Source organism: Patella vulgata, chromosome 4, assembly GCF_932274485.2.
Source record: "Patella vulgata chromosome 4, xgPatVulg1.2, whole genome shotgun sequence".
Taxonomy (NCBI): Eukaryota; Metazoa; Mollusca; class Gastropoda; family Patellidae; genus Patella; species Patella vulgata.
In genome coordinates, this window is record NC_065882.2 from 42,582,668 (window position 1) to 42,807,888 (window position 225,221).

The 225,221-nt window shown below is 36.8% G+C and overlaps 6 protein-coding genes and 3 long non-coding RNA genes across 12 annotated transcripts; 6 read left to right on the forward strand and 3 right to left on the reverse strand.

Moving 5' to 3' along the window:
* Positions 1–32,956: 32,956 nt before the first annotated feature.
* LOC126817892 (galactose-3-O-sulfotransferase 2-like) lies at positions 32,957–34,111 on the forward strand (the record flags this gene model as incomplete). The annotated part of the gene is made up of 1 exon (XM_050545063.2): positions 32,957–34,111. A coding segment is annotated over one exon (1,134 nt), but the record flags the coding sequence as incomplete, so codon positions are not given.
* Positions 34,112–56,748: 22,637 nt separating this feature from the next.
* LOC126819236 (calcium and integrin-binding family member 3) lies at positions 56,749–93,121 on the forward strand. The gene is made up of 7 exons (XM_050547174.2): positions 56,749–56,986; positions 72,320–72,354; positions 73,400–73,517; positions 74,885–75,032; positions 82,280–82,386; positions 82,939–83,027; positions 89,731–93,121. Exons 1-7 carry the CDS (start codon positions 56,936–56,938, stop codon positions 89,750–89,752), a joined length of 570 nt encoding a protein of 189 aa, XP_050403131.1. The 5' UTR covers positions 56,749–56,935; the 3' UTR covers positions 89,753–93,121.
* A 1,253-nt stretch (positions 93,122–94,374) lies between these two features.
* LOC126819239 (regulator of G-protein signaling 9-binding protein) lies at positions 94,375–130,898 on the reverse strand. The gene is made up of 8 exons (XM_050547176.2): positions 130,743–130,898; positions 119,209–119,352; positions 108,160–108,326; positions 102,788–102,918; positions 102,159–102,273; positions 101,599–101,696; positions 96,952–97,001; positions 94,375–96,270 (listed from the first exon to the last, which is right to left on the reverse strand). The coding sequence occupies exons 2-8, from the start codon at positions 119,347–119,349 to the stop codon at positions 96,160–96,162; spliced, it is 813 nt and encodes a 270-aa protein (XP_050403133.1). The 5' UTR covers positions 119,350–119,352; positions 130,743–130,898; the 3' UTR covers positions 94,375–96,159.
* LOC130012538 (uncharacterized) lies at positions 123,617–173,035 on the forward strand. 2 transcript variants are annotated; one of them, XR_008787983.1, is made up of 5 exons: positions 123,617–123,659; positions 124,159–124,261; positions 124,808–125,002; positions 147,846–148,207; positions 172,995–173,035. It is a non-coding gene; the product is annotated as an uncharacterized LOC130012538 (long non-coding RNA). The 2 variants fall into 2 exon arrangements; XR_008787982.1 differs by lacking the exons at positions 147,846–148,207; positions 172,995–173,035 and adding an exon at positions 131,132–132,646.
* LOC126819227 (uncharacterized) lies at positions 134,297–176,316 on the reverse strand. 3 transcript variants are annotated; one of them, XM_050547157.1, is made up of 3 exons: positions 176,266–176,307; positions 144,372–144,431; positions 134,297–142,758 (listed from the first exon to the last, which is right to left on the reverse strand). In XM_050547157.1, the coding sequence occupies exon 3, from the start codon at positions 142,740–142,742 to the stop codon at positions 141,690–141,692; it is 1,053 nt and encodes a 350-aa protein (XP_050403114.1). In that variant the 5' UTR covers positions 142,743–142,758; positions 144,372–144,431; positions 176,266–176,307; the 3' UTR covers positions 134,297–141,689. The 3 variants fall into 3 exon arrangements, with proteins under 3 accessions (XP_050403114.1, XP_050403113.1, XP_050403112.1); XM_050547156.2 differs by having other exon boundaries at positions 144,372–144,445; positions 176,266–176,302; XM_050547155.2 differs by lacking the exon at positions 144,372–144,431 and having other exon boundaries at positions 176,266–176,316.
* Positions 176,317–177,833: 1,517 nt separating this feature from the next.
* Positions 177,834–180,196, forward strand: LOC130012537 (uncharacterized). Its single transcript, XR_008787981.1, has 2 exons — positions 177,834–179,453; positions 179,587–180,196. It is a non-coding gene; the product is annotated as an uncharacterized LOC130012537 (long non-coding RNA).
* An 11,526-nt stretch (positions 180,197–191,722) lies between these two features.
* LOC130012387 (uncharacterized) lies at positions 191,723–192,743 on the forward strand. The gene is made up of 2 exons (XM_056100218.1): positions 191,723–191,904; positions 192,512–192,743. Exons 1-2 carry the CDS (start codon positions 191,723–191,725, stop codon positions 192,714–192,716), a joined length of 387 nt encoding a protein of 128 aa, XP_055956193.1. The 3' UTR covers positions 192,717–192,743.
* Positions 192,744–196,339: 3,596 nt separating this feature from the next.
* Positions 196,340–206,813, forward strand: LOC126817893 (uncharacterized). The gene is made up of 13 exons (XM_050545064.2): positions 196,340–196,495; positions 196,709–196,764; positions 198,790–198,927; positions 199,873–200,044; positions 200,170–200,280; positions 203,174–203,389; positions 203,796–204,009; positions 204,329–204,561; positions 204,821–204,911; positions 205,076–205,204; positions 205,336–205,425; positions 206,347–206,526; positions 206,681–206,813. Exons 1-13 carry the CDS (start codon positions 196,343–196,345, stop codon positions 206,779–206,781), a joined length of 1,884 nt encoding a protein of 627 aa, XP_050401021.2. The 5' UTR covers positions 196,340–196,342; the 3' UTR covers positions 206,782–206,813.
* A 3,480-nt stretch (positions 206,814–210,293) lies between these two features.
* LOC126819242 (uncharacterized) lies at positions 210,294–216,661 on the reverse strand. The gene is made up of 4 exons (XR_007679556.2): positions 216,159–216,661; positions 213,293–213,425; positions 212,518–212,593; positions 210,294–211,717 (listed from the first exon to the last, which is right to left on the reverse strand). It is a non-coding gene; the product is annotated as an uncharacterized LOC126819242 (long non-coding RNA).
* Between the last annotated feature and the right edge of the window lie 8,560 nt (positions 216,662–225,221).

Genomic DNA, 225,221 nt, shown 5'->3' on the forward strand with positions numbered 1-225,221 from the left:
CATGAGTCTTCTGTCTGACGTGGAGAGCGTCTATGGAAAACCGGTCGCCACATCCTACGTACGACCCATGCATCTTTTCTTACTACATATTTCTGTAGCCTTGTGATCGTCTAGGATTTGTCTCTAGCTGTCTTTACTTCTGCTTCACGTTGTGTATTTATTTCTTCCAGTTTCTTAAGACGTCTGTCTTACCAGGAATAACAATGCGACAGTTTGCTTCTACATATTTTATATATATATATATAGCTGAATACAGGTATACAAGCATAGCACAAATTACAATACTATATAGCTAAAACCACTTCTCCACCCTATCCAGCCTTTCGGCTGTCTAGGAACTCAGATGTACCCTCGATCTCTGGAATCTAATGCAAGTCTGACTTACAGGGTTCCCCGGTTTCTTTTAAAGGTAAGTGAATATCATGCACAATAACGCGTGATCATGGCCCTGAACTTGTGTAATTAACAAAATGATTGGTTACTTTAAATCAAATGATGCAATTAGAATAATTCCACTCACGTGTAATTCGGTGGTAAATGAGTGACATATGTTTTCGATAAATCGCTCTTTTTTATGTGTCAACTATCAATTACAGACTAAGTTGATTTAAGTATTTTAAGTACATATCACATATTATGCGAATATGTTATTTCTCGAGCAAAAATTCTACTAAAAGTATTACATTCGTCCCTTTCTTTAAGACTTTTTGCTCGTTATTGGGTAAAAGATCCCTTGAATCCTTTACAATAACCATACCAACATCTGTAGAATTATATAACTATTCATAAATGTAGCAGAAATCTAGAAAATCAACATATATAATTATCACCTCCCCGCCTTCTAAGATTTATGCTAAATGAACAGGTAGGAGACTCTTAAAACGTCTATGTGCTAAACCCTATAATTATTCATGCAACAGGCAAATATCAATGATACTATACTATATAACAAAACTGAAAACACAAACACACATAATCAAAAATCAAAAATCAAAAGTTGCATGCAAAAGTTCTCCAAAAAGTTCATCACTGTAAAATCCTATGAAAATTCACTAAGCCCAAACACAAATTGTCTTTTTTAAATCTTCAAGTGTCCTAATTTCAAAACACTATAACACATCACGTAATGTTTATAAAGTTCAGGTTTCACTTCAAATTCTGTCTCAGGAAATCTCAATTTAGTAAACTGATAAACCATTTCTTCTTCTTGGATTTGTATTGGTCTGTTTCAGCTACCATACATGTAGTATCAAGTTGAAACTTTCTTTTCTTCTAAGTATGATTGGTTTGTACAATTTTATCCGTCAATCAAACATGTCATTGCCATCAGACCAAGAACTAACTATTCCTAAATTATTAAAACTTTATTTTCATATTAATCTAACATTATTATTTCGAAAAATTATTTATAAATCTTACTCTTAATTAAAATTAACTTTATTTAAGTATTAATAAACTTTGATGTGTCCCTTTAACTATAAAACTTCAAACTAAGTTTGACCTCTTGACCTAACTCGATCAGTAATGAACAATTTTAGAATTACGTTTATGTTTTTTAATTTCCGTTTCTGTTTTAGAATTCCTACATTGTTATTTTATATTTCACCGTCAGTAATGTGACCTTTTTGACCTAATCATTATAATCCACCATTTTGTATGTTAGTCAAAAACCAATACATGAAACAAGCCCATGGTTACTTATTCCACATTAGTATCACACGTTATTTAGAATAGAACTGTCAATCAAATATGGCCAGTATATGAATGACATTCCATTTCATCCTACAGTTCCTATTCCATTATTAGTATTACATGTATATAAACATTATTTAGAATCATGTTCAAAGCAAGTGACGTGCACTTCACTCCCTCGGAACACCAGTCTATATTCTATAAACAAAACAATTAATACCTAACTATATCCTATATATTATATTAATGCAATCCGTGACTTTTACACACGTCAAATTTAACACAGTGTTAGAACCTATTGTTTATAATAATTCGACCTCATGTCAAATTACACATTCTAATCCTTGCGTACATGTCGACAGCTTAAAGCAATTAGCAGTATATATTAAACGTTAATATTACGTTTCTAAAGCAAAAATTTAATTACATAAAATTATATACGGACAAAATTTACCGTATACCGCCACTTTTCTAAAAAGTGTCATATTCTTAACTTAACCTCCTATTAAACTCGTATTAATGACTTTGCGATAATCTCACAATTTAACGAGCCTATAATTTTAGTTTTTTTTCCCAGGAAAACTATAACCAACATCCCTAGATTAACCATATGGGATTTTCAACATAACCTAACTTTTTAATCAAAAGTTAAATTACAACAACTCTAAGGCCTGGACTAAGGGCCCTAAAATTATATAGTGTATTAACCACACATACGAACGACACAAAAAAACACAAATTAACGAATCACAGTAGAAACCACGGCCAACTAGGAAACTAGAGTTAATCACTCACAAACGTCATCCTTAGATCTGCCGTCTTCCCACTGCGATCCGGAGACAACATTAGTTCCTTACTTTATTCCCTATTCCGTTTCCTTATTATTCCTTAGTTATATCAAAACATTTTTTTTTAAAACCTACTCCCTAAACTTTCACTTTAACTTTAATTTTACTCAAATTTACTACAGGTCATGTTAACCCGATAATATACATACCTAACTCATGAGATTATATTGTTTAATAAACCTATCAATCTCAACTTATGAATGACTGTAATTTATTCTCTATACAGTTAAATTTTAAATATTTAGTTTCTTATCAGATGTTAACTTTAAATTAATATTATTTGGTCTTTAGACAAATTTAACACATTTAATTTACCAAACAAAATGTATTTACCCAATTTTTCGAATATCCACACCAGATTTTTTTTTTTCCACCATAATCTTTCTGTTGCTGGAGTGTACAGATCTTTTTTTCTTCTTAACATCTTCAAATGTGTATTCTTCTTCTAAAGTGACTTCTTACCTCAAAGGTATCAAATTAGAATATGTAAGACTATGCAGTGCTATGCAGTCACTGGTTAGATGTGGAAAATATTACGGGAGAACTCCCCACATCCAACGTGTGCTGCACACTCTCCTTTCTTCTAACCTTCTTCCAAATTTTCTGCTTACCCTAAAGGTCGAAACTGTCACGGCAACCAAATAGAATATGTATTCTTCTTCCAGGTTACTCGATCTCTTAGTCACGTGCACCAAATAGAATATGTAGCACCATGAGTCTTCTGTCTGACGTGGAGAGCGTCTATGGGAAACCGGTCGCCACATCCTACATACAACCCATGCATCTTTTCTTACTACATATTTCTGTAGCCTTGTGATCGTCTAGAATTTGTCTCTAGCTGTCTTTACTTCTGCTTCACGTTGTGTATTTACTTCTCACAGTTTCTTAAGACGTCTGTCTTACCAGGAATAACAATGCGACAGTTTGCTTCTACATATTTTATATATATATATATAGCTGAATACAGGTATACAAGCATAGCACAAATTACAATACTATATAGCTAAAACCACTTCTCCACCCTATCCAGCCTTTCGGCTGTCTAGGAACTCAGATGTACCCTCGATCTCTGGAATCTAATGCAAGTCTGACTTACAGGGTTCCCCGGTTTCTTTTAAAGGTAAGTGAATATCATGCACAATAACGCGTGATCATGGCCCTGAACTTGTGTAATTAACAAAATGATTGGTTACTTTAAATCAAATGATGCAATTAGAATAATTCCACTCACGTGTAATTCGGTGGTAAATGAGTGACATATGTTTTCGATAAATCGCTCTTTTTTATGTGTCAACTATCAATTACAGACTAAGTTGATTTAAGTATTTTAAGTACATATCACATATTATGCGAATATGTTATTTCTCGAGCAAAAATTCTACTAAAAGTATTACAGAGGTTACAATTTTTATCCGATTAAAAAAACGTTCGCATATATCACCGTTACACGATAATGTAGATTGAGTTCGAATTTCGTGAAAATCGGACCGAAAGTCCTGGACAAAATGGCCGCTCCCTGTACGCAAATAGTGTTGAAATATGTAATATCAAGGTTGTGGACCCTCTAGAGGTCACAATTTTGATGGAACTTAAAACATGTGTTTATATCCCAATTTTGATTCGATTTTGATGAAACGTAAAACATGTGTTTATATCCCAACGATATTGGTTCCTTTTGTTATTGGCGCACATCGGACCGTAACTTCCTGGATAATGGCACCTGATTGTACGAAAAAATCGCGATTTTATCTTGTGGACTCGCTAGGGATCACAATTTTTTTCCGATTTTAAAAATCGTTTAAAAATTTCATCGTCACAGCTTGATGATGGTTGAGTTCGAATTTTGTAAGAAAATTGGACCGAAACTGTCCGACAAAATGGCCCTGTTTGAACGCAAATAGGTTAAAAGTATATAATACCAATATTGTGGACCCATATTGTGGATCCATTTGGATGAAACATAGAATGTATGTTTATATCCCAAAGATCTCAGATCCTTTCGATATTCGCGCATTTCAGACCATAGCTTCCTAGATTATGGCCCCTGGTTGAACTAAAAATCGCTGTTTTGTTTATTTGTTTTTTTTTTGCTTATTCTCTTGGCCCCTTGTTGAACGAAAAATCGCTGTTTTGGGGGTTTTTGTTTTTTGCTTGTTCTCTATCCACCTTTGCAAAATGTAGGCGTATCTTGACTGGCAGCCGCTGGTTTTCCTCAATATGCCTTCTTTCCTTCCTCACACCCCTACCCTTGCAGGTCGAAATTTTTGAAAGATACAGTGTCTTTAGCGTCATTTTGGCGTATTTCTGGGGTAACTTGAGGTCACTTGCGTAACATGTCTATTGTGTTTCATGTGTGGAAAATAATATCGGTTGTCATAGTCGAAGGATGAAGAAATTGTTTTTCAAAAAAATTGTAGGATTTTTTTTTATGTCATGTTCCTGTTCTTCCTCACTCTGTACCTTATTTTCGTCCATATTTATTGGCGCAAATGGAATAATATATACCCCTGTGGGACAAGCAACTCGGCGAAGGGGTCAAAAATGTTTCAAACATACGTAGTCATTTTGACGTATCTGGAGTACTTGAGATTTAACACAACCACATATGACATACCACATACATGTATATATGTGCTACGTTTTAGTTTTACTGATGTAATAAAAATCAGATGTACACGGAACAAGGACGGGCCGAGGCCCCATGACTGGAAGGCCCGGTAAGGCAGAGTCTATTTTAACGTGCCTTGCCCGTCCGTGCTCTGATGAGCGAAAACCGTGCTCTGAGAAATTAAAAGACGTGCTCTCAGAAAGTTTCAATTTGGGCAAAAAAACGTGCCATGTACCATTAAAGAGAAGCCCATCATTGTACTAAATCCATATTTTTATACGCCCACATTTTCATGTGGACGTATTATGCCGTCGCCCCTGTTTGTCCGTCCACAATTTGTTTGTGGACACTCTACAGGTCACAATTTTTATCCGATTTCAACGAAACTTGAAATATAGGTTTATCTCCCTAAGATCTCGGTTCCTTTCGATATTGGCATAGTATCGGATCGTAACTTCATTGATTTTATCCCCTGATTGTACGAAAAATCACATTTTTAGCTTGTGAACACTGTAGAGGTCACAATTTTGATCCGATTTTGATGAAAGTTTATAACCCAAGGATCTTGGTTCCTTTCGATATTCGAGCATATTGGATCGTAACTTCCTTAATTATGGCCCCTGATTGTACGAAAAATCGCGTTTTGGGATTGTGGTCCCCCCCATAGGTCACAATTTTTATCCGATTTCAAAAACCGGTTGATAATATCACCGTTACGCCCTAAGGATTTCGAATTTCGTACAAATCGGACCGAAACTGACGGACAAAATGGCCGCCCCTCGTTCGCAAATAGTGTCAAAATATTGTGTATCAGGGTTGTGGACCCTCTGGAAGTCACAATTTTCATCTGATTTTGATGGAACATGAAATGCTTGTTCATAACCCAAATATCTTGGTTCCGTTCCATTTTCCTACATATCGAATCGTAGCTTCCTGAATTATGGCCCCTGATTGTACGAAAAATCGCCTTTTTAGCTTGTGGTCCCTCTAGAGATCCCAATTATTATCCGAATTTAAAAAAAAACTTTCGAATATATCACCGTTACACCGTAATGTTTGTTGAGTTCGAATTTCGTGAAAATCGGGCCAAAACTGCCGGGCAAAATGGCCGCTCCTCATACGAAAATAGTGTAAACATCTGGTAAATCAAGATTGAGGACCCACTAGAGGTCACAATTTTGATCCGATTTCGATGAAACTTGTAATACATGTTTATAATCCAAACATATTGGTTCCGTTCGATATTTGCGCATATCGGATCGTTACTTCCTGGATTATGGTCCTTGATTGAACACAAAATTACGTTTTTAGCTTGTGGTCCTTATAAACAATTTTTATCCGATTTAAAAAAAAAACGTGTGAATTTATCACTATTACACACCAAGATCTTGGTTCCTTTTGATAATCGCGGATACCCGAACTTAACTTTCTGGATTATGGCCCCTGATTGTTCGAAAAATCGCATTTTTAGCTTGCAGATTCTCTAGAGGTCACAATTTTTTTCCGATTTTAAAAACCGTTTAAATACATCACCATTCTATCATAATGAAGGTTGAATTCGAATTTGAATCCCAAAGCCCCCCTGGGGTGTCGGGGGTGATAAGAATATACCCCTCGTACGTCCTGTGTGTCGTAAAAGGCGACTAAAAGGATCCCTGTAATGGGGCAACGTGTTTGCCGTGCGTTGCGACCTGTGTCGGTGGAGAGTGGAATCCTAGTAATTGAGCGGAGATTTGGTTTGCGAGCCCTTTTCCGATTTTAAAAACCGTTTAAATACATCACCATTCCATCATAATGAAGGTTGAATTCGAATTTGAATCCCAAAGCCCCCCTGGGGTGTCGGGGGTGATAAGAATATACCCCTCGTACGTCCTGTGTGTCGTAAAAGGCGACTAAAAGGATCCCTGTAATGGGGCAACGTGTTTGCCGTGCGTTGCGACCTGTGTCGGTGGAGAGTGGAATCCTAGTAATTGAGCGGAGATTTGGTTTGCGAGCCCTTTCTCTGCAACACATTGCTTCGGCACACAATTCACCTAGACGGGAGGTCAGAGTGGCCCACTCTGATCAATCGGCTTTGGTCGTGTTTAGCTGACGAGTAGGTGCATCTTTCCCATAAATCTGTAATGTATTTATTGCAGTTCTACCTTTGTGTCCTGAGTGCCTACTCTAAAGCAGCGGCTTGGGTCAACTAGGTAGAGTAAAATTTTAAATCTTTACTTTGTCTAGGTATATCCCTGTCTGTCCTCGTAGGGCGCATGCGCTGGATATCCGCGCAGTAGCCTGCATGGATATTGCAAGCCTTTGGTGGTTGGAGAGCAGACAGGGATGAATCTTTAAAAATACACTCATGGCTTCCCAAACAAAGAAGACACGTGCTACAAAACGTATGTCGACCTAGGATTTGGAACCAAGTAATATACCAATCAAAATTTCCCGAACCTGGCCTAGATTTCTGGTCATACAAAGTACCAATGATATAAATCTTAGTAAAACCTCTCCTTTTTTGATTGCCAAAGGTCTTGCTGGCTTAGCTGGTGAGCCCAAAAGCGTCAAGAAAATGAGAAATGGTACTTTGTTAGTGGAATGTGCTAAAGAATCACATGCTTCGTCATTATTAAAATCAAAAACTTTAGCCAACATTCCTATCAGAGTAGCACCGCATAACTCTCTTAATTCTTAAAGAGGTGTTATACGGTCTCAGCTGTGATGAAGAGATGCTTGAAAATCTCGCCTCACAATGTGTTACCTACATCAAACGTATTTCTATCAGACGTAATGGTATTATTATTCAAACAAACACCTACATCCTGACCTTTGATAAACCAGATCTTCCTAGGATGATCAAAGCTGGTTTTCTTGCCATACCAGTTACCCCTTACATCCCAAATCCATTGCGTTGTTTTCATTGTCAACGCTTTGGACACAGTAAAAACGTGTGTAAGGGGAAAGCGGTGTGTGCTCGATGTGGACAGGATGGTCACGAAAGTACCTCTTGTCAGCTCGACCACCACTGCATTAACTGCAAAGGGACCCATTTTGCTTATTCTAGAGAGTGCCCAATATGGAAGAAAGAAAAACAAGTTCAGCAGGTGAAAACAGAAAAAATATACCATACCCGGAAGCAAGGAAGCTGGTTGAGACTGCAACCCCAACATTTGCAATGTCTTTTGCAAATGCAGTCAAGCCGAAAACTGCTTCTATTGCTTGCCAAACGCCTGCTGAATTTCCAGCTGGGACAGAGGATTCCTGTTAGTAAGCCTGGGCAGGCTGTGATAGAGGAGATTGCGCCCCCCACTCCTCAGCCAATTGGTGGAAATCCACTAAAAATTAAATACCTTCCGTAGTAGGAAGGGTGACGAGGATCCTGTCGGAACCTATAACAGGTTCGGGATACAGGACAATCTTATGGACATGACCCCAAACAACATCATAGAAGTCCTGTTAAACCTCCCTGAAAATGGCAAATTCCATAATTCAATGGAATTGCCGTGGTCTTAAGCCAAATTTTAATGAAGTTCAAATCTTAATTCAAAAATTTAAATCCTTAGCTATTTGTTTACAATAAACTTTGTAAAAGAATTCAGATGTCTTAATACTCAGACATTTTGTTGCCTATCATTATTTTGCTAATAATGATGGTAGAGCACACGGTGGTGTTTCCATTTTCCTTAATGGAAATATTCCGCAGAGTAGAGTCGCCCTCAACTCACCTTTACAGGCAGTTGCAGTGAGGGTGACTCTACATATTCCTATTACACTCTGCTCTGTATATTTACCACCTAGTTTACATCTGAACCCCAGAGATCTTGATGACCTTGTCGCACAACTTCCCCTCCCGTTTATAATTACGGGAGATTTCAATGGTCATCATTCACACTGGGGTAGTCCAGATGATAATAACAGAGGTAAACAAATAGCGGACTTCATTAACATTAATATAAAAGATCCCTTGGCAGTTGGAATTCGATATGAGAGTAGGCGATAGTGCCGCTGCCCGGGCAAATTTTCCCTCATAGCACACTGTATGGCGTATGCCCGTCTTCATTAGCCCAGTATAGGAGCAGAACAGTAGGACGTTAAACCCCATTTCATTTCATTTCATTTCATAACATTATTAATTTGTGTTTATTAAATGATGACTCGCCTTCTTATCTACATCCTGCCACAGATTCTTTTTCTTCTCTTGATCTAACTATTTGCTCTCCGGTCCTGTTTCAGGATTTTACATGGAGAGTAAATGACGATCTCTGTGGTAGTGACCATTTTCCCATCTTGATAGATAATAATGGACCCTCTCCGGTTGAAGAGGTGGAAGTTACATAAGGCTGATTGGGTTCTTTTTTAATCTTTGTGTCTCTCCTCTTTTTATGCAAAAGAGTTAGAAGATGCAGATGAGCCCATGCCTTATTCACTTCAATATTTCAGGATGTAGCTGAGCAGGCGATTCCAAAGACCACGACCGAGCCCAAAAGTTTCAATAAACCATGGTTTAATAACGATTGCAAATCCGCTCTTAAAGAGCGTGATCGTATTCTAAGACGCCTTGAGAACCACCTTTCCATGGAGAATATTGCAGCATACCAAATGGTCCGGGCGAGGGCTCGTAGAACCATACGCCAAGCAAAGAAGTATTCATGGCAAGCTTATGTCTCAAGGATAAATTCCCGTACCACTTCCAAATCGGTATGGGATAGGATTCGTAGGATTAATAAAGGTAAAAGTAGTGCATTATGAGTTAACCATCTAAATTTTGATAATACTGCCCCAACAACATTTCCTGATATTGCTAATTCTCTGGCCAGTACTTTCTCTTTCAATTCATCATCCAATTTCTCCTCGGATACCTTTCGGGGTATTAAACATCAACAGGAGAAAAGGCGGCTTAACTTCAAGTCCCGTAATGATGAATGTTATAATGACAAGTTTTCTATTGCTGAACTCCGTGATTCTCTTAAACGAGCTCGGGATACTGCAACTGGTCCAGATGAAATTCACTACCAGATTTTAAAACATTTACCTTTATCAACACTCTTAATATTACTAGATCTTTATAACCGGATTTGGGTTGATGGGAATTTCCCTCCTTCGTGGCATGAAGCCACAATAATTCCCATCCCTAAACCGGGTAAAGATCCTACGAATCCTACCAATTGTCGTCCGATCGCTTTAACGAGCTGAATTTGCAAAACCATGGAGAAATTGATCAATCGAAGGCTTGTTTGGTACCTTGGGTCCAACAACCTCATTACAGACCTCCAATGTGGATTTCGGTCCCAAAGGAGCAGTCTTGATCATCTCGTTAGATTTGAAACGTTTGTCAGGGATGCTTTCATCCAGAAGCAACATTTAGTTGCTATATTTTTCGATCTGGAGAAAGCTATGATACCACATGGAAATATGGTATCATGCGCGACCTGCATAACCTGCGGGGTCGCTTACCTATCTTCATTAAAAACTTCTTAGAAGATAGGTCGTTGAAGGTACGTTTGGGATCAATATTCTCTGACCCATTTCCCCAGGAAATGGCAGTCCCTCAGGGAAGTATATTGTCTCCCACACTTTTTTCTATCAAAATAAATACGATACCGGTGTGCCTTAAACGCGGGGTCGACGGCTCTCAGATGTGTTACGGATCGACAAGCATGCAGACAATCGAACGTCAGTTGCGGCTTTGCTTGAATTCTATTCAACGATGGGCAACTGACAATGGATTTCGATTTTCGAAATCCAAGACTGTGTGCATGCACTTCTGTCAAAGAAGAGGTTTACATCCTGATCCGGAGCTTACACTGGATGGTAGTCCCATTCTGTTTGTAGAGGAAACAAAATTCTTGGGTTTGATTTTTGATAAGAAATTATCATTTATTCCTCATATTTAAACACTGAAGAAGAAATGTCTGAAAGCCCTCAACATATTGAGAGTCTTATCAAACACTGACTGGGGAGCAGATCGGAAGGTCTTGCTCAGATTATATCGAGCATTAATAAGATCAAAACTCGATTATGGGTGTGTTGTGTATGGGTCGGCTCGCGAGTCTTATCTCAAAGAGCTCGACACTATATACAACCAGGGACTTAGAATCAGTTTAGGAGCATTCCGTACATCTCCAGTGCAGAGTTTATACGTCGAGGCGCACGAGCCCTCGTTGCACGACAGACGTGATAAACTTGCACTGCAGTATGCTACAAAAATTGCATCTTTGCCTCATCATATTTCATTTAACACCATATTTAGACCCTATCATGAACATCTATATTTACTGAGAACTAATGTTATTCCATCATTCGGTATTCGCATCCAACCCCTCTTGTCAGAGGCTGGCATCAGTCATGACAGTATTGCGAGTACCGGTACCCCTTTGTTTAGTACTCCACCCTGGACTATATCGCCTCCAAAGATCGATTTAGATCTAACGAAAAACAAAAAGAAAGATACTAGTTCCACGGTGTTTCAGTCTCTCTTTCGAGAGCTGAGGTCTAAATATGGTGATTATGCTCCGATTTACACAGATGGTTCCAAAGATGGTGATTGGGTAGCTTCGGCTACCGTCACACCATCTGGAATCATTTCTGTCAGACTTCCACCTGCTGCTTCCATATTTACTGCTGAACTCCAGGCCATCTTTCAGGCTTTGGAGTTCATTCAATCATTTTCTACTTTAAAACACGTTATATTTAATGATTCTCTGTCCTCTTTACAAGCAATAAACAATAAACAGCTTGTACACCCATTAGTAGCAGATATTTATCATCTGCTACTATCACACGAGTTTATCGGCGAGGACACAGTACTTTGCTGGCTTCCCAGTCACGTTGATATTAAAGGGAATGGTCAGGCAGACTTAGCTGCCAAGTCTGCTTTAGATCTTCCCATTTCAAAATGGCCTAACTCCTATAGAACTAACAGGAGGGATGAAGTTGTTTTGTGTCGCTATCGCAATGGTCATAGCTTTTTAACTCATAGTTTCATTTTAAAGCGAGAGCCTTAACCAGAATGTGTTCGCTGTCATGTTCCTTTGACAGTAAAACACATCTTGATTGAATGCAAACATCTCAAGTATATATATATTAGATCTAAATACTACCGTTGCCAGTCAGTACGTCAGCTATTTGCTCAACCGGAGCTATATGATAAAGTGTTAACATTTTTAAAAGAGACAAACTTTTATTCTCAATTTTAATTGTATATATTTAATCATGTATATCGTTTTAAATATTTATATATGCAAAAGATTTGTTATATTTATTTTTAATTAATATATTTTCCGTGATATTTGTTTTTATTTACATATATAAATTCATTTATGTGATATCGTTTTAATTTGTCTCGTTAGATTCACCATATGTTTGGCACAATATAGCCCGGTGGGAGCTGACGTGCCATTAAACAACATTTCATTCCATTTCATTTATATCCTATAGATCTCATTCCCTTTTGATATTTGCACATTTCAGACCATAACTTTCTGGATTATTGCCCCTGATTGTACAAAAAATCGCGTTTGTTTTTAGCTTGTTCTCTATCCATCTCTTGCAAAATGTGGGCGTATCCTGCCTGGCAGCCGCTGGTTTAGATTCAAAGTTAACGTTCCTCAAAGTCATTCATGTAAGGAAACTATAATTACACGCAGTTTCATCACTCTTACTCTCAGAATCAAAGTTATCGTGTCCCAAATTGCTTATCTCGGCTTAGCCTAAGTAGAAAATACTCACCATCGAACTCAGACAAAACAATCTGCACCTATAATGAACGCCTACATTAGAAAGGCGGGGGGAGACCAAATATAATGAGGTATGAGTGAAAGGATATAATTAGTAAAACAGAACCTGGTAATGAACAGCTGTGTTGTAAATATAGTGGTAGTATTTTTCAATAGTTCTGTATAAATATATATCAATCAATAATATATAGTCAGACGTGGAATAAATAGGCCAAGTTCACTTCTTTAGTAGGCTGAATTCTATTTTTATTGCCGAGTTACCGATGTTACCCAGGAACTAGTTTCACGGAGCATAAGTGATGGTGACGTATACGTAAGTTCAATAGAGATCTATAGTATAATGTTCGATTAACGTGCACGCAAGTCTTATTTACGAGTGCTTAGTAAAATGGACCCCGGGGCATTTATGATGTAATCTCGGAAATGAATATTTCCGTTCATGTTAGGCAGGGCGATAAGCAATTTGTTTGCTCGGTACTTATGAAAAGATAAACGGGCAAGTAATTAATGAGTGTCATCTTTTTATTTGCGGGATAAGGTTGCGGGACATCTAGTGGCGGATTGACCAGGTTGTCAGCTTGTTAAATGCCATTATATATTTAAAATATAAATTATCAAAAAATATAAAGAAAACAAAATCGGGAAAATTCGAATTACATCTTTTTGTTTCCGCTTACATATTTTAAAAATTCATTTTGAAAATTAAATGATAGAATTGTATTGGTGGGTGGGCCCCCCTTTGTCTCCTGGCAACCAATATTTTCAGACCCAGTCCGCCACTGGGGACATCAGGTTTCTTTTGGATGATACCATCACAATGTTAGCGAGTGATAGCGATCAAATTTGTTGTATTGTTCCATTACACCAATACCTTGACTAAGTTCGATAATAATCATTTTAAAAGGCGATAAAAGTAGGCAGTGTGAAGTTAGCTCGATTAAAATCTGTATTTTTGAGATTCAAGTTTGATATATCAAAAACCAGGAGAAAGAGCAGTTTTTATGTGAATCCACAGCTCATGCAACCTCATCTATGATATCTTTAGTTCGTTTTACAAAACTAATTTAATCAAATGTGTTTTGGAGACATTCTGTAGATATACATGATTAAAATATGTATTTTTGAGATTCAAGTTTGAATATAGAAAAACAAGTAGCTCGTTTTTCGAGATTCGCCAATATCAAAAAACAAGGAGAAAGAGCTTTTTTTTATGGTAATCCACTGCTCAGATATCCTCATTTATGATATCTTTAGTTCGTTATACATCCATCAAATCTGCTTTTTTGAGATTCAATTCAGTATATCGAAAAACGAGTTCGCCAATATCAAAAAACAAGGAGAAAGTGCAGTTTTTATGTGAATCCACTGCTCAGGCATCCTCATTTATGATATCTTTAGTTCGGTTTAGAACACTGATTCAATCAAATGTGTTTTGGAGACATTCTGTAGATATACATGATTAAAATCTGTATTTTTGAGATTCAAGTTTGAATATTGAAAAACGAGCTAGTTGTTTTTCGTTATTCGCCAAGCGTGTCCAACCTCGTGGGTTTTCCCCGGGTCCTCCGGTTTCCTCCCACTGCTAAAGACCCCTACGCGCAAGCCAATTATTGAAATAAAATTAAAACCATATGTTAGTCCCGAAATGACCTAGTTTGTGTCGAGTGGACTTTAAACTCCATTTCTCTCTGTCTTCGCCAAGCGTTTATCAAAACCGGTATGGACATTCACATTCATAGGAAGCGTTTGTCATAACCGACAAAAGAAAAGTACATCATTGTGCCCCAATCACCCACTCACTATTTAAAGTGGAATATCGATTGTTTTGTTATTTCTATAATCCAGAACTGTGAAACCCAGTTTAGCTGCTGTATTTAAAAAGAAGAAATGGGTCGTTTTCGGCTGTCTAAATCTGATGGTCCTCACGTAAGTATATATGTGGATACATTTTCACCTAAAAAAAGAGCTGAATGATAGTAACTCGTGGCTTAACGTCTGCTTCCACAACAACAACAACACAACTACATCCATGCTGTGATGTCACTTAGGCGTGTGTGTGTGAGTTAGTTGTATTTTACGTCCCCTTTCACCGAGGTGATATCGCAGACATGGTGAAATATATGGTAAAATAATTTACAATGTGATTAGTGAAAAAACGGATTAAAGAATTAGTAGATATTTATATATATGTACAGAAGACAGTAAAAGACGGGACGAAACGGACGTTAAATAAACCTATCCCATACACGCACTACTCCTACATATACCTACACTGGATCTGTTTACTTCATTGGGTATATAAGTTTTATGTTTATTGCTTGAAATGTCTGTGTATATTATGTGTCCTGTCTTGCTTGATTGTTTATGCGTGGTACGATCCTTTGAGTATAGTACGAAAGCCCAGAAGGCTCATTCCAAATTCCAAATTCCAAATGCGAAATTCCAAATTCATGTATTACCAATCAAATGAATCAAATAGCAAATTGGCAGCCTTCCTCAATTAAACAAATTAGATTTCAAATAAATTGTAATTTTACACAACTAATTAGTGCTAGTTTACCTATCTGATGCCTGGGGCGGATAAACACCCGTTCCAAATTATTAGATTCGAAATTGCAAATTCCAATGCGAAATTGCAAATTCCAAATGCGAAATTGCAAATTCCAAATGCGAAATTGCAAATTCCAAATGCGAAATTCCAAATTCCAAATTCGATATAATCACGTGACATTACAATCATCATGGCTGCTGCAGAGAAGATAATACGTTCACAGCAGCTAAATCGTCCGGGCGGTAATGAAACATTTATAATACACTAAAGTCTCATTAAGAGTAACAACTCATTAAGTAATTATCAGAAAATCATTAGAATTTGTTTGTTTGTTTATAAAGTTCTGCCCTATGCTAACGTTTAGTATACGAAACATTTAATATTATGGATTTAGCTGTTCAAGTTATCAAAATTCAATGAAAAAATCAATATACTTGTTCGTCTGAAGACCTTAAACTCTGTGTATCAATCTGAAGTCAAGCGGATGATAACTTTAGCCTCTAGAGCGTCATTTTCAAAGTGATCAAGGGCCATAACTTTGTCAGTAATCATCTGAAATCGTTGAAAATCAATAGACTTCTTTCTTTCATGACCTTAAACACTGTGTATAAATCTAAAGTCAATCGGATATTAACTTTAGACGGGCGGACGGACGGATGGACGGACGGGGGCGACGACAATATACGACCACATTATACGATCGCATTTGGAATTTGGAATTTCGCATTTGGAATTTGGATTTTGGAATTTCGCATTTGGAATTTGGAATTTGGAATTTCACATTTGGAATTTGGAATTTCGCATTTGGAATTTGGAATTTGGAATGAGCCTTCTGGACTTTCGTGGGCCCAGACATTAGCACTAATTAGTTGTGTAAAATTTATTTAAATTCTAATTTGTTTAATTGAGGGTGGGGGGGGGCTGCCAATTTGCTATTTTATTGGTAAGACATGAATTTGGAATTTCGCATTTGGAATTTGGAATGAGCCTTCTGGGCTATCGTAGTGAAGCCTATATTATCACTATAATCCATAATATACTTTACACATCTAATACACATAGACTCGTAAATATACTTTATATCACAGATCTTATACACATAGACTCGTTAATATACTTTATATCACACACTGATAGCACGATAATACACAATAAGCATTACACATCTAATGCACATGGACTCGTTAATATACTTTATATCGCACATCTAATACACATGGACTCGTTAATATCTCGTTAATATACTTTATATCACACATCTAATACACATGGACTCGTTAATATACTTTATATCACACATCTAATACACATAGACTCGTTAATATACTAAATATAAAGGGGGGGGGATGGCCAAATGGTTAGCACGTGCGCGCTGTATCATACGGTATTTCATGGCCAAATGGTTAGCACGTGCGCGCTGTATCATACGGTATTTCATTGAGTTAATTGGGGTGGTTTCGATTCCCCCGATGTACGTGACAAGGAATAGAGTCGCATGTCCAACTTCGTGGGTTTTCTCCGGGTCCTCCGGTTTCTTCCCACTGCTAAAGACCCTTACGCGCAAGCGAATAATTGAAATACAATTGAACCATTTGTTAGTCCCGAAATTACCTAGTTTGTGTCGAGTGGACGTTAAACCCCATCTCTCTCTCTCTCTCTCTCTCTCTCTCTCTCTTTCTCTCTCTCTCTCTCCTTTATATCACATATCTATAACACTATAGTACACAAAAACTTTACATATCTAATACACATAGACTCGTTAATATAATCTATATCACACACCTATATACTATACTACACAATAAACTTTACATACGTCGTATCTAATACACACATTGACCATAATACATAGCTTCTCCTACGATTGTTAAATATGAACAACATCTACCACGTGTTTACCCCTTACAACTGTTATTATTCTCTCTTACAACATTTTATACTTATTACCGTCGGAGGCTATGGGGTCTCCCCCCAGAAAACTTTGAAAAAAAGACGGTCCCGAGTACAGCAACTTGAAAGTGGTCTAATATACCGGTATATTTATTTATGTAGTTTTGCATCCAAAATCCCGCACTATGATAACCTGAATTCCAGATTTTGGAGATGGAAATAAAACAAACGCCAAAAATGTTTTCAATTTAGTGTCCTTAACCTAGCAATACATTTCCGGAATCGAAGAAAGAACATCCGTTGACCTTGTTCAAACTACGGAGAAACACATTGAAATTATCATTGAAATCCTGACAGCTCATGGTCTTACTGGATGCGACACGGTTACATGCTGCTAGGTCGTGGCGAAAGGAACAGCTTTGAAAGTGGTGAGAGCTTGATTGTATTCTCTCTCACTCGTCAGAGTAGTAGACACTCCAATAGAATCAGTGCTTACACAGGCCACTGTATTTATGTCAGCTTGTTATGGACAGAGTTCTAGAAATCTATGTCTGAAACACGCTGGAGGGTATGGACATCTAAAACTGGAAATGTATCGTCATCATTCTCGGGGGTCACGGTGGCTAAGTGGGTAAGGCGCTGGCTCGCTAACCTGGAGGTCGGATGTTCGATCCCTGTTTGGCCGAGAAAGTTCATCCGGCGTGGTTCCCTCTTGTCAGTGATGCAGAACCGAGGTCCCGTGTACACATTGGCGAAAGATCCCTTGACAGTTGGAATTCGATATAAGAATAGGCCGTAGTACCGTTGTCCGGGCAAAATTTCCCCCATAGCACACTGTATGACGTATGCTCGTCTTCACTAGCCCAGTTCGGAGCAGAAAAGTAGGACGTTAAACCCCCTTTGCATTGTCATCAGTCTCACCCAAACGAGTGATACATTTGCAGAGAACGCAAAAAGAGCTCATCACCTAGCGATTGTGTGGCGTTCACTGGAAGATTGTAATGCGCCGGAACGTGATCCGGAAATGTATTGCTAGGTTGAAAACATTACAACCGGTCAACTTGCTCCTGAACTGTATTACTGGGTGAAGGATACTAAATTGAAAACATTACAACCGGTCAACTTGCTACGGAGTCTGTCATGTGGCTCATCAGATGTGGGTGCATGAGTGACAGCTCATGTAGTATGTGTGCTCGTACTGATAACACCTAATGCACCAGAGCTCCAAAGCTATCGACTAAATTTATCTCAGATAAAGTAGCCTAGCTAAGACTCCAAAAAGACTTCTCAAACCCAGAAAGACCACTAGATACTACAAAGATCATCTAGTCCAAAAATAGATTTAAGGTTGTCTTTGTTTTTATTTTTATACCTTCACAAGGTATAAGGTTTATTTTCTTTATATTTTGCATTCTTAATTTATCTTATTCTATTTTACTTTATTTTCTTTAATTTACTTTATTTTCTTTTCCTTACCTCCTTCCTCAGTGCTTTATTATTAGGATATTGTTAGAGAAGAACAGACCCACGTGGGGAAGGAATTGAAGAGTAAGTGGGTTATTATCAACATACCCGACATAAAGATCACAGTGCCGGGACATGTTAGACTTGCCCTAAAAAGTAGGTCTGACATGGACCTAGCGCTGGCCCAGAACCTACTTCTCGGTATGACCGTGACGGTGTCCGAACCGATCACCTTGTCTATTGATAAGGTGGTTGTTTATGGGATACCGGCCGAATATACCGGAGAGGAAATTCTGGAAGATCTTACAGAGAGGGGGTACCATACTACCGAGGTATATCGGTTTATGTGGCCCAGGGGAAGGATCAGGGAAGCGTCGCCCTATCCTTCAAGAAAGGTACCGCACCTGAGGCCCTTAAAATCGTGTACCTCAACCGCCGTACCCAACCCTATATTCAGAGGATGAGGCAGTGCGCCAACTGCCAGAAACTAGGACATACGGTAAAGTACTGTAAGGGAAAAACCGTATGCGCCCAATGCGGAGGAGAACACGCGGTGGCTGAGTGTAGGGTGGGTAGCAAAATTAACTGCTCAAACTGCAAGGGCAGCCACGCAGCCAACTCCCCGCAATGCCCAAGAATACGAGCGACCAAAGCAGCGCTACGTCTGCAAAGCAAAGATAAACTTACCTTTAGGGAGGCAACCCAGCAAGTAAAGAACAAGGAGAGAGAAGCAAAAGTAGTCAGAGAACCGGTGGTGGAACCAAAACAAGCTCCAGCACCGACTCTCTCGACGTCCGATGCAACCCCCACCCCTAAAGGTAAAGACAAGAAGAAGAAAGAGAAGAAAACATCTACCAAACCTGTAGAGGTCAAACAGAAGACAAATCCATCCAAGAAGAAAGAAGAGGAACCGAAAACGAAGATTCATGAAGAACACTTCATTCCTAAATTTAAAACGGAAAGTGGCTTCATGAACTTCATGATCGAGTTCCTCAGGGTGGCCGTGTCCAATGTGGACCAAACTACCAAGATGGCAAGTCTACTCGGCAAAATAAAGACACACATGGTCAACGCCGATGTCCTGTGTGTCATGATTAATTCAATCAACACGGTAAAAAAAAAAATCAAGAGAAGAAGACGACGACGAAGAAACCACAAAAGGCGATCAAACGGCAAACCTCGCACTCCGTAGAAGGATATCTCATGTTCGTCACTACAGCACTGGCGATATGCCCAGTTGCTTGCCGGTTTTAACACCAAAGACGAACACTAATAAGGTACCTCCTATGGAATGTGAAACGCCAATTGACCAATAAATAGACAAGACAGAGAGGCATCCATCCGGACAGTCATCATGGCGGGCCAGGTAAAATTTCTACAACTAAACGTTAATGGACTGGATCCCAGATGGGCTGAGCTGAGAAAATACATCACCCGCAACCCGAAAGATGTAATATGCCTCCAAGAAACCAAGCTACTACCAACCAAGAACGATATCTACTTGCCCGGATACACTTGTCAGAGAAGGGACACACCGGGCAGCACGACACGTGGCGGCGGTCTTGCCATCTACTTCACATTGAGCAATAATACAAAATTGACAATAGTGAATGTCTATGTACCCCCAGATGTCACGAGAAAACCAGTTGACTTCCAGTCACTTCTCGACCAGCTTCCTCCGGGCGAATTTGGGTTTTGCGGGGATTTCAACGCAAAATACGTCCTGTGGGGGTCACCGAGGAATGACTGTCGGGGGATTAGCCTATGCTCAATAATAGAAGAGAACGACCTATGCGTACTGAACGACGAGAGCCCTACTTTTGTTGGAGGAAATGCCCCACCTTCACACCTGGATCTCACGCTCTGTACGCTTGGTATGGCAAACCGCTGCGACTGGCAAGTACACGAAGATGAAACACTTGGCAGCGACCATCTACTGATAGAACTCTGCATCCAATGTGAAACAACCAGGGAAGTCTATAACGGGAAACCCAATTGGAAAATAAAAGAGGCTGATTGGGCTAACTTCCGTGTAGGCTGCCTTGGGTGGAAAGAAGAAGACATCATCGATGCCAACATCGACGTGTACGCAGCCAACATCACGAGTGCTATTATAGGTGCCGCAGACGACTCCATTCCCAAGACTTCTGGAGGGCAATCAAGGATTAGAAAACCTTGGTGGTCACCAGAATGTCAGAAGGCGGTTAACGAAAGAAAGAAAGCACTACGCCTACGGAAACGCCACTACAATGAAGTCAATCACCAAAACTACCTGAAGTTGAAATACGCCACAAGAGACACCATTCGGAAGGCACAAAGCGGACACTGGATGACATTCTGTAATGCGTTGAATCAAAACACGCAAACAGGTGCCGTCTGGAAGAAGCTGAACGCCATGAACGGGACGCGCAGATCATTCAACATACCAAACCTAAAGAATGGAGATGAGTACGTTACCAACGGCAATGAAAAGGCAGATCTACTTGCAAAAGCTTTCGCTGACGCAAGCAGGGACGAAAACCAATCACCAGAGTTCCTGAAGAGAAAGGAAATCTTTTACTCACAGCACCCTTCATTAGAAATTGAACCTAATGAAGGGGCTAAACCAATCAATCTACCCTTCTCTGAGGAGGAGTTAAATAAGGCTCTTTCCCTCAAGAAGGATAATGCGGCTGGTGAGGACAAAGTAAAGTACTCGATGCTCAAACATCTGCCTAGAAATGCCAAAAGGATACTACTAAACTTCTTCAACACATCCTGGCTGGCAGGAGAGGTACCTAAAGAATGGCGGAAAGCCAACGTCATCCCTCTTCCAAAACCAGGTAAAGAGAGAACAAAGGCAGAGTCCTATCGACCAGTAAGCTTGACATCCACACTGTGCAAAGCCTTGGAAACAATGGTTAACATACGACTACAGTTCTATCTGGAGAGCAACCGACTGATCGACGAAAATCAAAGCGGGTTCAGGAAAGGGCGTTCAACAACGGACCACTTGGTGAGACTACAGAAAGTCATGTCGCAGGCACTCCTCTCTGGGAACCTGCTATGTGTCGTGTTCGTAGATTTAACTAAGGCTTTCGATTTAGTCTGGCTAGACGGGCTGCTCTTCAAGTTAGGACGTATTGGTATAACGGGCATAATTTTTCGGTGGATCAAAAGCTTTCTGAGCGATAGAAGGATACAGGTGAATGTTGGCAGATTCCTGAGTGCCGAGCAAACATTAGAAAATGGCACGCCTCAGGGGTCGGTTATCAGTCCCACTCTCTTCAATATCATGATCAACGACATACAGAAATCTTCCTACCTCGACGCCACAACTGAGTTAGCTAAATTTGCTGATGACAGTACCATATGGAGGAAAGGAAGAAACTTCTGTGAACTACAAAAGAACATGCAGAAGGCCTTAGACAAATTCATGGCATGGGCAAACGATTGGGGATTCAAAGTCTCGGAGAAGAAAACAGTCGGCATGCTTGTAAGCCGGGATAGAGGGATAAGCAGAATGACTCTGTGTATGAACGGGAAAACCATCGAGTTTAAAGACCAAACCAAGTTCCTTGGCGTAATCTTTGACCGAAGGCTGACATGGAAACCGCACATCGACGAGACTGTAGATAGCTGCACCAAAATCCTAAACTTAATGAGGAAAATAACGGGCAGCACTTGGGGGGCCAACAGAGTCACACTAATGATGGTGTATCGTGCTCTAATACGATCTGTATTAGACTACGGCTCTCTGGCCTTCATGAACTGCGCGCCATTACTCTTAAGGAAGCTTGACACCATCCAATACAAAGCTCTGTGTATTGCGACTGGCGTAGGGCAAGGGACTGGGAGAGAGGCACTACTGCAAGAAGTCGGGGGGTTGCCCCTATCCCTAAGAAGAAAAGAACTAGCGACAAGGTACTGGGATAAGATCTCGCAACTGGGCGAAAGATCCCCAACCTTTGTCACTCTACAAAATACAAGATATGTGAGAGATCCTAGAAAGAAAAGCTTCGGCCAGGGTATCAGGGAAACAATCAAGGAACTGCGACTGGGGGAGCTCGTGATAAATGAACACGACCCCCCAGCGATCGCCCCTTGGACGCTCCCTATACCGCCGGTTAATCTAGATCTACTACAGAAAACCGACAAGAAAAACAACCCCACTGCTGCACGTGCTTTCTCTCTAGAACACCTGGAAGACAACTGGCTGTCTGATGACTGGGACCATGTGTACACGGATGGCTCACGCAATCCTGAAAGGGGCACCAGCTCGTTTGGAATATACCTGCCAAACGGGGAACAGGGAATAAGCAGGAAACTGCCCAATAACTGTTCGGTGTACACTGCAGAGCTTGTGGCCATTCGTGACGCTATATTATGGATTTCCCATCAAAAGACTAGTAAGTTCGTCATTCCATGCGACTCTCTGAGCAGTCTGATTTCAATCCAAAATGACAACTCGGACTCAAGACCAGAAGTCATTTTGGAAATCAGGCAGCTGTACCAGAGGGTTTTAGAGAAGGGAAGCAAAGTAGAACTCGTGTGGATTCCATCACATGTCAACATTGGAGGAAACGAGGAGGCAGATCGATTCGCCAATAAAGGTCTCAAGGACACAGCACCACTCTGCACCATACACTACAGCACCACGGAAATCTACAGTATGGTCAAAAGACAGGTCAATTCAATCTGGGAATTAAATCTCGTTGAACTTGACACATACATATTCCGGCTGAATGACAAGATCTACACAAAGACAACACTCAATCACCCTAGAAGAGATATTTGTAGACTTATATCGAAGCTAAGGGTGAAAGAGCGGCTGCGAGACTACAAACACCAAATCATCATCTGTGGTAGACTGCGAGGTATACGAGGAGGAGAGAAGGGAACTAGTGAGAACAATGGAGACCAACAACATACCATTCAACACTAAGAACCTACTCTTCCCGAGACCAGATCTGAAACTGCAAATCTTCGAACAAATCCACGCCCTAATGGACACAGTTGGACTAAGTAGAATAGTGAAGTAAGAGGGGGTCACGGTTAGACGGGCCCGGCATCTAAACACTAAACTACATAGGGGATTTATACCAAACTGGCAGGATAGTGGAGTAAGGGGGAGTCACGATCAGACGGACTCGGCATCTAAACACTATTCCATCAAAAACAGACACCAAACCTACAGAGTGGGATAGTGGAGTGAGGGGAGGTCAAGATAAGACGGGCCTGGCACCTAAACACAAACCCCACAAAGATGACATCTACCAAACTAGCAGGATAGTGGAGTAAGGGGGAGTTACGGTCAGACGAACTCGGCACCTAAACACTATTCCGCAAATAAAACTGATACCAAACCCAGAGAGTGGGATAGTGGAGTAAGGGGAGGCCACGATAAGACGGGCCTGGCACCTAAACACTAAAACGATGACATCTACCAATCCAGAAGCAGACGAGATCATCTACCAAACGATATGTTTTATATTAAATAAAGGGAAGAACTTCCCACTTAACCAAATCCATGGCCTAAGGCCAAATGGAAAGATTGCAAAATCATATTCTAAAAAACAGGAATCAGCTTCGGCTCTCCTATGTCTTGTCTGCGATATCACTTATGTGGAAGCAGACGTTAAACACCAAGAACGACGACAACGACTCATATGCTCCTACATCCAGAAATATATAGTTTGTTTCTAGATATAGTTTGTTTTGGTGAAATAATGGCCCTCATCTTACCACCCGACAACATAATGAACGATTTCAGTGTATTCCTTGGCCCCAGAAACATACGGTTAGACACCAAAATTATCACCCTAGAATAAATACTATGGGAGCTATAGGAGATTATTTGAAATGGCGGCCGTCTTGGACGCCATCTTGAATTTCTCAAAATGCTCAAGGGTGACGAACATGAGACAAACGTAAATGTAAACGAACATGAGGCAAATAAACGTAGAGTGTACATATATATTTATACAGGTCATTTCTGTCGGCCTGGTCGGTTTGTCCGTTTGAAGAAATAAATAAATAAATAAATATGACTATGGTCGATCATATATATGTATATGTACATATTATATATATGTTTTTCAACGTAATTTTATATATATACTATTCAAAAAAAGTAGGGGATATTTGATTTTGGGGGCATAATACTAAAATATGCAAATGACTACGAAAAAAGTCACTATAGAACCTAACAAGAAACATTTCCAGTTACATGTGACGCCCAAACGCACCAATAGCTACCGCATGGAATGCAGGTGATGCTTGGGATCATCATGGGGGTCCAACCCAAGATTTGCACGACTCTGACTTTGAATGTTACAGTCATTGTGGCATTGAATTCCAGGGTGGAAACATCAGTTTAATTGTTTTAGTGACCAGAAAACAAATTTTGATATGCGTCGGCTTACCCAAAATGAAAGGTTACGTGCCCTTGGCATGCTACAGATCGGCACAACACAGGCGGTTGTGGCGCGGACGATGAATGTTTCTCAGTCTGTCATAAGCAGGCTATGGTCCAGATACCGTGATACACAATCTGTACAGGACAGACCACGCTCAGGTCGACCAAGGGCGACAACTCAAGCCCAGGATCGATTTATCCGTACCTTGGCCTTGAGAAATCGTGTCATCACAGCAAATCAGATCAGCGCTCGTCTTCAAACAGACACTGGTGTGAGAGTGAGTGGCCAGACGATTCGGAATCGACTGCATAGGGGTCACCTTCGCGCCCGACGTCCTCGCGTGATCCCTTGTTTGAGAGATCATCACATTCAGGCAAGACGTCGTTGGTGTAGGGATCGTAAACACTGGGATAATCGACGCTGGAGCAATGTGATGTTTTCAGATGAGTCAAGGTTCACTATTGATTTTTTGGACAGACGTAGGAGGGTGTGGCGTCGTCGAAACGAGCGCTTCCAAGACGTTAACGTCATCAGACATGATCGCTTTGGGGGTGGTTCTGTTATGGTGTGGGGAGGCATCACTGTTGCTGGAAGAACGGCTTTCCATGTTGTTGCAGGGCGTGTTACAGGCCAGTACTACCGGGACAACATCTTGGCAGTCCATGTTGTGCCGTTCGCACGACGTCATGGCCGCCGTTTCATCTTCCAGGATGACAACGCAAGATGTCACAGGGCCAGGATCGTTACAGGTTACCTCCAACAACAGAACATCACCACATTACCTTGGCCAGCACTGAGTCCCGACCTTTCCCTCATCGAGCATGTCTGGGACATGCTTGGACAGAGGTTACGTCAACGTCAACAGCGTCCTGCCAATGTCGAAGAACTTGCTGCTGCGTTGCAACAGGAATGGGACAATCTGGACCAAAATGACCTTAGACGTCTCATTAGGAGTATGCCACGTCGGATCAATGCTTGTTTGGCAAACAGAGGAGGATTTACCCGTTACTGACTTGGTTGTGATGCTGTGGTAACTTTGCTGTTTGACCCCGGGTATCATTTTACCCTTATAATGGTCAGTCTGTGCCTTACTTAGTCTAACGATCATTTGGAATAAATCGATGAATGTGAACTTCATTTCATTTTGTCATTTGTTTCTTCGTCAGTTTCATTAGGTGACTTTAATAACACTTAAAAATCAAATATCCCCTACTTTTTTTGAATAGTATATTTCTCTGTGAGTAGTTAAAAAACCCAACTTTTTCTAGTATTATAAATATATATCTTAGTGAAATTAATCTTTATTATACGTTTAAAATACAAAAAGACATATAAAAGTAATCACATGGATGAACAATCAATCATCAATGCGGCAGAGTGGTTTACGTTACCCCATTAGGGGACATTTTTAGTTTGATATTAGTTCTGCAGTGTTTTTTACGTCTCCCTCTTTGGGAAAGTTTTTACGCTCCCCTCTGCTGTGTATTTTAATTGTTTAGTTCAGTTGCCAGATGGTTTACGTTTCTCTCTAGAGATTTTTACGTTCTACCCGGCTTCCTTTTTGCATATGATTATATGCGTTTTGTCATTCCTATTATTGTAATACCATGGTAACTAATTTTGGGATTCACATATTGTATAGAAGTCATATCTCACGCATCATATGGTATCTTTATTGGATTCACATATTGTATAGAAGTCATATCTCACGCATCATATGGTATCTTTAACTAATTATTGGATTCACATATTGTATAGAAGTCATATCTCACGCACTCAAATTAAATGATTTATAAAAACAGTGATAATTTGGTAAAAACACTGGTTATGTCCTTTCCATTGTCAAAATATCCACCAAATACTATCTTGTTTATGAAATGTGTTTGGTAGACCAAATAAGGTAATGTTCTCCTGCCGGTCTTCGGGGTATAGGTAGTGGGGGTGTTTATTCCATATTTGAGAAGGAAATTAACACCAAGGTCAGTCCATGTATATGAGCGCTATGCAGTGATATGCGTCGCTGGCTAGATGTGGAAAGCCAATAAGCCAAAGACTCCCCACATCCAACGTTTGACGCATACGCTCTTCAGCTACATATTTTAATAGCCTTGAGATCGTCTAGTATTGTCTCTTGTTATATTTGTTTCTTATTCTCTTCTTAGGACTCACGTTGTGTATATTTTTTTTTTATCTCAGTCGTTAGGACATTCAACTACCAGGAATAACAATGCATCAGTTCGTTTCTACATTTTATATCAAGCACTGGATACATAGGTTACAAGCTTAGGTTACATTACACTACTTAAAATGTACATATCTTTCTCGCTACCCCCTCATTTGCAGTTTGACGGAACACACTACATCATATGGCTCTCCTACAAATCGATGGGGTCTACTCAATCCAGCTGGTGTCTCTTGAACCACGGCGGTATCTCCCGAATTTAGCCCAGATCCCTGATGGTGTTCTTCCCTTGGGTTTCGACTTTAAAGTATCTAATTGATCAAATATGACGTAATTAATTATAATGATAGGTTACTAAGCCAAATGATGCAATAGTAATTTTCCTACCATTACCGGTAGTGATAACCATGATATTCTGGTTTCACCCAGAATCAGCTATGTTTTGGTTTTATAAATCTTTTTATGAGCCAACCCATAGCTCATTTTAATTTGAGTGCGTGAGATATGACTTCTCTATAATACATGTGTGTGAACCCAATAACTAGTTAGTGATATAATGCTATTATTGATTTAAAGAAGAAAAATTCTATCAATCTTACGACATATAAAGTAAAGAAATTAGGGAGTTAAAAAAGGGGGCGTTGGGCAAGATTCATTAGAGCTCACCCAGTCTGTCAGAGCAGCCACCAAAAGCTATCAAATATACACTTTATTAAGAATGAGGAACATTTGTGCCTAGCTGCTTAAATAAAAATATTGAGTAAACGACTTAACCTGTAGTTGTAATTTCGATTACAGAGAAAACACAACAAAAGAGTCCAGTAGTACTACATTTTGTCAGTGAAGTCCCAGATAAGCTGAGAGGTCCAGTGTTTGTCGTCTGGGGGTGGCGGGTATTGGGACATAGTGATTTGTTCTTCCCTTATAATTTGTCAATCATTGATTGACATTCGTTCCTTAACAGATTACAATCGACTAATATGTGTGAAGGGGTTACAATATGTCCACATGGGCATTTGGTCGGTGTGTAGGTGTAGTCTTTGAGCCTCGTGATGAGCTTGCGTACTTTAAGTGATGGGTGACTGACATAAAGGATGTCTACAAGATTGCTATCTATTTGATAGCGATGGGTGTTTTCTTGTCTCAGACGGGGTTTCCATGCAATTTTGCTCTCATCCTTTGCTACGCTTGGAAATTCTTGACTGCTATATTCTGTATGATTTAATGGATTTAATGGCAATCAGTTCTGCGGTGTACACAGAACAATGTTCTGGTAGTCTTTCCTGTTGCTCAGCTGTGCTTTGGATATGTAGAATCTTTTGATCCATCCGCATATATTTTGAGATGGTCGGTCCAATCAGAGCCTATTAATTTTATTGCTACTGCTCTAGCTTCTAGAAGGTTGTTACGTTTATTTGTGGTTTCGTTAAGTTATTGGATCACTTAATTTCCAAGGCGGTGTGACGGGAAAGGTTTTAGTCTCAATAACTGTTCCTTTCAGATTGTGCTTATTTACTATATCAATTGACATTTGCCCGAATGTCTAGGGCCTGGTGGTTTTTATATAAGCTATTCTCTTGAACTGCTTAAATGGCAGGTGTGTGTCGGCAATATTTCTTTGAGCATTTGCAGCTTGGCCAAATATTTGATTGAGAGTTCTTCCCGCCTGATATCAAGCGGAAGCTCCCCCACCTAGTGTAAAGGGGTAATTGTTTTTGTCCCTAATGATGCCCTAGTTGCTAATCTTATATTTTTACTCTGTATTTTATCGAGTCTACTCAGCTGATTGTTACCAGCGTTATAATACGCCAAGCATCCGTAATCGAGTATCGAACGGATGCGTGGTCTGTATATTAACATAAGAGTGCATCGGCCAGCTCCACATTGTGTCCCTTTGATTTGATGTTTTGGATGGTCGTACCGCCAGTTATTTGCCCATTTTGAAATTTGTTCGAGAGTATATTCTAACGAATGTCGTATTTTTCCAATATCTTTTGCTGACTTCCAAAAGGAGCTATCGTCTGCAAAGAGTGTCGATTCTGCATCCTGTCGACCATAGCTTGGAAGATCGTTTATCATGATATTGAAGAGAATTGGAGCCTTGCGGTGTTCAGTTTTCCATTTCGAATTTTTCACTCATGCAGTTTCCTACTCGTACCCTTATATGCCTCTTGTTTAGAGAGTGCTCTATCCACCTATACATTCGGCCTTTGATTATTGCGCCGTGGAGTTTTTATAAGAGACCGTCCACCCACACTAAGTCAAATGCTTTGCTTAAGTCAACGAAAATAGCACATAGATACTGCCCCCCAATGAAAAATTCGACGACCTTTTTTTTCTATTAACGTTTAGAGAAAAAAATATAACTAATTTATTTCTATGAGATCCACACTGCCCGAAAAATATTTTCTCGTCTTTTTCTTGTCCACTGCATGCCCGAAAATATGCCCGAAGCTCTCTTATGATATGTATGCCCGAAAAAACGGTATTGATTTCGGGCAAGTTTCTCTTATGCCCCCCTGAATTACTTTGAGCTCCTACGCCTATGGATACTGCCTGGTTGTAAATAGCTACAAATCACTTATGATTTCCCAATTGACTTTAATGTTAATTCTCGGTTCTTAGATCGGCTGTAATTTTCGTTGGGTAGAACGCTTTCTACCACGGAAGGCAACCGCATGCTTAAAAGCACGTATTCATCATGGAAAACTTAAGATACACAAACTAGTTGTAAAGACCACTAAACATGCAATTTTCGGCCCTACATTTCAACCTAACCAACCTCTCAACTCCCGTATCCTTTCGCCCCAAAATCTTAAATATTCACCCAAACCTAGCAGAAAATTATATTTCCAAACCCCTTTCTTCGATTCTACACCAAAAACAATGCAAAAGGGGCAAAAAGGAAAAGGGGGAGAAAGACTAAAAATAGCTTTGGCCCCTTGTTTCGTGAGCTGTGTCCAAATGCCTTTGATATATCATGTTGCAGTCTGATAATGTGGTCTGCAGTAGACCTATCGGCACGATAGCCACTTTGTAATGATATACTAAACAGGAAAAAAAAAAACGTCAGTACGATTTCAAAATCAGAGAGGCACTTTAATCAAATCATTCTAGAAAACAACTTACTAAATGGATCAAAGCAATTTTTTGTGAACATTATGTTGACACAATAGTGATTAAATTCATCACAATTTCAAGACATTACGAGAAGGTTTACAGTCTGCACACAGTCTATACATCAGTATCTGGTGTGTCCATCGCGAGTGTCATTAACTGCGTCTCAACGTCTGTACATGGAGTGGACCAAAAGATTGATGAACGCCATTGGCACCTGGAACCACACTCTCAGAAAATCCTGGCGCATTCCATCGACTGTGTTTGGTCTAGGTACGACGTTATTAAATCTCCTCTGAATTTCATCCCAAAGATGTTCAATCGGGTTTAAGTCCGGACTAAGGGCTGGCCAGTGCATAACGTTGACACCGTTCTGCTGTAGAAAGTCCCGAGTAACTCTGGCGGTGTGGGCATGCTGGAAAACGTTATTTCGATGATGTGCGAAATGTGGTATGACGTGGGGTCTGAGAGCTTGATCGATGTAGCGCACTGCTGTGATGCCGCCTCCTCTTCCTGGACCAAAATTTTGGAACACCACAGGACCCACTCTGTGGTTCAGGCCGATTCCACCCCAAACCATTATGTTTGGACCTCCCCATGAGTCTCGCTCCATGACAGATTGGTCAGAATAAGGCTGGCCACGTCGACGCCATATTCTGGTCAAGCCATCTGCAGTTGATACGCAATACCGACTCTCATCTGTGAACAGAACAGTTCTCCACTGCCTGTGTCGCCAGTTCTGGTGTTGTTGGGAAAACTGTAAACGTGCACGTCGATGGCGAGGATTGGCCCACGTTAAGATCTATGGCAATGGATGTCCTCTCTGATGAGAATTCGGCGCACTGTGTCCGTGTATCCGTACTGAAGGATCTTCTCTGTGTTGCCACTGTCTTACGTGCTGTCTCAGATGCCTGTGTGAAGGGATTCTGCACGTGTAATCGCACAACATGGCAGTCTTGTCGCCTTGTGGTAACCCTTGGCCTACCAGTTCGGGGGCGATCATCCGTGGTGTTGGTGGCCCGAAAGCTGAAGCCTGTAGATGGCCTGGACATTGACCTGGAAGTGATTGGCAACGGCTTGGAGTTGGACAGTGTGGCCAGCGTCGAGTCTTCCAAGCGCCTGGTTCCTCTGAGCTGTCGTGAGTCATGGCATGCTGCTGGCGTTGTAGTGTGAATGATTCAACCAGGTATGGGGTGCATTTTATAGGGCTGGTCACGATGAACAGCACGTGCAGCATGAGTTACATGAAAATCATGGAGAACACATTACCATCTCAGAAGTCAGGTTGAGTTTTTGAGAACATTTCCTGTGTTCAATTCTGTGTTTGGGAAGGAGCCTTAGTGCTCAGGTAAAGTTGGAGATGTGGTCACAAATATACAATGAAAACATTTTGCAAGTTTTATGCAATGCGTCTATTCAGAGTAACATACCAACCTAACGTTCCTTTTGCTGCTTAGTATATTAACTTTTTCGCAGAAGACTTCAGCCTATTTGTGATAACGGTTTCTAACGTTTTGCAGAGTGTTGACGTTAAACTGATAGGTCGATAGGACGATTTTTCGTTCTTGTCCTTGTTATGCTTATGCAGAGGAATAACTGAAGCAGTCTTCCATTCTTGCGGGGGTTTACCTTAAAGTCTTACGAACACGCTGAACGGGTTATATCCCTGATCTACTTTAAATTGATGTTCTTTGTTTAGTTATTGCGATGCATAACAATTGCGACAATTTCTGATAATTATTTATTGTATTGATGATATCATATAATGTTGTTTATGCACCAATGATAAAGACTTCGCTTTTTTGTTTACATAAAGATTCACAATGCGTCTACCTCCATGGTCAGGCCGAACGATTACGCTGCTGCAGGCGTGTGTTTCTTTGCCCTGCAACCTATCTTTGATAATAATGTACACTAAACATGTCTAAAATAGAATATACACTATTTTTTAAAACTTAATCAAATAAAACATATGCATTGCAATACTATACATGATGCATACATGTATCAAAAATTTCTGCACCCACAATACAATACACAATATATATTTTCACGCCCACATATTAAATTTGTATAATACTCATAACACAATTTATGTATACTTTTCACATATTTGTATAATACACACTACACATAATGTACATGTATATACCTTTCACACATTTAAACTATAATAACAATATTACTTTATCCAAAACATGTAAACTAACAAATGTACAGCAAAATAATTTGAACATCTGAAATTAGAAACGGCATTAGGTTTCTGAAAAGAGTAGGCATACCCGTCACTTATCTATAGAATAAAATCTTTCACAAATTGTGCAGCAAAGTTTTAAACCTATAGATGCTATTATTGATGTTGAAGACATATCTGCAGTGCTTAAACCTAACTTTTTCAAAAATCCATTTCAGGATCATTGTTTCAAAACAACAGACAACGTATGTAAGGGTCAACAGATTCTGGAAAAGGCCATTTGCCCAACTTAACAAAAATCTGTCGTTGGAACAACATTTAAAATATCGACAAGATTTGTCACTTTTAGATGTACCTGGCGATGTTCATATTTTTGGTAACAGAAAAGAGATTCATCATGTTGGTTATCTAAAAGTACATAAAACAGCAAGTACCACGATGTTCAACGTTTTTAGTCGTTTTGCTCTAAGTCGAAATCTAACAGTGGCTCTCCCTTTGAGGACGAACTATCTCTCATCATCCCGATCCCCCCGTTCATGGCAGATACAGCCACCACCATTTAATGAGACTTTTGATATGGTCTTCCACCATTGCTTTTTTAATGACATGGTCTTCAAATCACTGTTGCCGGACTCAAGTGTATTTATTGCGTCTGTTCGAGACCCTGTTTCAAGATTTATATCGGCTTTTAATTATTTTCGTAATGTGTATAAAAGGAGTTATTTAAAGCACATAAACAGCGAGAATAGACGTGTCCACCCAATCCACGAGTATCTTCGCAATCCTGGGCTGTATGACACGCGTATGACGTCACCCACACGAAACGGAATGGTGCGGGATTTCGGATTCCCACGAAAGTATCTTCAAAACCAGACTTTGTTTGAAAGATTTCTAGGTAAACTTGATACTTTTTTTGACTTGGTTCTAGTTGTTGAATATTTCAACGAATCGCTTGTTTTGATGAAAAGATTGCTAAATTGGCATATAAAAGACATTCTGTACACTCCTCTCGTTTCCGGTGATTCTAGACATGACGTAAAACTCACAGAAGACGAAATCCAGACATACAAACAATTTTCAAATCTTGATGTCACATTATATGAATTTTTCCTTAAAAAGTTCAAACTAACATTATTAAAACAAGACGAGACCTTTTTTCAGGAATTAAACTATTTCAAGAAATTGCTAGATAACGTGAAATCATACTGTAACTCTGGAACTGAAGAGATTTTTCATGTACAGAAATCAAAATGGGATCAAGAATTCGTACTGAATTTATCGGATTGCAAATATATGAAAACAGGAGAATTAGAACTTACCAAGATTATGAAAAGCAATCAACAAAAACTCATATCCGTAGCTGGTTCAAACAAACAGTTTTCTCTAAACAACCTGGGGAGTTCAGGTTCAGCATTTAACCCCTAAAAAATAGCAATAAAATAACATTGTGATGAGAGAATCCGCATCTGAAAGAATCAAGCAAAGATAAAAAAAAGTAATAAATTGTAGTTTTCTAAAATTAAAGTTGATAAGCTGTAGATTAATTTGAATTCTGTTGTTGGTCCATCATTCTAAAGCATGATGCCAAGTTTTCTTTTAGCAGTATAACTGAAATTTAGGGAAATGAAATAACAACAAATCTCGTAAAACTTAATACTATTGAAGAGAAAGTAATGAAATATACTTATATTTAATGTGTCATTGATTTTTTATGAATAAACTGTATATTACTTTCTTCAGTTTCTTGTTATTAAAGTAGCTAACTCAATATCATCCAAAGTCTTCGACATTGAAAACACGAATTATTTGTCAATTTAAATCAACATTGATGTTGTGATCTTACCGGGAAGATGGGCTTCTGATATCCAATATTTAAGATAAAATAAAAATTTTTACCATTGATACAAGAATCGTGTACCATAATACGTTTCAGCGCCATTTGTAACAAGGGACCCAAAGAACTGGGCTGTACATATTCCACAAGTCATGTCAAACGGTGACGCCAATGACGTCTTATTATAGACGTCATTGTGTGACCCATATTTTTATCTGGAGACAATGCGCAATAAATCAGTGTATCTCTAGACTGGAATAACCAGACGCCAGCGACTTCTGGCGTATCTAGAGTAAAAACGGAAACGATTGAATGTAAATCAATTATATATATATATATTCATATTACATTATTATATTGTGTCAATTTCTAGGTCATCAATTTCAGCGATTTAGCTCCTTTAAAATACTAGCTTCTATTTAGTTGCTATAGACAATGATCAAATAGGAAGACAACATGTATCACCTTTTCATTGCTATTATACTCTTCAAAAAGGAGGGAATATTGAGAAACAATACAAAACTGCGGAAATGCACTTCTGTTTTTATTAGAGGTAACCAGTGTATGTTAATAACAGGCCAATTGCCTACACATGAACATAAACAGTTCATATGGGCGGCTTATCTGACGGCCCCATTTCACTCGCAAAGTGAAAATGGACGTTTTTGATTTTTGTCTTAATAATGAGTAATTGCTCCACCAATCCTCAGACATTCAGCAATTCGGCGTGGCATGCTCCTAATCAACCGTTCAATCACGATTTGGGGCAATCTGACCCATTCCACTTGCAGTGCCACGGCCAATTCTTGCAGTGTTGTCGGTTGACGTTGACGTCGACGAACACGTCTCCCGAACAAATTAAACGTAACACACTAAAGCAAAGATGCGCTAAACAGTAAATCTTATGCAAGAACCGATAGGACAGCAAACATGGATAGATAAACAAGCACGCGGCAGTTTTCATCAACTCTTCCTTTAGTAGATTATTTAAGACTTTATTTTCTATTTATTAGAAGTTTAATACAATTTGTCATTCGTTACAGAACCAGATTATAGCAGGTGCGTATGCATCTTCAACAGTAAGCTTATAAAGGGCGCATGGATCTATTCTTTGGTACATTAAAATAGACGAAAAACCGTCTAAAAGCACATATTAATGTAATATGAATGTATATAAAACGATTAAACATACATTATGCAAGAGCTAAATCTGATTATTGCAAGTCTTTATTTAGGCTTCAGATGTCATAGAAATTATAAATTAGATCTTTATTTACACAAGCACAAAATCAACTCTGTAGACCCACGGATGGCTTGGATTCGGCTTGGATTTATACAGGATTTCATTGATTGATTAAATTTTTAAATGGCGTCGTAAGCGGAGATTAATCGTTACGTTGACGTCATACTCCCGGAAATTTTAGATCGAGGCCACAGAGTAATGGGATGTGGCAGAGCGCAAATGTAAAATGTAATGAAATGTAAAATGTAGACACGTCAAAAAAAGCATTTTTTCGCAAAACATTTGTCATTTAACACTTAACATTTGACGTTTTACATTTAACTGTTACCTTAGAGGTATTTTGACTTTATCATTACCGGTACTAGGACTTTGTACATTGTACTTTTTACATATATTCAATGGAAAAGACATTGCAGCAGAGCATTTAATATTGGCAGCGATACCCTTCCATAAGAAAACTCTAGCCTTTGTCGTATTCACAATCATTACGAGCAATGTGAGCCGGTTTTGGCATAAAAGGGGCATTACTCTAAAAATTATTAATCCGATTTTGCCGAAAAAAATGGGTTAGGGATCCTTGTCCTTTTATAATACAAGTTTCTGGGGAGTTTCCGAAAAATCCGATATTGCACTAATATACGTTGACATTGCAAAACAATCAGAACATCTGATGCTGATCGGCATTTTACACACCAATGTTTTGTACGGAAGTTAATTATCAAGTTGTCATTATAAGTGAATTATCTCGTAACTACAATCGTAAGTTAACTATCTCGTAATTACCAGTTAAATATCTCGTAATTACAAGATAGTTAACGCATGATTTTAAGGTAGTCACCTATCTATATAGGTGATAGCACGATATTAAAGAAGCTATTAAATCTACGGGTCCAGCTATGTGGTTTTTACTGCGAGCACTTCGCTTTTCCACATAAAGTCAGCGGATTCCTTTTCCCCGCGTTTTTTTTCTATCCGCTCTGATGACGCCAAACATCAGTTAGCCGGACCTCCTGTTTTAACTTTATTATGACAAAGGGAGAAGATTACCCGCCCTCACGACACCGGATTAGTAGTGTGTTTTAAGGAACTTTTGATATCCGAGAACTTTTTTTATTTTGTTTTTTTAATTAAATCAACCTGTCCATAATTTCATATGTATTGTATTGGACATTACATCTGTAATAAACAACAACATTAAAGAAGCATTACGCAAGAGCTAAACTTGCCTTTTGCAGGGCGTTAGTAGCACTGATCTATAGATCTGTGGTTAGTAATGGTAGCCTTAGACTTGACAACCTGCTCTAAATGACGCCAGGCTTGTTCCAACAAGTCAGAAAAGGAGTGACGTAGGAGCGAGTCTGACGTATTAGAGCAGGTTATCCAGTCTATGGCAGCCTGGGTACAGGGTAGATTGGACAACCTGCTCTAAATGACGCCAGAATTCCTCCCGGCAATGCGCATCTCTTTCTGCGCACAGTACCAATGTAAACAAAAACATGATCGGACGCTGAAGTAGGCTATGCAATAAAGATGTCAACACCAATTAAATGCAGCGGTAGTTTATGTTTAGCTTGTGGATTAGAGCCGAAACTATGCAATTTTTTCTCAATAATGGAATTTAACGGAACAACAATTAATATTTTGGAATTTGAGAAATACGCCTAAATCAAATGAAATATGATGAGTGATTTGCCATAGCCGGAGGCCTACGATTGTAACAAATGATAAGAGCTGATTTTAAACAATAAGATGTCGCACGATCAACGTTTAATTTGGCTAGAGAAATCTTAGACATTAAAGAAAAGCTTAACAAATCTTCTAGCTTACTCATTTTAACGCTGAACGCCATCATTAGAGATATACCCGTCTATTTTTAGTAACACTACGTCAAAACATCGCTGTCAACTACCTGTCTCTATGCAAGTCAGAAAAGGAGTGACGTAGGAGCGAGTCTAACGTATTAGAGCAGGTTATCCAGTCTTCCCTAGCAACGGTGTTGCGCATGCACATGTCGCTTCAGGTCATCCTTAGCAACGGTCACTCCTGTGATAATGTCATCCTTAGCTACGATCACTTCCGGTGATTATGTCATACGTGACGTCATAATGACGTGACGCCATATGGTTTCCCTTTTCTAGTGACGTCATACATGACGTGACGTCAAAGGGGCCTTCCTTGGGGATTCCCCCTTTTTTTTTCGTTTTCTCTCGTCCTTTATTGGGACACTCTGCAAACCTCGACAGATTCCGTTACTCTACATCTAGCCTCGGCTGTATGACGGTAAGTGATATGTACTTACGCCTATACAATTGCGATGCAGCACCGGTTTACTTATATATTTATTAGGAAAACTTGCCGCTTTTAAGAAAAAGTTATCAAAAGTTCGTCGTTCGAAGGGTGTGTAGAATTTTCAGTGCAAAGTTGTCCTTGTTTGAAGAAAATAGGATTAACATGAAAGAAAAACAGCTTCGGCTTTGAAATATTTGTATGATAAATGATAAAACATTCTTCAAAGGCGTCGTCGTGGGCAACGCCGTTGGTAATCCGGGAACTTGAAAGTAGTTCCAATGGCGGACTTCGTCATACAGCCGAGGCTAGATGAAGGGTACTGGAATCTTCTGAGGTTTGCTGAGTGTTTATTGGGAGTTAAATGTTCTCTTACTTTCTTGTCCTGTCTCGTTTTCTCTCGCCCTTTCTCGGGAGTTCCCTCCCCATTGCTCAGGGGTTCGGGGTTACTTTCTGGGGATTTCCCTTCCCCTTTCTTGGGACTTAAATTTGCTCTGGTGTTCCATCGCCCTTTCTCGGGAGTTCCCTACCCCTTTCTTGGGACTTAAATTTGCTCGGGGTTCCCTCACTCTTTCTCGGGAGTTCCTCAGGAAGCTGTCACGAAAAAGACTTTTTAATAACATTTTTAATAACATTGTTTAATTATAGAACAATAGAACAAATCAACAATTGAACAAGAACGTATTTACATTTTTGAAGAAGAACAACACGTTTGTCCACCCAAACGATTTAGGGATGGAAAATGATTTTGAGCCCATTGGTTCACCAGCACATCATTTTGCCGGGTATTGGTGCCAAACAATTGCAGGCACCGTTTCGAATGGTAGATAAAAAATAAACAGTAATGTCCACACACAAAACTCGTTAAACTCTGTAACCATTGGGGTTGATGGGTAGTGGGTCCGTGACGTTGACTGAAATCGACAAAGGCATGTCCATAGGTCTCGTGTGGACATCCGTTAGAATCGAAAAAATACAAGTGCCCAGGTCCTTCACACATAAACATGGTCCAGTGGATGCCGGGGTCTTGTTCGTCGTCGGTATTGACGACGTAGGCTAGAGGAAAGGGATGGGGTTGCAGCCGGTACAGGTGATTCCGGGACCAGACGCCACCAAAGACGTCCGAATGATGACGCAGGGCCTCTTCCAATTGTAACGTGGATAAAGGACTACCAATCCATGATGACTCGGTGGTTACGATCAATTTCCAAGACATTGTCGTATTCGGCAAACAGCATAAGATTGAGAGCGTTAGTGGGGGCTGCCGAGAAGCGTAGTTCTAGAGATAGGTTACCCGTGGTTCTGGGGGTGTGAATAGGTCACGTCGGCCCCTCGGTCGTTGGTCAAATCTAAACAAAACAGCGTGTAGCCCTTGATATAATCGTGGAAACTGAGTTCCAAATCTTCTCGGGTGTTGAGACCACCCACGCGATTCATTAAATTCATGTACGGTGTGATGGCCAATTTATCGCCAAAGTTGAGATCGGCATAATCATCCACGACTATTCCATCTATAGTCAATCGAATGTGCTAGTGGTTATTATGATGAAATCGGAACGCGTACCTGGTATATGTCCATCGTAAGCTCGGTTACTGACCAACCCCACAAATAGACGCGTGGGTAAGGTTTCGTTGATGAACAGTTTACTTGGCACGACCACATCTCTGACGACCATGCGTTTCAAGAGATATTTGGCATTGGTGGTTTGGAGTTGGTTGTTAAGCCGCGTGTACGTGGTGGGAGAAAGGGTGACGAACGGAATTTCCAAATAAGCTTTGATGAAATCAATTTTGTAGGGTCCTTTATTGTCGGCATGCATCAGGAAAAATTTAGAGGATTGTTTTTCCAAAGTCGATCAGACGTAGATCGACTTGGTCCACTAAGTAACTCTCTTGTAAAAACATATCTAAATGCAACCGCGATTGTAATTACACCACCTGGCTTTGAGAGATGCGTTTGTAGCGCTCCACCAACCCGTGGGCCTCTGCATTGACTTTGACGGGCGAGGCGTGATCAAATTCGCCGGCTGTATCCTTGTGCCACAGGACTTGTCGGTCTAAATGGTTGGTCTTGGCATGTTTTCCATAACTCAGTAAATTCTCTAGGTAAGCTCGATAGGCGTAATTGGGTAGAGGAGACGTGACCAACGTATCAGAAGCTTTTCCCAGCCGCAATTTCGCATCTTTAAACAAAGAGTGCATCGAATTATTCACGGGACCAAAGGCTTCGTCTGCCGGTAGATTGGTACCATCCTCTTTCACCACCTTGAGTTGCAGGTACAGGTTCGCATTGTTCACCAGAAATTCACTCGGTCTATCGTGATTCAGATCGGGTGTGATGACGTATTTACGTATTTTAGTCACTCGGGTAATGGCCGTGTGCGTGTCGGGCACTTGGAAAAATTGTTCCAGTTCATCGCGAGCACATGGACAGGAATCGTTACGCATTGCTGAAGCCATGATCAAAGATGTCTGGCCGAGGACGTTTGGCTCGTGAAATGACGCCAGTGGATTTTCCTTTCCTTTTTTCCGAATTTTTGGTTTTGGGTGGTCTGGTGTCTGTTTGTCGGCGTCGGGTTTTGGGTGTTTTGGAGGGCATGACATCGGCTAGTGTTTATCGGAGACGCGGTTTTATGGTGCGCTGGAATACATTCTTCAAACTCTGACCCACACATTGTTTTCCCGACACTACACCAAGGGCTGCTTTTCCCAATTCCCCAAAAGTCTCTTTGTTTAAAAAAAATGGCGTTCTTTCCAGCTTGCAGAAAGGGTTTCGCCATGTTCAGTAACCCCTGTAAACGTCCCGCGCCCTTTTGCCGCAAGACAGCTCCCCGGTAGAACTTGATGGGCGTGGGCGTCTTCATGTTGGCGCCCTTTTGGCGTAACACACCACGATAAAATTGCATTACGCTTTTCGTCGGAAATGTAGTTTGACGACGACTTTTCCTTTGGTGAAGGACACTTTATGGCCAAGACCGTGTCTTATATAGATGCCATTGGTGGTAATGCTGTCGTACTTGAAGGGTTTCATAATGGATGACCGTCGGGCGATGATAACCGTGAGAACTTGGAAAGATATCCAACAAAGGCGCCACCATATTCCCCACCCGTTAGGGTTCCAAGAGATCTGCATACAGATAAAACATGGTGTGCCCCACATTGATGTCAAAGGTGTCCGGGGCCACGATGACATCCCTCTGTTTGAAAGACGTTAAATTGTCTAATCGGGGCATAATCGTGGTCTCGTGAATCCACCCCAAAAAGGATACCACCGGGCCCGTCAACTTCAATCGGAGAAAGGGTATGGGTTTGAGATATTTAAAGCCGTCTTCCGTATTGATCTGCAACTTGACATTTTTCGTGACTTCGTCCAGCACGAAGGATAAGATCGGTTCTTCTTTGATCGCTTTGTTGTAGGCATTTTTTTGGCTTGATAATTCTTCTCGTGTTCTTTTTCGAGTTCCGTGAGTTCGGGATTGTCCGGATGTCTTCGTTTAGGTTTGGTATGCAACGTTTCGAGCGTCACGTGATGTTTAAACAAAGTGCTGGACACTGTTGTACGTTCCTCCAGGAATAGGATACTTTTTTTTTTTATCTCAACCTTGGCGGGCTCTTCGATCATCTCCCATTTGTCATTCTTCGGTATGCTGTCTGGCCTGTGTACGTCTGTATTATAGGGTGCGATCATCACCATCATAAGACTAATCTCTCTACTTCCTTCCGAGGGATTGTTCCACGTCGTGGGAAACGACACGGAAACCAATCCCACTTCCCAATCTCAGTGGTCCAAATCGATGGGAGAATCCAGCAGCGTACGGTAACTGGACATTGTGTTGTCGGAATACACTTTCATTTTTGGGGGTGGTATTGAGGGCTGGCGCCGGAAGCAGATAGCCAATACTACTGGACAGGAGGGCCGTCCACAGGGTGGTTTGGGGACCGTATAGGCGTATGGCTAACTGAGCTAAAGCGACACCTACCACCACGTACCCTAAAAACACTTGACAGAAAAAGACAATTTCTGCTTGCGGGATGCGACTGCCAGTGACGTCGATGTTCATGTGACATTCTCTGGAACACATCGGGACTATTTATAGACAACGGCGCTCTTGGGTATCCAGGAATTGAAGCTAGCAGGGTATCCCAACCATTTGACCAACATTTCGCCGCGGCGACGATCCAACACACGCTCAATGGGAAACTCTTCGTCGGGATCCGTTATCACAATTTGTAATTCTTGGGGATAAAATGTTCCGGCGATAGGCTCACCACGTTCATCCAATAATTTGTACGTCGAGCCATTCCGTCGATCCACTCGAAACGTTTCCAGAGTCCAATTGGGTCAACAGCCTTAGTCGAACGCCCCATTTTTGGGTAAGGCCAAACGGACGGGCGTACGTCGAGACAATCGGACTGGAACTACCTTGGTTTTCTTGGAAGTGATTTGCCATTCTTTGTCCAGGGTATCTCTTTGGGTGCCATGCTGATAGCACGATGTTGGGCCCCGTTGTATCCCCTCACCAAATCGGCCAGTACATCGGTCAGTTTGAGCGTGCGCTGAAATCGTTCTACCACACTGGCTTTAGTTTCGACATTGTGCGTGGCGAAAAAATAAATCTTTTTCTTCTTCAGGAAAGCTTGAACATGTCGATTGAGAAATTCGGTTCGTTTGTCTGTTTGCAGTCGTAGCGGAATACGCTTTCGTATTAAAACGCTCTGCAAAGCCTTCAACAACGTGGAACCCGTTTTAATATTGAGTGGCACCACCACGTATTGGAAAATACGTCAATGATACACAGTAAGATTTTGTACCCATCGTTAAAGGACGCCAAGGACGAGTGATCGGATAAATCGGCCTGGCGCTGATGATCTACACCGACCACGGCGGTGGATAAACGAGAGAAACGTTTTCGTATGGGTTTATGCAAGTTGTGCGTGTGTTGTCCCCGTAACGAGGCCCGGGCGCGTTTCAATGGAACCCCGGTAGCTTTCTGTAACCGGGTCGCTCCCAACAAAACCCGCGGGATGTTTGGGGTCGTAATACACGCGAGCCAACTTCTTGTCCATTTTAAAAGGTCAACTCCCACGGGTCTATAATACTGTTTACACACTGTGTACACACTGTTTACAGGTTTTTATTAAAACTATACAAGTTTTTTATTAAAACTTTACAAGTTTTTTATTAAAACTTTACAAGTTTTTTATTAAAACTTTACAAGTTTTTTATTAAAACGTTACAGTTTTTTTGCAAACGTTCTTTCCAACGGATCAAGATTCGAATCAAATCAAGATACCTCCGAAAAATCCCTGTCCATCGGGTTTAATGATCATGTTCAATTTATCGTTGACAGATAAACGATCTCGAGTCAGTTGTTGCAATCTCTCTCGATTTCGCTCTACCCATCATTCGTGTTGTTTGTGTAAGGGTCGTATATTTCCTTTCAACAAATGTTCGGCAGCCAACTTGAACCATTTCAACAATCCAAAATCCAATTTGGGCCATTTCGGGTGACAGGTTTTTCAAACGGTTAATATAGCTCCTCATTCCTTTCAATTCCTCACGTGGTGGTTGACGGGGCGCTGGACGACGTCTGACCACACCATCGTCATCGAGACGTACAGTTCGGCGCGGCGCAGGGCGACGTCAACGGTTGTCATCGTCCGTGACTGGAATCTGATGATGGCGTGGCACACGTACGACTACGGAGGATAAACGTAAATCTTGAGCTAAATTGGCACCCACATTGCGTCGTCGGTTGGGTCCTGTGGCTTCTGTTCGTGTGGCGCCAAATGAATTTTGTCCTTTACAGGCGGGCGGTGGAAATCCAGCACCGGGTAGTCCGGGAGGTGGATGACGACGAACGGTGTTCTTCATACGAGCCATGCTGACATCAACTGAAGGTGGACATGCCAGGGGCCTTTTTTTTATACTTTTTTCACATAGACATGGGACGGTTCTTCCTCCGACAAAATACGTGTGCGAAGACGTAATTCATCGGCCGTGTCGGGTTTCAGACAGATCAGTAAATAGCTGCGAGGGGTACTCGTGACATCGGCAGAGGCTTCTTGCATAAATTGACCTGCATAAAGATACCCATCTGCGAGGCATCGTGAGGATTTTTTTTTAAAGAGGACCACACCGTAAACAATACGTCATTGTCACGTGATAGTCCTGTAGTAAATGGGGGGCGAACCAGTGATTCATTGTTTCTTGGGTCATTTTTACTCCATACGTCTTGACTAAACGATCCAGTACATCAAAAATAATCCGATCTTCCTCGTACCAGGTGACGGCTTGACAACCTTGACTCTTTTTGTAATAAGCAAAATTAATCCGATCTTCCTCGTACCAGGTTATGCTTGATAGCCTTGGCTGTTTTAATAATATGCCTTCCAGAGTTGTGTAAGAGGGTACACCGTGTCCAACACATCACTTAATAACAACGTATCTTCTCTATTCATGTTTTCTGCTGATCAAAGCCGTTTTGAAGCCCGGTATCACTTCCCAGTGTTGCCGAAGGGCGCGTCCCACGTCTACTGCCTATTGGGTATCTGCTTCCAATTCTTGTACCTGTTGTCGCGGCTCGTCCATGAAACTACCCAATACTTTCTCGACGTCCTCGTGGTTGTGGTCATCTAATACTTGATCTAGATACATATCTACGGGGTGTGACGTCTGACCGATGGTGGGACAGACTCCCAAACCCAGACAGGAATGATAACGTTGACTCGGGTATATTGGTGGTGGTCTATAATCTCTGTCTCAATTTCTTCCTGGTGGTATCCATAAGGTAAAGTGTTGCTTGGCTGACCGCCTTTGTCTAATAACACAACACGTTTGTTGTATACGATTTTATAGACTTTTTCCTCCACACGGGACCATAGACGTCGATCACGTGACCGCTCTATCTTGTGCGGATTGGTGACTGTGATTTTGTCTTGGGCTAAACGAAGAAGCATCTGTTTCACGGTGTCAAAATTTAATAGTTGACTATTACGGTAGTTGAGCGTAAATCCCCTGATTTTACACTCCGTTTCGCCGTTACTCAGTTGGTAAGCGTAATTCTTCAGTCCACTGGATATAAACTGACGTATCCACAGTGTGTCGGGTAATTCATTCTTCCATTCGCCTAACGAGCTTCCTTCCGGGGCGTTCCACTGATTGCGATCATATTTGAATATGGCAGTGTGTATCAAAGTAGCACACACGTTCTCCCAGCGGTTTCAATACCGAATACAGTTTCAACCGGGCTTGGGCTGTCACAAAAGCAGCCACGACGACGTTGGTAATGGGACATGGTCTCAGGTGTTCTTCTTTTTTGATCTTTTCCACCATAACCATGTTTTTGTTCACGACTCGAACATCTTTGATGGTTTCGGTGACATCCATCATGAGAGGAAAGTAGTCGGCAGGGTCTGTCATGTACACTGGGTAAAATTGTCGCGTTGTCCAAATTTCCCCCATAAAATGTTCAATTGAAGCTTGCTAAAACTCCCCAGGCCTTTGTTGGGTATCATGGCTTCGTGATCTAGTTGAATACCTTGTCCTTGTCGTACATGTCTTGAATGAAACGTCGTTAACCGTCGCCCGTGGAGCAACCGTCCGGATATCCACTAGCTTCCATCTTCTTTTTCAAGTAATGATGGATGTATCCAGCAAATAATCCTACAGACTTGGATTGGCTGTCTTCCTGGCTCTATTCGCTCCAATCCACACTTCATACACGACGAGGACTTGATAACCCATCGCCACGGTCTTCTTTAATTCCAACGACACAAAAGTTCCTACCCAGGCTCGTTCCTTCTGCTTGTGTGTACAGTCGACGTAGTGCGTGATCTCCCTTTTCTGCATGTGTTGTTCCACGCAGCTCCGACAGAGCGGAAAAGTGATTTTGCCGTTGTATGGGACAACTAAATCTATGCTGGGTCCGCTTCCAGGAGGTGTTTCTTATCATGGTCCCGCACCAGCTGCAACAAAACCAAGCACCACAGCGCCCTCGCACGTCTCACGTGTTTTGAATTCTGTTTTGCTGTCCTTACTGTTAAAAGCTTACACGTATGGTTTGTAAGCGTATGGCAGGGGGGGGAGTTTCAACAACTCCTCTTGGAACAGTGCGCAGAGACGTCGGCATGGGAGGCCGAGAAAGCGGCTTGGCAGGCCGGGGCGGTAACGGTTTTTGGAGGAGAGAGGGTACCTCCAGAAACTGTTGCGGCAAACCCGCCGCGAGCTCAATCAATTAGAGGCCCTGGAGCTCAACCAGCATAGAGAGGAGTTGTTAGACCGCTATCGGCTACAGACTGATGGAGTACTACCCCTACCGCAACCCCCACCGCCTTACAGTCTATACCCTCGGCTGTAAGGCAAACCATAAAAGACCCTTTTCAGGGCCACCCAATGGCCCTTTTCAGGGCCATCCAACGGCCCTTTTCAGGGCCACCAACTCATTCAGAAAGAGTTTTCATATTCTAATTGCAAACCAAAATTCTCTCGCCTAATATAGTATACATTTTAAATTTATTTTAGATATTATTCTAAATACATTTTAAATACATTTTAGGTCTGTTTTTAAGAAGGGGGGGTTCTTTGCTCTCTATGAGGTCCGCGCTGAGGGAGCTTGGAAATTTCGATCCTATTATTTTGCATAAAAGGCCGGCCGATCGCGCTTTTCTGTCATTTCACCATGGGGTCTTACATTATGTTGGAAGGAGATGACTGGTTTGAGGTGATGGAAGATGTGTTGGTCATATCAGATGGTACAACACATACTGTACCAGAAACTGTACCAGAAACAGAGACCGCCCTTGAACCAACTGAACCTAATGTCATAGTCGTCAGTGATAGCGACGACGACGACGACCTGGCCAGTTGGATGAAAAGTGGCCCTTCGAGCCACTGGTCCACTCCGAAGATCCATTTACGTGGACGTTGAAGACTTGGTACCAACCCAGCACACAATCCCGTACCAGGTACCAAGACGACGCAGAGTTTATTAGACGTGTCCGCCTTGGTTAGGCAATCAACCAACCAACCAACTTATTCAGAAAGAGTTTCCATATTCTATTTTGACAATAAAAATTAAATAGTAAACAAAACATCTAAACGTGCCTATTTTTCAATTCTATTTCCCAATCCTTTTTTTTTCTTAGGTCTAATCATGTTTTTAAGAAGGGGAGCTCTTTGCTCTCTATGAGGTCCACGTTCAGTGGCGCTCGGAAATTTTGATCCTATTATTTTGCATAAAAGGCCGACCGATCGCGCTTTCTTGTCATTTCATCATGGATTCTTACAAGATGTTCGAAGACTGTGGTATTTAAAGAAGAGATGCTGGGTGTAGCAGAGATGATAGAAGTCGACATGACGGAAGCGATGGAAACCGACTATGATACAGATGATGAGGCAACCTGCAGCGACGATGAATGGCTTGTGCCAGACCCTTTCCTGCCAATATGGATGATGACATGTACAGCTGGTTGTATGAGGAGCCGAACACCTCCGCTACGCCAGCTAGACCAACCACTCCACCACCAGATTCCATATTCGCGCCATTCACAGATATGGACACGCTGAAGAGCTGGTACCAGCCCGATTCAGCCACACCACCACCGACACATCGAAAGCGAAAGCTGTACGATGATGACGACGACGACCTCGTCATCAAACATATCCCCCTTGGTTAAGCTGTAACGGCCAACCAACCAACGGCCCTTTTCAGGGCCACCAACCAAGAGTTTTCATATTCTAATTTGTTTATAACTTTTATAAGAACTTTTATAAGAACCTTTTATAAGAACTTTTATAAGAACCCCTATATCCCCCTTAGCAAGGAACACCCTTAGCCTCTAGGTGTCCCTAGTATAGAATAATAGATTTACTGGTACTCCACTGTTCCCAGTTTATTCTCCTATCCCCCTGAGTCTCTGTTATAGATTAATTACCACACTAGTTGGCGATTTCCCCTAAATCCAGCCTTATATAGATATACCGACGGGCAACCCCTACCGAAACACCAACACGAAAACTCAATAGGGGGGGCCAACAGGAGCGAGCAAGGGAATCCCCCGAGCAAAGAATCCCAAGAAAAGACGGGAGAAAACGTGAAAGGGGAGGGAACTCCCGAGAAAAGACGAGAAAGGACGAGAAAGTAAGAGAACATTAAATTTTAACTCCCAATAAAGGACGAGAGAAAACGAAAAAGAAAAGGGGAATCCCCGGGAAAATCCCCTATGACGTCACGTCCCTATGACCTCACTAGAAAAGGGAAACCCTATAACGTCACGTCATTATGGCGGAAGTGACCGTTGGTAAGGATGACGTCATCACCGGACGTGACCGTTGCTAAGGATGGCGCCATCACAGGAAGTGACCGTTGCTAAGGATGACTGGAAGTGTCCTGCACATGCGCAACATCTTTGCTAGGAAGGCTCTGCCTGTACCCAGACTACCACGTACTGCGTTTTATATTGTAGTTTCCGGGGGTTATTTGAAGGACTGTTAATTTTTTGCAATTAACAGTAGTGAAAGTTGAATCTCCAAAAGGAATACTGTATCAGTATAAAAATGATTCAATTAGGTTCAGTATTTATAAAGATAATATGATGAATCGCTAAACTCGGGAACTCCTGCAGGCAATAAACGAACGAAAACAAAAACGTCCAAAATTGAGATCAAATTTTACCTAAATAGTCGGGGCACAACCCCCCCCCCCCTCCAGATCCATAACTTGATAGTCGAGTAAAAGGGGCTCTATCGAATGCAACAGCCAGAAACTAAAATGGCGCCCCGGTCGGTTATAGACCGAATGAGGGACTATGGGAGCATGAACTTTATGCTTTCAAATCTGAATTAAAATATCTCGGTCATCCAATGAACTTTTGATCTTAAACTCAATCCAAGATGGGTGGTGTGGGTGTGTGTGTATGTGTGGTTTTTTTTTTGGGGGGGGGGGGCAAATTAGGACAAATGCGCCCCCCCCCCCCACACACACACACACACTTTTTGGTTTAGATCCAGTACTTCTACTCACCCCTTTTATAACTTTTCGATTGTGCTATAGGCCTAACACAATTGTATTATGATTCACCCAGGCGATAGGTAATCAAACTTTAATAATCTGGCAAACAATGTGTAAACAATTCTATAGGGACTAACTATCGCCGAATATTTTAGAATGCTAATGAACCTTAAAAGTGGGAACCAGGCCGAAAATTGAATCATGTAATAGACAAACTTTGCACGGAGTTACAGCACAGTCAACTCCCCGCTTCATCCAGGCCTGGTGGAAATGGATTAGATGTTGCATGGTTCCCGAAACAAAATTTTAAAAAATCTCTAAAAATATTATCCCGGTCGTTTTCTTCAGAAATTTGTGCCTAACTCCGACACTTTTTGGCCCATATAATTTTTTCAAAAAAAGCATCTTCTTATCCACTTATTAATTTAATGGCCTCAATCCCGAGTAGAAAGATAGGTTGCCAAGCAACGAAACATACGCCCAGAGTAGTTAAATCGTCCGAGGGTTGTCGCATATTTATTCTTTTGTAGATAATTGGGGGCATGTATTTACAAGACAATTCCATACAGATCAGATTATAATTTTCGTCCTTTGAGGGTTCACAAGGTTCTACAAATAATGCATATAAATTTCATACAGATCGGATTATACCTTTTGTCATTCGAACACTCCCAAGTTCAACAAAGTAAAACAAGGGACATACATTTAGAAGTAATTGACGGAAATTGCTGAAATTCAATAGGATTCTTCGTTTCACTAATTTAATTAATGCAAATAAATTTCATACAGGTCGGATGATAACTTTCATCATTTAAGCGTTCACAAGGTGCAACAAGGGCCGTCCTCTACAAGTAATTATTTGAAATGGCTGAAATTCAATAGGATTCTTTGTTTCACTAATTTAAATGATGCAGATAAATTTCGTACAGATCAGATGATAACTTTCGTTGTTCAAATGTTCACAAGGTTCAACAAAGTTAAACAAGGGCGATAACTCTAGACGTAATTATTGGAAATTGTTGGAATTCAATATCAGTCGTCGTGTCACTAATTTAAATGGTCTGTATAATTTTCATACAGATCGAATGATAACTTTTTTCGTTAGAGCATTCACAAGGTGCAACAAAGTGAAACAAGGGTCGCAACTCGAGAAGAAATTAACGGAAATTGCTGAAATTCAATATAATTCTTTGTTTTACTAATTCAAATGAGACATATAAATTTCATACAGATCAGAGGATAACGTTTATCATTCGAGCGTTCATGGGGTTCAACAACGTGAAAAAAAGGCCATAACTCTAGGAGAAATTAAAGGAAATTGTTGAAATTCAATAAGCTTCTTTGTTTCACTAATCTACATGATGCGTATAAATTTCATACAAATCGGATAATAACTTTTGTTGTTAGAGCGTTCTCAAGATTCAACAAAGTGAAACAAGGTCCATAACTCCAGACGTAATTAACGAAAATTGCTGAAATTCAATAGGGTTCTTCGTTTCACTAATTTAAATGATACACATAAATGGATTTATATTCAGAAGCACATCTGTGGAGATGTGAAAATGGAAATAGTCATTTCTCAGTTACCTTGACATGGAAAAAAACGGCTGCTCACAAGGACAACCCAAAATCTTCTAGTAGAAAGACAAGAGATATTCTTCCAAAAGTTTAAAGAAAGGTGTGTCTAACTCAATAAAGAGAATACTTCAACTCACATTAATTCTCTGACTGTAGGTCCTGTTGAAAAAGGGACGTTGTATTCAACAAAAGACAGTGAGTCCCAAACGGAGAGCAGGAATACATCTGATAAAAATATTCAAGCAAAAACAATAGTGGCTGCAGTCACAACCCAGACCGTTGATGACGGGCATGTTCAAACAAAATGGGAAACATGGACAGAAACAACACCACAACCTGATACGCCAATAGATCAAATTTTACAAAAAAGAAGAAGTAATTTGTATGGTGAATTTGAGTATTTAATTAAGTGGATAAATAAACCACATGCAGAAAATACATGGGTCTCGGAATATGATCTAGATGAGTATTGGATCATTGACTGAAGCAAACAAGCATAAGATTCCAGGACCGTTTCCAAAGCAAAAATGTGACACATATGAACTTTCAAAACCAGCAACCCAGACAGGCATCAGAATGTGTGAATGTGATGAAACTGTATATCCAAATGGTAAAAGATACAGAGCACTTGCTCAATTTCAAGATCCAGAAACTTTTATACAGTATTTCCAGATTGAATACGTATATATAGAACTAGAACATTGATTGAGAGCTTCACTGAGTGGGAATGGATAGAGAAAGTAATTAAAGAAGATCCAGAATTTTATCAGAGAATGACACATTACAGAGTTCCGGTTCCAAGGATAGGTCAACAAATTGCTAGATAATTGAATTGTAAATACATGCAAACATGAATAATAGGGAATATTCTTGCAGCAGTAGAGGGAAAATTAAAAATATACAGTTTATGATAGTCTCTAATATTTTGTACATAATGATTTATTTTTTTGAGTTTTGAGGTCGACACATCGTGAAGGGGAGGCATATATGACCAGGCACAATGACCAGTCAGTTTTACATAGTATTTAATGTGTCATGGTTTGATATCAATCAGGGTAGAAGCTAATTAGTTAAGTACTTAATCTATTATTGTTTATTTATGTTACTGTCTCTAGTGATAATCCTGAATAGTATGTTTTGGTGTCAACACTTGAGCTTATCCATTTATAGTTGGAATATAAAAAGGTTAATGTACATCAATAGGTAGTCATTAGGTCATCCGACTTAGTTGCAGCTACGTCGGTCATCCAATGTGCTGTAAGTGTACATTGTATGTATTGAATTATTGTCATTTGTAAGAGATAAGTTCCAGTAATTAAAAGATTGAAGAACAATTCCAGACTTATTAGTTATTGAAGAACCTAACGGTTATAATAGTACAGTTCTATGGTATATATATATAAATAAAATAAAACCAAATACGAACAATCCAGACCATAAGACAGAATTCGAAGTCCTAAAAAACGTTATAGGCAAAATAGTGTATTCGAGCTAAATAGTGTAATCAGCAAATGGACTGCTCCTCGTGTACAAAATACACGACAAACAGTGGTAACAGGTGTCCGGAAGAGTAAGCTTACCCTGCCTGGCGCCACACCCGCCATAGCTGCATCCAAACTATTAGGCGAAATCTCGGTAAAATAGCGTGATTGGCCAATGGACTATCAATGACAGCATACACAGGTTGTGTTCCGAAAACAAACGGTATAGGCAAAATAGTGTAATCAGGCAAAATAGTGTAATCAGCAAATGGACTGCTCACCGTGTTCAAAATACACGATAAACAGTGGTAACAGGTGTCCGGAAGAGTAAGCTTACCCTGCCTGGCGCCACACCCGCCATAGCTGCATCCAAACTATTAGGCGAAATGTCGGTAAAATAGCGTGATTGGCCAATGAACTATCGGTATGCAAAATGCACGCGATGAAATGTGTTAACGATGTAGTAGACATTATCAGGGAGATAGTAATAGTATACGTGTCAATTAAATATATCTAGAATAATAGCCGAGAGAGACACGTTATATTTACCAATCAAATCAATATGACGACCATAAAACTTTTTAAAGGTTTTAATAAGTTTAGTGCGCAAGTATCCTTGTAGTTGAAGCTTAGATGACAAATGCCTCGATCTACTTAAAAAATCAGAATAAAAGGAACAAGCTCTCGCGTAACGAATTAGCTGAGATACAAACACTCCATAAGCTGGTGATATTGGAATGTTACTACTAATAAATGGAAAGTTAACAATCGGAAAGTCAAAGTCATCACGTTTATCGTACAATTTAACACTCAGTTTATTGCAATTGTCAAAATCGAGACGCAGATCCAAGTAGGAAGCGTAATTGTCACTGTCAGTGGTGTTTTTAATTTCGAGATAACATAAACGACCAGTCGGACTTCCTTTCTAGTACAGTTCTATGATCGTCAACGCTTACCAGTATATCGTCATATATCTATGTAATAAAAAGAAAATAAAACCAAGTAAGAACAATCCAAACCATAAGACAGAATTCGAAGTCCTAAAAAACGTTATTGGCAAAATAGTGTATTCGAGCTAAATAGTGTAATCAGCAAATGGACTGCTCCTCGTGTACGAAATACACGACAAACAGTGGTAACAGGTGTCCGGAAGAGTAAGCTTACCCTGCCTGGCGCCACACCCGCCATAGCTGCATCCAAACTATTAGGCGAAATGTCGGTAAAATAGCGTGATTGGCCAATGAACTATCGGTATGCAAAATGCACGCGATGAAATGTGTTAACGATGTAGTAGACTGCATTTAACACGTGACGTCACATCACACGGCGTCAATCATTGACTCAATGACGCGTGCATTGTTTACATAAGACATTACTGGTTCGGGCAGAATGGTGCCTTTTACTCATTTTAATACCAATTTACACAAAATGGAAATGATTTTTACCTACAAACGTCTTTAGCCTATTTATTTTTCTAATTCACAAAAAAAAAAAAAAATGTTTTAGGTCGCAACGATGTCATCCTTATCAGTGATTGTAGTGGCCTAGCGAATATTCACTGCTGATCAGTGTGGGAATACCAATGTTTTACACTTTAAATTGATCATATGAATTGTAATTAATGTCCACAGGCTATAGCGTTTTAGTTACCATGGTAGAGGTCAATCTGTTTTACAGACCTAATGCGACATCCGTCTTTTATCTCTGTCCAAGATGACTGACCTTTAAAAGGTCAGACCGCTGTAGTTCTAAGGGTGACGTCACATCACAATGTTTACCAACAAAGCAAGATGGCATCGATAACGCCAAAAAAGATTACTTCTGTGGCTTGTTTTTGTTGTTTTAAAACAAACACGAGCAGGTCAATCAGATTAGACGGTAAAAAATGTACTTCTGAAAGAATTCAGAGTAAACAAACAGAACAAGCCAACAGTGAGGCTGATGTCCCCCGCCGAAATAGGAAAATAATTAGAGGACACATATAAATTTATCACAAATTATCTTTTACAAAGTATTGAACAATCAAACAGTATATCTTTACTTATAGTCTAACAATCAAAGTAGGAGAGTTATTGTTTTCCAAAGTCTCGACCAATCAAATTGCGTATCGCTCTGCTTACCCTGAGCAGAAAATGCTCATTATCAAACTTAGTCAAGGTATTACTGTAATGAAACTATACACCAAGTTTCATCAATCTCACTTAATTAGAACTAAAGTTATCGTGTCCCAAAGCATCAACCAATCAAATTGCTTATCTCTGCTTACCCTAAGCGGAAAATGCTCATCTTCGAACTCCATCAAGGCATTGACCTAATCAACACATACACCAAGTTTGAACATTCTAGCTCAATTAGGAAGAGAGTTATCGTGCCCCAAAGTATCAACCAATCAAATTGCTGCTTACCCTGAGCAGAAAATGCTCATTATCAAACTTAGTCAAGGTATTACTGTAATGAAACTATACACCAAGTTTCATCAATCTCACTTAATTAGAACTAAAGTTATCGTGTCCCAAAGCATCAACCAATCAAATTGCTTATCTCTGCTTACCCTAAGCGGAAAATGCTCATCTTCGAACTCCATCAAGGCATTGACCTAATCAACACATACACCAAGTTTGAACATTCTAGCTCAATTAGGAAGAGAGTTATCGTGCCCCAAAGTATCAACCAATCAAATTGCTTATCTCTGCTTAGCCTAAGCGGAAAATGCTCATCTTCGAACTCCATCAAGGCATTGACCTAATAAACACATACACCAAGTTTGAACATTCTAGCTCAATTAAAAGTTATCGTGTCCCAAAGCATCAACCAATCAAATTGCTTATCTCTGCTTACCCTAAGCGGAAAATGCTCATCTTCGAACTCCATCAAGGCATTGACCTAATCAACACATACACCAAGTTTGAACATTCTAGCCCAATTAGGAAGAGAGTTATCGTGTCCCAAAGCATCAACCAATCAAATTGCTTATCTCTGCTTACCCTAAGCGGAAAATGCTCATCTTCGAACTCCATCAAGGCATTGACCTAATAAACACATACACCAAGTTTGAACATTCTAGCTCAATTAGGAAGAGAGTTATTGTGTCCCAAAAAGTGTGACGGACAGACAGACGGACAGACAGACGGACGAACCCATTTTAATAGTCCCCTGCTTTCTTCGAAAGGCGGGGGACAAAAAAACGTCAAATTGATGGTCACGCGTGCGTTGTTTACATCGAACGTAGTAATATGAACTGGTACGGACAGAATTATATCGTTTTACCCATTTTACGCCTCCGCGTACTATTTTCTGTACCTATTTACGCTAATTATGGAATATTTTTTATCAAGATATACTTCAAACACCTTTATTTATTTTTCTAATACTAAAAAAAAATGTTTCAGAATTTAATTTGTCGAAAGAAAAAAGTTAATATTTTGTCGCATCGATGTCATCCTTATCAGTGATTGTAGCGGCTAAGCGAATATTCACTGCGGATCAGTGTGGGTAGAGGTATCACTGTAGATAACAAACCTTAATCTCTCAACCATATATATCCTATAAAGACATGATATCTATGCTCTCAACCCCCCATGTTTCGAGATAAGACATGAGCCCATTACCTATAAATAACGTTGCAGCTCCGGGAGCGATTCACACCCGGCATTTTTAAACAAAATTGACAATAGTTTTAATCAAAACAACGATTGATTATTGTTATTTATAATATTTCTACAACACCCAACTACAATTAAGCATATAATGCTACCTGAAACGGGTACAAATCGTCGTTTTTAAAATCGAGGCGTTAAGCCGTTACTAAGACCGCCATCTTTTTAAACGATACGCTGTCATCATGAAGGCGGGGCTAAATATAAGGCTTTTATAACAGCCAATCAAAAGGACAATCGAAAGCACAGTAACTATGAATGGATTTCGATGGCGGTGAAATGTCAGACAGAAACAACGCTTCATTAATTTAAACGCGAATATTTGGAGTTAGGCGACAGTTGTGCCACTACATTGGCCTCTGTAAGTTTAATTTAATCATAATATCATAAACTTATCTATTTTAAAGATGTTACATGCATTAATAAAGAAATTGAGTTTGCCACTTGGAACTAAAGGCATCCAATCGTTTGTCCAGTCTACTGATCAGTATGGACACAGATCACTAAAGATTTCCCCATTGACTCCAATGTTAATTCTCGTATCTTAGACCGGCTCTAACTTTTTCCCAAATTTTTGTTGGGTAGAACGCTTTCTACCACAGATGGAGCAACATGTGGCAACCACTTGCCCAAAAGCACGTATGAGGTTCTTCATGAAAAACTTGAGATACACAAGCTGGAAGTAGAGACAAGTAAACATGCAATTTCAGGCCCTACATTTCAACGTAACCAACCTCTCAACTCTTGTATCCTTCCGCATCAAAATTATGAATATTCACCAAAACCTGGCAGAAAATGTATTTTAAACCCTTTTCCTCAATTCTACACCAAAAAGTCAACAAAAATCGCCATGCAAAAGGGGGAAAAAGGAAAAGGGAGAGGAAGACTAAAAATAGCTTTGGCCCTTGTTTGGGGGACGGCGTAGGACGGCGTAGGAATATTTGGTGATCTGTGTCCTTATGGTGGCTGATTGGTATCTGGATACGGATAAGAGATGGTCTGGGTAACGGGGGCTATAATTTTACGACATACTATTAGACTTTGCGACTTTTGTTTTATGATGTAAACAAATAAGTCGTAAAATTACAAATGGCTTCTGAAAGGCTTTGTTCATTCATCTAGATTGATACAAAATAAATAATTTTAAACAAAAAATACAAAAGCTAGCTAACGTTTAGACATGGGAAATAAAGTCACAACATTTACTGATGATCAATTGGAGGCATATCAGGTAAACAAAGAAGTTATTTACTCGTATGTCGTTCGTACCGAAGCTATTGTTTTTTACTTTTAGTTTTAGTAGCAATGCAAAAGCTTTTTTAAATTATTGAATCTGACTAAAATTGAATATTTACTAACCCCTCTCCCATTTAAGAAACCCAAAATGAATTCTAAATCGATTAAGAAATAAGAATGTTATGGTACTTTTATGACCCAAAATTGATCGATATCAGTAGGCATTATTTATAGGCTATGCTATAGCCTACACTTTTTTTTTAAATTAAAATTTGCGGAAAAAGTGACCGAAGACAATTTCTCAGCAACCATTGAAGATATAGGCATCATTCTAATTTTCAGGAAACATCCATCCAACCATTAACTATTTATTGGAATTTTTAAATTTGGGCTATATAATTTGTTTCCTTACACTAGGGGTCTTTCTATCAGAAAATTTGTTTAAAGTGCACATAAGACGGGCCCGGAAACTTTGAGATACGTGTAGCCAATGGTTACTATATCCACTTTACGTCAAGTTCACGTCAATCTGGTTGAAATTAATTCAGTTATTTTCACTCAAAGTCGTAAAAATAGATCTTCCGTAAAAACGACTTTGCCAATTATCGAAAACACTCTTAATCCCCTCATACGCCAGTGACATCACAGTGACCGAATGCATATTCGGAATGTTTATTCCTTAATTACCTATATACAGCCGGCGTGTGTATTCTTTACCGCCTGAAGGATTCCTTAATCCCCCTAATTAAATAAAACAATTGACTACGGAATAATTTGTTTTGTAATTCATTTTAATTTAAGATCCAATTTAGAGTGCCTACAACTTTCAAACTTTGAAGTCTTGAACTCTTAACTAATTTTTTATAATATGGAACTTATTGGACGAAAACTTTTAATATGTAAATAATATACGGGTCCAGGTATGTGTTTTTTACTGCGAGCACTTCGCTTTTCCACATAAAGTGTAGTGTCGTTAATATCTGTCAATAATTAATCAATCCGACTATAAAAGTTATACAGGCATGGGTTATAAATTAATTTACACGTTGGTGTTAGCAGTGAGTGTTAGTGGGATTAAGAATGTTGATTAGGTGATTATCTCTTTTTACGCCGGCCAGATCAAAGACATCACTCTTAAGTGGAACGTGTGCGTAATACCTCACGCACGAACTAATGGTAGAATCACACACACACACATTAATTGTATAAAATAATTAAATTTTACTAATAAGTTGTTTAAAATTACTATATACCTAATAATTATTGCTCACCGTTGTTTTTGTAATCAAGTAGCCTCGTATTATTTGTTCATTGGCGTTTAAACAACATTTAATTAATGGATGGATTAACGTTTTTGATACAATTAGGTTATAATGTCTAACATCGGTTATCTTCTTTATAATAAAAGTATTTTACAATTGCATTGACAGTTTAACTCCACGAATGATCCCGTGCAGTTTTCGCGGCGAAGATTAACCTCATTTACTACACCCGTAGTACATGGAACGGTACATGATAATAAGATACCAAGCATTGATTGGCAGAGAAATGAGTGCGATCTATTGTACATGTTATGCAGAGTCATCGGAAAATTCCATATTCACTGTAGTTGTTCTTTATGTATAGAAATGGTTATTATTATTATATATAGCTAATAATGAATATATCGACACATGACTGGCACCATTTGTATTTCTGTACTTAAGTTTGGGATATCAAGTATTACGGGGTTATCCAAATTACCGGTAAATGCACTAATTTCTTGAGTCATCTTCATTTGACACGTGGCCTATTTAAACAAAGGCAGCTTAAATTGATCTACGGCATGATACAGCATTTTAAATTCACTCTAAAATATTCCAATCACAAATGTCTAAACTATACCAATGAAAGACGATAATTTGGTTATTATGATTAGGCCAGTCACATGGTAATTAGACCGTCAATAGACGCTTGTCCAGTTGCCGTGTGTATTGATAGTGCTATATTGTACAGACAGTGAGATATTGTATAGATAATGTATATCCTATGTGTAGTGCCTGTGACGTCACCAGCCAATCAACCGGATTAAGGTTGTAATTGAAAAATCGAAAAGCGTTTTGGCGTGTCGGATACTTAAACGTTAACAGCGGACTTACTTTTAATCAGATTGGTGTGAACTTGTCGTAAAGTTGATATAGTAACCATGGGCTATACATACATGCAATTTAGATTTTTGATCTTAAGTGGTCTTTAATTTCAGTAGCGAGCACCGTTTTTGCCTTTTCCTGATAGTTTTATTTTTTCAAAATATAAGAAATAAGTTGTAAATATGTTTCTGAATGTCCAAACCACTCTCTCGACACAAACTCTGTTTTCGTCTCAACACAAAAAGTGCAAAGTCGTCGATATTGGTGTTCATACAACTTCCCGAAGTCGCAGAACAAAAACGACACATTTTACGGTCAGTCTTTTTGACATTGATAAAAATGGTATCAGCTTTTGCATTGCTATTTTTAGGCTAGGCCATGATAGGGTGGACCTTTTATGGCTAAGCCTAGTTAGTATTTTCGTCGCGTATGAACAAACTTCTTAATTGTTCTCATGGCCATGATTGAAATAACCAATTTGGTGAATCAAGTGTGGTAAATTTGAAAAGCTAACAGATTGTTCTTTTCAAAAGCGGTATTCGTAACGGTATTGCACTTTTGCACCTCTACCACTACCAGTTCCCGTGGTCATAGCCATGACCAAAGTACGAGACAAAAAAAAAATTAAATGTGTTGGAAAGGTTTTTTATTGTTGTCACCCCTGCCCGTCCACAATTTGTTTGTGGACACTCTACAGGTCACAATTTTTATTTGACTTTGAAGAAACTTGAAGTATAGGTCTTTCCCCAAAGATCTCGTTTCCTTTCAATATTGGCATGTATCGGACCATAACTTCATGGCTTATGGCCCCTGATTGTACGAAAAATCACGTTTTTAGCTTATGGACACTCTAGAGGTCACAATTTTGATCCGATGTTAATGAAACTTGAAATGCATGTTTATAACCCATATCGGATCGTAACTTCCTGAATTATGGCCCCTGATTGTACGAAAAATCACATTTTTAGCTTGTGGACCCTCTAGAGGTCACAATTTTCATCCGATTTTTATGAAACTTGGAATGCATGTTTATGTCCCAAAGATCTTAGTTTCTTTCGATATTCGTGCATATCGGATCCTACCTTCCTGAATTATGGCCCTTGATTGTACGAAAAAATCACTTTTAGCTTGTGGCCCCTCTAGAGGTCACAATTTTTATCCGATTTAAAGAAACGTTTTAGTATATCACCGTTACATAGCGTAAACATCTGGTATATCACGCAAATAGCGTAAACATCTGGTATATCAAACGTATTAAAGAAACGTTTTAGTATATCACCATTACATAGCGTAAACATCTGGTATATCACGCAAATAGCGTAAACATCTGGTATATCAAGGTTGTGTACCCTATAGAGGTCACAATTTTTATCCGATTTTGTTGAAACTTGAAATGTAAGTTTATAACCCAAAGATTTCGGTTCCTTTCGATATTTGCGCATATTGAATTGTAATTTCCTGAATTATGGCCCTTGATTGTAGAAAAAATCTCTTTCTTTTTAGCTTGTTCTTTATTCATCTCTCGAAAATGTGGGCGTATCCTGCCTGGCAGCCGCTGGTTAGCTTGTGATTCTCTAGAGGTCACTATTTGTTTTCCGATTTTAAAAACCGTTTTAATATATCACCATTCCACCATAATGAAGGTTGAATTCGAATTTCGGGAAAATCGAAATGAAACTGCCCGACAAAATGGCCGCTCTTTGTACGCGAATTGTGTATAAGTATGTAATACAAAGGTTATGGACCCTTTAGAGGTCACAATTTTTATCCGATTTTGATGAAACTTAAAACATATCTTTATATTCCAAAAATCTCAGTTCCTTTTGATATTTGCAGATTTCACTGAATTTCAGACCATAACTTTCTGGATTGTGGCCCCTGATTGTACAAAAAATCGTTTTTGTTTTTAGCTTGTTCTCTATCCATCTCTTGCAAAATGGCAGCCACTGGTTATCAGGGCTGTCGGTAATTTTTCACAGATGATTAGCAGCACTGCTAATCAAAAAGCCCAATTTTGCCAAAGTTGATTAGCAAATTTAAAAATTGATTAGCAGTTTTTCTGTTTCAAATCAACATAAAACACCTAAATAACAAGATTATTTTAATTTTAATTGATAGCAAATGATTAGATTTCATTCTTAAGATTTTTTTAGAATTTTAGCACTTCTACAGCTAGCTGTGAACATTTCTGAATGAATGTAGACTTTTGTTAGGCCTTATGTCTGAAGCCAATTCTTGGCAGTGGCTTCTTATTTCTTCGTTTGAAAACAATTTCGTCTGCTTTTTATCGTGTGTTATTATTTTTGTTCAATCGGAAGCACGCGGTATTTTACGAATAATCTCGATTAACTAGACGCACGCGATATAAACAATAATAGTTTACGGGAATTCTTACTTTGATTTCTCACTTTACAATACGTTTACACGTATTTATTTTTTATATTTTATTTACAATACGTGGAGGATACACTGAATTTATTTTTTTTCAAATTGAATACTGATATAATTACTCGAAATTGACATGTCTCGCAACGTGAGTGGTACTACTTGATTCCCTATTTCCGGTTTAATAGTCTCGATTCATAGAGTTATGTCCCTGTATTATATAGTATCATGAATTGAGTCTGGGTAGTTTGAGAAGAAAATGTCACACGGAGAATTCCGTTTTGTTTATAAAATTTATTTGATATTTTATACACGTTGAAAGTCTTGAGAAATGTGGATAAATCTTTGTGGCAATATCCAAAATGACAGGCATATTAATGATTCGCAGTTACTGCGAATCAAAAACGTTAGATTTTAATTTTTGATTAGCAACGGACAAAATATGTATCGCAAATTGCGCTGCGATACTGGTTGTCGGCAGCCCTGCTGGTTATTCATTGGAATGGGTGTATTGTGGAAAATGAAACGAAATGACACCAAAATAGTCAAAATCGGTCATGGAATCAAAATGTTATAGCAATTTTAGTCTCTGAAAGTCAACATAATTTTTCCTGTATTAAGTTTATTGATAGAATAATTTGTGACCCATATTTGGTCACGTGACCTCGATTGCAATCGAATGGTGAACTGCACCTGTAATATACCTGTCCAAAACCTAGTACCATCGGTGGTATAGAATAACCTTAAAGGAGTTAAATCGCTAATATTTGGGACCTAGAATGGATATAATAATGTAATTTGTAGCCCAAAATGGAAATTTCTTAGATTCTGATTGGTCGAAAAGTGGCGTCGAATGAGTATAACAGTCCTCTAAATTTCCTGGGCGACTCACTGCGGATGAATATTTTCTGGGTGCTAGACTCTGGTTGCAGGGGCCAAAAATTCTACACCTCAAAACTTTATTCTAGGAAATCTTCATGAATTTTTTCTTGTATATCATCAAAAATGAAATTCAACTATTGGCTTATTGAAACACGTCTGAAACACACAAAAAAAACCAAAGTTAGTGAGTGTATTTGAAAGATAATGAGTAAATTTCATTTCAAGGCTGGTCTGACCATAATGGTTGCTATGGTCATTCTATAATAATCAGACTGGTCAAAAGTGAATAAAAATACTACAATTTATTGAACTTCGTATGAACCGTAAATAACGGATTGGGACATGTTTTAAAAAATATACAAGTCGGGCTGACACTGATATGAATTGGACAGAGACTAATTTTTATACACAAGCCAGGGTTTTTTGCGAAGAAAAAAAATCACGGCGTCGAAATGACAACGTAAACAAGCATAGCAACCACGTGCGTACGCTACACAGCATATACATGTATCTACACAGTCACACGAGTGTATGGACATTTATCAAACATGATATGGAATTTATTTCGAACCTAGTCACTGCTGGAGTTCAAAATCATTTAAAAAGTACATAAAATACACTTACGATTTCTGTTTCGATCTTTAAAATTATTGCAGAGTGACCTCCCTTTCTAAACAAAAACAATTAACCAGTCACTTAGTGAACCAAATAGAATGGAAATGAGTGTTATTTTATTACGTCACAGATATTTTCATTACGTCAAAATTGTTTTCCTTCGAGGCTTTGTATTTACGTCATTAAAACCAAAAAACGACCGTCAACTATCGCGAAAGAAAGAATTCCAAGAAAAATGTTAAATATTTTTGGCTACAATATCGATAAACACCTCCTGTTTAGAATTTATCAGACTGTTATTGTCCATTTGATACCGCTTGATATTTTATATAGAATTCCCTTCAGTTAATCCTACATACATTTTAGGTGATTTGAAAGCGAGCCAAATTTTCAAATCAGTTGTTCATCGTGAAAAAAAATTGCGATATGTTCTGGATAATGTGAGGGATTAGCCAATGAAATGGTCCGTTACGGTGAACTTCACGAAACTGTGGGTAATCCACTAGAAACATCAATGCTGATTGGTTAATCAAATGTCTTGATGTCATAGGGTCAAAAGCTGCTCGTATGACCTCTGACATGACTTCCTAAAACAACTGGTCAGATAATGTGAGGGATTAGCCAATGAAATGGTCCGTTACGGTGAACTTCACGAAACTGTGGGTAATCCACTAGAAACATCAATGCTGATTGGTTAATCAAATGTCTTGATGTCATAGGGTCAAAAGCTGCTCGTATGACCTCTGACATGACTTCCTAAAACAACTGGTCAGATCTTCATGTAGTGTATGCCATCAGAAGTTTAACCAGTGGCTGCCAGGCACAATATGTCCACATTTTGCAAGAGATGGATAGAGAACAAGCTAAAAACAAAAGCGATTTATTGTACAATCAGGGGCCATAATCCAGAAAGTTATATCAAATATCAAAAGGGACAGATCTTTGGTACATAAAGATGTTTACACTATATGCGTATGAGGTGGCGGCCATTTTGTCCGGCAGTGTTTGTCCGTCACGAAATTCAAACTCAACAGAATTTACGGTGTAACAGTGATATATTCAAATGTTTTTTTTAAATCGAATAATAATTATGACTTCTAGAGGAACCACAAGCTAAACACGCGATCTTGCTGACAATCAGGGGCCATAATTCGGGAAGTTAAGATCCAATATATGCGAATATCGAAAGGAACCAAGATCTTTGGGATATAAACATGCATTTCAAGTTTCATCAATATAAGTGTCCACAAGCTAAAAATGTGATTTTTCGTACAATCGGGAGCTATATTCAATGAAGTTATGGTCCGATACATGCCATTGCCAATATCGAAAGGAACCGAGACCTATATTTCAAGTTGCGTCAAAATCGGATAAAAATTTCGACCTGTAGAGTGTCCACAAACAAATTGTGGACGAACATCAGAATGGACAGGGGCGACGGCGTAATACAGCAAGAAATAGGGACATAGCACACATAAGCGCAAAGGTGCCGGCTCGATGTGAAATTTGAAATCCGGGTCAAAGTCAAGGTCATGGCGATATTCACACGAGGTCAACGCCAAATAGTCCTTTATAGAAAATGGTGGCTTAGTGCAAAAATTAAAATATACGAAAATTAATTAGAGTTGATTTTAACATTTGATACATTTTGACATAGCCAGAGACAAGGCTGATAACTACTGTTCTTTAGATTTTTGATTTTCGACAAGATATTAGTCGCCAAATTTTGAAATTTGAAATTTTTACAAAAAACTTTTTTATTAATGAATATTTTTTTTATGGCATTTTACCAGGGTTAAAGGGTCGTCTGATTTGAGCAAAAATGTGAAAAATGTTTGTCTCAATCATTTTTCTTGGCCACTATTGGCCACTAATTCAGTTTTTCCGTTCTAGGTTAATTATTTATTGCCCAATTTTTATAAAACAAAGTTCATATGCTCCACGGTGCAAATTCTCAATTTTTTTATCACCGGTAAAGTTTTCTATCGGCTCCGGATGTGACGCAATTTTGCTAATAACTCTGATTTTGACGAGTCGGAACATCTTTTCGCTAGCAAATGTTAATTTTTGCAAATCTGATAGATCAAGATAAATGCCCCTACAAAAGGAGCACAAAATCTCGGACTCAGTTTTTTAAATTTCGGTTTTGTATTTGTGCCTTTTCGATTTAAAGGTGAAAAAAGGTGTAAAAATGAGCTATTTACAACCTATTCAGGATTTTCATATTTTAAAATATTTCTTCTTAACTGTCATAAACTTAGTTTGTAATACGAGCAGTTGCCGAGAAATGGTCAATTTTGCATGAGTCACTTTTTAGGCTATTTTTTCTGTAAAAGAGTCAATTATTATTGGATTTTCATAACAGTGACATCATTTGATGCGTAATGTCAATTGTGACTAGTTCAAACCATCTTATTTAACATTTTCAATGTTAAATAATTTGGGCAAAAAAGGTATTTTTAGCCTTCAAAACAAATAATTTATTCAAATGAGTCCTGTTTGTTGTTTGTTTAAAATTTTGACATTTGATTCCAATCAACTAATAGAATAAACCCATATGATCATAAAGATATATCACAAAATGGTTTCTAACTTGTTCAGTTGCGGAGAAATAGGCGATTTTCAACAGGTCACTTTTCAAGGTTTTTGGTCCATAAAAGTGTCAATTATTATTCGATTTTTATAAAATTTTCATTGTATGATACCTAATGCCATTTATGATTTCATACAAGTAATTTAACATTTTCATTATCACCGGAAATACCGTCATTTTGGCAAAAACTGTTTTTTTAGCCTCTAAAACAAATACTTGTTTGAAGTAAGCGATATTCATTATTCGTATAAAATTATGATATTTGAGTCCTATGGACATATAGTATAAATCAATACCATCATATTGATATCACAAAATTGTTTCTAACATTTTCCCTTGCCGAGAAATAACGAATTTTGTAAGGATCACTTTTTAAGATTTTTCGCATTTTAATTTCAGTTTATGGGTTCTGGGTTAATTATTTATTGCCTGATTTGTGTATTGACAAAGCCCATATGCTCCGTGGTGCAAATTCTCAACTATTTTATACCAATAAAAGTTTCTGTCGGCACCAAAAGTGACGTAATTTTGCCCAAAACTTTAATTTTGATGTGTCGAAAGGTCTTTTATTAGAAAGCAAATATTTATGGTTACAAATCTAATAGATCAAGATGAATGCTCCTACTAAAGATGCAAATTATGTCTTGCTTAGTTATTTTTTTTATTTCGGTTTTGCATTTGCGCTATTTTGATTTAAAGGTGAAAAATAGTGTAAATGACAAATGAGCCATTTACAATGCATTCAGGTTTTTCATATTTTAAAATATTTATTGACAACTTTTACATTTTCACTGTCACCGGAAATGGTGTCATTTGGGCAAACACTGTATTTTTAGCATTCAAAACAAATATTTTATTTAACTGCGTCGTATTAGTAATTTGTTTATAATTAAGATATTTGCTTCCAATCAATAGATAGACTGAACCTATGCGATCATATAGATATCACAAAATGGTTTCTAACTTTTTCAACAAGTCGCTTTTCAAGGTTTTTGGTCCATAAAAGTGTCAATTATTATTCGATTTTCATAAAATTTTCACCATTTGATGCCTAATGCTATTTACGATTTCCTTAAAAGTTAAACTGATATAACATTTTCATTATCAATGGAAGTGATGCCTTTTTGGCAAAAACTGTATTTTTAGCCTCAAAAACAAATATTTGTTTCAAGTAAAGTGATATTCATTATTCGTATAAAATTATGATATTCGAGTCCTATGGACAGATAATGTGAATCAATATGATCATACAGATATCAAAAGAGTGATTCTAAACAATTTTGTCAGTATCACTTTTTAAGATTATATGCATTTCAATAAACGGATTAATTCTGTTCAAATTTTAATCAAATGTCTGTCATGCAAAGGACAATTGGAGTGTTTTTTTCTATAATCCAATTTAAATATTTTGTTGAAAATAGAAGTGATGTCATCTTCGTTGAATAAATGGAACTGATATTGCTGGATTTATTGGCTAATTCTGTGCCCATTTCATTTTAAAGCACATGTGCAATGCAAATGTGGAAATCTGTTTAACGTTTTCATTGTAATAGGCCGCATTCCATGGGCACAAATTGTCGTTGCAAAAATATTTTCGTTCCTACAAATCCGGTCTAGAAGAAATTTTGTAAGTGTATAGTTCATTAGAGATTTTCGGTTTTTGTAATTTTCTCCCAAAAATTTCATAGTTCTTCGGTGATATTCTTCTTTGAAATCTGGACTATTTATTGATAGTAAAATTCATAGTGCGCGAGGTCACGGGGCAGAATTCAGCGTTGTTCGCTGTGTCACGTGATCGTTTTTTCCACAATCGACCAATCACGGTATTGTCTACATTCGCGTGTGTTGTTAGTAAACACAAAATGGCGGGCTTCACGAGGAACACATTGCAGTTATACATGTAGAAGCTACACGAAATGGCAACAAAGGCACAATTAACTTGTATTGTTCACTTAGACAGTAAATAAGGGAGGTGCAGAACCCTTTACAAACACAAGGTGAGCCAAATGTCGTGAGGTAGCTATAGACTGGTTTCAATTGGATGGAAATGACCATTCCATTGCACTAATACTAATTGCAGCATTTTTCGATACAAATGGATTTATTACGAAGGATATTATATTGAAGATACAGTCGGCAGTGATTTTGGATTTCACCCAATGTTTTATAGATGTTTTAGGAACAAAACATTTAAAAGATGCGAGAAAGAAAAAAGAGTGAGAAGGCAGCGTCTACATTCAGTCCAACCGAAACTAAAACTGTCACCACATACAGACTATTACTGTGATCTGGTCATAATATATTTTACCAAACATTATTTAACAAATGAATATTAGTATATTAATCATTCGACAAAAATAACAATTCACTCATAACATAATATTTCAAAAACGGTTTCACCAAACCTTCAACAAGATATGGCCACTTCTATTCCAACTAGTAGAAGTAATAAATAAATGTTATAAAGGTGCATCATATATAGGCTACAGACCATAAGTCCAGAAAACATTGCATGCTGTGTTTCAATCGAAAGAGGGGATACTAATTAATCAAAGTTTTTGATAATCCCTAATTAAGTCCTTCACACCCCACTGATAAAGTAACATGAGCTGAACATTAATGTCCAGACTACAGAAAGTAGGTCATTTTGGGGTCCAACCTATGGTTCCTTTTTATTTAAATAATTCGCTAGCGTGTAAGGGTCTGAAACAGATGGAGGAAACTGGGGGACTCGGAGAAAACCCACAAGGTTGAACAAGTGACCCTAGTCCTTGTCACGTACAAGCGGAGAATTGAAACTATGTCACTTGACGCAATGACAGACCTTATGATTTCATGTGTACATGTTAAACCATTCGCCACCCACCCTCCATATTAAATAGATGTTTTTGTAAATTATGTATGTTATAGTTATACAGTGTATTAAGTATAAATGTCTACAGTGTATTTAAATTTATGTATTAAATAAATGTATATGAAAATATTATCTATTAAGAAATATTGGTATTTATATTATGCAATATTTATATTAATAGATATCATTTGATACATAATATATCAAAATTCAAGTGTTCTTTTTGGCCATTATGACCCTAATGTTTTGGCCGTTATGTAGTTATGACCAAAATGTTTGACCGTTATGACCAAATACTTGAGCCATTTTGGTTTAGGGCCTTTATGTCCATAACCCCTACTACTAGGCTTAGTACTTCAACAACTTTAAAAACTAAAAGTGTGTCTCATTCACCCCTACTCCTTCATTAATCTCACCAAAGGAATCACATCATGGTACAGTACTTGATACTACTAAATCAGAGTTAAAGAAGTCAATTTTATCAGAGATCTGTATAATTTGCAAGAAAAAATCCAAGTATGTTTGAGCTGAGGCCACACAAAAGAGGGACAATTTAGTCCAGTGCGAAATAAAAACAGCATTTTTATTATTTTATTTAAAGCACCAACAACACTTTTGCTGTTTTGATAATATTTATTAATCAGAAGCAAGATTCGAACATTGAAAGTGTGTTTGGCACTTTTATCGATGATTACATGTACACTATGTCGTAGGTGAGCCTCATATTGATGGGGGGAGAGTGCCATCTGGTTCATTCGCAATTGCAGACAAAACCCATTTTTATACGCCCACATTTTCATGTGGATGTATATTGTCGTCGCCCCTGTCCGTCCGTCCGTCCACAATTTGTTTGTGGACTCTCTACAGGTCACAATTCTTGTCCGATTTTGACGAAACTTGAAATATAGCTTTATCCCAAAAAAATCTCGGCTGCTTTCGATATTGGCATGTATCGGATCGAAACTTCATGGATTATGGCCCCTGTTTGTACCAAAAATCACGTTTTTAGCTTGTGTGCCCTATAGAGGTCACAATTTTTATCCGATTTTGTTGAAACTTGAAATGTAAGTTTATAACCCAAAGATCTTGGTTCCTTTCGATATTCCTGCATATCGGACCGTAACTTCCTGAATTATGGCCCCTGATTGTACGAAAAATCACGTTTTTAGCTTGTGGACCCTATAGAAGTCATAATTTTTACCCGATTTAAAAAAACGTATTATAATATCACCGTTACACCCTAGGGACGACTGAATTTCGAATTTCGTGAAAATTGGCCCAAAATTGACAGACAAAATAGCGTAAGAAAATGGTATATCAAGGTTGTGGACAATTTTTATCCGATTTTGTTGAAACTTGAAATATAAGTTTATAACCCAAAGATCTTGGTTCCTTTCGATATTCGCACATATCGGACCGTAACTTCCTGAATTATGGCCCCTGATTGTACGAAAAATTGCGTTTTTAGTTTGTGGATCCTATAGAGGTCATAATTTTTTATCCGATTTAAAAAAACGTATTATTATATCACCGTTACACACTGAGGATGAAAAATCGCGTTTTTAGCTTGTGTACCCTGTAGAAGTCATAATTTTTATCCGATTTAAAAACCTGTATTATTATATCACCGTTACACCCTAAGGATGACTGAGTTCGAACAATATGGTATATCAAGGTTGTGGACCCTAAAGAGGTCACAATTTTTATCCGATTTTGTTGAAACTTGAAATGTAAGTTTATAACCCAAAGATCTTGGATCCTTTCGATATTCGCGCATATCGGCCCGTAACTTCCTGAATTATGGCCCCTGATTGTACGAAAAATCGCGTTTTTAGCTTGTGGACCCTATAGAGGTCATAATTTTTATCCGATATAAAAAAACGTATTATTATATCACCGTTACACCCTAGGGTCGACTGACAAAAATTGACAGACAAAATGGCCGCCGTTCGTTCTCAAATAGCTTAAAAATATGGTTTATCAAGGTTGTGGACCCTATAGAGGTCACAATTTTGATCCGATTTTGATGAAACTTGAAATACATATTTATAACCCAAAGATCTTGGTTCCTTTCGATATATTCGCACATATTGGATCATAACTTCCTGAATTATGGCCCTTGATTGTACGAAAAAATCACTTCTTTTTTTGAGCTTGTTCTCTGTCCATCTCTTGCAAAATGTGGGCGTATCTTGCATGGCAACCGCTTGTTCTATATGAGACTGAAATTTGACAGCTTTTAATTACAGTCATGTGTTATTTGAATTCATATATCTATTGTAAGCTTATACATTGTAGATGCAAAATTTTATTTCGTCCATATGGGCTTTTCCCTGACAATTCTGAGCTAGTTCAAATAATTTAAGCATTTATTCTTAATATTTCTGCAACTTTTTAAGTTCCCAACCTCTATTTCAAAATATGTTTTTTCATTCTTAATCTTAGCTATACACTAGCCTATCCATGATCATTATTAAGACAGCAGGCTAGACAGATTTTAAGTATTTTGTTATGTAAAATGAATGATTTTATTAGAATTACACTTATAGAAGCAGTGACCTTCTTGTATTCTCTGTAATCTCCCTTGATATTAAGGCATTTTTCTACTGAAATCGACTGGTCCAATATCCTTAATCAGTGTCGAAAAAACCAGACTGACTGCCACATTTTATGTCAGTGTGATCAAAATACCTTTTGTGGCTCTCATATACCACTTCTCTACACGGATGGGACGTTTTTGGGGTTCATTTAATCTCTGTTCGTCCCGACCGCGAGCAATTTGCAAGGTAAATCGTGCACATGGCTTTGTTTACAAATGCTATGACCTGGCACTTGACCCCAGAATTTTTGACCGCAACCCCGCAAGCGCGATCGCTGATTGGCCAAATTTTAAATAGCTGCACAGGATCCAACTCACATCTACGCAAATATGGCTCTGCACTATAAAGAAATAAGTCATCGATTTCTAGCCTATTTCGAGCTTGAACTATTAAATTGGCAAATTTTATTGGAGAACTTTGTTGACATATTGATTGCACGATTATTCGTAGTCCGATTTGTAGACCGGTTTAGCAGGAGTGAAGGTGACAAGATTTTCACCCCGAGAATTCGGCCTATAAGGGAAGTGATGTCAGTTCAAGAGTAATGTGGCAGCGGTGAAACCTGTCATTACTGCGTCGCAGTTCTAGTTATTATTAATATTATTATTATTATGAACTGCAGCGTTAGGCAGGAAGTGCAGTGTGTCGAAATCCGTCTTAGTCATTTTAGTGTCTTGTTATTCAAGTCTAAATAGTCAACCAACAAAATGGAGTTTGTCACATGAACGTATCTCTCGTACCAAGGTTGGTAAAATGAAAAGTTATCGTTCGATTCGGATGAAATTTAGAGTGAGGTCATGGCTAGCCACCCTGGACACCCCCTGAAAATTACAAGTCTTTATGACCACAGGAACTGGTAGAGGTGCGAAAGTGCAATTGCCCCCTTTTCAGATTATCATTAATAAATATTGTGATTGTAATATTCATAATAATAATGATTATAATGTCTTTCCAGTTTCATCATTCCCAGTCCTACTCCCACCCGGAAATTTGAGCACTGTAACCGATGTTGGTACCCCGCAAAAATGCTACAGGGACTGTGGCATTAGACTGTAGTACTGGTACTGGTATCCAAATAAGCTTCGTCTTGAAAATTAGCTCCATTTTTTATGTAGGCCACCATTTGGAAATCAAGACTGCACTCTTTGATCTTAAAAATCAAGTTAATAAATGGTTGTATCGATCTATCTGAAGTTACGTCGTTTTGAGAAAAGCGACGATAAGAAAAATGTTGTGGATAGTTATTTATATAATATATTTTTTTTTCTAGGATTGTACCTTCTTCACACGTAAAGAAATCCTCAGGTAAAGTTACATTACAGTGTAGCCTACATGCTGGCAAAAGTGAAATTTTCAGGGGTTGTTAAGGGGGACTAGCAAATAATGGTCTCACACCAAATTTCAGCCGAATCGATCAATATCAACCTTTTAGTTTCTGGTGAGAGTATTTAGACTCGAATAGCAAGACACTAAGACGGATTCCTACACACTGAGCTTCCTGCCTAACGCTTCAGTTCATAATATTTGTGCTTTACTCTGCCCATCAGTTATTGAACTTATTCTAATCCATTTATGGCCTGATAGTCCTTTCGTTTCATGATCCTCAAGTTTGATAGAAGGTTGGACAGCGTGTAAATCTGTTATTCTGATAGCTCTGTCACGTAATACTACAGTCCGTTATTCCGTTTACTAAACTTTACATAGGAGACCTGCAATCCTACTCCTTGTCAGGTACAAGTGGAGAATCGAAACCACGCTGCTTGACTCAATAACACACTTTCTGATCGAACGTGCCCATGTTAACCATTCGCCCACCCAACCCCCCAGCTTATTGTGTAGGAATCCGCCTTAGTGTCTTGCTTGTTTTAAAGGAGCTAAATCGCTATTCTTTAGCCCCTAGAATGGACACCATTTGCCAATAAGGTTGCAACGCATATAATAATGTAATATAAATATAAACTGATTTACATAAAATCGTTTCTGTTTTTACTGTAATTTCTAATGAGTTACGCGAAATATGCCGGGAGTCCGAATTGAATGTCAGTCTTCGGCATTTTGTTATTCCAGTCTACACTGGTAGCATTCTCCTATATTGGATACGTTTAGCTTCGTTCACCGAGTCGCTTCATCATACAAATGGCGCTCGAAAGCATTCTGACGCGCGATTCATGTGCTAATTTTAAAATTTTCATTTTGTGTTTGCAATATCGAAGTCTGTGGGTGATATTGAGTTAAAGACTTGGCTCCTTTAAATAGTTACTTGCAGTATCATATTATAATACTGACATTTTGTAAGGACTAACTAGGTAATCATAATACTACATGGGCCTCTCTGTATTTTTACTTTCAGAGTGTTTAAAAGATATCAGGAGTTGGCACCAGATCTGATTCCTTTTAATATGACAGGTGATGAAAGTCGTAAAATCAAAATGCCAGTTGATGTGATAGAAGGCATGGCAGAATTATATGTAAGTATTTACATTATGTGTAGGTTAGATACCTTGCATTGAGTAAAATGACCAGAAGTGAAGGAATGCTCTCCTCAGAATACAGATGGGAAAGTGCCACTTCAACACTGTGGGAGTCCATTCAAAAATAGATTGAAGGCAAGGCAAATAAGCTGAGGCAAAGTCAAACGAGGATAGTTATTCAAAAATAGCTCGGTTACATCTACATGATTTTTCTTTGCAAAAACTATTACAGTTTCAAGCAAACCCAACCATGTAGTCTCGGTTTGCAGAAATACGCAATGCAGGCTTTTACTCTCAACAAATAAATGGTAGGACATCTTTATAAACATTTATATAGTCTTCCGTCAATTAATGGATTTTGATAATTGTGATTGTATAGGGCTGTTTTATTTAACACTTATTATTATGCCTCGATTTTGACTAGTGTCATGAACTATACAATGTATGTGAGTAATTGCTCACAAAAAAAGTTTCACAGAATGAAATTTGACACATTTTTATGTGGACATATATTGTCGTTGCCCCAGTCCGTCCACAATTTGTTTATGGACACTCTACAGATCATAATTCTTGTCCGATTTTGACGAAACTTGAAATATAGGTTTATCTCCAAAAGATCTTGTTTGCTTTCGATATTGGCATGTATCGGATCGAAACTTTATGGATTATTACCCCTGATTGTACGAAAAATCACGTTTTTAGCTTGTGGACACTCTAGAGTCACGATTTTGATGAAACTTGAAATGCATGTTTATAACCCGAAGATCATGGTCCATCTCTGTCCATCTCTTGCAAAATGTGGGCGTATCTTGCATAGCAACCGCTTGTTTTATAATTCGTAATCCCAAAGCAGTGATACCAAACCCTTACTACATTTAGATAGCAATTATGGACAATTGTTTTCACTGGTAGCTATCTGACTAATGGAATTCAAAATAGTTGATACATTGTCTGGTTTCTTCTATTAAAGCTAGTATTATTATACATCATTGAAAGGTGCATGTATTAAGCTTTTTAATAGGAATTGTATAAGCTGAGCAATAGTTACAGAGCAATCTTGTGGTGACTTGATTGATACAGTTGTATTAACACCATGGAGACAATGACCCAGTTTATATATTCTCACCCAATGTAGAAACCTGAACAAAGCAAAAGATAACTAGCACTTTATCATAGTAGATGTAGCAGTTGCCAAAGAGCTGATAATGCTTTTAACCATTTCTTAAGGAATATGTGTTTTAGTAATTCAAAGGATTATTTGGGATAATAAAATTAAGACATACTTATTCTCTAAAAACAGTGATTTGATTCTTACCTTATAATAAGTATTCTTTGACTGAAATCCCATATTCTCTCATGTCTAGGAGAATCCATTTAAGACTCGAGTCTGTGAAGTATTTTCTGAAGATGGAAGTGGTAACATGTCTTTTGATGATTTTCTGGACATGTTTTCTGTGTTTAGTGAAGCTGCTCCAAGAGATATTAAAACTGCCTATGGCTTCAGAATATACGGTTAGTATCAACAGTATTTAATAAATACCTTGAATTGAATGATATATATAGGGGAATAGTTGGAATAATTTTATATTGTTCAAAAAGATTTACTTGAATATTACCACTAAAATGAGATTGATCAATTATTATTGATCTCCATGAATTACTTATTAAATAAAACAGAATGTTTTTTTTTAAAAATTATGATCAACTGCAGATAAACAAAACTAAAAGCTTTCTGCTGGATGTACTTATTCATGAGTTACTGTCTTGAGCTCATGACACTAGTTGTCATGTGAGATCAGATCTTGCTATTTGATGGAATATATAAAAAGCCTCCAATTATTTTTATGACTTTCATAAGGTTAAGTCTGAGGTTATTATCAAACTTAGCCAGTTGTACGTGACAAGGAGTAGGGTCGCTAGTCCAACCTCGTGGGTTTTCTCCGGGTCCTCTGGTTTCCTCCCACTGCTAAAGCCTTAAGACCCCTATGTGCAAGCGAATTATTGAAATAAAAAATCAAACGATATGTTAGTCCTGAAATAACCTAGTTTGTGTCGAGTGCCCGTTAAACTCTCTCTCTCTCTCTCTCTCTCTCTTGCGACATGTCGACATGTCGGTTGCTAATCAAAAATTAAAATCTAACATTTTTGATTGGCAGTAACTGCGAATCATTAAACATGCCTGTCATTTTAGATTTTGACACGAAGATTTATCCACATTTCTCAACACTTTCAATGTATATAAAATATCAAATAAATTTTATAAACAAAACTGAATTCTCCGTGTGACATTTTCTTCTTGAACTACCCAGACTCAATTCATTATACTATATAATACAGGAACATAACTCTATGAATTGGGACTATTAAACCGAAAATAGGGAATCAAGTAGTAGTAGTACCGCTCACGTTGCGAGACATGTAAATTTCGAGTAATTATATCAGTATTCAATTTGAAAAAAAAAAAATTCTGTGTATCCCCCACGTATTGTAAATAAAATATAAAAAATAAATATGTGTAAACGTATTGTAAAATGAGAAATCAAAGTAAGAATTCCCGTAAAATATTATTGTTTATATCACATGCGTCTAGTTAATCGAGATTATTCGTAAAATACTGTGTGCATCCGATTGAACAAAAAAAGTAACACACGATAAAAAGCAGAGGAAATTGTTTTCTAACGAAGAAATAAGAATTAAAATGAGTGGGACTTCGGAAGCCACTGCCAAGAATTGGCTTCAGGCATATGGCCCAACCAAAAATTAAATTCAGAAATGTTCACAGCTACCCGTAGCAGTGCTAAAATTCTTAAGAATGAAATCTAATCATTTGCTATAAATTAAAATTAAAATAATCTTGTTATTTAGGTGTTTTATGTTGAAACTGAAAAACTGCTAATCAATTTTTAAATTTGCTAATGAAATTTGGCAAAATTGGACTTTTTGATTAGCAGTGCTGCTAATCATCTGTGAATAATTACCGACAGCCCTGGACAGAGGTCGCAGTCACGCAAAAATCCACGTATTTCACACATTTTTTTCAAAATAAACGCAGATATTGAGGGACTGTGTAAATTACATGCAGAAAATTTCCCCGACGTGAGAATAATTAGATTATTCTATGTCGTAGTTTGTACAATTTATGTGCTTCACCCGGCATTTACACACCTACTGCACGTAGTCTCTAGTTTTTTTATATTTCCTCTTATTTCATTCATAAGTTCATGGCAGTAAGCCTACGTAAGTATCCTATTGGAGGCAATAAAGCGCATTTCATACAAGACTTGGGATTGGCTAGAACACGATATACTGTTTACATTCAGCCAATCAAATGTTGGCTTTCATAGCGATAGTTTTCTCTTTACGTCCTGTCGAAGTGAAAGATTGAAATGACTGTGCCGTCAACCATAGACATGCTGTTAACCTCCAGTCGTCATTAGACTAAATACAGTAGGCATATCAATGAAATAAGGACGCTTAAAATAGGGTTGTTCACAAAACGACTTTACATGCTTCTATATTGACTATTTTGAGAGGCTCTAAGTCACGCAGATGTAGAGGGCAAAAACACAAAATTTTGGAATGTCTGCGTATTTTTACGCAACTCGAAATTGATCCACTGCAACCTCTGGCCCTGGATATAAACCTATATATTTCAAGTTGTGACCTGTAGAGTGTCCACAAAGAAAATGTGGGCGTATAAAAATGCATCATCGATCAAGTGCTGAACATACTATTAAATGTACTGTGACATACATGTATAACGGGTAGATTTAAGTGGAATTCTTCATGTGAAATCAGCATTTGGTCATGTGACATTTCGGTAACTAATAAAGATACATTATGTAAGATTTAGATAAAGTGCTAGCCATTCTTGCTATAATAGTTCGAAAATAGATAATGTAAAATGAATAATTTTAAGATTTCATTCCAACTACTTTGTGGCGAGCGAAGATATTAGCCTTTGAAGGTTTGACAAGATGTGTGCAATAATTGCAACCACCGTACTGGTTGGTCGAAGCTAAGTCTCGCTCCTCCATTTTTAAATTAAATTAAAATGTGACTGAATCATTCTAATCTATTTAATATTGGAGAAATCTGATGCCATCGAGAGTTGATTATGGCCTGGATGACCTGGCGCCTGGTACGTTCGGGCATTTTTATGCGCGAACTCTTAGTTTTTTTTTTACTGGCATGCGCACAGGTACTATTTCTTTTTCTTTTAACAAGTACCCAAATCGGGGATTTCGTGCGGAGGTAGTTCGGAGGTAAACAGTCTGTGAAGTACAACACTTGCCACTGTACCTGTGTATCGCTAATTATAAACCGAATGTGTGAAGACAGTTCATACATATCACTCAGAAATTTTTCAGTACAAACTCAGTTGATTCACGCTCGATTTGCTACTAAACAAACCCATCGGTTTATTTTCTCAACAGTGTGACCCGAAGTGACCGCGGATTTATTGACCTTGTATGAACTTATCCATAGCTATATCCTTACACCGAGAGAAATTATCTAGTCTCGGTGAAAAGAACCATGGTCATCTGGTAGAAAATTACTTTTGTATTTTTTGGAACGGAAAACAGTGTTTTTAGAAGCAAACTAACCTGCCGCACATGAGGAAGTCATTATACTAATAATAAAAGGCGAGACCTCTTTTTGCGGCGCAGGCTTATCACTGAGTAGTAAACCGTCCACAAACAATAATATAGGAAGCCTAGTGACGAGTGTAGTAAGTAGGCTATAGACTATAGGTTTGAGTCGAGATTACTCGCTTTCAGTTTACTCTGTTTTTGCGATAACCAATTATGTGAGAAATTTCATACTGACATTCGGTTTTTAAAAGTTGTACGCCAACTAAATGCGTTTGTTAGATACTGACAGAGCAGCCCCGAGTCGAACAATCGCCGCCCGAGCTGTCTTCGTCAGCTAGTTTCACAATATCGTGCAATAGGTGTATTAATGTGATTTTTAGGTTTAACCCCGCAAACAATACCAAAATAGTGTTTTCACTGCTTACAGAAAACTGAAATTTAAAAAAAAAAATTTTTATGAGGGTGACCCTCCCACACACCCCCTATCGAGCTCCCGCTCGGTCTGCGCAGCCTCATGCCTGGCACATACTGTCAACATTGTATATTTTTCCGTTTCCGCCCTTCCCCCCCCACAATATATATTTCACGGCTGCGTTGCGACGGTACCAGCATACCCAGTTGTTGACACCCATTACATCACTCCTGTCTAACAAATCATAAAGCTGTGGTGTTACGGTGGCGGCATAGTATTTCACCGTAACACCACAGCCACTCTAACCATTCATAATACATCTAACTATCCCTTTACAGCACTTCACTCCCTACACATTTTCCCTCGTCATACTTTCCCAAATGTCAACAACACATCTCATACATCCAGTTCGCTGATTAACCCTTGTACCACGTCTACTGGATCAGTTAATTAATGTCTAATTAATAATTTAGAAAACATTTCAGGCCTCAAGAAAGACCTGCAATAGGCAGATATGTTTAAAGACCACATAAGATGAAAGTTCTAAATTGCGTGTACGTATAGCCAATGGTTACTATATCCACTTTACAGCAAGTTCACACCAATCTGATTAAAATTAATTCGGCTATTAACGTTTAAGTATCTGACACGCCAAAATGCTTTTCAATTTTTCAATTACGACCTTAATCCGGTTGATTGGCTGGTAGGGATAATGATTTTCCGCTTCAGATATGGGCAAATTCCATTTCAGATTTTAGTCCATTTTTTTCCATTTCACAGTAGAAAGACCTGGGTATCATTGATTGACTGAATTCATCATGGCCGATCGATGTTTCTTTGATTCAATATGATCCTGATGAACCGTATTAATTTGCTTATAGTACACGCTGTGTGAACAAAATTTACAAAACATAATACTGCCATCTTCATAAAATAGTTTTGAAATTGTTTAGCTCGATTTTCAGCCGTTATTTGTGTGATGGAGATTGATCTTCTCACCTTTTTAGCAGACGACAACTCAATTCCTCATTCTGAGTTTAAGCCAATGAAAGGCTTTCAAAAGTGAGACATCGATGTCATGACCTCTAAGAATATTCATGATCTGCATGTACTCTCAACTCGAGAGACAGGAAACTTACCTACTGCTACTTTGATAGTTTTTGTAGGAATTGTAAAAGACAAGTTTGATTTAGATGAGATTAAAATATTTTCTTTGGATATTTCACTTTTACCACTTGACTGCTCCTTTATTCATGAAATGTTTTGGCATTCTTACTTGACCCAGTTGAGTTTGTTAAGAACTTGCTTCGTCTGTTCGGACTTGGACTATGTGAGTTTTCATTTTCAAATTCATTGTAAATGGCTTATTTTATAAAATTTCATGATTTTTACACAGAATAAATTTAATTTTAGGACGATTCCGTGATTTTCCGCGAATCCATTTGACAATGTGAATTCTGCATTTTCTGGTGACTGCACATAATATATACATTATCTATACAATATATTACAGTCTGTACAATATATCACTGTCTATACACACCACCAGTTGACAAGTGTGTAATCATAATCACTGAATTATCGTCTTGCATTGTTATAGATTAGACATTTGTGATTGGAATATTTTAGAGTGAATTTAAAATGCTGTATCATGCCATAGATCCAATTAAGGTGCCATTGTTTAATTAGGCCACATGACAAATGAAGACGACCCAAGCAATTAGCACATTTACCGGTAATTTGGATAACCCTGTAATACTTGATATCCCAAACTATTCCCTGTAAGTACAGACATACAAATGGTGCCAGTCATTTGTCGATATATTTATTATTAGCTATATATAATAATGATAACTATTTCTACACACAAAGAACAACTTTTATCGTAACTCCATTTGAAATTCACAGCGAATATGGAATTTTCCGATGACTATGCATAACAATAGATAGCTCTCATTTCTCAGCCAATCAAAAAGGGGAATCTTATTAACATGTATGGTCCCATGCATACTACGGGCGTAGTAACTGAGGTTAAATTTTGGCACGAAAATTGCATGGCATTCATGGACTTGAATATCAAATCCAGTGATCATACGCAGAGTTCCTGATGCCGTTTGTTGAGTGATTAAACTGTCAATGTAATTGCAAAATACCTTTATTATAAAGAAGTTAAACGATGTTAGACATTAAAATCTAATCTTATCACAACCGTTTATCCATCGAATAATATATATTCAGATTTCATATGAAGTCAATTCAATGTTGTTAAAATGCCGATCAAGAAATAATACAAGGCTACTTTATTACAAAAACATCGGTGAACAAAGCCAATTGATTATTGGGTAAATAATAATTATAAACAACTGATGAGTAAAACTTCATTATTTTATACAATTAACAAGTGTACGATTCTACGATAAGTTTTCGTGTGGAGAAATGTTTGTAGAAAAGTTCCCCCGTACCTTTTTTCGTTCGTTCGTGGGGTTTTACGTACAAGTTCCACCTAAATGTCTTTGATCTAGCCGGCGTAAAAAAGATAATTACCTAATCAGCATTCTTAATCCCACATCGAGGTGTAAATTAATTTATGACCCCATGTCTGTACAACTTTAGTCGGATTGATTAATGACAGATATTAACAACACTACACTTGCCATATTATTATTAATACACAAAGATAGTTAGATGACCCTTCTCAATCTGTTATTCGATTTAGATGGTTACCAACAAAATTTATTTGTACCGTTAATTCTAACGTATATTGAGTTGTTTTTTCGTATCTCATGTTAAAGGTCTATTTCGGAGTAATGACCAAATCCACATGCAAAAAGAAAGGCGCTGTACGATGGCTACAAGAAAACGAGAAACAGTTGGCTACTCTGAAAACGGATCGTCGATTACAAATCGCGTTTCAATAATGTTTGACTTCTATGATACATTTTGCATTAGCACATCTTTTTACTCCTGTACTCTTTTACTCGGGGGGGGGGGGGGGGGGATGGCCGAATGGTTAGCATGTGCGTGCGCTGTATCATACGGTCTGTTATTGAGTCAACTGGCGGGGTTTCGATTCCCCGGTTGTACGTGACAAGCGAATTATTGAAATAAAATTGAACCATGTGTTAGTCCCGAAATGACCTAGTTTGTGTCGAGTGGACGTTAAACCCCATTTCTCTCTCTCTCTCTCTCTCTGTATATAGGTAATTAAGGAATAAACATTCTGAAGATGCATTATGTCACTGTGACGTCACTGGCATCTGAGGGGATTAAGAGTGTTTTCAATAATTGGCTAAATCGTTTTTACCGGAGTTCTCTTTTTGCGACTTTGAGTGAAGATAGCCAAATTAATTTTAATCAGATTGGTGTAAACTTGTCGTAAGACGTAAAGTGGATATAGTAACCATTGGCTATACGTACCAAAAAGTAATGTCGTCCATCATATGTGCCCTTTAAGTTTTAAAGTAATAAGATGTACTGTAATTTAATTTTTTCAGAGAATAAATTATCCCAAAATACATGTTCATTTTTCAGATAAGTGTCTATTATTGGCAATAATATATGCTTTTCTTAAACAGTTGTGTTATTTATAAAACTGTCCATTATTCATTGAAAATAATAGACAGTTTTATAAATAATAGATGGCTGTTTAAGAAAAGCGTACATTCTCCTATAAACTGGTTAAAAACATCAAAAGGTGACGTAATATCTATTTTAAGTCTGGGGTTAAAAGATCAGAATATTTTTGTTTGTAGATTTTGATGGTGATAATTATTTAAGTAGACCTGATCTAGAGAAAACTTTAACAAGTTTAACTCAGGATGAATTAACTGCTGAAGAAGTCGCATTTGTTGTTGATAAGGTATGTAAGAAACATCATTAAAATTAAAGTCAAGTCAAAAGACTAAAACACATAGAATGTCATCATTATCTGCACTTAGTTTTTCATGTGATCCAAATCTGTCAAATTTCTCTATTGAGTAGCAAACAACACATATCCTTCTAAAGTAAACTGAGTTTGTTGTCTAACATCGATGTTGGGTTAAGGTATTCAGCAGTAATCAGATATTACTGTTTTATGGATAAATATCTAATTTGTGACATCTGAACTATTGTTTATGCATACATTATTTTGAACAAGTTTTGACAAAATACGAATTGAGTTAAATTGAAGTTACTATGATAATCCCGATGTTGGACCACTATATCAGCCTGTAGTATTCTCGGGTTTAAAATCACTGGTTAGTATGAGTGGATAGTACTTAAGTTGTGATTTTATTTTACAATACATTTTAAGAGATTTAACATTTTGAGAATCAATGCCTAGACTCTTGAATGATTTTTATGTGTTAATTATATTTACTAAATATTATTTAGTGATAAGTTATTGTACAGAATATTTGGATGTTTATAGGTTTTAGAAGAAGCAGATTTAGATGATGATGGTATGCTGTCTTACATTGAATTTGAACATGTCATATCTAGAGCTCCTGATTTTCTGAAGTATGTATTGTGATAGTTTTCTAAATAGTTATTTCCCTTTATGAACCCAGCGATATGGCAACAGATCACCATTGATTTCCCATTGACTTTAATGTTAATTCTCGTCTCTTTAACTGTCTATAATTTTTCCCCCAATGTGGCAACCTCTTGCTCAAAAGAGGGTATATGTTCAGAATCGAAAACACAATCTAAGAGTAGCATACAATTGCAAGTAAACATGCAACTGTCCGTCCTAATTTCAACCTAACCAACCTCTTAACTGTCTTATCCTTCTGCCTCAAAATCATGAATATTCACCAAAACTTTTCAGAAAATGTATATTCAAGCCCATTTCTTCGATTCTACACAAAAATCACCATGCAAAATTGGAGAGGGAAAGACTAAAAATAGCATGGGCCTTTGCTTCATGGGTGATCAATGTAAAAATAATATCTACTGTGAAAATTGGTCAGAGAGAGAGGTCATTTCAGGACTAACATATGGTTTAATGTTTATTTCAATAATTCGCTTGCGCGTCAGGGTCTTTAGCAGTGGTAGGAAACCAGAGAAATAAAAAATGTTTCTTAAGTTAAAGGGGAAACTAGGGCTCCTTAGACTGCTCCGTCATGTGCTTAGCTGTGGTGCACGCAAAATGTTCAGGGGCAGATCCAGGAATTTTTGCAGGAGGTTGTTTGCCAGGTTCCTGAGAAAATGTATCTCTCCCCCCCCACCCACCCCCATATGGCCTCTATCGTCATTTTGGCGTATATACATACACATTGAGCATTTTATACTCCCACATGGAAATGTGATCGTATATTGCCGCGCCCCCGTCCGTCTGTCTGTCGGTCCATCGTCCACAATTTCTTGTGAACACTCTACAGACTACATTTATCATCTGATTGTTTTGAAATTGATATATGTTGTTTGCATTAGTGAGATGAAGAAGCCTATTTAATTTCAATAACTTCCGTTAATTTCTTCTGGAGTTATGGCCCTTGTTTCACTTTGTTGCACCTTGTTAACACTCTAAGAACAAAAGTTATCAAACGATCTGTATGAAATTTATATGCATCATTTAAATTAGTAAAACAAAGAATCCTATTGAATTTCAGCAATTTCCGTTTATTACATCTAGAGTTATGGCCCTTGTTTCACTTTATTGAATCTTGTGAACGCTCTAATGACAACAGTTATCATGCGATTTGTTTGAAATTGATATGCATCATTTAAATTAGTGCAACGAAGAAGCCTATTGAAATTCAGCAATTTCTGTTAATTACACCGTGAGTTATAGCCCTTGTTTAACTTTGTTGTACCTTGTGAATGCTCTAATGACAAAAGTTATTATATGATCTGTATTGAATTTATATGTATCGTTAAAATTAGTAACACTAACAAGCCTATTGAGTTTCAGCAAATTCCCGTTAATTACAGCTAGAGTTATGGCCCTTGTTTCACTTTGTTGAATCTTGTGAACGCTTGAACGACAAAAGTTATCACCTAATCTGTATGAAATTCATATGCATCATTTAAATTAGTGAAATAAAGAAGCCTATTGGATGTCAGCAATTTCTGTCAATTACTTCTAGAGTTATGGCCCTTGTTTTACTTTGTTGAATCTTGTGAACGTTCAAGCGACAAAAGTTATATGTCCGATCTGTATGAAATTCATATGCATTATTTTAGTAAACCAACAATTTCTCTAGACTATTTCCAGAGTTATGGCCCTTGTTTTAGTTTTAAGAACCTTGTGAACCCTCAAACAACGAAAATTATAATGTCATCTGTATGAAATTGTCTATTAAATTCCCCTAATTACCTACAAAAGAATAAATTTGTGACAACTCTTGTCGACCGCTCAGACAATTTAGCTGCTGTGGGCATATGTTTTGTTGACTGGCAACCTATATTTAGAACCTTTTGAACGCCAAAAATTATAATGTCATCTGTATGAAATTGTCTATTAAATTCCCCTAATTACCTACAAAAGAATAAATATGCGACAATCCTTGTCGACTGCTCAGACGATTTAGCTGCTATGGGCGTATGTTTTGTTGCCTGGCAACCTATATTTAAACAGACGTCAATTTTTATTATGAATTAATACAATGACATTGTGATTCAATTTCAAGGATGCAAAGCATTAATTGTGATATCACATAATGTCTATATCATTATCTCGTGCTTTGACTGCCCATCCTGTCCCACATCTGACGATAAAGGATAAAGCACACGGCCAAGAAACTTTTCTCATAAAATGTGTTGATTTACAAAAAAATTTATATAGCTGAGCAGGGGGGGGGGGGTCGACCCCCCAAACGCCCCCTCTGGATCCGAACCTGATGTTCCTATAATATGGAAAGTTATTCATATATCTTGGGCGGTCTAAGGAAAAGCAGTTTCAGTCTGTTCAGGGATGTACAAGTTAATATAAATATAATTATCACTTTTTTCTCATTTTCTTCAAGGAACTGGGATAGTCAATATTTACATGTACCAAAAAGAATGTAGTGATATATATTTAGATAGATTTTGACCACATTTTTTGTCGTTTTGGTTTGCTTCTGTTCTGACCATTATATCCAGTTTTATCTTCTTCAGGGAACACTGAATGTTGCAAATTTTTAAATTCATCACATCTTTGTAAATGTAATATAAATAGTGGATGGAATTGAACCCTTTTTGGACGGATATTCCTATTGAGATTCAAATTCCACAATATTGCACATTGCAGGGATTAACAATCCCTCAAATGACAATCAGAGGCTTTAACCAGCTTATTATACGCCCACATTTTCATGTGGTCACAATTTTATTAGATTGTTATGGAGCTAAAAATGTATGTTTATAACCCAAAGATGCTGGTACTTTTTGATATTTGCACACATCAGAGTGTAAATTCCTGGATTAATGCCCCTGATTTTAGTTTGTGTACCCTCTGGACGTCATAATTTTTATCCACTTTTAAAAAGATTTCAAATCACTGTTATACCATAATGACAGTTGGGTTGGAATTTGGTGAAAATCGGACCGAAATTGCTGGACAAGTCAAAATGGCCGCTCCCTGTACGCTAATAGTGTAAAAGCATGTTAAACCAAGGTTGTGGAGTATGGACCCTCTAGGGGTCACAATTTTTATCCGATTTTGATGGAACTTAAAACATATGTTTATATCTCAAAAGATCTCAATTCCTTTCGATATAGGCGCATATCAGACTGTAAATTCCTGGATTATGGCCCCTGATTGTACGAAAAATCACATTTTTAGCTTGTGGACCCTTTAGAGGTCACAGTTTTTATCCAATTTAAAAAAGATTTCAAATATGTCCCTGTTACACCATAATAACAGTTGAGTTGAAAACTGCCCGACAAAATGGCAGCTCCCCATACGCAAATAGTGTAAAATTATGTAATACCAAGGTTGTGGACCCTCTAGAGGTCACAATTTTTATCCGATTTTGATGAAACTTAAAACATATGTTTATATCCCAAAGATCTTGGTTACTTTCTATATACCTGCGTATTAGACTGTTGCTTCCTGGATTATGGCTCCTGATTGTATGAAAAATCGCCTTTTTAGCTTGTGGACCCGCTATAGGTTTCAATTTTTATCCTATTTTAAAAAGCTTTAAATTTATCAGTGTTACACCCTAATGACAGTTAAGTTCGAATTTCATGAAAATCGGAGCGAAACTGCCTCACAAAATGGCTGCTCCTTTTATGCAAATACAGTAAACTTCGCGTAAGTCGGATCTAAGTGGACTGACCAATTTTATCTGAGTTAAGCAAAGATCTGAGTTAGCTGAAGACCGAAATTCAATCTTAGCTCGATTAGAAATAAACTGCAAGAGCCGGATAATAATTGAGTCAAAGGCACATTTCAAGCTTTTGTTCGTATGTGCGAGTAGATAACTTCCATTTTGGTGCGAGTAGATAACTTCCGTTTTGTCGCCATCTTTGAAAAATGTCCGAAATTTTCTGGGAAAATTCTATTATTATGTCACGTCAAATAGGCTGATTTAAGTCAAAATGATAGAGGAAAGTATTTTGGGGCTCTGTGCATGGAATACCTAGCCGCGTTTTAGACCATCGTGAAGAACCTGACAGTGACATTCTGAACATACTGCCGATCCGACTTAGGCAAAGGAAAAAAGCCGGAATTAGATCAAATGGACTGAACATTTTGATCCGAGTTGAGCAAAGATCCGACTTGGGAAATCCGACTTATGCACAGAAATTTAATAAGAAAAACTTTCAGGATCAAAGGGTCCATACGATTTTATCAGAGCTGAGCGAGGATCCGACTTCTATGATTCTGACTTATGCGAGGTTTACTGTAGTGTAAAAGTATGTAATACAAAGGTTGTGGACCCTCTAGAGGTCACAATCTTTATCTGATTTTGATGAAACTTAAAATATATGTTTATATCACAATCACGATTTTAGTTTGTTTACACTCTAGGGATCACAATTTTTATCCGATTTTCAAAACTGTTTAAATGTATCACCGCTACACCATAGTGATGGTTGAGTTTGAATTTCGTAAAAATTTAAACGAAGCTGCCCAACAAAATGGCTGCTCCTTTTATGCAAATAGTGTAAAAGTATATGTTGTGGGTCCTCTAGAGGTCAGAATTTTTATCTGATTTTGAAAAAACTTAAATTATATGTTTATATCCCAGAGATTTTGGATCCTTTCAATATTCCTGCATATTGGACCTTAACTTCCAGGATTATGGTCCCAGGTTGTACCAAAAATCACTTTTTTTGTCCCCCGTCTTTAGAAGAAAGCAGGGGCTATAAAAATGGGTTCGTCCGTCTGTCCATCCGTCTGTCTGTCTGTCCATCACACTTTTTGGGACACAATAACTCTCCTTCTAATTGAGCTAGAATGTTCAAACTTGGTGTAGGTGTTTATTAGGTCAATACTTTGATGGAGTTCAAAGATGAGCACTTTCTGCTTAGGGTAAGCAGAGATAAACAATAATTGATTGGTTGATGCTTTGGGACATGATAACTTTAATTGTAATTAAGTGAGAGTGATGAAACTTGGTGTATAGTTCTATTACATCAATACCTTGACTAAGTTCGATAATGAGCATTTTCTGCTCAGGGTAAGCAGAGTGATAAGAAATTTGATTGGCCGAGATTTTGGAACAGAATAACTCTCCTTCTAATTGAGGTAGAATGTTCAAACTTGGTGTAGGTGTTTATTAGGTCAATGTCTTGAAGGTGTTCGAAGATGAGAATTTTCTGCTTAGGGTAAGCAGAGATAAGCAATTTGATTGGTTGATGCTTTGGGAAACGATAACTTTAGTTCTAATTTAGTGAGAGTGAGGACACCTGGTGTATAGTTTTATCACATCAATATCTTGACTAAGTTCGATAATGAGCACTTTCTGCTCAGAGTAAGCAGAGTGATAAGCAATTTGATTGGCCAAGACTTTGGAACACAGTAACTCTTCTTCTAATTGAGGTAGAATGTTCAAACTTAGTGTAGGCGTTCATTAGGTGTATGCCTTGATCTAGTTCGATGATAAACACTGTCTGTTTACGGTAAGCGGAGATAAGCAATCTGATTGGTTGATTCTTTTGGGCATGATAACTTTGGTTATAATTAAATGAGAGTGATGAAACTAGTCTGAATATAGATTCATTATATCATTACCTTGACTAAGTTCGATGATGAGAATTTTCTGCTTAGGCTAAGGAGAGATAAGCAATTTGATTGGTCAAGACTTTGGAACATAACAACTCTGCTTTTAATTGAGGTAGAATGTTTAAACTTGATGTAGATGTTCATTAGGTGAATGTCTTGACTGAGTTCAATGATTAACATTTTGAGCTAAAGCTGAGCAGAGTTAAGCAATTTCATTGGTCAATGCTTTAGGGCAAGATAACTTTGATTCTATCTGATGGAGAGTGATGAAACAGTGTATAGTTGATAATCAGTTTGATTGCTTGATACTTTTTAAAAAAAAGATGTGCGATAAATTAAAATGTGTCATCTATTTATTTTGGGATTTCGGCGGGGGACATCAGCCTCACGGTTGACTTTTTTTTTTTAGCTTGTTCTCTGCATGGCAAGGCAACCGCTTGTTAGCTTATTTGATTTACACAACTTTCAACTATATCACCGTAAACCTATAATGATGGTTGTGTTCGAATTTTGTGAAAATCAGACTGAAACTGCTCAATAAAATAGCCACTCCTTGTGTGCAAAAGATCTTGGTTCCTTTCGATATTCGCATATATCGGACCATAACTTCCTAAATTATGGCCCCAGATTGTATGAAAAATCGTGTTACACCATAATGACAGTTGTGTTTGAATTTCGTAAAAATCAGACCGAATTTGCCCGTCAAATTTGCCACTCCCCCTTATGCAAAAGTGTTAAATGTATTACCAAGGTTGTAGACTCGCTAGATGTCACAATTTTTATTGGATTTTGATGAAACTTAAAATGTATGTTTAGATCCCAAAGGTCTCGGTTTCTTTTAATATTCGTGCTTTACGGACCATAACTTCCTGGATTATGGCCCCTTATCGCTTTTTATATGCCCACATTGAAATGAAGTTGTATATTGCTGTGGCCCAGCTGCTGTGGGCGTATGTTTCGTTGCCTGGCAACCTATCTCTTATCATATTCTCTGTCCATCTCTTGCAAAATGTGGGCGTATCTTGTTTGCCAACAACTTGTTTGTATTTTTTTTTATTGCAGTACATTCCATATTCGAATTTAGAAATCCTTTCAGCTGTGTTTATTACAGAACTGTCCATAGCTACCCTCACGTTAAACTGAAAATTATATTAAATTTTTTAAAATGAGTTTTGGAGGATTCTGCAAATATTTTTTTTTATGTATATAAGAATTCCAGATTAGTATTAAATGGATACTGTAACGAAATATCAATATATTAATACAAATATAATGACTTTTTTCGTCTCATTTTGAACCAATTTATTTGTAATTATTGTCATATCTGTAGTCAACTTTTATTTTTAAAATATTAAATTGGAAACCATATTAAGGTTCTACTTTTCTGCACCAACCAGGCTAATGAAGACAGGACCGGTACATAAGGATCAGATAATTGATATGTTCTTGTTTAAATCTAGTCTATTGTTTAATTTATAATTATGTAACATTATTAATCTACTGTGTTGTTTTATCATAAATAAATCTTATGTGAATGTCTTAATAAAAAGATAATCCTTTATAATATTATATCAGTCTTATTAAAATACAGATTTTGCTGTAGGATTTTAGTTCTCTTTCTTCTCAACTTTATTATACATCCACATTGTTGTCGGTCTGGCGTCCACAAGCAATTGTGGACGCTCTAGAGGCTATGTTAATATCCGATTGACTTCAAATTTATACACAGTGTTTAAAGGGGAAGACCAACTATTTTCAACAAGGTTTCCATAAATCTTAGATATATATTGATAAATAACCCTCTCTATAACACAAGCAAAAAAGTTTTTATAAGCATATAGTAAGAATACAGATTTGGCATAAGTTTGCTGCCGTATTTTGTTCACTCATTGTCGTTTGGATGAGAATCCGACCAATGGTACCCTTTATTTGAATATTATAAATATGGAATTATGTTTTTTTTTAACGTTTAATTTATAAATCCTTGTGGACCAATTCACGTCATAGGGCTAATTGTTTACATCACATGGTTTGTTTGACACCCAGAAAGTTAGAAATATTTCGTTTGCTTGAATGTTTTTTATTTCAACGGCACATATATATATTCAAATAAATATATAAATTTCCAAAGTATGTCAACGTCAGACACCAATTTATTGGAATATAAGATATCTCTTCTATGGGTCTACATTAATGCCGTATACACATTCGAGCACAGCCATTCTTAAGAGGAAATGAAAGAATAAAAAGGAAAAGTCGTTCACCTTGACATTATGTGCCGTAATACACTATATTATATGTCAGGGGGGTTGGGTGGCTGAATGGTTAGCACGTGCGCGCTGTACCATAAAGTCTGTCATTGAGTCAACTGGCGTGGTTTCGAATCCCCGGTTGTACGTGGCAAGGAGGAGGGTCGCCTGTCCAACCTCGTGGGTTTTCTCCGGGTCCTCCGGTTTCCTCCCACTGCTAAAGACCCCTACGCGCAAGCGAATTATTGAAGTAAAATTAAACCATGTGTTAGTCCCGAAATGACCTAGTTTGTGTCAAGTGGACGTTAAACCCCAGTTTAAATAAAAATTAATTTCTCGCTTACAAAAACATTTTTGCTTGTTTTACAGAGATGATATATGAATATATATTTAAGATTTATGGAAACCATGTTGAAAATTGTTGGTCTTCCCCTTTAAGGTCATGGGACGAAGAAGCCTATTGATTTTCGGTGATTTCTGATAATTACTTCCGGATGTTCTAGAGGTTTAAGTGAATATCTGATTGACTTTAAATTTATACACAGTGTTTAAGGTCATGAGACGAAGAATCCCATTGATTATCAATGATTTCCAATAATTACTGCCAGGGTTATGGCCCTTGGTCACTTAGAAAAATATTGTGACACTCTACTAAGAGGCTAAAGTTAATATCTGATTGACTTTAAATTTATACACAGTGTTTGAGGTTATGTAACGAAGAAGCCTATTGATTTTTGATAATTACTGCCAGAGTTGTGGCCCTTGATTACTTGAGAAGTCTTGAGGAAGCGCTAGGTGACTAAAGTTAATATAAATTTATACACAGTGTTTAAGATCATGAGACAAATTCTAATGATTTCTGATAATTATTTAATTGCTCGTTATCAGATTTAGTGCCCGGACGACTTGACTACTCTGGGCGTTTGTTTCATTGCCTGGCAACCTATCTTCTTTATCTGGCAACATTTTTTAGTGGTTTGTGTCTGTACTATTCCTTACCAATTAAATATACTATATGAGGATACATTTATCAGGTGTAAACTGGAATGATTATATCAAATCCCTTTGTAATGTCATGATATTACACAGAAGTTGTACAGTATAGGTAATAAAGTTCTGTTGATTTTTGGGTTGTCATAATAAGGGGAACACATTTTATGAATATGTCCATTGTGTTTCCTATTAAAGCTACACCTTAAGGCATTATATACTTCATTCGGGTTTTTTTTTATGCATCTAAGTTTTTTATTCTAGCTTAAATATTTTTTGCAATATGTGAAATTTATCTATAATTATTTTTATCAAAATCGATACAACCTTTCTTGAGAAATAATGAGGTCACAATGTAATAAGGTATATATAATACCTGTAACTTGCTTATTGTCTGTACTATTCTAATATAGCCAGATCGAGACTATTTGTGGCAAGTAAATATTGTTAGATCAGTATTTTAGTGATAATGTTAATTTAATGATTCTTTTATTCTTATGTTTATTTTGGTTTGTTTGTTATATAATCTATTTTCATAAATCCCTGTACATAATTTTTGTTATAAGTTATTGCTAATAATTTATTATTTTTCTTTGTTATTTGTTACTATGGCTTACCTCTTCTTATAATAACTATAAATCAGCTGAAAAAAATATAATTGTTTGCTTTGTTGAAAATAAAAAATCAACCCCAAAACAACAGAAAAGAAAAACAGGCATATCATAGTATAGCATTGTGATTTTGTCAGTCAGTATTCAGGTCTAAGCTTTGAGGGTAATGTGTTTCAGATGTTCACAGATTGTTTGTTACAAACGTAGCAGAGAGGTGCACCTATTTTGATAATTTTTTATAATGTTGTGGTATATTTTCTTCGACTCTGTAGGTCCATAATTGCTGTGCAAACTCTACAGACTATATTTATATCATTTTGAAATTTATATTATTATGTTGTTTACATTGGTGAGACAAAGAAGCCTATTTTATTGCAACAATTTCCGTTAATTACTGTTAGTGTTATGGCCCTTGTTCCACTTTGTTGAACCTTGTGAATGCTCTAATCACAAAAGTCATCAATCAATTTGTATTAAATTAGTACACAGAAGATGCCAATCGCATTTCAACAATTCCGTGTGGAGAGTCTAATGGCAAAAGTTATCATCCGATCGCATGAAATTTATATGCAATGTTTAGAATAATAAAAGAATCATATTGAGTTTCAACAATTTCCGTTAATTACTTCTAGGGTTATGGCCCTTGTTTCACTTTGTAGAAGCCAGTGAACACTCTAATGAGTCGTTACCATCCGATTTTTACTTATATAACTGGGAGTAATGGTAGCGGTAGTATAAAAGTTTATCGATCATTTTAACATACCAAAGATTAAAGGATGTTTGTACTACATTGTATCTAAAATATAAGCCTGTAGATTGGTTATTTTAGAACTTTAGACCAATTCCATTATTCGTGGAAATATTATACTAATAAAACTGAAAATGGAGAGGAGAGTTCAACAGGTGATTCAAGCTGGTGGAGGCTACAAAATATACGCATCTTTTTACTGTTTTGACAGCTTTATGGACAACCCGAACATGAAATTAGCTGAACTGTAAGATTTCTTGTTGACCTGTACCAGCCAGTTTTTGGGACTTGATTTCACCCATTTTCCATCTCTAATTTTGAACTCGGCAGAATCATGAAACCTGTCATTGAGTCAACTGGCGTGGTTTCGAATCCCTGGTTGTCTGTGACAAGGAGCAGGGTCGCCTGTCCAACCTCGTGGGTTTTCTCCGGGTCCTCTGGTTTCCCCCCACTGCTCAAAGACCCATACGCGCAAGCGAATTATTGAAATAAAATTAAACCATATGTTAGTCCCGAAATGACCTAGTTTGTGTCGAGTGGACGTTAAACCCATTTCTCTCTCTCTCTCTCTCTCTCTCAAAAAAAAAAGTAGGGTATATTCAGAAACAATACAAAACTGCAGAAATGCTCCTAATCAACTGTCCAATCACGATTTGGGGCAATCTGACCCACTCCTCTTGCAGTGTCACGGCCAATTCTTGCAGTGTTGTCGGTTGACGTTGACGAAGACGTCTCCCGATCAAATTAAACGTAACACACTAAAGCAAAGATACGCTAAACAGTGAATCTTCTGCAATAACCGATAGGAAAGCAAACATGGATAGATAAACCAGCACGCGGCAGTTTTCATCAACCCTTCCTTGAAGTGTCAAATTTGACAATGAACCCCTCCCACGTGTATGGCGCTATTGCGTGTCGCATGTGCAGCACAGTGGTTCTGTTGGGGCGATAAGTTCTTCATCTGTGAACATACTCTCAAAGCATGCCAAGTGTCCATGACTTTTTTTCATATCACAACCTGCATAGGTATTTGCATTTCAAGATCCCATACTTTTTTTTCAAGAGTATAATTTATAACCCTCGCATAAAAAAAAAAAAAAGATTGTAATTTATATTATTTATGATCTTGGACATACATTTTTGCATCTAAAATTATGAGTAATAAAATTTAAAAAAACCTAGACATATCAACAATAAATACTAACGTGGGGACTTAAAATATAATATTAATAAATACACTCACTGCACATTTAGTATTACAGAACAGCATGACTATAATGTGAAAACAAATATTACCGGTGTTTATTCTAGAAATGGAAGGAATTGTAGTCTTTCAAAATAGCATAGACAAGAATATCTGATTAAATTATGTTTCGGCATCATGGATATAAATAAATTAAGAAGGTCACATCGATTTGAATTCTGTTTGTTCAAGAACACCTATTAAATTTTTACTTCCTATTCATCAAGAGGCTGAAAAACTAAAATATCAAAGAAAGGTATTGAAAGAAATTGTGATTAGGCAAAAAGAAAAATACCAATCCCATTTTCCAGATGAAATAAATCGAAATAAACAATAAGCACTTTACCTTAAAATAACAAAGGCTAGGTTGTGTGTCCATGACATAGTATGTTCTGTGTATCCGACAAAGTCATATTCACGTCGCCTAATCTTGTGGCTCGTATAGAAATGCTGTTTATGTAACCATTTAGCCTTATTGGCCACGGACATGACCAAAACACAGGTACATTTTACTCGACCGGTATAATAACCCGACAATCATTGTTCCGCAGGTTGATTTCCTTCAGATCGATGTGAAATTTCTGTATTATATATAAGGCTCTATGGACATAAAGGACTGGGTATGAATGAAACCTGGATACCAGTATTGAAAGATAATGATATTTTCACAGTGACACGAAAGAAAACATGATGTCACGAACCGTTAGCACACTATTAGGCTCATGGATCATTTATTTTTACAATGTCTAACAGAGTTTCTAATCGCCGACAGTAAGCTTCTAATCTAAAGACTAAAATTGCCTACATGTAGGCTACCAATATTAATATTCGCATTAAAAGATATCATCTATAATGGACCAATTTTCATTTTAGATTTCGCAAAACATGTAATATAACAACATATATTAAACTCAAACTGTTAGGACTTTTCAGATGATAATTAAAGATACATTATGGGAGATTCGATAACGAGTTGGCAGTTCTCACTATAATAGTTAAAAACTAGCTAATGTTATGGCAATGTGCTGAAAATTTCATTCAAATTGATCCACTATGAACCGAGAACTAAACGATTGAATTTTCCGCCTAGCCTCGATCATCATTACTAACGTCTGTACGATAAACAGCATAGTCTCGATTATCCATTTAATCGTTAAATCGTGAAGGAAAGTTATGCAGTAAATCGGTTTATAATCCACTAAGGATCGCTAGCGATGCCATCTAGAGTTAATTATGGTCTGGATAGGTTAATTAATGTCTAATTAAAAATTTAGATATCATTTCAGGCCTAAAGAAAGACCTGCAATAGACAGATTTAGCTCTTGCATAATGTATGTTTAACTGAAATTACATTACATATTATAGCTTCATATAACACAATCTAAAGTTTGTAAAACATTAAGGTTTGAGACAAATAAATGGACGAATAACAGCTTAAAATCCTTAAGACATTCATATGTTTATTCCATTGTATCTTTTTCAGTATTAAACACTTTTGGCACTGGTGGCATAAGGGGCACTTTCTGGTAGAATTCCCCGTCAATGTCTGCCAAGAGAAATGGTCCTCTGGCTCTGCAGCATAACGGAATAGTCCAATTGCAGGTTTTCATGGGCGGTAACAGTTGTCTCCCCTATAGGGTGAATGTAGCTTCATGATAACCCAATAGACAATCCAATAACACTACCAGTCACCGTAGCCACACCCAATGTAACCATAACTATCCAAACACACTTTCCTCTATTCCTGTTCCTTGCATCATCCTAAAATAAAATAATAATTAGCAAATGATATCGTAAAAAATTACATCAGCTCTCTACCCTTTACATCACCTTTCTACCCGTCTTATAGTTTGAGTTGATTTATTGCCTCTTTCACCTAAAGCTTGTAGAGACAGACATTTTTTATATATTTAATGATGGGATAACCCAGAGATTCTATATAATCAAAACTGCGTGTTATTTACAGATTGTGTATTCCGTTATCACTCCAAGATGAATTGGAGGCAAATATAGAACAGTACAGTAAGTTGGTGTAGTTTTTTTTTAATTGGGCTGGCAAAGATTGTAAAGTGTGAACAAACGTGCTGTCACAAGTAGGAACTCTATTGTAATTTTGTGGCGAAGAGGCTCTTTCCGGAGTTACTGTCATCTAACCCTTTATTTTTAGATTAAAAAAAAAATGATGGCACAGAATCAATTGGGGGTAACCCGATTGAAATTGAGTGCCATGCATGTATTTTTCACTGATTTGTTCGTTTTCCATTAAAGCCTTGTAAACTGAGAGTATTTTTTTAAATGGCTACTTCACCGCTTATCAAACATCTGTTTGAGGCTGTATTTTTGTTGCCTGGAAACATCATGTTTCTGAGTTGCCTAGAATTCTTCTATTAATAAGATTAAAATTATTTGAACTAAACTACAAGATTATAAAGCATCACTTACTATTCTTATATCTAAAGATACTGTATCATCACTTGAGCTGTCATAACAAGCTGTGAAGTAAAAATATCAAAATATTTGAACTAACATATACCAATATGTAGCCTTAGCAGTCTGATTGGATGATTGGAATTCAGGTCGGCCTAAGAGTGGGGTTTCGGTTGCAAAACCATTTAACCCGGGAGTCCAGTGAGATTTAATCAAAATATTGAGTCCAAAAGGTTTGAGGTCTACAACACATATTTTACCGCTAGATCATTTTGGAAAGCCAAGTCTTGTAACCTGTGCATATACCTGGGAGCGCTCCCCCTAACCCTCCCATATGTAATGGAAGTTAAACTTCAATGTCCATCCACAATTTTCTTGCAAGCGTTTCATACTTACCACTAAGAAACAGAATGCATGACTTAAGAGCATACAATGTTGTGCTAATGCTACTTAAGAGATTGGGGATCACGGTGGCTAAGTGGGAAAGACGCTGGCTCGCTAGCCTGGAGGTCGGGTGTTCGATCCTTGCATTGGCCGAGAGAGTTCATCCAGATTTTCCGATTGTCTAGTCGTTCGGATGGGACGAAAAACCGAGGTCCAGTGTACACATTGGCGTGCACGTAAAAGATCCCTTGACAGTTGGAATTCGATATAAGAGTAAGACCGTAGTGCCGCAGTCCGGGCAAAATGTCCCTCATAGCACACTGTATGGCGTATGCCCGTCTTCATTAGCCCAATTCAGAGCAGAACAGTAGGACGTTAAACTTCATTTCATTTCATTAACTTAAGAGCTTAATTTATTAGCACCAATTAGTGACCATAATTAAAATTTAGAGTCCATAACTGAAACAAAGCCTAAAAGCTAACTAACCAAGTCATGAAACCAAAAATATCACTTAAGAAAGAGCGACGAAAGTTGAACAAACCTTGCTTAAGACTCTTTCAAAGATGACAAAGGTCAAATTTTGAGTTCACATAATGATAGCCGATCTTGTTATTACAAGATACAGAGAAATGAAATGAAATGAAATGGGGTTTAACGTCCTACTGTTCTGCTCCTATACCGGGCTGATGAAGACGGGCATACGCCATACAGTGTGCTATGAGGGAAATTTTTGCCCGGGCAGTGGCACTATCGCCTACTCTTATACCGAATTCCAACTGCCAAGGGATCTTTTACGTGCATTCCAATGCATATACGGGACCTCGGTTTTTCGTATCATCCGAAGGACTAGACAGCTGTACTTGTCAGGCCCTCTGTCCTGCATCACTGACAAGGGGGGACCACGCCAGAAAATCTGGATGAACTTTCTCGGCCAATGCAGGGATCGAACACCCGACCTCCATGCTAGCGAGCCAACCCATGAGTAACTTATTTTAAGGTTGCCATACACCGATTTATCTTACTGGAAAAATACTGGATTACCTGAAAAACACCAGTGGGGCAAGCAATGGGCAAAAATGTCAGCGGATCACTAACTGGCAACCTGACTGTTGTCTGCCAGATTATTGTGTGCTAGCTTGACTGGGGGAGCGGTTGTTATTTCTTGATCAAGAACACTGTAGCCTCAGTTGTCATTATTACTGTTGTAACGATAATAGAGAAGTCTCGCTTATCCATTTTTACGGTTAATCAATAGATTAATAATTAATAGATTATATAACATATAACTACTGAAATACCTGCAGCTGACAGATTTAGCTCCTGCATAATGCATGTTTATTATGTTTGGTGAAATACGCGAAAAATCCAAATTGAACGGCAGTCATTTTGCGCCTGTGATAGTATATTCTACACGGTTTGTTTTGTTCTGTTTTGACGGTGATAGGGTCATCCCAAACTTAGGCTGCCTATCTGCAGCTAGCTCCGGCTGAGAATAGGCCCTAAGCTAATTAACCGACATTTTAATTCCTACATCGACGATTTTAGTCGAAAACACTGAGTATGCTTTTAGAAATTTTTAGAAGTATTTATTTCTCTTCTATTGTCGTATTGAATGAAATTAAATATGTTTATTTAGCCGTTGTGTGTATGAAAGATGTCAAACTAATCAGAACCGAATCACAAAAAAGTTCCCTAATTATTCAATATATGGCGGCGCCTATGACAGATAATTTCACAGAGGCGGTTTTGTTTGCGAAAACAAATTTAGGAGTATCTAACCTTGTTTTGAAAGATAAACAGATTGAAACTCTAAAGACAGTTTACAATGTTAAAGAATTTATTGCAATATTACCCATAGCAAATATTATATATCGCTTTTACGCGAGTGTCAGCGACATGGCGTGTTTACATAAAACACACGTGCGTGGGTTATTTTTACTCTGTTGTCTAAACAAAGCGGTTTCTCGTTGATAAGTCCGGCCCCAAAATGATCACGTGTCCGTTTTAAATGGCGGCTAACTAGGGCAGTGTCACATTCTGGGAAGTATGACGTAGATGGGTCGCTGCGTGCAGTATGTGATAGGGTGTGTGAAACAGCCATTTTAAAGTAGCTAAATCTCTAACTCAATATCATCTAAATTCTTCGAAATTGAAAACACGAATAATTTGTCAATTTAAATCAACATTGATGCTGTGTGTTCTTACTGGGTAAAAATGGGCTTCTGATGTCTAATATTTAAGAAAAAATAAACATTTTACCATTGGTACACGAATCGTGTACCATAGTGCGTTTTAACGAAGAACGAGGTTATACATATTCCACCAGTCACGTTAAACGTTGACGACATGTTCTTATCTGGAGAGCATGCGCAATAAATACTATCGGCGTAGACTGGAATAACCAGACGCTAGAGATTGCCATTCGATTGAGACTTCTGGCGTATTTCGCCGCACATAACTGATATTACATTATTATATGCGTTGCGACCCATTTGTGTCAATTTCTAGGTCCCAAATATTAGCGATTTAGCTCCTTTAAATTACTTCCGCATTGTCGATAATGTCTCAGGTGTGTGCTTGTTAAAATTAAAGTATTTATTTATTGTGGACTTATCAATTAGTTTGCGAACAAGTTTTCTTATCAACAACCTTTTATTTAATTGAACACGGTTTTATAGCCTGCATCAAGCTTGTCAGTACCAGATCCATATTTACAATCGTTAACAATATAATATTGTTACGAACAGATAAATAGCATACAGTTAATGAGGCAATCTGTTTCACAGAGTATTACGAAAGTCTTCTAATATCTCTGTAAAAGATGACTGTCTTCAACACATGACGTTATATCGCGCGGCGTCAATCATTGGCTCAATGGCGTGTGCATTGTTTACATTAGACGTTACTGATTCGAGCAGAATGGCCCCTTTTACTCATTTTAATACCCATTTACACTAAAATAGGAAATAATTTTTACCTACAAATACCAAAACGTCTTTATTTATTTTTCTAATACATAAAAAAAAATGCTTTAGAATTTCATTTGTCGGAGGAAAAAAGTTAATATTTGAGGCTCATTAAGTCGTATTGATGTCATCCTTATCAGTGATTATCGCGGCCTAGCAAATATTCACTGCCGATCAGTGTGTTAATGAGGAGACAGAAATGTATGGAACAGAATGATGACAATGCAAATATTATATCAAAAATATCCACTTCGTATATATATAATTAGAAGTAGCATTGGTGGAATACATAAATGGGCCTTTGTAATTAATCACATAGACAGTTCTAAACTACTTTTGATATCTAGAAATTATCATGGGTCGGTCGCAGGGTTTGTATGCCTCCTTTAAGAAGCATCCCTGGCGTTGAAATCGCCCAAAGCAGCATCACATTCCGAAATACGTGCCTCACTCCACAGTAAATCTAATTTACAATTGGAAATATTTAGGACTTGGTTAGCTAGCTTTTAGGCTTTGTTTCAGTTATGGAATCTTAATTTTAATTACGGTCATTCATTAGTGACCTTTGACCGTTGTCACCTGTGAACGAGTCTTAAGCAAGGTTTGTTCAACTTTTGTCGCTAGTATTTAGGCTTTGTTTCAGTTATGGACTCTAAATTTTAATTATGGTCACTAATTAGTGCTAATTAATTAAACTCTTAAGTAGCATTAGTACAACATTGTATGCTCTTAAGTCATGCATTCTGTTTCTTTATAGTATTAAGTATGAAACGTTTGCAAGAAAATTGGGGATGGACATTGAATTTTAACTCCCATTAAATATGGGAGGGTTAGGGGGGAGCGCTTCCAGGTATATGCACAGGTTACAAAACTTAAGACTTGGCTTTCCAAAATGATTAAATTTTACTGGGCTCCCGGACTAAATGGATTCTAGAGGAGTTATTAAATTTAAAAAAAAAACAACCCAATTTCCGCTTATTATTCTTCAATGGCGTCAGTCATCGGTATGAATTAATATATAGGTTTCTGTGTTTTGGCAGTGACCTCGTCGAGATTATTTCCGCATATATACGTCAAATGGACGCTACAGACCATTTTTTTAAAAAAAATTCCAAAGCCGCCCCCCCATCCCGCCCCCTAGAATTAACGTTGCCAGGGGGGCGTATTTCCGAGAAAATTTCCTTAAAATATGCCCTGGGGCCGTACGCCTATTTTCATGCTTCTATAACATTTGGGCTAAAAGATAAATCCCCAAAACAGTAGCTTTAAATTTTCATTTTCTGTGGAAATAAAATGAAACCGTATATTTACCAAAATTATCAGTAGTGGTTTCTGGTTCAACTGTCCACGGTTGAACATTGATTAACTGATCTACATCTCTTTCTAGATTCTTGATACACGTCAGATCTCTACAATACATAATAAAAAATACAGAATATCCAATATCGGAGAGACTGACAAAACAATTGATTTTTGTTAAGTTTCCTATTGCTGGTTCGTTGGTTCCTAGAGTTTTATGTCCACTTCCACCAGGGGTGATATCGTAGACAATCCTATTGTTGGACAATGGTCCTTTTCAATTATGTCTGGAACAGCCTAAATACCACGGCCTCACCGGCGATGATATAAGAGTTTTTCTTACGTTGGGATAAATTAGCGTGGTTAATACACTCAAGGTATATGCAAAACCCATAGAATATGCAGTTCCAATGTCACGAGTGAGAATAACCGACCACAAAAACACGTTGCGCGTACCGTATGAAAATAATTAGAACTGAATGGGTAAAAAATATTTTTCAAATGTAAACAAATTTGACTCTGTTTTCCAATATTATTATAATGTTAAAATAGAGAAACAAATAATTACTCACTTCTCAATTCCGTGCAACAGATCCCTTTCTCTTTCTATTGAACTATTTATTGTTGAGCAAGACAAGGAACAATGCGTAGTCCCCGATAAACCAGTATTAATTAAACACACATTACCTATAAACATACAAAACTATAGTCACACTAACAACAAATGAGTGAAATTATGAATCTCACATCTCTACTTCAAATACATCTGGGGTTTTATTTTGATACCAAAAGTAATAATAAATCGTAAACTGGGGTAGCTGTGATCTAAGGAAAAATTCAACTATTACATTTTATATAATGTGTGGGGCATAACATAATTTTTCATAGCATTTCTCTTGGTCGGCAGACGGGATAAAGACCAGAACATTTTATCCCCATGCCTTGTTTGTAATAAGGAATTATTCGACGCATAATTAATATGAGGGGGCAATGCAGGGCTGGATTAACTATTAAGCAAAATAAGCACGGGGGTAACGCGTGCGCTTTATATCATTGAGTGGCCTTTCTCTCGTTTCTCTTCTGCTAAGGGCCCCATGCGCATATTGTCCCATGTTAGTCCCTAATTTGTGTCAGGGATCAGAAGGGATTCTTAAAACTGGTAGTTTAAAAATAACTTTATATTATAAAATAATATGTTTACCTGAAGAAAGAGGAAATAGTCGATGTAATGAAAGGGATTTATAGAGTTCTATTTTAAACAGTTCTAAACATCCAGAAAATATAAAACATAAGTTTTCTATATCTCTTCTATCTTCAGCTTGTGGCGTATCACTTTAATTACATAATAAAGAATAATGACAGCGTGTAACACAGAATGAAAAAATAACACATTCTTACATCAAATAAATACTGCAAATACATGTATACTCAAATACAGCAAATATGTACACATACATCAAATTGTTTAACTAAATGCACTTGAGTTATCAAGTCTTATCTTAGACCAGTGGTTCCCACCAACCCTTTTCTATTTGGGGACCCTTTGCGACATTTAACAAATCTCCGGGGTCCCCCATATTGGGACTTATAAACTCTAAATGGAACCATATATCTATCTCTGAAAAGTTGAATTATGAAACAATGACGCAAGTTGTTTGATGGTAGGTTCTATATTGCCGCAGACCATAAGTCATTATGTATGGAGGCGGAGTGGGGGGTGTTGCCGGGGTGCAACCAAAGTTTGGCGATATTATGAGAAAAGCAAGAAACGAAAGACAGGTGAGCGGAGCGAGCTAAATTATATTTTTCGAGCTCTTGATCAATATAAATATACTTTCACATTTTTATTTAATAAAGGATATGCTTTAAACATACATTATGCAAGGGCTAAATCTGCCAATTGCAGGTCTTTCTTTAGGCCTGAAATGTTATCTAAATTATTAATTAGACATTAATAAACTTATCCAGACCATAATCAACTCTTGATGGCATCGCTAGCCTGCGATATTTACTGGATTAGAACCCGGTCTGCTGCCTCTGATTAAATCCAAAAGTGGATAATCGAGACTATGGTTTTTTTTATCGTACCGACTTTAGTAATGATGATCGAGGCTAGGCCCAAAATTCAATCGCTAAATACTGGGTTCAGAGTGGATCAATTTAACTGAAATTTTCAGCAAATTGCTTTTACATTATAATCTAGTTTTTCACTATTATAGTGAGAACTACCAGCTCTCTATCTAATCTCCCATAATGTATCTTTAATTAATGTAGGCTATTGCCTTGGTTGTACAAAAATTGAACATTCTTGTGGCTCGACAGGCCGAGCAAAGGAGGGTATATGAAAGACAGTTCAAATTCCTGGAAACATAATATGGGTATAATTTTCTGTGTATATGTATATAATTGACCATAGTCAGTGGCGGATTAAGTTCCACCAAGGCCTGAGGCGGCAGTTGCTGGAGGGCCTATTTAGTTTTTAAAGTTAGAGCCAAGGTAGTTGCTAACATTAACCAGCGGCTGCCAGGCAGGATACGCCCACATTTTCGAGAGATGGATAGAGAACAAGCTAACAAGAAAGTGATTTTTCCTACAATCAAGGGCCATAATTCAGGAAATTACAATTGATATAACATATTCTTATGCTATTCCAGAACGAACGGCGGCCAATTTGTCTGTCAATTTTGGGCCAATTTTCACGAAATTCGAACTCAGTCGTCCTCAGTGTGTAACGGTGATATAATAATACGTTTTTTTAAATCGGATAAAAAATTATGACCTCTATAGGATCCACAAGCTAAAAACGCAATTTTTCGTACAATCAGGGGCCATAATTCAGGAAGTTACGGTCCGATATGCACGAATATCGAAAGGAACCGAGATCTTTGGGTTATAAACTTACATTTTAAGTTTCAACAAAATCGGATAAAAATTGTCCACAACCTTGATATACCATTTTCTTACGCTATTTTGTCTGTCAATTTTGGGCCGATTTTCACGAAATTCGAATTCAGTCGTCCCTAGGGTGTAACGGTGATATAATAATACGTTTTTTTAAATCGGGTAAAAATTATGACTTCTATAGGGTCCACAAGCTAAAAACGTGATTTTTCGTACAATCAGGGGCCATAATTCAGGAAGTTACGGTCCGATATGCACGAATATCGAAAGGAACCGAGATCTTTGGGTTATAAACTTACATTTCAAGTTTCAAAAAAATCGGATAAAAATTGTGACTTCTATAGGGTCCACAAGTTAAAAACGTGATTTTTCGTACAATCAGGGGCCATAATTCAGGAAGTTACGGTCCGATATGCACGAATATCGAAAGGAACCGAGATCTTTGGGTTATAAACTTACATTTCAAGTTTCAACAAAATCGGATAATATTGTGACCCCTATAGGGTCCACAACCTTGATATACCATATTCTTACGCTATTTGGGAACGAACGGCGGCCATTTTGTCTGTCAATTTTGGGCCGATTTTCACGAAATTCGAATTCAGTCGTGCCTAGGGTGTAACGGTGATATAATAATACGTTTTTTTAAATCGGGTAAAAATTATGACTTCTATAGGGTCCACAAGCTAAAAACGTGATTTTTCGTACAATCAGGGGCCATAATTCAGGAAGTTACGGTCCGATATGCACGAATATCGAAAGGAACCGAGATCTTTGGGTTATAAACTTACATTTCAAGTTTCAAAAAAATCGGATAAAAATTGTGACCTCTATAGGGTCCACAAGTTAAAAACGTGATTTTTCGTACAATCAGGGGCCATAATTCAGGAAGTTACGGTCCGATATGCACGAATATCGAAAGGAACCGAGATCTTTGGGTTATAAACTTACATTTTAAGTTTCAACAAAATCGGATAAAAATTGTCCACAACCTTGATATACCATTTTCTTACGCTATTTTGTCTGTCAATTTTGGGCCGATTTTCACGAAATTCGAATTCAGTCGTCCCTAGGGTGTAACGGTGATATAATAATACGTTTTTTTAAATCGGGTAAAAATTATGACTTCTATAGGGTCCACAAGCTAAAAACGTGATTTTTCGTACAATCAGGGGCCATAATTCAGGAAGTTACGGTCCGATATGCACGAATATCGAAAGGAACCGAGATCTTTGGGTTATAAACTTACATTTCAAGTTTCAAAAAAATCGGATAAAAATTGTGACTTCTATAGGGTCCACAAGTTAAAAACGTGATTTTTCGTACAATCAGGGGCCATAATTCAGGAAGTTACGGTCCGATATGCACGAATATCGAAAGGAACCGAGATCTTTGGGTTATAAACTTACATTTCAAGTTTCAACAAAATCGGATAATATTGTGACCCCTATAGGGTCCACAACCTTGATATACCATATTCTTACGCTATTTGGGAACGAACGGCGGCCATTTTGTCTGTCAATTTTGGGCCAATTTTCACGAAATTCGAATTCAGTCGTCCCTAGGGTGTAACGGTGATATAATAATACGTTTTTTTAAATCGGGTAAAAATTATGACTTCTATAGGGTCCACAAGCTAAAAACGTGATTTTTCGTACAATCAGGGGCCATAATTCAGGAAGTTACGGTCCGATATGCACGAATATCGAAAGGAACCGAGATCTTTGGGTTATAAACTTATATTTCAAGTTTCAAAAAAATCGGATAAAAATTGTGACCTCTATAGGGTCCACAAGTTAAAAACGTGATTTTTCGTACAATCAGGGGCCATAATTCAGGAAGTTACGGTCCGATATGCACGAATATCGAAAGGAAACGAGATCTTTGGGTTATAAACTTACATTTCAAGTTTCAACAAAATCGGATAAAAATTGTCCACAACCTTGATATACCATTTTCTTACGCTATTTTGTCTGTCAATTTTGGGCCGATTTTCACGAAATTCGAATTCAGTCGTCCCTAGGGTGTAACGGTGATATAATAATACGTTTTTTTAAATCGGGTAAAAATTATGACTTCTATAGGGTCCACAAGCTAAAAACGTGATTTTTCGTACAATCAGGGGCCATAATTCAGGAAGTTACGGTCCGATATGCACGAATATCGAAAGGAACCGAGATCTTTGGGTTATAAACTTACATTTCAAGTTTCAAAAAAATCGGATAAAAATTGTGACCTCTATAGGGTCCACAAGTTAAAAACGTGATTTTTCGTACAATCAGGGGCCATAATTCAGGAAGTTACGGTCCGATATGCACGAATATCGAAAGGAACCGAGATCTTTGGGTTATAAACTTACATTTCAAGTTTCAACAAAATCGGATAATATTGTGACCCCTATAGGGTCCACAACCTTGATATACCATATTCTTACGCTATTTGGGAATGAACGGCGGCCATTTTGTCTGTCAATTATGGGCCAATTTTCACGAAATTCGCACTCAGTCATCCTTAGGGTGTAACGGTGATATAATAGAACGGTTTTTTAAATCGGATAAAAATTATGACTTCTATAGGGTCCACAAGCTAAAAACGTGATTTTTCGTACAATCAGGGGCCATAATTCGGGAAGTTACTGTCCGATATGCGCGAATATCGAAAGGAACTGAGATCTTTGGGTTATAAACTTACATTTCAAGTTTCAACAAAATCGGATCAAAATTGTGACCTCTATAGGGCCCACAAGCTAAAAACGTGATTTTTCGTACAAACAGGGGCCATAATCCATGAAGTTTCGATCCGATACATGCCAATATCGAAAGCAGCCGAGATCTTTTTTGGATACACCTATATTTCAAGTTTCGTCGAAATCGGATAAGAATTGTGACCTGTAGAGAGTCCACAAACAATTGTGGACGGACGGACGGACGGACGGACGTCCGGACGGACAGGGGCGACGGCATAATACGTCCACATGAAAATGTGGGCGTATAAAAACGGGACTCGTTACTGAGGTTATCCAGGGGCCTACAATCGCGTCATAACTAGTATGACGTCTTAGACTATACTAAGCCAAAGTCGTTTGATATTGGTAATGTAACTTTATATGCCCATAAATGACGTCACGTGGATACAATATATAAAGCAAGACAACCGAAAACTTACAAGGATTTAACGTACATTGTAGACCTACGTTTAAAAAATAAGATCAGATCTCCAAACAATAGGGCCTATTTAAAATGGCGTGGGCCTAATTAATTTCGGGTCAGGGCCTATGTTGATTCCCGTTGGGCCTAAACCCCACCCGCCTAACATTCATTGTCTATGCGTTTTTAATCGTATCAGACAAGTCTAAAAAAATTTTTTTTACAAAATCTTTGGGCCTGAGGCTGCAGCCTCATCAGCCTCACTGATAATCCGCTACTGACCATCGTGTGTGAAATTATTATGCATTAAATCGGCCGGGGTCATAGCGTTTCCCCTCAATTAAAACCACACACAACAGATTATCAGTTGTTGCTGAGAAATGGTCCTTTGGCGTGACCTAGGTTACCTTTTCCTCACTGTTGTAGTGTAGCCTTAGAATCATTATCATAAATTACCGCCTAGAAACCTTACTCATCCCACTCACTGACAAATATTGATCAGATACACACATAAAACTGCACTTACTTTTTATACAATGGCAATAATTGATCTTTGGTTTTCAATGATATATCCAGGGCCTTCTCTCTGTGTTTTAAAAGCTGCAACCTGAGATCATTACTATCACAGTTACACCCCAGAGCTACACACAACTGACAGTATATAGCAATTTCGTGATTTAAATTGACAACTAGCTGAAAAAAAAAACAAATAACACAGAACGATCAAACTGGGTAACTTAGCGGCAGTTTAAATACGCGGTTTAAATGAAAAATGAGACAAATTATCAGGCTATCGTTAAGATTCTGGTTTACGAATCGGTTAAATTTTAGGGGTTTTATCCAACGCTATTAAAATATATTACTCTATAGTATTATAGTGCATTGGTATTATTCAAAATTAATTGTCTTTTTAGTGCTAGAAATGCTTAAAACGGAATCCATTTTGGTACTGCAGCCATGGAGCCATGTCCAGGGTAAAAAGCAAGTAAAAATTCTTTCGTATTGCAATAGGCCCTATCCTATGCACCGTTACCGACCGTCAGATAAACTTGTTAACCGCTATGAGTTTTGAAAGAATAACAAGATGACGCCCATGCTTCTAGTCGCAAGAAACTATCTGAATCTCTGTGATACCCTTTCAATACCAACTTTCTGCTTTTTGACTAGGCAAAATACCCCTTGGAAAATCTTACAAATTAGGCCACTCAATGAATATGGTCGAAAATGTTCCGTTGGTTGATTCTGTAATACTGACGGAAAGGTAGTCTCTATTGCAGGCTCTTGTTAGACACTGTTAGGAAAATAATCACCTTTTACTGGACTGAATCCAGGTTTCGTCAATAAGTAACGTGTTTGACGAAATAAGTCATTTCCAGAAGTCAGTCTAAGATTTGATTTCTGATCCGTCGGTCCAGCCTAGGAAAAATAACTACATAAAACGGATCAAGTTAGTAAAGACTAGATTTGTGTAGATCATAAACTCAACATTTCTTAAAAAGAGGCCTTAGCACTTCGGAGGACCTTCGCCGGTTGGTAAATAAAAATTAATTTTCGATTTATCGTGATTTTATATAATTTTCTCTTATAGGTTTCTTTTGAATCAGATTTATTTTTTAAATAAATAACCTCATATATTTTCTTGTTTAAGGTCCTAATGTCTTTCTGAAACAAATATTTGTCCATCCCACAAGCCCTGAATCCATCCCACAATTTGCCGGCAAGTAAAACACTCAAAAAAAAAATGGAAGAGAATCTATGATGCCGTTCGTTCCGACGAACGTCAAATCAGGAATGACCTAAGTCAGAAGTTAGCCGCTGTGACCACAGATGTATGGACATGAACAAAATGAGTCTTGCATTAATTTAACCGCTCATTTTTTATCACCAGAATGGGGGATGGTGGCAAAGATTCTGGAAGTGTAATCATGTCCAGGTTCACATACTTCGGATAAACTAAAAGAGCATCTGACGGAGATGGCAGATGACTGGAGTGTGGTTGAGGTCCGCGTCTATTTGTTGCAATGCCATAGACGACCGAGGTCTTGTGTACAGATTGGCAGTTTACGTAAAAGATCCACTGGCAATTGCTAAAATATAATCTTGTGCATTGTTCACATGTCACCAGAAATTTCACGTATTTCATAATTAATTAGAAATTATAATAAATTGAATATAAAACACTTTAAATATATTTATATTAAGAATTGAAAATATTCGAACAGTATTTTCGAATACTATTCGAATACAAATTTCAAAACCCGTCGAATATTCAAATAGTATTCTTGTTCGAATATCCGAACACTAGTTGTTACCGTGAAAATATAGTTGGGTATACTACGGATCTTTGTAATGAAGGAAAACATAGCCCAAAAGACAACGCCACTGTAATTAAAAATGGCTGGTTCACATACAACAAAATAATTTTTTTCTTTTTTTACCCCCCCCCACCCAAAAAAAACCCCCCAAAAACGTGTAGAATGGACTAAATTTGGACTGTTCGCTTATTTCACCGAAAAGTAAATTGATTAGAAATTACAACATACCATTTTTGGTTTTAAAAAAGGGGTGTAAAACACTTTGTAAACACTCATAGGTGTGTTACATTAATAGGTGTTTTAGACGGGTTTTCGTCTGTTTAATGGTTCTAAAAAATAAAGCAATACGCCCTTTAACTAAATACTCAAAATAAGCATGTTCATTCAATGAAACCCATAGAACTCCATCTGGAACTGAAACCATTATTAGACAAGGAATTAGTAACATTAAGTTTTGTCCTTTTCTGTCAATAATAAATGATTTATTTTATTTGATAGAAAGATTTTGTTATGGTGTTACCGTAGTGATAGTCAATATATAATTATCATATATTATTCATAAAAACAACTTCATAGAACATGTTATGATCCTGTGGGACTAACAAAGGAAATGGTTTACCTATTTCTATATTCTAACATTATATATACCGATAACGAAGCCAAATAGAATCAACTTTTAAAACTTTCAACGCACAATAAATAACAATTTGCGTTCGTGGCATCAGTGGTGGGTTCAGCACTTGCAATTGCCAATTGGAAAGAATAGAAAGAGGACTACGTGTAATAACATTTACTAAAACCATGCCAGATTTTTCGCTTGGGGATGCCATATATAAAGTACTGGGACCGATTGTTCAAAGCGGACGTAAAACCCTACGAACGAACGTTGTTCAAAGCTGCTTTAACGTGGTGTTAACGGCCCGTTACTTATAACTTAACATGGAGTTAAAAGCTCGTTCACTTATAACGACTCGTTAACATGGAATTAACGGATCGCTAACTTTAACGAAGAGAAAGTCTGTTGCTGAAAGCCCCGTTAAGTTTAATATGTCGTCAACTTGCCGTTATATTTTACAGTTGAACTCCGTTATCGGTTTAACGATGGCATTAGTCGGCTGTCAGTTGAAGTATACCCTTAAAAAAATGTCCTATAGAATACCAGTGTATTTGGGGTGGGGGGATTGGTTTGGTGCATTATTTTACAACTTTCTCGGATAGACTCACTGAGAGTTCTGCCACCATCCATTCCGGAAGTGGGTTGCTGTTATCCAGCCGCCCATGGTGCACAGATTAGTCCAATTAAATAAAATAAGGTTGACGGAAATGCGTGACCGAATGAAACACTTACTTAAATATGGTAATGGCCCGCCCTAATAGATGACGTTGGTTAGCACGTGCGCGCTGTATCATAAGACCTGTCATAGAGTCAACTGGCGTGGTTTCGAATCCCCGGTTGTACGTGACAAGGAGTAGGGTCGCCTGTCCAACCTCGTGGGTTTTCTCCGGGTCCTCCGGTTTCCTTCCACTGCTAAAGACCCCTACGCGCAAGCGAATTATTGAAAGAAAATTAAACCATATGTTAGTCCCGAAATGACCTAGTTTGTGCCGAGTGGACGTTAAACCTCATTTCTCTCTCTCTCTGTATAAAACGTCTAAGTTTTTGATAAAGAAAAACTTCAAAACATTATACTTTTTCTGGAGATCAGATAATACAGCAAACAATTGGTTTGCCAATGGGAACTGATCCCGTCCCATTTATGGCAAATGCAGATTTATATAAATACGAATTCTGCTTTCAGGATCATTAACGAAAAACTGATTACAAAGTAGCTAAAAGTCTAAACTATACCTTCCGATACATTGATGACATAACACCTTTCAGCAAATATAAAAGTGAAATATATCCCCCAGAACTTATATTAAATAAAGAAAATTTTGGCACTATAAATGTATCTGTTCTTGACCTGGATATAAAAATAATTAACAATAAATTTAATGTCGGTATTTTCGACGAAGTAGTAAAATATCCGTCAATCTATAGTAATATACCAGATACTACGCCATATAGTGTTTTCTTTTCACAAGCATTACGATTTTTGACCATATGTAACGATAAAGAACTATTTCTTTCCAGAATAAAATCTCTTTATTTTAAGTGCACTGCCAAAGGCGGTACACAATTACCGGTACGCATTTTATAAGAAATTTCGAAACTTTCATTTCTTCAACATACCAAGTTTGACATTTCTTATAAGTATATTACCGACTACATAATATTGGATAATGATCCAATTTAATATTTATTTTAAATGTTCTGCAGTTTCCTAATCCTATCTGGATTATCGCCCTTTTTATGCCTTTACATAAATACATGTTTATAGTAGGATTTCAACAGCATACCTGTTTCGCATTTCTTGTTAGTTTTTACGTATTATATTTAGTGCAATTAAATAGCTGAATAATTCCGATTAGTTGCTAAATGGATAGCTTATTAACCATTTGGCGTTAATTATCGCCCTTTTTATTGTGTTTTTTATTACATTATCTTAAACTTTGACGCCATTAGCAACCTACCGCCGTTACGTCACGTCATTCAGTCATCAGACGGCTGTCTTTCCAGACGGTTTACATTTTCTCATTTGCTTCTTTGTATTCAGTATTGTTTGTCTTTTACTATGTTTTTGTAGTAAATTGAACATAAGCCCTAAAATAATCAATATAGGCTACCTCGATTCTATTGAATACTAATTCCCAGCTAAACAAAAAGCGATTTTTCGAACAATCAAGGGAAATAATTCAGAAAGTTACGATCCGATATGCGCGAATATCAACAGGAACCAAGACCTTTGGGTTATAAAGATATATTACAAGTTTCATCAAAATCTGATCACAATTGTGACTTCTAGAGGGTCCACAATCTTGATATACCATATTTACACTATTTGCATACGAGGGGTGGCCATTTTGTCCGGCAGTTTTGTTCCGATTTTCACGAATTTCAAACTGAACCATCAGTAGGGTGAAACGGTGATATATTAAAACGATTTTTTAAATCGGATAAAAACTGTGACCTCTAGAGGGACCACAAGCTAAAAAACGTAATTTTTCGTACAATCAAGAGCCATTATTCAGGAAGTTACGATCTGATAATGATATGCGCAAATATCAAAAAGAACAAGATCTGTGGGTTATAAACATGCATTTCAAGTTTCATCAAAATCGGATCAAAATTGTGACCGCTAGAGGGTCCACAACCTTGATATACCAGATGTGTACACACATGTATTTGCGTACGAGGGACGGCCATTTTGTCTGACAGTTTTAGTCCGATTTTCACGAAATTCAAACTCAACCAACATTACGGTGTAACGGTGATATATTCGAATATTTTTGTAAATCAGATAATAAATGTGACCTCTTTAGAGGGGCGACCATTTTGTCCGTCAGTTTTGGTCCGATTTTCACGAAATTCCAACTCAACCATCATTACGGTGTAACGAATATTCACACGTTTTTTTTTTTTTTTTTTAAATCGGATAATAAATGTGACCTCTAGAGGGACCACAAGCTAAAAACGCGATTTTTCGTACAGTCAAGGGCCATAATATCGAAAGGAACCAAGATCTTTGAGTTATAAACGTGTATTTCAAGTTTCATCAAAATCGGATCAAAATTGTGAGCTCTATTTTTACACTTTTTGCGTACGAGGGCGGCCATTTTCTCCGGCTGTTTTGGCCCGATTTTCACGAAATTCCAGCTCAACCGTCATTAAGGTGTAACGGTGATATATTCAAACGGTTTTTTAAATCGGAATAAAATTGTGACCTCCATAGGGTCCACAAGCTAATAAACGTGATTTTTCGTACAATCAGGGGACATAATTCAGGAAGTTACGGTCCGATATGTGCGAATATCGAAAGTAACCAAGATCTTTGGGGTATTTCAACAAAATCAGATAAAAATTGTGACCTCTGTAGGGTCCACAATCTAAAAACGCGATTTTTCGTACAATCGGGCGTTATAATCCATGAAGTTACGGTCAGATACATGCCAATATCGAAAGGAACCGAGATCTTAGGAAGATAAATCTATATTTCAAGTTTAGTTGAAATCAGATAAAAATTGTGAACTGTAGAGTGTCCACAAACAATTGTGGACGGACGTCCGGACGGACAGGGGTGACGACAATATACGTCCACATGAAAATGTGGGCGTGTAAAAATGTTTCTCACTTAACTTAGAACTTTTAGTTTTTAGACTACCTGTTTTTTATACATTTCACCGATATGGTTATTTGTATAGATAATTCTTACTTCAATATGTCTACATGCATGTTTCTTGTAACATATAGCAGATCCTGACTCATTACACAATGGTTTCTCTGGGTTATATTCCTATTGTTTTCAAATTAGAGTGAAGTCTGTATCCCTACAGACCTGGGACTGTACAGCGCAGTGGACGCTTACGGCTAATCCCCGGATCCATTCACTTAATTTGATATGTTCGTTTGTTTGTGATTTCTGTGCATTGTGTCTTGTCGACAGATTTGTTTTTGTGTAAATTATGTGTGGTGCACATAATGTCATAGCTGTGTGAGTAGTTTCATGTATAACCTTTGTATTATGGATGCTATAAATATATATAAAGAGAGAGAGAGAGAGAGAGAGAGAGAGAGAGAAATGGGGTTTAACGTCCACTCGACACAAACTAGGTCATTCCGGGACTAACATATGGTTTAATTTTATTTCAATAATTCGCTTGCGCATAGGGGTCTTTAGCAGTGGGAGGAAACCGGAGGACCCGGAGAAAACCCAGGAGGTTGGACAGGCGACCCTACTCCTTGTCACGTACAACCGGGGATTCGAAACCACGCCAGTCGACTCAATGACAGACTTTATGATACAGCGCGCGCACGCTAACCATTCAGCCATCCAACCCCCCTATTTTAAAAAATAAATATATATAAACATAGTTATAATAACACAGTGTTCCAGAGTTAAGTGATCATTGAGTAAAAAAAAGGGTACACAACGTGGAAGTCCTGATTGGATAAGTGTCACCATTGTGCCACAGTCCATTTTCTGGAGATCCGGGACCAGGATAGTGTCACATGATAAGTAAAATGTTGCCCTGTCGTGCGGATGGGACGAAAATTTGAGGTCTACTCATTTTCACCCTGACGTGCATGTAATAAAATTCTCCCCTCTAGCGTATAAAAAAAGAATCAAGAAAATATTATCGAGTCATTAAATTCCATTCATACAATTGGAACCCACAGACTGTTCTCACTCTAGAACTCGGGTATCCTTTTTTAAATTATTAATGAAAATAAAAGTATAGCACCATTACAAGATCACTATTAAAACGGTCTTTGATTTAAACGTAAAACACATGAAATTGGCTTTATAATGTATCAGAAATCCTGTTGTCCACACCATTGATCTTGACGATATAATGTGTATACAGGCTACATTGCAGAATCTTTTACTAGTATTAATGTCAGACAAAATTATTTCTGAAACTAGGCAATTATTTGCTTTCATTTTATAGCGTTTATGCTTCTATATTGTATTTACTTTAGTAGTGTGTTACTGTTTATACAGATGACATGTTTAAAACCGCGTTAATCTTCCCACAAATCAATGTTTCCAATAATTCTCTGCCACTAATGGTTCTGTTATAGCACCTACTGAATAATGAATGTGCTTAACTGACGTGGGTCTAATTTCATCAGATTTACATGTCTTCTATGTTGTAGGACAGTCAGATACAAATTAAACTGGGAACCGAAGTGGCTTAGTGCGTAAGGCGCTGGTCCATTAATCAGGAGGTCCAGAGTTGGCTGTGAACGTTTCCCGTGAATTTCCAGTGTGGTTTCTCTTTGTCAGTGGTGCAGAATGGAGGGCTTGGCAAGGGCAGCGTCTAGTCTTTAGAATGGGATGAAAAACGTACGTCCCGTGTACTCATTAACATGTACGTAAAAGACCCCTTGACAGTTGCAATTTTATTCGAAATAACAGTAGGCCAAAGTGCCACTGCCCGGAAAATATTCCCCTCGTAGCAACCGGCGCAGAAAAGTAGTACGTTAAACCCCATTTCATTTCACAAATCGAACTAATAAGATAAAAGTAATAATAACTTTTTCGTACATGCCAGCCTATTCTTCGAGACGTTTTGTTTTTTAAATACTGGCCATATTGAGATATGGCCTGGATTATAGAACACGGTCTGAAATGTTCTTGCTTAGATATTAAATCGTTCTCAAACATATGATATGATTATGGTGATTAATGAGAGATTAATTCATATGTCATATGGAACACCTTCCCTCGTGCTCACTGATTAATATTTCTACCTTACTCTAACCTGAATAATAAATCTAACCTGAAGAGATTAATATGTAGTTTTAAAATGTGTCATGTTATATAAAATAATAAAAATATAGTTCTAAAAGAAGCAGACAATCACACTATTAACGATATAATTCAATAGTTTATTTGCTAGATAACTGTTTCTATCAGTATCTGATAACTGTTCTCTAGTTTGTACATTGGTAATAACATTGTAATAACTTTACATTATTTCAATCAATCAGTACTAACACAAGTCTTATATATAATATGTATGGTGGCTGATAGTGGCCATGTTAGAACTCGCCCTTTTCATAACGCGACAACACGACATCACGACAGTATTGAAGCAATCACACAACACTTTACTCATCATAGGTGTACTCATTACATCATATAAGTAGCAGATTAGCTAAATATAAAGAGATAATAGGAAAACGTTGATTAATTATGGGTTCAGTGCCGGGATAAGATGAAGAGAGGCACTCGACTATTCCACTTAAGAGGCCCCACCCTCACAACTAGAGAAACACGAAAGTCTTTTTCAAACACAATTCAGCTAAGTCGAAGATGATGACGAAATGTTTTAGACTACAGTGTGTGTAGAAAGACTTATGGCAATGTTAACAATAGTATACACCTTCACACACCTTGGCCGACGGCGATCTAGATCTTAAAGGCCCTAGCCTCCAGCCTGCCAAGCCTGTAGGTAAATCCGACATTGCTCATATTCTATAATCACTGCCCCTCATAAATCAAACCAATGCAATGGTTAGACTTATGCTACAATAAATAATACTATGTCAACTTGACCAATATCAAGTTTACTCAATAAAATGTCATAAAGTGAAATGGGATATAATGGCCTACTTTTTCGCACCAACTGGGCAAATAAGGATGTGCTACAGTATGCGGGGAAAATTTTCCCCGGACAGCGGCATTCCGAGTAGACAGGACCTCGGGTTTTCGTTCCATCTGAAGGATTATGCGATGTTCCTTGCAAGACCCTCTATTAATCACCACTTACAAGGGGAAACCACACTGAAAATTCCCAAGGAATTTTCTTGGGGAACCCGAGACCTTCCGGTTAGCTGGCCAACGCTTTACAAGACGCAGCGGCTCAAAGGAGACAACATTCCTCTGTATCAGGAACACTTCTTGGATTCAGTGCCGGATTAAGACAAAGAGAAGTCCTAGACTATTCCACATATTATGAGGCCACATCCAATCTTCCACGCTCATGTCTAAAGGAAAATGAAAGTGTGTTGTTAAACACAACTGAACAAAGCCGAGGATGATGACAGATGTTTAAGATTATGACAGTGTTTAAAAAAAAACCCACGCAAAGCAGCTTTGTCTCAACTGAGGTTATCCGAAAGGAAAACTTGGATGTTTAGCAAATTTGATAAGGATCTAGGATCCTTGAAGAAATCTAATCTCTATGGTTCATCCTCTTATGGCCCTATTGCTTTCAACCAAATTTGAAAATAAATCTGTTAAACCCTATAGCCTCTATCGCGGTCACAAAGTCTTATGAATTGTGAATATCGATGGGAATCGATGACCGAAATGCTTCAAGCCAAATATAGCCTTTATCGCGTTCACAAGTTTTTTCGGAAAAGGGGGCATAACTCCGGAACGGAAAGTGGCAGAACACTGAATATCGGTAGGGTTCATCATCTCATGACCCCAATGCTTCACACCATTTTAAAAATTATAGCCTCTATCGTGTTTACAGGGTTTAGACAAAAGTGAAGGGGGAGGGAGGTAACTCTGGAGCTAACAGTCTCAGAACGCTGAATATTTGAAAAGAATCTGTCATAAACTGTAGCTTATATCGCGTTCACGAGGTTTTCTGAAAATGGATAACTCCGGAACTGCAGTTGACGGACCGACGGACAGGGTGACGACGTAATACTCCGACACGTTCAGAAATTGTACACTTTCATACACCTTGATTTTAACCCTATAGCACTATAGGTAAATCAGGCACTGACTGGATTTGTTCCATAGGGAATAGGAGCAGAACAGTAGGACGTTAAACCCCATATCATTTCATAGTTCTATAGGGCTACAGATTCAACGGCATGGATTGTCCCCGAGTCAGTTTATTATAATTACTGTACTAGAATCATATGATCCCCGGTGACATGTGTTTGTGGTGATAGAAATAAAACTCAGTTAATGACTCCATTACAAGGAAAGGATTGTTATTATTGAATTTTTCTGCTAATTGGTAGTGCTGGGGTGGATATTATGAATTATTTTTAGTTCCAAGATATCATAAAACTGCTAATGACATACAATTACGTATATAGCTCTTCTGTTCACAACCATATTATTACACACAGATACCGTGAATCTCACTTATCAAGTTTAATAAATGTCAAGAAGTTGTTAATATTATGACAATACGCCCACGTGAAACGAAAACCATTTACTCCCGTCTTAGAAACACAAACTCATGTGTATAAGTGGGCGACACAGCAGAGGGTAATTTTTAAAGGGGTAATATGTGTCGCACAAATAAGCATATAAGTGGCGTGGCAATTAATACTCTTATTTTCTTACTCGATGTAAAAGAAGAGGCTCATCAAAAGATATTACCGAACACATATAAGTGACCCTGGCTTGTTTATATGCTCTAAAGGAGATTCATCATATCTTTGTGAATGCTGAACGGAATTGTACCATTTTTGACCTAATATTACTTTTAGAGATTTATCCTAAGAAGAAACCGAATTAGGCAATGTCCCTTTTAAATCAATTAAGAACAATACAGTAATTTCAAGTCTGTCATAATAATTCAACCTTCAAGCAAAGTGTTTTATTCTTAAGCTAGATTCTTTGATTGGCCTCCTTGTCTACAAAGATAAAATTGAATAAGGAGGTAATTCGGGTATATTTTACCTTAGAGCAGATATGTTTAGGTGATTGACCATCTTTGTTATTAATATCTGGACAAACTGACGTCATCAGCTGCTGGTTATTATCATTTTGTCGGCTGTTTTTTTTATCGGCTTGCATTAGCAGACGACATCTAAACGTCATCACCTGAAAGCATTGAAAGATAAAACCATTCAACGATATACATTAAACTATGACTGGTTTAAATGCTGCAAGTTGGGACACATGGTCTCAGCCACCATTCCATGTTTATATTCGGAATGGGAATCCTGTACCCATCGAACTCGACCGAACTCAATTCGCCTAAAATAAGTAGTTCTGGGGACTCATACATCTGACTATTTTGTGTGGGACATACAGGCACACTAACGTACACATACCCAGACAGTCCCAATTTACCTTCAACAACAGGGGAATGAGAACCACCAAATCTTTCAAAGCATATTTTAATTATGAATGATAATAACGTGTTATGTGATGATATGTAATATCAATTGGTAATAAAAATCCCACGCAATACCAGATATACTTTCTGACCCATGTTTATTCACACCGCTGTTCAATTAACATTTGGACTGAAACTCTGTTTTAAAGGGCCAATCCCGATAATTTTTTGGAGAAAAAAACTGCTTAATGTTGTGTTAAAATCCCTAAAATCTTCTACCTAAGAGCAGAGCAACTAACTCAATATTTATGATACGTTTTCAAACAACTTAAACCCGTCAGTCTTCATCTGGAAATGCAGAACGGTGTCCCAAGCTGTATTATCCTGTATCTGAATAAGACCAGACTTTTATTTTATAAAACTAATGCGTAGGTGAAATTTACCTTTCGTTATCAAGTACAGCACATGGGTCATTTAATGTATAGACCTCTAAAGGAACGGGACTCGATTATCAGGTAACCCAACGAAAAGATTGGCCCGAAATTTTAAAAGGGTTACGTGTCCGGTTAAGCATTTTTGACGTTCACGTAGAAACGACTCAATATTTTGAGCTGAAAATTTGAAACAAGGTAAATACAACATTCCTCTATATTTTTGCGCTTAAATTTCATACGAACTTGGACTTTTAATTTTGAGACTCTGTTCAAATCGGGATAGTCCCTTTAATCATTAGTTACGTATTCCCAGCTCACCCTAGCTCAATACCACTCTTGTTGTAACAGAATAATATGTCCCAATCTATATTCTGGTCAACAAATTGTACTATTTTACAATATTCCAATTAATTGATGATACAAATTTCATCTTAACACACCTAATTTAAAAAAATTAGAAAAATCCAACCAAATGATTTGAAAAGCCTGACGTAAAGCTTTTCAAAAGTCACTTGGATTTAAAAATATTTTTGAACCCTTTGGACAATTAAAATAGGATTTAATGGATAATTTACACAACAGGTAGGACACTAACACATCTAGTACTTAGAATAAGGCTTTTTTTTTTATTTTCTGGAGCTTTCAAGCCAGCAAGAGTGTTATTGTCCCTTTAAAAGTTAATATGGAATGAATTTAAATGGCATGCGCATTTAATCCACTGGGTTTATTTACAGAAATTTATGTCCTTTTCGCTACTTTCGTCCGTTCGATATTTAATTAGAAGTCGGATAAACCTTATATTAATTCATTCGTGTAAGAAAGATAAGATGATACACATACAACAGTTACTGTAGCGGTGACTTTAACGATCTGCAGAATCAAGATTATTGCCATGCAGTATTGTAATAAAATTTACTTATTTTTACCTACTTACAGGCCTCGGTCCTATCAAGTAGTTCTTATGTTTAGACTATCGACAAAGCGACTTCCTTGTTTGTGGCACATTCATAAAAAAATCTTAAAAAAGTTATTAAATCAGCGCAAAAGCTATATTACTTTGTCTCGTCGACTCCGTATAAAATGCATTATAATGTAGCCTACGTAATTGTTTTATTTTATTACGCACATAGATTAAGAATCAGACAGGTCTTGGCCCCACTACAGTGTAATTAATTTCGGCAAATTTGTAAATGGAATGTATTTGATTGGGTCCATGTGACCCCATTCACGTGTAACACAATTTACTATGACATTAGTGGAGAATGAAGTTTCCAGTCTAATATTAGAGTTAATTTAATTCTAATGTTTATACTCCTCTAAATAATAACAGTAAAGAACCATTCACACCATGTCAGTTTGTTCCTCCTGTTACATGTAGTTCAAATCTCCAAACAATAAACATTGATAATGTTATTTCAACCGGAATCAACCCATAAACAGGAGTATATGTTTTTCGATAGAAATACATTAAAACAAGACCCTGAAGTGTCACGCAGACTTCAATTGTTAATTCAAAAGTTATACAGGAAAATCTAAGGAGACCATTGAAATTTGTGTTAGTTTGCCCGTTGAATCAGATTATAAACTGGAAAAGAGATGTTATATGAAAACTTTGGTAGACCACATATGATTGCTAAATAACATTCAACCCAGCGAGTGATTTGAATCATTTAAATAATCTTATGAACTTAATAGAAAACTGCCCACATTTCCGTCGTAGCAAGTGGACTGAAAGCTCCCAGAGAATGCCAGAATCTTGACTTGAACTTAAATAGAAAACTGCCCACATTTTCGTCGTAGCAAGTGGACTGAGTGCTCCCAGAGAATGCCAGAATCTTGACTTAGGCGAAATTAGTAATTTAATTCTTGAATAGTAATTCGAAAGTGGTTTTATTATTTTAAGATCTGTTGCAGATAACGCATTAGTCCTCTTCACCTGATTGTCTTCTTCTTCCTGATATATAGCACCTATATTTACGACCACGGTAGGGTGACCCATGTACTCACAGAAATACAGTCCACCGCTGATAGTTCGAGACTACCACTGAAGCGTGCACATTCGCCGTGCCGAGACCAACTTTCTGACAGTATGATACTATAAATAGCCATGGCACGTGCAATTCTCTACAAATCTATCAACTATTACAGCCGTAAAAAATTTATTGTTGACGATTTTGAATAGCAGTAAAATTAAGCTTCTTGGTTATTACAGCAGATTTAGAAATTACGTTCGTTTCATTTTTTAAATCGCTTTATCATTAACTGTACCGTTAAGAGCGGCATCTTTTGGTTTAGTACAAATAATATCTCTGAATCACTCGGGTTAGACAGGAACATGATACTAGCAGTGGTTTCATTTTACTTTTACAAGCTTCTTAAAACGATTGTTGAGCTACCTAACGTGCTTATTTCTAAATTCAATTACTTGTTCTAGCTTTCTGTTATGTTTCGTAAAAAAGTAGTCTTGATTATCCCGACCTGTCAATCAGACGTAGAATGGTCGATAGACTGGTTAAGCGAGACTAATTTCAAAACAAGGGCACGTAACCTATCTTTTACTCAAAAGTGTCTGGATGTTATGGACGACTCTTGGAACCAGTTTTCAGTCTATTATTTACACATGATTAATGGTCATAGCTTATTAAGTACAACATGATCGTTTATTTAGTGACTATAATTGTGTGAAACTGATTTGAGGCTTGGCATATATATAAATATTGTGGCGTAATTGTTGAGATATATGGAGATATTTATTTATGGTGGGTCACCCTACGGCACTGGTCCCGCTTATTGCAGTTAACAGACTGCGGTGGTGAAATTGCCATTTTTATACTAAAATGTCTTGGATATCTGTCAGTCTAAATAGGTCGTCACCTACAAGTATGACACCTACATAATACTATCTTCGGTTTATATCATAGGTGTGTCATGATTAATTTCGAGCGCTTGGTATGTAATTAAATTAGAGGTTTACGCCTTTAAAGTCCGCTCTTTTAATCTCTTATCATTTGTCACCGCCAATTTTAGGATATATTTAGGAGATAAACACTTCCTGTTACGTATATAGAGGGGGTTTATTGTCTATTTAACCATGCTTGAATCATGGTGGAAGCGGACGTTAAATAAAACTAACTCACACATTAGAACACGAGACGCGATAGCGTCGAGTTGTTCTAATGGATAATTCAAGCATGGTTAAATGGACAATAAACACCCGATAAATACGTAACAGGAATGTGTTTATCGATATTGTAGCACAAATATTTTGAGATTTTCTTTTGAACTATTTAGAAAACATTTTTACACCCATTTTAAAAAGTCGTTATTTGGTCACGCGCTTGCGTTCATTTTTCAAAATATTTTCAATAGACGGTCTCTTGCTTACCTGCAAATCTAAAATTTTTGAGTCTCGAGTTGCTGGTAAATGAATTATGAAAGAAAATGTTATTCGGATATCGAAAACAACAAAATATTTTTAACGTTTGAAGATCTTTAAAAGAACGAGAAATTAGTATTTTTTATTGCGGTATTTCGAGACGAGTGTCAGCGTGATTGAAATAATTCCGCCCTGCTATCCGAGACTAAAAGAGAAGTAACTCTTGGCAACAAAAATGACTTCGTTTCGGGAGTTTCATGTAAGTTTCCAGCATTTATTATTTTATTTTGCAGACTGTTATCACAATTTTGTAGCTAGTTCCTCTTTACACAATTGCAGTTCATACTTACATCCTCTAAAATACCGTATAAACCACGACAATGATGTCTAGTCTAAGATGCCAGTGGTTGCTATGTAGCTGTTCTGACGTGTTGTCAACAAATGACAATTTTGGCATAAATGATAATGATTAGGCCTATATTTCAGCTGCTGTATTCGACTCCCTCATTGTATTTTCAAGCGATTCCTTGTGACTAATGACTTATTATTAGGTAGATCATGCTAGTCAGATTTTGAAAGCATGATTTTTTTCTTAAAAAATCCACCTGATTAATAAAAATTGGTGAGTGAAGCTAGCCTACCAAAAAAGAAAACATAGGCTACTGACACTGTCACTGCCTAGTTACGAATATATTTGGATACCTGAAAACGGTTTTAATTAATTTATGACTGATTTTCTACTGTTTTATGTATTTCAGAAATGTGATTTCATAAAAGATGATGTTTGAAACTGGTGTGATAGTCATGTGTGCAGAATTCCTTTCGTTCGTTTCTGGGGTTTTACGTCCACTTCCACCTAAGGTGATATCGTAGACAACAGAATTCCTAGAATAATCTTTAAAACAACAAGAGGGATTATCAATGATCTTCCTCAACTCAAATCTTTATTGGCAAATATCTTCTTTTTTGCAGAATTCCTTGAAGATATTTGCCAATAAAGATTTGAGTTGAGGAAGATCATTGATAATCCCTCTTGTTGTTTTAAAGATTATTCTAAACGCTACCTTAATTAGATGAATTCTGGTATAAGCTGTATTGGAGTATTAGCAATTATTGTGAGGGCAGCGTCTTTAGTTACAAACAATAAACTTTAATTAGTGTTTAAACTAAATTGGTTACTATAAACTAGTTGCTAGGAATGCATAATGTAGCTATAAAAGAAAGACATCTAGTGAACTCCTCGTAACTTGCTATACATCTAATACAGTGTTTGCTTCATTTAAGACTTATAACCAGAGAACTTTAGCTTTTACAATATAGTTCTTCATCGTCGGTACTACGTCACTTTGTCAAAATTTTAATTATCCATAATTTAGTCAATTTTTTATGAAATCATTTAAATTTCAGATATGATGTGCATAATATGCATCTATATTATCTTCCCTTGTCGGTGACTTTTTGTAATACTTTCGGCAATATTGATAAAAACTGAAGCTATTTCCGGTTCTTGTTAGTGATGAGTAGGACACAACTCTAAAAGTAACTCGTTCCCGGTAATGCGGTTATGGCTCGATCATGCGATCGGCTTCGTGATAAGTTTTGGTAAGTTATTTGTCTTTTTGCTTGAGACTAAAAAGTTGAGACACCGGGTTTTCAAAATATTTCATCAATGTGGATGATGTTAATTCATTGAGAATCAGCCCAATATTTTTTCATTACTTTTTATTACATTTTATCGTAATATTTCATTAAATGTAGCTTAATGGCTGAAACATATAGGATGACATCGCTTCTAAACAGAGGGTGGGGAAACACATAGGACCCATTATATGTATTTATAATGTTTTATTGTATAATATAACATGCCAGTTAGAGTAATATTCACAGCAGATGAATATGGATTCGTTATGACAACGTGTGCAGTAACGATACAACAACGGTCGTAACCACAGTTAAAACAAGTTAATCAATATTTAGATTCCAAACAGGATACGCGGTATAATCGAATAAAAGGTTTATTCACAAATCTCATATTATAAAAATACGGATTAAAAATCAATGGCGATATCAGTTATGTGTCTTTCCGTGGTACTCTTACACAATATTATACACAACTTTATATTTCAACGGAAGGTATGTCACGTATATTGTATAAAAATTACATTAATTAGTAGCAAACATACATGTTTTAAATCTTCTAAATTATTATCTTAAATACACAGCTGGCCCATAGTAAATTAATAACGACCCTAGATTAACAGTATCATATTCATTATCCCGGTTTGCGTAGAAATGTAGAAAGTTAAACCATATTATATTTCAGATTAAATGAAATGAAATGGGATGTTCTGCATTTCAAATTAAATGTTATAATAAGCCCTAGTAGTTACATAACAAATTAACGGAAATTGTCGATCAATACTACATATAAAGTTCCAGCCGTCACATAGTAAACTAATAAAGATTTTAGATTAATAAATAGGTAGCCACAGTAGCTCGGGATCTTCTATCTTGGTTTACTCCTGCCAGGTGCGCGGTCAATCTGTTTCACAGAGATCTTCTAATATCTCTGTAACAGATGACTGTTTCGACACGTGACGTCACATCACGCGGCGTCAATCATTGGCTCAATAGTGCGTGCATTGTTTACATAAGACGTTACTGATTCGGGCTAAATGCTGAATTTTACTTATTTTAATACCTATTTACACTAAATCGGAAATGATTTTTACCTACAAATAATTCAAACGTCTTTATTTATTTTTCTAATAAATGAAAAAAATGTTTTAGAATTTAATTTGACGGAAGAAAAAAGTTAATATTTGGGACTCATTAAGTCGCATCGATGTCATCCTTATCAGTGATTGTAGCGGCCTAGCGAAAATTCACTGCTGATCAGTGTGGTGTGCAGTAACAGGTTCCTTGTACATATTGACGCGCATGTGAAAGCACATTGACAGTTGGAATTCGAAGATAGATTAAACTTCCTGTAGCCATATAGTAAACTAATAAAGATTTTAGATTAACAATGAGATTAAAGTTGAAGTAGTTACATAGTAAACTAATGAAGATTTGTGATTAACGATGAGATTAATGTTCCAGTAGTTACATAGTAAACTAATGGAGGTTTTGTTGTAAGATTCAAGTTCTAGTAGTCACATAGTAAACTAATAAGATTTTAGAATAATTTTCTGGTGTTTTACTAAAACTTGAAACTTAACACTGAATGTATTCCTTGGTGAGCATGTATCGGTGTGATTTATGTTTTTGTAGCTAACGTGTTTATATCGTCTTAAAGGGCGCATGGCTCTATTCTTTGAAACATTAAAATAGAAGAAAATGGCTCTAAAAGCACATGTTAATGTAATATTAATGTATATATAAATTGATATATTTTTAATTCTTTTTTATTGTAATTTCTAATCAGTTATGTTAGGCGAAATACGTGAACGGTCCAAATTGAACGACAGTTGTTTACTCCTGCTTAGTCTATTCTTCACGTATTTCAATTATTATTAAAATTGTGAATCTGCCATTACTATATTTACTTCCGCAAGTTTTTCTTTGTTCATTACAAATGGCTCCCGAAGCCATAGATTACACGATTGTGTCTAAAATATTGGATATTAGGATCCCATATGTTTACGGAAAGACAACAGCAGCAATATTGATTGAAATGGACCAATACTGAATTCTACCTGTGTTTCTAATTGCGAATATTATGTAAAAACATTGATGTGATGTGATATACAGAAATACTTAGTCTAACAGTATACCATATCTGTTGGTCTGCAACAATCAATTGATACTCAGGGCCAAGTATAAAATGAAAACCACGTAATAAATAGAACTTCGACGTTTTTATTTATTGAAAGAAGAAGAATAATATTATATTCTGTAACTAAGGTTCGCTTCATTTCTGCTATCAACCATGTCATCTTTTATAGCTAATATCTGAATTGAGAATTTAAGGCAATTCAAACACTGACGAGTGGTAGCTTTCTGGTTTCGACGCTCAAGAACTATCTTTTACTTCATCACTGTCTGGTTTGCAAACATCAGCGTTCTTTCCGGTTAAAGCAGACAATTTATTCAGTAAACTCCTAATGGGGCGTTTCATTAATTTGAGGCGATTTGTTGGATGCCTATAGGCTAATCTACCTTCACCGGGATCCCGTGAAACTCTTCAAAATAAGATCATGGTCAGTGGTGATAAACGCCGCGAAAAGACCCATAACACCACTGAAGTTACCTTTCTGACATCTACAATACATCTTATTTCACTAACCAGCATTGTGTAGTATTTATGGAGAATGAATTAAGACAGGTAACTTTGACGACGTAAAGTGAGGTATAATAGACAAACTCTAATAGGGACTTTGGTGGGAGATTGTTTTTGCTTCATTCACATCCTAATGTGCAGTTTATAATTGTTTGTCTATCGAGTTTACATTCTACCTGTGTTATTGATTTATTGTGGTAGATTGTTATATTGGACTACCATCTTGTTATGGTGTGTGTATTTAGGATTTTCGATAAATAGACTGTCTAGTGTAATTGGATTATGGCTATTTTAAATATGATATTAACACTTGCCTATTACAGAGTTGCGAATTGGACCCTTAAAATTCTTATTACTTGTAATTTACGCCCAAATAGTCTGACAGTAAACCCCAGGGTGCTAGCTTCTTCACATTCTTCCCACTCCATATCCCAATTCTTTTCGTTTTTAGGCGAAAGCTGTAGATTATAGGATTGTGCGAACAGTGGGTTTACATTTGGTTAAAATTGAATGTTACATCCAATTCGTTTTAGAATTCCGATAGGTATGTGGACCTTTTCGAGACATTTTCATGGATAAAGCCCGAGCCTGGGGTTATAATGGGGAAAGAAAGACATGAAGAAAGAACCCGAGATGACAGAAAAACCGAGGACGATAGGCCGAGGTTCTTCCATCAAGGGTTTCTTTCTGAGGTCTTCTTTATCTCGTGAATTATTTCGGACAGAGAAAAACCTGGAAAGATCAAAGATTTCCCGTCACAGGTTTATATGTTTACTTTACATGCAGCAAACGTAAATATTATAAGGTTACCTTTTCCACGTTTTTCACCCGTATGTGTTTCACATTATTTTGCTTTTTACAGTTTTATGTTTTAATATATAAAACAAGTTTGTTTGGACCGAATCATTTTTTGGGATGCTCGATCTACAGGATTTGCACTCTCGATATTTTGAGGATCGAAATGTTCATAAATAGAATAAGGCGTATGTCAGGGTGCAAATTTATTTGGACCTAGTTCCTGTCTCTAATCGGACCTAGTTCCTGTAGTTCCTGTCTCTAATCGGACCTAGTTCCTGTCTCTAATCGGACGATGTCTGCTGGCAGTTCCTATCCGTCCCTTATAGCTGTAATATGAAAATACAGTACAGTAACATACCACTCTTCCCAACCCCTGTTTTCAAGCTATTTTGGAATCCTTTCCTTCTATTTTTCACCTTGATTCTTTATTTTTCGCCAAAAAGAAATTTTACCGCCCAATACACCAATGGATATTATTCAAAGTTAACTGCGTTTATAGTTTTCTTGGTGAGGGTGGCGATGTTTTTTAAACAAAATATTTAAATAACCGCATATGTTAAGGTAAAGATATCCAGATCTAACAAATTTTTATCTAATAAACAATCTCATTACAACTGATCTGATAGTTCTACTGACATTTCTAATATTATGACAATCAACTTATGTCTGCTGATTAAATAAATTGCGATAATTGGACAGATATTATAAGACGAAAGAGGTTTTATATTAATATAGGGATTATCACTATATTAACAGTTCAGTTAATAAATATGAACATAATAATACTGTTAGCTTTGTGATTGACTGAGGACCTTTTAAATGTAACAAAACATAGGATTAATGATCAAAATGTCCCTGATTTACGGCGTGTGTGTGGCCGTATGGGTTTTCAAGCCCATGTCTCGCTTGCCTCCTCGACGGTCCCATTAATTTGTTCAAATGAGACAAGCAGGGGTCCCGCGTCTTACACACTCGTGACGCACACCCTGTTAACAGGAATTTCAACCTTATTGTAAGCACAAAAAAATGACCTATATTTTAAATACTTTCTAAAACACTGTATCATTCTTTCTTCAAATTAAAAGCTTGAAAAATATAATAACATTATACAAGCTCAATATAAAACAATATGAGTATTTTGGATTCATCCAAATAGGCCTACCATGTGATGGGTCATCAGTATGATCTTCGTCACCGATTTTGATATCGTGGGTATTGTATCATAATCACACTCGAAGATACCTTTTGTTACAAAAAAATCGACCACCTTGGCAGATGTGCATAATATAATACAGTATACAACAGACCTAAGTAGACCTAATATTACAATGCAAAAAGAAAAAAAAATGTCTAAAGGACATATGCCAATATAACAATAATAAAACAGTTATATTGTTGAAAATCTCTCTAGCAAAGTGATAAATCAATTCTCGGTTATTATAAAATAGGTTAGTCTTGTGGATAGAGAGAACCTAGTAGATATGTAATAAAATTAATACAACAGATGTCGATGGCGATGGTGGTTATCATTGGTAATTCGCATTATCATTAGTTAGTATACACTCATTAATCCTGACACCGTTCAAGACATCTTTATGAAACAACATGCCACAATAAAAGCCAACATATAGCATTAAACCGTATACATATGCAAACAAAAAATGGTACAAAACCAATTCAAATGGATCAACTCTAAATTGTCCGTGAGTTTTTTTTTAATATTTATTTCACATTGACATTTTTTCTACAAACGAGATAAATACTGTTAAGATTCCATTATAACAAAAGACTTTGCAGTGAAAGAGTGCATTATATATTTGACATTGGAATATTTATTTACAGCCTAATCTATATTTACTCTTAAATAGAAAAAAAAAACAATACACGAAAAATGTATTGATTTCTTTCATTTTATTTGAACGTTGAAACTCTGAAGAATTTCCTAACGTATAACCAGTTTCAACAGAGCCTCAATCAACTGCGGATGCATTTCTATTTAACCGTGCACAGGTTATACAAATGATGGATTTGTTACTTCTTGGCGTATTTTGTTTTGTTTTGGATTCTTTAATATAAAATCATGGATTTCGTCAGACAACAGTTCTTGTGACCTAACGAATATTTATATAGAGTTTTAACGTCTATTATCTTTTGTTTAATATATCGACCCTACAGAATATTGATAGATTACAGTTCCAATCATTATTATACCATTTATTTTAGTATAGATGGGTTTATAGAAAACAGAAAAATACACCGTACCTTGAAATAAAGTATACATAACTGTCAATCTTGATACGCTAGTTCTCCCTGTCCACACCATGCCGATATGCCAACTTTACCGCCAATACAGGATACTCGGGAAGGGCACGCGGGGTGAGATGCAAAACAAACCAGATATAGAATTGCCAACTAGTTCCATATGATCGATAGCAATTGAACTAACAGGTATGTGTTCTATCCTAGCAACGGTAGCCATGACAACCGCTACACACACTGTAGAAATAAGATTCTTTACGATGATAACCTGATAGGAAAAGTAGATTTAAAAGAGCTTTATAGTTTTAAAATTAAGGATGTTACTTTTTGTGAAACTTTTATTATGATTGTAAGCTTTATTCCCCCTCTCATTATTTCATTTCTTTCAACAGTAATTACCAAAAGAAAAAAACAACCTTTAATCAACGTATTTCGGCTTGCTGAGTGGAACATTAGATCAGTGGTTCTCAACCTTTTTTTGCCAACGTCAAACCTTGGAACACATGAAGTAATAGGGGCACACCTGGATATATATATATATATATATATATATATATATATGGAAAATATTTGAATTTTGCAAAATAAAAACATGGCAAGTCATAGACGGCATACAACCGTAGACGCAGACTAGTCATACATACAAAGAATGACTCAAACTACATCAAGAAAAACACAGCTATGAACTTACTTTATTGCAGTGTTTCGAATTTCATCAGTCAAATAACTGGCTTATTGAGAAATTGTCTTAGCGTGCCGTTCGAAATTTCGCGGCACACTGGTTGAGAATCACTGCATTAGATAAAGAGTACTGTTTACTGAGTGTATTTTATATTTAAAAAAAAAAAGAAAAAAAAAAGAAATTGACTCATGAATACTAACACTTGTGTGACAAAGTACTCTTATAACTTTCATCAAATTGAACGATTATTTAGGTCCTTAGAACTTTATGACCTCAGCTGGTTTTTGATAATGTATGAACTTCTGTTAAGGCACGAACTGGCAATGGTCTTATTAAACATGTAATTAATCCCATATGTCGTTTACAAACTACATATGATCTGTGTACAAGCTCCACATGACTTCAAAGAGATATGCACTGGTCAGTAAGCATACCATGACGTGCGAATATGTATGATCATGAGTTTTATCTATTCTCCGGTGCTATATAATCAGGAGTTTACCGACAGACAGACAGAGCGGAGAGGAGAAGAGAGGCTTGGACGAGTGCATGGACTCACCCGAGTTCAGCCGCTGCCTTGGCAGAGGGGCAGAATGGTGGATTTAATATTGTAATATGTGTTCCTGTTGTAGTCTAGTTCCCGATGTAGTTTAGTTCATGTTGTATCTATGTAACTGTTTGATATTCTGATCCGATGTAAATAAATCCTATATTTACTAAACTGGTCTACTGTTATCACTAAGATAGTGTTATACTTGTTCCGAAATTTAAGATTTGTAAGGTATACATTAATCAGTACGGAAGTAATCATCCTCCATGTCCTTAGTAGTACGGAATGATACAACTCGGGATACTGAGGGTGGGTAGTAATCAAAGCGGTACAAGGATTGACAAATCTCAGAAATCAATACAACAAAATTAGTATTTATTTATCTGGGCGCATACGATGGATCGGTTGAATACATTTTTCACCAATATGTTTTAAGGGGCAAGGGATGGGTTTTTAGACTGTATCTTTCAATCTGAATGTGACTTATAATCTCTTGATTGAAGCGCACATATTGAAGGTTAAATTATTGATTATCTTTTCTTAACAACCAAATTTCTCGGAAAGCATTACAAGTGCGGGTTGCGGGTTTTATTTCTAAATGCTTTTTTTCATATTCAAATTGATAGATTCATTTTGGTTAAGGATGGAAATGTTGTTTAAAGGAGCCAATTCAATATCATCCACAGTCTTCGGCATTGCAAACACGACATATTGGTCAACTGATTTACAATCAATCGTTTCTGTTTTTACTCTAATTTCAAATCAGTTATGTTCGGCGAAATACGCCAGAAGTCTCAATCGAATGGCAATCTTTAGCCTCTGGTTACTCCAGTCAACACCGACAGTTTTTATTGCGCATGCTCTCTAAATAAGAATATGCCGTCACCGTTGTATGAAGTGACTCGATGCACGAGGCTAAACATATCACATGTAGGAGAATACTACCGGTGTAGACTGGAATAACCAGACGCCAAAGACTGTCATTCAATGCAGACTCTTCGTATATTTCGCCGAAATAAATGAAATGAAATTGAGTTTAACGTCCTACTGTTTTGCTCCTAAACTGGGCTAATGAAGACGGGCATACGCCACACAGTGTGCTATGAGGGGAAATTTTCCCGGTCGGACAGCGGCACTACGGCTTACTCTTACATCGAATTCCAGCTGTCAAGGGATCTTTTACGTGCACGCGAATCTGTATTCAAGCCTATATTTTAAGAAGAAACGAGTTACGTGTGGGATGAATATAAATGACCTGTATAATAATGCTGGAAAGAATAATATATCTTTAATGTTTCGTCCAGATCATGTCGGGAAAACTGCCATATTCTGTTAAGTGTGCAATGGATTGCCAATCTATCCGTAATGCACAAGGCAAAGAAACAGTATACGGTAAGTAATTGCGGCAAGTTCTCGCGTGATAAACTTCCATAACACTTTAAACTCCCACCACTGGTATTCCACAACTGCCAACAGCTACGGTACTGGTGATAATCAGATGTAATGGTAACTAGCCAGGTCCAAAGGGCGTAGATTTGTCATAACTTTGGAGGGTGGGGGGGCGAACCCTGGACTATTTCATTACTAAACCAAAATAATAATTACGAACAGTTTACTTTACCAGTGTTATTTCGATGAAAGCTGTAACTAAGGGTAATATGATGACGATATGGAAAAATTGACTATATACCTACATCAAAGCTGCACAAATATTAATTGTTCATGAAGTTAAGTGAATCGTCCAAAGACTTCCATTCTACGATCAGGACTGCATCTATGAATATCTTGGCGACATGCTTTGGGTCCTGATCATGAAGGTCATTATGCACCGCACACACCATCAGGTTGCGCAGCCAAGTTTTGATACGGTGCAGAGTGCTGAAGGGTCGCTCGGCTGAGTAGGAGTTAGCAGGGTTCAGCAGTGTGAGACGGAGAAGAGCTTCGACAGAAGGGACCATCTGCCTCATCTCAGGTGACATACCGAGGAACGCTTCGTGCACAAGTGGAATCGATTTGGCCGAAAATTGGCGCTTGAAGATTGTCAATTCTTGTTCCAAGTCTCATTCAGTTCCGGAAGATATCGTGAAGATCAGTAACTGTGGCGAGACCCAAGACAGTGGTTAGATAGCCTTCAGAACGGGACATCTGTCACATATTTTACCCCACTAAATAACCAGAAAATGCCCCATGGCGGTCAATTTCCCCAAGGGTGCCATCATCCTGATTCTGAATTTACACATACTGAAGATACAGTGTATATAATCCATCAAAAAAATTAGGTGGACTTTTTTTTCTAGTTTCAGCTTAAAATAATACTAACACAAGTGTTTTTCCAATATAATCTATAATAAATTATTTTTAATTTATTGATGTAACTGTAAAAGTATTCAATTTGTATTTATGACCATGCATTTTGATTTTAATATTTGTATTTTCCAGAGAAATTGACATTCTGTAAATTTTTAAAAGTAAGTATACAGAACATAAATACAACATACATAAAATTATAACAAAATAAACAAAGATAGGTTGTCAGGCAACAAAACATACGCCCACACCGGCTAAATCGTCCACCGATCGACAAGTTAGTGTTGTCGCATTTATTCTTTTGTAGGTAATTTGGAGCATCTACAAGACAGTTTCATACAGATTAGATTATAATTTTTGACGTTTGAGGGTTCACAAGGTCCTACAATTTAAATAATGCATATAAATTTCATACAGATTGGGCGATAACTTTCAAACGTTCAAAAGGTTAACAGAATAAAACAAGGGGCATAACTCTAGAAATAATTGACGGAAATAGACTTCTTCATCACACTAATGTAAACAACATATATCAATTTTAACACAATCGGGTGATAACTTTTGGCATTAGAGCGTTCACTAGAAATTGTGTGTGTTGTGTTTATATTTTTATATGCCCACATCAAAATGTGGACGTATATTGCCGTCGCCCCCCGTCCGCAATTATATATATATATATATATATATATATATATATATATATATATATATATACATAAAAAAACAAATGAGATTTACAAAATTATATACAAAATTCTCAGTCATATAGATATTTAATGAGGTATAAGGGCTTTAGAATTCTTTGCACTGGCCGGGTTGGTGATCAAAAATAATTTGACTGTTTACTTTCTCACCAGGCTTGCATATATACACTGTAAGCAAAGTTTGGGACAAATAAGCCAACTAATATATTTTTAGTGGTATTCACCAAGAAGACTAACAAACATGCTAAGGAAAAGCATTTTTATTTTAAATAGGTTATTGTTTGATTTTTCTATAATTAGGTGGATATTGCATTATTTTGACATTTTAAATTAACTACTAGTAAATTCCCTTTTTTGCCAAGGGTGATAATGTCTGTTTAAATACGATTACTAGTAATAAGACAGCCTGTTTACCCCCCCCCCCCCCAAAAAAAAATAAAAATAAAAAAAATAAAAACCAAAACAAAAACATATTTAAATCTTCTCTATGGTATATAGTATTTTAGTTATATTTTGATTGAAATTATCCATCACAATTAAAGGGGCATTAGGTAAGATTAGATAAAGAGCTGACATCTCTCACTAAAATAGTTAACCAGCTAAAAACAAAAACCGCCAAGTTTGTACAATCAGGGGCAATAATCCAGAAAGTTATAGTCTGAAATGCGCAAATATCAAAGGGGACTGAGATCTTTGGGATATAAAAATACAATATGTCTAAAGTTTCATCAAAATCGGATAAAAATTGTGACCTGTACAGGGTCCACAACCTTCGTATACACACGTGTACACAATTTGCGTACAAAGAGCGGCCATTTTGTCGGGCAGTTTCATTTCAATTTTCCCGAAATTAGAATTCATCCTTCATTATGGTGAAATGGTGGTATATTTAAACAGTTTTAAAATCGGGGGAAAAAATGTGACCTGAGAATCCGCAAGCTAAAAATGCGAATTTTCAAACAATCAGGGGCCATAATCCAAGAGGTTACATTCGGATATGCGCAATTATTAAAGAGAGAGAGAGAAATGGGGTTTAACGTCCTCGACACAAATTAGGTCATTACGGGACTAACATATGGTTTTAATTTTATTTCAATAATTCGCTTGCGCATAGGGGTCTTTAGCAGTGGGAGGAAACCGGAGGACCCGGAGAAAACCCACGAGATTGAACAGGCGACCCTACTCCTTGTCACGTAGACAACCGGGGATTCGAAACCCCCCATTATTAAAAAGAACCAAGACCTTAGTGTGTAACGGTAATACATTTACGCGTTTTTTTGAACTCAACCAAAATTACGGTGTAACGAACGGTGATATATTAAAACGTTTTTTTAAATCGAATAAAAATTGTGACCTCTACAGGGACCACAAGCTAAAAACGTGATTTTTTATACAATCAAGGGCCATGATTCGGGAAGTTACGATCCCATATGCACGAATATCGAAAGGAACCACGTAGGCCTATTTCCACAACCTTGATACACCAGATGTTTACACTATTTGCGTACGAGGGGCGGCCATTGTGTCCGGCAGTTTTGGTCCGATTTTCACGAAATTTGAACTCAACCAAAATTACGGTGTAACGGTGATATATTCAAACGTTTTTTTTTTTTAAACATACATTATGCAAAAGCTAAATCTGATTATTGCAAGTCTTTTTTTAGGCTTCAGATGTCATAGAAATTATAAATTAGACCTTTATTTTCACAACAAGCACAAAATCAACTCTATAGACCAACGGATGGCTTGGATTCGGCTTGGATTTAAACAGGATTTCATTGATTGATTACATTTTTAAATGGCGTCGTAAGCGGATATAAACCGTTACGTTGACGTCAACTCCCGGAAATTTTAGATCGAAGCTAAATGATAGAGTGTACGAAGCGAGGCCGCATGTCAGTCAATTTGATTGAAAGTTCGATATATACGGCCTTGATATTATGTTTAGTTGTGGTTAAAATCAGAGTTTGGATGTCGGTATATTATACGCTCTTTTGTCACTTGCGCTTACAGAAAAAATATGGAAATTGATAAACATCGCAGCTAACATCACCTCAGTTGAATTGCAGCCCCATTGGATCACTGTTTCCTATTTGTCTGCTTCTGGAGTTACGTAGGCCCATAGAGGTGTATATACACTTCAATGCGTAGGCCTACCAGTTACTTACAGTACAAGAGTACCAGCAGGCTAACAAGAAGTCAGCTATAATTATGCCTCATTGATTTGGTCCATTCCTTTCAAACTTTCGCTTCTTATCTATATATTAAAAGTATTATTTTTAATTTGCAGTAAAAACAAGCCAACAGTGAGGCTGATGTCCTCCGCCGAAATAGGAAAATAATTAGAGGACACATATAAATTTATCACAAATTATCTTTTACAAAGTATTGAACAATCGAACAGTATATCTTTACTTATAGTCTAAGCATACAATGTTTTTGATGGAATAATTATAGCATATTAAGGGGAAAACATGCTCTATGCCTACAGATCTAGAGTTTGGTTGTATCAACGGGTCTATTTTCCATCTTGCTGCAAGTTGTGCAAAGTTCACTGTTTTCTTTCTGTCATTAAATGTCAATTCATTATTGCATACTACATATTTAATTAATTTATAATAGTTTCTTTTTCAATTTGTTTTTTCCATTTATTTGTTTATTTACCTTGACTATATTCATTGTATTGGATTGTATTGGAATTGCTCAATTGATGCTTTTATCAATACCTGGTTATAATATTATGACATGTAATGTGGCAAGTTGAGTCGGGACATGTAGGCTATAATGTAACCTAAATGTATACATAAGTGGATTTCGTTTCATTTTTTTCGAAAATATTGTACAGATAAAAGAGGAGGAATTACAGGGGTAATACATTGGAAAGCTTCTTCAAGAACTAAAGCATAAACTATATAAACGAGCTTATAAAAAGGAAAAGTTTGTATAAAGACGTTTCGTTTGCACAACTGGGTGATGATAAATCACGTTTTGTCTTTCTAGCAGACGACACCGTTTTACGGCGAAAGCACGCGCTCTATTTGTGACGCTTAATTTATTTTATTATTCACTCGACGTCATCACTTAGTAGACTTACTATTTTTAATATGTTGTCTTCGGTATAAAGCTGTTTATCTTGCTTATCTCTGCTTACCCTAAGCGGAAAATGCTCATCTTCGAACTCCATCAAGGCATTGACCTAATCAACACATACACCAAGTTTGAACATTCTAGCTCAATTAGGAAGAGAGTTATCGTGCCCCAAAGTATCAACCAATCAAATTGCTTATCTCTGCTTACCCTAAGCGGAAAATGCTCATCTTCGAACTCCACCAAGGCATTGACCTAATAAACACATACACCAAGTTTGAACATTCTAGCTCAATTAAAAGTTATCGTGTCCCAAAGCATCAACCAATCAAATTGCTTATCTCTGCTTACCCTAAGCGGAAAATGCTCATCTTCGAACTCCATCAAGGCATTGACCTAATCAACACATACACCAAGTTTGAACATTCTACCCCAATTAGGAAGAGAGTTATCGTGTCCCAAAGCATCAACCAATCAAATTGCTTATCTCTGCTTACCCTAAGCGGAAAATGCTCATCTTCGAACTCCATCAAGGCATTGACCTAATAAACACATACACCAAGTTTGAACATTCTAGCTCAATTAGGAAGAGAGTTATTGTGTCCCAAAAAGTGTGACGGACAGACAGACGGACGAACCCATTTTAATAGTCCCCTGCTTTCTTCGAAAGGCGGGGGACAATAAATGTGATACGAATTGAATTGCAACCCCGTCTCAAACCGAATAGGCTAACGGTACCGCAGCCATTGAAAACGTTACTTGGTAATCGAGATTATGTAGGTGGAGTTAACGCCTGTCAATCAAACGATCGGCCATTCTCAGAGACGGTGAAGAGAGAGTTGACTCCTATTTCTATTCAAAAATTAGAATGGTGATAACTTTGTTCAGAATAAAGTAATTTGACAGAAATTTTCAATATACTCTTCTTTCATCATCTATTTTTGAACTGTTATAGCAAGAATGGCTAACTCTCTATTAAAATCTCCCATAATGTATCTTTAATCATAATTGTGAACTCTAGAGGGACCACAAGCTAAAACATGATTTTTTTCGTACAATCAGGGGCCATAATTCAGGAAGTTAATATCGAAAGAAACCAAGATCTTTGGGTTATAAACATGCATTTCAAGTTTCATCAAAATCAGGTGAAAATTGTGTCCACAAGCTAAACACGTGATTTTTTGTACAATCAGGGGCTATAATTCATGAAGTTATGGTCGGATACATGCCAATATTGAAAGGAACCGAGATCTTTGGGAGATAGACTCATATTTTAAGTTTCGTCAAAATCGGATAAAAATTGTGTCCTGTTGAGTGCCCACAAACAAATTGTGGACGGACGGCATAATACGTGCACATGAAAATGTGGGCATATGAAAAAAATAGATAATGAAAACAGAATATGCTGAAAATTTCAGACAAATTACTTCACTCTGAACCGAAATATTAGCGATTCAATTTTAGACTAGCCTCAATTGTCCTTGAACCGATAATAATCAAAGTCTCGATTATCCAGTTTTTACGTTATCCATCACAAACCACTAAATTTTGCAGGCTAACAATGACATAGAGAGTTGATTATGGTCTTAGTAAGTTAATTAATGTTTAATTAATAATTTAGATAACATTTCAGGCCTAAAGAAAGACCTGCAGAAGGCAGATTTAGCTCTTGCAAAATATATGTTTAAAGATACATTAGTTAAGAGTTTTATAAAGAGTTGGCCATTCTTGCTATAATAATTCAAAAATAGATGATAAAAAAGAAAATATTAAAAAATTTCAGTCAAATTACTTTGTTCTGAACGGAATTGTCACTGTTGGAAGTTTGAACTAGAAATAGGCATCAATTGGGTCTTCACCGTCTGTGGGAATTAGCGATCGTTTGATTGACAGGCGATACCTCCACCCACATATTCTCGATTATCAAGTAACATGCTAAATGGAAATGGTAGTCTCACTTGGCAGGCCTTTCATCACCAGTTTCCGGTAGTGACATCACCTACTAGCGGTAAACGTTAGCTTGGTCCGCCATTTATTAATTTAATTTTAAATGGACGACTGTTTAAATCCAAACTGTATCTAAGCCATCCGCGGGTCTACAAAGTTGATTTTGAGCTTGTCGTGTAAATAAAGGTTTAATTAATAATTTCTATAACACCTGAAGCCTAAATAAAGACTTGCAATGGGCAGATTTAGCACATGCATAATGATGAAGTCAAATTCTTAAATCAAAAATACATGTAGTTCAAATAAATCAACACTCACTAAAAACTAACAAAAATATATATAAATTCCAAGACTAGTTTGAATAGCTTTGGTTATTATGTTATATCTTATATCAAAGCTTTTTTTGGTTTTTTTTTGACATTTCAAATCAACCATATGGTGTTTATATATTTCAAATCAACCATGGTGCTTATATATTTCAAATCAACCATGGTACCTAATTCAAAGCAACCATGGTGTCTAAATATTTCAAATCAACCAAGTTGTTTGTATATTTTAAATCAACCATGGTGTTTATATATTTCAAGCCAACCATGATGTTTATATATTTCGAATTAACCCTGGTGCTTTTATATTTTAAAATCACAAATTTATATATTTCAAATCAACCACAGTGTTTATATATCCCAAAGATCTTGGTTCCTTTTGATATTGACGCATGTCCAACCGTAACATTATTCTGCATTATATTTATAGGACCCGATTGTACGATAAATCACTTTTCTTTTAGCTTGATCTCTGTCCATCTCTTGCAAAATGTGTGTTATATATATATGTGTGTTATATATAACCGCATGTTATATTTCAAATCAACCAATGTTTCTATATTTTAAATCAAACTATGCAGTTCATATTTAACTGTACCAGTTTTAAATCAACCATGGAGTATATATATTCTTGAATGTCCCAAAATATTTTTATAATTTAAACCAACCATGATTTTTGTATATTTTAAAGATACATTCCCGCGTACAAACTGGGGGATTTGATGATATATTTAGACTAAAAACATATTCAAACTAATTAATTTTTCATAATTTTGCTTCAAATCCTTCTCAGAACATTGTAATTGCCAAGAAATGCCCCTGCTATAAAAAATCGATCAAAAGAGGTCATGTTTGTGTCACGTGACTTACCTCTCTCGGTACCTAGCAACGGGTGCGAATTCTGAGGAGAATTCATTGCATACACAAGACAATGTTGTCTTTAATCACAGACTATTTTTTACAAATATTGAATCCTAATTAAATTCTCAGATTATCCACTGGCAGTGTCTTTCTCCGTGATTTTTATCTCAGAAAGTGCTGTACGTCTAACTCTTCATAAAGTTTATCAACAAATACATCAAGCGCTCAATCTCCACGTGCAACCTTTGATGTCACGCGTGCAGATATTCTTAATCGTTTGGCTGTCGATTAGGGGAATCCTTACAATTTTGTCTGTATACGCTCCATGAGTGTTTTTCAGAGAATCCAGTATTTTTCTAGTAAGACTGGATATTTCTACTTTCCATATATACCAAAATTACCATACTTTTATTGGAAATAACCACCCGATAAATACTTTTCTGGGAACCTATCTTTAAATCAATCATGGTTAGTATGTATTTTAAATCAATCCCGACTGTTATATATTTTAACTTTAGGAACTATATAGCGTATATCAACTGGGCCTTTTAATGGCAATCTGAACATAAATACATAAGTATGTATCCAGTGGTGATCTGCAAAGGACATGTCAAGATTAGGTGGTAATACTGATGTCTTTTTAAGATGCACACAGGCTCGCTTCTTCATCTGGTCTAATACTGGATAATTACCACACACAGAACGAAACCAAAAAAATTTTGTTGTATCAATTGTTGGGAAAAAATACTCTGGTGGCGAAAGATAAGTTCCATTTGCATGTGTGTCTGGATAATTAAACTGTTTCTGGTATTGTCTGAACCAATAAGTCACAAATTGTGGCCCTGTGCTGTCCAAAACATTCCACATAATAGAGAAGTCTGCCAAATTATTGATTAACATTTTCATAAAAGGGTGTCCTTTCCTACATCCGATCAATGCATTAATGACTAAATGTTCAAAACTAGAATCTAGTGTAGAATGGACATATGGTTCCTGTCCAAAGAAACAGGAATATTTTTTTATTATGGGGTTAAGTGACTTAATATTTTCCATGTCTAGGTCTGCATACACTCCACCAAATTCATAGAGAATAAAATATCTCATAGCATCAGCCCTGCGTATAGGCTCTGTATAACCATCGTAGATAGGAATAAAACTGGGGTAGCGTTCTGCAATTAGTTGTCTGGCACTGGCGTCTGTCCAAAACCAATACTCCCAGTCAGGATTTATTTTATACCAGGACTTAACCCATGGAATAAATATCTGAGGTACTTCAGTGGATTTCCAAGTCTGATGAATAATTTTAGGAACTTGGTCTTGTCCTGTTGTAGGAAAACTTTCTAGCCTGGTCAGACCTAATGGAGGAAAATTAGCATCATCTGGTATATTTAAAGAAGAAAAATCGCCATGTTCTCTGATCTGTTCAAACTTGATAATACCATGAAGGGAGATAATCACCACAATCCCCATACATAATGTCTGACATGTCGCATAACCTTCCTTTGTGCCACAGAAATAGTGCAGTAAACTTCTGGCCATCTCGATATAGACTTTTCTGAAGAAAAAAAGAAATTGGTTTAAAAATATGATGAATCAACAAATATCATATTGTTTAACTTGATATGTTGAAAAGTTGATACATACACAGACAGATATAATAAAGTTGTCCTCTTGTCTTATTTCTTAAGGTCCATAATGCCAACAAGATCAAAAAGAAAGATTGGTTGCCAGGCTACACATTGTGAATGTTTAGGAAAGGAAAAAGCAAAATTTTCATGCTGTATATCAATGGCACTTTGACAAGATTCTATGACACAATAAAGGGCACTAACACTATAAGTAACAAGCCAACAGTGAGTCTGATGTCCCCCACCGAAATTGCAAAATAAATAGATGACACATATTAATTAATCGCACATTTATTTTTTTCACTAAGTTTCATCACCCTCTATCAGATAGAATCAAGATTATCTTGTCCCAAACCATCGACAAATGAAATCGATTAGCTCTGCATAGCTTTAGCTCGAAATGTTCATCAATGAACTTAGTCAAGACATTCACCTAATGAACATCTACATCAAGTACATTCACCTAATAGACACCTACGCCAAGTTTGAACATTCTACCTCAATTAGAAAGAGAGTTATTGTGTTCCAAAGTCTCTACAAATCAAATTGCTTATTACTCTGCTTACCCTCAGCAAAAAATGTTCATTATAGAACTTAGTCAAGGTATTGATATAATAAAGCTATACACCAAGTGTCCTCACTTTCACTTAATTAGAACTAAAGTTATCGTGTCCCAAAGCATCAAACGGCTTATCTCTGCTTACCCTAAGCAGAAAATTCTCATCTTCAAACTCCATCAATGCATTCACCTAATTGACACCTACGCCAAGTGTGAACAATCTAACTCAATTAGAATGAGAGTTATTGTGTTCCAAAGTCTCGACCAATCAAATTGCCTATCACTCTGCTTACCCTGAGCAGAAAATGCTCATTATCGAACTCCATCAAGGCATTGACCTAATAAACACCTACACCAAGTTTGAACATTCTAGCTCAATTAGAAAGAGAGTTATTGTGTTCTAAAGTCTCGACCAATCAAATTGCTTATCGCTCTGCTTACCCTGAGTAGAAAATGCTCATTGTCGAACTTAGTCAAGGTATTGATGTAATAAAACTGTACATCAAGTTTCATCACTCTCACTTAAATAGAACTAAGTTATCGTGTCCCAAACCATCAACCAATCAAATTGCTTATCTCTGCTTACCCTACGCAGAAAATGCCTATCTTCGAACTCCATCAAGGCATTGACCTAATAAACACCTACACCAAGTTTGAACATTCTAGCTCAATTAGAGGGTGAGTTATTGTGTTCCAAATGCTCATCTTCGAACTCCATCAAGGCATTGACCTAATAAACACCTACACCAAGTGTGAACTTTTTAACTCAATTAGAATGAGAGTTATTGGCAAAAAGTGTGACGGACAGACAGACAGACAAACCCATTTTAATAGTCCCCTGCTTTCTTCGAAAGGCGGGGGACAATAATCAGATATAATTTTTCATTATAAAAAAAATGTTGGTAAAAGGGTTGTTATTTATATAGTCAAAGTAAGTAATAGAATGGTAATTAATTACATTGGCAATAATATGAATTATACCTTATTGTTTTTATTCCATAATTCTACAAAGTGAAATACCACTACCAGTAAGGGTGATCCCTAGAAGTAATAAACTGAAATTGTTGAAATTCAAATTCAATGTGCTTCCTCGTTACATGAATTTGAATTATGAATATACATTTCAAACAGATTAGATGATAATTTTTGCCGTTAAGACTTTTGAGCTTTCACAAGATTATACAATGTGAAAAAAGGGTGATAACTCTAGAACTGATTAACAGAAATTATTGATATTCAAAGATTCAATAGGATTCTCCATTTCAGGAATTTGAACAACGCATGTAAATCGGATAACTTTTGTCCATCACAACTGTATAAGCAATTAACAGAAATTCAACAGGTTTTTTTTGTCTTCAAATATAAATTTTAAAACTATTAGATGATAAATAAGCTTATAGTCTGCAAAGTGTAGGAAAAAGATAGACCAACCAATAGCCCAGATGACCAGCTACTATCATTAATTACCAAACTACCCAGTATTGACATTTGTACTGTAGCGTTGAAATTGTGCTAAAGTAATTTTGGCGAACTGAGTACACATAGGCATTACCCCAGTTATTATCATGGTAGCCTTGATATAACTGAAAAAATGATTTGCTCATGGTAGCCTTGATATAACTGAAAAAATGATTTGCCCTATGGACAGATCTGTGTTATATATTTTATCACTTATTTGTTCAGATAATTTTTATTTTCAGCAGGTTAGCTGATCCATGCTTGCTTAACCTCTAGTCTAGAAGTACTATAGACATCTGTAGGACATCGCATGTTTATCTTGTTCATGAAGCTGTTCACAAAGAATATACTAACCAATGAATGTCCTGGTTGCCAAAATCAGAACATAAACAATTTGGGCCCAATTTTTGTCAATTAATATGTAAACATTATCAGTAGATGTTTTCAAATGTCACAAATCAGGTATAATCTGAAGATGGCTGCTTAACCCCGACAGTGATTTTAGCTAACTTGGTCAATTTAATTTGAAATATATCATATGTATTGTCCGTTAATCAAGGTAACAATAACATTCATAATAACACAACTTTATGGATTTACTACTTCTTAGTTTATTACATGCAACGTTTCAATACTCTTACAGGTATCGTTATCAAGCAATGATCAATAATGAATAATAACCTACATTTATAGTACATCCATGAGTAAAAACAATATAACAATCAAAACATAACATTAATTAAGATTTATAACAACAACTATTTCCCTTTGAATATGACTTCACTATCTCTATGAAATATACAGATTAAATAGGGGACTGAAGCCCCCAACTAATAAAATATAATCCTACAATCAATACGCCCTTATCTATAGAATTAACTAGGTTGGTGTCTTTAAGCTTAGGTTGATTCTAATCCTCTCCTTCCTTATGATCACAATATAAACTAACCACTTATAACACGTATATGTCCCCATGCATAATCATACCACATTCTTAACCATTTCACTTTTTACAAAAATAAAGTTATAGTTCCCCTGTTAATTCATAATTTTTTAGATCCCCCGATAAATAATCAATTAAAATTAACTTATTAAATAATAAATTAGGTTCTACTGATACAGAGTTCCACTGATAATTATAATACAAGATCGCCTCATCATTTACATCCTTAGTGGTTTACCCACAGTTCTGTGCACCGCACGCCAAGAAGTCGCAGTAACAGACCGTTTCATTGGCTAATCATCCCTCACATTAACCAGAACACAGCTTATGTAACAACTCTTCCAGATCCTAGTGCAGTAGACTCTTCGAGATCCTAGTGTAGTAAAGATAAGTTAAACGAAATTTTGAACCATAAAAAACGAAACAAAATAGGATCTGTGTTTTAATCAGATTCGGTAACGAAACTGGAAAAATCAATCAAATTCCATCTGGGAACTAAGAGTATCGGGTAGATCAAGGATCAAAGAGCTCCAAATATCCTACCCTCAACTTGTCAAGGCCAGATAAATATCATCCTCCCTAATGAAAATGTCCTATAGAAAAAGTATAGGTTCCTATAGAAGTTTGTGGGATTCTATAGAATGCTACTGGAAAACTAATTCATTCTGTAGGGTTTTTTTTCACTTGACTATAGATTGAAAAACATTTACTATAGTTTTGGGTAGGATCGGTAGTTGAGTTTTTTCCAAGTGTAATGTCCTATAGTAAGAAACTATTGGAAAAAAAAAATATCTATAGTTTTGGGTAGGATCGGTAGTTGAGTTTTTTCCAAGCGTAATTTCCTATAGAATACTGTAAGAAACTATTGGAAAAAAAAAAAAAATCTATAGATTCATTGGCGCTGCTATAGATTTGGTGGTAAAAACTATATAGTTTTCTATAGACCTAACTTGTATCTTTGCACCATTTGAGTAATCCTATAGTTTTCTAATTCTATAGCCTTTGTGGTAAAAACTATAGTTTACCATATAGTATTCTCAAGTCAGTTGTGGTACCTATAGATTTTGTGATAAAAGCTATTGTTTGCTATAGAACTAACTTATAGTCTCAAGTCAGCTGTGTAATCCTATCCTATAGTTTTCTATGACATTTTGTAGAAAACTATGGAAATTTTTTTTTTTATTCTATAGTGTTTGTGGAGAAACATATAACTGATGAGCCTTCTATAGTTTTCTGTAGAATTTATATGATGTATGCGTTACTTAAACCATTTTAACAAATACTATAGTTTCCTACATAATAATGTAGTAACATTGTTCTATACTACAGATTTCATATTTCATTCTTTTATTTATACTATAGTTTACTATAGAATTTAGTGATACAATTCTGTGAATTATGTAACAGAATTTTCTGAATGCAGTTTTCCTTAATTTACTGTTATAACAAGTAAACTAAAATAAGCTTACCATAAAAATAAAAAAAAAAATAAAGTCTTAAAATAATATTTTTTTAATGTAGTGCCTATGAATGAAATAGTGATACATGTTGACACTCTGAGAAATTCCCACCTCTGACCCCACCCTCCCAAAAATGCCAGTAAATGTAGATCTTCACAGCAAAAATAATAGATAACAAATTATTCTTAAGATAAGTCAATGAAAGTTTATTTGAACACAGTCTGACTGTTGGGTGATCCTGCAAGTTAGATTAGATTCTCTACTCAAGTTATATAATTTGTTGAAGCCAGTAGGTCAATCGTGCATACCTGTCCAAAAACTATAATTAACAACCAATTTACTCTCTTGAAATCTGTTTGGTCATTGGCTGAATTTTAAATTCTAAAATTCAGTGTATAACAACTTAATATGTTAGTATTATTAACAAGAAACTGAAGAGAATGGTGCTGTTTTTTTTCACAGATTCGATTAAAGACAGAAAGATAAGTATACTTTATTACTTTCTGAACAGTAATATTAAATTAGACAAGATTGATGTGATTTTGTTATTTACTTTTAAAACTTTATTTAACTATTCTTTTCTCTATATTTCAGTTATACCAAGAAGAAAACTTGTCATGGTTTTGACTGGTTAAAGATACATTATGAGAGATTTTTATAAGGAGTTAGCCATTCTTGCTATAACAGTTCAAAAATAGATGATGAAAGAAGAATATATTGAAAATTTCAGTCAAATTACTTTATTCTGAACATAGTTATCACCAGTGTAATTTTTGACTAGAAATGGGATTGAATTCCACCTTCACCGATTCTTAGTATGGCCGATCGTTTGATTGACAGGCGTTAACTCCACCTACATAATCTCTGCTGTCTTTTGTCTGCTGTCATCATATATATTCGAATTTGTGTTTTACCTTTTTGGATTTTTATAACAATTGGACAAAATGAGTGAGAGGGTAAATTTTCATTCTTACTTGTATTTTGAGCATGCATTAAATTAATTGAATATAGGACATAATATTATAATACAATTATGATAAATCTATAGGTTGCCTATACACCAGTGCATGGCGTCGTGCCTATTGGGGAAAAAAATTTTTTTTTATTGATATTATGAAGACAGAAGACCTGTCCGTCTGTAATAGTCATCACACCCTCTCCAGGAATTGTATAATTTGTCATTAGTTTATTGCACTTTAAATAGTTTAGATGTCATTTGTTAAGGCATCGCTCAACAGCGGCCTCGCTTCGTACACACTATCTTTTAGCCTCGATCTGGGAGTATGACGTCAACGTAACGGTTAATCTCCGCTCACAACGGCATTTAAAATTAAATCAGTCAAAGAAATCTCGTTTAAATCCAAGCCATCCGTGGGTCTACAGAGTTGATTTTGTGCTTGTTGTGTAAATAAAGATCTAATTTATAATCTATGACATCTGAAGCCTAAATAAAGACATGAAATAATCAGATTTAGCTCATGCATAATGTATGTTTAATCAAAAGAATTCAAATTAATCCACAAGAAAAAAAAAAAATTTAGAAGAAATCATGGGCCAACTATATTCCCAGAATAAGAATTAATAAAAAATCTAGGGAATTTCTATAGTACCCATTCCTATGGAAAAATGTAGTGACCTAGTTTCCAAACTACAGAATACAACAGCATTCCTTCCTATACGTAACTGTAGAATTTCCTACAGAAAGTGCAATAAAAAAAAAACCTATAGAGTGCTATAGTATTTTCCTATAGAGATTTTCCCATAAATTTGTAGGAAAAACTATAGAATATGCGCTACAGAAACTGTAGAATATTTGGAGTTGTCATTTCCTACAGGCCCCCAATATTCTGTAGAATACTATAGGGTCATTCCACGTCAAGTGGACCAAATTTCGGAAAGTTGGGAACATGACCCCCTCCAAAAAAATTATAAAAAATATATGTTACAGTACATGGACTTAAACTAACAAATCCAAAATTATACCTCTCTAGGCTGAAAATTCGCTGAGATATGGCCATTTTAAGTTAGGGTACTGAAACGGATCATAAATTCAGCTTTTCGGTTGCTTTAAATTCACATTTCTAATAGGAGTAGAACTCTCTAATTTTGTAATCTAAGACAACTTTTGGTGTAGATTATGAATTTAGCATCACGCGCAATGTGCGATTCACACAGTTCGTGCCACCATGTGGCAAAATGTGGAACAAATAAACTATTCAATTTTTTTTCAGGATTTCCACAGCCACTTGCAAAGTCTCTACAGCATACACAACCTCCAAAATTGGCATAGTTAATGTCAGGTTGTCTTTCATCAATTTACAAAATATTCTGAGTGAATGGGATATATACATTCAAAAAAAACAAATATTCAGTCTCGAAGTTCAATGCACACTGAAAACGTACAAAATATACCGATTTTCACCTTCAATTTTGGCCATGTGGGACAGAGGTTAAAATTCTGAAAAAGTTTGAAAATGAAACTTCAATTACCCTACTATAACATACATTATAGTCCATCTTGTGTATTTGATGGCTTATATTTTTAATTGGCACTTGAAATCTGTGCGGTGATGAAGTTTTTATGGCTATCATCAAAATTGTTGACTTTTCACGTTGATTTTAAAGTTACATCTAAATGATCTATACCCCTCAAACGTGTCTATTTAGAGTAAGTGTTTGCGAAGATTACGAGTATGCAATCATTTTGGATCTGCATTGTATTGTTCTAATTTTTATTTGGCCTACCAAATGAGACAAAAATGGTTATTCCGCTTTACAAATTGGAATATTGGGCTTTCACAGTCAGATTAAAATTACTTCTGAAAGAAATGAAATGAAATGGGGTTTAACGTCCTACTGTTCTGCTCCTATGCTGGGCTAATGAAGACGGGCATACGCCATACAGTGTGCTATGAGGGAAATTTTGCTCGGGCAGCGGCACTATCGCCTACTCTTATATCGAATTCCAACTGCCAAGGGATCTTTTACTTGCATTCCAATGTATACACAGGACTCCGTTTTTTCGTCTCATCCAAAGGACTAGACAGCTGTCCTTGTCAGGCCCTCTGTCCTGCATCACTGACAAGGGGGAACCACGCCGGAAAATCTGGATGAACTTTCTCGGCCAACGCAGGGATCGAACACCCGACCTCCAGGCCAGCGAGCCAGTGTCTTACCCACTTAGCCACGTGATCCCCATACTTCTGAAAGACTTAGGCCCCTCATATTTGTCATTTTAGAGCAACTTATAATGTAGAAAAATTTGGTAAATTAGATTCAATTTGGTGCATTCTGACGTATTTCCGGAAGGTAAATTCCAAAATTACAGGTCTAAAAATCGCCAATAAAATCACCAATAAAATCGCATAAAATGTCCTTAAAATGTTGATGGGGAATGCTCCCTTCACAGGTGAGGAACAAAATATCTTCAGATACCATATTATGGTTGTTCTTAACAAGCTTTATTAGCAGTATCAATTTACTGTCCATTTAAGTATAGGAAAGTTGGTCGGGGTTTTCCAGAGCACAAACATTCACAGACGAAAAGTCTATAGACTTGATTTACTGTTTTTACTTTCAGCCCATAAAAATAAATAATATAGCTTGCAATAGTTGCTTGGTGTACGAGAAAAAGGAGAAACGAAAGGAAGGGAATTCGATGGTTAGGATCCTTGACAATTAGGCTAATTAAATAAATCGATTAATGATGAATTTAGTTTATTGTTAATCTCTAACTACCCGATTTTAAACACACGTGGGGTTATGTCTCACGCAGCAATTGTTTTAAAAAAGTCTTACGAATGGCAACCTGTCGGAAGTTTTTTACCTGCACTCTCGATCGCTGTAGTAGTAGGCCTACCTTCCACTGTTTTGCGGTAAGGGCATGTTCCAAGTTCACCTAATAAGATATTTTCTTCAGTATAATAATAATAATAATAATTAAATAATAATAATAATAATAATTAAATAATAATAATAATAATAATAAAATAATAACTAGAACTGCGAAGCAGTAATGACGGGTTTCACCGGTGCCACGTTACCCTTGAACTTATGTCACTTCCGGTACCAATGAAACCGTTAAACAGGTTTCCACATAAGCATTGCACACATGAAATAAAATGGACACAGAAACAACCAAATCCAGCAACCAATTCATTTGCTACATGTCAGTGATCCTGTCAAAATTACATTACTTCCGGTGATAATGAAAATGTTAAATTGGTTTATGAAATCAGAAATAGCATCATCACATGTTGAAAATTTTATGTAAATCCTATAATAATTGCCACCTTTATAGACCAAAAACCTTGAAAAATGACTTGTAGAAAATCGCCTATTTCTCTGCAACCGTACAAGTTAGAAACCATTTTGAGGTATCTGTATGATCGAATGAGTTCATTCTATTTGTTGATTGGAATCAAATATCATAATTTTAAAAACATTACAAATCTGATTCATTTGAATAAAATATCTGTTTTGAAGGCTAAAAATACAGTTTTTGCCAAAATGACGTTACTTCCGGTGATAATGAAAATCTTAAATTACTTGTATGAAATCGTAAATGGCATTATGTATCACACAGTGAAAATTTCATGAAAATCGAATAATAATTGACACTTTTATTGACAAAAAAACCTTAAAAAGTGACCTGTTGAAAATTGCCTATTTCTCCGCAACTGAACAAGTTAGAAACCATTTTGTGATATCTATATGATCGTAAGGGTTCATTGTATTAGTTGATTTGAATCAAATATCAAAATTTTAAACAAATAACAAATATGACTCATTTGAATAAATTACTGGTTTCGAAGGCTATAAATACAATTTTTGCCCAAATTACGTCATTTCCGGTGATATTGAAAATGTTAAATTGGTTTGACCTAGTTAAAATTGACATTACACATCAAATGGTGTCACTTTTATGAAAATCGAATAATAATTGACTCTTTTACAGGCAAACTAGCGTAAAAAGTGACTCATGCAAAATTGCCCATTTCTCGGCAACTGCGCATATTACAAATTAATTTTCACATACATTCTCTCCGTATAGATTATTGCTACGAGTTTATGAAAGTTACGAAGTAATATTTTAAAATATGAAAACGCTGGATGGGTTGTAAATAGCTTAATTTTACACCTTTTTTCACCTTTTAATCGAAATAGCCCGAAAACGGAATCGAAATTAAAAAAACTGGTCCCAACATTTTGTGCGCCTTTAAAGGGCGCACAATTTCAGTTATACCAGATTTGAAAAAAATAATATTTGCTTTCGAAAAATGGTACCTAACTGTCAAAATTGTAGTTTTTTGTCAATTTACGCCACTTCCGGTGCCGACAGATAACACTATTGGTAACCAAAAAAATGACAATTGAGACAACGGGGCATATGAACTTTGTTTTATACAAATCGAACAATAAATAATTAATCTAGGACTGAAAAACTGAATTAGCCAATGGGGGCCAAGGAAAATTACCGAGACAAAAAATTTTCACATTTTTGCCCAAGTCAGAGGACTCGTTATATTTGTGTAAAACACGACTAAAAAATATTCATAAATAAAAAAGTTTTTTGTAAAAATTTAAATTTTCTAAATTTAGCGCCTAATATCTGCGAAGATTTGCCGAAAATCAAAAATCAAAAGTAGCGTAGCTATGTGCCCCGTCTCCGGCTATGCCAAAATGCATCGAAAGTTAAAATCCAATGATTATTGTTAAAATTACTGCAATATTTCTAAAAACGATAGCTTCGGTGATTTCGGACATTTCGCATTGTCGCAGAACGTTCAAAATAGCTTTATCCTCTAAGTCACACCCACTTTTCCGATAAAACCGAAGAAATCGTAACGATCCGACAATCAGTTGCTGAGATCTACTCAAAACAAAAGAAGAATAATAATAATAATAAGAACTAGAACTGCGAAGCAGTAATGACGGGTTTCACCGGTGCCACGTTACCCTTGAACTTATGTCACTTCCGGTACCAATGAAACCGTTAAACAGGTTTCCACATAAGCATTGCACACATGAAATAAAATGGACGCAGAAACAACCAAATCCAGCAATCAATTCATTTGCTACATGTCAGTGATCCTGTCAAAATTACATTACTTCCGGTGATAATGAAAATGTTAAATTGGTTTATGAAATCAGAAATAGCATCATCACATGGTGAAAATTTTATGTAAATCCTATAATAATTGCCACCTTTATAGACCAAAAACCTTGAAAAATGACTTGTAGAAAATCGCCTATTTCTCTGCAACCGTACAAGTTAGAAACCATTTTGAGGTATCTGTATGATCGAATGAGTTCATTCTATTTGTTGATTGGAATCAAATATCATAATTTTAAAAACATTACAAATCTGATTCATTTGAATAAAATATCTGTTTTGAAGGCTAAAAATACAGTTTTTGCCAAAATGACGTTACTTCCGGTGATAATGAAAATCTTAAATTACTTGTATGAAATTGTAAATGGCATTAGGTATCACACAATGAAAATTTCATGAAAATCGAATAATAATTGACACTTTTATTGACAAAAAAACTTAAAAAGTGACCTGTTGAAAATTGCCTATTTCTCCGCAACTGAACAAGTTAGAAACCATTTTGTGATATCTATATGATCGTAAGGGTTCATTGTATTAGTTCATTTGAATCAAATATCAAAATTTTAAACAAATAACAAATATGACTCATTTGAATAAATTACTGGTTTCGAAGGCTATAAATACAATTTTTGCCCAAATTACGTCATTTCCGGTGATATTGAAAATGTTAAATTGGTTTGACCTAGTTAAAATTGACATTACACATCAAATGGTGTCACTTTTATGAAAATCGAATAATAATTGACTCTTTTACAGGCAAACTAGCGTAAAAAGTGACTCATGCAAAATTGCCCATTTCTCGGCAACTGCGCATATTACAAATTAATTTTCACATACATTCTCTCCGTATAGATTATTGCTACGAGTTTATGAAAGTTACGAAGTAATATTTTAAAATATGAAAACGCTGGATGAGTTGTAAATAGCTTAATTTTACACCTTTTTTCACCTTTTAATCGAAATAGCCCGAAAACGGAATCGAAATTAAAAAAACTGGTTCCAACATTTTGTGCGCCTTTAAAGGGCGCACAATTTCAGTTATACCAGATTTGAAAAAAATAATATTTGCTTTCGAAAAATGGTACCTAACTGTCAAAATTGTAGTTTTTTGTCAATTTACGCCACTTCCGGTGCCGACAGATAACACAATTGGTAACAAAAAAAATGACAATTGAGACAACGGAGCATATGAACTTTGTTTTATACAAATCGAACAATAAATAATTAATCTAGGACTGAAAAACTGAATTAGCCAATTGGGGCCAAGGAAAATTACCGAGACAAAAATTTTTCACATTTTTGCCCAAGTCAGAGGACTCGTTATATTTGTGTAAAACACGACTAAAAAATATTCATAAATAAAAAAGTTTTTTGTAAAAATTTAAATTTTCGAAATTTAGCGCCTAATATCTGCGAAGATTTGCCGAAAATCAAAAATCAAAAGTAGCGTAGCTATGTGCCCCGTCTCCGGCTATGCCAAAATGCATCGAAAGTTAAAATCCAATGATTATTGTTAAAATTACTGCAATATTTCTAAAAACGATAGCTTCGGTGATTTCGGACATTTCGCATTGTCGCAGAACGTTCAAAATAGCTTTATCCTCTAAGTCACACCCACTTTTTCAGTAAAACTGAAGAAATCGTAACGATCCGACAATCAGTTGCTGAGATCTACTCAAAACAAAAGAAGAATAATAATAACTAGAACTGCGAAGCAGTAATGACGGGTTTCACCGGTGCCACGTTACCCTTGAACTTATGTCACTTCCGGTACCAAAATTACATTACTTCCGGTGATAATGAAAATGTTAAATTGGTTTATGAAATCAGAAATAGCATCATCACATGGTGAAAATTTTATGTAAATCCTATAATAGTTGCCACCTTTATAGACCAAAAACCTTGAAAAATGACTTGTAGAAAATCGCCTATTTCTCTGCAACCGTACAAGTTAGAAACCATTTTGAGGTATCTGTATGATCGAATGAGTTCATTCTATTTGTTGATTGGAATCAAATATCATAATTTTAAAAACATTACAAATCTGATTCATTTGAATAAAATATCTGTTTTGAAGGCTAAAAATACAGTTTTTGCCAAAATGACGTTACTTCCGGTGATAATGAAAATCTTAAATTACTTGTATGAAATCGTAAATGGCATTAGGTATCACACAATGAAAATTTCATGAAAATCGAATAATAATTGACACTTTTATTGTCAAAAAACCTTAAAAAGTGACCTGTTGAAAATTGCCTATTTCTCCGCAACTGAACAAGTTAGAAACCATTTTGTGATATCTATATGATCGTAAGGGTTCATTGTATTAGTTCATTTGAATCAAATATCAAAATTTTAAACAAATAACAAATATGACTCATTTGAATAAATTACTGGTTTCGAAGGCTATAAATACAATTTTTGCCCAAATTACGTCATTTCCGATGATATTGAAAATGTTAAATTGGTTTGACCTAGTTAAAATTGACATTACACATCAAATGGTGTCACTTTTATGAAAATCGAATAATAATTGACTCTTTTACAGGCAAACTAGCGTAAAAAGTGACTCATGCAAAATTGCCCATTTCTCGGCAACTGCGCATATTACAAATTAATTTTCACATACATTCTCTCCGTATAGATTATTGCTACGAGTTTATGAAAGTTACGAAGTAATATTTTAAAATATGAAAACGCTGGATGGGTTGTAAATAGCTTAATTTTACACCTTTTTTCACCTTTTAATCGAAATAGCCCGAAAACGGAATCGAAATTAAAAAAACTGGTTCCAACATTTTGTGCGCCTTTAAAGGGCGCACAATTTCAGTTATACCAGATTTGAAAAAAATAATATTTGCTTTCGAAAAATGGTACCTAACTGTCAAAATTGTAGTTTTTTGTCAATTTACGCCACTTCCGGTGCCGACAGATAACACTATTGGTAACAAAAAAAATGACAATTGAGACAACGGAGCATATGAACTTTGTTTTATACAAATCGAACAATAAATAATTAATCTAGGACTGAAAAACTGAATTAGCCAATTGGGGCCAAGGAAAATTACCGAGACAAAAATTTTTCACATTTTTGCCCAAGTCAGAGGACTCGTTATATTTGTGTAAAACACGACTAAAAAATATTCATAAATAAAAAAGTTTTTTGTAAAAATTTTAATTTTCTAAATTTAGCGCCTAATATCTGCGAAGATTTGCCGAAAATCAAAAATCAAAAGTAGCGTAGCTATGTGCCCCGTCTCCGGCTATGCCAAAATGCATCGAAAGTTAAAATCCAATGATTATTGTTAAAATTACTGCAATATTTCTAAAAACGATAGCTTCGGTGATTTCGGACATTTCGCATTGTCGCAGAACGTTCAAAATAGCTTTATCCTCTAAGTCACACCCACTTTTTCAGTAAAACTGAAGAAATCGTAACGATCCGACAATCAGTTGCTGAGATCTACTCAAAACAAAAGAAGAATAATAATAATAATAAGAACTAGAACTGCGAAGCAGTAATGACGGGTTTCACCGGTGCCAGGTTACCCTTGAACTTATGTCACTTCCGGTACCAATGAAACCGTTAAACAGGTTTCCACATAAGCATTGCACACATGAAATAAAATGGACGCAGAAACAACCAAATCCAGCAATCAATTCATTTGCTACATGTCAGTGATCCTGTCAAAATTACATTACTTCCGGTGATAATGAAAATGTTAAATTGGTTTATGAAATCAGAAATAGCATCATCACATGTTGAAAATTTTATGTAAATCCTATAATAATTGCCACCTTTATAGACCAAAAACCTTGAAAAATGACTTGTAGAAAATCGCCTATTTCTCTGCAACCGTACAAGTTAGAAACCATTTTGAGGTATCTGTATGATCGAATGAGTTCATTCTATTTGTTGATTGGAATCAAATATCATAATTTTAAAAACATTACAAATCTGATTCATTTGAATAAAATATCTGTTTTGAAGGCTAAAAATACAGTTTTTGCCAAAATGACGTTACTTCCGGTGATAATGAAAATCTTAAATTACTTGTATGATATCGTAAATGGCATTATGTATCACACAGTGAAAATTTCATGAAAATCGAATAATAATTGACACTTTTATTGACAAAAAAACCTTAAAAAGTGACCTGTTGAAAATTGCCTATTTCTCCGCAACTGAACAAGTTAGAAACCATTTTGTGATATCTATATGATCGTAAGGGTTCATTGTATTAGTTGATTTGAATCAAATATCAAAATTTTAAACAAATAACAAATATGACTCATTTGAATAAATTACTGGTTTCGAAGGCTATAAATACAATTTTTGCCCAAATTACGTCATTTCCGGTGATATTGAAAATGTTAAATTGGTTTGACCTAGTTAAAATTGACATTACACATCAAATGGTGTCACTTTTATGAAAATCGAATAATAATTGACTCTTTTACAGGCAAACTAGCGTAAAAAGTGACTCATGCAAAATTGCCCATTTCTCGGCAACTGCGCATATTACAAATTAATTTTCACATACATTCTCTCCGTATAGATTATTGCTACGAGTTTATGAAAGTTACGAAGTAATATTTTAAAATATGAAAACGCTGGATGGGTTGTAAATAGCTTAATTTTACACCTTTTTTCACCTTTTAATCGAAATAGCCCGAAAACGGAATCGAAATTAAAAAAAATGGTCCCAACATTTTGTGCGCCTTTAAAGGGCGCACAATTTCAGTTATACCAGATTTGAAAAAAATAATATTTGCTTTCGAAAAATGGTACCTAACTGTCAAAATTGTAGTTTTTTGTCAATTTACGCCACTTCCGGTGCCGACAGATAACACTATTGGTAACAAAAAAAATGACAATTGAGACAACGGGGCATATGAACTTTGTTTTATACAAATCGAACAATAAATAATTAATCTAGGACTGAAAAACTGAATTAGCCAATGGGGGCCAAGGAAAATTACCGAGACAAAAATTTTTCACATTTTTGCCCAAGTCAGAGGACTCGTTATATTTGTGTAAAACACGATTAAAAAATATTCATAAATAAAAAAGTTTTTTGTAAAAATTTAAATTTTCTAAATTTAGCGCCTAATATCTGCGAAGATTTGCCGAAAATCAAAAATCAAAAGTAGCGTAGCTATGTGCCCCGTCTCCGGCTATGCCAAAATGCATCGAAAGTTAAAATCCAATGATTATTGTTAAAATTACTGCAATATTTCTAAAAACGATAGCTTCGGTGATTTCGGACATTTCGCATTGTCGCAGAACGTTCAAAATAGCTTTATCCTCTAAGTCACACCCACTTTTCCGATAAAACCGAAGAAATCGTAACGATCCGACAATCAGTTGCTGAGATCTACTCAAAACAAAAGAAGAATAATAATAATAAGAATAATAATTTTAACAAAAACAATAGTGTTTCACACAAGCTACGCAGTGTGAAACCCTAATAATAATTTTAACAAAAACAATAGTGTTTCACACAAGCTACGCAGTGTGAAACCCTAATAATAAGAACTAGAACTGCGAAGCAGTAATGACGGGTTTCACCGGTGCCACGTTACCCTTGAACTTATGTCACTTCCGGTACCAATGAAACCGTTAAACAGGTTTCCACATAAGCATTGCACACATGAAATAAAATGGACACAGAAACAACCAAATCCAGCAACCAATTCATTTGCTACATGTCAGTGATCCTGTCAAAATTACATTACTTCCGGTGATAATGAAAATGTTAAATTGGTTTATGAAATCAGAAATAGCATCATCACATGTTGAAAATTTTATGTAAATCCTATAATAATTGCCACCTTTATAGACCAAAAACCTTGAAAAATGACTTGTAGAAAATCGCCTATTTCTCTGCAACCGTACAAGTTAGAAACCATTTTGAGGTATCTGTATGATCGAATGAGTTCATTCTATTTGTTGATTGGAATCAAATATCATAATTTTAAAAACATTACAAATCTGATTCATTTGAATAAAATATCTGTTTTGAAGGCTAAAAATACAGTTTTTGCCAAAATGACGTTACTTCCGGTGATAATGAAAATCTTAAATTACTTGTATGAAATCGTAAATGGCATTATGTATCACACAGTGAAAATTTCATGAAAATCGAATAATAATTGACACTTTTATTGACAAAAAAACCTTAAAAAGTGACCTGTTGAAAATTGCCTATTTCTCCGCAACTGAACAAGTTAGAAACCATTTTGTGATATCTATATGATCGTAAGGGTTCATTGTATTAGTTGATTTGAATCAAATATCAAAATTTTAAACAAATAACAAATATGACTCATTTGAATAAATTACTGGTTTCGAAGGCTATAAATACAATTTTTGCCCAAATTACGTCATTTCCGGTGATATTGAAAATGTTAAATTGGTTTGACCTAGTTAAAATTGACATTACACATCAAATGGTGTCACTTTTATGAAAATCGAATAATAATTGACTCTTTTACAGGCAAACTAGCGTAAAAAGTGACTCATGCAAAATTGCCCATTTCTCGGCAACTGCGCATATTACAAATTAATTTTCACATACATTCTCTCCGTATAGATTATTGCTACGAGTTTATGAAAGTTACGAAGTAATATTTTAAAATATGAAAACGCTGGATGGGTTGTAAATAGCTTAATTTTACACCTTTTTTCACCTTTTAATCGAAATAGCCCGAAAACGGAATCGAAATTAAAAAACATGGTCCCAACATTTTGTGCGCCTTTAAAAGGCGCACAATTTCAGTTATACCAGATTTGAAAAAAATAATATTTGCTTTCGAAAAATGGTACCTAACTGTCAAAATTGTAGTTTTTTGTCAATTTACGCCACTTCCGGTGCCGACAGATAACACTATTGGTAACAAAAAAAATGACAATTGAGACAACGGGGCATATGAACTTTGTTTTATACAAATCGAACAATAAATAATTAATCTAGGACTGAAAAACTGAATTAGCCAATGGGGGCCAAGGAAAATTACCGAGACAAAAATTTTTCACATTTTTGCCCAAGTCAGAGGACTCGTTATATTTGTGTAAAACACGATTAAAAAATATTCATAAATAAAAAAGTTTTTTGTAAAAATTTAAATTTTCTAAATTTAGTGCCTAATATCTGCGAAGATTTGCCGAAAATCAAAAGTAGCGTAGCTATGTGCCCCGTCTCCGGCTATGCCAAAATGCATCGAAAGTTAAAATCCAATGATTATTGTTAAAATTACTGCAATATTTCTAAAAACGATAGCTTCGGTGATTTCGGACATTTCGCATTGTCGCAGAACGTTCAAAATAGCTTTATCCTCTAAGTCACACCCACTTTTCCGATAAAACCGAAGAAATCGTAACGATCCGACAATCAGTTGCTGAGATCTACTCAAAACAAAAGAAGAATAATAATAATAATAAGAACTAGAACTGCGATGCAGTAATGACGGGTTTCACCGGTGCCACTTTACCCTAAACATGTTACTTCCCGTACCAATGAAACCATTAAACAGGTTTCCACATAAGCATTGCACACATCAAATAAAATGGACGCCGAATCAACAAAATCCAGCAATATCAATTCATTTTATACATTTGTTACATGTAAGTGTACTGTACTTCCGGTGATAATGAAAATGTTCAATTACTTTTATGAAATCAGAAATGACATAGGGCATCACATGGTGAAAATTGTATGTAAATCGAATAACAATTGCCACTTTTATAGACCAAAAACCTTGAAAAGTGACTTGTAGAAAATCGCCTATTTCTCTGCAACCGTACAAGTTAGAAACCATTTTCTGGTATCTGTATGATCGTATGGGTTCAATCTATTTGCTGATTGGAATCAAATATCATAATTTTAAAAACAATACAAATAAGACTCATTTGAAAAAAATATCTGTTTTGAAGGCTAAAAATACAGTTTTTGCCAAAATGACGTTACTTCCGGTGATAATGAAAATCTGAAATTACTTGTATGAAATCGTAAATGGCATTATGTATCACACAGTGAAAATTTCATGAAAATCGAATAATAATTGAGACTTTTATTGACAAAAAACCTTAAAAAGTGACCTGTTGAAAATTGCTTATTTCTCCGCAACTGAACAAGTTAGAAACCATTTTGTGATATCTATATGATCGTAAGGGGTCATTGTATTAGTTGATTTGAATCAAATATCAAAATTTTAAACAAATAACAAATATGACTCATTTGAATAAATTACTGGTTTCGAAGGCTATAAATACAATTTTTGCCCAAATTACGTCATTTCCGGTGATATTGAAAGGGTTAATTTGGTTTGACCTAGTTAAAATTGACATTACACATCAAATGGTGTCACTTTTATGAAAATCGAATAATAATTGACTCTTTTACAGGCAAACTAGCGTAAAAAGTGACTCATGCAAAATTGCCCATTTCTCGGCAACTGCGCATATTACAAATTAATTTTCACATACATTCTCTCCGTATAGATTATTGCTACGAGTTTATGAAAGTTACGAAGTAATATTTTAAAATATGAAAACGCTGGATGGGTTGTAAATAGCTTAATTTTACACCTTTTTTCACCTTTTAATCGAAATAGCCCGAAAACGGAATCGAAATTAAAAAAACTGGTCCCAACATTTTGTGCGCCTTTAAAGGGCGCACAATTTCAGTTATACCAGATTTGAAAACAATAATATTTGCTTTCGAAAAATGGTACCTAACTGTCAAAATTGTAGTTTTTTGTCAATTTACGCCACTTCCGGTGCCGACAGATAACACTATTGGTAACAAAAAAAATGACAATTGAGACAACGGAGCATATGAACTTTGTTTTATACAAATCGAACAATAAATAATTAATCTAGGACTGAAAAACTGAATTAGCCAATGGGGGCCAAGGAAAATTACCGAGACAAAAAATTTTCACATTTTTGCCCAAGTCAGAGGGCTCGTTATATTTGTGTAAAACACGACTAAAAAATATTCATAAATAAAAAAGTTTTTTGTAAAAATTTAAATTTTCTAAATTTAGCGCCTAATATCTGCGAAGATTTGCCGAAAATCAAAAATCAAAAGTAGCGCAGCTATGTGCCCTGTCTCCAGCTATGCCAAAATGTATCGAAAGTTAAAATCCCATGATTATTGTTAAAATTACCGCAATATTTGTAAAAACGATAACTTCGGTGATTTCGGACATTTCGCATTGTCGCAGAACGTTCAAAATAGCTTTATCCTCTAAGTCACACCCACTTTCCCAGTAAAACCGAAGAAATCGTAACGATGCGACAAGTAGTTGCTGAGATCTACTCAAAACAAAAGAAGAATAATAATAATAATAAGAACTAGAACTGCGAAGCAGTAATGACGGGTTTCACCGGTGCCACGTTACCCTTGAACTTATGTCACTTCCGGTACCAATGAAACCGTTAAACAGGTTTCCACATAAGCATTGCACACATGAAATAAAATGGACGCAGAAACAACCAAATCCAGCAATCAATTCATTTGCTACATGTCAGTGATCCTGTCAAAATTACATTACTTCCGGTGATAATGAAAATGTTAAATTGGTTTATGAAATCAGAAATAGCATCATCACATGGTGAAAATTTTATGTAAATCCTATAATAATTGCCACCTTTATAGACCAAAAACCTTGAAAAATGACTTGTAGAAAATCGCCTATTTCTCTGCAACCGTACAAGTTAGAAACCATTTTGAGGTATCTGTATGATCGAATGAGTTCATTCTATTTGTTGATTGGAATCAAATATCATAATTTTAAAAACATTACAAATCTGATTCATTCGAATAAAATATCTGTTTTGAAGGCTAAAAATACAGTTTTTGCCAAAATGACGTTACTTCCGGTGATAATGAAAATCTTAAATTACTTGTATGAAATCGTAAATGGCATTATGTATCACACAGTGAAAATTTCATGAAAATCGAATAATAATTGACACTTTTATTGACAAAAAACCTTAAAAAGTGACCTGTTGAAAATTGCCTATTTCTCCGCAACTGAACAAGTTAGAAACCATTTTGTGATATCTATATGATCGTAAGGGTTCATTGTATTAGTTGATTTGAATCAAATATCAAAATTTTAAACAAATAACAAATATGACTCATTTGAATAAATTACTGGTTTCGAAGGCTATAAATACAATTTTTGCCCAAATTACGTCATTTCCGGTGATATTGAAAATGTTAAATTGGTTTGACCTAGTTAAAATTGACATTACACATCAAATGGTGTCACTTTTATGAAAATCGAATAATAATTGACTCTTTTACAGGCAAACTAGCGTAAAAAGTGACTCATGCATAATTGCCCATTTCTCGGCAACTGCGCATATTACAAATTAATTTTCAAATACATTCTCTTCGTATAGATTATTGCTACGAGTTTATGAAAGTTATGAAGTAATATTTTAAAATATGAAAACGCTGGATGGGTTGTAAATAGCTTAATTTTACACCTTTTTTCACCTTTTAATCGAAATAGCCCGAAAACGGAATCGAAATTAAAAAAACTGGTCCCAACATTTTGTGCGCCTTTAAAGGGCGCACAATTTCAGTTATACCAGATTTGAAAAAAATAATATTTGCTTTCGAAAAATGGTACCTAACTGTCAAAATTGTAGTTTTTTGTCAATTTACGCCACTTCCGGTGCCGACAGATAACACTATTGGTAACCAAAAAAATGACAATTGAGACAACGGAGCATATGAACTTTGTTTTATACAAATCGAACAATAAATAATTAATCTAGGACTGAAAAACTGAATTAGCCAATGGGGGCCAAGGAAAATTACCGAGACAAAAAATTTTCACATTTTTGCCCAAGTCAGAGGACTCGTTATATTTGTGTAAAACACGACTAAAAAATATTCATAAATAAAAAAGTTTTTTGTAAAAATTTAAATTTTCTAAATTTAGCGCCTAATATCTGCGAAGATTTGCCGAAAATCAAAAATCAAAAGTAGCGTAGCTATGTGCCCCGTCTCCGGCTATGCCAAAATGCATCGAAAGTTAAAATCCAATGATTATTGTTAAAATTACTGCAATATTTCTAAAAACGATAGCTTCGGTGATTTCGGACATTTCGCATTGTCGCAGAACGTTCAAAATAGCTTTATCCTCTAAGTCACACCCACTTTTCCGCTAAAACCGAAGAAATCGTAACGATCCGACAATCAGTTGCTGAGATCTACTCAAAACAAAAGAAGAATAATAATAATAAGAATAATAATTTTAACAAAAACAATAGTGTTTCACACAAGCTACGCAGTGTGAAACCCTAATAATAATTTTAACAAAAACAATAGTGTTTCACACAAGCTTCGCAGTGTGAAACCCTAACTAGAACTGCGAAGCAGTAATGACGGGTTTCACCGGTGCCACGTTACCCTTGAACTTATGTCACTTCCGGTACCAAAATTACATTACTTCCGGTGATAATGAAAATGTTAAATTGGTTTATGAAATCAGAAATAGCATCATCACATGGTGAAAATTTTATGTAAATCCTATAATAGTTGCCACCTTTATAGACCAAAAACCTTGAAAAATGACTTGTAGAAAATCGCCTATTTCTCTGCAACCGTACAAGTTAGAAACCATTTTGAGGTATCTGTATGATCGAATGAGTTCATTCTATTTGTTGATTGGAATCAAATATCATAATTTTAAAAACATTACAAATCTGATTCATTTGAATAAAATATCTGTTTTGAAGGCTAAAAATACAGTTTTTGCCAAAATGACGTTACTTCCGGTGATAATGAAAATCTTAAATTACTTGTATGAAATCGTAAATGGCATTAGGTATCACACAATGAAAATTTCATGAAAATCGAATAATAATTGACACTTTTATTGACAAAAAACCTTAAAAAGTGACCTGTTGAAAATTGCCTATTTCTCCGCAACTGAACAAGTTAGAAACCATTTTGTGATATCTATATGATCGTAAGGGTTCATTGTATTAGTTCATTTGAATCAAATATCAAAATTTTAAACAAATAACAAATATGACTCATTTGAATAAATTACTGGTTTCGAAGGCTATAAATACAATTTTTGCCCAAATTACGTCATTTCCGGTGATATTGAAAATGTTAAATTGGTTTGACCTAGTTAAAATTGACATTACACATCAAATGGTGTCACTTTTATGAAAATCGAATAATAATTGACTCTTTTACAGGCAAACTAGCGTAAAAAGTGACTCATGCAAAATTGCCCATTTCTCGGCAACTGCGCATATTACAAATTAATTTTCACATACATTCTCTCCGTATAGATTATTGCTACGAGTTTATGAAAGTTACGAAGTAATATTTTAAAATATGAAAACGCTGGATGGGTTGTAAATAGCTTAATTTTACACCTTTTTTCACCTTTTAATCGAAATAGCCCGAAAACGGAATCGAAATTAAAAAAACTGGTTCCAACATTTTGTGCGCCTTTAAAGGGCGCACAATTTCAGTTATACCAGATTTGAAAAAAATAATATTTGCTTTCGAAAAATGGTACCTAACTGTCAAAATTGTAGTTTTTTGTCAATTTACGCCACTTCCGGTGCCGACAGATAACACTATTGGTAACAAAAAAAATGACAATTGAGACAACGGAGCATATGAACTTTGTTTTATACAAATCGAACAATAAATAATTAATCTAGGACTGAAAAACTGAATTAGCCAATTGGGGCCAAGGAAAATTACCGAGACAAAAATTTTTCACATTTTTGCCCAAGTCAGAGGACTCGTTATATTTGTGTAAAACACGACTAAAAAATATTCATAAATAAAAAAGTTTTTTGTAAAAATTTAAATTTTCTAAATTTAGCGCCTAATATCTGCGAAGATTTGCCGAAAATCAAAAATCAAAAGTAGCGTAGCTATGTGCCCCGTCTCCGGCTATGCCAAAATGCATCGAAAGTTAAAATCCAATGATTATTGTTAAAATTACTGCAATATTTCTAAAAACGATAGCTTCGGTGATTTCGGACATTTCGCATTGTCGCAGAACGTTCAAAATAGCTTTATCCTCTAAGTCACACCCACTTTTTCAGTAAAACTGAAGAAATCGTAACGATCCGACAATCAGTTGCTGAGATCTACTCAAAACAAAAGAAGAATAATAATAATAATAAGAACTAGAACTGCGAAGCAGTAATGACGGGTTTCACCGGTGCCACGTTACCCTTGAACTTATGTCACTTCCGGTACCAATGAAACCGTTAAACAGGTTTCCACATAAGCATTGCACACATGAAATAAAATGGACGCAGAAACAACCAAATCCAGCAATCAATTCATTTGCTACATGTCAGTGATCCTGTCAAAATTACATTACTTCCGGTGATAATGAAAATGTTAAATTGGTTTATGAAATCAGAAATAGCATGATCACATGGTGAAAATTTTATGTAAATCCTATAATAATTGCCACCTTTATAGACCAAAAACCTTGAAAAATGACTTGTAGAAAATCGCCTATTTCTCTGCAACCGTACAAGTTAGAAACCATTTTGAGGTATCTGTATGATCGAAGGAGTTCATTCTATTTGTTGATTGGAATCAAATATCATAATTTTAAAAACATTACAAATCTGATTCATTTGAATAAAATATCTGTTTTGAAGGCTAAAAATACAGTTTTTGCCAAAATGACGTTACTTCCGGTGATAATGAAAATCTGAAATTACTTGTATGAAATCGTAAATGGCATTATGTATCACACAGTGAAAATTTCATGAAAATCGAATAATAATTGAGACTTTTATTGACAAAAAACCTTAAAAAGTGACCTGTTGAAAATTGCTTATTTCTCCGCAACTGAACAAGTTAGAAACCATTTTGTGATATCTATATGATCGTAAGGGGTCATTGTATTAGTTGATTTGAATCAAATATCAAAATTTTAAACAAATAACAAATATGACTCATTTGAATAAATTACTGGTTTCGAAGGCTATAAATACAATTTTTGCCCAAATTACGTCATTTCCGGTGATATTGAAAGGGTTAATTTGGTTTGACCTAGTTAAAATTGACATTACACATCAAATGGTGTCACTTTTATGAAAATCGAATAATAATTGACTCTTTTACAGGCAAACTAGCGTAAAAAGTGACTCATGCAAAATTGCCCATTTCTCGGCAACTGCGCATATTACAAATTAATTTTCACATACATTCTCTCCGTATAGATTATTGCTACGAGTTTATGAAAGTTACGAAGTAATATTTTAAAATATGAAAACGCTGGATGGGTTGTAAATAGCTTAATTTTACACCTTTTTTCACCTTTTAATCGAAATAGCCCGAAAACGGAATCGAAATTAAAAAAACTGGTCCCAACATTTTGTGCGCCTTTAAAGGGCGCACAATTTCAGTTATACCAGATTTGAAAACAATAATATTTGCTTTCGAAAAATGGTACCTAACTGTCAAAATTGTAGTTTTTTGTCAATTTACGCCACTTCCGGTGCCGACAGATAACACTATTGGTAACAAAAAAAATGACAATTGAGACAACGGAGCATATGAACTTTGTTTTATACAAATCGACCAATAAATAATTAATCTAGGACTGAAAAACTGAATTAGCCAATGGGGGCCAAGGAAAATTACCGAGACAAAAAATTTTCACATTTTTGCCCAAGTCAGAGGGCTCGTTATATTTGTGTAAAACACGACTAAAAAATATTCATAAATAAAAAAGTTTTTTGTAAAAATTTAAATTTTCTAAATTTAGCGCCTAATATCTGCGAAGATTTGCCGAAAATCAAAAATCAAAAGTAGCGCAGCTATGTGCCCTGTCTCCAGCTATGCCAAAATGTATCGAAAGTTAAAATCCCATGATTATTGTTAAAATTACCGCAATATTTGTAAAAACGATAACTTCGGTGATTTCGGACATTTCGCATTGTCGCAGAACGTTCAAAATAGCTTTATCCTCTAAGTCACACCCACTTTCCCAGTAAAACCGAAGAAATCGTAACGATGCGACAAGTAGTTGCTGAGATCTACTCAAAACAAAAGAAGAATAATAATAATAATAAGAATAATAATTTTAACAAAAACAATAGTGTTTCACACAAGCTTCGCAGTGTGAAACCCTAATAATAATTTTAACAAAAACAATAGTGTTTCACACAAGCTACGCAGTGTGAAACCCTAATAACTAGAACTGCGAAGCAGTAATGACGGGTTTCACCGGTGCCACGTTACCCTTGAACTTATGTCACTTCCGGTACCAATGAAACCGTTAAACAGGTTTCCACATAAGCATTGCACACATGAAATAAAATGGAAGCAGAAACAACCAAATCCAGCAATCAATTCATTTGCTACATGTCAGTGATCCTGTCAAAATTACATTACTTCCGGTGATAATGAAAATGTTAAATTGGTTTATGAAATCAGAAATAGCATCATCACATGTTGAAAATTTTATGTAAATCCTATAATAATTGCCACCTTTATAGACCAAAAACCTTGAAAAATGACTTGTAGAAAATCGCCTATTTCTCTGCAACCGTACAAGTTAGAAACCATTTTGAGGTATCTGTATGATCGAATGAGTTCATTCTATTTGTTGATTGGAATCAAATATCATAATTTTAAAAACATTACAAATCTGATTCATTTGAATAAAATATCTGTTTTGAAGGCTAAAAATACAGTTTTTGCCAAAATGACGTTACTTCCGGTGATAATGAAAATCTTAAATTACTTGTATGATATCGTAAATGGCATTATGTATCACACAGTGAAAATTTCATGAAAATCGAATAATAATTGACACTTTTTTTGACAAAAAAACCTTAAAAAGTGACCTGTTGAAAATTGCCTATTTCTCCGCAACTGAACAAGTTAGAAACCATTTTGTGATATCTATATGATCGTAAGGGTTCATTGTATTAGTTGATTTGAATCAAATATCAAAATTTTAAACAAATAACAAATATGACTCATTTGAATAAATTACTGGTTTCGAAGGCTATAAATACAATTTTTGCCCAAATTACGTCATTTCCGGTGATATTGAAAATGTTAAATTGGTTTGACCTAGTTAAAATTGACATTACACATCAAATGGTGTCACTTTTATGAAAATCAAATAATAATTGACTCTTTTACAGGCAAACTAGCGTAAAAAGTGACTCATGCAAAATTGCCCATTTCTCGGCAACTGCGCATATTACAAATTAATTTTCACATACATTCTCTCCGTATAGATTATTGCTACGAGTTTATGAAAGTTACGAAGTAATATTTTAAAATATGAAAACGCTGAATGGGTTGTAAATAGCTTAATTTTACACCTTTTTTCACCTTTTAATCGAAATAGCCCGAAAACGGAATCGAAATTAAAAAAAATGGTCCCAACATTTTGTGCGCCTTTAAAGGGCGCACAATTTCAGTTATACCAGATTTGAAAAAAATAATATTTGCTTTCGAAAAATGGTACCTAACTGTCAAAATTGTAGTTTTTTGTCAATTTACGCCACTTCCGGTGCCGACAGATAACACTATTGGTAACAAAAAAAATGACAATTGAGACAACGGGGCATATGAACTTTGTTTTATACAAATCGAACAATAAATAATTAATCTAGGACTGAAAAACTGAATTAGCCAATGGGGGCCAAGGAAAATTACCGAGACAAAAAATTTTCACATTTTTGCCCAAGTCAGAGGACTAGTTATATTTGTGTAAAACACGATTAAAAAATATTCATAAATAAAAAAGTTTTTTGTAAAAATTTAAATTTTCTAAATTTAGCGCCTAATATCTGCGAAGATTTGCCGAAAATCAAAAATCAAAAGTAGCGTAGCTATGTGCCCCGTCTCCGGCTATGCCAAAATGCATTGAAAGTTAAAATCCAATGATTATTGTTAAAATTACTGCAATATTTCTAAAAACGATAGCTTCGGTGATTTCGGACATTTCGCATTGTCGCAGAACGTTCAAAATAGCTTTATCCTCTAAGTCACACCCACTTTTCCGATAAAACCGAAGAAATCGTAACGATCCGACAATCAGTTGCTGAGATCTACTCAAAACAAAAGAAGAATAATAATAATAAGAATAACTAGAACTGCGAAGCAGTAATGACGGGTTTCACCGGTGCCACGTTACCCTTGAACTTATGTCACTTCCGGTACCAATGAAACCGTTAAACAGGTTTCCACATAAGCATTGCACACATGAAATAAAATGGACGCAGAAACAACCAAATCCAGCAATCAATTCATTTGCTACATGTCAGTGATCCTGTCAAAATTACATTACTTCCGGTGATAATGAAAATGTTAAATTGGTTTATGAAATCAGAAATAGCATCATCACATGTTGAAAATTTTATGTAAATCCTATAATAATTGCCACCTTTATAGACCAAAAACCTTGAAAAATGACTTGTAGAAAATCGCCTATTTCTCTGCAACCGTACAAGTTAGAAACCATTTTGAGGTATCTGTATGATCGAATGAGTTCATTCTATTTGTTGATTGGAATCAAATATCATAATTTTAAAAACATTACAAATCTGATTCATTTGAATAAAATATCTGTTTTGAAGGCTAAAAATACAGTTTTTGCCAAAATGACGTTACTTCCGGTGATAATGAAAATCTTAAATTACTTGTATGATATCGTAAATGGCATTATGTATCACACAGTGAAAATTTCATGAAAATCGAATAATAATTGACACTTTTTTTGACAAAAAAACCTTAAAAAGTGACCTGTTGAAAATTGCCTATTTCTCCGCAACTGAACAAGTTAGAAACCATTTTGTGATATCTATATGATCGTAAGGGTTCATTGTATTAGTTGATTTGAATCAAATATCAAAATTTTAAACAAATAACAAATATGACTCATTTGAATAAATTACTGGTTTCGAAGGCTATAAATACAATTTTTGCCCAAATTACGTCATTTCCGGTGATATTGAAAATGTTAAATTGGTTTGACCTAGTTAAAATTGACATTACACATCAAATGGTGTCACTTTTATGAAAATCGAATAATAATTGACTCTTTTACAGGCAAACTAGCGTAAAAAGTGACTCATGCAAAATTGCCCATTTCTCGGCAACTGCGCATATTACAAATTAATTTTCACATACATTCTCTCCGTATAGATTATTGCTACGAGTTTATGAAAGTTACGAAGTAATAGTTTAAAATATGAAAACGCTGAATGGGTTGTAAATAGCTTAATTTTACACCTTTTTTCACCTTTTAATCGAAATAGCCCGAAAACGGAATCGAAATTAAAAAAAATGGTCCCAACATTTTGTGCGCCTTTAAAGGGCGCACAATTTCAGTTATACCAGATTTGAAAAAAATAATATTTGCTTTCGAAAAATGGTACCTAACTGTCAAAATTGTAGTTTTTTGTCAATTTACGCCACTTCCGGTGCCGACAGATAACACTATTGGTAACAAAAAAAATGACAATTGAGACAACGGGGCATATGAACTTTGTTTTATACAAATCGAACAATAAATAATTAATCTAGGACTGAAAAACTGAATTAGCCAATGGGGGCCAAGGAAAATTACCGAGACAAAAAATTTTCACATTTTTGCCCAAGTCAGAGGACTCGTTATATTTGTGTAAAACACGATTAAAAAATATTCATAAATAAAAAAGTTTTTTGTAAAAATTTAAATTTTCTAAATTTAGCGCCTAATATCTGCGAAGATTTGCCGAAAATCAAAAATCAAAAGTAGCGTAGCTATGTGCCCCGTCTCCGGCTATGCCAAAATGCATCGAAAGTTAAAATCCAATGATTATTGTTAAAATTACTGCAATATTTCTAAAAACGATAGCTTCGGTGATTTCGGACATTTCGCATTGTCGCAGAACGTTCAAAATAGCTTTATCCTCTAAGTCACACCCACTTTTCCGATAAAACCGAAGAAATCGTAACGATCCGACAATCAGTTGCTGAGATCTACTCAAAACAAAAGAAGAATAATAATAATAAGAATAATAATTTTAACAAAAACAATAGTGTTTCACACAAGCTACGCAGTGTGAAACCCTAATAATTTTAACAAAAACAATAGTGTTTCACACAAGCTACGCAGTGTGAAACCCTAATAATAATTTTAACAAAAACAATAGTGTTTCACACAAGCTACGCAGTGTGAAACCCTAATAATTTTAACAAAAACAATAGTGTTTCACACAAGCTACGCAGTGTGAAACCCTAATAATAATAATAAAACATAAGCGGTGAATATGTTATGTATCAAATTTTTAAAAAAATCTTATAAATTCATACATGTTACATGCATTAATAAAGAAATTAAGTTTGCCACTTGGAACTAAAGGCACCCAATCGTAGCTAAAAACAAGTATATCTCAACGTGTCGTTTTTAGCTACGTTCTCGTAAACCTAGGCGTATCTTAGTATCTACCACCTCTGTCCTCCGCCCTGACAGAACTGTTATGATTCATCCGCGTTACTCGATTACAGTTCAGTCAATTTGGGACATATCCGAACAGACAATCGAACATCCCCATATAGTCACTACTGAGCTATATGTAACTTTTTTTTTTTTAGATACCGGTAGGCCTACACGATTTTGATACATGTATACGTAGGTAGGTATATGCTACGTGACAAATAGTAATACAAATTTTGATTAATTAAAGTCAAAGATTGTATGTAGGCTACACATGACACAATAATCTAATGTAATCCCATTTGGAAATTAATTCCTGAGAATTTTTTTTGTCGTGTTCTCAACTAAATGAGATTAAGTTTTATGCCTACAATTATTAATGTTTTATACTGTGAACTGCGGTGACAGTACGTCAGTCAGCACGGTCCGGTAGTTAATTAAGAGGAAGATCATTGATCAAGCAATACTTTTAGTTTTAGGAATTGATGTACATGTAAGCAAGATCATGTGGCCTGGCCAGGCCTCAGGGGTGGGCAAATTGGCGCCATAAATTTTTCACAAGTTGATTTCCTTTATTTTGTTAATGTAGAATGGTAATGAACTGCTCTTTTCATTTTCTTTGTTTTATTTGTTTCGTTTGAATTTGATTTATCAGTTTAGTTTTTGATTGTTTAATTTTTGTTAATGAAGTTGATTCTTTTAAACTTCGTTTTTATTTTTGAACTCTACTTGGTGTAGGTGGGCGCTATTGCACTTTCGTACCTCTACCAGTTCCCGTGGTCGTAGGAACTTGAAATTATTAGAGGATGTTAAGGGGGACTAGCAATGACCACACACCAAATTTCAGCCGAATCGATCAATAACTTTTTATTTTACCGACCTTTTAATTTCTAACGAGAGAGAACTTCATCTGTTTGACGCCATTTGCTTTGTTTACTATTTAGACTCGAATAACAAGACACTAAGACGGAAACCGACACACTGCACTAGCTGCCTATCTCTGCAGTTCATAAAAATTAATATAATTTTCGTATACTTTAATTTTTGCGCGAAGCCACCATGTTCTATAAAATACTATTTGGTGTTGATCAGTGGATTGGCCTTTAGGTGTGAATATTGCCGTGACCTTGATTTTCACCTTGAGTCTTAACTTCCCATCCATATCAGGGCCTTTGCGTTTATGATTGCCGTGGCCTTATTTCTTACTGTATTTTTAAAGTTAATGTTCGAGGTGAAAGCAGAGACGACGTCCTTCAGAAAAGATAATTGGGTCAAAGTCGTAGGTCAAGGTCATGTTACAGAAAACTAAACTCAAACTTTTCAAAGTCATTTTTTGAACATTTGACCTTGACTTACGACCTTGACCCCGTAACCGTTTTCGAAGGCTATCATCTTGGCTTGAATCATGGACGTTTACCTTGGTTCTGTCACACACTGCTCGGTCAGAAAAGGGTCAAACGCAGAGGGGCCGTGGAGGTCACCACGAACTTTCTCATTGACCACGCCCTTTGACTTCCTTTCGGACACGGGCCCCTCTGCGTTTGACCGTTTTCTGACCGAGCAGTGTGCGACAGGGCCAAGGTAACCGTCGATGGTTCAAGCCACGATTATGGGCTTTGAAAATGGTTATGGGATCAAGGTCGTAAGTCAAGGTCAAATGTCCCAAAACTGACTTTGAAAAGTTTGAGTTCAGTTTTCTGTAACATGACCTTGACCTACGACTTTGACCCATTTATCTTTTCTGAAGGACGTTGTCTCTGCTTTCACCTCAAGCATTAACTTTGATAATACAGTAAGAAATAGGGTCACGGCAAGCATAAACGAAAAGGGCCCGAGATTGATGGGAAGTTTGGACTCAAGGTCAAAGTCAAGGTCACGGATGATTAAAGGTGACTAGTGGAGGTCACCACGACCTTTCACATTGACCACGCCCATTGACTTCTTTTCGGACACGGGCCCTTTGCGTTTGACCCTTTTCTGACCGAACAGTGTGCGACAGGACCAAAGTAAACGTCGATGGTTCAAGCCAAGGTGATAGCCTTCGAAAATGGTTACGAGGTCAAGGTCGTAAGTCAAGGTCAAATGTCCCAAAACTGACTTTGAAAAGTCCGAGTTTAGTTTTCTGTAAGATGACCTTGACCTACGACTTTGACCCAAGTATCTTTTCTGAAGGACGTCGTCTCTGCTTTCACCTCGAACATTAACTTTGATAATACAGTTAGAAATAAGGCCACGGCAAGCATAAACGCAAAGGGCCGAGATGGATGGGACGTTTGGACTCAAGGTCAGAGTCAAGGTTACGAATGGTTAACGGTGACTAGTGGAGGTCACTACGTCCTTTCACATTGACCACGCCCATTGACTTCCTTTCGGACACGGACTCTCTGCGTTTGACCGTTTTCTGACCGAGCAGTGTGCGACAGGACCAAGTTAAACGTTCATGATTCAAGCCAATGTGATAACCTTCGAAAATGGTTACGGGGTCAAAGTCATAAGTCAAGGTCAAATGTCCCAAAAATGACTTTGAAAAATTTGAGTTTAGTTTTCTGTAACATGACCTTGACCTACGACTTTGACCCAATTATCTTTTCTGAAGGACGTCATCTCTGCTTTCACCTCGAACATTAACTTTGATAATACAGTAAGAAATAAGGCCACGGCAAGCATAAACGCAAAGGCCCCGATATGGATGGGAAGTTTGGCCTCAAGGTCAAAATCAAGGTCACGGCAATATTTACACCTAAAGGCCAATCCACTGATCAACACCAAATAGTATTTTATAGAAAATGGTGGCTTCGCGCAAAAATTAAAGTATACGAAAATTATATTAATTTTTATGAACTGCAGTGTTAGGCAGCTAGTGCAGTGTGTCGGTTTCCGTCTAAGTGTCTTGTTATTCGAGTCGGTTTCCGTCTTAGTGTCTTGTTATTCAAGTCTAATTAGTAAACAAAGCAAATGGCGTCAAACGGATGAAGTTCTCTCTCGTTAGAAATTAAAAGGTCGGTAAAATAAAAAGTTATTTATCGATTTGGCTAAAATTTGGTGTGTGGTCATTGCTAGCCCCCCTTAACATCCTCGGAAAATTTCAAGTGCCTATGACCACGGGAACTGGTAGAGGTACGAAAGTGCAATAGCGCCGTGTAGGTGTTCATCAGGTAATACCTCGACTGAGTTCAATATAGAGATTAGCCGGTTGATTTGTTGGATATAAACCTTTGAATAATAGCGCCTAACAGGCAGCTGTGTTTAATTATGTTCTCCTGATTTTGATTGTTTTTGTGTGTTTGAAGTATATGTTTGTGATATACGCTTAGAAACACTTCACGTGTAATGAAGCGCTATATAAATCGAACAATAATAATAATAATAATATTTTCTTCATCATTATATACGTCTAATAATTAATCGTCAAATATTATTAAATTATACCCATATAACAGATTTATCTGTACTCGCCTGACCTGCGTACAGTGACGGACGGGAGATCACTCTAATTGATATAAAAAGATATAGACCACTTTACTCTTGCTGACATCTTTCTTTAAATTATTTATGTTATATCATATTTAAAATAACCGTAGATCGACTCGCATAATTATCCAAATGCCAAGTCCTGTTCTACTTAGACCTAGGTATTTTTCAAGAGCGTTTCTCCTTGAAAAGCACAAACCAATTTGTATGGCGCAACTATTGAAAGTTAAAATAAATATGGTCATTTACAAATTTCGGCGATGTGTTGATGATAGATTTAGCTTAAATTTGCATCCAATCATGTAACATCTTAGCCAAATCACGTCAAGTCGAACATCATGATTTTACCAACTGGCGAATACGGTCGAATACCTCAAAAGCGGGAATTAATACCACGGTGCGCTAAGGACTGGACGCAGCCCGGCGGACCGGATTAACCCTTTGGGGGTCCGGGACAAGTCGGGGTTGGGGGTAGGTTAAGAAAATAAAGCGTAAGCTACGCTCCAATGCGCCCCCCCCCCCCCTAGAAAAATTTGAAAAATAGATTCGATTTATTGAACATTTTTTGGGGGTATTAGAACATAAGCTTCAAACTTTAATCAAGGCCTACCAATCTCAGCTAGACGAATTGGAGCGCACTACCAGCGATTGTGGACCGAATGAAAGCCAAGAGAGTGGCCTTCATATTTTCAAATCTAAATCAGAATCACTGTGTCATCCAATGGAACTTTGGATCTTGTACTTAACCCCAAATGTGGGGTACCCCAATTGTACCGCGCCCGAGACATTTGTCCCACATTGCCCCACGAAGACCCGGCACACATAACTACCATTGAAACCCACAAGATAACAGAGTTGGCCAGGCAGAAAACTCAGACATTTGCAAGTCATAAAATCATTGTTTTTTAAAAACGTTTTGAATTCAGTGTGCTTTATTTATTTGTTAAAAACGAGATTAGAATGTTAAAGTTTCCTTTAATGACTTGTCTAAATACTACCCTTTCTAAATTCTATCTTCTCAAGGCATCCATTTATATGCCGCGCCCTTACGGAGAACGATCGACTATACACCGGCCACGGGGTGACTGGAGGTGAGGTTTTGTGTGTGTGTGTGTGTGTGTGTGATGGGCGGGGGGCGAGGGGCAGAGCGGCCCCGTTTAAGTCCTTCTTTTCGCACTTGCGACTTTAAGGGAATTTAACTTCGTCAAACGAAAACTATCTACCATTTCCCGTTTAGACCTATAGATTAATATATTCCTGATTGAAACATGTAATATTTTTGGTATGTCAAAATCATGTTTAACTAACTTTTAAAAAAATAAAACAAACTTTATTATATAAGGAACATTTTATACAATATCAAATTGTTAACGGTGTGAGACATGAAACACTCGTTATTTATGTGACTTTCATAATACATAATTTTGGATGGGAAATATAGGCTAATTTAATTTTGACTTTTTTTACGCCCACATTTTCATGTTGACGTATATTTGTTTGTGGAAACCCTACAGGTCACAATTTTTATCCGATTTTGGCGAAACTTAAAATATAGGCCTATCTCCTAAAGATCTCGGTTCCTTTTGATATTGACATGTATCGGATCATAACTTCATGGATTATGGCTCCTGATTGTACGAAAAATCACGTTTTTAGCTTGTGTCGACACTCTAGAGGTCACAATTTTGATCCGATTTTGATAAAACTTGAAATGCATGTTTATAACCCAAAGATCTTGATTCCTTTCAATATTCGCGCATATCGAATCGTAACTTCCTGAATTATGGCCCTTGATTGTACGAAAAATCGCGTTTTGAGACTGTGGTCCCTATATAGGTCCCAAATCCCATATTCGCGTATATCGATTCGTAACTGCCTGGATTATGGCCCCTGACTGTACGAAAAATCTCGCGTTTTTAGCTTGTGGTCTCTCCAGAGGTCACAATTTTTATCCGATCTAAAAAACCGTTTTATTTTATCACCGTTACATCCTTATGATGGTCGAGTTCGAATTTCGTGAAAATCAGACCAAAACTGTCGGACAAAATGACCGCCCTTTTTACGCAAATAGTGCAAACATCTGGTATATCAAGGTTGTGAGACTCCTAGCGGTCCCAATTTTGATCCGATTTTGATAAAACTTGAAATGCATGTTCATAACCCAAAGATCTTGATTCCTTTCAATATTCGCGCATATCGAATCGTAACTTCCTGAATTATGGCCCTTGATTGTACGAAAAATCGCGTTTTGAGACTGTGGTCCCTATATAGGTCCCAAATCCCAATTTTTATCCGATTTAAAAAAAAACCCCAACAAAACCATGTGAATAATATTATATCACAGTTATACACTAATGATGGTTGACTTCGAATTTCGGGAAAATCGGACTAAAACTGACGGACATAATGGCCGCCCCTTGTACGCAAATAGTGTAAAAATGTAAAAATATGGTATAAGGTTGTTGACCCTCTAGAGGCCACACTTTTTATCCGATTTGGATGAAACTTTAAATACATGTTTTTTATCATAAAGATCTTGGTTGCTTTTGATAATCACACATATCCGAACGTAACCTCCTGGATTATGGTCGAAAAATCGCATTTTTAGCTGGTGGATTCTCTAGAGGTCACAATGTTTTTTCCGATTTTTAAAACCGTTTGGATTTTTTACCATTCCGTCATAATAAAGGTTGAATTCGAATTTCGGGAAAATCGAAATGAAACTGCCCGACAAAATGGCCGCTCTTTGTACGCAAATTGTGTATAAGTACATGTATGTAATACAGAGGTTATGGACCCTCTAGAGGTCACAATTTTTTATCGGATTTTGATGAAACTTAAAACATATCTTTATATTCCAAAAATCTCAGCCCCTTTTGATATTTGCGCATTTCAGAACATAACTTTCTGGATTATGGCCCCTGACCCCCTGTCACGGTCGTATTTCATTAGTGTCACTATGGGTCGCCCAAACTCTGCCGCGTGGCTCGCCCAAACTATTTACCTGTAATATTAAGGCTCGCCCAAACTGTCTACCTTCAATGCACGTGCATACAGGTAGTATATAAACCCGAGAATCGGGCAGGTTTAGGAGATGGATTATGAAAGTTGGGTTGGAGGACTCGATACTGCCATCGGGTACTTGGGTGAGTGAAATTGTTATGCTATTAATTTTGGTGTCTTGGTTCCGATGTGCAGGTTTCGTATATTTTACTCATCGTTGTATATTTTGTTAGTATGAGTAAATATTTCATGTATAAATGTTGACTAATTTTACAGGTCCCCTTTTGGGTACCTACTGACGGATGGTAACTGTTCACTTCTGGAGTCGCCGATAAATGGTATCGTCGATGTATGGCCTTGCCGATGGGTGGACTGTTCTGTAAATGGTATCGTCTATGATAGTCGCCGATAAATGGTATCGTCGATGTATGGTCTTGCCGATGGGTGGACTATTCTGTGAATGGTATCGTCTATGATTAGTCGCCGATAAATGGTATCGTCGATGTATGGTGTTGCCGATGGGTGGACTGTTTGTTCTGTGAATGGTATCGTCTATGATTAGTCGCCGATAAATGGTATCGTCGATGTATGGTCTTGCCGATGGGTGGACTGTTCTGTGAATGGTATCGTCTATGAGTCGCCGGTAAATGGTATCGTCGATATATGGTCTTGCCGATGGGTGGACACTGTGTTATGGGAATGGTATCGCCTGAGTGGTCGCTGAACAATGGCATCGTCGATGTATGGTATTTGTTAAATGGTGTCGATATATGGTGATGCTGACGGATGGACATTTTTCCCTAGCTTCATAATTTATATAGTGCGCGCACTTAAAGTGTTCATTGTTATATTGTATTTTGAGTTATATAAAATGAATTCTTTTGTATTTAGTTTCTTTATTCCCCAAAACGGTCACGCCTCGTCCATCTTGTGACACCCCCCAGCGAAAAAAAAATAGTCGGTCACTAAATATGCAGTCGGTCGCAAAATAAGTGCTCACTGAATTAATGAGGTAAACAAACAATGCCAAAATAGAAGGAAAAATCCCAAATTTTATGTATTTGCGTGAATCCGTGCACCTAAATTGCATACGTCACGCTACTCACCGAAAACTTTAGTATAAAATAACCTTGACAACTTATGTTTGATAAAATGTTTTTTTTTACCCTTATTCGCAATAAGTGCAGTCACTGCAGTTGGTCTCAAAATTATACATCGGCGACTGACGAAATGAATTAATGAGGTAAACAAACAACGCCAGAATAGAGGGGGGGGGGAAATCTCAAATACTTAATATACGTGCACCTTAATTTCTTACGTCACATAGTCGGTCTCAAAATAAGTGGTCACTGCAGTCGGTCTCAGACTCGAAGAATTAATGAGGTAAACAATGTCAAAATAGAAGGGAAAAATTGTGAATCCGTGCACCTAAATTGCAACGGTATAGTATAAAATAACCTAGTAAACTTGTCATGTTTGAAAATTCTTCTCCCTGTTATGAGTATGTTGTAAGAAATTGAGAGCTTGTTATGCAGATTTTGATAACTTAAATTATATACTATTCCAAAAAAGTAGGGGATATTTGATTTTTAAGTGTTATTAAAGTCACCTAATGAAACTGACGAAGAAACAAATGATGAAATGAAGTTCACATTCATCGATTTATTCCAAATGATCGTTAGACTAAGTAAGGCACAGACTGACCATTAAAAGGGTAAAATGATACCCGGGGTCAAACAGCAAAGTTACCACAGCATCACAACCAAGTCAGTAACGGGTAAATCCTCCTGTTTGCCAAACAAGCATTGATCCGACGTAGCATACTCCTAATGAGACATCTAAGGTCATTTTGGTCCAGATTGTCCCATTCCTGTTGCAACGCAGCAGCAAGTTCTTGGACATTGGCAGGACGTTGTTGACGTAACCTCTGTCCGTCCAAGCATGTCCCAGACATGCTCGATGGGGGAGAGGTCCGGACTCAGTGCTGGCCAAGGTGATGTTCTGTTGTTGGAGGTAACCTGTAACGATCCTGGCCCTGTGACATCTTGCGTTGTCATCCTGGAAGATGAAACGGCGGCCATGACGTCGTGCGAACGGCACAACATGGACACCCAAGATGTTGTCCCGGTAGTACTGGCCTGTAACACGCCCTGCAACATGTAAAGCCGTTCTTCCAGCAACAGTGATGCCTCCCCACACCATAACAGAACCACCCCCAAATCGATCATGTCTGATGACGTTAACGTCTTGGAAGCGCTCGTTTCGACGACGCCACACCCTCCTACGTCTGTCCAAAAAATCAACAGTGAACCTTGACTCATCTGAAAACATCACATTGCTCCAGCGTCGATTATCCCAGTGTTGACGATCCCTACACCAACGACGTCTTGCCTGAATGTGATGATCTCTCAAACAAGGGATCACGCGAGGACGTCGGGCGCGAAGGTGACCCCTATGCAGTCGATTCCGAATCGTCTGGCCACTCACTCTCACACCAGTGTCTGTTTGAAGACGAGCTCTGATTTGCTGTGATGACACGATTTCTCAAGGCCAAGGTACGGATAAATCGATCCTGGGCTTGAGTTGTCGCCCTTGGTCGACCTGAGCGTGGTCTGTCCTGTACAGATTGTGTATCACGGTATCTGGACCATAGCCTGCTTATGACAGACTGAGAAACATTCATCGTCCGCGCCACAACCGCCTGTGTTGTGCCGATCTGTAGCATGCCAAGGGCACGTAACCTTTCATTTTGGGTAAGCCGCCGCATATCAAAATTTGTTTTCTGGTCACTAAAACAATTAAACTGATGTTTCCACCCTGGAATTCAATGCCAAAATGACTGTAACATTCAAAGTCAGAGTCGTGCAAATCTTGGGTTGGACCCCCATGATGATCCCAAGCATCACCTGTATTCCATGCGGTAGCTATTGGTGCGTTTGGGCGTCACATGTAACTGGAAATGTTTCTTCTGTTAGATTCTATAGTGACTTTTTTCGTAGTCATTTGCATATTTTAGTATTATGCCCCCAAAATCAAATATCCCCTACTTTTTTTGAATAGTATTATTGGATTGATCGAAAATCGTAATAAAAATGAATCAGGTTTGAGATATATAATGATTCAAACAGAATGCTCTTCTCAGTACTTCCTAGAAAATACTTCTTTTTAGATTACTGGAGATTTCATTTATCTCGACGGGTGACTTTGCTTGTGTTCCGTGGGATTCCTCCCGTCATTCTAAATTTCTGGCATATTGGATCCTCAGACATGTCCAGTAATTGCAGATTCTAACTCGCCTACTCCAAAAACCCTATTAGGGACACCATATATCGACCACGGCATGTGATTACGCTCTGCGCGTTCGAAATATAGGAGTTTCGGGCACTATTGTGGCCGCCATCTTGGATTTCCGCCATATTGGATTTTTCCGAAGTAGTTTCATATCGAAACTTGAATTTGCTGACCCCGAAAATCGCAGAAAAGACGCCATACAGTGGATAACGGGGGTGTTTTCGCACCGCTAAGGTGAGAATTGTTGATTCTGGCGTCATTTTGGACGCCATATTGGATTTCCGCCATATTGGATTTTCTGAGATGAATTATTGATGCAGTTATGAATTCTCTGTTTCCAAAAACCATATAAAAGACACCCTACGGTGGATATTAGAAGTGATTATGTACAGTATATGCAAAAAATATCGATTTTGACGCCATTCTGGCCACCATTTTGAAAAATGGCCCTGCACCAATCGAAAGAGCACTTTTTCGGGCAAAATTCTTCCGGATTCGTGTTATTCGGTCAATTTCGCCATAGAAACACCCGGGCGATTTTTATTTTTCGAAAATGTCGCATATTGGCCCAACCCTACTTAAAGTTAAGAATTTACTCAAAATTGTTCGCCTTATTTTAACTAAAATATAGTCCTTTATAAAACTGTTGTTGTTTTAAAGGAGAGAGAGAGAGGGGGGGGGGGTAACGTCCACTCGACACAAACTAGGTCATTTCGGGACTAAAATATGTCTTTTTAATTTTTTTATTTCAATAATTCGCTTGCGTGTAGGGGTCTTTAGCAGTGGGAGGAGGCCGGGGGACCCGGAGAAAACCCACGAGGTTGGACAGGCGACCCTACTCCTTGTCACGTACAACCGGGGAATCGAAACCACGCCAGTTGACTTGTTTTAAAGGAAGTAAGTCGCTAACTCAATATCATCCAGTCTTCGACATTGAAAACAAGAATTATTGGTCAATTTAAATCAACATAGATGTTGTTATCTTATTTACAGTGAAAAGAAGGATTTCAGATATCCAATATTTAAGACAAAATGAACATTTTAAAATTTGCGCACGAATCGCGTGCCATTTGTAATGATGTGACTAGATGAACGAGGCTAAGCATATCCCACAGGAGAATACTACCAGTGTAGTCTAGAATAATCAGATACAAAGACTGGCCTTCATTTTGAACTATTCGCGTATTTCACCGAACATAACTGATAAGAAATTACAGTAAAAACAGAAACGATTGAATGTATATCATTTTATATACATTCATTTTACATTCGGTGGGGCCCATTTGTGTCCATTTCTAGTTGCCAAAGAATACAGATTAAGCTCCTTTAATGTATCAAATACATCAATTTGTTGTAACCAAAACCACCAAAAGGCAAATCATCTCATTCAATGTCCGTTTTGCACTCAAAATAGCGAATCGTGAGATGCCTTTGTAGTATCTTTTTCACCATTACGTCAAAACAGCAAAAAGAACATACTTCACATCAAAAAGTTCCTGGTGATGACGCAAGCTTAACAGAAAATCAATCACATCCGACTGATAAATATATAATTTATCGATAATTGACGTACTATATACACATTATGAAACATTGTAGTGGATTAGGGGCGTACATAAAGATTTTGTTTGGGGGGTGTTTAGCAAAAAACTGATGCACATGTACCTAATACGAATGACGCAGTCAGGGGCCGAGCACCACGGATGATAGTTTTCTAGGGGCGGTTCCAAATTTAGGGCGGCTTCCACAATCACAACCTGCAATGAATGTCAAAAAAATACTGGCTGTAGCACTGGGCGTCCCGGTAGAATATAGATCGTATTGCCTATAATAATATAGTCGTTCGCCGATCGTTATCTCGTCGGAAAGCAATTATATTCAAGTTGACATAACGTTTATGTCATATTATATGATGATTGTTATTGATTTTGTTATTAAATTTATGTTAACCTTAGGGGCAGTGGCTATAACACTGAGCAACCTGAGAAAATTTTGAAAAATTGAACCAATATCTTAGCATTTGAGGTCATTGCTGGGAGCAAATTCTTGTGAACAAAGAACCAGAAATAGGAGTCAAATGGGACAGAATCTCGAAATCTGCCCCTGTCAATTCCGCCTGTTTTGCAAGAGTTGTCAGAACATTTTTACAGTCTGACGTACCACGCACCAGCGGTACTACTAGCTGGGCAGTTCACTATAACCGTGAATATGATAGTGCTGTGCAGTATAAGACCACAGAGGAGTGGAAGAATGATGTCATAATGGAATTTACCGGCGCATGCGCGAAAAAATTTCAGATATGTAACTGACCTTTTAATTTTTGGGGACTGGGCCTGAAAATTTTTAGTCAATGTCATGACAAATGGGATCAAATTCTCCTTACCGAGAGAAGAAATGGGACAGATTCTTGAGATCCGTCCGTCAATTTCGCCTGTTTTGTGAGAGTAGAAATAACAATTCTACAGTCTGTCGCCCAACTCACTGGTGGTACTACTAACTGGGCGATTCACTGTAACTGTGAATATGATAGTGATGAGATTGTATAAGACAGAAGAGTTGAAGAATTAACACGATAAAATTGAGCGCCGTAGGCGCGAAAAAAAATTTAGATTATGTAACTGAGCTTTTCATTTTTGGGGACTGGGCATGAGGGAACTTTGTCTCACGGGGGCGCTTACTTGGTCTCTGAAATGCCATTTACTGGACTTGAGTTTGGGGTCTGGGGAAAGGTTTTGCAGAATTCTGATGATCAGAAAATACTTACAACATGAGTAAAATACGTTTTAATTTCTACTGGAATTAAAGGACAATATTGGTGTCAGTCATAATTACATATGTGATAGAACCTGGATAGAACTGGTTAAATACATTCCAAATATAATTTTAACACAGATCATTGCTATGGGAGATGTGTAACAAGCACGTGAAGAAACGGGAAGTGACGCCAAACATAAGTTATCCTTCTATGTATCTGACTGATGTAACGAACGATAACAGACAAACGATCGAATTTCATTTCACTGATAATTCCGTTCAAGTTAAAAAGTTATATGGGACGGTGAGAGGGTATCTCACAATTCAAAAATAGAATTCGCCGTCACTAGATAAGGGAAAACGAGAAAAATAGAAAAATCCCGTGCATTCCCGTTTTTATTCATTCTGTTCTTAATAAAAACATGGTAATGCACGGACTTTTTCCAATTTGTTCGTTATCTTTTACCTAATGACAGCCAATTCTTTTTGTGAATTACCAGATATCTTCACACCGTCTCATATAACAGCTTTTCATCTTCAACTGAATTATCTGTGAAATGAAATTCGATCGCGTGTCTGTTATCGCTCGTTACTTCAATTAGTTTTATAGTAGGATAACTCGTGTTTGTCATGTTTGTCGTCACTTCCCGTTTCTTCACGTGCTTTGTTACACATCTCCCGTAGCAATGATCTGTGTTGAAGTTATATTTGGGATGTATTTAACCAGTTCTATCACATAATGACTGACACCAATATTGTCTTTTAAATATGCAACAAGTAAAAATTCTTAAGTTCAATAGATCGCCTTAACATTTAAAGATTTTTTTTACGTATTTCTGAAACAAACTATGCTTCCGATAACTTACCAAATGTTCGATTAATTTTATTCGAATGACAATCCATTATACACTATTCAAAAAAAGTAGGGGATATTTGATTTTGGGGGCATAATACTAAAATATGCAAATGACTACGAAAAAAGTCACTATAGAACCTAACAGAAGAAACATTTCCAGTTACATGTGACGCCCAAACGCACCAATAGCTACCGCATGGAATGCAGGTGATGCTTGGGATCATCATGGGGGTCCAACCCAAGATTTGCACGACTCTGACTTTGAATGTTACAGTCATTGTGGCATTGAATTCCAGGGTGGAAACATCAGTTTAATTGTTTTAGTGACCAGAAAACAAATTTTGATATGCGTCGGCTTACCCAAAATGAAAGGTTACGTGCCCTTGGCATGCTACAGATCGGCACAACACAGGCGGTTGTGGCGCGGACGATGAATGTTTCTCAGTCTGTCATAAGCAGGCTATGGTCCAGATACCGTGATACACAATCTGTACAGGACAGACCACGCTCAGGTCGACCAAGGGCGACAACTCAAGCCCAGGATCGATTTATCCGTACCTTGGCCTTGAGAAATCGTGTCATCACAGCAAATCAGATCAGCACTCGTCTTCAAACAGACACTGGTGTGAGAGTGAGAGGCCAGACGATTCGGAATCGACTGCATAGGGTCACCTTCGCGCCCGACGTCCTCGCGTGATCCCTTGTTTGAGAGATCATCACATTCAGGCAAGACGTCGTTGGTGTAGGGATCGTCAACACTGGGATAATCGACGCTGGAGCAATGTGATGTTTTCAGATGAGTCAAGGTTCACTGTTGATTTTTTGGACAGACGTAGGAGGGTGTGGCGTCGTCGAAACGAGCGCTTCCAAGACGTTAACGTCATCAGACATGATCGATTTGGGGGTGGTTCTGTTATGGTGTGGGGAGGCATCACTGTTGCTGGAAGAACGGCTTTACATGTTGTTGCAGGGCGTGTTACAGGCCAGTACTACCGGGACAACATCTTGGCAGTCCATGTTGTGCCGTTCGCACGACGTCATGGCCGCCGTTTCATCTTCCAGGATGACAACGCAAGATGTCACAGGGCCAGGATCGTTACAGGTTACCTCCAACAACAGAACATCACCACATTACCTTGGCCAGCACTGAGTCCCGACCTCTCCCCCATCGAGCATGTCTGGGACATGCTTGGACAGAGGTTACGTCAACGTCAACAACGTCCTGCCAATGTCCAAGAACTTGCTGCTGCGTTGCAACAGGAATGGGACAATCTGGACCAAAATGACCTTAGACGTCTCATTAGGAGTATGCCACGTCGGATCAATGCTTGTTTGGCAAACAGAGGAGGATTTACCCGTTACTGACTTGGTTGTGATGCTGTGGTAACTTTGCTGTTTGACCCCGGGTATCATTTTACCCTTATAATGGTCAGAATGTGCCTTACTTAGTCTAACGATCATTTGGAATAAATCGATGAATGTGAACTTCATTTCATTTTGTCATTTGTTTCTTCGTCAGTTTCATTAGGTGACTTTAATAACACTTAAAAATCAAATATCCCCTACTTTTTTTGAATAGTATATCATTTATAAATAAGTACTTATTATTATATCATATTATTATGATTCATATCCAGTACAGTTCAGTCAGTTAACATCATATTTTTTCGTTACAACGCATATGTTCAGAGTAGGCCAGATCACATGTCTTTTTCTCTAACCTTACATTACTGATAATCTGGGGACCCTGAATCGTCACCCGAATTACTATGAGAATGTTCATATCTGTACGTGCAATGGTCCATTATTGCTTTCGCTATCACGTCTGCAAATGAATTAAAACTCCATTTAAACAAGCTTCCCACATAGTGCCATCTTAAGCAGTTCATCGACAGCATCGCTAACATCACTGTCTGGTTTTATAACACCGAGTGGCGTTCACGGTGGCCAGAAAGTCTCTTTCGAGTTTCTTCGCCTCTTGTACATCAGGTCCTTTCCTTGACTTCTTCCACATTGCCCTCCTCTCATCATCGCTCTTCTCCACGAAACTTGAGTCCACTAAGAACGATTGGTCGCTACCACTGACTTCATTAAATGTGTCCGAATCGTTGTCATACCGCCAGCTGTTCGAATCTGATTGCCCAATTGTGCAAACCTCGACTCGCATCCAAGGTTTGTCAACGGTATGTACGCAAGCGTAAGGAAGATGAGAAAAGGAAGAAAATACAGAAAACTCAAAATCTTGCTGAATGCAAAAAACACGGTCCAGTTACTCCGAATTCTGTAAGTGTTTTGGACGACCTAACAGAACGACAACTCTTGTCTGAAGTTTGTTATCTCAGGCACACTATTGCACCTGATATCAGACAGAAGAGAGGAGTAAGAGTCGATGGTAAGCTCAGATTCCAAAAGTTTACAATATCGGAACTAAAAAGAGCAATACTCGGTGTTATAAAACCAGACAGTGATGTTAGCGATGCTGTCGATGAACTGCTTAAGATGGCACTATGTGGGAAGCTTGTTTGAATGGAGTTTTAATTCATTTGCAGACGGCATAGCGAAAGCAATAATGGAGCATTGCACGTACAGATATGAACATTCTCATAGTAATTCGGGTGACGATTCAGGGTCCCCAGATTATCAGTAATGTAAGGTTAGAGAAAAAGACATGTGATCTGGCCTACTCTGAACATCTGCGTTGTAACGAAAAAATATGATGTTAACTGACTGAACTGTACTGGATATGAATCATAATAATATGATATAATAATAAGTACTTATTTATAAATGATATATTATTGGATTGATCGAAAATCGTAATAAAAATGAATCAGGTTTGAGATATATAATGATTCAAACAGAATGCTCTTCTCAGTACTTCCTAGAAAATACTTCTTTTTAGATTACTGGAGATTTCATTTATCTCGACGGGTGACTTTGCTTGTGTTCCGTGGGATTCCTCCCGTCATTCTGAATTTCTGGCATATTGGATCCTCAGACATGTCCAATAATTGCAGATTCTAACTCGCCTACACCAAAAACCCTATTAGGGACACCATACATCGACCACGGCATGTGATTACGCTCTACGCGTTCGAAATATAGGAGTTTCGGGCACTATTGTGGCCGCCATCTTGGATTTCCGCCATATTGGATTTTTCCGAAGTAGTTTCATATCGAAACTTGAATTTGCTGACCCCGAAAATCGCAGAAAAGACGCCATACAGTGGATAACGGGGGTGTTTTCGCACCGCTAAGGTGAGAATTGTTTATTTTGGCGCCATTTTGGACGCCATATTGGATTTCCGCCATATTGGATTTTCTGAGATGAATTATTATTGCAGATATGAATTCCCTGACCCCCAAAACCATATAAAAGACACCCTACAGTGGATATTAGAAGTGATTATGTACAGTATATGCAAAGAATATCGATTTTGACGCCATTCCGGCCGCCATTTTGAAAAATGTCCCTGCACCAATCTAAAGAGCACTTTTTCGGGCAAAATTCTTCCGGATTCGTGTTATTCGGTCAATTTCGCCATAGAAACACCCGGGCGTTTTTCATTTTTCGAAAATGTTGCATATTGGCCCAACCCTACTTTAAGCCTGAGAATTTTTTGTGAAACCGAGGCCTGGTAGCAATACTGATCTAGAGAAATGAAATGGGGTTTAACGTCTTACTTTTTCGCACCAAGTAGGCAATGTGTACCGTCTTCTGTCTTTCGTTTGCCGAATTACAACTGACAATGACTCTTTTACGTGCTCTTTTACGTGCACTCCAACGCGTACGTGAGACCCCAGCCTTTCATCTCATGGGCACCATTTTTTCTAATTATTCCAGAAAATATAATGTAATGAAAATCGACGAAGAACAGTGCTCTGTAAATTGAGTACGAGTACAGTAATGTATGTTATCAACCGCCAGGGACCATCCTAACTCCAATACTTACTATTTGGTGGTTGTGTTCATTGCGATGCCCCTCATTGTCCATGGATGACTGACTAGTTGTTGTTTGACGTCTGCTTTCGCAGTAGTGATAGAGGGCTGGCTGATAAGTTCTACGCCTATCTGTGAAAGACCAGTCCAAAGTCAATGGTTCACATTTATTTTTCTACATAGTTCTCTTCGAAGTGTACTAGAAAAATGACGACCGGCTAGTTCCTTTTTCATTTTTTAAAACTTGTGGAAGTCTGACGAGGCCAAATCGGGTGAGTGAGTGGATGGTCAATGAGTTCGAAGCCACAATCATAGATCGCTGACATGGCAATCATCGATTGATGAACAGGAGCATTGTCTTGGTGGAACAAGACGCATTTAGTGATCATTCCCCTTCGCTTAGCTTTGATAGCTTCACGCAACTGTCTCAGTAGGTCAGCAAAATATCTTACAATGATAGTCTGGCCTTTTTCAAGGTAGTCAATCAGCAGAATACCCTTGGAATCCCAAAAGACTAAAGCCATCACCTTTACAACAGAAGGAACCGACTTGGGTTGGGGGGGCGGGGGCTAGAGATTCTATTGTTTAGACTGAATTTGGGATTCTGGTTGATGAATCCGGATCTCATCCACGGTTAGCAATCTGGCCAAATAATTATCAGGATCTCCTTCAAAACGGAGCAGATTGTCACGGGACGTTAGGGATCAGATACGTTTCTGATCCGCAGTCAAGAGCTTTAGCACACATCTTGCAGAGACTTTTGTCATTCCTAACTCGTTGGCGATAATGTGCCCAACCCTTTCATGAGAGATGTCCACAACACTGGCAATATGTTGAGTGATCAATCGTCAATCAGCCATCACTATGTCATGCTTCCGGATAATGTTTTCATGAAAGGTCGCTGTTGATGACCTCCCAGGGCGCCTGTCATTGTCACGCTTAAATTCCACAACCCACTTCTTTACTTTGGTCAGCTAGAGGTCGAAGCGTGACACTCTAGACCACTACACAACAGTTGCAGTTCTTATGTCTATAATTCATTCAATGTTTGTACTTGTTGGTGGCGTCAGTGTGTTTCAACCCAATTGATATATATTTTTCAGGCTTAGAACGTTTCACCCAGTCCTAGTATCACAGGCAGAGCTTGACACCCAACATCGACGTTTTATTGATGTGTATCTGTCAAAAGTTAATTGAATTGAAGACATTAATTGTACAGTTTTATATCAATTGCTTGTTATCAACAGCCGGTTAATTATAAACACAATCTGTAACTGTTTTGGTTGATAAAGTTTAAGTGCATAGTTGGCACCTTTGCATTGTTTTAGCTTGTCAAAGTATACGGATATACGACATATTTGACTTTGTTTAGTTCTATATAATAGAAACCATGGTCCCAGGTTTATCGATGCCCTTTTCGCTTTTTATCTCGAAGATAGAGCACGTCCATGTGCCAAATGAATCAAAAGTACATAAGATAACATTGGTTTTAAAACTACTCAATTGGTTGTTCGAAGCCACTAAGAAAGCATTAAACCAGAGGTCGAAGGCCTTTCGGAACAACGAAAAATATGAAAACAACAATTATTCTTCTAGCCGCCCTGTTGGTTCAACTAAGTGTCTGTCAGGAAATTCTAATAAATCCTGGCTTTGAGGACCCAGATTTGTCTACATGGAAGACCTGGGGTTTTGTAATGGTGAGCGAAACCGATGACGTACAAGAAGGTAAAAGAGCTGTTCGAGTAACCAACAGGTAATTTGTTTCAGTTTACTCTAAACGTCAGTTGAGTTTTGTGAAAAACTAAATTTCACATTCATTATTTCCCTCAACAATTCATAATTATCTTATCAAAAATCACCCGATTCTGTAAAATCGGGTCTATGTAAACTTCTGGAAATCATAAGAAATGATTTTTGTTATCTGTAATTGAGGTTATGTGAACATCTGTATGAAACACAGCTTGATTGTAAAGGACCACTTCATTTGTTTGAAAGGCCACGCCAAGAAACTTTAATGGTTTCAAAAAATAAGGATGCTGCTGTTAATAGTGTCGGCCTCACCAGTCACCTTTAAAATTTGTCTTGATTAAGAACTGACTTAACATTTTACATGTAATACAACATCCATCTAACCATCGATTTACAGAAAAATAAATCTGGCGACATTGCAGATTGATTTTACCAAATGTTTCTTTTTGTTTTTGTTTTTGTTTTTTGTTTTGTTTAGCTGTTGTTGTGTTTTTCTTTTGCTGCATAGTATCAAGAAAAATGGATGACATTTAACGTGAATTTTGCCAGCTGATGTTAATATTATTGTCCCGATTTTAAAACATATCAAACTTTTTTACTTTCATTTATAGAACAGCCAATTGGCAAGGCCCTGGACAAGATCTGAACATCACAGCTAATGGTCGATACAAGTTTAAATCAGTTGTCAAACAATTAAATGATCTACCAGGAAAAATGTTTCAATCTTTGAAAATGACGATTTCCTACACTTGGGCAAGTGACGGTATCAATATTTTTGTAGTTTATTTTATTTATATATTTGGTCACAGATACTAGTATTTTATTTCACAAATTGAAATGTGGAAAAAGGAACAGGCTACGTGTATGTAGTCCCTCTCTAAAAGCGGATACAGCTTTACACATCGACACATTGCAATATGTACAAATATATATGTGAAATATAGAACAGTTATTTGTCCCGGTTTGTCTAAGTAACATTTTGCCCCGTTTCATTCGCATGGGATTCGATTAAAAAGCAGCACGTAGGTATATATTATATTTATATGGAACCTATTTTATAACACCCCAGTATTGATTTACCTCGGTTCCTCGTGCAATGAACTCGAGTAAAAAAATCAACAACACCGGTTACGTATCTCTTTTGTTACCTTGTTGTATACTCGTATGTATATGAATAAGGAACCTGTACGAGTTAAAATGTTTCTCGGCCCTACCTCAAAAATAGAGATTCGAGTAGGGCGGCTATAAAATAAAAGTCATATTCTGCACAGTAAGGTTCTTTACAAAAACAGTATCTTTTGCTTCAAACTTTGTACTCATATGTATGCAGTTTATATCTTTACTGGTTTTCTTCATTAAAAGTGGAACATTAAAATAGAATTATTGTAAAATTATTTTCGAAAGAGTTCGAACGACCGATAATACTGTACTGTTTGCATTTATTAAAATTCTAGTTAACATGTCATTGAATCACGCTCTCTTGATTTTGATTTATTATAAATTGAATTTTTGATTCAATGCTTTATATTTCAGCAAGCACTGGTTATTATGACATAGCTGGGCATTCTTTTATAACTTCTTCTCTCGGTTGGTTTTCCTTGGCCGGAGATTTCAATGCCCCCCAACGCCGTAAGTGTATTCTATATAATATTTAAAAAGAAGCTCTTTCCCCAACCGCGATAAGTGCCTTTCATACCCCCCTTTTCAACATCAATTCTTTTGTTCAATGCGCCTATTTCAAATAAATAAAACAGCATTTATTTGTCAAAGAAGAACTTTTAAGTAAATGACCAATGAGTAATATAAATTTAAAAATTTATATTACTCATTGGTCATTTTTTTAACTGTTATGTTCAAAGAAAACTGTTAATTCTATGTGGTGATCTACTAAAGAAATGAAATGAAATAAATAGGGTTCAATGTGCTACTGTTCTGCATCGAGTGGCCTAATAAAAACGGGGGTTTTGAAAAGAGCTGAGCGAGGCTTTATAACAAACTTTTAATTTTACACTGCCCCCCGCCCACCCCCCCCCCCCCCACCTCCACAACCAAAAGAAAATAGAAAAAAAAAATAGTACAAAACTAAATTAATGTACATGTTTTCTTTCAGCTTGGACGACAGCAAGGTTATACTACCAAGGTAACGATGCTGGTATAGATTATATTGTGGATGGAGCTTCCATGCAAGTGGTGCCAGAAGATAAGAATTGGAAAAGTGATGCCAATGCTAGAATTGAAAGATATAGAAAGGGGGATCTCACTATCAAGTTAGACAATTTCAAACTCTTTAGAAAAAACTTTAACTCAGGACAGATTTCAATTTTACAGTTTAAGAAAAAACAAAAACAAAAAAAGCAATCAGTCTGACAGTTTTCAATTTTACAGTTTAACCCCCCCCCCCCCAAAAAAAAAACTGATTTCTGTTTGAATCTTAACCATTGCTTAATCTCAATCTGATTTTGTTTACAATTTGTATGTTGTTATTTTTTTAAAATTATTATTAAACAGTGTTTCATACCCCAGTAAAATGAACCCCAGCGATGTCCAAGTTCAGGTAAGCAATACTAAATTGGCGCAATATCTTTCTTAATATAACTTCATATCATTTTTCTAACGAAAACATAAGAAGTGCACAAAAATTAGCGTGTTTTAAAGTAAGATTTATCATATTTTAAAAGTAATTATAAGGTACATTTTTTAAAGTAAAATTAACATTTTATGTTGCAAATTATACTCTTCAGTAGGGGATATTCATAAACAATACAAAACTGCGGAAATGCACTGCTCTTTTTATTAGAGGTAACCAGTGTATGTTAATAACAGGCCAATTGCCTACACATGGACATAAACAGTTCATATGGGCGGCTTATCTGACAGCCCCATTTCACTCGCAAAGATATACACTGTCAAAAGTGAAAATAGACGTTTTTGATGTTTGTCTTAATAATGAGTAATTGCTCCACCAATCCTCAGACATTCAGCAATTCGTCGTGGCATGCTCCTAATCAACGGCCAATTCGTGCAGTGTTGTCGGTTTTCGTTGACGTCGACGAACACGTCTCCCGATCATGTCCCAGACATGTTCGAATCCCCGGTTGTACGTGGCAAGGAGTAGGGTTGCCTGTCCAACCTCGTGGGTTTTCTCCGGGGCCTCCGGTTTCCTCCCACTGCTAAAGACCCCTACGCGCAAGCGAATTATGTAAATAAAATTAAACCATATGTTAGTCCCGAAATGACCTAGTTTGTGTCGAGTGGACGTTAAACCCCATTTCTCTCTCTCTCTCTCTCTCTCTCTCTCTCTCTCTCTCTCCCCAGACATGTTCTACGGGAAAGGTCAGGACTCGTGGCTGGCCAAGGAATATGGACAATATGGTGACGCTGAAGGTAGTAGTCATTCACGACACGATGAAACGTCGACCTGCACGTAGAGCAAAGGGCAGAACTGTCGGTGCCAGGATGTGGTGACGGTAGTACACCCCAGTGACCCTTCCTTGAACAATATGCAAGTCCGTTCTGCCAGTCATGGTGATTCCTCCCCACACCATAACAGACCCACGCCCGAATCTGTCATGCTGTCTGACGTTTACGTTAGCATGACGCTCATTTACACGCCTCAAAACGCGAGCACGCCTATCGGTGAAATCGAGAGTAAATCTGGACTCATCTGAGAACATTACATGCGCCCAATACCATTGACATCTGTTTGCCATGTGCTGGCGAGTTAATGGAGGCACAACACACGGTGGTCGCGCATGCAAATGGGCCGCATGTAGCCGATTTCTAATCATTTGGGGTGTAACTCGAACTCCTGTAACTTGGTACAAGTTTACAGAAAGCTGATTGGCCGTTTGTCCTCGATTTCGCAGGACCCGTGTACGAATGTATCGATCCTGGGCTTGTGTAGTGGCTCTAGGACGACCTGAACGAGGTCTATCATCAACATTGTGTGTTTGTTGGTACCGGTTCCACAGTCTGCTGATCACAGACTGTTACACATTAAGCATGCTGACTACTGCTCGCTGTGTAGAACCCATTTCAAGCATGCCAATAGCACGTAGATGTTCATCATATTGAAGACGTCTCATTGCAAATTAAACGTAACACACTAAAGTAAAGATACGCTAAACAGTAAATCTTATGCAAAAAGTGATAGGAAAGCAAACATGGATAGGATAAACCAGCACGCGGCAGTTTTCATCAACCCTTCCTTGAAGTGTTAAATTTGACAATGAACCCCTCCCACGTGTATGGCGCTATTGCGTGTCGTAGGTGCAGGTCAGTGGTTCTGTTGGGGTGATAAGTTCTTTATCTGTGAACATACTCTCAAAGCATGCCAAGTGTCCATGACTATTTATCATATCACAACCTGCATAGGTATTTGCATTTCAATATCCCCTTTTTGTTTTGAATAGTATATATTCACCATTTTCGTTGTTTAGGTTATGCATAAGAGACATACATTTGGATTTGGTTCTTTGGTCAATGATGATTATATTATTAATCCGGATTATAAACAGTATCAAAACTTGTTTTTTTATATGTTTAACTGGGCTACGGTTGGGACTTTTAAATGGAAGTACGCAAAGGGTACGCCTGTAAGTATTTCATTTCATTTCATTGCCTGATGTCATAGATAGTGACCTCACCCTATTTTGTAATAATTATTTGTACTCAAAATATTGGATTTCGTCACGCACGAGACTGAAAATATGAAAATGTAAGGAATAAATACAACTGTATAACGGATTAAAACTGTTCCCTCAGAAAGAAAGTGTGAATATACAAGCTTTGTTACTTCGGTTCTCTAGGAAAATCCAGACTACAGTTTTGCTGTTAATGCAATGAATAAAGTTCGAAAAAATGGGTGAGTATACTGTAATGATAGCCTTAGATTTGTATATGCCCACGACACCCTTTCCGCGTGGGCTGTTCACGTTTGGCTTGTGCTCACTCTACAGGATTTACGAATTTAGTGGCTTAGCGAATTCATTCATACATGACTTCCACGGTTATAGAGACATGGGTATGAATTTTATCATTCTAAGCGACCAATATTAGCTGGGCTTTTATTTTGACGCGCCACGGCCGACATGCACGCGCGATGACGCCAGGCTTCTGCTAAAGTATTTAAACGCGCCCAATACGAATTTCCGAGGCCTTTCTTTTGACGTTTTTAAGCTGGTTGAAACAACAGATGAAATAGGTATGTTATACGTCAGTGTGTTCGTTATGTTGAACCCATTATGTTTTATACAATTTAATGAGGTTTGCGTGACTAAAATGATTTCGTCAATGGATAACAGTTGTCTACATTTTCACTGATTGGTGTAATTCCGTCACGGTAAATATGATATTTATTTTTCTAAAAATGTTAATATTGAGCATGTCTCTATAAAAACTCATTTCCTATGTGGGAACACATGTCAGTATTGAAGTATGTTCTAACATTTCTCTCATCACAAATAGAACTCCCAAATTTATGCGTGACGGAATTACATTTTTCCATCGTGACGGAATTACATGTTTCTTTCGTGATGGAATTACATATCTTTTTTCGAACTTCAAGCATTTAGTAACCCTTCCATAATTTTATTTAGGCGTAATTCAAATTTCATTGCATTATGTACATGTAGATTCATATAATCTTTAAGATATAGCCAAAACGGCTGCAGAGAGACAGCAGATGAAAAGAAAAATTGAAGTCAGCTACAAATCTACAAGATCGAACCCAGTCAGTTCTAATCGGTGATGAGTTATCAGACAAAACTTCCTTGAACTGTGATGTCCCCCAGGGATCGATGCTCGGTCCTGTTCTCTTTGTGCTCTACACCAGCCAACTAGCCTCTATAATTGAAAATCACAATCTTTCGCACCACCCGTATGCTGATGATACGCAAATCATAGATATTTTTCCACCAGAGAGTAAAACAGATTCCTTTCTTAAAACAGAAAAATGCACACAGCAAATTAAAACCTGGATGACCTCAAGCATGCTTAAACTAAATGATGATAAAACGGAAGTAATGATCGTGGGTACAAGACTTAATCTACAGAAACTTGATTCCTCAACATTAATTATTGCTGACTCAGAAATAATAACTGAAGATAGGGTTAAAAATCTTGGTGTCTTTTTAGATTCAAGCCTAACAATGGAAGCTCATGTAACCAATCTGTGCAAAATCTGTTATTTTCATCTGAAATCCATCAGTAATATCAGACACCTACTAACAAAAGATGCTACTCACACACTTGTCCGATCTTTAGTGTTTTCACGATTGGATTACTGTAATAGTATTCTTATCGGTCTAAACCAAAATCTACTCTCTAAACTTCAAGTTATCCAAAACAATGCTGCCAGGATAGTTAGTCAATCATCAAGACGATCTCACATTAAACCCATATTGAAGGAACTACACTGGTTACCAATTCACTCCCGAATTGACTACAAACTTCTTTGTATTGTTTATAGATGTCTTCGCGGTTCCGGTTCTGCATATCTATCAGAGCTAATAAACCATTACGTACCATCCCGTAACTTAAGATCACAAGATATGTGCTTATTACGCATTCCAAAGTACAATCTACAAACTTTCGGTTCTAGAACATTCCAGTACAGTGCACCCTTTTTGTGGAATTCCATACCCCATCATCTTAAAACAGCTCCATCACTTGAATCTTTTAAAACAAAATTAAAAACTCATATATTTACCACTGCGTTTTAGTTGGAGTGGATCAGGATTTGTGTGTAAATAGTGACCATAGAGTACATAGTACGCGCCTAGAGCATGCATTTGTGGATGGATTGGCGCTTTACAAATATACATTATTATTATTATTATTGTTAATGATTCTACACCCAAATATTAATTAAATAAAAAATTATCTACAGGTTAAAAGTGAGAGGCCATAATATGTTTTGGGGAGTTCCACAAAATGTACCCGACTTTGCAAAACAAATGAACGGCACTGAATTGAATAGGACTATCCAAGATAGGATCAAATTTATAACAGGATTAACAAAAGGGAAGTAAGTAATCTATAAACTCAGATTTATAACAGGGTTAATTTAAGGCAAGTAAGTATGTAATCAAAGATTTATATTTAGCTTGCAGTTAACCAATAGCATACAGAATACAGTACAAAATACTGTTATACTTGTCTTAAAATGTTTTGAATATTTTGACCCCACCCTATACCATAAACGCACAATAAATCTGCGACCCCCTCTCTTACTTAATACAGAGCTCTTATAATTTATCATCATTGAGTTACGGCCATTCTATGGGGAGCAGAACAGTAGGACGTTAAACCCCATGTCATTTAATTTCATTTCCGCTGTTATGGAAAGCATTACCAATTCTAATTCGTAATGCCACTTATATTACTACTTTTAAAACTAAAGCTATTAATAGAATTACCTAGAGGTATTTAATGGTATGTAAGTTTAAATGAACAACATTTTTTTCATCAAGCATGTTTTCTCAAGGCCGTTAATCTGGCTATCATTATATTTTGATTTTGAGACTAGGCTATTTCGTCACATATTAACTCCATGCAAAGGCTGAACGTAGTTGATATTTATAACAATATTGGAGCTTTAAACCCACTTTTATTTACGATGTCTGTAAATGAAATGGGGTTTAATGTCCTACTGTTCTGCTCCTAACCTGGGCTACAGTGTGCTATGAGGGAAATTTTGCCCGGGCAGCGGGGCTACGGCCTACTCTTATATCGAATTCCAACTGCCAAGGGATCTTTTACGTGCACGCCAATGTGTACACGGGGCCTCGGTTTTTCGACCCATCCGTCCTGCATCACTGACAAGGGGAAACCACGCCGGAAAATCGGGATGAACTTTCTCAGTCAATGCAGGGATCGAACACCCGACCTCCAGGCTAGCGAGCCAGCTTCTTACCCACTTAGCCACGTGATCTCCACGATATCTGTAAGATCTAACTATGTTTTGCTTTAGGCTTGAACATTGGGACGTAAATAACGAACTTCTCCATGGTCAGTACTTCGAAGAGACAGTTGGCGATCCTCATTATTCACAGAAGATGTACAAAGCTGTTCACAAATCTGATCCTTATGCCAGACTCTTCTTAAACGATTATGATGTTTTGGCAATGGGATCTAACACGGATGTAAGTTGATGCTTATGAATATTTATAAATTTGGAATATGTGCTAATATGGAAACAAGCATCGATATATTTTTCTAAATTATAAAAATGAAAAAGTATACATGTATTCATATTTTCTTTTTTCAGTCTTACATTGACCAGGCTTTGGGATTTGAAGCAGATAAAACAGGATTAGGGGGCATTGGTCTTCAGAGTCATTTCAGAGCATTTACACAACCAGACCCAACTCTGTTAAAGGTAGATTATGATTGTCTGAAAAGGATATATGTAACATGTTTTCGGATATTTGTATATTTACCCCCCACCCCCACCAAAAAGCAACAAAACCGTCCAAATGTTTTTATGGAATTTCGAAGATCTCGGCATAAATTTATTTTATCTATACCGAGTGTGGTGATCCTAAACGTACGTTCATAGCCCGATCTACGTCCTCAGTTTAGGCGATCTAGTTATACGCCCACATTTTCATGTGGACGTATATTGTCGTCGCCCCTGTCCGTCCGTCCGTCCACAAGTGTTTGCGAACACTCTACAGGTCACAATTTTTATTCGATTTCAATGAAACTTGACATATAGGTTTATCACCCTAAGATCTCAGTTCCTTTCGATATTGACATGTATTGGACTTTAACTTCATGGATAATGGCCCCTGATTATAGGAAAACTCACGTTTTTAGCTTGTGGACCCCATAGAGGTCACAATTTTTATCCGATTTAAAAAAAAAAACGTGTAAATATATCACCGTTACATTCTCAGGTTGGTTGAGTTTGAATTTCGTAAAAATCGGATCGCAAATGACGGACAAAATGGCCGCCCCTCGTTTGCAAATATTGTGGACCCTCTGGAGGTCACAATTTTCATCTGATTTTGATGAAACTTGAAATGCATGTTTATAACCCACAGATCTCGGTTTCTTTCAATATACGCGCATATCGGACCGTAACTTCCTGAATTATAGCCCCTGATTGTACGAAAAATCGCGTTTTTATTCGATTTAAAAAAAAAATTGATATCACCGTTACACCCTAAGGTTGGTTGAGTTCGAATTTCTAAAAAATCGGACCAAAACTGACGGACAAAATGGCCGCCCCTCGTTCGCAAATAGTGTCAAAATATTGTGTATCAGGGTTGTGGACCCTCTGGAGGTCACAATTTTCATCTGATTTTGATGAAATTTGAAATGCATGTTTATAACCCAAATATCTTGGTTCATTTCTATTTCGGTGCATATTGAATCGTAACTTCCTGAACTATGGCCCCTGATTGTACGAAAAATCGCGTTTTTAGCTCGTGGTCCTACTAGAGGTCACAATTATTATCCGATTTTAAAAAAAACGTTCAAATATATCACCGTTACACCGTAATTTTGTCTGAGGTTGAGTTTTATGAAAATCGGACCAAAATTGCCAGACAAAATGGCCGCCCCTTGTACGCAAATAGTGTAAACATCTGGTAAATCAAGGTTGTGGACTCTCTAGAGGTCACAATTTGATCCGATTTCGTAGAAACTTGAAATACATGTTTATAACCCAAAGATATTGGTTCCTGTCGATATTCGCGCATATCAGATCGTAACTTCCTGAATTATGGCCCTTGATTGAACAAAAAATCACGTTTTTAGCTTGTGGACCCTGTACAGGTTACAATTTTTATCCGATTTAAAAAAAAACGTGTGAATATATCACCATTACACCATAATGAAGGTTAAGTCGTATTTCGGGAAAATTGAAATGAAACTGCCCGATACAATGGCCGCTCTTTGTATGCAAATTGTGTATAAGTGTGTAATACGAACGTTGTGGACCCTCTAGAGGTCACAATTTTTATCCGATTTTGATCAAACTTAAAACATATCTTTATATTCCGAATATCGTAGTCACTTTTGATATTTGCACATTTCAGGCCATAACTTTCTGGATTATTGCCCCTGATTGTACAAAAAAAACGCGTTTGTTTTTAGCTTGTTCTCTGCCTGGCAGCCGCTGGTTTTCTTATTGTTTTCCTCTAGTAATTAGTAATTATTTAATTTAATTGTCCATTTTTAATTATGTTACTATGTAGCCCATATTTTCATTCATATTTATATTGTAAATGTATTTTCGTATATCCATCCACACTGATCAGCAGTGAATATTCGCTAGTCCGCTACAATCACTGATAAGGATGACATCAATGCGACTTAATGAGTCTCAAATATTAACTTTTTTCCACCGACAAATTAAATTCTAAAACATTTTTGTTGATGTATTAGAAAAATAAATAAAGACGTTTGACGTATATGTAGGTAAAAATTATTTCCTATTTAGTGTAAATGGGTATTAAAATGACTAAAAGGCAGCATTCTGCCCGAAGCAGTAACGTCTTATGTAAACAATGCACGCGTCATTCGGCCAATGATTGACGCCGCGTGTTGTGGCGGCGCGTGTTAACGGCAGTCATCTTTTACAGAGATATTAAAAGACTCGTAATTCTCTGTGAAACAGATTGATATCCGTCTTTACACGCGCTGTCTTTGGCTCGTTGTCTTTTGGCTGCACGTGCTTATTATGATTGACAGGAACAGTAGGTGTGTCTTATACCCCTTGGTTACGTCACGTGATCTTGGGTATATAGTACCTTGTCTTGCCCAGTAGCAGTGGAATTGAGTCGTGTTAGCTCAGGTAAGGCCTAGACCATTTCTCCAGTCGATTACATTGACCAGTTTGACCCCGATTTATAGGGAGCGATACAGAAAGCCCTTTTAGGAGCGTTATAGAGAGCCCGTTAAGGAGCCTTACAGAGAGCCCTTTTGTAGGAGCGTTAAGATTATCGAGCTTGAGGAGAGAGCCGTTGTTGAGAGCGCGATTCGAGAGCTCGACATGCGTGAGATGGTGAGAGTCCTTCTATACTTAGAGTACAATAAAGAGAGCTGCTGATTAATCTGGTGTTAGTCTTTCTGAGCCAGCTGCTTGATTGGCTACTCCCACACCTCTACAGTATAGTGAACCCTCAACGGAACTAACGGATAGAGCCGGGCCCACTCTACCACAGTAATCCGCTCTATCCAGAGATCCAGTTCACTACACGAGTTTTCAATTTTGAAATTTACCGTAGCTAAGTTTCGAAATTTCCCAATCTTTATCATTTCAGCAACGTTTGGATAAATTAGCTTTGATTGGTCTTCCATTGTGGATCACAGAGTTAACTTTAGAGGCAGATAACGAAGATGCTAGAGCTGATTGGTATGAAGATGCTTTGAGAATGTACTTTAGTCATCCTTCAGTGCATGGTGTCATATTTTGGGGATTTTGGGACCAACCGGGTGGAAATGCACACTCATCTCTTGTTAACGGATATAATTATTATGTAAATATTGCTATAATTTATGTTAGATTACTTTTAAAGCCTGCTTTAAAGAACTTATGATTACTTAGTAAAATATATGTTTATATATATATCTTATAACATATTAAGCTACAAGAAAAATTGTTACCTATTTGGCATCAGGTATTCTAGAAAATGAAAATGAACGACACGCGCCACTACTTATGGAGAGATAAATTGGAAGGTGTGCGGGAGGGGGGGGGGCGTTCTATTGCGCGCATGAATCTTTAAAAGCGGGAGGAAACCGGACTCCGTAGAAAACCCCCGTACTATTTAAAAACCTATATTTGCAATATTGATTATGTGTTTGTTATGTCTGTAATAAACATTCATCCACTGAATATTTACATAATGTAGGCTAAGTATATTTTATTTTTATGTTTTACAGATAAATAAAGCAGGGTCAAGGTACCTAAACTTAATCAAAAATGAATGGAGTACTCGTGTCAATCGGAATCTGACATCTGGACCCAAAATCAGTCTACGAGCTTTTATGGGAGACTATGACTTAACAGTATTATACAAGGGCAAACATATACATTATGAAACCTTTAGTCTAGATCTATATAAGGATATCTCAATCAAAATCCATGACAATCCAAGTATGTATATTAAGGGGATTTGCATAATGTACGTCGTCTAGGAAAATAATTACATCTGGGTTAAGTTAGTATTGAACGATTTGTATAATTGTTGAATCAAAATGTTTATTTTATCTTTAAAATAAAAAATAACTTTAATTGTGTGAGGTCTATCATGCTTGCGCTTTAAAACTATATTTTTTGGTTAAACCAGATATATATCTTTATAGCAATCGGTGTCAGTCAGATTCAAATCAGTTCCCTTTACAACAACTAAACACCAACTTTGTTGACAAGAACTGGAACAATTAGCATTATCATATTTATTTATTTTTTCCAGCTGAAATTACCATACCACCAACAGTAGATCCCTACGCAGCGGTCACAGCTCATCCAGATATCAGCCATAAAGATGAACATGTTGTTGGCCAAGCGTCTGTGAAACCTAATGCTGGGAACAATTTAACATGTGAAACTAGATGGTCAGGATTTTCAGAAATTGGCGATGATAAAAATGTATGGGCCGAATGTCCCGATGACAAGATCTTAACTGGGTGTGCCAGTGTGTTGAAGGTACGTGTATAAATAGCAACAGTTTATACCAAAATTAAAGGTACAAAAATCTGAAAAGTGTACTGCAAAGTATTACATAAGGATTAGGCTGTTGCTCGGATGAATGTGTTCACTAGTTTCTTCGAAGGGATATAAAATCGAAGCATTCAAAGGAGGTGGAAACGCCGATGTCCTGACACGTGATCATAATAAATAAATATGCTAGTTTCAAAGTAACCAAAGTATTGCGTTGACGTGACGCTTCATTTTATTTCTTAAGGATAACGACTGGCATAAGGATGGCGAAGAAATACGGATGGAAGGGGGAAAAGCCAGATGTTATGCTACAAATGGATATCGGACGTTTGGTCGTAAGTAACTGTTAAAAAGAAACATGCCAAATACAGCTGTATCAGATGAAAAAATAAATGGATAATCAGTAAATAAATGATAGAGACGTTTAAAATTGACTGCTATCACACTGTTCACGTATTGTCCTATACATAAATTATGAGATATTTATTTCTAATTCTAGCTGTCCAAGCTGTTGCTAGATGTTGTAAAGTAGAAGGTTTACAATGTATCTATAAATCTGCTGGTATGTCTGATATTGGTATTGATGACGAAGCTGCCATAACCTGCCAGAATGACGAATTTCCTCTAGGTACGTATTATGTAAAACTTATTAACCGTAGGTATATATTTGTAGGGATATATTTTGTAAAACTCTAGGGGTACATAATATTACATTATTTTTCTCGAAATGATACTATTTGGGTTTTGTCTTGATTGTAGGATGCGGATCGAATACCTGGGTGTCTTCAACTGATGGGGCATTTCCTGTGAATAAATCCTGTATAGCACAAAATGATGGAACTGAATTAGGTAAGTCATAAAATTAAAATAAGGATTTAAGTCACCACTAGAAGACTTTTTAATAATTTATAATAATAATTTATTCATTGATATAACACAACAGAGATTAGATATCGAATGTATATTTCTTTAAAATAGATTTAAAAAATAAAGATAATTGCACGTATGTAGAGAAACACGATTATAGATATTAATAAAAAAAAATATAACCCAGGGGATTTAGTATCATCAGTTTCCGCTTGTATTTGGGGAATTCAGCATCATCAGTCACCGCTAGAAGATTATTTGAGGAAATTCAGCAGTATCAGACATTGCTAGCAAGCTATTTGAGAAATTCAGTTTCACCACTCATCACCAGAAAGTTATTTGAAGAATTTAGTATCACCAGTCACCACTGGTGGGCTAATTGTAGATTTCAGTATCATCAGTTATAGTAGGCTATTTGAGGAATTTAGTATCATCAGTAATAGTAGGCTATTAGAGGAATTTAGTATCATCAGTCGCCACTTGTAGGCTATTTGAGGATTCAGTATCACCAATTGCGACTAGTAGGCTGTTTGAGGGATTCAGCATCATCAGTTAATGCTAGTAGGATATTTGAGGTATTCAGCATCATCAGTTAATGCTAGTAGAATATTTGAGGAATTCAGCGTCATCAGTTACCGCTAGTAGGCTATTTGAGGAATTCAGCATCATCAGCCGCCGCTAGTATGCAAATCTGAGGATATTCACGATCACCAGTGCAGGATATTCATATTTTTTCTTCAACATATGATTTTAATATCAAGAAGTCGTTATATATATGTTTACTATACATACTCTACAAACACGTCGGTATTGAACGAATTCTTAATTATCATTTGTCGAAATGTATCCATTCAGAAGTATACAAAAAGTAATGCAAAAAGTAATGTCGTTTTTCTATTTTAGGCGTGTTTGTAACAGGAAGTTGTTGTAAAGCACCACACATGAATTGTGAAGTTCGTTGGTCACCAGCTAGTGGTTTATTACAAGGTGCCCTAACTAACGTTACATGTCAGTCAGGCTGGACACTCACAGGCTGTTCAGCTTTCTCTAAGTACGGAAGAACTGCAGGGTCATTTATAAACAGTAAGTTTTTGCCAGTGATTCAATTTCAATTTCAAAGCAGAGAGTGGCAAGAGCAAGAAAAAACATAATTAAAAAAAAAAGTTGTCAATATAATTTAGATTTATATTCTGTTCCTGTACTGTTTCATGTAATCCTCATGTTTCTAATTGTTTAGCATTAAATGGAGAAGTACATTGTTGTGCTGTCAATGGTGGAGATAAATATCCAGGAGAGGAAGGTGTTAAAGCTGTAGCTACATGTTGTCAAATCAAGTAAATTATAAATCCCCATATTTTACACAATAAAACTATCCTGTAAAATCTTTGTTCATTTTTCACTAACTACATTCATGATCATGGGCTTGTTGTGTAAAATGTATTAGGGACGGACTGGGGGTCACAAGGACGATTTGGCGAAATCTGGCATGGTATCTTTTCCAACAGAGGAATAATCCATGATATGCACAGTCTTTTAGATTCTTTTCTCCTATTCCAATGAGATATACTTTAAAATGAACGGATCGGATAAAAGTTACTAAAACTTACAAAGGAGCCCCCTCCATTACAATATAATTGTCGTAGTTGGTCAGTGAAACAGGGTCAATAGATATACATACATGTCAGATACTAGTAAACAATAAATTAACAAAACAAACATATTTACACAAAATCAGTGTATTTAAAATAGGGACCAGGGAGGATACCCCGGGATAACATACCTTAAAGCAGCGATATATAAGACAGTGTGTAAGGTTTGTTTGATGAGGTTCAAATATCAATCGATTTTATTTAAAAATGAAAACTCTTTGGCGGGTGGTAGTGCGTTTTTTCATTCTAGAAAATAGATCATGATTTAAACGGTTTGTGTTTTCCATGTATTTCAGTACTTGCATAACTAAATACATATTCTGAACTGTCGTTAATGCCGGTGTCGCCAGTAATGTTGTGTATTTTCCGATTCACGGCCACAGTCAAATTTTTGATCATTTACAAGGTTAGATTTAAAAAGATGTGATTTTAATGGGCCACGGCCGTGGCGAAGTCTTGTATGTAAGATATTAAGTTTCATGTTACATGTTAATAGATAACTAGGTGGAGGTTTCGGTTGATCAAATTTACTTATATTTGATCTGAATACTGCTCTATTAAGAGCAGCTTTAGTAGACGAATCTAACAAATTCCAGGCGCGAATTGTGCCTGCGAAAAACGCCTGTTCAAACCGTGAAGTTCGACAACGCGGCGTCAATAAATCGTTGGTATTTCGTAATGGATACGGTGTATTACTGTTTCTATATTGTTGTAAGATATTTGTAAGGAATACAGGGCAATTATTGTTGTATATATCGTAAACAAGTATCAGATTCTGTCTGATTAAGGACATCTTTACTCGCAAACTTGGGAAAACCCGTATCTATGCGAATAGCCCTAACTGAATTTTTTCTAGACGAATACTATCGTCTTCGATGCAGTTATCCCAGACCGGACTAGTATATTCCATGATCGATCTGATGTACCCTTTATAGATTCTGTCTAACGTCTTTTGTTGCAAATTCTATCAATATGGTAGGCCCATTTTAAATCTTGCGACAAAATAATGTGTTTGTGGTACCAGACAATATCGAGCTCAATTCCCTCTAAGTAGGACAGTTTCCCTAGCTTCTTCGTTGAAAATAGCAAGACTTTTGTTGCCCTATTCGGATTGAAATTTATCAGTCAGTTTTGTGAGCAAATGCGTTACTGGTAAAGATCATTTACTGGTAAAGATCTAGATCATACTAGATTTAGTACAACCAATAGCTGTATCGTCAGCAATTAATCTAGCAATGTTTTCAGTACTTCATAGGTGTCGTTTATGAAAACCAGGAACAAGAACGGTCCCAACATGGAACCTTGAGGGACTCCAGAATTCAAGTTAGTCTGTTTGGAGTAAACATCATTTACTAATACGTTTTGTTTCCTTCCGTCTATGTAGCTTTTTATCCAAGTCAGACATGCTTCATCAATTCCATATTTACTATGTTTATATAGTAGACCAGGATGACATACACGACCACAGGCTTTTGATATGTCGAAAAAACAAAACAAGAAATTTTATGACTTTCGATAGCTCTAACACAATCATGATAAATGTCTATTAGTTGCTGTACAGTAGAGTGATTAGGCCTAAATCCAGATTGAAAACTCTAGAGTAAATTATTATCATTAAAATAGTTGTACAGGTTTTGAAATACGATCCGTTCTAAGAGTTTGCTTACACAGCTGAGTGGTGATATTGGTCTGTAATTTGCAGTTATATTTTTGCATCCTTTCTTAAAACTTGGCATCACATGTGCAATTTTCAACAATGCTCGGAAGATCCCTTCTTCATTAGATTTGTTAAAAAGTAAACAAAGTGGTGTGCTTATTGAGCGCGACGTAGCTTTCAGAAATTTGTTAATATTTTATTAGGGCCACTCGCTTTCGTATCTTTTAAACATGTTATAACATCAATAATTTCAGACTCTAAGATTCTGATTTGTGCGAGTACTGAGTTCCGGCAATTGATGAGGTATTATTTGCCACAGATCCAAAACAATTTATATTAAGAATAAACTAATTCATCCTCCGTTTTGTTGTGTAAAGGAGGAATATGGTTTACGTTGTTTTTTCCGACCAGTTTATTCATATTTTCCAAAAATCGTTTTGATTTGAATTTGGACTAGATATATCAACTAAATGCTGCTCTTCGATACTGTGATTTTAGTACTTTTTTGTGCTTATTTACCTTGTTACGCTGTACTTTGTATCTTTGTAGGTCTGAGTTAAACCAAGGTTTATCATTTGGACATATTAATACCTGTCTTTTGGGAATGTATTTGTTGGTGAAATCATTTAAGATACGATAAAAAGATTCGCCGAATCATTTAGATTCAAGTTTGCAAATCGGACATTCCAATCATAACTTTTGATAATGTTATTTAATTCATCAAAATTGCAGTGATTGTAAAGTACAACTTCCCTAATATAGTTAACTTTAACAGTCTATTTCCCCGACTACACCCTTGTGATCAGAAATATGAGAACCGAATTCGATTACCTCACTAAAAAGTTCCTGTAAATCTGAATGGACAAGAATAACATCAAGTAGTGAGGGGCAAGAGGTCAAGTACACTGAAAAAAAACTTGTGTTGAAAGAACACAAACTTGTGTTAAATTCAACACAAGTTAGGTGTCTCTATTTAACAACACAAACTTGTGTTAAAACAACACAAAACTTGTGTTAAATGTTGAAACAACACAAAACTTGTGTTAAAATGTATCAAACAACACAAAACTTGTGTTAAAATGTATCAAACAACACAAAACTTGTGTTGAAACTTGTGTGAAATCTACACAATACTTGTGTTGAAACTTGTGTTGAAATTTCTGAAACTTGTGTTGAAATTTCTGAAACTTGTGTTAAAATTTCTGAAACTTGTGTTGAAATTTCTGAAACTTGTGTGGTTTCATACAAACTTGTGTATAACCATCATCAAAAACTTGTGTTGTATTTTTCCCCAATTTATATCCAGCATAGCAACCTTTCTATGCAGGACCCCTCTCTTGGCTCTGTTAGACCTGTAAAGTTTGATAAAAGAAGGAAACAAAAAAAAATTTTGTAAGATTATTATTTATTCATAAAATCATAGGAAAAAGTAAATTAATACATCAAAACTAAATAGATATTTGAATGTTAACAGAAAAACAGAGACTTCAATTCTAATACAAATTATGTTGTGTTATATATAATGACCCCTCCCCCCCCCCCCACTTTACCCATCACAAAATATAAAATAGCTATTTAAATTGTTCTTTACCCCAAAACAAGAACTGAGAATATAAAGATATGTACACAGTATCCCTACCCCATACCCCAAAATATATAATTCAAATATATCTAAATTTAATAACATCCAAACTAAGCACTAATAAGATTAATTATGCACTAAATTGAAACAATTTCAAAAACTGAAAAATGCTACAAAATCACACTACAAGTGATTTGTGAGGCATCTAGAAATAACTAGCATACACAGAAAACTAACAAAAGAAAATTGCTCTATTTTGCAGGAGTAATAAAATGATGTAGAGCCTTTTCCTCATTAAAAAAACCCCAAACAAAATGAATATTTTATAAATAAAAGAAGCAAAGCATCAAGATTACAGGATTGAAATAAAAAAATATCATATGTACAAAAGATTTATATACAATCACAAGTCATAAGCCACAGTGGTTCAGTGAGCATAAGGCGTTGGCCGCGAAATTTCAACTGGATTTTCCGGCATAGTTCCCACTTTTCAGTGTTGGATATGGCAAGGGATAATTGGGTACAAGCCCAGAATCAAAAGAGAGAGAGACAGAGAGAAATGGGGTTTAACATCTACTCGACACAAACTAGATCATTTTGGGATTAACATATGGTTTAATTTTATTTCAATAATTCGCTAGCGCGTAGGGGTCTTTAGCAGTGGGAGGAAACCGGAGGTCCCGGAGAAAAACCACTAGATTGGACAGGCGACCCTACTCCTTGTCTACAACCGGGGATTAGAAACCATGCCAGTTGACTCAATGACAGGAGGCCGTATGATACAGCATGCACGTGCTAACCATTCGGCCATCCACCCCCACCCCCCAGAATTGAAACCAACCCAACTGCGTACACTTTGAAGAACCCTTGAAAATTGAATTATTTGAATCAATGACAGACCTTCTGATCAAATGTGTGCGTGTTAACCATTCGGCCCCCCTGGGTACCCTTTAAAGAACCCTTGACAGTTGAAATATTTGATATAAGGGTAGGGTAGAATCACTCTAAGAACACAGAAAAGCAGGATATTAAAACGTATTTCATTTCATAAGCAAGGGAAAGTCACCTTAATGTAGGTCAAGGTTTTTTGTAATTCTGGGTGTATTTGATCTACATTTGGTTTCTAGTAATGCCTATTAAATACTTTATGATTTCCGACCAAATTCTAAGTGATTTATATGTCAGTTTACTTGCTATATTATACATACATATTTGAAGAGAATTAAAATCTAATTGTGTTTTGGAAGAAAATTTAACATTAATAACAAAAAATAAATATTTAAAAATTGGGTCAAATGCATTCTTTCCCAGAAGTATAAAATAAATTGATGCTTGGGTTCTCTTGTTGTTATCATACACCTTATACTCTTTCAAGGGTGTTCCAGCCTAAAAAATAAAAAGTAGGCAATAAGAATACAATGTTTAAATAAACAATTTATTTTGCCACATCGAGACTGAGTCTCTATTTGGTTTCAACTTTGCGTAACGCTTATTGTGTCTTGTCCACTTAAAGACCCAGGCAGATTATTATGCTCAAATCAAATGGGTTAAAAGTCAGAAAAATGAAATGAAATGGGGTTTAACGTCCTACTGTTCTGCTCCTATACTGGGCTAATAATGACGGGCATATGCCACACAGTGTGCTATGAGGGAATTTTTGCCCGGGCAGCGGCACTATCATCTATTCTTATATCGAATTCCAACTGCCAGGGGATCTTTTACGTGCATTCCAATATTCGTCTCATCGGAAGGACTAGACAGCTGTCATTGTCAGGCCAAGTCAGAAAAAAGTCTTGAGATTTGGGACTGAAGTCTCATAATAGGTCAACTATTCACCCGGTTCATACATGTATTGTCTGCAAATCCAGATTCCCTACTACATCATTGGCAGCACCTATTTACTTGGCAATGTCTAATTATTTTTGGACCCATTCTTATTTTATTTCCATTGACAACAAATTGGATATTACCCTTTAAAATCTATTGAAATCTATTTGAAAAGTAAAATATTGTCCATCATTATTTTACTGCTATTTACTGTAATGGATGTGATTGGCAAAAATCAAGCATGCCAAGTACTTGAAATAGCTGAGTCCTAGGCATTGCCCCAAGAAGAATAACTAGATTACCAAGCAAGTGTATAGAACTAGTTGATGATTAAAAATACAAATATGTATGTTACTTACATTTTACCTGATTATCAAGCTCTGTGAGAAAAAGTTTCCATAATATGAATAGCCATTTTCAACTGTCTTGATCTTTCTGATGTAGTTAACGGAGAAAAAAAACATACTATGTATTAGTTGACTTAAATCGACTCGACAGTTAAAAGATGAAAGTTTTAATTTAATTACATTGTATTGTAATGTGTTGGTTTGCTTTGTCACAGATGAGACAAAATGAAAAAAATGAAATGGAATGGGGTTCGGCGTCCTACTGTTCAGCTCCGACTGGGCTAATGAGGTTGGGCATATGCCATACAGTGTGCTATGAGAGAAATTTTGCCGGGTACCGTGACCCTAAGGCCTACTCTTGTATCAAATTCTAACTGCCAGGGGCTATTTTACATGCACGCCAATGTGTACACGGGACCACGTTTTTTTGTTCAATCTGAACGACTAGACAGCTGTCCTTGTAAGGCCCTCCGTTCTGCATTGTCTTACTGCAAACCCGCGACCTTAAAATATGCGAACCAGTGTCTAACCCACTTGGTCACCGTAGGTCCCCACAGATGAGATAGTCATATCTACATGTATCTGGACATAAGTAAGATTCTGTCTGTGCACATACATGTACTTCACAGTTTTACTATACTAAACTGAATTTTAAATTCCAAATAATAAAATGAAATTAAGGTTTATGTCACATCAGCTCCAACCGGGCTATATTGTGCCAAACACATTATGGTGAGATTCTAAAATTCCACAACAACAATCTTTTCTATTAGAATTGAACACTCACCCTCAAAAAACAACTATGAGAAATCATAGGTGCTCAAATCACCATTTCTTCAGCTCTTTTTTTTCCCATATTTGGGTTTTTTGACTTATTTTATAATATTATCTTTGATTTGCTATGGCATCTAATATGGAAACTGAAAAATATAAATATGTGACATGTAATTAACTGTTTAAGATACCTTACCATATACAAACTGTGTGATATCTAAAACCATTTGAATCCCGAAGATCTTACCGAAGCCGTGAAAATCTGTTTTAATAACCCTTGTTTGTCATGTGACTGGACTGTCACAGTAATTAGAAGAGAGCCATGTGGCTTAGTGTGTAAGGCACTGGCTTGCTACCCGGGAGTTTGTAGGTTTGCTCCCAGTGTTGACCGAGAAAGCTCATTTGGATTTTTTAGCATGGATTCCCTGTCTAGTCGTCATGGTGACTAAGTGGGTAAGACGCTGGCTCGCTAGCCTGGAGGTAGGGTGTTCGATCCCTGCATTGGCCGAGAAAGTTCACCCAGATTTTCCGGCGTGGTTCCCCCTTGTCAGTGATGCAGGATGGAGGGCCTGACAAGGACAGTTGTCTAGTCATTCGGATGATACGAAAAAACGAGGTCCCGTGTACACGTTGGCGTCCACGTAAAAGATCCCTTGACAGTTGGAATTCGATAGACCGCAGTGCCGCTGTCCGGGCAAAATTTCCCTCATAGCACACTGTGTGGTGTATGCCTGTCTTCATTAGCCCAGTTCGGAGCAAAATAGTAGGACGTTAAACCCCATTTCATTTCTAGTAGTTTCAATGGAACACAAAACCTGAGGTCCAATTGGCGTGCATTTAAGCCGATAGTATGGTAGTTGGAATTTGTTGGCTGTAGCACCCGTGTCACAGTTCGACTGCTAGTTTGTGATACCCACTCGATATAAATGAGTGGTGATTGGCTAATGAATTCTAAAATCAGACGAATGCTTCGGCGAAGCGGACAGCAGGACACACCACTCAAATACAATTCGACCAAATATATTAAACATGTTTGATTCGGGCGTATGTCAGTGGATAAACTAGGTGAAGTTTAGCGCCAATTGATTCAGCCGAATCCTTTGGCTAGTTTATCCAGTACTGACGATTTAAGTTTGTACTTTCTTTATATGCAAATATCACATTTGAAAGAGGCTGTAGGCCTACTTTCTTTATATGCAAATATCTTATTTGAAATAGGCCATTATTATGTGATTCCCCACTTGAATGTGACTAGGAATAAGGTCGCCTGTCCAGCCTTGTGGGTTTTCTCCTGGTCCTCCGGTTTCCTCCCTTTGCTAAATACCCCTAGGGTGTATTCGAAACAGTGTTCCAGTGCAGAGAACGGACGGAGAATGGGTTCTTGTCGGACTTGAGCAGTCTGGAATGCGTTCACGAACACGTTCCCGTTCTCAAATCCCACACTACCTCATAGCTGGTGTGAGGGAGAACAAACATGGTCGACGCATCGATAACTGCTGAGAAAACAGCATCATGGGTGCATTTATTAATTTAAAAGTTTAATACCGTTCGAAAATTGGATGTAGTATGTGGCCAGTATAACATCAAATAAGTTAGGTTGCCAGGCAACGAAACATATGCCCACAGCAGTTTAATCGTTTGCTCAGTCAACAGGGATTGTCGCATATTCATTCTTTTGTAGGTAATGTGGGCATTTACAAGAAAAGATTATAATTTTTGTCGTTTGTGGGTTTACAAAGGTTCTACAAACTGAAACAAGGGCCTTAATTGTTGAAATTTGACAGATTTTTTTGTTTTGTGTTTTACTAATTTAAATAATGCATACAAATCGGATGATAATTTTGTTGTTCGCGCGTTCACAAGTTTCGAAAAAGTGAAACAAGGGCCACAACTCTAGACATAATTCACGGAAATCGCAGAAATTTAATAGACGTCTTCGTTTTACTAATTTAAAAGATGCAAATGAATTTCACAAAGTGAAACAAGGGCCATAACTCCAGAAGAAACTAACGGAAATTATTGAAATTAAATAGGATTCATCTCATTAAAATAAACAACATATCAATTTCAAAATAATCAGGTCTGTAGACGACGGACAAACCTACGGACGAGGGCGATGACAATATGCGACCACATTTCCATGTGGGCGTATCAAAAGGTGATGTAATCGTCATCCAAAGAATTGAAAAGGAGTAAAATGGAGTCATAATTTATCATAAGTATGCCTAATAGCGAAGTCAATACCAAACAAGTTATCGTAACAGATTGTATAAATTTAATTCATCTTGTTACCATGGATACCGTTCTCTCATGTTCGAGACTCATGAAAGTGTTTTCATGTTCTTCAGCCGTTCTCGAACCTGCGCGAACACTGTTTCTAATACACTCCTACGGTACGCGCAAGCAAATCATTCAAATAAAATTGAACAATATTAGCCTCAAAATTACCTAGCGCCAGTAAGTATAAAGGATCTATCCGACAAACACTAACAACAACTCTAGGTTTATGCAGAATTAATATAACACAACATACACAGATGGCAATAGAATGAGACAGTGTTCAGGAAAAGGGCGGAAACGGAAGAAGACTACCCGTCCTACTTGATTCTAGGACATAAAGCATGGGCCTACTTGATTCGACCTTGTCTGCGATATCACCTCGGTGGAAGCGGACGTAAAATACAACTAACCCATCATTGATTCGACCAATTTAATACAAGGAAATGAATGGCATAGTTTGTGTCAAGTGAATTTAGTGAATTTTAAACCCCATTTACTCGCCCTCTCTCTACAGAGATAAATACTTTTCCTGTTACATACAATAACAATTATTGGCCATTATTTAAAAAATATATTAAAAGGAAATGAAATTCTGTTACCTGTTTTTCTTTGTGTAGTACATATGCTAACATCAATGACTGGAAAAAAAATAACGAAACTGTAGAGAAACTTCTGAATCATTGAAAGTCTAATTATTAGGCCTACACATTGATGACATTGATATAAAAAAAAGGCTGATTTGTTTGTTGTTGTTTTTTTCTTTTACAGAAATATTAAGATTACATTTCAAATAAACAACTAACACAAAAGTTAGTATCTAGCTATAGTCCATGTCTGGATATACATTTCTCCTTTTTTTTGGCCCGAACGTCTATAAAAATCAAAGATGGCGGCCAATAATTGCAACCGGGCATTACTATAAAATCAAGACAGATTCTTACCTGCTGGTCCTAGTCGGGGGTTTCTTGCAATTATAAGTATTTGAACAACGGTGTAGCGCCGATTAGCTAATAATAATTAAGCACGATTTCAGAAAAATTAAGACAGATTCATTAGATTGCTGAATTAGCGGAACACTTTTAGAACACATCAAAACAAATTTCTTTGTGGCGCCATTATAATATATTATATAAATAGAATTTCGGTGCAGTCAGTGGCAGTGGTTCTAAATCTGACTGTTTTAAACGAAACGAATTATTATATACATAGAAGCAATATATACATGCTAAATTAAATACACGGTTTTATTTTTTGTAAAAATTTACAAACCTGCGGTCTGGTATTCTATGTGACCATTATAATTTTTTTTTAAAAAATATCACGGCTAAAGCACCCTGTTGTTGATGCTAACGTCACTACATCTAACTGAATGTCGCTGATATAATATCAAAGAAAGAATTTGTCGCAATGACTAAAGTATAGATACTTCTTCTTAGTTAGTTGTATTTTACGCCCGCTTCCACCGAAGTGATATCGCAGACAAAAAGTATAGATAACTTGGAGAACCATTATATCAATAAGTCGATTATGAGATACACGTGGATGATCAATTAAATTTGATTGGTTACTTTTCAGTTAACCAATACTGTCCAATTTCGATAACATCAACCAATTACATTATTAAGAGTTTTACTCATTTTTTTTGTTCATTGCACATTGAATCAATTTTCGAAAACACCAGGGTGCTGAAAATCACATGTACACTATATATTCATTTGGTCTATCAGTTTATTGGGTCAATAAAAAAAGACAGACATTTTAACTATACAGACAACTTAACACCAATTAACATTCAAGTATGTCTGGCAATTGTCTGATTAATTGGTACTCACTCCCTTCCAGTGATTTTCGAGATGTGAATTAAGCCCTTTATTACTTTTCTTAAAACTTGACGACTCCCGAATTCAGACTTTGTATGGAGTTTTTTTCTTAAAAAGAAAACAAATCGTGGAAGGTACACATTACTTGTGTTAATGATATGAAAAAACACACAAGATTTTATAAATCGACACAAGTTTGTGTTAATGCAATGCAAAACAACACATAACTTGTGTAGATTAGTTTTAACACAAGTACTTGTGTTGAGATCCAACACAAGTGTTTTTTCAGTGTAGGTGTCACTCGCGTCGGCTCATTGATTATATAAGTAAGGTCATTTGTAACGATAATGTCGTTTAATTTACTATTCCTGTTTTTAGACATGTCTACGTTAAGGTCTTTAGTAACACTGAAGGATTCTTGGAGCGCCAATCCAAGAGATGTCTCGAGATTTTACCAGAATAACTTAGTTGTGTTTAGTGGTCGACCGTAGCATGATATCAGCAAAGGAATAGACCGAGTTTGAAGCTTGACTTCAATCCAGATGCTTTCAATGGTGCCAAATTCAAAACCAGGCTTTCTTTTGAAGTTTGTGTTTTCATTAAAGTAAACAAGAATGTCTCGGTCAAATATATTCCTATCTTTTCGGTTTGGTGTGTGAAAATTATCCCATACAAACAACGGAATGTCTCGGAGAAGTAAACTATATGAAATTCATTGGCTATTTCGTATATCTTATCAATTTTGTTCCTAATGCTACGGGCATTAAGATGAAATACCGTAAAATTGTTGTTAGAATTGGGCCCGGATTTTGTGGAACGTCGTGAAATAGAAGTATTTGAAAAGCACAATAATACCACTGAAAAGACAATTCGTTCCTTATATGAAGAGTAGTAAACAAGTACCAATTAGTTCTATGATAGTTAAATTATTTTGTTATGTTCTTGATGGCCTTTTCTATAGACTTCACTACATTTAAGATCTAGTTCCCGCTGCCTGGTCATTGAAGTTTATATAATATACTGGCATATGCGAGGACAAATATATACAGATATAAACACAAAAATACAACACATTTAACAATAAAACAAACATTTGTTTTGTTTTAGAATAGGGGTTATTTTAGTTCTGTGAAAGGTGTTCTGCTTAATATATTGAAGTAGTTAAACAAATGGGTGACAACGAGAAATAGGCTAAGAAGGTATTTTTCAAGATTCAACTTTCCTAGACTAAGTTACAGACAGTTATGTCACCATCAATTGCTGGAAGTAGGGGCACTATCGTCCAGCCATCTCGTGCTCAGTTTAGTACAGTTAACTAGAATAGTGTTGACGTAAAACGGTTCCCATACGAAACACTTACCCAAATATGGTAATTGTCCCGCTCTAATAGCTGACGCATTTATACTTTCTATATAAGAAAAAGCGAGTTAAATTTCACTTCAGACATCATAGAGCGGTCCGAGAGGGGGCTATCATAGCCTCCTCGGCTTAGAGGCAAGGGTGAAGACACCATCCTAGCGCGAACATCATGTAGAACTATCTAGAAGTATGTGACTCTTGCCACGTTTCGGCCGTTACGTCAGAGTTATAAAAGATGTTAAACTCAGACCGTGGATATTTTAATAACCCCTAAAGTATCTATAATAGATGTTGTAGTTTACTGTATTTAACTTAGTAACAACACAAAGGGTGTTCCAGAGTCAGTTAATTGATGATTGAAATAATTGATCCTACAACGTGAAGTCAAAGAAAGTCCTAGACGCTAGTGTCACATAAAGCAGTACAGGCAAAAAGATTACGATAATTATTTAAGAAGATAAAGTTTCCAATTTTAAAAAAAAATCTCAAATCTACCCAGCCTTGACAGGGAAAGTGAATCACAAATGTTTTTCCGCTATTAGATATCGACAAAATCAGTAAATTCTCATGTCGGGAAATTCTATTTGTCAAGACGTCCATAAATGCCCCACCCCAAAAAGCTAAGCTAGATCGGCGCATTTACTAACTGCATAAAATAAACCTCCTCTGGCGCGAGGTGGGGGGTGGGGGGTGGGGGTGGGGGTGTTAGTGTGTCGTGTTAATTAATGTTTATTGTGTGTCTTTTTACTGCGTAATATTGTTTATATTGTAGTAATGTAAATATAAATATACAGTGTATTTCAAATTACATTATACAAGAGCTAAACCTGCATGTTGCGGGTCTTTCTTTGGACCTGGATTGTTATATAAACTATTAATTAGACATTTATTCACAAAACAAGACCATAATCAACTTTAGATGTTCTCCTGAACACCACATGCCCAAACATACAGCTAGATAAAACACAAACACCATTATGCAATGGAGCACGTACAGCACATCGCCTTGAATCCAAAGAACGGGATATTATACAAATTAGATTCCTAGATTCTGGGATACAATTAAGCGTTCACTTAAGTTATCTTTTATATGTTAACCGTCCTTTGCAAACTCTGATTTCCACCTCCCATGTCGTTTAAACAATCTGTCCGTAACACCTAAATTAGCACATGCTGTAGCACCACCGGAACGTAAACTGTGTAGTCCATAAGAGGATATATCATCGACAAAAGGTTTAAAGGCTTCAATGAAAAGTTCTCGCATACGAGTATACGATAGTGGTTTATTACATCGAAATTGGTAATCATGTTTGCACTTTGTTAACTTTCGAAAAATGAACTCATCGGAATCAACACCAAAGCCGGCAAGAGTAAAATACTTTTCTGTAATTTTAACTGGGCACAGATCCGTCAAAGTTCTTGCGATTTGAACCCACGATCCATCTCTATAGATATCTGTTTTGCTCTTTTGAATGAAAATACTCATATGTGTAGGTAAAACCTGAAAATCAGATCGTCTTAAATTCAGCAACTCATTAGATCGTAAAAAAACAGCGAAAGCCAGTATACAGGCACAAATAGTTCTTTGATTATAAAGATTATCTACGAAATGTAAACTGTGATACATTTTAGTTAAATGCTCGACTGTAATGGGCTCTTTCTTCCCCACAGGTTTGGACAGTTTACGTTTCCCTGATTCCAACATATTCTTTACTATAGAAGAATTAGTAGGAGACGACAAATCTGCCATATCATGCGCCCATTTAATACTATAGAATGCAGAAATAACAGGACTTGGAGAATTAGCATCTTGAATAATGCTAGTTAAATACAAAGCCACATGAAGAGCCTTAGCAGGTAAAATGTCTCTACTTAAAATATCGTGAGCGAATGCCCACCGTTTCCATTTCATAAAACCTCTACTATACTTCAAAACTGTATTCTTAGCTTTAGAATCGTCCAGCAGATCAGTTAGCGCTCTTATTTTACCAACTAGACATTCAGGCAGCTCTTGTATTTCCTCCAGATGGCTCTGCATAAATATATGTAAAAGACAAAAAAAAAAAAAAAAAATAAATAAATTAGTTTCTTACACAAATAATAAACTAGAATAATAATAAGGCTTACTATAGTCTCGAGAATAATTCATAATAAAAATTTCGTCTACAGTGACGAAAAAATACATTTTTTGTCAGCTTTCATCTACAGTGACGAAAATAATACTTTTGTCAACAGTGACAACAAAATGTTCAGCGCCGTATCATTAACAGTGACGAACCGTTCGGCAGTGCTCATCAACATATATTTCCCCAAATCAAGTTCGTCATCAGTGACAAACAGTTTCAATATTTCCAAAAATACTTTCTAAACTTGATACATTCTAATCAACCTATTTCACAAATGATACTTTACACGCAAGCATACGAAATTTTAAATCTGAATTCCCAAACATGCTTTTACTGAAACAGCCCGGAATGTAAAATGATTTTAAGATTGGCAAATCTATATAGTCAGTGATAAAACTAGCAAAGACTGTCCCCGATGGACACAATATAGGCCAAAATGGCGCAGATCTCCAATAGGGAATAACAACAGTTCCACGGGCTTTACATTTCTCCATGTGTTTCAGAACACGACTTATTAAATAAATAGGTGGTACAAATAAGCCATTAACACCATGCCAATCTTCAGTGAAGGTATCAACTCCAGTAGTGCCAAGATTCCAAAATCTGGAATAGAAAACAGACAACTTATAATTGAAAGCGCGCATGGGGCCCAAAACGTTTATCAATTATTTCAAATAACTGTACAGAGATTCCCCAATCGTCATAATCTATAATTTTAGACAAAAGATCAGCTCTGTCATTTTCAGTACGAGGTATCCAGTCTATATCTAACGTAATAGATGATTTCATGCAAGTTAAGAAAATATCGAAAGCTATATTTTGTAAATCTGTTTTCATACTTCCTTTATTTACAATGGCAACAACCCCTTGGTTATCTGTAAACCATTTTACACGACTCCCGTGCAAAATATGTACTAAAGACTTTAAAACTTGTTGAACGGCTACTAGTTCACGCCAGGTTGAGCTATTACAACATTCATTTCTATTCCACATACCGTGCGCAATCCCGTTAACCGTCGACACCTCATAAGCCGAACTGCTTGCATCAGTATACACTATCTTAGAACAACACGGATTATAGAACACGTGTCTATGATTTAAAGAAACAAGGTAATCTTCCCAGAACTTAATCTGTAATATGCTAGCATCAGATAATTTTATGTAAGAATTCCATGACAAAGCGGAAGTAATATCGAAACTCAAGAATTTTGTCATAATTTGAACAATATTCCCAATAACAACCGACGTTGAAATAAGCTGCCCAACCAAACTAGCCACTTTACGAACATGAACTCGACCGTGATGCTTGGATTTAAAAAAACAATTATTAATATCCAAAACAGTATCACGTATCTTATCTAAACGTTTATCAGGTATAGAAATTGAACCAGAAAATGAATTAAATCGTACGCCCAACCATTGTAGTTCTTGAGTAGGCAACCATGTTGATTTTTCGACATTGGGAACAAATCCACTATCAATTAGATCTTTTTTAATCTGAGAACTAACCAAGGTAGCCTCTTCCTTATCCTGTGAAGTTCTAAATCCGTCGTCCAAATACATAACTACAAATTTTCCCTCGCCTTTCCATTTAGCTATTAGAGGTCGTGTAATTTTAGTGAATACATAAGGCGCTAAACTAAGGTCAAATGGTAAAACACGAAATTTAAAATATACTATTCAAAAAAAGTAGGGGATATTTGATTTTGGGGGCATAATACTAAAATATGCAAATGGCTACGAAAAAAGTCACTATAGAACCTAACAGAAGAAACATTTCCAGTTACATGTGACGCCCAAACGCACCAATAGCTACCGCATGGAATGCATGTGATGCTTGGGATCATCATGGGGGTCCAACCCAAGATTTGCACGACTCTGACTTTGAATGTTACAGTCATTGTGGCATTGAATTCCAGGGTGGAAACATCAGTTTAATTGTTTTAGTGACCAGAAAACAAATTTTGATATGCGTCGGCTTACCCAAAATGAAAGGTTACGTGCCCTTGGCATGCTACAGATCGGCACAACACAGGCGGTTGTGGCGCGGACGATGAATGTTTCTCAGTCTGTCATAAGCAGGCTATGGTCCAGATACCGTGATACACAATCTGTACAGGACAGACCACGCTCAGGTCGACCAAGGGCGACAACTCAAGCCCAGGATCGATTTATCCGTACCTTGGCCTTGAGAAATCGTGTCATCACAGCAAATCAGATCAGCGCTCGTCTTCAAACAGACACTGGTGTGAGAGTGAGTGGCCAGACGATTCGGAATCGACTGCATAGGGGGTCACCTTCGCGCCCGACGTCCTCGCGTGATCCCTTGTTTGAGAGATCATCACATTCAGGCAAGACGTCGTTGGTGTAGGGATCGTCAACACTGGGATAATCGACGCTGGAGCAATGTGATGTTTTCAGATGAGTCAAGGTTCACTGTTGATTTTTTGGACAGACGTAGGAGGGTGTGGCGTCGTCGAAACGAGCGCTTCCAAGACGTTAACGTCATCAGACATGATCGATTTGGGGGTGGTTCTGTTATGGTGTGGGGAGGCATCACTGTTGCTGGAAGAACGGCTTTACATGTTGTTGCAGGGCGTGTTACAGGCCAGTACTACCGGGACAACATCTTGGCAGTCCATGTTGTGCCGTTCGCACGACGTCATGGCCGCCGTTTCATCTTCCAGGATGACAACGCAAGATGTCACAGGGCCAGGATCGTTACAGGTTACCTCCAACAACAGAACATCACCACATTACCTTGGCCAGCACTGAGTCCCGACCTCTCCCCCATCGAGCATGTCAACAACGTCCTGCCAATGTCCAAGAACTTGCTGCTGCGTTGCAACAGGAATGGGACAATCTGGACCAAAATGACCTTAGACGTCTCATTAGGAGTATGCTACGTCGGATCAATGCTTGTTTGGCAAACAGAGGAGGATTTACCCGTTACTGACTTGGTTGTGATGCTGTGGTAACTTTGCTGTTTGACTCCGGGTATCATTTTACCCTTATAATGGTCAGTCTGTGCCTTACTTAGTCTAACGATCATTTGGAATAAATCGATGAATTTGAACTTCATTTCATTTTGTCATTTGTTTCTTCGTCAGTTTCATTAGGTGACTTTAATAACACTTAAAAATCAAATATCCCCTACTTTTTTTGAATAGTATATTTACAAACACCATTAAATATCCACGAGAACCCCAAAAAAGATGTATGAAGCGGATATATGTCAATATGATGATAAGCCGAATGGATGTCGAAATTAAACAACCAAGAATTAGGTTTCAGATAAGATAATGCAATACGAACATCCTCAAATTTAACTGATTGTTTCCATATAAATTTATTAACATGTCTCAAATCTAGAATAAGACGTTTTTTGCCCGAAGTTTGTATTGATACCGATAAAGGATTAATTACACAGGGTAAATTATCATCACTACATTCAAAAATAAGACCTCTAGTATTTAAATCTGAAATAGCTTGACATGCAAATTCAGATTGATTTAATGCTGAACGATTATTCTTAAAATGTGCAGGAAATGGTTCAGAATAGAATGGGATTTTATAACCGTTTGAGATTACATCCAAAACAAAACCACTAGATTCGAGGTTTCTCCAAAATTGTTCATTTGTTTTGAGTCGCCCTTTAACAATAATGTCACATTGACCTTGCTCATAATCATAAAAATCTTCAGTAAAATACTCATCTTTAATCACGTCAGAGGGTTGAACAGATTTATTTTCTGTTTGAAGTTGCAATTGATGGGTCTTTTGTGAAAGGGCATGCTTGGCGAAAATGTCCGAATTCTCCGCAGGAATAGCAGCTTCCACCGGATCTTGAATTGGTTTGGGGACGAAAGGAACGAAACACCTGTCCGTAATTGTTACTGTTTGCATTTCCACCGTATGACGGATATCCACCATATTGATAAGGAGAATAACGAACATTGAAAAAACGATCAGACCCTTCATTCCTAGATAGAAAACTAGAGTTGGTGTTAAACTTATGCATAGACGTGGAAGATTTCTGCTTAGTTTGTTGCTTGCGTTTAACAACCTGGATAGCACGACTCTCGGCCTTTTTGATTCTGGTCTCATCATCAGAATCACTAGCAAGGGGGTTAGAAGTATATTGTCTAACGGTTTCCCACCCTCCTTCTGAGGTATCTGCTAATTTAATCAATTTATTGCGTTGTTTGAGTTTATCAGAAATTTCTTCTATAACCTCCTGACAATATTCCGGTTTCCCATTAACTACACCCCATACTGCCTGTGATAAACCATCTATCAATTCAGAATTAAATGTATACTGAATCTTATTACCGATCTTTGACCATTTATGCTCTGA

Excerpts from the sequence above, each read along its gene's own strand:
- LOC126819236 (XM_050547174.2), top strand. The coding sequence starts at position 56,936 with ATGGGAAATAAAGTCACAACATTTACTGATGATCAATTGGAGGCATAT. Across the intron at positions 56,987-72,319 it reads ATCAATTGGAGGCATATCAG|GATTGTACCTTCTTCACACG; the intron begins GTAAACAAAGAA and ends TTTTTTTTCTAG. Across the intron at positions 72,355-73,399 it reads ACACGTAAAGAAATCCTCAG|AGTGTTTAAAAGATATCAGG; the intron begins GTAAAGTTACAT and ends TTTTACTTTCAG.
- LOC126819239 (XM_050547176.2), bottom strand. The coding sequence starts at position 119,349 with ATGACGTTTAGATGTCGTCTGCTAATGCAAGCCGATAAAAAAAACAGC. Across the intron at positions 108,327-119,208 it reads CTAAACATATCTGCTCTAAG|CTAGTTGTCAATTTAAATCA; the intron begins GTAAAATATACC and ends TTTTTTTTTCAG. Across the intron at positions 101,697-102,158 it reads CTGTTGCACGGAATTGAGAA|AGATCTGACGTGTATCAAGA; the intron begins GTGAGTAATTAT and ends TATGTATTGTAG.
- LOC126819227 (XM_050547155.2), bottom strand. The coding sequence starts at position 142,742 with ATGGCCAGAAGTTTACTGCACTATTTCTGTGGCACAAAGGAAGGTTAT.
- LOC130012387 (XM_056100218.1), top strand. The coding sequence starts at position 191,723 with ATGAAAACAACAATTATTCTTCTAGCCGCCCTGTTGGTTCAACTAAGT. Across the intron at positions 191,905-192,511 it reads GCTGTTCGAGTAACCAACAG|AACAGCCAATTGGCAAGGCC; the intron begins GTAATTTGTTTC and ends TTTCATTTATAG.
- LOC126817893 (XM_050545064.2), top strand. The coding sequence starts at position 196,343 with ATGCATAAGAGACATACATTTGGATTTGGTTCTTTGGTCAATGATGAT. Across the intron at positions 198,928-199,872 it reads ACAGGATTAACAAAAGGGAA|GCTTGAACATTGGGACGTAA; the intron begins GTAAGTAATCTA and ends GTTTTGCTTTAG. Across the intron at positions 203,390-203,795 it reads TTAACGGATATAATTATTAT|ATAAATAAAGCAGGGTCAAG; the intron begins GTAAATATTGCT and ends TATGTTTTACAG.